The 288,358-nt window shown below is 46.3% G+C and overlaps 3 protein-coding genes across 4 annotated transcripts; 1 reads left to right on the forward strand and 2 right to left on the reverse strand.

The window, feature by feature from the left end:
* Nucleotides 1–82,762: 82,762 nt before the first annotated feature.
* Nucleotides 82,763–204,206, reverse strand: Rnf144a (ring finger protein 144A). Of its 2 annotated transcripts, XM_041630498.1 has the most exons (9): nucleotides 204,048–204,206; nucleotides 176,890–177,071; nucleotides 120,696–120,841; nucleotides 108,254–108,358; nucleotides 108,031–108,091; nucleotides 101,527–101,734; nucleotides 98,068–98,215; nucleotides 94,283–94,372; nucleotides 82,763–86,919 (listed from the first exon to the last, which is right to left on the reverse strand). In XM_041630498.1, exons 3-9 carry the CDS (start codon nucleotides 120,828–120,830, stop codon nucleotides 86,788–86,790), a joined length of 879 nt encoding a protein of 292 aa, XP_041486432.1. In that variant the 5' UTR covers nucleotides 120,831–120,841; nucleotides 176,890–177,071; nucleotides 204,048–204,206; the 3' UTR covers nucleotides 82,763–86,787. The 2 variants fall into 2 exon arrangements, with proteins under 2 accessions (XP_041486432.1, XP_041486433.1); XM_041630499.1 differs by lacking the exon at nucleotides 176,890–177,071.
* A 26,946-nt stretch (nucleotides 204,207–231,152) lies between these two features.
* On the reverse strand, nucleotides 231,153–244,871 carry Rsad2 (radical S-adenosyl methionine domain containing 2). Its single transcript, XM_041630368.1, has 6 exons — nucleotides 244,526–244,871; nucleotides 241,959–242,120; nucleotides 238,465–238,694; nucleotides 236,598–236,747; nucleotides 235,120–235,152; nucleotides 231,153–233,559 (listed from the first exon to the last, which is right to left on the reverse strand). Exons 1-6 carry the CDS (start codon nucleotides 244,869–244,871, stop codon nucleotides 233,395–233,397), a joined length of 1,086 nt encoding a protein of 361 aa, XP_041486302.1. The 3' UTR covers nucleotides 231,153–233,394.
* Nucleotides 244,872–253,530: 8,659 nt separating this feature from the next.
* Nucleotides 253,531–264,267, forward strand: Cmpk2 (cytidine/uridine monophosphate kinase 2). The gene is made up of 5 exons (XM_041630479.1): nucleotides 253,531–254,657; nucleotides 256,024–256,138; nucleotides 259,450–259,651; nucleotides 261,948–262,181; nucleotides 263,333–264,267. Exons 1-5 carry the CDS (start codon nucleotides 253,983–253,985, stop codon nucleotides 263,454–263,456), a joined length of 1,350 nt encoding a protein of 449 aa, XP_041486413.1. The 5' UTR covers nucleotides 253,531–253,982; the 3' UTR covers nucleotides 263,457–264,267.
* The last annotated feature ends 24,091 nt before the right edge of the window (nucleotides 264,268–288,358 follow it).

Below are 288,358 nucleotides of genomic sequence, written 5' to 3' on the forward strand. Positions count from 1 at the left end.
TGAAAAGCCATGTAGCCCTGCTGGAGACAGATACTGGATGCCAGACAGAACTTTACACAGTAAACCACAGCCACTTGGTGATACACAGATTAATAGAAATGGGTTAACCAAAGATATAAGAACTAGCTAACAATATGCTTACGTGACTGGCTGTATAAATGGTTTCCACCTACCGAAGGGCTTCAGACAATTGTTCTTACTGATATATTTATATCAGCACCTGCTTTTTGGTGGGTTTCTTTTTTGTTTTTGTTTTAAGACAAACTTTCAAGTATCCGAGCATGGACTCTGTAGCAGAGCGTCACCCCGAATTTCTGATCCTCTTGTATCTACCTCCCATTGCTGTAACGACAGGCATGCACTACCATACTGAGTGTGGGTGGTGTTGAGAATATAAACCCCAACTTCATGTATGCTGGGCAAGCACTCCACCAAATAGTAACATTCTTGAACTTTTGGTGTGGACTCCTTTGCCCTTCTTCCTTCCTCCTACCGAGAGGTTATCAGTGGGCACCTTTTTATGGGTTAAATACTGAGAAATCCCCCTGCAGTAGGATTTGTGTTCAATCAACAATCACAGTTTCCCTTCAGCAAGTGGAACACGCACGGTATTTGAATCAACTGTTGGCGGAGCCTCGGCAGACATTGTCTACAGTCATGCTCACTTCTTGTCACGCCTGACATCTGAAGAAGTTTCTGAATGGCAGAGGGAAGTGAACGTCTCAAAATAGCATTCATGCAAATTTAGTTGGAGCCCAGATCCAAATTTAATGACAATATAAAGAGAGCCTAAGAAATCTGTCCCAGTAGAAAATATACTATACCAGACCAGGGCTGTTCTCACTCCCATTCATTATTCCAACCACAGTGCTTAGACTACGGTGAAGCCTGGCTTGTATAAGAGACCAGTAAATCAAATGCCATTTTATGTAAAGTTCTACATTAACATAGCAGTAACTGTATAGAAAAAGTCTGATATAGTAAAAAGGGATTTCCAGATGCCCCGTCTCTGTCACTAGCATCTTAGATTAGGATATTACATATGTTAACAATAATGACCAACATTGAGCTCAGATTGATTGATCATGATTATTAATCTCAACTAAGGGTTGCCATTTATTCCAATAGCTTTAGCAATATTAAAAATGTGTGTTTGTGTCTTTGTGTTTCCGTACATGGGTCCATGCATGTAGGTGAAGGTCAAAGGTCAACTTTGGGTTGCTTCATCAGTGTCTCTCCACCTTGATTTTTGAGATGTGGGGTTTCTCACTAGGACCTGGAAATTATCAATTAGGTTAGGGTGATTTGACCATCAAGCTCCAGGAATCTAATCTACCTCTCTCTGTCTCCCAAACTCTGAGATTAAAAAAGGTTACCAATATGTAGGGGTTTTTGTTTACTTGTGTTTTGTGAGGGTTGTGGGGTGTGCACTCCGGTCTTTATGTTTTCAGTGTACTATGGGGAGTGTACTCTGGTCCTTGTGTTTTGTGTGGGTTGTGGAGAGTGCACCCTGGTCCTTGTGTTTTGTGTGGGTTGTGGAGAGTGCACCCTGGTCCTTGTGTTTTGTGTGGGTTGTGGAGAGTGCACCCTGGTCCTTGTGTTTTGTGTGGGTTGTGGAGAGTGCACCCTGGTTTTTGTGTTTTGTGTGGGTTGTGGAGAATGTACTCTGGTCCTTGTGTTTTGTGTGGGTTGTGGAGAGTGCACCCTGGTCCTTGTGTTTTGTGTGGGTTGTAGAGAGTGCACCCTGGTCCTTGTGTTTTATGTGCACTGTGGAAAGTGCACTCTGGTCCTGAACTGAACCATGTTCCCAGTCAAAACTTAGCTGTTGCTTGGAATATTTTCTGATTTCAATAAAGGGATACCCATTATATTGAGTTGCATCTTCTTGGGCTCTTACTATCCTCAATGTCCCTCTGGTTTTCCATGGTTTTGATGGCTTTCATAGTTTTGAGGAACACTGAACAAATATGGTACAGAATGTCCCTGAGCTGGGATTTTGCTGACTTTATTTCTTCACGATCAGACTCTGATTCTTGGGAGAATACAAGAGCAATAACCAACCATTTTCATCTCATCAAAAAGAAAAATGTGAGTGCTATCACAGGACCTACTAATGGAGTTGATGGTGATCTCCAGCCTTGGGTCATGGCCATCAGGTTTCTGCTACAGAATTCAGCATTTTCCAGCTGTGCTCTTTGGACAGAGCTCACTACACTAGCCCATATCCAAACAATGGGGAGCTATTACACCACCTTATAGAGGATGCTATAGCTAGATAAATTACCTGATATTTTATAGATTGATCTTTTCTTTTTTATTTGTTTGCACTGATAAGATTTGTGAGCATTTAGTGTACACACTGGCTTATAACACAATAATACTTTATTTATTGTGTTGTTCAAATATTTCCAGCTATTGAAATTCAGAATTATTCCTCTTGGTTTCCTTGCTAATGTGCACTCTTCCACCACTGTGGGGTGTTTGTTTCCTTTTAACCCTTCTAATTTCCTAGCACTGCAAAAAAGGGGGAGCCTTATCTGAGTCCTCAAATCTGAGATTTTCGTCTGTGGAGTACTCGATTTTTTTATTCTTGAAACCTGGGTAAGAGCCAAGATCTAAGCACTGGCAACTTATATGGTTGTGCTGCCTCTATCTCCAAACCATCTCAGTTAATTAAGGAGAAGAAATGAGTATACTCACCTGCATCCCTTCCCCTGCCTGCACACCCATGTGTGTGTGCACACGTGCAAGCTCACACATGTGTGTGCATGTGTATTATTTCCTGTGTGCCTAGGCAAATTTTTTTAAATGAAAGACACAAGAGACTATTTTTTTTAAAAAAAAAAAAACCATCAGAAATAAGAGTAAGTGAAAGAGAAATGCTTAGGTCGTTAGTGATGCAGTAAGACTATGAAAACAAAAGGTTAAGAACCAGAGAGGTGGTGCAGCAGGTAAGATCACTGGCAGTTCTTGCAGACGATCCAGGTTTGATTCCCAGCATCCTTTTGGTGGCTCACAGTGATCCGTAACTCTAGTTACAGGAGATCTGACATGCTCTTTGACCCTCACAGGCATCAGGAGTGCACATGGTGCGTATACATACACGTAGACAAAATAGTCACATATAAAATAAAATGAATAAGGTATTTAAAGACAAAAGGGAAAGAGATGGGATAGATTTTGATAATATTGTAAGGGGGCACACCCCAGGGTGCAGTGGACCACAGAGTGAGATCTGCTCTGGGAATGAAGAGAGTTCGGTACTCAAAGGTGGCCTGGACTTGGACTTTGTCCAGGGTTAGGTCATATGAGGTCATAAAGTCACACTCAACTACTCTCTGTTTTATCCTCGAGGCATGGTCTCGTACTGAATCTGGAGCTCAAGAATGCTGTCTTCTGTGGGAAAATGTTCTTATACACTGTAAAGATTTGTCACTCATATTAGTTTAATAAAAATTTTATTGGCCAGTAGCCAGGCAGGAAACATAGGTGGGGTGACCAGACTAGGATAATTCTGGGATGAGGAAAGGCAAAGACTCAATCATCATATAGAAGCAGAGATGAGAATGCCTTACTGAGAAGAAGTACCAAGCCACATAGATAAATATAGATAAGAATTATGGGTCAGTTTAAGTTGTAAGAGCTAGTTAGTAATAAGCCTGAGCAATTGGCCAAATAGTTTATAATAATATAAGCCCCTATGTGTTTAATTGAGACTGAATGGCCGTGGGACTGGATGGAACTGAAACAGCCATCTATAGCCATCTCTATATGAAACAGCCATCTACAGCCTCCCAAGTGCCTTACACCTATCTTGCTTTTACTTGAGTGCTGGGGGTCCAAACTCTGGCCCTCACGATCACAAAACAAACACTTTCTCTACTGATTCATCTCCCCTTCCACACTCATGTTCTCCCTTCCACACATCTTTGACATAACAGGTGTGTAACCACATCCCCTTTCACGGCTGAGACTAGTGATCTCCTCTGATAAACACTTCCGATTAAATGCACTTACAATGGTCCATTCCCCTCCCAGCTAAACTGCGAGACACTGGATTACATCCAAGGCACTGGGGTCTAAAGAGAAGATCAGGTGGGGAGGCAGTGAGTCTAGGGACATTTCATTCCACTCTTCCTCTGTGTTATGTACCTCTTCCAGGAATTGTCAGTTTCAATGTGAGTTCAATCAAGACTGCTTTGTGAACCTCCCATGAGCAAATGCTTTCAGACACAGGTCCATGTGAATCTTCAGTCTGTTTGTTTGTTTTAAATACTGAGATGACGCCCTCTTAAGACCTAACCTACTCAGAAGCAAGAAGAAATACTGACGCCTGCGGTCGTTGTCTCCCAGATGAGCTGCAAAGACATGTATGACTATTGCAACGGCAGGCGCCCCCAGCTGGATGTCTGATCACTGCGGTGTGCCTGGAACAAATCCCTGTATGAAATCACAACACTTCATTTTGCATGTTTTCTTGCAGGGAGCTCGTTTCCATTTGGAGAGAGCCAGAGGGAAACTGGCTCAGGCCCCACTGCATCCCCGGGGAGGGGAAACAATGGGTTTGCTGCTCACTAGCTGACTCTCACTGTGAGTGAGCAAGCTGGTTTCCTCGTCATATGACCTAGTCATAGCCATCATTGTAGACGGTAAAGCAGAAGTTCCGTGGCAGTCTCACACTCCGAATTTGTGGGTTTTGCATTCGCTGACATATCTGGAATGGAGGCTTCCTATGTGGAAGTAGGGTGGCAATCTAAGACAGTTGGCCACTGCATCAGCTGCTTCCCCCACTGCAGATCATCTCCACATCTTTCTCTCCAGGTATAGTCAATGCCACCTTGCTGTGGTATGGATATGAACCATCCTATGGAAGATTGTGTACTGAAGACTTGCTGTCCAACTGGTGGCATTATTGAGAAGTATCTGGGTCATAACGACCCTTAGTCCATAATGGTTTCATTACTATGCAAGGGGCACAGGTCATTGGGAGCATGCCTTTGAAGGATGTACTCTGTCCTTCATCCATGTGCTTCCTAGTTGCTATCAAGCAAGCAATTTTTTTCCTCATACCCTTTTGCTATGATATTCTGCCTCCTCATAAATTCATGGAGGATAAGTCAGTCTACAACAAAACCCTCCAAACTCACGAGCTAATGTTCAGCAGGAAGCCATGTTCTACTTGCACACGTTCAGACCTCTGCAAATGGAGACTAAGAAGAAAGCTTCTGGGGTATTAAGTAGCATCTGTGGAAGACTGTGGCTGCGGACTCCACCTTCGCGAGGCCAAAAACCAAACCTGGGCAGAGTTGAATCCGTGCAAGAGCTTTGACTGGTGAGGAGACCTGGAGCCAACAAGATGATCAACTGTAACAACCAACAGGCTGACTCACTAAATTCTAGCCAGTTCAGCTGCCAGCCTTGCCTCAGACCCCATGTTAACTAAGGCAGATTTGAAGGCATGTGTTCACAATCCTAGTACAAAGGAGGTGAGAACAGACGAACCCCTGTGGTTCCTGTACTCCTGCCTCCTGCCTGCCCTCACATGACCAGCACCCAACCCACCACCAGTAGTGCATGTCTCTTGCTGCCATGCTTCCCCCATCTTAAGAAAGTGAAATCCCCCGTGACCATGAACCTCAGCAGAAGATGTTCCTGCCTGAAGTTGTCTCTGTCAGATATTTATTAATAGAAGTGAGAAATAAATCAAGGGACCTTCTGAGGCCCAAAATAATTGATGGAAATACGAAGGGTTTCCCCCAGAGTTCCATGTATGCCTTCTCTGACTAGATGAGGATGACAGGAACGGAGAGCTTAAGATGGGTTTGGGCAAGTGACTATCACCCAGTCTGCTGGATGAACAATAGGAGACCAAGTAAATGAGCGGCACTTAGGGCAGGGGCCTGGCTTCACTCGGCAGATCATGCATGTTCGTGTTACCAAGTTTCTAGATCCAGAACCCCAGGATATGGATAAGATTTGAGATTATCTACTTGGGAGACAATGAGGAAGGCAATGGAAAAATAGTGCCTGGGAAGAAAGGGTAGCAGGCCACTACCACTTCCTGGTTCCCGCTGCCATATTGTATGATTTTTAGAAACACTGCCTGATGGTCCCATGCAGATGGCTCAGTAGATACAGTGCTTGCCATGTGAGTCTGAGGACCAAAGTTTGAATCCCATGTAAATATTGGATGGGTGTGGTAGCCTGTATGAAATCAGAGCCACCAGGAAGCCTGAGCAAATTGGCTAGATAGGCTGGTCGAATCAGTGAGCTCTAGGCTCTACATAGGCTGGTCTAATCAGTGAGCTCTAGGCTCTACATAGGCTGGTCTAATCAGTGAGCTCTAGGCTCTAGTGAAGGACCTTGCCTCAATGTATAAGAATGAAAGCAACTAAGAAAGACACCTGACTTCAACATTTGGCTTTCACATGCATGTGTATACATGTGGGCCTGCATCCACACATGTTTGTTCACATATATTCAAATGTACAAACATACACACAGGAAAAAAACTAACTTAGAAAGGTCAAAAGAAACACCACCTGTGCCCTTGGGGCTCCCCTTATGTTTCTGTGTACAGAATGAAGCGGAACTAGGGTAGAGGTAAGATGAAATGTTGTTAAAGCTTAGAGTGGGTTATGAAGACAGCCAGAGAAAGAGTGCATGGAGAATCTGAAGGACCTCAGTCCAGAAGCGAAAATTCAGACACAGTGGAATGTCCCTACCAGTCAAACTTTGAAGGAAATATAAGCAGGTGTGTGTGTGTGTCTGTCTGTCTGTCTGTCTGTGTGTTCATCTATGTGTGTTCCCGTGAGCTTGCATATGTTGTATCTCAGCCAAAACAGGCTGCAGCCTTCCCTGAGAGTTATGAGGTGTAACCTGGACTCCCCAGCTTTCTTTGCTTTTCCAACACATGCTGAGACACCCACCATTACAGGAAAGTATCCACTTCTGAAAGGCCCCAGAAGAGGGAAAAGAAAGAAGAAATAGGAGAGACAGATGCCAAGTGTTGTGTACCTCACATTAGCTATGGCCCTTCAGCTTTTGTCTCCAGATTCTTTATTCTAAGATTTCAAAAGGAAAATATGCAGAATTCTCAGGTGCATGTTCAAAAAAGCATTCAGAATCAGCAGGATGAATAGGAGATGTCCGATTCATTATGCACAGAATATTCCGTGCTATTTCTTTTGCGTTCTGCTCCTGGGTGCAAAGCTGTTGGGTTCCAAACACATGTCCCAGGAAGATCATCCTCTGCAGCCCCAATGAACACAGCCAAAGAATGGGAGTATATTCATTTCTGCATCTGAAAGCCCTCTTCGCTGAGTTGAGAAGAGGGTGAGTAAAATTAGTCCCCGATGAAGACAGCGATAATATAGAGCAAGTCTTCGCATATATCACTAATGCTCACAACTGCACAGTCCTGGATTGCATCCAGGTAGCAGTGCCCTGAAAATGTACACAGTACACAGCCTACACAGGTGAGTGTAGGAAGAGGGGAGGCGGTCATGTTTGGCAACGATGAAGATGAATCTTTCCATTCTCCTCATAGGTGCTGAAAGGTATTTGATATAGGAAAAGGCAAATAAGCTATTGTGAGTAGCTGGATCAGGTTCAAATCCAGGAAGAATCGTCTTGAATGAATGAATTCAAGATCCCTAAGCATTTGTCTATAAAATAAGGATTAGAAATTGAACCAAAGAGAGATGATCAGGGTTTAAATAATAAATTTGTTCACACTGAATGTGTAATCTGGAACATATTTAGTTGGTGGTGTAAATAACCACTATATAACTCACTGCATCCATTTTCATTTACTATTTGATCTCTCTGAAATTTGTGGGGCAAGAGGTAGATTCTGTCTCAACACAACTTGCAGACTTCCTGTCATGCCAGGTCTGGAAAGCTTAAAACTTCATTTCCAAGACTCTCTTGCAGCTAAGATACTGGCTATTTACTTCTGTGCCACCATAATCCTGCTGAAGCTAAGGGACAATAGAATGTTTGCATTACCCGTGAATCTGACCCCTTTGTTGTTACTTGCTTACTTGTTTGCTTTTGATTTACAGAACAATATCACCTTAACATTCAGGCATGCATAGCTCTCACTCTCTCTGACTTGAAACCAGGCATGACCATAGAAGGAATAGACAGAAGGGGGAGGAAAGTCCTTAGAACACTTTGGGTGAGCCTTGACTTGAATATATGCAGGTGTCTCAAGACAGAAGCTATGTTAGATGGCCAAGACTCACCAAATAACCAAATAACGGAGAAAATAAGTATAAAGGAAGAATTTTTTTTTTACTTTGGTTTCAGAGGTTTTATTGTACAGTCACCAGCTCATGCAATGAGGAAGAGCATTAAAGTGGGATTAGCAGAGCAAAAACGGTTCATCTCTTTCAATAGTCAGGAAGAAGGTGGAGACTAAGATAGGAAATAATAGAGAGGGGAAGGACCAAGAAGTAGATAAATCACTCAAAGAAATGTTCCCTAATGACAGGTCATCTCTTTACACCTAGGACCCATCCCTTCATCTCCATCATCTCCCAATAGTCCACCATATCATGAATCTACTAATGAGTTAACCCACCGTGAGATCAGAGCAGTTCTTCATTAAAGACAATGCCTTCAACAGGGGAGCCTTTTGAAGATGCATCAGATTCAAATGCTACCAGAGACAAAATGGTACCACCAGCAAAAGAATATAGGCCTCTTTCCTTCAAATGCCTTTCTTTGAAATGTCTCTGGCTATATGTAGATGGTTATGTGCTTCACAGACTTGACGTCACATCCTATCCGAGCCTCTGAAAGCCGTGAAAGCTCCAACTAGCTTTTTAGTCTTTAGAGTTCTTGATCTCCTTGTAGGAGACCTGGAGATAACTCACCTGGATGTTTGGGAGCAACCCATGAGGCCACAAAGCAAAGCCAGCCTAGGACACAGGCCAGTCGTTTTGCTCCCTCGTTTGTGTCTGGGATAGGCCAGGCAAGCTTCCAGTCAGAGCCAGTATAGTAAGAAATTGACGCATCTGTCAAATGTTCATTTTCCTTGTTAAATTAACTCAAGAGCACAACTTAATGCTGACATAAATAGCATTTAATAAATAAATACTTGCTGAGCCACTAATTGCAATTTACCACATAAGACATAAGATGAGAACTCACAGTCATAACCTCGCCTCCCCTGCCACTTCAAACCTCATTGTTGAAGAGATTATCCCTTGACTACATCCAAGCAGAAGGAGCCAGCAGACTGGGTGAAAACCATCAAGGTCAGAAAAATGGACTTTGAATTCAGTGTCAAAATCTTAGAACCCAAACATTTATTCCCACAAATAGTGAGAGAGAGACTTCTGGGTTTTACTCTAACTCAGTGCCTCTCAGCTCCTCTAGCAACAAAGAAATATTGGGCATCCCAAATAGCTGTGGTAATTGGTTCAAGCTAGACTAATATCAAATGAAAAGAGGAGATCTGACAATCCTGAAGCTCCTATGGGTTAAACTTTAATGTTATGGTACCTCTGACTCCTCAGTTAAGGAGTCCGAGCACACCCGTAACCTTGTTTGCCAGCCAAGATTTCACAGTGATGGAAAAACAGAGCCTGCCTGGGTAATGACCTACCTCCTCCAGGCCAGGCTGCTCTGCATGATATGGGATGGTTGTAGAAAGAAGAACAGCCCGACTGACAGATGATATTAATCTAAACAGGGTCCATCGTTCATTCGACTAACAGATTTATAGACTGCCAGGCATTGACCTGAGCACCAAAGACATCGCCAAGAAAAAGACCCAAACTGTTTACCTTTGTAGAGCTTACATCTTTGCAAAGGAAGACAGATAAGAACAAAGAGACAAACAAGAGGATAAGTTCCCTTGGGGAGAGAGGTGGGGTAGCAATTAGTGCCCTGTGCTAATGGGGTGACAGGAAGAAGACCTGAGGCTGGAGGGCATGCACTACCAGCTGCTAGAACAAACTTACTAACCAGATGAGGACAACAGTAGGACCAAGCAAGGGTTCCTATAACCAGGGTTGTAGAGACGGTTCATTAGGTGAAGAAAGAGGATGGGGTTGAGATGGCCAGAACACAGCCAGTCATGGCGGTGCATGCCTATAATGCCAGCATGGGGGAGGCAAAGATAGGAAGGTCCCTGAGTCTTGCTGGAATCTAAACAATCAGCAAGAGCCAGAGGCCATCAAGATCCCATGCCTTGAAAACAGGGCAAGTTGAGAGGAATTAGAAAGGAAACCCAATTATGACCCTCTGGCCACCCCCCACACATGGGCACATACACAGGAAGAGGTACATATACAAACAGAAACATGCACACATACAAAGAGTTCCCATAACAACCCAAGAAAGCAATGAGATAGTAACACCAAGATTTCTGACCAGAGAAACAAAAATAATATGCAATCACTTTTACTCCTAAAATGAAGAAATGAAGACCATACAGAGAGTGGGGTTAGAATTAAATAATCTGAATTCAGCCAGGTGTAGTGGCTCACACTTATAACTCTAGTACCCAGGTGACTGAAACCAGACGTTTCAGTTTAATGCTAGCCTGAGTCCCAGATCAACCTAGGCTATAGCATGAAACCATATCTCAAGAAAACAAAGAATCAGGATGTGGATTGTGAACCCTCTTGGCTCCTTGGGGTTACTATAACAAACTGTCTGAGGTATCTCTCAACTTCAAAACATGATCAGTGCTCTTCGAGCTGATGAGGGAGGGGGACTTGATCGGGGGGGGGGAGGGAAATGGGAGGTGGTGGCGGGGAGGAGGCAGAAATCCTTAATAAATAAATAAATTAAAAAAAAGAAGAGCAGAATAACAAGAGTGAAAAAAAAACACATGATCAGCTGCTAGTTTTGGAGGTCAAGAGTCTGAAATCCAGATGTTCTCCTTGAAGGCTCCAGGTGAGAAATTTTCTTGGTGTCATCCAGTCGCTAGTGGTGTCCAGTACTCTTGATACCCCACGACTTACAGATACATCAACTCGTTTCTGCCTCTGATGTAACTACTGCTCTTCCTGTTTCTATGTGCTGGGTCTCTTTCTCATGAGGTCACCAGTCACTGAAATAGGTAGTGCCCACCTTAATCCAGCATGACCTCATCTTAATTTGATTACATGTGCAAAGACCCTACTTCCCAATAAGGCCATACTCATGGGATCCCAACATATGTTTGTGGAGATAATACGGCCCACAGTGGGCAAGATTTGAAATAGGCAATTAAATGCAGAAACATGGAGATTAGATAGAAACCCAAGTAGGAAATGTTAATTGGAGGTCATTGCTAACTAGCTGGTAATTAAGGCGGTGGGCGGTGTGAGATCATGAAGCTAGCAACAGAAATCAGAATCATGGGCTGAAGCTGGGAGCTCCCTCGCTTTTTAGAGTCAGAAAGATGAGGAGGATCTGACCAAGGATACCAGAAAGAGAGTCACACAGAGGGGCAAAGGACTTTGAGAATGCTCAGTGGTTAAAGGCATTTAATGTTTTTGCAGAAGACCCAGATTCAATTCCCAGCACTCACATAGTAGCTCATAAATACCTGTAACTGTAGTCCCAAGGGATCCTATGCCGTCCTCTAATGTCTGCACGTTATGATACTCACTAGGTGCTCATACATACACCCAGGCACATACATACAGCCATACAAAAATACAATAAACAAACACTTTAAAAGGAGAGAGAAGCAAAAATCCTAGGGGATGACATTCTGGGGGCCAGGTGAAGACGGTATATGGAGGAGGGAAAGTGATGTGCAGAAAAGGCTGGAGAGATGACTCAGAGGTCCTGAGTTCAATTCCCAGCAACCACGTGGTGCTTCACAATCACCTGTAATAAGATCTGGTATCCTCTTCTGGCAGGCAGGGATACATGCAGGCAGAACACTGTATACATAATAATTAAATCTTTTCTAAAAAAAAAATTTAAAAAGAAAAGAAAAGAAAACAGCAAGACATGGAATTGAAACCTGGGAAGACTTACATTCATCAAAGCCAGTATTGGGTGACTTGTAGGAAATGAGGGAATTCTAGGCAGGACACAGGAGCCTTGTGTTCCTCAGAATAGTCATGCCTTCCAAAAAACCACAGCAAAAGTCTGGTTATCTCCAGAGGACAAGAAACAAACAGTAGGAAGCAAAGCACAAGCCCCCGTGTGTGGCCTAGAATACTTGTGTAAACTTGAAATTATCAAAAAGCAGCTGCAACTGAGCTTGACAAAGACAGAAGACACCTGACATGAGAGACTCAGTGGAGAGTCATTTGTTTCTGCAGAGCATGGTGATGAAGGGACCAGACCTCTCCCATCTTATGTGTCCAGCGGCAATGTCAGACAGCTACAGCCATGGGAGTCTAAGGATCAGTGCTATCTACATGACAATTCTAGCTACTCAGAAAAATAACAGTCAAACAAACAGGATTCCCCAGTATTCCCCATTTGCCTGTTTTCAGAATAAAACTAGAAAGCATTAAATAATAAGTGAAGGTAATGATACATTAACAATCAAAACATAAACATTCTCATGTTATGAAAATACTCATTGAATGTTGATGTGGGATTCCCCTCTGTAGGCTGTGAATATGTCTTATTGCCATTAGTTAATAAAGAAGCTGTTTTTGGCCAATGGCTTAACAGAATAGGTGGGAAAACTAAACTGAATGCTGGGAGAAAGTAGGCAGGGTCAGGGAGAAGCCATGTTGTGGCTGCCGCAGACAGAGGTGCTGGAACCTTGCCAGTAAGCCACAGTCACATGGCAATGCCCAGATTAATAGAAATGGGTTAACCAAAGATATAAGAGCTAGCTAGCAATACATATAAGTGATTGGCCAAGCAGTGATTTAAATAATATAGTTTCTGTGTGATTATTTCAGGCATGTAGGTGGCCAGGAAACAAACAAGCAGCCTTCCAACAACAGAGAGTCAGTCAAAGCCATCTTTATTTTTAATAAGGAAGGTGGCCCATCCAGACATCATCTATGGGAGCCTCCTCTTGGTTATGCTATGGTGAGGACAATCCTGTTCAATTCCAGCCCTCTACTATGTGTGACAAACTGAAGTGCATGTATGCCATGTCTGTATTCAGTGTCCCACAATGAACCTTGACTTCAAAGAGGCAGTAATGTATGCTTCCCTTCAGTGCAAAATGGGTTGCAACCCCTTAAAAGTTACTACTGGGGTTGATGATGGAGTGATTTAAATACCTTCCATCAAAGAAGGCAGAGGTGTCTGGGAGTTTGGGGTGGCCATGGGGAGCAAGCAACCTCTCTGCCAAGATTCTTCCAAGCAAGGCTGCTTGTTGAATTCACAGCTCTCCTTGAGCTGCCAGGAGACAGTCAGAGATTTCTAAAAATATTTAACTCTCTCTCTCTCTCTCTATGGGTTTCAGAGTGTTACTTCCCATCCATGTCCTACAAGCAAATAGCCACACATCCATCACCACCAGTGCCCTGACCAAGGCAGGGAGTCATAGCTCAGTGTTCACCAGTCCTGAGCTTCTATACTCCTGCTCCATGGGGGATGGGTTCAGAGACTGGAACATTCACTTGCCTTTCTCCTTGCCTGCTATGTGGAAAATGGTAGGCTCATACTACTTAGACACTTTCTTTCAGACCTCCCTTCTAGACCTTTCTTCTGCCTTTTCCCATCCAGGGTCTTGTATAGTCTAGAAGGCAGCATATGTCCCTCACATTTTATTTTACTCTGGGTCCCTTGGCTGTTTGAAATGCCCTCCTGTCTTTCTCCTCTCTACCTCTCTCTGTGACTCTTTCTTGTGTTAGTAAGCAATGCACAGCATCACTGCACTGCCTAAAGGAAAGACTCTGAATCAGGGGTGTAGCTTGGGGGCAGAGAGCTTATCTAAACACAAGAGACCCTAGGTTCCATCCCAAGAGGAAGAGAGAGAGAGGAAGGGAGGTGACAAGGAGAAAAGGTAGAAGAAAAGAAGGAGGAACAAAGGAAGGAAAGAAGAAATGAATGAAGGAGAGGGAAAGATGGAAGGAAACTCCTCAACCTATCAATGACTATAAGATAGACAGAGAAATAGAATTGGAAATTAAAAACCTCAAAGTGACACAGTTTTTTGAGGTTTTCTCCCAACAAGGCACTGGTGTAGAAGGTCCTTCTGTCTATGTGTTGCTTTTATTGGTTAATGAATAAAAAAACTGCTTTGAGCCTATGTCAAGGGCAGAACAGAACTAGGTGGGAAATGCTAGGCTGTGTGCTGGGAGAAAGAGGGCAGAGTCAGAGAGAAGCCAAGGAGCCACTGGAAACAGATGCTGGGAAGTTTGCTGGTAAGCCACTGTCACGTGGCAATACACAGATTAATAGAAATGGGTTAAATTAATATGCAATAATTAGCCAATAATAAGCTAGAGCTAATGGGCCAAGCAGTGATTTAATTAATACAGTTTCTCTGTGATTATTTTGGGTCTAAGCTAGCCGGGCAGCCAGGAAGAAAAAGCAGCTCTTCCTCCAAGACACTTCATGTCTCTGCCCCAGATCACTCTTTAGGAAGTGAGAATACCAGGTCCCTGCTCTCCCTCAGCATCTTTGCCTTTGGTCTCGCAACTTCTCCTCCTCTCAGATGCTATGCCTCCTCCCCTCCCCTCTCCACCACCAGATACACAGTAGCCCAAAGAGTTGAAACTCATAAAAGAAAGGCTCCATACTCCATACGTGGGAGATAAAAAGTAGCACATGGTGCCTAAGTGCCCTGAACACCACGGGGCTGAGACACACTAAAACTCATAGTGAAAATTATTCCAAACTCTACAAAGGCAGCACAAACAAACAAAAATCTAAAATGATTGCACCGCAGCTCTCTAGAACTTTTCATCCTTCACCTTCTTCTTGACTCACCCATACCCAGTCTTCACCTTCAGATTCCAGGCTCAACACACCAGCTTTGGGTAGCACTGTCCGTCTCCTCCTTTCTTCTCTTCTTGTGTGTGTTTGTGCATACATGTGCATGTTCACATGTAGACAGAGACTGTTCGTTCACTTCCGGGACACCCAGACCCAAATAATCACACAGAAGCTATATTAATTGCAATACTGTTTGGCCAATAGCTTATGTGTATTTCTAGTTAGCTTTTATATCTTAAAGTAATCCATTTCTATTATTTATATTTTACCATGAGGCTCGTGGTTTACCGATAAGGTTCAAGGGTTTCTTGTCTCCTTCAGCAGCTATATGGTGTCTCTGACTCTGCCTACTCTCTCTGTCTGGTTATATTCTGCTCTGCCACAGGCCAAAGCAGCTTATTAACCAATGATGAAAAACCATATTTGCAGCATACAGAGGGACATCTCGCATCATTCATGTGTGCGAAGGTGCACCTGTGCATGTGGACAAGTGTACATATTCACAAGAGGCGACAGCCAGCTGTTTTCCCTGGGGTGCTATCCACCTATTTTCCTCAGCCCAGATCCCTCATTAGCATGGAGCTTGGCAAGCAGGCTCTGGGACTGACCAGGGAGCAGGTCTCTTTCTCAACAGCAGGACCACACATGTGAACACCATGCCCACTTAGCCTTTTAAAGTGGATTCAGGGGACCAAACTCAGGTTCCACTGTTTACAAAGCCAACATTTTAGAAAGTGAGCTACCTTGTTAGCCCTATAGTTTCCTTTTCTGCATCATCCTACAACAGCAGGTCAACATCATGTGACATAAACATGCCCATCCCTGCATGGGGAGCAAGTCCCAAGTACCCTGCAGGGCACCTTCCCTCCTCCCCTCGCCTACACTGGGAACTCAGGAAAATGGGAGTCATCCACCATGCAGCAAGAGTCATACCCACCACGCTCTGCAGCAGCCTCGGTGACAGCCCCACCCGGCGGAGGCCACAGCCACCTTGCCTTTGGCCCATTCTCTCCATATTCTGTGACGCCGTCGCGACAGTCACCACCGTGTCTCCATTTCAGGCACAGCAAACATGTGTAAATACTTTATTAAAATTAAAAAAAGAGAGAGGGAGAGAAGCCCAACACATGAAGTGAAAGCTGTTCTCCTCTGATTGACTTTTCAAAAGCTCCCTAGACTGTTTCTGTACAGATGTGTGCAAGATGATTGGATGCGGAGGGCTTAATTCATAAAAGCAATAAAATGCCGCTTATTGACTGAACAGATGAGCGGGCTGAGGGAGGATAATTTGGAGTGCTCTTACTGGAAATGCTGCGAAAAAACGTAATGATAGTGGAGAGACGGAGCCTTATTAGCTGCGGTAAATATATTTTCCCACGGAATGCTTAAGGAGTTTTGAAATAACTAGAAAAACAGATTTTTGGTTCTGCTGACTTTGGGACTAAACATGTGTAAATTCTCCATCTCATCGACCCATGTAATCCTTGATATGCAAAATAGAAACTCTGGGGGTGACTTTCTAGTGGGGTAAAGTCTGGGGCTGGGAGGCAGATAACCAGACGCCAGCGGGAACCCAAGGTTGATAGTGTCTCCTTACTGTGGAAGCAAGGTGGTCACCGGGTCCTCTCTCCAAGCAAAAGCTGGGAGGGTAAGGACAGTTCATCACTGTGTCTTTGTAGTGCATCTCAGGGCTATGTGTGGAGAGCTGAACTGTTCCAAGTACGGGCTTTCTCAGGAGAGATAAAGGTTGACAGAGCAGGAGGGGACCCACCTTTACCCCCCAAACACATAGTGCTTCGGGAAACAGGCCTGCTTTCCTGGATCTAAGGACTGACGAACAGGAAGGGTTCACGTGTGAAAGCTCTTGAGATCCTGTGCTTGCCTGACAAACTGGTGAGTCCTACCTGGCATGCAATTGGGCCTTCGAAATGAATCCAACGACAGGCAGGGAAGCTCCATCACATCAGTCCAGAGAAATTGCTGTGACTTCTGTCACTTTCGCTTCTGTCGCTGTCCCCTTTGCTCCAGTCTCACTACCTTCTTGGGTTCAATCAGTAGTTGGATTATTTTTAACTCATGGTATGTCTTAAGCTCAAGTACACAGAGGATTTTGCTCAGCAAGAACATGTCATCAATATCAACAAAATGATGGCTAGATACACATGGGACCACAACGGAGGGTGTCTTCTTCTAGAATTAGTATAAGCCTGAAACTCAGGGTCCGTGACCCAGGAAATATGAATGGACATCATATGAAAATGGGAATAAATGATGAATTGTCTCTGATTCTTTTCCTGTTGCTGTCATGAGAAACCATGAATGAGGCAATTTAAGGGAGAAAGACTTATGGTTCTGAGGCTTATGATTCCAGCACATCATGGCAAGGCAAACCACGTGACAACCAAGGGGAAGACTGTGGACAGCTAATGGAAAGAGGTGTCATCCACTCTGCATCTCTGGACAAAGAAAGGAAGACACGGTTGGCCATTTTAACACAGAGATGGGTTCAGTCAACAGTGACAGAGCTGCCCTCCAAACCAGACACCTCAGCCATTCAATTTACTGACCGAGTTTCATTTTGCCCTGAGTGTACCATACAGTATGTGAGAGGCAGTTTGGAAACTGAAATCCTGCCTGTCCATACAGGATGTAAATTTGGGCAGGACATGTGAATTCTTTGGACCTTGGCTTGTTCTCTCTTCTGTGACTGGGCATGAGATGCCCTAATTATAAAAGGCTCCCAGGAGATGAAAGGCTCTTGCTTCATGGTTCCTACCATCTATGATGTCTTAAGAAACGTTAGCTATTGTCCTTACGTTACCACAGCCTCCCCGTGTGATGCGGAACTTGACACTTTCCATAATCCTGCAAATATGCTCTGGTAACTCTTCTTAGGGAGATGTGAACAGATGTCTGTTCACCCCAGATAGGACACTGATGAAGACCAAAGTAACATCTTGGTCCAACTCTAGACAGAAGAACCAGTGAATTTATCGGGCTTACTCATACAAACATGCCAATGTGGGGGCAACTATACCACCAAAAAATGGGTCCCTGGAATGGACATGATCTCATGAAGCTCATGAACCCCTCATATACCCCATGTAAGCTTCATGAACCCTTCTTTCCATGTCAATGATCTGTATGTTGTGAGGTGATTGTGTGGATAATTACAGTTGTTACCATTTCAAGAGGACTAACCGTGTCATGCCTGAAGAAATGAGATTCCCATACGATATACCCATCTGGAAAGTAACAGTGGGCCCTGGAGAGAGCAAGTGTGGATGAGATTGTTCAAGGTCTTGTGCACAGAAACACAACAAGGTAACTCCCCACAGCATATTCTCCATCCACATCTGGCCTCTACAGAGCAAAACGTTGGCTTACGTACTCGGACATCACTTGAGAAGTAAGAGGGGCAAGTGATGTTAGCCTTAACTGTGGGATTAGGAAAGCTCATAAGAAAAGCAAGCAGTGAACAAGAAGACAAAAACCCAAATGAGAGGACAGAGAGAGGGGCAGACATTAGAATGGAAAACACAGTGGGGACATCCCATCAGTTTCCTTTTTCTTGGAATCACTGTATTGAACTTTCTCGGACACTAGTCCTATAGTATTGTTCCACAAATGGCGAAGCACAGGTCCAGTTGAGGAGGTAGATCAGTCACCCACCCATCTTCTCATTCACTGCAGTGTGGGACATACAGGCAGATGAGAGCCGACTGAGAAGCTCCGGAGGAAGTTCTGCCACATGTGTGTGTGGGGGGGGGGGGGATGTCTGATTGACAGATTGTCTATAGTGCATAAGAAAATGTTTGATCATTTGTTCCAAGTCATCTGAGATCCTCACCGTATAGTAAACCTTTCCGCCAGACTAGTAAGTGGAAAGACTGGCTTGAATAATTTAATCCAATAATAATAATAATAATAATAATAATAATATTTAAGCCACCAACCACAGCTGTGACTAAGCAGAGTGCCTCAGTTTACCTATACCCAGTGGAGAGGTCCTATGTCCCTGACCCAGAACTTCAGGGCAGATGAAGAGAGTTCAGCTATGGCGATGACACTGATTCCCTTCCAAAGTCACCAGCCGATCAAACCATCCATGAGCTGGGCAGCGGTGTGCATGAAAACACAGACGCAAAAGGGTATATGCTACTGGCTCCCAGTGCCTTTGAAGATGAGCAAAGACAGGAAGGGAGACTGGAACTGGGGTGTCTGTCACAGCCAGAGAGCAAATATCAGTTCCTTCTGTCCTCTTCCCCAATTTCAAGCAAGCAAAATGAAAACCACTGGGTCTATTTAAATTCTTTTGAAAATGTTTTTTTCTGCATTTTGCCTTGTGCAAAAGTTTCCCTCAGGTCAAGCACCCTTCTGCTAAATTCCACCTGGTTATGCTGCTTCACTATGAATATTCATCTGATTAATATTTCTGGAACCATGAATTTTTTTAAAAAATTCATTCGAGCACAATAGGGTAGCTACTTTGTGAGAGGAGAGCATCATGGGGCCCTAGTGCTCTAAGGCGAGGCTCCGCTCTTGTGTGTTCCCCTTCTAGCCAACAAGAGAGAGAGAGCACTGGAGGTCAGCCTTTCAAAACGGCAGCATTTCACACATGACAACCAACAGGAGAACAAAGAAAGGCATGAGGATAATATGCCTCCCTTGAAGGAAGAGATGGTCGGTGAATTTGAAAGTACCCTTGACTCTGGAGGGATCAGCTGTTTGCAAAAGCATGGGATGAGATGACCATCTTCATCGTAACCACCAGGAGAATGCAGCAAGCATCATATAAACTTTCAAGAGCTGTTAGAGTAGGTACAGAGAAAGGGCCACGTGACAATAGAGGACTGGATGGGCAGAGAACACATGACTTAGAGAAGTCTTTGTCTTCATTTGCAGCAGTAATTCTTTGTTTCCCATGTGTCAAAATTAATCCTTTTGGGTATAAATAAAATTAATTCTTCAGTGTGTACATACCATATCCATATGCAGGTACATATGCATAATTGTTATATATATGATTGTATATTTAGGCATTTATGTGTGTATATGTATATGCACAGAATATAAATTAATTTTAGTATAATTTTACTTAATGCACATTCGTGTCTAATGAATAATGATATTTTGTATTATGCCAAGGTAAAAACTGAGGTTGAATTTATGAGATGGTTATGAATTCAGTGCACACTGCCTGGAGAGCTAAAAACTTTCAGTATGTCTAGACCACAAGGAAGACCCTTGGCACACATGTTTTACCCCAATCCATATAGTCCAGAAGAAACTATCTGAGATTAAAAAGGAACTTTCTCACGCTTAGGCAGGGGAGGGGAAAGAGGGTATTCAAAACCACGCCTGACTAAAAAGTGCCTCAACAAGAACCAGCCTGAACGTAGTCTAACTCAAATGGGGGAAAAATAAACACATGAAGGCTCAGGCCCCTCCCGCTGAACTTCCTAAAAAGATGAAGGTGGTAGAGGGGGTAAAAAGTATTTGCAAAAGTCACATTCCCGTGCCCTTAGCACCCTACGTGACGAAGGCTGGTTATATGAATACAGTAGGAGAGGCCTCAGACCCCTGCTGCCCCTCATGCCTTACCACCCATCAGACATCTGGAAAATGACAAGAGATTATACAGCAAATCCAAGACATAATTTCATAAGGAGTCTGTACAGAAACAAGAACCCCAGAGAAAACAGGGGTTTCTGATGCCTGGAGCTGGGCAAACACCAATCACAGCCTGACTTCCGGCCAGCAAAACACAAAACCCTATTCAAAGGCCGACCTCTCTCGACTTCTTCTATGCAGTGATTCAAATTGGGCTTTTGATAAAAGTATAAGGCGTGTGCAGACATAAAAACACAGCTCACAGCACCGAAGCAAAGACTGTAGTCAGGCTCGAGTGTGGCATGCCTTTAAGACATCAGGCTAAGAAGTTTAAATAAGAGTGACAGGCGAAGCCATCAAATGGTAAACAGAGAAGGCATCAGTAACAGGTGGGTGGGGGACCGGAGAGACGCTCAGCAGTTATAGAGGGCTGGTTCCCAGCACCCACACAGTGGCTCACAGCCTCCTGTTAGACTAGACCCTGGGTATCTCGGCCTTCTTCTGATCTCTGTTTCTACTAAGTGTAGATGTTTCCTACATACAAGAATGCAGGTAAAACACTCATAGATGTGTAATAAAAATGAATAAATCTAAAAACATTTTGGAAAACAAAACTGACTGACAAGTGGAAACTCTAAATAAAATGTACATGCTAGAAGCTCAAAATATTGTAATGGAAGAGTATTGCCCTCGGGAGTTGAAGAGCAAGAAGAAATGGTCAAGGAGAAATCTGAACCCTGGCATTATGTTAAAAGACACCACACCGAATCTTCACTAGAACAAAAAATGGAAGAGGACAGCAAGGGGTACAGAGAGAATATAATGTGAGGACATGGCAAAGAGCGTGGTGTGTTTATGACAGAACTGTAAGAAGGAGAAAGGAAGATAAAAGATGGAGCGCTGGCTGGTTTCACATCCACTTGACACAAGGTAGTCACTTAAGATATAACCTCAACAGAGAAGATGCCACCACCAGGTGGACTGTAGGCAAGTCTGTGGGGCAGTTTCTTGATTAATGATTGACGAGGAAGGGCCTAAACCACTGAGGTCAGTACCTGCCCTGCTCAGGTGGTCCTGGGAGGTTCAGGCTGAGAAAGCCATGGGGAGCAAGTCAGAAAGCAGCACTCCTCCGTGGCCTCTTCATCAGCTCCTACTTCCATGTTCCTGCCTTGAGTTCCTGCCTGACTTCCCTTCATGATGGACTGTGATATGGGTAAACAAGCTGAAATAAATCATTTCTTTTCTCCACAAGATGAGTTTGGTCACTGTTTTATTACAGCAGTAAGTAAGACAACTGGGAAAATATTTAAAGCGGTAATGACCTAGATCTTTCCACAATTATTGTCAGACATCAAACCACAAACCCAACAAGCTTAGGGAATTTAAATACAAACCTATGCCCAAATTAAAAAATATACCACCGTCCACATGTATCCTATTCAAACTGAATGAAGTTAATGAAAATGAGAATCAAGGAATAAGCCAAAATACAGGGACTCTCTGGACAGAAAACTAAGGATGCAAACTTCATTGGACTTCTTTTCAGATACCATGAAACCAAGAAGAAAGCTGAGGAAAACAACCTGTCAGAGGAAGGAAAGGAGGGAGGGAGGAAAAGAGGGAGGAAGGGAGGGAGGGAAGGAAGGAAAGAAGGAAGGAAGGAAGGAAGGAAGGAAGGAAGGAAGGAAGTCAGGCAGGCAGGCAGGCAGGCGGGCAGGAAAGAGAGCCTGGAGAGAGAGCTCAGTGGTTAAAAGTATAAGCTGCTCTTGCAGAAGACCAAGGTTACAATCCCAGCACCCACACAGGCAGCTTAGGAGCACTTTCACTTCAGTTCTAGGGAATCTGATGCTCTCTGTGCACCTGCACACACACACACACACACACACACACACACACACACACACACACACGCATGCGCACATCCATGCACTTGAACATGCATGTGCATGAGCAATACAGCTACAAAATTAAAAATAAAATAAATTTAAACAACAAATAAGAGAAATAGCCATAAGGTTAAATCATCCATCGAAATTACAAAAGAAATCAGACCTTATATAAACCAAAAAAAAAAAAGGGTGTAGGAGTTTTCTATCAGCAAACTTGCTTTGAAGGAAATATTTATAGGATTTCTTTAAGGAGAAAGAAAAGGAGAGAGGCGAGGAACTCATGTCTTCCCATAAAGGGAAGAAGATTTTCAGGGTGAAAATTAAAAGCATTTGTTATTCCCATTTTCAATGGATCTAGAAGATAACCATTTGTTCAACATAATGGGAACAGTGTGTTTCACCCTCCTTGGTCATAGATAAATAAGCTGGGTGATAATACTGAGACAAGAGGAGGAACTGGGAATACCCCATCACCTAGATCTCACACTTCCCAGGAAGCACTACCATTTGAAAGCAGAGTTAACTACGCTATAAATGTGTATGGCAAACTCCACCAAATATTATAAAGGACCTGACTCTTGAAGACCATCATTGGCCCTTTCTTGGCATCTGTGTGAGGTGTAGGTATAAATAAATACATGAGTCTACGAATTTTTCAAAGCCCACAGACCGCACAGTGAAGAAATAAGCTTGAATGTGTTCAATCTGAGAAATGAAAAATTAGATTATCCAAAGATGGAATTTCAAATCCTAAATTAATCAGTCTATATTACAGGCTTATCAGGTGACTTCTCTGAGAGAGAGAGAAAGGGAGCCTGTCTGAGTTACCTGAGTATGGTGGTCGGTTTGTATTGAGAAGGAAATGATAAAGAAAGAGTTAACTTCATCATCATGGGGGGAAGGAGGGAGGGAAGGGAGGCAGATCAGATAATGATATGGAGAGGGAGAGAGAGGCAGCCTGTTAACTCACACAAATGAACAATAGATTCTACAGAGATGACATATTTGGATATAAACACACAAATTTAAAATGTACTTGCATCCCACTGAGCGGACCTTAACATCTGGGGATGAATGAGCATATTTGAACTTTAGGTCTTGGTTTGTAAATTTTTTTTGCTATGAGAGAACTAGACTCCTCCAAGAAACATCTGACTCTAGGACCAAGAGAGAGAATATGCAAGACAATCCTGGAACATGCCACCGTTGTAGGACACACATGGAACACACAAGACACGTCAAGGTTGTAGGACATACATGGAACATACAAGACAATCCTGGAACATGCCACCATTGTAGGACACACATGGAAACACGTAAAACAATTATGAAACATGTCACGGTTATGTAACACACATGAAACACACAAGACAATCCTGGAACATGTCACAGTTATAGAACACACTGAAACACACAAGACAATCCCAGAATGTATCACTGTTATAGAACACACAAGACAATTCTAGAACATATCACAGTTATAGGACACACATGGAACACACAAGACAATTCCGGAACATATTCCAGTTATAGAACACACATGGGAACACATAAGACAATCCTGGAACATGTCACAGCTGTAGAACACACAGGGAACACAGAAGACAATCCTGGAACATGTCACAGCTGTAGAACACACAGGGAACACAGAAGACAATCCTGGAACATGTCACGGCTGTAGGACAGATGTATGAAATGACAGGATGAGAAGCAGAGAGGGACATACACATTGATCTGAAGTACTCCCATCACTGAGGTTAGAGTCCTTTGAGGAACATGAATAAAATAGGATCGAATTATTATCCACAGCCCTATAGATGGTCCAGACAATACAGGAGAGGCTCCGAGTCCGCAAACAGCACATGCAGGCCTTTCCTCCCTTCCACTAAACCCTGCGTCCATTTGTCAGCCTCAGGGGCAGTCTCAGCATGGAAACTGTTTCCCAAGGTCAGTGTGTAGAGTGTGAATTTGGAGATTCCCTACAGAAGAACCTGCCCCAACTCCCGAGCATTAATTAGCCCAGACCAAGGAATAAAACCAAGTCCAAGCATGAGAAACGCACAAGCATCCTCTAAGGTATCGCTGGCCAACACTCCTCCAGCCCCCAGGCTCACTAAAAACACATCACTGTTGACACTGATGCAAGAGAAACTTCAGCCTAAACTTCAACCTCTGCCACACCTGAAAACTTAACTTAGAAAAACGCCGAGAAGAATGGTCAAAGTTTTGACTGTGTTTCCTCTCTCTCTAGCTCTCTCTGAGACAGATGATGCCTCTGAGAACATTCTTTGCGAGTACGGGATGTCTTGTTTCTTAGCTGCAATACAATTTCACAGAATGTGCAGGCGAGAGACCGAAAAGAACTATTCAATCATCATGTCTACTCCCTACCGGCACAAGACTGCTCCCCGTAGTCCGTTTTCCCCCCGCTGCTCTGCTGAGTTTGAAATGGCTCAAGCAAGGAGGTTTTCCATCACTTCCCTCGAGGGACTTTTCTTGTGGTTTAATAGTCCTGTTGCTACGATGCTTTCATTTCCCTTTGCTTCACTTTCCTTGGCTTCATTTTATTCCTGAGTCCTCAGTCAAGCTCATTGGGCTGTGTCTTCCTCCCCTTACCCCACTCCCCACACACACACACCCTGAATCATCAACTAGCCATCCCAGCAGAGAGTTCTGTCCCTTGAATCTGGACTCTGAAGCCCAGAACTCGGGGACTCCTTTTGATTTTTCTCCTAGACTGTCTTTGGAAAACATGGGGTAGGTTTTCTGTCAGTTAATACAGGAGAGTGTGAGCAAAATCAAATTATATTGTCAGGATTCCATTCATTGTCAAACTTTCTGCTCCACGCTTCTCCTACTACTGGCTGAAAGCGGGCTCTTTGGTGAGCGTTTTCAACACAGATTTTGCCCCAGAAATGCATTTAAAAATCTTTGCAAAGGAAAATCCTACATTGCTTTTAATCCCAAATCAGTATGTCCCAGTGTGATCATGCGACTGAAAGGGAGTACCAACCTGCAGAGAGAAAGTTGGCCTCCTAAGACAGAATAACATCTCAGTTAGGCTTCCAGAGTTTCTCTGGAGGATTTATAGATGTATGGTAAAGTGCATTATGGCTTATTCTAAATAAAGTACTAGGTGCAGATAGTTACAAATTTAAAGACACAACTGGCTGTTTTAAGGTTGCCATTTGATATTAGATATAGTGCTGTGGCATTTCCATGCGCTTGTTCTGCTGTGTGATGGCTACTTTCCTGTCATCTTGACAAAGGCCAGAGTTATCAGAGCATAGTGAGGCACAATGAGAAAATGTCTCCATAAGACTGGCCTGCAGGTAAGTGTGTGGGAGACTGTGGTCACTGATGATTGACCTGATAGCACTCAGACCAGCGCGGGGGTACCATCCCTGCACAGGTGGTCCTTTGTAGACTTTGAAATGGTTCATGTGTAAGAGATCAAAGAAAGAGAACCATGAGGAGGAAACCAGTAAGTAGCCCGCCTCCATCGCTTCTGCATCAACTCCTGCCTCCCAGTTCCTGCCCTGACTTCCTTCAGTGATGGTCTCTGTGTTGTAGAAGTGGAAGTAAAGAAAAGAAAATTCCTCTCCAAGTTGCTTTTGGTCACGTTGTTTTGTCACAGCCGTAGAAAGCCCATCTATGGCAAATGGCAATTAGTCATTGATCCCTTGGGAAGGACCGTGAGGACAGGGGAATTAACCAAGAACATGAGCCTGACTTAGCTAGACTCTGAATGTCCAGTCTTTCCTCTGTCCATCCCTCTGATCCTGAAAACTGCTGGGGCTCTTCCCAGGTTTGGTGGGAAGGTAAAGTTTTTTATGAGGAAGAACTTTTAATGTAGCATATCTGGCCAGTTGCCAAAATACAGCCTAGAAAAGCCCAAGACTCAGCATTTCTAATGTGGAAGACCTTTGTCGTTATTTGTAGTTTCATCCCAAGCAAATATTCCATTCCTAATCTTATCCGGGGTTTGGTTCTTGTTTGGGAACTAGGGGTTTTGGTTATGGATGTTGTGATGCATGTGCCTGTGGGCTCCCATGTATGGGGTGCGTTGTATACTTGTGTGCAGAGGTCTGAAGTCGGCAACAAGAACCTTCTTCGGGCTTCTCTGACCTCACTTAACCTTATTCATGGAGGCAGGGCCTATTGGTTGAATATATAGCTAGATTGTGCTAGTCTAGGTAAGCAGCTCGATCCAGGCAGCCCGTCGTCTCCTTCCAAGTTCTGGCTGCCATGCCCTCACCCCCAGAATTCCCATCAGTTTTGAGGACCCAAACTCTGGTCCTCCTGTGTCCATGGCACATACTCTAACCACCAAGGCATCCCAGACTTGGGAAAGGGCCAGAGACTGGATCATGCTGTATAACCCTGACTAACCTGGGATTCTCTATGTTGCTCACCATGTTCTGGTGATCCCCCTGCTTCTGACTCCTGAGGGTTGGGATTACAGGTATAGACCACCATCCACAGTCCTTCTTCAAGCAGTGTTCTGTGATGCAAACCTCCTTCTGGTTGTTTGAAGACACATTATTCCAGCATCATTAAAAGAGCTGGTGCCTCACGCATCAGACTCTGGCAAATATTGCACCCAATAAATCTAAACTAATTTTCTTTCCATAGTGAAACTTAAATCACATATTCATTGTATTATTGTTATAGAAGGAGGCTGAACAAATCATCTAGGAAAGCCGTGTGAAGCTTGGATAATGAGAGTTCTCATTCCCCCATTATCAAATGAGCAGATACACCATGACAGAGACATGAGGGCTTGGAGCCGAGGGCTGCATCACTCCTGAGAGATTTCTTGGTTTGCCATCTGCCTTGCCGTGAGTCTCCTGTCCTTGGGTGTACTTCCCTGCCTGGAGTGTGCTGGGCTAAGCCTCCATGTCCCACCTGGGCAATGAATCATGCAGAATTACTGTCGGCCTTCAGCCTCACCAGAGGTTCTGTGAAATACCATCTGGGCCGCTGCGGCTTCTCCAGCTGTATTTCTTAAATCTTTAATTAGCAACAGGTTTTGTGTGAGGACAGAATGCAACCCCTGGGCTGTCTCACTTACCAGTGAGTCCTGGATGCTCCTGGGAAGGCTTGGGTCCAAATGTGCTCTCCCTCTTTTCTGCCTCCTTCAATACTCTTTGTTGGGAGTCAAGCAAGGAAACCAATTGTCCTGGTGCACGCTCAAGCCTGTGAACGCGGGGCTGGTGGAGCTACATGACAGCTCAGGATTTCTCTCACAAAGTCAGAGGTTTCCGGAGACAGTGGCCTGTTTACCTTTGCCAAATTCTGAGTATGGGAAAACTGAAATTCAACTATAACTGTCCCCTTCCTTTCAGTTGTCACCGCAGGGCCTCTGCACACTGTCTTCTGAGATTTAGTTTACCTTTCAGGTAATTCCATTCTCTCAGTGATTTTTGTTCCTACGTTAATATGAGAAGACCTTCTTTCTTCCTTCCTATTTTAACTCTCTGGACTGTAGTGGGAGTTGTAAGACAGGCCCTCTACTTCCGTCTTCTAATTTGCTTCCAGCTTTGTCACTCGGATCGACACCTGCACTGAGACACGATCAGTCCTACAAGATATGTCTGAATCGTGATTTCCCTCCAATCCGACAATCTTTTTTTTAAAATAACTTTATTGCCTTTATTAAGTTATACACTTTTATCTGCTCTCCTCCCTTCCTCCCCTCTCCCTGGAGAAATGGCTAAGAGGTTAAGAGCATTGGCTGCTCTTCCAGATGTCCTGAGTTCAATTCCCAACAAGTATATCTGACAGTCTTTTCATTGACTGTTAAAACCATTTACACTTGGTGGGATATTTGCCCTTTGGTTGAGTGTATAGTATTACTGTCTGTTTTACTAATTTCTCTGTGCTTTCCTCCTCCCCCTCCCCCTTCCCTTAGATGAATTATATTTTTCATGATTTCTGTCAACGTGCTTCAAAAGCATTTGATTTCATCAGTCTTTCTTATTAGCACAACTTTTTAATGTCGTTATTTAGTGGTTCCTTTCGATTTTAATTTGTATGTTCAATCATAACCATCTCAGTTTATTCCTTCTCATCGTGTGTGTGTGTGTGTGTGTGTGTGTGTGTGTGTGTGTGTCTGTGTGTGTGCGTGCAAATGGGTGAACATGAGCCTGCATGGAAACCGAGTCTTGCCTTTCTGACAGCCCTTTCTCACTAGGATCCAGAGCTTAAAGATTAAGTAGGGCTGACTAACCAGGAAGCCCAAGGAACCTCCCCTTCCCCAGCAGAAGGACCTTCCCCAGTGCTGGGTGGCCACTAGCATGCCTAATTACATGGGTGCTGGCGAGTGAACTTAGGTTCTTGCGCTTGTGTGGCAAGCGCTTGATTTATGGAGTGATCTCCCCAGCCCACCACCCTGTTTTCGTGGTAGACCATTTAATTAATGTGTGTTGTGAAGCCCAAGACACATTATCTAAACACCCAAGGATATTTCAGAAACATTTCAAAAACAACAAAATAACTTCATGTTTTCACCCACGTAGTTACCGTTCACAGTGACGACCCCTTCTTTGGGATCCAATTTAACAACTGAACCATCTGTCCAGTCCCCTAGCAAAGACTTACTGATGACCTGCTGTGCATAAGATCTCCAGGGCAAACACAGAGCCCCATCCACACACATGATCATGGTCTCTCACCCTTCTACAAAGTCTGAGGCCTGGTTTGTGAAGCTCTTTTCCTCCCCCACTTCCCTCTCTGTATTTCGGGCTGGTAATTCCAAGACTCTGTAGCTAGTTTCTCCTTGTTTATTGCTGATGGCACCCTCTGTGGCTCCCCAAGGAGTGACTGGAGGGGAATTAAATGTTTCCGTGCTGGGCATAATCTTTCAAAGCAAGTTCTTGCCTGAGACAAATTTTCTCTAAAGCTTGCAGCTAGCAAGTCTCTTCCTGTTAATAATTTCACACGCACTGATACCACAGCAGCTGGGATTGTTTGATGTGAAAACCTTGTAGGTTTCTTTTAAATTCAAGGGGAAAAATTGCTTTTATAACGCTTGGGCATTTCTTTGGAAAACCAGAATATTTGGAATAGCTCAAGGAAAATGACCAATGCTGTTTGCAGCAAAGACGCAAACTTTTCGTCCTGCTGTCCAGAGGAGCAGAGGGGAGAAAAATCTGTCGAACTGAATTCTTTCAAGCAATTTTAAGAAGAAAGCCAGTTAGAGCTCATTCAGACTCACTCAGGCATACGCTGCTCTAACAAGGTGATTGTTTTCCAAGATGAGCCCTTCTGTTCTGGTTTTCCCATCACAACACACACACACACACACACACACACGCCCTGCATCAGAAAGAACAGCAGCTTACCACAAAGAATCCAACCTATATATAGGGAGCACACGGGGTTCTGGGTCACCCCATTAAAGTAGCGCTAAGTGGGTTACTGTGGCAGCTCATGTGAATTGTGGGAGTGCAAACAGCCATGTCCCAGGGTCATTGCTCTTGCTATAATTACACATCTTGAAGCAACTAAGGTGTGAGAAAGGGCTTTGTTCCTGTTCACAGTTCTAGGTCACAGTCCATCCCTGTGGGAAAGTCAAGGAAAGCACTTGAGACAGGTGTTCGATCACCTCCATAGTCACGAGCAGGGAGAAAGGAATGCACACAGCCATGCTCTTCCTCGGCTAGTCTCAATTTCTCCACTCTCATACAGCTCAGAGCCATGCCTAGGGAATGCTGCCTCCTACAGAGGTAGCTCAGAGCCATGCCTAGGGAATGCTGCCTCCTACAGAGGTAGCTCAGAGCCATGCCTAGGGAATGCTGCCTCCTACAGAAGTAGCTCAGAGCCATGCCTAGGGAATGCTGCCTCCTACAGAGGTAGCTCAGAGCCATGCCTAGGGAATGCTGCCTCCTACAGTGGCTGGATATTCCAACATCAGGATAAACTCCCACAAATATGCAAACAGACCAAAACAATGTAACCGACTTCCAGTGTGACCTTCTTCATAGGTGATGGGTTCTAAGCTGTGTGACACTGGCAATAAGAGCTGTCAGTCATCACTCAGATGTTGCCTGTTACCAGACAGACTCAAACACAAAGGGAATTCAATTTCTCTGGATATGCTTTTTTTTTAAGTGTTTCTTCCATATATAAAATTTTAAGACCAGTGTGACACAGGAGAACATTTGGGACAATTTGAATGTGTCCATACTCCCTGTCTACTTGTGTTGCTTCCGGTGATCTTTAACAATCTGCCCCACTTAAAATCATCTCCAGTTTGGAATCCCTTGGCACACACACTACAGTCTACAGAGGTATCTAACATGGAAGCAAAACACATACATGAAAAGTGGAACTTAAGCCCCCAGAGCATCCGTTCAATAGTGGTGAGATGCTCAGTGAAGCCAAGGATGGCACTGTCTCACAAAGAAGAGTGGGTCCACATGGGACAGAAAACCCAAGTATTAAGGAAAACCTACAACCTCATAGGGATTATACTGGTTAGTTCTTATCTCACTTGAAGAATTATCTTAATCAAATTGCTTGTGGCCATGTCTGCAAGAGATTTTTCTTGTTGGTGACTGATGTGGGAAAGACCACCCACCCACCTGGGGTGGCACCATCCTTAGGTGGGTGAAAGGAGGCTGAGCTTGAACCTGTTAGTGAGCAAACCAGCTAGCAGCAGTGCTCCTGGAGATAAACCCTTTCCTTCTAGAGCTGCCATAGGTCAAAGCACTTCATCACAGCAAGGGGTAGGCATTAAACCTTCCTGAGCTACCTTTCTGGGGATTCATCTGACCCTGCTCACTCCCTCAGCCCTATCCAATGGCTTGCTTTCCTGCCCTTGCACTTGGCAACACTTTCTAGTCTTGGTGGTTTGGTATCATTGCCTCTCACCTATGCAAACCTCTTTCCTTTCAGATCTTACTTGAGCTGCAACTCTCTTACAGAGAACCACATAACCTGAACCCAAACCGCATCGGGAAAGCAGCAGGCGTGGGAGCCCTCACAGCCTAAGCTGGGTGTTGATAGGCTTTTTCCACCAAGCTCCAGAGAGTAAGCATTTCATCCCTGGTAAGCCTCACTTTTCTTTCTTTTTCAGTGGTTTTTCTTTTCTTTTTTTTAAAAAAGAAGAAAGATAAAAACTTCAAAGATTTAGATCATTCTTAGTCCTTACACCTTAAAAAATTGGCCCTGGGCTGTTTTTACCCTCTGATGCAGAGGGCTCTAGCTTTGGTCAGTAACAGACAGCAGTGTATTCCAGAGAGCAGTCAAAAGCAAACACTCCGTGAACTAAAATCTGGAAACGCTGAATTTGAGCTACCTTGTAATGCTAGCTGGAGACAGCTAGTTTTTCCAGTTTTTATTCAGATAAATGAGGAACTGAGAGCCCAGGAGACATTCGGTCACCACTCACACTCCAATCTCAACAGCACATGGAGCTGGTGAATGGGATACAAAGGAAATGGTCTGCAGAAAGCCTGAAGGTGAAGAAGAAGGGAGGTTTGCGATGATCTGAGTGATGTGGGCTTACTGGGAAATGGTCCAGTGAGCAAAGTGCTTGTCTTGCTTGCGGAAGGACCTGAGTTCCAGGCCCAGAGTCCTCCTACAAACACAGGTATAGGGGCATGTGTTTATAATCCAGCCTTAGGGAGGCAGAGCCAGGAGGACCCCTGACTGGCCACTCTAGTCTGTTAAGAGAGCTCTGAGCCAGGGAAACACCCTATCTCAAAAACCAAGGTGGGTGGTACCCAAGTGATACTTGCAGCTGTCATCTGGATCCCATACGTATGTGTGCACACACACACACACACACTATATGAATGAAGGGAGAATAACATGCCTACCGCGGATACAGAGGAAGGACAGGCTACAGGCAGGGCCCAAGGGACTCTACTCCCGAATAGCCATTATTCAGAAACCACCATCAAAGGGGACATGGGAACAGTCACTGATGACTGTCTTCGTGACACAGCCTGTCAGATAAAAATGATTCTAGCACCCAGTGCCAGGCACTGAGGGGTTTGGGAATCTTCTCAACTGTAAAGCCCAGTCTATAAAGATATCAGGAGTTTGTCGTATCATGTGTGTATTACGTCTCATAGTCTGTGAGGACCACAGTGTGTTTCTACCTACAGTTCCAGGTTGCTCTGGACTCTCTGAGAACACAGTACAATTTTATCAGTTTGAGGAGGCCATGGTAATCTCATCCTCACTTCGGAGTCTTGTTTGCATTTAGCATTTGACTAAAAAGTAATTGTACCTTTAGAAGCTGAGAAACTCTTGCTCAGATTCAACCGGAGCGTTTTCAAGGCCAGATATACCTACCTGTATGAGAGCCACATGCAAAGCTGGCTAATCTCTACTGGCTTCAGAACCTGCATGTCCTTCTCCCCTGTGTTTGCCAGCGTGCATCAGCTGTCATCTCATTGTCTGGGGCTGCGGCAGAGCTGGTAAGCGTCCCATCTCCACTGTATGGACGGCCTTCTAAGGCTCAACAGTGTCCTATAATACCATTTCAGAGCGATACGTAGTGGCATACACAGAATATGAGTTTAGATGAATTCAGCAGCGTGTCCCAGTTGTGAGGCGTGTGATTCACTGGAGATGAATGACAGCCCAGGGTTCAGACACTGTTTACACACGGCTGAACGTGCTTGTATGGAGACAGTCTCGATTACACAACAAACATTTTCTCTGCAAGGCAGATGACAATGACAACATTAGCTCTGCATGTCAGTTCAGGACGTAACTCAGTTTCATCCATTCCTGAACAATACAGGCTGGAAAAGCCTCATTTCATCTGTCAATGGACAGAAAAAAAGAAAAGATTCAAACATAGACTGGGGGTGGTGTTTACCTTCAGGATGGTCTTTTACCATCTTGTCCTGCTTTATGGCAAACGTGTTTCTCATAAATAGGACATATTTTTCTCTGTAAAAACAATTGTAAGGTGTAATGTCTAAATAAAAATGCCCCCATAGGCTCATTGGGAGTGTGACTATGAGGACGTGTGGCCTTGCTGGAGAAAGTGTGTCACTAGGGGAGGACTTTGAGGTCTCGGGAGCTCAAGCCAGGCCCAGTGTCTCTCTCACTCTCTCCCTGTTGCCTGTGGGATCAGGATGTACGCCTTCACTCTCAGCTCCTTCTCCAGCAGCACGTCCGCCTGCAGGCTGCCCTGCTTCCCACCGTGATGACAATGGACTAAACCTCTGAAACTGTAAGCTGCCCCAAAGACATGTCTTCCTTTCTAAGAGTTGCTGTGATCATGGTGTCTGTCTCTTCACAGCAATAGAACATAGACTAGGATAACAGGGCCAATGGACGGTCTTAGCTGGTATGATACACTGCCTGTTGACAAACCAGGACATGTGAGTCAATCTTCAGCCATGCACAGTAAAAGAGAGAACTGAATTCTCAAAGTTGTCCCCTGACATCTCCACATAGGCTGGGACACGAGTACCCATCCATATACTCACAAAAAATAAATAAATAAACTTTAAAGAATGTAAAAGCAATTTTGATCAAATCTAGTAATCTCAGTCTTAACTGAACATTTTAGTTCACTTATTGCTGTGTTACTATAGATGCTGATGCGCTCCACGCAAGTGCACGCACACGTGCTCACATGGGGTCATGTATACTGGGCGACTCTGGGCTTTTTCTTGGCTCACTTGACCTTCCAACTGATTACTGTTACTATGGAGGTTTGAATGAAAAATGGCCTGTCTAGTCTCAGGCATTCGAGCCCTTGATCTCGAGATAGTAGTGCTGTTCAGGCAGGTTAGGGAAGGTACGGCATTGCTGAAGGACATCCCAGGGAGCGGGCTGAGAGCTCATAGGCTCACCCCACTTCCAGTTTGCTCTCTCTGCTTCCCGTTTGCTGTGGAAGATGTGGGTCCTCAGCTTCCTGTTATTTCCTGCCATGCTTATCCTCCATGATGGACTCTGGAACTGTAAGTCAGAGTATAATCTTTATTCCTTGAGTTGCCTTGGTCATGGCATTTTATCCCAGCAGCCAAACGTAATCGAGACCATCACGTTCTCATCTTGTCCTTCCCTTCAATGCCCACTTGGCACTGACGCATCCTCTCTGTCAGCAGAGAATTCACTTGCATATACAACTACTCAGAGACAAAAACTAATTTAACTTCCACATTAGAAATACTGAGATCTTACCTTTTTTAATAATCTGCCTATACTTCATCATATGCCATAAACTATTTTCTTCAACATACTGGAAATACTTTTTAAAGATGTTAATAATAGTTTCCTGGGAAACCTGAGAAAGGGCTCAGTGAAGGGGAGGCATTAAGAGAGGATGACTTGCAGGACCATGATAAACTCATGCATGAAATTATGAAAGAATCAAATTTTAAAGGTACTTGTGGTGATATTTTGTTTGTGTTTTAACAAATAAAGCTTGCCTGAAGATAAGTGTGTGGGGCTAGCCACTAATTAACCAGACAGTGGTGGCACACACCTTTGATCCTGGCACTTGGAAGGTAGATACAGGAATACAAGGCAGGTAAACACAGCATGTCGCCTTTTTGGTCTGAAGATTTTGTAAAGCTAGTGCCTGGCTGCTCTGCTTCTCTGATCTTTCAGCTCCCCCCACCCCATCTGACTCCGGGTTTTATTATTAAGACCAATTAGATTTGCGTTATAGTACTGTGTAGAGCCTCTCTATTGACTCAAAGCTACTTCTGTTCATTCTTGCCGGTTTCTTCACTGCCCATCTTTGCTATTGCTGTAGGCACTTGCTTTAGAGCAAAATCTTCCCCTCACCACCCTCTTCAGTGGGTCCTTTGTGAGCAGAGACCCTTCACTGGTGACAATCATTCTTCTTCCTATGTCCAGCCCTTCAGAAATGTCCCTTTCCTCTGAACAGTTAGGTCCAAATTCTATTTATGTCAAATTTTGTTTTATGTGCATTCTTTAGGTACTTTTACTGTGTGTGTGTATTGTTCCTTGATATTTATTTTCTCTTGTCACTATGAGAGCCTTCCACTATGTATTTGTGGAGAAGCCAGATATGAAGCCGCTGTTGTGAAAAACATCTTACCTTTCCATTTTTAACTTTTTTTCTATTTTTCTTTTGTTGAAAATAGATTGCTTTCATACAATATATTCTGATGATTGCTTCCCCTTCCCCAGCTCCTCTGATCCTCCCCAGCCTCTCTTTCCATCTGAATCCACACCCATTTTGTCTCTTGCTAGAAAACAAACAGGCATCTACAGAATAATAATAAAATGGAATAGAATAAGTTAAAGCCATAACAAACAAATCAAAGCAGGACAAAACAAACAAACAGAAGCAAAAAGGCCAAAGACAAAGGACAAAAATACATATGGACACAGAGATACACATGTTCAAACACTCAGGAAGCACATAAGAACACAAAACCAAAAGCCATACTATATATGCAAATGACCTATAAGGTAAAATAAATTAATAAATAAGTGTCTCATCTAAACATTACAAGACAACCTCCAAAAATGGCACTGAGTTCATTTTATACTGGTCATTTACGACTGGGCATGGGGCCTGCCCTTAAGTAGTTTTATCACCAATGAGACTCCACTGGAGAAATCTAATTCTTCATTTGTACCTGGTTATCAATTGGTGATAGCTTCTGGGTTATGGATGGGAGTGCGTGTTTACTTTTCTGAGCACTGGACCCATCTGGTGCAGACCTGTGCAGGCCCTGTGTGTGCTGACACGGTTCATATGTGCACAAGCATGGCCGTGTTTAGAAGGCCATTTCCCTGGTGTCTTTTATCCCCTCTGGCTCTTACAATCTTTCTGCTTTCTCTTCTGTAGAATCCCTAAGCCCAAGTAAAGGGATTTGATGGAGACATCCCATTTAAAGCTAAGTGTCTCAAGGTCTCTCACTCTCCGCATGCTGTCTACCTGTAGATCTCTGTATTTGTTCCCATCTACCACAGTAGCAAGATTCTCTGATGATGACTGAGCAAGGAGCTGATGCATGGTATAGTAGAAGGCCACAGTAATCATTTTATTGCTAAGTTCTGTTTTAGAACAGGAGTATTTGGTTTTCCCCTAGGTACCAAACCTACGTAGTCTCAGGTTCTCGGCCACCCAAGTCATGTTAGGCATGTCTCCATCTCGTGGAGTGGGCCTTAAATCTAACCAGATATTTGTTGGCCATTCTCACAGACTTTGTGCCCCTATTGCACTAGTGAGTCTCACAGGCAGGTCACCATTGTAGATCGAAGGGTTGTGGCTGGAGTCGGTGTACCTTGCTCCTTTGGGAACATGTAGAATATCTTCCAGTTCAATGAGCAATCATCCATAGGGGTGAAGGCTTTTGTTAGGCACCAGCCCAACTTCTCCACACCCCAAAAGTTCTGTAGGTGTTGTACTCAGCAATAGGGTCTTACCATCAGGTTGTGGGCAGAGACAAGAGCCATGGCAACAGCTTATGTGTCTTGAAGTTCTGTTTCTATCTTAGTTTTTCACTTTCACTAGAATATATGCACATAGGGATTTCTTTTTATTGTTTTATTATTCGTGCTTGGGGTCTTGTGGGGTTTCTAGCAGTAAAGACTGATTTATTTTAAGAAATGTGGAACAATCCACTGTGTCCTTGAATAAACATTGCTTCTTCTTCCATTCTCTCCATTACCTCCCTCCCTTATGAACTCTGACAAAAGTTATCTTTCCAGCCAGAAACCCTATCTTCTATCTTGTTCTTCTGCACAACCCCTATTTTTCTCTCAGCCATACCACTTCTGACTCTTTTTCACTGTGTCTAGTTCTCCAACAAGATTTTTAATTTCAATTACTGAACTGTTTTTAATCTGCTTTTCATTCATATTTACAATAAACCTATTTTTATTTTCTTGTAGATATTAGACATTCTAATGTAGATATAAGTTTCTGTCCTGCCCAGTCCTGCAGCCATCCAGTCCCAAATAAACACATAGTGGCTTATATTCATTACAAAATATTTGACATATTGCTCAGTCTTATTACTAACTAGCTCTAATGTGGGTTGATATCTTTTCTCAGTAAGGCATGCTCATCTCGCTTCCTCTGCGTCTGGCTGGTGACTGACTCTCTGCCTTTCCTCTTCCCAGAATCCTCTTGGTGATCACCTCACCTATACTTCCTGCCTGGCTACTGGCCAATCAGTGTTTTATTAAACTAATACAAGTGCCAAATCTTTACAGTGTACAAAGCCATTATCCCACGGCATTATAATTTTCCCTAATGTCATGGGGCAGGAAAATATGATTCAAGATAAAATATCCCTCCACTAGAATCTGCAAATATGTTACAAAAGATGCAAAGGGGCTCTGCAGGTACAAGCAAGGGCATGGCTAGTACAGCCATCTACATGGACCCAATACACTCACATAAGGTTGGAGGGGGGTTCTGGGAGGAAGGGAGATAGAGATTTCTCCTGCAGGAAATGGGAGAGAAACGTCACAGGTAGAGAGACATAAAGAGGTTGGACTCAAATGACCCCACAATCTCCTGCTGTCTTGGAGATGCTGGGGTCCCCAAACAAACAGAAAACATGGAATTATCAGTGGCCCTTCAGAGGCCACCTGGGAAGGAAATGTAATCATAAGAAACTGGATTCTACCAGTAATCTGGTGAACTTAGAAATAGGTTCCCCTACAATCTTCTCACAGAACCTCAGCCACTGACCATTACATTCAGAATCATTGAACTGGGGAGGAAGAATTCTTCAAAGACAATGTGTACTTCCAACCCACAGAGCTATGAGCTGACATACCTGTGGTTTTCAATTACACTGTAATACGACAGGAACAACATGAAACAAATGCAACAGAGAGAACATCAGAACTTCACTGCACACTGTTTGGGCCACAGTGGCAGAACCTGGAGTTTACTAAGCAATGTACGTGATCCTCAGGAGTGAGGATTTCACTGTTATCAAATAAAAACACCACTTTTAAGGATAGGATGTGATTGCATTTATTGTGGTTAATGAGGAAACAGACCAGCATGAGGCTGGAAACAAACCACAGGCAACAAGGTCATTGGTAAGCAGAAGACAGGAGAGAGGGGAGGCCACAGTCTCCACCAGCTGGCATCAAATGCCAGGGTACACGACTGATTGTGTTTATTATAGAACAATTACACTATGTCTAACGTGATTGTGTATTGTATTTGGGGGCTAATCTGTATCTGGTTTTGAGACTATTTTCAAACTTAAACAGTCGTTAGCCCAAAGATGCTGTTCTGGAAGGATACAGGTGCTGCCCAGGGGGGGAAGGCAGCTTCAGATTGAATATGGCTCCCTTGGAGATACCCAGGTGCAATGGTCAACGGGGCTGGAGGGCTCAGAAGAGAAATCTGGGCCAGCAGATAAATGTGGAATAAATTCAGACACTAATAGGATGGACAATGAGCCACATCCTCCCCACAGGTGAGGGTTTGGGTTCATAGTGCAAATAAATGTTTGCCAAGATTCACAAGGAAGGCTTCTGGAAGGGCTGGGCTGTGGGAGCCATTGGGATCCTCCAGCAAGGCTTGGAAGTAAAACTGTATTGAGATGCGAGGTGGTTGGAGCAAGAGAATGCTGACAGCAGGCACACCTGAGACGTGGGCGGAAGACAAGGGCGTCTGTTTACTTCATTATCTCCTTGCACAAGGAAAAAAAAATCTCCAGATTCATTTTATTCTCAGGTGGGATGATGTTGTGTGAGGTTATTTAATCGTCCCTTAAGCAAACAAACAAATGGGAAGGAACAGGAGGTGCGTCCCATAAACAGAAGCTGGGGAAGATTCCAGAAAGGTAGTCTGCTATGCCGCCTGTGTTAGGGGCCTGCCTTCCTCCGCGTAGATGGACTGCAGGTGCGACCTAGTGTGCTTGCAAAGCTTCAGCTCCAAGGGAAGAGAACAATGGAGGCGATTCCACCCAAATATTAGGGATGTCTGGGTAACGCGGTCTGGCCCGTTGGGGCAAGAAGCAAGGCTGTGATTATGTGACTTCAGGATTTCATGGGCACAGCCAGTGCTGGACCCCAAGTGCCATCTACCTCTTCGATATTATTTTCTAGACCAAAGACATATTCTTTCTTCTTCTCAAAAGAGTTCCATTTGTTTCTGTATCTCCTCCACAAATGTCCTCCTATGTTTAAACTGGATCAGCTTGAAGGTTCTTAAGCAGGGATCAATAAAATGTTGCCAGCATCCATCCCTACTAGCCAGAGCCATGCTGGGTAAGGATAAATATTGGGTAAACTCCTAGCTCATCAGTCAAGAGTCTTCTGCTTTGAACATCCCTTCTTGGTGGTTAGACTTTATCACACCCGTGAGCCTGTTCTATGCTCAGGTGGCTTGGGATTGTCAGTGGGTATCTATGTTGTTTGTGAATAGAAGTTTCTCAGAGAGGAAAACTCAATATATCCAGCACAGGCTTATTAGTCAGCAAATCTGATTATGTAGGTTTGGGAATAACATCAAAAGCAGAGATCCTGCCTCGTCCTCACAGAACACTCGTAGGGGTGGATGTAGGAAGGAGTGCATACACAGTGACAGAACCAAAGGATGGGGCATGCCCGATAATCATTAACTGTCAGAGTGCACAAGGGAACAAGGGCTGGGGAGATGCTTCATTCGGTAAGACACTCAATGCCCAGCACTTACATAAAAGCCTAGGCAGGATGACACGTGCTTGGAATCCCAGTTCCCAGAGCATCAAGGAGGGAGAACACAACTCCGAGTGTTCAGGGACAGCTTCTGTAATACTCAGAGGTAAGCAGAGTCTCTGTAATACCCAGAGGTAAGCAGAGTCTCTGTAATACCCAGAGGTAAGCAGAGTCTCTGTAATACTCAGAGGTAAGCAGGGCCTCTGTAATACTCAGAGGTAAGCAGGGCCTCTGTAATACTCAGAGGTAAGCAGGGCTTCTGTAATACTCAGAGGTAAGCAGGGCTTCTGTAATACTCAGAGGTAAGCAGGGCCTCTGTAATACTCAGAGGTAAGCAGAGTCTCTGTAATACTCAGAGGTAAGCAGGGCCTCTGTAATACTCAGAGGTAAGCAGGGCCTCTGTAAATGGTAGAGAAAAGCCCCGGCCCCAGACATGGTTCTACTTCAACAAAGGGATGGATTAAGGAGGTATCGGGGACTGGCAAATAAATAAATAAATGAAGTGGCCCTCAGAGCAGGTCAGTGTCAAATGACAGGAGATGAGACCCAGCCTGATGCCCATGCAAAGCCCACCTTCTGTACTGTAAGTGAGCAATGCACCTTTTGGTGAGAGAGGATATTCCAACAAACCAGGAGGGAGCTGCAATGACCCAAGAAGGATAAGGGCAGCCTGGGTCAGGACCACCGATGGAATGGTAAGAGCTTCAGATGGTTGATGTAGTCTGAGATGGTTTGAATTAGAGTGGACCCCATAGGCTCATGTGTTTGAATACATGGCCCCTAGGTGGTGGAACTGTTTGGTAAGGAACAGGGGTGTGGCCTTGTTGGAGGAGGTGTGTCATTATGGGTGGACTTTGAGGTCTTGAAAGACTAACACAATTCTCAGTTCTCTCTCTCTCTCTCTCTCTCTCTCTCTCTCTCTCTCTTTCTCTCTCTGCTTCCACTTGCATATTAAGATGTTAACTCTTAGCTGCTCCAGCCAACATGCCTGCTGCTTGCTGCTGGACCTGGACAGACTTTGAACCCTCTGAAACCACAAGCATAATTAAACACTTTATAAGTTGCCTCGGTCATGGTGATTTCTCACAGCAATGCAAAAGTAACTGAGAACAACTGAAGAACAATTTGGTTGGCCTCTCCCATGAGCTGTGTCCAGCAACACTGGTATTTGGGGTTTGACCTGGGAGAGGGCCAGGATGGCTTGTCACTGAGATAGAGAAAGCTGCTCTGTGACGTAAGGAGGAGCAGGTGTGGACACTGTGTAGGGGGGAATGACTTTGGGTATGTCGCTCAGTTGACAGAGTGTTTGCTTAGCGTGCATGAAGCCCTATGTTCAGTCCTTATAATTACAAAAGCAGGGAGATATGGTGACACATGCTACGTCCCCTCACTGAGGATGTGGAGGCAGGAGGATCAGAGGTTCAAGGGCTACATGGTGAGCTACATGAGATGTCTCAAAAGAAAACTGTCTGGGGATGGACTGGGGAGTTGGCACAGTAGGTAATACACCAGCTGACAGGAATGGTGCTTCTTGTGGCAAAGCTGCATTCGCCTGTAACCCCAGCTCTGGGTAAGCAGAGACAGGTGCAGCCTAACAGCTCCCTAGCCAGCTAGCTAGGTGAAATGACAAAGTCTGGATTCAGTGAGAGATCCTGTCTCCAAAAGGAAGATGAGGAGCCATGACAGAAGACCTTGGGCAGAGACTTCTGCCCTTCATGCACATATGTGCAGACAAGCACACACGCACATGCACACACACACACACACACACACACACACACACACACACACACTGCACACAGACAAAGGAAAGAGAGATGTAGGCTAGTGTTACCGTGTGGGGGGCAGGATACATCAAGGAGTTTTAATGCTATGTAAAGTGATGAGATCTAGAAAAGGCCCCAAATCAGTGAGAGTCATGGCAAAAGAGAGGGAAGAGTCTGGAGTAGGCAGAAAAAGTTAGGGGTCTTGGCTCCCAGGTAGTTTTAAACAAACAAATTCCACCATTTATGGGAAGCCACATTGTGATGGCTCTGTCCACATTAGACCCAGAACATTCTGTTGAATTGAATCCCCCACTAATGACAAACTCTGTGACCTCAAACAAGATATTGGACCTCTAGGCACTGTGGCTCTTTGGTCTATACACTGGGGGCGATAATTCTTACTTTCTCAAGTCTGTGGGTTTGTCTTGAGGGTTAAAAGCCTTCGCGTAAGGTCAGGATCAAAATATACAGAATGTAAATTTTTGACCTAATGTAAGCTTTGTGCCCTGAAATTATAAACAACATGCTGTTGGAAGAGAGGAGTGAATGTCTAAACAGAAGTTTTGGAAAAGACCAGTATCCCTCCATTAGCACAAGTTTACTGAGAGAGGTCAGTTATTGGCTGTGCATAAAGGTGAACGAGCCGTCGTAAGGAGGTAAACAATGGCTCCTGAATTTTGGTTATAAAAGCACACAAAGGATCAGAGAATATAAATGTCTCAACTGAAAAAGTTTATGTTCTTTCTAAAAATGGGATAAATGTAAATTATCTATAAGTATATGCAGCCAACAACTAGTCCACAGGCAAACTCAGAGACCTGCAGACTCTAATCATCATGTAGATGAGCCCCGCTAGAAAACAAAGTTCTAACGCTAACACAGTCCTGCACTGTAGACTCTTCCTGTGTCTCTGATGAACCAGTAAGTCATCCGGGGCACAAACTTAGGCAGGATTAGGGCCTCAATTGAGGAAGACCTTGCAGAGAAGCAACCTCCAGAGAGAGATATGTCTTGCCTGTGGCAGAACCCAGCCTCTACCAAGGGCCCAGATTTCTATTTTGTTGATTAAGATGTATTCCTGCCTCCTCTGCTCAGGCCTTACACACTACCTGAAACATGTAATCTGCTTGTATGAATAGAGTCCCCTGTTACCAAAAGAGTTGACATGAAGTTATGAGAACCTGGCTAGACTTCCAAGCGTTTGGTTATGGATGGACACAGAGAGGCTAAACACAGAATAAAATGTCATTGACAGCCACAGTGGCAAGCTGGGCCTATAGCTTAGTTGGTAGAGTGTTTTCCTGGTTTCATCCCGCAGCATCACTGAATAAACGAGGCATAGTGTTGCATGCCTGCGAGCCCAGCCAATAGAAGCAAGAGGATCAGAAGTTCAATGCCATTCTCAGGTACATAAGGAGTCTGAGAACAACCTAGGCTACATGAGCCACTATCTCAAAAAATAAAAATAAAAAAAATCCTAAATCAATAAAACTCAATTGTTAGGGGCCTGGCTAGCGTGGCCCTTGCATATACTTAAAGGACTAACCCATAAATATTGGTACACCAAACTCCCACCAATTCCTGCTGTTTGGGCTTTGGTGGTTGTGGTTGGTTTGTTGGTTTTTGTTTTTGAGACAAGGATCTTATTCTGTAGCCCAGGGTGGTCTAGAACTTGGGGTATTTCTGCATCAAACTCCAAGTGAGGGAGTTTGTACCACCACCCCTGGCTTCATACTGTTTTCCATAGGTCTCTGCTCTGGGTCCCACTAAATATCTGTAACACGAGAAAAGTGAGCATCAAGGGGAGAGTTGGCATCCAAGCCATTTCCCACTTTCCGTCCCTGTTTTTTGTTTGTTTGTTTGACACAGTTGTCTACGAGAAAATGTGTACTTTTTGTGTCCTGGAAAGTAAGGTGAAACTAAACAAAACAAACAAATGCTACCAACTCACCCATTAGGCCAAGCTAATTGGAAGCCAATTCCTGGGGTAACTAAATTCAAAACCTTGGGTGATGGTGATTGTTGTTGCAATCACCACATTCTAAAGTGGGTCATGAAATCTTTCCAATCACACTCTGTTCAACTACTCAATTTCCTTATGAAAATAGCAAAGACTCTTCCATGCCTTCTATGATATATGCCATGGGTTACTGAAAAAACAAAAAAACAAAAAACAAATCAATACAGCTGAACGAGACTCAAGTAGAAATTTAAGTTTGGTCAAGCATCCGCTCTCAAGTTCACAACAACCAAATTTTGCCGTTTTTGACTAGGGTGGAAAGTCGGATTTTGGAGATGAAAGTCCACCTGTGGAAGCACACAGCACCGACACAGATGTGGACACTCAAGCTCACCCAAGCAGCTCGCTTCCCACAACTGCGGAGCATGATTTAGTCAGTGTGAAGTTTTCTTTCACGCTGACTTTGTCATCTCTCTGAGCTCAAGGAGCCCCTTGATTCAGACAAATTAGAAAAGGTGTGACTGTCTTGAAACCAGGGGACGTGGTAGCACATTGGCACTCAGCATGGTGACCTGCTTCTTGACAGACTGCTGATTAATCTTTGCACTGGCTTGTATATGTTCTCAAATCCCCAAACTGCCTCTGAGCAAGGCAGCATCCATCTATCTGAAAGACCTTAACTTTGTTTTGTTAAAATCTGAGAAGGATTTCTACAAAGTGTCCGCGTTTGCTAGACCAACAGGAATCTTGCTTATTTCTCTTATCTCAAGGGCACTACAATGAAGAAGGAAAAATAGCAGTGCCCTTCTTTTGTAACTATGGAGACTGAGTTTTGAAAGCTGAATTATGGGTTCAGAACCTATAGTTGCTGCTATTTGCAGCTGAGATTCGGTTTCTTTGGTCACAGTCCAAGTATGTTGTTAAGGTGGCCAGGTCGTTCCATCACCAGGTTAGTTAATCCATGGAAAGGGAAAGGAAGATCAGGTTCAAACCTGACAGAGAAGGGTATGGTCATGGACACCTGTGATCCCAGTCCTTCAGAGACTCAGGCAAGAGAATTACGAGATGCAGGCTAGCCTGGGATGTAGGGAGACACCATCCTAGGATACCAACACCCAGTAAGGGAGTTACTTCTATGAAGTAGGGGTTTGTATACCCCACCAAGCTCCAGAGTGATGGTACATTGGGGTGAAGACTTTGGGATAACTGGGTCATGGGGGTGACACCCAATAAATGGGATGAGCACTCTCATAGTAAGTGAAATGACAGAGCAGGGGCTGTGGCTCAGCAGCTGGGACACTTGCTACTCTTACAGAGGACTCAAGTAAAGTGCTCAGCACCCACACGGGGTGGCTCACACCTGTATGTCACTCCAAGTCCAGGGATATAAAACCCTCTAATGGTCTCCGTAGGTAGTCACACTCATATGGGAGCATGCATGTGTACACGCGTATGTGAGAACGTACACACACACACACACACACACACACACACACTTAAAAATACAATAAACCATTTTTTAAAAGTGCAGAGAGAGTTTGATCTGCTTTCTCCTTCTTCCTTCTTTTTTTCTTCCCTGCCCAACCCATTTTGGTCCTTTCTCTACCCAGAGAAAAGAGCCATATGCAAACCAGGGAGATGTCTGTACAAGTCGTTAGGTCTCCAGGGTTTGACCTGGAACTTTACCTCTAGGACTGGGGTGATCAAAGCCCTGACACTTAATGCCCTGTCTATAACATTCTGCTTATTGGCCTTGGCAGCCTTCCCTCATTATCAGTTTTCTTGCTCCAAAATTAATTAATTAATTAAACATTCTTTAAAAGCAAATGGTTTGGGGCTGGAGAGATGCTCAGATAGGAAGAGCACTTCCTGTTTTTCCAAATGGCCCAAGTTCAGTTCCCAGTACCCACACCAGATAGCTTATAACAACCTGTAACTCCAGCTCCAGGGGACTCAAAGCCCTCTTCTGGCCTCTGTAGGCACTGCACACACTTTGGCATATACTTTCAAGGGGACACACAGAAAGACATGTAAATAAATGTAAATGTTGATTTCTTATTTTAAGGAAAATTTGTTCCAATTCAGGCTAACATTGTACTTTTATTATTATCTTTTAATTTTCATGACTTTTAGCATACAACTGTTGCATGCTTATTCAGAAAAATAGAAAACACAGAAAAGGAAAGGAAATGATAGTTTCCTCTCAGATAATGGGTATTCAAATAAACTCACTTTGATATACTGATCCATTTGGGGAGATTTATTTTATATTCCTTTTTATGTTTTTAATTTGAGAATTTCATGCATTTATGTAATTTCCAGTCCTTTCTCTCCCCACAATCTTCATTCATGTCTCTCTCACCTCCTCTCAAATGTATGGCCTCTTGTTCTTTAATTATTATTGTCTACATACGCACACATGTGTGTGCATGCACACACACACACACACACACACACACCCTGCTGAGTCTAGCTAGTGTAGCTCTATTTATATGTGTTTAAGAATGACCATTGGAGCTTGGATAACCCATCAGGGGCTCATCTCTGGAGAAGACGGATTCTCCCTCTCTACAGAGTTCTTCAGCCCCTTTGGTGTGTCAACTGGTGCTGTCACTGTGTAGGTCTTGTTTAGGCAACCGCACTATTAAGATTTCACGGGTGCAGCTTCTCTGCTATATATGGAACATATAATCCTTTGGACCCTGGGTAACTATGGCCATTTTGCTAAAGCAGTAAAATTCTTGACTGCATCCTAAACACTTAGCTTTATACCCACAGATGATATCCTTCTCAGCCCTCATCCGAGAAACTTCTCTTTGCATCCGGTAGAAATGATTACAGAAAGCCACTACTGGTCAAAATGCAAGAAACTGACCATGAGGTCCCCAGCCACAATCAACCAATGCATCTACAACACAGCATACCTAAGGCTCAGGGAGCATAACAGAAGAGAAGGAGAAGGACTGCATTTTTTTAGGGATTTTGTTTTGTTTTTCTGAGACTTTCATACACAGTGCAGCTTCCTAGATCAAACCTGCCATGCTGACCTGGGGATGGTACAGGCATATGGCTCTTCATAGAAAACTTTCTCCAGCCCATGTCCTTGGCAGACTCTAATATCACATTCTTCCCTACCTAAGCGCGATTGGTCTCCATGCTCCGGCAGCAAGCAGACATGCTCCACACTGTCTATAATGTGTACCAAGGTGCCTCAGGAGACAGTTCAGCCTTGCTGCCCCTGACTGTGAGGGTCACAGCCATGCTGTCCTGTGCATAGAGAAGTAGAGTCAAGTTGTAATCGGCTCTTCTGTTGTGAGCAAGCACCTCCTTACCTTACAGCCAACACCACTCTGCTTCAGCACACATGCTCATTCTCTCCCTTAGCCCCATGTCAACCTCACATCAGCCGACAATCAGCAAGAGTTGTAAGTCCAGCCTCACAGCAGGAAAGCTGGTACCTGGAAGGACAGGTGACTAATCTGAGGTTGAACAGTAACACGGGTCTAGGTCAAACTGCAAAACTCGGTCTCTGGGATTCTTGAGGTTGTGCAACTGGACAATATTGTATCTGTCTCCTACGAAAACTATAAGTCCTCCCAATGAGAAAGCCTCAGCATCTAGGACTGTAAAATGTTTTATTCATTTTTGGAGAATTTCATACATGCATTTTGGTCATATTTACTCCCCTCCAATCCCTCCAAGATCTACCCTGCCTTCCTTACCCACCCAATTTTGTATCCCTTTTTTAAATGTGTCCTATTTGTCTTACACATACACTCTTGGTGTAGTGGCTTTCTAGAAGTGTGGGTGACCTAGTAGGGACTACAGCCTTAAAGAGAACTGACTCTCTCATTGCAGATTTTGGTTGCAATAGCCCCTCAGCTATGGATGGAACTTCATGCCACCTCCCCTATCCATGATGGGGCTCTACTCGCTTGAACTAGGGCTGGTCTTGTGCATACTGGCACAATCCTTATGAGGCCATATGGTCAATCTCCCTGCTGTGTCCAGAGCCCATTTCTCAGAGAACAAATACTTTAATTTCTGTTCCCTTAGTAAAAATGGTCCTTCTATTTAGGCATACTTCATGGTGCATCCTTAGGAAGTGTGGCATGGGTGTTAAACCTACTAGTATTGCTCACTTTTCTCTCATTGGGACAAAATGAACAATAAACCTCCTTAAGGGAGGAAGGAGGGGTCTTCTTTACTTCACTTTCCCTTATACAGTAGGTACATGGTAGGGAAGACATGGAAGCAAGAACCTGAGGTAGTTGGTCATATTGCAGCCATAGCTAGGAAGCAGGAAGTCATAAATGATAATGTCCAGTCCACTTTGTTCTTTTGAATTCCTCTAGGATGCCAGCCTGTGGGCAGCACTACCAACATTGAAGGTGGGTCATCCCATCTCAGTTTACCCAATTAACTCCTTATAGACACACCCAGGAGTATGTTTCCATGGTGATTCTAAAGCTGAAGTTGATCAGATGAACCAACACTGTGTTGTATCAATAGTATCTGGGATCCTGAACCCCCTCACCTCATAGCTACCTTTGTCAGGAGTTGGAGGTGCCAAGCCATCCAATAGAATGATCTGTCCACTCTGCCTGTCCACTCGCCAGCCTCTGCCTCTATCCTGCCTTCCTTTTCTATTGCTGTGTTAAAGCACCCGACTAAAAACAACGCGGGGAAGAAAGGGTTTATTTCATCTTACTGCTCCAGATCACAGTCTGTTATTGAGGGACATCTAGGCCGATCTGCCTGTGCTACCTCTGACCAAGGAGCTCATTCTACAACCAAGGGAACTAAAGAGAGTGCTGCTTGCCTGCTGGCACACAAACTGAGCTCAGAACCACCTTCCTGGAATGGGACTGCCCATAGTGGACGGGACCCTCCTACATCAGTTCCCCGTCAGACAGCCCCACAGATGTGCCAAAGGCCAAGCCGATTGGGGCAATTCTTTAACAGACGCTGTCCTCTCAAATGACTGTAGGCTATGTCAAGTTGACATTTCAAGCTACCCAGGACAGCCCCTTCCAACTTTATTTTTCTTTCTCTCTTTATGGAGTATCTATATTACATACTTAAATTCTATGGCCATGTGCTCATCTGTATGAGCTATTTACTAGCAAAAGTAGCCTTCTTGTTCACCCCAAATTCTCTTTGTTTACTTTCACGATGTGTCAGCTCTCCATATATATATATATATATATATATATATATATATATATATATATAATCTGCAAAGACCAAAGCAGCAGAGCTGACCTGCATAACCATCACAAGGGTGTGGCCGGGCATGGTGGGGTGTGCTTGAAATCCCAGGAACAGGGAAGAATATCAAGAACTCACCACGCAGCCAACAGCCCTACTTAGAGAACTCTAGACTGGGGAGAGGACCTGTGGACACCCCTGAGGACCTGCCCCTGAGGCTGACCTCTGACCTCCACTTGCATAGGTACACACATGAACCTACACACACACGCACACACACACACACACACACACACACTTCACTGCTTTAAACAGACCTAAGAGGCTCCACAGATACTGTTGTTATGGCTCCCAGGCATATACCAGTCTATACCTGACTGAGCTTTGCAAGCCACAGGGGGGTGGTGACAAAAAGCAGCTTTACCTCTTGGCTCACACCTGAATGATCCCGAACCCAGCTGGTAACTCGGGTGAGATTTAGCACAGGCACTTCTTGCTGGAAGTTTGCCTCAGGAGATCTGAGGCAGGAGTTCTGGGCGAGAGCTCACAACAGCAAAAATCTCCTTTATTCCCCTGAGGCCTCTAGTCCAGGGGACAAGAGGGCATTTGGTTGCAGCTCCTTTATAGCCTTCTGGGTGGGAACAACATTCCTACCTGAGTGGGAAGCGGCAGAGTTGGGCTGCTGGGTGGGGAGGTCATTAGCAGCTAAGGATTGCTGAGGATGATCAACTCTTTCAGGAGGCCTGGGTTGGGGGGTGAGGGGCTGGCAAAGCTGGGGCTGGCAAAGCTAGGGCTCAGTGTAAGGCCGTGCTGGTAATTTACAGTCTTTCAGGAGCTTTGCATTCTTCTCGAAATTTCTTCTGCCAAGTTTTTGTTTCATATTGGGCCTTTTCTCTTTTGGGTAAAAATATCTCCGGGTTGGCCGGGGCCCTGGAAGCCATGGGGTTTCCTACAGCAACACTGCCACCTGCTGTTGGAAACAAAATTGTTGCTGTCTCCAAGGAAATTTGCTGTGGGGTCCAAAGGGCTTTCAGATTTCCTGCATCTGTCAAGGGAAACGGATTCTTTCTGCAGGGGATAACCCCTGCTGTGCTGAACAAAGGAAGCCAAAGGAGAGGTCAGGGGCAGGCAGAAGAGCACACCCACGGGAAGTATTTTGGTGTTGAGCAGCAAAGCATGCTAAGGGTGCTAGGACCCGAGAAAGCCAGCCTCGGATTTGCTCTGCCAGGAAAAGTTAAACAGAGGTGACCCTTCTTAGTGAGAGCCATGAGAAGTGGGGGTCTGGGGAACCCCATCTGTGTGTCAGACCTCTGGGGCCACGACCTGGCTGTTTGAGGGAATGTTTTTGCATATAGAAGCCACTCCCACAGGCTCTGTCCCAGCTAAGAACTTCTGAGCTCTGCCACAGTGGGGCTATGAGAGCTGCACCCTTGCTCTTCTGTCTTGACCCTGTGACAGGACCCTGGGGGTGACAAGGCCATCATCGCTCTTACCTTGTCAATGAATTCAAAGGCACAGTCCCCTGGTTTCCTTAAAACACTAGAAACCATAACATTCCCAAACATTCAGGCCTGTGCTCAGTTTGTTTTCTGTCTTGGGAAAGAATTCTATCACTTGTCTTTTAATTTACCTTAGCTTTTCATGAAGGTGGGATGTGAAATTGATGACTGAGGAAGTTCTTACTTTAGAGCAGTGGTCCTCCACCTTTCTAATGCTGCGCCCCTTTAATGCAGTCCTTCCTGTTGTGGTGACCTCCCCCACCCCTAAAATTATTCCCTTGCTACCTTGTAAAGGTAATTTTGCTACTGTTATGAATCATAATGCAAATATCGGACATGCAGGGTATCTGATATGCGAGCCCGAAGGGTCGCAACCCACAGGTTGAGAATCACTTAGAGATTAGATAATAAGAGGAATAATAAAATGACCCCCTGCCCAGGCGGTGACAGAAAAACCTTCACAGTGTTCATTTCTGTATCCCGATTTTCCCTTTTGTGGTCAACTAACAAGATCTGGAATTATCCGTGGGGCAAGCATCCAGGCATATGTACCTGGGAGGGAGCACTTAGCCTTTGGGCATGCCTGTGCTGATTGGGTTAACTGGGGTGGGAGGGCCCACATTAAACATGGGTGGCACCATTCCCTGGGCAGGGTTAGACTGCATGAAAGGGAGAAGGGAGGACAGACACAACCGTTCATCACTCCCGGATTCCTGACTGGATTTCATGTGTCCTGCTGCCTCAAGCACAGACTGCCTTGACTTCTACGACATGATGGACGGTACCCTTGAACATCAAGCTGAGATAAACCCCCTACTGCCACCACCAAGTTGCTTTTATCAGACAATTTTATCATAGGAACATCATAAGAAATGAAATTCAGCTTTTATTTAGAACCCGATGAGGGTCCATCCGGTGTCACTAATCCCTAAAGATGCCAGTTTGAAGACAGGTGATCTGGAGTCTGTGAGAGCTGGCAGCCATCTCTGTGTATCAGTTAAGAATCTAGGGTAGAATTAAATTATTATCTATGCTTGCTGTGTGAAAGAAACACAAAGGCAACGTAAGGGACAATTTCTAATGACGGGGAAGCAAGGCTGTAAGAGCCAAGGAGCTGAGAGATGCCGTCTCCAGCATGCACACACAGGAAGTCAAGGGTGAACTAGACGTGATGAGAGGCTATAAACTACCGAAGTCAGATCCAAATGGCATGTTTCCTCCAGCAAGGCTGCGCATCAAGGTTCTAGAAACTTCCAAAACAGCACTACCAGCTGAGGGCTGTGTTCAATAGCATGAGCCAATGGGGCCATTTTCTTATTCAAACTGCCATGCCAAGAGTGCCCACACTTGGAAAAACAAAAACACAATTTGTTGAATACTGTTTTGGTTGGGGTTTCTAATGCTATGAAAAGACATGATGTCTGTGGCAACTCATTTTATCAGGGCTGGCTTACAGATTCAGACTCATCATGGCAGAAAGCATGACAGCATGCAGGCCGACATGATGCTGGAGGAGCAGTGGAGAGTTCTACATCTGGATCTGCAGGCAGCAGGAAGAGACACTGAGCCACTGGGCCGGGCTTGAGCTTCTGAAACCTCAAAGCCCACACCTAGTAACATACACCCTCCGCCAATCCATGCCTACTCCAGTAAGGCCACACATCCTAGGAGATTATAGGGGATATTTTCACCTAAATTACCACAGATACTTTTTCATATCCTCCCCACACACAAAATTCCTACAAGGGAGTCTAATTTCAGAGTTGGAAAAGAGAAATACCCCATTTTCTTATGAAGGGATAGCTGAGCTAGCAAATAACTTCATGGACTCTGCAGTGCAGGGACAAATCCACCTGCAGGAGCCTGCAATCTATATGAGCTCACCTTCCTATTGCAACCTGAAGATTCTTCCTCCTCTGTTGGATGCCACAGCTTTGCCATAGTGGCAACCAAGACTGGATACTCATCAAGAGACGAGGCAACGCAGAGAGCTAAACAAAGAAAAACTGTCCACCTTCCACTCTACGAGATACTTGCCAACTTAGGGCTGGAAATTTGGAACGTTCCCCACAGAATGGTGGTACTGTTCTGTTTTGAAGGCTATGGAGACCTCAGCATTGGGGCCTGGATGGTAGAAGTAGGTCACCAGGAGCTGGGGTTGGGGGTCATACACCTTGGTTCCAGCCTAAGCTCTCTGTCCTCTTCTCCCATATGAAGACTGGCTGCCTCACATTCCTGTCCCTGGGGCACTGTGCCTTCCAACACTGCACTTTTCTCTGTGTTTAACTGAATTCTCTATGAAAATATGGAGCCAAAGAAGTCCTTTCTCCCCTGTTGTTTCTGTGGGGGGATTCTGCCACAGTATCAAGGAAGAACTGTGAGATCAGTGCTTCTCAACCTTCCTAATGCTGTGACCAGTTAATACAGTTCCTCATGTTGTACTGACCCCCCAGCCATAAAATTGTTTCACTGTTACTTTATAACTGTAGTTTAGTACAGTTATGAATTATAATGTGAATACCAGATATGCAAGTTATCTGATATGTGACCCCCAAAGGGTCATGACCCACAGGTTGGGAATTGCTGTATTTGAGTAGTCATGACTATAAGCTTTACTTCACACGATTAGTCAAACATGGCTGTACCCTTACTCATCCTGTCAGCCTTGGACATCCATGCCCAATTCCACTTTCCAGCCGAAGAAACAACTGAAGACGACTCTGGATATCAGTGAGTGGCAGGAACCCAGGCCACATCACCACATTCCTGTGATGTCTGATGCATACTCATTCCCTCCATCCCTGATTCCCCAGCCCCAGCCCTGACGGCTTCGGGCTCTGTAACTCTGCAATCATCCACTTTCCTGTACAGGAGAGGCGTTGCTTTCACTTAAGAAGACGTAACCTCAACTGAGAAGATGCCACCACCAGGTGGACTGTAGGCAAGTCTTTGTGGAAGGGTGGGATCCCAGTGGTCTGCAGACACCAACACAGTGTGCCTTACAGTTGATCTCTCAATTGATAGGTGCGTGTCTATCAAAGACAAGCATAGGAATTAACAGTTGAGGCCCCATGACCACAGCTGCATTTTCAACTGTCTCTTCATGGTGTTTTGTCTGAATCCTCAGTGTCTTCTCGACCCTTCCCACTTAGACATGGAGCCAGAGCCCAGTGTCTGTTGGACTCTCTCAGGTTCCTATGTGCATCTCTCAGTCATATGGACTGGATGTAACATAGAGACTTCATTCCCCACCCCTGCCCCCGTATTCCTTCCACGGCCCCATTCACTCATTTCCCGATAAGGTCTAATTCATTTGCTCATAATTGAACTCTAGGCTGAAGCTTGTAACACAAACACCAAAAGACCAAATCAAGATTTAAAAAAAACAAAAAACAAAAAAAGAGCAAAATCTTCCCATTTCAGATGGAGGAACAGATGGGGCTCCTGGCACACCCGAGGATTTAAACTGACCCTGGGCATCAAGCTAGTGAAGACAGACTGTCACTAACGAAGAGCAACACTGCAGAGACTCATTCTCCCTCCCAGCTTACACTGGGGTTCTGGAGTCTCTTCTCGGAGCTGTGTGTGGCCAGAAGGAAACAGCAGCTCTACAGATGCTCTGGGATGTAAAAGGCAGCTGTGGGGTACAGACAAGCCTGGATACATCCTGCTTCCTGGGCCTGGGGTTCTTCCAGCTTAGGGAGCACCACTCTTCGGCTTCCCCCAATGGAAGCCGGGAAGGCAGCCACCTGCCCCTCATCACTACTGCATGAAAGAGATAAATGCATGGGAAGTGCCCCATGCAGGGGCTCGCACATAATAGACACTCAATAAAAACTTGGCTTTCTTTGTTTTCTGGGTGCTCAGCCAAACCTGTGAGCCTCTTGGACGCTCTCTGGTCACAACTTTCTCTTTTCACAGCTGGTGAAATGAGGGCCAGGTGGGCAGCTCTGACCCTCTCTTGGATGATATTTAGAAAACAAACTCTGTCTCCACACAGGGCAAGTGCAGTCAGAACCTGAGATGGGGCTGTCTTATTTTTAAACAGGCTTTTGAGCTCTGCCAATGTTCAAAACATGGCCACCTCGAGCAACTATTCCACACGGACCTTGACGCTGTTCAGTTACTAGAACACACGTCAGTCTCTCTGTCTATCCATCTTCAGCTACCCTAGCACAGACTTTTTTTGATTAGTGTGAAACGCTCATTTTAATAATTTAGGGGAAAGAAAACCTCTTCAAACAAATCAAACCCTCTGTGCTTGTTACTAAAAATGGTGCGAACCCAGAGTCCCTCAACAAGCTATAAATGGGGAGGGGCAGAAGTGCACTATGGGATTGAGTAACAAAAGTACTTCTCAGGGGGATTATGACAGGGGAAAAGGCAGGAAAGAAGGGACATGAAGGAAAGCCTACAGCAGCAGAAAGTGAAGGGCACGCTGAGCCCTCTGGGTACTTTGCTAGCCACCTTCCTTCCTGTGATGGGAATCTCATCAACCCCAGGAGTCACCTCTGCTGCTGGCACAGAATGTGGGCACTGCAGCATGAATAATAAAAGCCCAGAGATAGATATTGGGGTTCCATCTGGAGAGAAGTCACATTGAAACTGAATCTGTCTATAGATTCAGAGGTCACTGGTAAAGAGAGAGTCTAGCTCAGGTTAGAGGAACAAATGAAGATGCCCAGAATAGAAGAGACACACCCTAACTAGGAGTTCCCGTCATGCCCCAGGAAAGCCAAGAGAAAGATCATAGCCTAAGGGCACACCTTATAAAGCCCAGAAGCCTTTTATGGTCTAGTTTCTTGAGTTTTATATATATTGGAGATCAGACCTTTGTCAGTTGCGGGGTTGGTAAAGATCTTCTCCCAGTCAGTGGGTTGCCTTTTTGTCTTAGTGACAGTGTCCTTTGCTTTACAGAAGCTTCTCAGTCTCAGAAGGTCCCATTTATTCAATGAGGCCCTTAATGTCTGTGCTGCTGGGGTTATACGTAGGAAGTGGTCTCCTGTGCCCATATGTTGTAGAGTACTTCCCACTTTCTCTTCTATCAGGTTCAGTGTGTTCGGACTGATATTGAGGTCTTTAATCCATTTGGACTTGAGTTTTGTGCATGGTGATAGATATGGATCTATTTTCATTCTTCTACAGATTGACATCCAGTTTGGCCAGCACAATTTGTTAAAGATGCTCTCTTTTTTCCATTGTATACTTTTAGCTCCTTTATCGAAAATCAGGTATTCATAGGTTTGTGGGTTAAAGTCAGGGTCTTCTAATTGAGTCCATTGGTCGACTTCTCTGTTTTTATGCCAATACCAAGCTGTTTTCAATACTGTAGCTCTGTAATAGAGTTTGAAGTCAGGTCATGCTCAACTTCCTTAGCGATCAGGGAAATGCAAATCAAGACAACTTTAAGATACCATCTTACACCTGTCAGAATGGCTAAAATAAAAAACACCAATGATAGCCTTTGCTGGAGAGGTTGTGGAGAAAGGGGTACACTCATCCATTGCTGGTGGGAATGCAAACTTGTGCAACCACTTTGGAAAGCAGTGTGGTTGTTTCTCAGGAAATTCGGGATCAACCTACCCCTGGACCCAGCAATACCACTCTTGGGAATATACCCAAGAGAGGCCTTATCATACAACAAAAGTATATGCTCTACTATGTTCATAGCACCATTGTTTGTAATAGCCAGAACCTGGAAACAACCTACATGCTCTTCAATGGAAGAATGGATGAAGAAAGTATGGAATATATACATATTAGAGTACTAATCAGTGGTAAAAAAACAAGGACTTCTTGAATTTTGCATGCAAATGGATAGAAATAGAAAACACTAGCCTGAGTGAGGTAAGCCAGACCCAAAAAGAGGAACATGGGATGTACTCACTCATATTTCGTTTCTAGCCATAAATAAAGGACATCGAGCCTATAATCTGTGGTCCTAGAGAAGCTAAATAAGAAGGAAAACCCTAAGAAAAACATATAGGCATCCTCCTGAATATTAACCTTCATCAGGCGATGAAAGGAGACAGAGACAGAGACCCACATTGGAGCACTGGACTGAAATCTCAAGGTCCAAATCAGGAGCAGAAGGAGAGAGAGCATGAGCAAGGAACTCAGGACCGCGAGGGGTACACCCACACACTGAGACAATGGGGATGTTCTATTGGGAACTCACCAAGGCCAGCTGGTTTGGGTCTGAAAAAGCCTGGGATAAAACCGGACTAGCTGAACATAGCAAACAATGAGGACTACTGAGAACTCAAGAACAATGGCAATGGGTTTTTGATCCTACTGCACGTACTGGCTTTGTGGGAGCCTAGGCAGTTTGGATGCTCATCTTACTAGACCTGGATGGAGGTGGGTGGTCCTTGGACTTTCCACAGGGCAGGGAACCCTGATTGCTCTTTGGGCTGATGAAGGAGGGGGACTTGATTGGGGGAGGGCGAGGGAAATGGGAAGCGGTGGCGGGGAAGAGACAGAAATCTTTAATAAATAAATAAATTTTAAAAATGTAGCCAACACACAAGGTTCAAGGGGCAGATGATTCTGTTTCTTTCTTTACTCTTGAAGTCAGTCACCATCCTCCCACACATCCAATGGCTCTGACTGGCACACACTTTGAGGGAGAAGAGAACTCTATTACAGGTGGCCTGTGGCCATTTCCAGTCAGCCACTAAAATAAACTGTTTCCTTTCTCGGGAAAAAAATAAATAAATAAATTAAGCCCAGACGCTCGCCTATGCACAAGACAGGCTCACTGGACCTCTGATCAGCTGGGTAACTTTTGACTTTTTAAATGAAATTCCAGGAGCACCAGATACGTGAGAAAACTCTTCAGTGCGGAAGAAGAGTCCAAGAAGATCTGGTTTGATGTGAAGTGGACACAAAGGTTCCTGTACTGAAGACTTGGTCTCCATGCTGGGGAAATGAGTTCTGAGGGTCCTGAATGGTGGATGGGTTAGTCCCTTGGCTTTTGTGCTTGGACTGCATTGTGGGAGGTGGTGGGAACCAGGAGGCAGGATGTGGCCGGAGGAAGCAGATCCCTGTGGGTGTGTCCCCAGTTTTCTCAGTTTTCTCAATCTCCCTCTCTGCTTCCTGGCCACTAAGGAGGGGAGCAGCTCTGCTCCTCCATGCTTGCCTGTTGAAAAGCTGTTCTTCACCAAGACACAGAAGCAAAGAAGCCAGTCCAGCACAGACTGAAGCCAGAGAGCCCGAGCAAACTTCCTTTTAAACCACTCCTTGGGCATCTGTAATGTTGTGGGGGTTATCTTGTGCCTGTAATGGGGAGTGGCACTTACTAACTCGCCGAGGAAAAAGAATACACAGAAGAAAACTATTAAGACTCCATTTGGCTCAGGGCTGGGGGGGGGGGAGTGACTCAGTGTCAGAGTCCTTGTGAGCATGCTATTGGCTTTGGCTTCGATGCGCAGCACCTCAATACACACTGTATGCATATGTGCTTTTACATTTATATTTGATATCCTTGAGCATAAAGTGTGAGCCTCAACTCTTGCAAAAAAATAATTATTTCTGGGTACATTAAAAATCATGTTTTACATGAAAGACATATGTGTAGGATGCAGTCTGACCTCTAGACTCCTGACTTCCACAGTAGGAAACACATATTATTTAAAACTCCCAGGTTCTGAACTCAAACAAATTACAAAAAGAATTTGAGAGGGGACCTAAGGGTGATGGAGGAAGGTCATTGGTTAAGTAATAAAGAAACTGCTTGGCCTCATAGGTTAAAACATAGGTGGGAGGAGTAAACAGAACAGAATGCTGGGAGGAAGAGGAAGTGAGTTCAGACTCGACAGCTCTGCTCTCTGGAGCAGAGACGCCATGCTCCCCTCTCCCGGGCAGATGCGACAGCTCTGCTCTCTGAGGCAGACGCATGAAGCTCAGACCCAGGATGGACGTAGGCTAGAATCTTTCCTGGTAAGACTGATGCTACACAGATTATTAGAGATGGGTTGATCAGGAAATGAGAATTAGCCTGTAAAGGCTAGAGCTAATGGGCCAAGCAGTGTTTAAATGAATACAATTTGTGTGTTGTTATTTTGGGGCATAAGCTAGTGAGGCGGCCGGGGTGCTGGGGATGCAGCCCTGCCGCTCCTATTACAACATAAGGGGAAGAGTATGAGAAAGGCCTGTAGTTTTTATTAAGTCTCCCATTAGTCCTTTTCATACCATTTTTATTTATGTGTTACACATGTGTATTCGTGTGACATGCCTGTGCACATTGGAAAGTCTGAGGCTAACTTGCAGGAGCTGGTTCTATTCTTCTACCATGTGGGTTCCAGGGAGTGAACTTCATGCGTCTGCCTCAGAGAGCAGAGCTGTCGAGTCTGAACTCACTTCCTCTTCCTCCCAGCATTCTGTTCTGTTTACTCCTCCCACCTATGTTTTAACCTATGAGGCCAAGCAGTTTCGTTCTTCAGGGTTAGCAGCAATAGCTTTGCCCAGTGAGCCATCCCACTAGCCCACATTAGTCTTGATTTTCTTTAATGTGCATTTTCTGGAAAACAAACCATTGTTATCTTTTTTACTCCTCTTTCCATGAGGCCTTCCTTATGCCACTCTTAAACTAGGCATCTTCATGAGAAGCTGCCCTACGCTGCAACAATATGGACCAAAATACAAGGACTCCAAGGACTTAGAGCAGTTTTTCTCAAGCTTCCTAATGCTGTGACCCTTTAATACAAGTCTTCATGTTGTGGGGACCCCAAACATAAAATTGCTTCATTCCTACTTCATGACTGTAATTTTGCCACTGTTATGAACCATAAAGTAAATATCTGTTTTCTGATGGTCTTAGGCAACCCCCAAAGTGGTCACAACCCACAAGTTGAGAACCACTGCTTTAGAGTAACCTCCCATCCACAGAGGGTGTGTTTCAAGACCCCTAGAAGATGCCATGAACAACACCAACCCCAAGTTCTTATGCTGTTTTTTCGTTACATGCACACGCCTGTGACAAAGTTTACCTTCTAAACAAGATATAGTAGGAGGTTATCAACTGTAACAAAATCAAATATTAATAAACTTGGCACCACCACACCTGGGTGCCCAAGGTTCATCATTTAGGAAAGCAAAGGGCATCTGAACTCAGTGCTGGTGATACCTCACAGTCAATGTGATCACTAAAATCCTGGCCCTGTGACTAACAAGCAGGCAATGGCCATAGCATGGAAATGCTAGGCTCAGGAGTGAGTCCTTGACTCACACTCCAGGAGGGATAGTGTGGACTTCAGCATATTGATCTACACTGAGCACAATATAAGGCTTGCTATATCACTATATCTAGCGTTTCCAGACTGAAGTTGATGGAAAGCTGGAGAACCGGAACCATGGTATTCTTCACCTGTGATACTGAAGTTAAGAGGTTCTGGGGACATGGCTATTGTGTCTGAAGTTACTAGCCAGGGTCTGCTCAACCCTTGCTCCATTGCCAGGGACACTGTCTGTCCTTTGGGTTCACATCAGCACATTCTTTCCTATTAGCTCCCTTCTTCCCTCTCCACTGGACTCTGGACTGGTTTGGGAGAAAGACCTGTGAAGATGCAGATGCAGATAGCACAGAAGGGTGGGCATCCTGTAGACTTTAGTCTGTCTGACTGTTCCTACATTCACCAGGCCGGGAGAGATGTCAAAGGCAGCTAGTACTCACCAGGAACTCAAATGAGAGCTGTCTACTTAGGCAAAAAAGACAAATATACACAAGATGGCCCTGCCAAAAATATACGAGATCTAACACATGCTGTTGCTGCCCTTAAGGATCTAAAGGGTGTATTTTAAATCCCTTAGGATATACAAAATGGAAATAAATTTAAGTACTGGTGCCTAGGAAAAGAGATCATCACTTAGCTAAGCAGTGATAAAAGGCTTCATGGAGAAAATAATTCTTATTAGTCACCATGAAGAAGTGACTTCAGTTAGGCAGTGGTGGTCCACACCTTTAATCCCAGCACTCAGGAGGCAGAAGCAGGTGGATCTCTGTGAGTTCGAGGCCAGCCTGGTCCACAAGACTAGTTCCATAGTTCCAGGACATCCAGAGCTGTTACACAGAAAAATCCTGTCTCAAAGAAAAAAAAAGTGACTTCAGTCACTCCCTTAGGTGTTACTGTGTAGGTTTAAGCCCAGCCTTAGGGGCCGTGTCCGCCTCGGGCTAATGTTTACCTATAAATCTGCCAGGCATGCGCCCAGCTGCCCCTTCTGCTTTCCTGGTCTCCGCTGGAACAGTGGGTCTGTAAGTTTATTTCCCCATTAAAGCTGTATATATTTTTACAATCTGTCTGCATTCATTTACGCCGATACATCTTGGCGCTCCACGTTGGGCGCCACAGTCATAGGAGCGGTGGGCTACGTTCCTGGCACCCGGCTGCCCACATGGCTAGCTTTATACCTGAAATAATTACACGGAAACTGTATTCTTTTAAACACTTTTTGGCCCATTAGTTCTAGCCTCTTATTGGCTAGCTCTTACATATTGATCTAACCCATTTTTAATATCTGTGTAGCTCCATGAGCTGGCTTACCAGGAAAGATATTAATCTGCATCTGTCTGGAGTCGAAGAATCATGGCGACTCACTGACTCAGTTTCTTTCTCCCGGCATTCTGTTCTGTCTACTCCGCCTACCTAATTTTCTGTCCTATCAGAGGCCAAGCAGTTTCTTTATTACTTAACCAATGAAACAACAGATAGAAAGATGACCCTCCTCCATCATTACTGTGGGAAGTTTGGGTCTTTCAGCAGTCCTGTTCCATGATGCCCACTGCTGGCCAACTCTGCTGTGTTCCCTGTAAGCATTTGCCCTAAATCTGATTACACTATCATGTACAGCTTCATCGTCCTCGCTGGAGATCTGAACCACTTCTGAGCCTGTCATCTGTCCATACCAGTCACTGGGCACTGATCTGTATCTCTGGGAAAGACTTGCAGGGGAAGCGAAGTGTACGCCTGCCTCTACTGTGTGGCACACCTCCAACCAGCGTCCTTGCTGCTGGTGACTGAGCCATGGGGACTCTGTGTGTGTCTACTGAAGCGTGGCGGGCTGGTTCACTGCTTGCTATCTGTAAGGCTGAGTAAGGACTGGCTGGGTGGTGTACAGGCTCTCTGTCCCCTCAAACACTGCCTCACTGGTCCCATAAAGCGCAGGACTGTCAAAGGCTAAGGAATTGCTTTTGCCATCTGTCATTTTAAAGAGTATTTCTCAGACTGTGATCCAGACTCATTGAAAGTCAAGATTCTTCTCTTACCTCAAGGCCAGCTCTTTTTGGTGACTCTCTCACCTCTTGCTGGCCATGGATGCTAATCTAACCTTGATCCACCAGCTCGAGAGGTTAAAAATGAAACTGCAAGCCAGGGTCTCACAGCAACACACAGGTAACCAGGTCCTCAGCAGCCGAGGTAAGGTGAGTGTTTGTTTATTTGTGTTCGGGAGCATTTTTCCTAATGCCGGGGAAGAGACGGGTTTATTTTTCCACTCCCATTCACACCAGCTGCTGTGAAGCCGCAATAAAGGCTCTGGGCGCAGCGCTCTGGCCGTAGATCATGGAGAGGCCCAGCTGCAGATGGATACAGCAGCTGGTCCAGAGAGGTACCCTGGCCGCCTCCTCCCACCCCAACACAGCCAGGCTTGGGACGCAGGGAGTAGCTCGTCGGCTCTCCCACATCCCTCTCCAGATTTATGAAGCAGGAAGCAGCTAGCCAAAAACACAAAGCAGGAATAGTCCAACTGTTGGCTTCAATTTTTTTTCTTAAAGCCAACACACACCTAGTTAATCCTTAGCCATTAGCCAAAGAGCAAGGGCCTTTAGGCTACAGCTGCCTAAAAACCAGATGCTTGGACCCAAAGGCCAGTGTCGTGAAAATGTCCTTAGGGCTGTCGGGTGCTCAGAGTCTCCCACTGTGAACTATGAAGGGAGGGGGACAGAGCTGACATTGGGGCACCCCCTGGGAACCAGGCACATGGTACACTGACTCAGGCTTCTTTAATCTCCAGCTGCTTTTTGAGAGCCGCAGTCAGGAGATCTGGGCCTCCATTGACCGTAGACATAATGACACGCCCCTCACCATCAAGGGACAGGCATATATGTGAGGATGGCTGTGACCTTGAGCCCTTCCAGAGGTACCGTTTGACCACCATGTTCCCATGCTTCTTCATTTGCTTCTTGTGATAGCCTGTGTAGACCTGCATCTCAGATGGAGTTACAGGCTAACATACCCCTCTTTTTACTCCATCCCCCACCGTGTTTGCCACCTCTACCTCTTGTTTTATATGGAAGAAAACTAAAGTTCTATCGTCCAAACAGCTATGGCACACAGTGACCTTGAGGGAGGATTGAAACCACAACAAGCCTGCCCTCTATCACGTCTGCACACATTCACACACATCTGCACACTTGATACAAATATCCCTCTTGTTGCTGCTCTTGCCCATTCAGAGTGAGATGTACCACACATAGGCTTCTTTCTCTACTCCTGCTCACTCCAACGGACAAACAGCCATAAGGCCTGCCTTGGTTAACTAGCCAAAGACGAGGTGATGGGAGAACAGGCCGACTGTAACTCTATCTGGCAAAAGAAAAGAGCCAAGACGAGGCTTAGTCAGTCAGTAGGTTTCTGGACTTGCATGCACCAAGACCTGATTCCAATCATCAAACCTCATTAGAAGCCTGGCAAAGAAGCCAGTGTTTTCCAGCCCTGAGAAGGAAGAGACAGAAGGAACCCTGGGCCTCACTGCCCAGCTAGGTTAGCATGCTTGGCAACTCCCACACTAGTGGGAAAGAACCTGTAACCCGTAAAGAAGAGTGGACAGTGCCTGAGAAAACACCCAAGGTTGTTCTCTGGGATTCTGGTATCTACTCTTCCCCTCCCTCCCTCCCTCCCTCCCTCCTTTCCCCTCTCTCTTACACACACACACACACACACACTAAAAACAAATCCACACACTCAAGCCCCTGTAATACATTAAAACAAAAAAAAAATGAATTTTCAGAATCAGACTGAGGCTTGAAAGTTGTTCCATGGATTTGTGAATCTGGAGGAACCAAAGTGGAATATCTAAGAGGAATCAAGTGCCATTGACACACGATCTGCCCTCGGTACCCATGAGACCCGCCCACCCTCACATGGAAAACACTCACCAAACATCATCTGTGCTGAACATGTACGACGGCCATCTCATCGTTGTTCCCATGTCATACACAGCACGGTTATTTCATGCGGTTGTCTAAGGGAAGGCTTAGAGCATGCACGGACATGGATTTAGGCGTAAATACTACCTGGTTTTATCAAGGCACTCAGATGTCATTAAATTGTGATATCACTGGAGGCCCTGGAACCAATCCCCTCCAGATGCCACACTCTGGTCTACTTGAGTGGAAGAATTCTCAACTTCTACTGTTTCCTCATTGCCTAATGTTTGAATCTAATGGAGAAAGAGCCTAACCAAAGCACGGGCAGTGCAGTTAACTGTGTACTAGGTGGTCTGTGTCTGGGATAGGAAGTTAGCGTTCTTTGCAGTTTGGTATTTGTTTGTTGCTTTTATGGATCTCCCTCTTCCAATAAGAAGGCTGCAGTGGAGCGTGGGTGTGCGTGGAAAAAATGTCAGTGATAACGAGGTCCCCAAGCCCAAAGCAGAAGCAGGACACCCTGGAAGGCAAAAATAACTAATAAACCAACACTGTCTTGTTCACAAAATGAATATATGGTCATTTCTGCACAGCGAGTTGTAGATTTTCCTGTGGATGCAAAGCTTGCAGCACAGAGCCAGGAGTGTGAGTGTTGCCACACAATGGGCCTGGAAGGCACAGAGCTCATCGTTGGAAATTCTCCTACGACAGCAGATCAGTCCCGGGAGTGCTCAATCTGTGGTCTCAATCAAACACCCTGATCTAAAGCTGGGCTTCTCTGTGCACCTGCCAGGGTTGAGACGGACATCAACTGTGATGAAGGCCATTGTTATGTAATCAGCTTCTCTTCATTCGTCCTGGATTAGACTCCATCTTTTACCTGCTTCGTGCAACAAATTGGGAACTTCTTTCACGGAGGTCAACTGTCTCACCCGCCTGTATCCATGAGTCCAGCACCCACCCTCCCTAGCACAGAGCACCTTGTTATTAGGATTGAATAAATGATCCGTGAAGCCATATTTAAATCGCACATGTGCTCTCTTCACCCTTCAAGTTCAAAGAAATTGGATCTGAAAATAACATTCTATAGACAACTCAAGTTATTGAAAAATAAATAACTTGGCCACATCAGAATGGAGTCAAATTGGTTTCTGTAATGTGACATGCCTGTTGTTTTCTCTTAGCACAGTGGTAATGGTTCTCCATGATGGCCACATGTTTCCATCATTAGGAGCCAAGAAGTGAATGCATTCCAGCTCAACTCCATGACTCCTTCTCTGGAATATTGCTTTGGCCTAATGTGCAGAATTCTCAACAGGGGCCAGAAAGATGGCTCAGTGGCCTTGTGTGCAGAATGCTCAATGGGTACCAGGGAGATGGCTCAATAATTAAGACCACTATTGCTCTTCCCAGGGAACTGAGTTTGGATTCCACCACCTACATCAGGTAGCTCATAATGCCTGTAACTCTGGACTAGGGGATCTGATGCCTCTGGACTCTGTGGTCGCTAGACTCAGGTGTACATACCCACATGTAAAAACATACATTTAAGTTAAAATTTCAAAAAAAAAAAAGAAATACCTAAGAAAGACAAAAAGAAAGAAAGCTCCATGGGCTCTGATGCACATTTGAGGTGGAGAGCCAATGAACAAGAGTGTCGTACACCCTTCATTTGAAGAAACCACTCTGCCATCCATGTGGTTCCAGAGCCGCACACTGAAGGCCCCACTCATGGTCCATACCAAGGTAGAAGGGTAAGATGCCCAGAGTCATACAGACAGGGAGTCAAGTTTCGATGAGCTCAAAAGTTTTTGAAACTTTTCAAAATTCTAAAGATGCTTTAAGCCTGGCTTCCCATCATGCACTGCACAGGGCATTGGATTTTCAGTAGAAGTTCATTGGCTATTTCCACAGTGGAATAAACAAAGAGTCTTACCATCTGAGGTGGCAGTGATGGTGTTAGGCATCGACCCTAGGGCCTTAATACACTGAGCACTTGTCCTGCTACCAAGCCACGCACTCAGCCCATGCATTCTGAAAATTTCAACTTAGACTTCTAGGAAAATTGTGGCATACCTGAACGCGGAAGCCCTCCCAGCTCTGACATACTTGGGAAAGCACATCACAGCTCACTGAAGGGAATCCCCAGTCTCCAGCCCAGTGGCTTGCCACCATGGGCAGCTCTTGGCTGCAGACTCCTGCCGGATTATGCTCACATGATGGGGTTTGCTGTTTCTGTAGAATTAGGCAGCAGCTACTGAAGTTCACGCTGCCCCGGCAATCACAGAGAAGTGATCAGGTCTACCGGAATACAAAAGTATTGAGACTATAGTGGAATTGTCCGCCTTCACGGGGCCCACGTCAGGGGCCACTTGTTGCTGTGTGTCCCAGGAAGGCATCTTATGGAGCTAGAGGTAATCACCAAGTCCACAACTGTCACTCAAGTACAACAATAGTCTAGATTATAGGGAGACTAGAAGAAAGAACCAAGGGGGAACCCTCCACTGGATACTCTACTACTGCTTTACTCTCTGGGGATCCACTGGGAACATCCACATTTTGGGTGGAGACTCATTTATTCTTCCCTTGGGTCTCAAACACCGCCTCAAAGAGCAGAGAAGAGTACCTGCTTTTAAAAGCAAATGACTTTGTGATCATTAACCAATACCTAATAAAGTGTAGCCTTTAAATGGGCTGTGGAGAACAGATGTTTCCAGGTCTTAATGGAAAAGAATTATGTTCCCATCATGCCTCAGAGGCTGACCTCTTCCACTGCAGGTGTTAGAACCCAGCTAGGCATTCTCTCTGGGTGTTTGGGTTTGATCGATGAGCGTGGCGGCTGGTTGCCTTAAGTCAAATCCGGTGTTTGCGCAGGTAAACATCGCTCTCCCGAATGCACACCTGTGTCAGATGCGCGCGCGCACACACACACACACACACACACACACACACACGGCTCTGAGCTGCCTGCTGGCAATGTTTGAACAGGCACAACTACCATGGGTGACTTTGGAAAAGAAACTAACCACTTTGTGACCTTGGGGGAGCCCGAGTAAAGTTAGGACATTGGCACCCGGGGATTCAGAGAATGAAGAGCACGATTCGTAAAGCCATCCACATCTGTCCTCCACTCAAGAGCTACCCACGCGCTGGAAAGTCATTTGTGTTGAACATCCATTTCCTCTTCCATAACAGCTAAACAGGATGGCTTGATGTTCATAAGCATCAAGCATTTAGCAACAACTGATATCTTGCTATATAGTTTAATAAGTGCCCTTTTTTCTTTGTTTCCACCTCTTTTTGTGTCTCTCTGTCTCTCTCTCTGTCTCTCTGTGTGTATATACATGTGCCAGTGTGTGCATACATGCATACATGTACATGTGGACACATACACAGGACCAGAAGCGCACAGGACATCAGGTCTCCTGATCTGTCCTTCTCCTCTATATGCCCTTGTGACAGGATATTTTATGTCAGGTCAATGAACCTGAAGGCTCCACCTATCTCTCCACCTGTCTCCCAGTCCTCGGGCTACAGGCATGTTGTGGGTACTGAAGATCTGGATTCAGGTCCTCATGCATGTACAGTGAACACTCTTATCCACTAACTAATTCCCTCAGGTCCCCCAAATACCAGTTTTGGAAGTAGGAAAACCCGGAGACAAAACAAACAAACAAACAAAACTAAGAATTTGTTTCCTTATCTGTGGCCACCCTGATCTGTTCCTATTGCATGAGACCTTGCTTCCCTGGGGTCCCCTCCTGAAATGCCTCTTTATAACAGTTTCCCGGATGTAGTCTTCCCTATGCTCGGGTGTTCCTGCTCTGGGACAGAGGGGTGGAGCCTCTGATCCAGGCAAAAGCCTCTCCTCCTCCTAACAGAGCAACTTGGGTGGCACATCTGCCTTAAGCTGAAACAAGCTTTAAGCAGAAATCTTTCAGACTCAGAGGGAAGGCAGTCCTTTCCCAACCCCATCCATGTGGCCTCTGGCCTTGGTCCAGACTGGCCCCAGACTGGACATGGCGTAGCTCCTGAGCAGCAGCAACAAGCTGGGACTTCTTATAGACCAGGACTTAGTAACACACACTTGAGCGCTGGCAGGGCCTGTGTCTCTCTCTTTTTAGTTCTCTCTGTCCACTTGTTTCTGCTTCTGTTGTTACCCAATGCACTGCTTGGGACAGCAATGACTTTGAGCAAGCCACCTGGCCAGCTAAGGTGCTACATAAGTTTCTTCTCTCATCACCTGGACCAGTTTTGGCACAAGATGCAATTTAAGGGATAAAGGTCTCCTTTTGGCGCCTGACTTCAGGGTATACAGTTCATCGTGGTGGAGGCATGAAGGCTGGTGTATGTGCCACACAGCTAAGCTGAGAGAGGAGGGGTATTAGTTGGAAGATGGGCTAGTGATGTGGGATGTTCTCTTGTGTGTTGTTTTATTGGTTGATGAATAAGGCTGTTTTGGCAAATGGCTTAGCAGAGTCAAGCCAGGTGAGAATTCTGAACAGAAACAGAATAGGCTTAGTCAAACAGACACCAGCCAGCTGCGGAGGAAACAAGACATGTAGAAAATGAGGTAATGCCATGGCCACATGGCAATCCATAGACTAATAGAAATGGATTAATTTAAGATGTAAGAGCTAGCTAGAAATACGCCCGAGCCATTGGTCAAATACTGTTGTAAGTAATACAGTTTCTGTGTGATTGTTCAGGCCTGGGCAGCCTGTTTACAGGCTAGGCTATAAACCTCAAAGCCTGTCCCCCAGTAAGCTACTTCCTCTAGCTAGACCCCACCTCCCTAAGGTTCCACAGCTTCCCAAACAATACATCAGCTGGGGACCAAGGGCTTCATCATGTGAGCCTGTGTCGGATCTCTCACACTCCAACTAGAAACATTCCTCTAAAATAAGGCCGCTCACATCTTTCAACCAGATCCACCAAGGTATCTAAGCACATGGCACCATTTCTGGCCCTGCCCACCAATCACCCAGTATAAAACCTCCTGTCAGTCACAAAACAGCTCTTGGCCTGAGGATCACATTCAGTATTGTAGGGTGTGACATTCTGGATCTACATGGGTATGTTTGCCCATAAATATAAACAGCCCAAACTTTGTTTCTAATTAATCTTCCAAGCTCCTCCTGACTTGTCTGATTCACCTCCTCCACACATGTGCAGTTCTGACGTCCACCCATCACGATGGAACACAGACAGGAAAGGGCACTATTCTCAAGCCTCCTGATTATGGCAGAGACATGACCCGAAGTAATAATAACATCCAACACAGGGGGTGGGGAGAGCAGGTGCTATGCACATTCAATTTTAAGCATTTTTGCATGTATGATCATATTAAAAATGCACATCTACACATGTGTAGAGGGCACAGTTGGACCAAAGCGTGCTAGCAAAGCACACTTCAACTCCGAGTTGGCCTCAGATGGCATGGACATTAAAGCACCTTGGTCCTGTGATTAGAAAGGCTAAGGGGATTCTCTAGCTACATAATTCCTTGTGAAATTACAGCTTGTCAGTGCTTCCTAAAGTCCCAGAGCTAATAGCCACCCTCAAATTTCCTCCCATTTAGAAAGCCTTGTATGGGCCCCCAATCCCACACGGCTGTGAGCTGATACAGTGTCCTGCCTTAGGTTAGAGTGGGTCTTGGAACTTGATCTAGATGACGGCCTGTGGATGCAGACATAATGCTGCAAATGTAAGAAGTAGACTATATGCAGGTGGGCTCTGGCTCTTGGTCCCTGAGGACTTCCCTCTCTAGGATGCGTGAGCCAAGATGGTAACATCATCTCTTTGCATCCTACTCTCATTCAGGGGCAAAAAGAAACCAACATTTTATAACGTGAAGCTCTGGCTGGACTTTAAAGGATATACCAAAGCTGAGGATAGAAAAGCAGTTTCTCAGTGCCTTGAGGTGCCTACGGAGGCTCACTGCCTTCGTGACACTTAACTCTCCTGGCAACCGGCAGGCAGTATCAGAGCAGAGATGCCCTCGCCTGCAGCTTAGGAACCAGGGAAGCCAGGATTGAGGTCTAGCCTGCCAACCCTGCGGCATACTGTGCTCACAGGCGATGGGGGGGGGGGGCACAAAGGGTGGTCACAATACCAGTATCAGCACAGCAATGAATCAGGAAGTCCACCAGGTTTAGCAGTGGGCAGCAGTCCAAGTAGAATTACTTTTAAGACTACAGAAGCAAAAGGAATAAGGAATAATGAGGACTCCCAGGCAGTTGTGGTCTCAGAGGAAGAGTGACGGAGATGTGGGAACACTGATGTGGCAGACACATTCATACACATCCCAAAGAGATAGGAATGAGAAAGCTGTCTTTGCAGATGTCACATGATCACTGGTAAGGCTGACCACGATGTTTGTGAGACCAGCACACTTATAAAAATGGATTCATCAGCTCTCAGAAGTTGTACACCATCTTGGTATCATTTGGGGACCTGACATTTTGTTAACCATGCTCCTAATCCGTATCAAGCTTCTAGAATACAGGGACCATCAATTCATCAGCATGGAAGAACACATAAGCTCAGTTCAGACTCACTTGGGGTGAACCTAGAACAGGTCGAAGCTTCCAGCACACGCCAGGTCATTCCTAAGTGTTGGGGCCCTTATCCGCTACACGTTTAAACAAGAAGATCCTGTATGGGTAAACAGAAACACTCCATTGGAAGATGATTAATTCACTCCCCACTTCACAGGAAATAAAAGCAGACAAAACACTACTATCACAATATAGGAAACCTAAGCAGCATAGTTAAAACTAGGACCATAGCTAGAAGATACAGATCTAACTCAGGGCCACAGAAATGGATGCCATGCCAAAGGACTGTCGTGAAAGCTGACTTTCGGGTAAACCACAGAAAACCCTTCATTAGGTTCTCAGAGTATAGCCATGGCATTCAGAACTCTAATACCAAATCATAAAGCAAAGGTAACCTTCAAAACCTCTCACAAGAAAATAAGTCTTCTACTTAACAATTCTTTGGCCAGAAATTGATTATCAAAATCTCCATTCTGACACTGCACTGTCTCTAGACAAAACATACAATCCTGGGGCACCGCAACAAATCGAAGATAAGAAGGGCAAGAACTATGGCGGGAAATCTCCCTTCCCTGTGACACCTGGTGTCGTCGTACATTTCTGCTGCGGTGATTAAAGGCCGCCGCAGAAGCAACTTCAAGGAAAAGGTTTGTATGTTTATTGACTTACAGTTTGTCAGCACAGGTGACAGGGAGATGTGCTGCCCCCTGGAGGTCCCGCAGAAACACGTCTTCTCTGGATGCAATGGAGCTGCTTCAACTGTGGCCTGCATCTGCATCGTTTGCCCTGGAGGAGGCGGAGGACGAGAGGCAACAACGTTGGATGCTGGTGGCTTGCAGGCATAGCAATCTTGCCTGCTAGAGGCTGTCACCAAGGACAGGGTGGTATGTGGCTGCCTGGAACTCCCACAGAAACATGTTGTTGCTGAGTAGAACCTGCCCTGGGCCCACCAGCTGGCTGGCCCCCACCAACATGGAGCCACCGTGGTTCCTGTGTTTTTCGCATGTTAGGGAGGTGGAGACACAGGATGATGGTTTGGCCTGAAGCAGAGCCAAGTGGAGGGGCAGCTGGAACCTACCAAGGACAGGACGCAAGCATAGGAGCTGAGACAGAAAAGTCTCCATCCTGACAGTCTGGAGCCAAGGAATACCACAAAGTCACAACATTCTTTGCAGCTCTGCCCCCACTGCAAGTGTTAGAGCTCTGCTGGGGGGAAGGGTCCCCGATGCAAGAGTAACAACTCTGTTCCAGCCGGGGAGGGTTTCCGCTCCGCCCTTGAGTTGTTACAGTTGGACGCTCTTCCAGCAAAGTCGTTACACCTGAAGCCTGCCTGTGCGGCACTCACAACATCCAGGAGAGTGAGAAGCGGCAGCAAACTGGAGCTTATATAGCCTTTCTTGGGAGGGGTGGGGCAGAGCTTTTTTCAAGGCCGCTCAGGATTGGTGGAGTTTTGTGGCCTGATTCTGGGGCAAGTTCAGGGATTGGTGGAATTTCAAGAGCTGGTTCTGAGATCGAGTCAGAGGAAGGGCGGTTTCTCCTTGCTCCCTTTTTCCCCTACCCCGGGTAGAATGCAGTGGCCAGAGCTCCCTCAGAAGCACATCGTGACCGAACAGCGCTGGTCCTAGACCTGCTATCCCTCATGGGTTCGGAGCCCCTGAGTCTACCTGCAGTCCTTGCTGCCTGCTCTGCTGGGAGAGGGAGGGCAGGTAGCGGCAGTGCTGCCCACAGGCCTCAAGCAGAAAGATTGAGCCCGGCGAGTCTCGGAGTGGCAGACTTGGACAGTGGGGAGGTGCACAGCAGCCAGGACCTCACCCAGAACCTGCCCCCAGATGCCCTGCATAGTGGCCACAGATATGTCAGGATATCTGAGTGGAGTATTGGCATGGTCCAGTGTTTATGGTGTTCCCCAAACCAGAATCCTTGAACCAGGCCTTGAATATCTGCATGTAAAGTGGGGGATGGGGGACCATGTCATGGCCCCAAAGGGCCAACAGGGTGGTGTGCAGCATTCTGGGGCTTGCACTTCGATGCAGACACACACTGTCCTGGTTCTGAGCCACGACAGGACGACCAAGATGAAGAACGACTCATTTTCTGGATTAGACCCTGTCAAAAGACCTCTAATGGTCCATGCTGCCCCTGGAGGACACTTTGATCACTGTGGTCTGCTGTCCAAGGCCATGTTGGGAGCATCATGGGGGGGGGGGGGTGGAAGCATACCTTGGAGTACCGGGAAGTGAGTGGGCTTGGGGTTCATGATGGGAAATTCCTAAATAATAAAGATATTATGAAAAAAATAATAATTGAATTTCTTGATCTATGTTACCAGACAATGTATATTACAGGAGCTTGGTCAAAGAGGGCTTATAGATTCTGAGTGCTAGCTAATTCTCGGAGGGAGAAGAGAAACCAGTTCACTGATTGGTTGGACAGGTAGGGGACGTGCCACCATTTTGTCTGTGAAAGTCTATTCTGAATTTAAAAATCCGTGGTGAAACGTGGCTCTCAAGAGCTTACCCTGGGCTCCCAGCAGCATTTAATCCTAATCTTTCTTACACGGGACCCATGTTGTCCAACAGAGCAAACTCTTCTGCTTCCCTGGACCATTCGGGGGTCAATGGTTCCCAACACCTTGTGGGTTCAGGTCCATCTCCTGCTTCTTGCTGAGGTTTGCATGGGGCCTAGGGCTCATTCAAAGTGTTTCACAGATGTATCACCCTCCCCTGTCTCACGAAGGCAGGAGGCCTGCGAGGAGCCGACAGCTAGTGAGAAAATGGCTGCTTGGACGTGAGAGAAGAAGATGGTGCTTGGATCTGTGAAGAAGTTGATGCCATTCTGCATACAGACAGGATCAAGCTGTCAAAACTGGGTCTGATTCAGAGCGGAGAATTCTTAACTGAAGGTGCCCAGGCAATGGGGAATGGCCAAGGTCCTACAGGGCCGTGAGGTACCACCATCAGCATACAGCATGGGGAAAACTGGGTCACCGGTGGCTGGTTACAAGACCGGCTGAGATCTCTGCATGAAGGTTGTCCACGTAAACATACCTGCTCTGTTTAGAAAGATGAAGCCTTTGTTGAATGTATTCTCTCCCAACAGTGTGTGTGTGTGTGTGTGTGTGTGTGTGTGTGTGTTTATTATTTGTGTGTTTGTCCATGCTAGGCAAGCACTCCAAGCGGGCTCTATCCTCTGCCCTCTCTTAGCTTTTGGTTTTGATTGAAGGTCTTACTCAGTTGCCCAGACTGGCCTTGAGCCTTCATTTCTCCTGCCTAGGCCTTCGGAGAACAAAGGTTTCCAAGTCCCATCACCAGCCTCATCCGATAAATGCTTTTATTTTAGGTGAAACCATTTTCCTGTGTGTAGGAGCCCCATCTAGGAAATACGGCCCCAGTAGTAAGAGAGTAAACTTCATCCAGTACTGGGGTCTCCGATTGTGAGTTGAGAAAAAGAAGGCCTACCCTGCCCACCCCTATTCTGGCTTCCAGCCAGGGTCTCCCCTGCCCACACCACCCCTGCTTCCAGCCTTGACTTGGGTCAGAATAGAGAAAATATCCAGCAAGAAGTTGGAAAGAAACTCAGTGGGTGTGAGATGGAATAGACAGGGATCAGACGCAAAATCCCCATGTCTTATTTTTTTTAATTTATTTATTTATTAAGGATTTCTGCCTCCTCCCTGCCACCGCCTCCCATTTCCCTCCCCCTCCCTCGATCAAGTCCCCCTCCGTCATCAGCTCGAGGAGCAATCAGGGTTCCTGACCTGTGGGAAGTTCAAGGACCACCCACCTCCATCCAGGTCTAGTAAGGTGAAAGGTGAGCATCCAAACTGCCTAGGCTCCCCCAAAGCCAGCGTGCAGTAGGATCAAAAACCCATTGCCACTGAAGAAAACAAAACTAAAAAAACAGTCACAAGGCAGAGCCCAGAAACTGTTGAAACCCAGTGCTTGTGCGCCACCTGCTGGCCATGATTAATTATTGCACACTAACTGTCTACTTGTTTGTTTTTAAAGAATTTTACATACCACATATCTTCGTCTTCCTGATGCCTCCACAAACTAGATGTCAGGGGACAGAACTACTCCAATAGCCCCTGTCTCCTTCAGCTATCTGCCCCTCTGGTCATGGTGGAAGGTCCTCCTCCTAAACCCCCTTACTGAAGGACCTCCTCCAAACTCCTGCCCCTGATTACTCGGCATACACATTTCTATTGTATTTAGGACTGTTTCATTTTGTTGTTGTTGTTGTTACATAAAAGCTGCTTCCTCTCTGGCATCCATATACTTCTTCTTCATCCAGCCATTTGAATGCATACGGTGTCCGTAGCCTTTCTCTTCCCACCGTTTCTCATATACCAGTCTCTGGCTTCTAGTCTCTTCCAAGAAGATGAGTTTGACAAGATCATCAACACATTCCTTAACATAAGAGATAATGGATGCTTTCAACAAGTCTCCACGGGGGCATCCTCTGTGATATTAGTGGAGAGTCCAGAACTTACTGCCCAGGGTTGTATTTTCTACATATAGTGTCACCGTCCACAACTCGGGACTTCGGAGAATCATGGACTCCTTTTGTACTTGTCCATCAGTGTTCTTCCTCGAACTTAGTCCTGCTGGCAACAGCTCCTCGTGCACACCTCCTCCTGTCCTGTGCACACCTCCTCCTGTCCTGTGCACACCTGCTTCTGTCCTGTGCACACCCGCTCCTGTCCTGTGCACACCTCATCCTGTCCTGTGCAAACCTGCTCCTGTCCTGTGCACACCTCCTCCTGTCCTGTGCACACCTGCTCCTGTCCTGTGCACACCTCCTCCTGTCCTGTGCACACCTGCTCCTGTCCTGTGCACACCTGCTCCTGTCCTGTGCACACCTCCTCCTGTCCTGTGCACACCTGCTCCTGTCCTGTGCACACCTGCCTCTGCTCTCTCTCCTCCACACTCCTCCCGCTGCTCTCTCTCTTATGCACACCTCTTGCGCTCTCTCTTGCACACCTCCTCCTCCTGCTGCTCTCTCTCTTTTTTCCTTTTTTTAAATTTATTTATTTATTAAAGATTTCTGTCTCTTCCCCACCACCGCTTCCCATTTCCCTCCCCCTCCCCCAATCAATTCCTCCTCCCTCGTCAGCCCAAAGAGCGATGAGAACTCAAGATCAATGGCAATGGGTTTTTGATCCTACTGCATGTACTGGCTTTGTGGGAGCCTAGGCAGTTTGGATGCTCACCTTACTAGACCTGGATGGAGGTGGGTGGTCCTTGGACTTCCCACAGGGCAGGGAACCCTGATTGCTCTCTCTCTCTTATGCAGACCTCTTCCTCTCTTGCACAGCTGCCATACCCTCTTAGCTTCCCTATCTCTGCCTGACACTCAGCTCACTCCTCCTTCAGCCTATGGGGCCAGAAAGAAGATTCATGGGCCTCACTGAAGATCCACACAGGACGCACGGGGAACCGGCAGGTCCCTATCAGCCCTGAGTCTGCGGTAGGATGAGAAGAGCTGGGGAAATGATTGCACCTGGCACAGAGTTCCTCATTCCCTTGGAGTGGAGATGCGGAGGCACAGGTGCCAGGCCCTTCCTCTTCTCTCTGAGTCCTTCCCCCTCACCACCTTCCACCATCTCGATGACAGTGTAGACACTGCCCGATACAGCTTAGCCTTCCTGCCTGTGTTCTTGGGCCGTCATGGGCTTTTAGGCCCTTCCTCTTACAGACACAGTGACTTTGCTGAGACTGAAAACACCTTTCCTGATTCTTCCTTGCCACCCCCAGGTATCCAGAGACTTTAGTGTAATTGATTTCCCAGATACATCTAGGATTGATTGATGGCCCTCCTTCTTCCCACAGTCTTTGCAACAGAACTTCATGGCAGCTTCCACCAAGATGCAAAATGTAGACACCCCACTACCACCACCATGCTGCTCCTTGACTCTTGACAGGCTCTGAGATCCATTTTGGCAAAAGGACAAAAATAAGACACTGCCATCAATAAGAACAACAGAAACAGAAGAATTAAAATATGAAACACAAGCCCAGGGCGAGAGTTATTTGCTGTTCTCTGCTCTTTCTAGGACCTTTGTCCTGGTTGCCCCAAGGTAGGAGACATAACTAGCTCAGACCACACGGAGGCTCAGGTCAAGAAGAGTCCCCAGATTCTAAGAGTTGAATCAAAGTCCCCACTAGCTCAACAGCCGTCACGTGCCACCACCTGCATGCCAGTCTTCCAGGTCACGGGTAGAACCCCCAGGTTACTGTTAGGTTAATGTGGCGCCCACAAATGGCGGTGCCACGGACAATGTTGTAAATGACAGCCTGAGCTTAGCTCAGGATGGATTCTAACCTGGTCAGTGGGACTGCTGGATAAACAAAAGCCTAATCCAGTGTCCCTCAGAAACGTGTGACATGGGTTCCTGCTTGTCAGGAAGAACCACTTCCTTTATCTGCCCCGACAGCCAGTGGCAGCTACCTGTGCCAATAGGGTATCGAGTTCCCTATTAACATACATCTAAGTCCCTATGCTGCTCCGGCTGGCACCCTCTGCACCCCCAGAACCTGCTTTCTTAAAACTGGCAAGGCTTTCCCTGCCTTTGGCTAGCCTCTCTGTTCCCTGAGAGGTAGCCATGGGAGCTTTGAATTTCCCCAGATAACCCTCCCCCCTTTTTTTTTCGGTATGTGGAATGGTCCAGTTCAGAGGCTTTACTCCCTCTAATCTTACAGGTACCACTAGACCAGTGGTTCTCAATCTGGGGGAGGCAACCACTGGAAAACAGGTATCCCCAATGGTCTTCAGAACCGAGGCACGACCCGGGTGCGAAAGTACAGTTATGAAGTAGCAGGCAAGAAAGAAATTTATGGTTGGGGGTTCCTAAGATCCTGGGGAGCATGTTTTCCAATGGTCATGAGCCACAGGGTGAGAATTGATGCACTAAACTGTGGGGGATGAAAGATGCTTATTAAAACCTGGGGTTTGGGGCGATGCTTTATTTATTAGTAGCTATCTGACCTCTTTATACATCAGAGTAAGATGGGAAAAAATGACCATCATGCATGTTCTATTAAAATGTGTGCAACATTTGATGGGATTAGAGAGATGGGCTCAGTGGTCAACAGCATTCGTTGCTCTTGTAGAAGATCCAGGTTCAGCTCCCAGCATCGGCATGGAGTTTGCAATCATCTGTAACTCTAGCTCCAAGGGTTCCAATGCCTTCTTCACCTTCAGGGGCAGCAGACATGCACATGGTGCATATACATACATGCAGGGATATACTCATATGCATAAAATGCATACATCTTTAAGATACATGTGATATTTGCTAAGAACTCCCTTTCAGGAAGAAGAGCACACACATGCAGTAGACACTCCACTAAGTGCCAGACACGCCTTCCTCCCAACCACCCATATTCCAGCAATGTTCTTCATTCTCGGATGATCCAGGGAGCGATGCAAGAGGAAGAAGCCGTAGGCCTCAGTACCAGGCCTCAATCATGAGCTCCACAGAGCAGGGATGTGCCTAACTGTGCCAAGAGTCCATGGATCCTGGCAGCGGGGGTGCCGACCTTCAGCGGCGCTCTTAAACTGGCTACTTGGTAATGGAATTCCACCTTGGCATGGAGCGTTGCCGATCGATGCGGGAGATAAGCCCGTCTTCAGGAAAGCCTTGGCTGGGGTTTTTATTTTGTTCATCTTGGAAGAAAAAGCCACCATCAATTTCACCGCGTGCTTGGCTCCCTCAGGCTGCCTCGGAAAAATGATTAATTGCTCTCTCCATAATACAAGCCTTCCAGGAACAATAGAAGCGGTTACTACGGGCTATTCACACACATTCAGCTGAAGCCTGGTGGGAAGCTAAGCTCCCATCAGGGTTTCATGCTGACACTGGCAACCATAAACCAACTTAGAGGCAGGAACCAGGCACAATAATATTGACGCGAACAGAACGGTGAACGCGCCATGCTCCCCAATTTGCTTGGATGTTAATGGTTAATTTGGACTTAGGGGTGAAGGTGAGGCCTGAAAAGATGGCAACCTCTTCCACCTGTTACTCTGGCAGGGGGAAGTGGTCAAGGATAACGAGGGTAGAATCACTGATGGCATCACAACAGATTTGTGTCCCCGCTGATCCCACCGGTTCCATCTAGCTTCTCAGAAACGGTTTGTGCTGCCTTCTCTAAGATGCTATCGAAACCGAAGGGGTCAACTCCGGAGCCTTCTGATCACAGTTTCAGAAGGAAAATGGACACATGTGGAGGCCGTTGCAGTTCCACACGAGTGCCAAACAGCGCTCCTGTGCACGAGAAGGAGGAGGGATGGGCAGAAGCTGGTGAGTGTGAGGGGCGGGCAGGTCCGACAGACAAGCAGGCAGAGAAAGCGCTATATGGCGTCTCTGCTGACTTTCATGGAGAACTATAAGGGTTCCTCCGCACACAAAGAGAATGTGAGAGGGTCTCTGTATCTCTGTGGGGTCTGGGCAACACTGACGGGTGCTGCTGTGGGCATGGGAGGAAAGGAAGAAACCACTAGAGCCAAACAGGGAACAGTAATTTAGGGCTCCAGGAAAATGTGCTGGCCTTTCCCTCCACTTGACTCTGCATTTATTCTGGATAGAGATTGCAAGAGAGGAGGAATGCAGAGGACACGGGGATATTAGTCCGTCTCAGTCTAGATTTGGGAGGCAAAGGGAACATCCAGCCCGTGAGCTAGATGCGGTGACACATGGCTGCCCCGGAGGGTCTTATCCCCTAGGGACAGCTGTCTGGGAAAACAGAAAGCCAACAGCAGCCCTTGGGGTTAAGCCATGTTTTATTTAGACTTGCAGAAGCTTGAGGGAAAGAGAGAAGTAGAAAACAGAGGAGAAACACAAGATGAAGCAGGAAAGAGGAGGGAAGTATTTCAGGGAGTCAGGTTAGGATATAATCTAATGGCTGAAACTTCCAGGTGATGGATAAGTCTTTGAAAAGTTGTGCTATGGAGAACAGTACTTCAATTTTCCCTTGATAGCAACAGAAGGACAGAAGGACCATCTTAAACACAGCCACGGCAGTGTTTGGCTCGGTGGTTAACAGCACTGGCTGCTCTTCCAGAGGACCACGGTTTTATTCTCGGCAAGCACGTGGCCACTCACACCTGTCTGTAACCCCAGTTCCAGGGGACCTCACATCCGCACAGATATATGCACAGACAAAATGCCACTGCACATAAAATGCAAATAATAAATCATTTTAAAAAAAAAAACCTTAAAGCAGGAAATGGGCTCCAAGTACTTCCTGTCACACAGTCAATCTTCTCTTCTTCCTAATTTGCATCTTCCCATTGCTCTCTTTTCTCTGAGGAGACGTTTTACTCTGGAGTTTCTTCTGGTTCAGAGCTCACTGCGTAGCCCCGGCTGGCCTCAAACTCACAGCAAACCTCCAGCTTCAACCTCTCCCGTCTTCTCATTTCTCCACCACCATTTAATTCCTCTTAACCTCTACTTCCTAGCTGCCCCTCCAGGAAATGCTCTCTGCCCTGGATCTGGTCTCTAAAGGCGGCATAGCCACCCACAGACTCCTGCTTAGCCTTTGACCTTGGACAGATTTCTACGATAAAATCTTATGATTTTCTTCAAATTTCATCCTCCTATTCATCCACAGTGATGGCTGCAGTGCCAGCAGAGGGACCTCAGGTTTACCCAATGGATAGACAGCAGACGGGATTTGAGTTCTCCACAAGTATCAGGAATCGTAAGGTTTCACTCCACTCTCTACAGAGCAGATGCGACTTCCTCCTCTTATGTGCCAAGTCGATGCTCCAAGCCTTTACCCTAGTGGCTTAGCATCCCTTATCCCTTACAGCGTGAGTGTAAAATGAACCTCACCTGTGTGCTTGAACACGAGGTCCTAGGTCCTAATGCTGTCCTGGGAGGTCCTGGAATCTTTAGGAGATGGAACTCGGCTGTAGAAAGGGGGCCCCTGTGGGGATGGGTGATAGCTGGGTCTGGTTCTTGTCTACCCACAGTATACGGAGTCTTAGATGTAGGCTCGCACCGCCGTAAGCCTAGCCACGGCAATAGATCCAGTCACCCCCTCCTTGTTATAAGCAAACCTAAAATGTGAACCCTATTTTTACATGTTTCCTGAGCTTTTCTTTCTTGCACCTATAAGCATAGATATGAGGCAAGAGGATTTGGGGGGAGGGTACTTCAGGCCTTTGCCAGGCCTCAAGTCAAATTCCAATGGAGAGAAGTTAGAAAATCATTGTGTATTTGGGGGACATAGTGCAGAGGCCAGACAACATATTCAAGTTATCCAGAGATGTAGCCCACACTCTGCCCTCCTGCTTCTCTCTCTCCTAGGGGACAGATACACAGCTTGCCACTCTGTCCTTCCCCATGGGCTGCAGGTCATCCTGGAAAATACGTGGGTAAGAGGGCCTGTTCGGAAGGGTCTTAGAGGTGAAGAACGTGATTCGGTCACCCAGGCACATGGAGGTCTTTGAGGGCTTTCAGCAGAAGAGGAAGAGCCCGAGAAGATCCTAAGAACGGGGTGGGGGAGTGGCGAGGAAGCCAAGGTGCATCCACAAGAAACAGAAGAGGACCTGTCCAGTTAACATCATGCACAGCTTCCAAAGTGCACCCAAATATGGTGGCTCTAGTGTATCAATTCTTCAGTGATGCACACGGGCTACACCCCGTGTTTGACATTATCCAACGTCCTGTTGACTCGTGCCTGGCATAGGAATGCCGTGTCGGGTCTGCCTCCCTTTAAGCTTTCTGGGCTTTCCCCACAATATGGGCCCTCTGCAGGTGCATGTGTGGTTATTTTGCCAAGCGGAAACTTGCTTTGTAGTAACTTTCCCTCTGGGGTGGGGGCAGGGGTCTCTTTTCATTGTCTCTCTCTCCTAATTGGTATTTGTTATAACTCCAAGTTTAGTCTCATCTGCAAGCTTCATCACGGCTCTGATTGCTCCTTTGTCGTTAATAAAAACCTTGGGTGATTATTTACCATCCATTGTGTGCTCACAATGCCTTAGGAGTTCTGCAGATGAGCGCATCCCGCTCCGGGCAACCTCGTGCTCTCGGCCCTGAAAGGTTTTCCCCAAATAGCTGAGTACAGTTGGGTTTTTGTCCTTTTGTGGATTCCCAAATGAGTTATGATTAAGGATCTGTGTGCTGGGTAGACTTTGCAAGCCAAATCCCCAGAGAGTCTCTCATACGAGGCAGTCTACCTGCCTAACCTGGAGTCCGTCATCTGCTGTAAACAGAAGTTAAGAATTTGTTACCTGGGGGTCGGGGGTATGGTTCAGCCTGTACAGTGCCCATTGTTACAGGTATGAGAACCTGAGTTCAGATCCCCAGCACCCACACAAAGGCCAGACACAGGGGCCTGTGTCTATAAGTGTTATGAAACAGAGATAAGAGGCCCCAGTTCATTGGTTCACCAGCTTACTGGAATCTATGAGCTCTGTATGCAATTGGCTGTGCAGCATTCTATGCACCGCGCTGCCAGCTAAAGGCAGAATTACATTTCCTTAAGATGTGCCAAGCGATGAACCCAGGAACCCATGAGCATGTGTGACCTTATCAGCAAATAGGGTCTCTCTGGTGGTCAAGTTGAGTTTCTCAGTGTGGCCCTCAATGTCAATCACAGGCACCCGGGATGGGGGAAGCAGGCACCGGGTGAAGATGGAGGCAGAATATGGTGATAGATATGGACACTGAAGAAGGCCAAGACCTGTCAGATGCTACTACCACAAAGAAGCAGAGATGTGTGTGCCTTCCTTACAGTCCTCAGAAGGGTCCAGGGCACTTTCATCTGGGCTTCCCATCCACTCCTCCATAGAGTCTGCCATCGTTAGCCCACATTGTCAACTGTGGACGAAGAAACATTATTACGTCGTTAGGGAAGCACACCTTTGAGGGTGTCTATGGAGGCATTTCCACAGGTTAAGAAGAAAAGATCCACCCTGAATGTGGGAGTCAGGATCTCATGGGCTGGTGTGATGGTCAATCTTCACGGTCTCACCATGGAAACTGACCTCTGGGTGTGTCTATGAGGGTGTTTCTATCAGGATTTAACTGAAATGGCAGGATTCACCATGAATGTGGGCCATGAACCAAATTTTTGGAGAAAGCTAGCTGAGCATCAGCATCCTCCCTCACCTCCCTCCCCACCCCAACCCCACTAGCTGACTGTGGGTGGATGTCATGTGACCAGCTGCCCCACACTCCTGTGAGTTGGAAGAAATCCTTCCCCACCCTACATTGCTTTTGTTGGGACCTGGACACAACTGAGATCCAAGAATGAAGGAAAAGGGAGAGAACAGGAAAATCAAGCGAGGGCCAGCAGCTCCCTCTCTTGCCCACGACTTGGTTGAGATGTAAAGAGTCTCAGCCACAGGGCTATGGTGCCATGGACTCTGCTCTCCATTCCCCACTATAAAGACTGGCACCCTCTCCAACCATGAGCTAAAAGAAGCTGTTAGTGGCTTCCATTTTGTCGCAGAGAAAACAGTCTCCGAATACAGACGCTGTGCTCTGAGTGGCAAGATCTCCTCTCCCTCCTTGCCTCCCCCTCCTCCTCCCACCTCCCGCCGTGCTCAGCACCCAATCTTCAGGCCAGTCAGCGAAGCAGTTACAAAAGATGGAGCCAGGCGGGAGTATACAAAAATTCACCTGTATTCCAGCCAAAATATCTTTAAAAAGAAATCCCTTCGAAAGGGGAGACAGACGACGTAAGACGCAATACATTTAAAATATGTATTGAAATTATAAATCCAATGTGTCCCTAGGGTTCTAAAGTACAAATCACAACATGGAAAGGCATTCAGACAGCTCTTACACGTCACAGTGTTAGTGGTACGAAGTGTACTCACGTCTCAAAACCACAAACGCAATTTTCTCATACATAATTTTTGTTTGCTTGCTTGCTTGGTCTTACAGTAACCACTCATCAAATACAGAATGCATACGTGTGCACGTGCGCATGACGGACACATGCATGTTTTTATACAAGATTAAAATACACTTGAGGCAAAGTTAGCAAAGTCTCAAAGAAAAGTCAGGCACGTGGCACACAGCTACACCTAACTGGAGGGCCTTGGGATCTTGGAAGACAGGATTATACAAGCCAGGAGGGCTGGGGAGATTGTAGAGTTTTAACTGCCAAGAGTGGGCTCTCCTAATCATGGGGCATCAGCAACCGTTTGAATATAAGCCCTTCCCTCCTGGTTGAGTTTTTTTTTGGTGACAGTCAGTTATAATCTCTTTACCTCATTTAACTTCATAAGGGTTTGGGTTCATTGTGAGGGAGAAACAAGCTTTGGTATTTTTATTTTTTTAAAGGAAACCGTCATGAAATTGTATACATGCAAAGTGGTTTCCCTTGAAGATTTCGTTGTGATTTACATATATATATTCACAGATGTGTTTATTTATCTGTGGGAATCAGGAAGTACACAAAATAAACCCTCCCTCATTCTCTCCAGTCCCCTAATTTTTAAAGGCGACCAAGGGAAGCACTTCGGATTCATGAAATGAACTCTCCCTTTCCTAAGTCCAGTGGAAAAAAATAAATTCATCTTTAAGTCAGATGTTCAAGGCTGATAAGCCTTCCTCCCCAGGGGTTGTATTCAATGGGAAACCTGGCTAGGATCTTACACCTGTTTTATGGAACAATACATTGTAGAGAGAAAGGATTTGTTCTCTTCAAGACAGATACCAAAGTGGTGAAGGTGTTGGTTCCACAGTCTGAGCTACTCCCAGGTGAAGAGGAGGGCCATAATTCATGGAATCCAAATCTCTGTCCCCACAAGGAGCTGGTTCTCCGTCCTCCATGCACACGGATCATGACTGCCTCTGAGAGCGTCACCCTGGGGAGACTGTGAAGCCATGGGCTGCAGGACTGAACTTGGCAGGGATTAGCACACCCAGTAAGACAGTGGGCAGGGTCAGCCACCCAATGCCTCAGATAACCCACAGGTCAGCAGGCCCTCAGTGGAGCCCTACTAGACAGCCCACAGCCTGTCACTAAGAGGCTCTTCCACAAGCTTAGGACTGAACAGTCTTCTTCAATCAGGAGAGTGGTCCATCTCATTGAACTTCATTTTCACTTCTGACCAACCACACTGAGCACCAGAAAGGTTACTATGATCACAGAGCACTTCAGGCTACTCAGGACTTACAGCAAGACCAGTTGCATCTGGGGGAGGGGGCATCTTCACTGTTCCACGTGCATTTTACATCACACATGGTTCAACCTGTGTGCCCATAATAAACGGGTATGGAAGTCTCTACTAAAAGGACTCCCATAGGGAACAATGTAAGTGTATATATTTCAGTGTGATCTTGCTGGTGTTTCTAGAGGGAGTGGACGAGTTAGTTTTTATTACTAAATCCAATTGAGCAAGTATGCTTGATAAAAAGGCTCATGGCAGACAGGGATCCTCTGTCCATACTTGGTCAGCCCCAGCATCCCTATGGCCCCTGGCTGCGTCCAGTCATGTGCTTGGGAAGACCACTGTGGGCTGGTGTGAGTAGGTTGGGTCACAAAGGAGTGTGAACTTTCAGAAGTCTCCCAGATACAAAGTGACTACATGTTTGATTAGGGAGCCTGAGCTGTGGTCTGAAAACACAAGCTGCTGCTCCTACCGCAAGGATGAATGCAACCAAACAATGAGACAGACAGTGGTGGTCAAGACGGGGTGGGGAGGACTATGGTCTTGTGAAGTCTGCCTGTGCACCGATGGAACCAGGGCCCAGGCTGCCTGCCACCTCTGAGAAGCATTTTAAAAGGTGGTGGCCGGATGGTTTTGCACACAAATTCCAGGCCTGAGGTCTTGAATCCAGCCACGGACTCACATAAAATCATCAGTCCTTTCCAGAAGAGCCAGGCCACCTTGCCCCCTTGTTTCCAACCACAGAGGCTCAAGGCCAGGCTTCATGCAGAATAAAAGTCTCAAAGGTCACACCTGGCTAGTGAACTTTTCCATTTCAACTACAGGACGACTCTCTGAGCGTGGTTTTGATGCGGACTGAGCTTCTAAACGACGTTAGCTTAATAAAGAAAAATCAATACCAGCGGGAGAGAAGCCAGCGGTTGTCCTACCTCACTCACCAGCAGTTAAAAAGAAAGAAAATGAAGTCACTCCTGGGCAGGCAGTGCCTGCTAGGACCTTGACATTGGTCCAGAAGTGTAGAGTCACACAGTCACTAAGGAGGCCATGGGCTTGTGAGAACAAGGGCTGGGGTGACAGGACTCCGGGTTTGCTTTACTTCTTTGTAGGATGCCAGGTAAGCCTTTAAGAACACAGTCCCCTGTGAACCTCTACAGCTCCACCCTGCTCCTGGGGAGCGTGGTGGGCTCTGAAAGTCAATTCTGAAAGAAAGCACTCTCTCTGCTGTTTTCAGAGTCCATCAGTGGAGTGCCTGGGTCTTACTATCTTACACTTGACATGGAAACACACAGTCCCCAGAAGGATCAAATCACAAACTCACTCCCCTCGGCAGAAGGGTCCGTCCTTCCTTCCTTCCTTCCTTCCTTCCTTCCTTCCTTTCATTCTTTCTTTATATGTTTTGTTTAGTTTTGTTTTTTCCTAGCAAGAACACACTGGTTAACTACAGGGTTAGGCCTGTGTCCTATGAGCCACATGATTTTTCAAATTACCTAAAGCATCTGAACAATGCAAACACTTCAGAGCGTTCCCACCCAACTTCTCAGAGTTGCCCAGGGAGGGATGGTGCTAACCCTCCTCGTCGCCTCACCAACCTGCAAAGTGGGGCAAGGAGTGGAAGCAGAGGCCTTCAGAGTAAAACACCTGGTTTGGAGATACTCCAAGGTGTTGGCTGCCACCTGGGAGAAGGAATGGGCCCTGTGAGCTGCACTGGAGGACAGGGGAGATGATCCCTTGAACGTGTCAGCATCTTCAAAGAAACTCGACAACAGGGAGCCCGTGCGGGTCACAGGACACAGCTCACGGCATTCAAACAGCCATGACAGCGGGTTCCAAGAGGAAACACAAAGTGTGCATAAGGCTTTCTGGAGCTCCTGGAGGAAGTGATCAGGCCAGGAGAATCACTTATCTACCATTTCATAAAATGCACATTTCAGAGAAGGCATAGCATGGTTTTGACGCACCTTGTTGATTTTCACTATTCAGTGGACAGAAAGTGGGCGGGGGGAAGCCTTCTAAAAAGGATTTTACTAAATGCCTTTAGGAGTAAAAACAGTTCACAAACAGATTTTCTCAAGTCAGATAATCAGGTGCTAGCTGAAGAGAGTCCTAAGTCTTGAAGACCTCTCCTGACCATACAATGCCATCTTGAAGCCAAGGCGTCCCTTTGTCTGAGTGGGGCTCCTAAGCTCCAGCGGGACGTTCCCAGTCTATGGCCAGGGAGACGAAACCGCCTGATGTGCAGCTGATGCTACCTCAGGCCAGGTCTGCAGACACAGGAGAACTTGCGGGATGCGCCCCACCCACTTCTGCCTTGCCTTCCTCACACCCCGGAGGAGACCACACCCGAGGTCTCTGCCCACTGGCTGATGTCATCCCTGAAATCTCTGCAGGAAGCCGGACACTGAAGCTCAATGGGGCACATAAGGCAAGAAACATGTTTAGTGAGGGAGGGGTAGGGGGGTAGGGGAACACACGTCCCGAGGCAGGAATCTGTCCCAGCATCACGCCGTCCTCTAGGTGGGCAGCGGGTCATCGTCACCTTTACTGCACTTACACTTGCAGCAAAGTACAAAGGGTGTGGCCAGGAGCAAGAAAGGGGAGGCCACTAGGAGCAGGAGCCCAAATCCAGCAAAGATTCCCACCACCTAGAAGGGAAACAGAGAGGAGAGGAGGTGAGGACGCTGGTTTGTAGTTCCACAGCTTAAGTTTAAGCTGCAGCATGGCCCATCATTCCATCCACATATCCGATCATGTTTCTATCTCTCCATCCACAGGCCCACCATCCAGCCTGTCCATCCACATAGCTATCCATCCTCTGTATTCATCTAGTCAGCTACCCCTCCATCTGCACCTTCATTCACACACTCACCCCTCCGCCTCTCCACGGAGCCACGCGTACATCCAGACACCATCTACACAGTCATGCATCCCCTCCACCCCTCCACAGAGCCACGTGTGCATCCAGACACCATCTACACAGTCATGCATCCCCTCCACCCCTCCACAGAGCCACGAGTGCATCCAGACACCGTCTACACAGTCATGCATCCCCTCCACGGAGCCACGCGTACATCCAGACACCGTCTACACAGTCATGCATCCCCTCCACCCCTCCACGGAGTCACGAGTGCATTATCCATCTACTTCTTTAACCATCAGCCACGGACTCCTCTCTCCCCTTGTCTATCCAACCAACCATTGGTGCATCTATCTGCGTGTACTCCTTTCTCTTCATGAGTCCCACCCCATCCACTTTTCCATGTATTCAACTAATTACTGATTTCTCCCTGCCCACGAGCGATCATTATTTGGTAGACGATGGCTAGCTATTACAAATCCAAAAATACCCGACACTCCAGCAGAACACTGTCTAATGGAAAGGCGAAGATTTCGTTAGAGCCTAATACAGGAAGTGGGTTAGTTCCAGTTAGAGGTCATCCAAGAAGCAGAGGCCTACCTTGTTAGAGGACGGAAAATGGCTGAGAAGACAAAGATGTCCAGAAGGTTTAGTGTCTAAGAGGGCAAGGACAAGACCCTTCAAATGAGGGAACTAGAATGACAGGGACATGCGACATTACATTGAGCTACCCTTGCCTTTCTGGATTTTAAAACCTAACATGGACTTTTAAAGATTTTTATTATTTTTAACATTTATTTAGTTAGTTTTGTTTTTTTCCAGACAAGGTTTTTCTGTGTAGCCCTGGCTGTCCTGGAATTCTCTCCTCTCTCTCTCTCTCTCTCTCTCTCTCTCTCTCTCTCTCTCTGTGTGTGTGTGTGTGTGTGTGTGTGTGTGTGTGTGTGTGTGTAGACTAGAGTGGCCTTGAACTCACAGAGACCTACCTGTTTCTGCCTCTGTAGTGCTGGGGTTAAAGGTGTGCACTGCCACTGTCCGGCTATATTTTGATTTTTTGAAAACTCGTTTTTCCCCCTCTTCTAGGAATAAAGCCCACATGAAGGCCGGCTGACTTCTACACCAGCCAGTGGGGCTGTTTCAAATCAACGGGGTCTTCTTTTCCCTATCCTTCCTTAGATCAGCCACACTCAGCCTTCTGAAAGCTGAATGTGGAGTTAGACTGCCACCTAGTGTTCAAAATGATAAATACATGACTTCTCCAAGTCTGTTTTCTCAACTTCGGGATTAACAAATAAGCTCTAAGGCCCACTCTATAGTAAAGCATCAAACACACAGGAAGGAAAGAACTCCTTCACTGAAATATTTCCTGGAAACAAAGCACACACATATATATATATATATATACACACACCACAGTGCACGCATGCAGTGCACGCCCACACTTATAAATAAGATCACATGTGATACAAGACATCACGGTGCATTGATAAATAAGACACTGAGCCTCATCCAGGAAGCTCATTGGATAAGCATAATGCTGGAGGCGGGATCACACCAATCAGTTAAGGTGATGTGTGAAAATCACATGAAGACCGTGGGAGCTGGAGAGATGTCTCAGCACTTAGGAATGATGCTGCTCTTACAGAGGAACGACAGAGACAGGGTTCTGGTCACTTCTCTGCCACTTCTCTGGCCATTCAGGTTCTTACCCCAATATCTGACTCCCGAGCTTTTATTGATAAAGAATAATTAGATAAACGCATCAGGACATGATGGTCAGGCCCTGGAGCATGCGGGGGATAGAGAGATGGGCCCAGGCTCCCTAGAGGTCACCACACACATGGTTACATCAGCATTGGAAAGCACTGAGGGCTGCCAGACAACACGCCTCCATGTGAGTTTGATAAGCCAATGCTGTTAGATCAGAACACAAGCTTTGTGGCCATGTCAGAGAAATAGCACCTGGCCAATGGTCTTCCCAGAGACTCCAGACTGCATTCAAACTTGGGAAGAGCAAGTCCAAATCAAAGCTATGGAAAGCTGAGCGAGATCCTTAGACTTCACTGAGGGAGCAAAACTAGGCCTGAGAAGATGGAGCCTCACTGAGTCTCTGGATTAGATTCCAGTCCACTAGTCTCATTTTTAAAACTTTATTTATCTATGTGCACAATTGTGTGGCCGTGTGAACATGTGTGTGTTGGCCAACGCTGGGTGTGTTCCTCAGTGGTACCCCAACTTTTATTTAATTTTTTTTTTTTTGAGATAGGGTCTCTCCCTAAACGTGAACTCACAGATTTGGCTAGACTGTGGCCAGCAAGACCCTGTTCTCCACTCCCTTGTAGTCTACCCTGGGACCACAGGTGCGTGCCGCTGCATCCAGGTCTCCGTTTCTTGTTTTACAGATGCGAAATCTATGACGCAATGTGCTTTTCCAAAGGTCCATATTGTTCCAGCCTCAGACGCCCATCCTAGTGTCAGGCAGCTCTGCGGGAACCCCAGCCCTTCACCCAGGGGTGGGGAGTGGGCAGGACATGGCTCATAGTCCCTCACGCACGAGGGAATGCACAGTTGAAAACCGGCTGGCCCAATGGCCTGAACTGAGCTTCCTGGATAAACTAAACCAGAGTGGAAAAGTCTCTCAAGCTGCTTATGGAGGAACAGGAGCTTGGATGGAACTCTCCCGGCAGACACCGTGTCCTGAAAGATGAGCTTTGCTCTAGTGAGGAGAAAGAAAACGAGTGTCCAGCTCATCTGCACTTCACCTTGAGTCTGGGATGGCAATGGAGCAAAGCCAGTAGACACTACCCAGCAGTGGGGTTTATGCTAAACGCTCAAAAAAAGGCTGGCTCAGACACCACCGCCTTAGGCTCCTATTGACCTCCGCAGAAGTCCTTGTCAGCCAGAACAGATATGTGTGTGCATGTGTGTACGTGTGTGTGCGTATGTATGTGCATATGCATGCTCATGCGTGTGTGCATTGTTTGTGTGCGTGCATGTATGAGCATGTGCAAGCATGTGCAAAACTCTGACAAGATAAGGGACTTTCTCATTCACAGCATGCAACTGTGTTGGAATGGAGGAAGCATTTGACAATGGGGGCTGAGTGAAATGTAGCATGCAACGCTTTATACTCAGAAAGCGGACAAAAACTAGCTGCAATGTCTCCAAGAAGCAAAGCCCCCACGTCTGCTAGAATGATGCTACAAAACTTTATAACAAAGAAAAGTAAGGAAGCAGGAACCCACAAAATCACCATACACCAGGGACAACACCCTCAAAACACTGTGGTCACAGTTTGCTAGGCTTGATGTTGACCGTAAATGGCACAGAGGTCTGAGTTGAGCAGGACCCCCAACCACAGAAAGAGGCATTCCCAGAATCCCGACTCTCATGAAGTTCTCTGCAGTGGCTTCGTCTGTGGCAACCAAAGTCATCTGACCCGTTTACAGGGTGGGTGGGTCAATGTCAGGACTTTAGTTGGTGCAGAAGTAGACAGTGGGCGCGGAGATGCCTGCCAGGATAACAGAGTATCGCATGTGCCTACCCGCGGGAGCCTGTAAAATCCAAGTCAAAGCCCCAGCTTAAGACTTAAGACACGCCATGTGCAGGGTGCTTTAGAGACAAGACTGTGTGGGAGACAAGCCTGGAGCAGGGCTTTGAAATGGATGAGAGGGATGTGAGTGGGGGAGAGGGCAGGAGGGGGCCTCGGGCTGTTGTGAGGCTTCTGGCCTGCTTTGTAGAGGGGAAGATGATGCTGCATGTGATGTGGAGATCTTTAAGTGAGACCGTGGGACATTTTCTCCTGGGGCTCTAAAACTTGTGGGTATCCAGGGTCAGCCTTAGCCTATGCCACAGGGCCCACTCTCTCCCTTCCCAGATCACGTCTGATCCCCTTACCATCAGATACATTCCATATGCTGAGAGATGCTGATTCACCAAATTGAGTGGCGGCCCATACCTTCTCCTCCAAAGTAACTTTGCTTTAAGTTACAGCCTTCAGCACATGTAGTCTTATAAAGCTACCCCCACTTACACTCCTGCCTCATTCTGTTCTGTTACAGTCTTCCAGCCTGGATTATCAACAGGTTATGTCCTTGCTTTCCGTTCTCACATTGCCTTGCAATATCCCGAGGACCCCCAGATTCCAGCCTGTTAGAATGTGCCCAGTGCTGGATTTTGTCCAAAGCATCGGCACTGGGAAGGTGTGGCTGCCAGGGCAGCAGCCAGCTAGGACGGCAGAAGATAGGACTTGAGAAGCATGAGACCAGGCAGAGGAAGCAGAAGCGATCTCTTCAATGGACGGTTTCTGAAAGGTGGACAGAGGAGTGCGCAGGCCTCTGGAGAGCACAGACGTCCTCTCCAGACACTCTGTGTATGTCACATTTGACACCACATCTGTCGCTGGGGCTTGTCTGTCTCTCCAGGTGTTCAGAACCCACAACCTCATTATCGGTTCACCAGGAACAGACCCTGAAGAGTCAGAACAAAGACCACGACCACCCTATCTCCAACATGCTACACATCCGGGAAGCAACTGAAGGAAGGAGGATGGATGGGGACACTGTCACAAAGCCACACTAAAGGTCCATACTTTGCTTCATCTGATGACTGTTTTTGAAGTATCTCTCTACTCTGGGAACAGGAACAGGGCACTGAGGTTACGCATGGTTATTGCATCAAGGACAGGCTGACGTCCTACAAGAGGAAAGACAGATGCAGTGTCCAGAGGGGAAGGTAGATGTTGGAGCAACAGGAATGATGAGGGTGCAGCCTGTTCCCAAAGGATGGAAGGTAATGTCACGTTATTCACGTCGGACCTAAGGTCTAAATGAGTTGCACAGAGTACAGGTGGAATCTCAGAGCTGGGTGTAGGCAGGAAACAGAGATCCATGGGTAATGACGACCAAGACTAAGCAGATGCAGGAGAGCATGGGAGATTTCAAGCCAAGTCCCTAAGCAGAAGGAATGATGTGGCCCCAGGTCCCTTCTTAGTCTAGACTCTGTAAACACCCAATAAAAGTGTCACGAGGCTATTGACGACAGATGATAAACCTCTCCCTCAGTGTCATTAACAAGTCTCTGGAGGCAGAGCTAAGGCAGGGAGCCTGTCCAGAGAGAAAAAAGGGGAGGTGCAATTGGATTCAGAACAGGAAGGCTGACAGAGGAACAGGGCCTCTCTAGCCAAACTACCGAGCCAGACAAACCACAAGACTAAAGGGGTCTTTGGGGGCCATGAGCACTCCATGGTGTGTTGGGCTTGGATAAAATGGAAAGCTACAGGGACCTAGCACAGGACCTAGCTATTGTGTTAGGAGCAGCGGGCTACTTTCCCGGCACCCGGCCGCCCGCATGGCTAGCTTTACCCGAAATAATTACACGGAAACTGTATTCTTTTAAACACTGCTTGGCCCATTTCTATCTAGCCTCTTCTCGGCTAACTCTTGCACCTGAACTAGCCCATTTCTTATAATCTGTGTAGCCCACGAGCTGGCTTACCAGGAATGATCTTAACCTGCGTCTGCCTGGAGTGGGAGAATCATGGCGACTCACTGACTCAGCTTCTTTCTCCCAGCATTCTGTTGTTTACTCCACCCACCTATGTTTTAACCTATGAGGGCCAAGCAGTTTCTTTATTGCTTAACCAATGAAATCAACAGATTGATATATGACACTCCCCCATCACCTAGCCTTGTGGGCAGATGCACAAAGTATGTGAGTGGGAGAAGCCTTCCAGGGACATGGTCTCCCTCGTGGACAGACCCACGTCTGCCCTTTGCCCCTGCTACTTCACACACTCGGGGCACTGCTGGGATGGCCTTCCTTATCCTTGAGCCCTGGTTTGCTCAGTGCCTTTCATGTTTCAATCCAGGTCTCTTTTCTGATGTCCTATGCTCTCTTTCCCATGGCCTGCATGTCTCTGAAATGCGGTACACCATACATCTGCATTCATCCTAATAAGGACAACCCTGCCATTGCGGATGACACCTCTGCCACCCACTTGCATAGATGCCTTGAGATGGTGCTATTTAAAGAGCACAGAATCCCATAGCAACTCACGCACTATAACGACCAGGGAATGGGTAGGGGGCATCAGGCCTGGTCAGCAGTTGAATGCCTGCTCCTAAGTAACACTTTGCAGGGAATCCCCTCAGCTCCGCTGCAGACACTCAAGCTCACGGGCTTTCGTCCCCATCAACCTGTAGCTAGGAGCGTAAGGAAATGAAGTTACAGTCAGACCCACTCCCAGCTCTAGTCTACTGTCCCTCCATCTTTAGATGGACTGGCACAGTGACCTCGGAGGACTCCTGGGAAAGCCTGGTAAAGAAGCCCCTTCCAAGGCAACTGTGGAGTAAAGCTGACTCCACTTCCCTAACCCTTTGTAGCTCCCAACTTCAGTGTAAATCAAATCCAGGTCTGGCAAAGCCCCTGGAGATGTAATCTCCCAGACTAACCCCATACTCTCTGTCTTACAATCCACATGGCCCTGTCCGTCCACAATCCAAGCTGTTCACTTGCCCCGTCTTCTCTGGCCTGCCCCTCGTATACACAGGTTTATCCTTGACACGTAGAAGTAGCACTAACACACATGACCAGGCCTGATGCCACCATGTCATCTTAGAGCCTTTCCCCATCCCTCACTCCATAGCTGCTTTATGTCACGGGGGAGTCTGCTGGTTCGTCATCTCTGCCCTTTGCACCTAGCAGGAGGCAGGGTCCATAGAGGAATGTCTTACAGACGTGGCTGGCACACAGGTGCTAAACCCCCTTCCACATGTAATTCAACACTGCAGAATCAGCTGACCTAAGAGCCACTTACAGGCTCTGCCCACAGCAGAGATGTTCCCTTACTTCCCCATCATCCTTTTATGTTAGCAATTTGCTTGCCTCTCTAAGGACAGCTAGAGACAGCTCTTCACCAAGGACAAAGAGTAACAATATGGTCAGAAGGCAGGTCTGGTCATGGCCAAAGTCAGGATTCTCGTGCAAGTAACAGGTCTGATATTAGACACCCATGTGCACATATTCAAACACTGTGCCAGGCCATCAGCATCACTAGAAAGTCTTCTAGCGCGCGCGCACACACACACACACACACACACACACACACACACACATTTTCTTGAGCTCAAAGTTCAAAATAAACAGCCCGTTACCTGTGTCCGATGCCAGATCACTGATGCCCGGGAGTGGCCCAACTTGTTGCGACAAGGCCCTTTGTCGTAATGTATCAGAAGGAAGTCATCCTGCGAAGAACAGAGAAAGGTCGGCTGTGAACATGGGACGCCAGCTCTTGTTATGTTCTACACTCTAGACACACAGTATGTGGACACAGGCAAGGGTGAGAGCCAGGGAATGTGCAGACACTCGGGTACCACTCCTCCGGACTACCATCCTTTTCGACAGAGCAGTCAGGGGGAACTGTTAGCCTCATTCGATCGAGGGAGTCTTGGGGACAGATCTCAGTATTGAACCGGAGAAGGGTCTCCTGAATGTAGTGACATTTCTGAAGCTTGAACCAACAAGTGACTGAAGAGGAAGATCAAGTTTCTTTTAGGCTGGCCTGTGTCAGATCCAACGAGACCAGACCAGCTTCTCACCAGGCCAGTCCTCCCTTAGGGCAGATTTTCAGAAATCCTTTTGCAATGTTACTCTTTACTCAAGACCCGGTTGGGCAAACACCCTCTCTACCCACATGTTCTCTTCCCATCTAGAGTAAGCCAGCATCCCATGTCAGTACCCAGAGAACTTTCTGCTCCATGCCTCCCTCCACGTGGCCTCTTAGGAGAGTCACTTCCAGGTGGCTGGGCTGAGGGCTCACTGTGTTGGTCACCTCTGAAGGCTCTCACCACTCAAGGGACCTCAATATGTTCAAGCACCACTGAGTATTGGGGATAGGTATTCTCTGCACACACCCCCACGAGTCCCTGCCTAGCCATCGCCGACAGGAAAAAGGTAGGAGACAGTACCAACAGCCAACCAAGGCCACCAACGGGAAGTTTCCTTTGAAGAAAAGAACAAATGATCATAGGGTCCAATATGACTCAAAGGACAAGAAAACCAGAGAAACCTAGGATATCACCACCAACTTCTGGCTCCTCGGGTCAACTCTATTATAGCTAGGGGGCAGAGAAGCCATCCTACCTCTGGTGCTGAAAAGGGCTCCAACCTGGAGTTTGCTGGCTTAAGGTCAAGCCTCTCAGGGTGCGAATACATGGCAGGGTGGCCATAAAGCCTGGCTTTTATGATGCAGCTCTCCAAACAATGGCCACTAGAGGCAGAAGTTCCGCAGCTGGATCACCTTCCCAGGACAGGTGGGCCCCTGTTGAAACTCCATCCAGCCACTTCTGCCTGCTGTGAGCTCTCCTCTGGGACTCTTAATTGCTCTTGTCCTCACATTAATGTGGAGGCAGTTACCCAAAGACTAGTTTAAGCACCTAGGAAAGGTCTCATTTCCCTTGTCTGCCTGTGACAGCATCTTGTTTTGTGGTTCTCTAAAAAGCTCCAAAGTTCTTTCTAAGGCACACACCATGCCACACGGCATCGGCTGCTTTAAAGCCTTTACTATTCTCCGTCCTTCAAAGTGGGTACCAGCTGGTGAGCCAAACATCCTAGGAAGCGGGTGGCCAATGAAGATTCCCAGGCCACACTCCACAGGCGGAAATATTCTCAAGAGAGACACTTGGGCTACCCCCAAACCCTTTGGGTATAAGACCTTTGTAAAATACTGAGCTCCAGGGAGTTGGGATTTCCCCAGGAGTCTCAAGATGAGGGAAGAAATAGGCTGAATCCCGGTACCAGATTTGGGGCAGCGGGTGTGTGTGTGTGTTTCCCTCAGGAAGAGTTCACATCTTTCTGACTTGTCAGGCTACCTTACAGCAGAAAATGATGGGCAAACAATGGGGCCACACTTTGGCCAAGGTTGTTAAGTTTTGTCTTATCCCTTGTCCTCTATTTTAACCCAAACCTCATTCCTCATGCTGGTACTTGAAAGACAGAGTGTGTGTGGGTGGGGCTTCCATTCTCAGTTAATTCGCTCTGAAAGCATCCTTTACACCCCACACACCCACGACCGCACACATGTGTGTCGCTAATGCCCTAGGAGTTTTTTTTTTTTAATTCAGTCAAGTTAATGCCATAGAACGATGATCACTGGGTCTTAGAGATGATTTTGTGTCGCCTTTAAGCGCATCATGGTTTCCTCCTAAAATTAACCATCACTGCCAATCAGAGCAGATAAAAACAGGCTCCTATCAGGAGGTGCGGTTCAGTTCACTTGGCCTATTGCTAACTACAGTGCTTAGCAGGTGTTTTGATAGTCTTCTAAAGGATATGTGATCAAACTCTTCCGAAACCAAAGTCATTGTGGAAAGTCACCCTCCTGCTCAGCTTCATCTGTCAATGTGACATAGTCTGGCGTCGCCTAAGGAGGGCTTCTAATTGAGGTCTGTCAAGATCAGATTGGCCCATGGGCCTGTCTGTGAGGCATTGTCTTGACTGAAGTGGAAGAGGGTAACCCACTGTGGGCAGCACCATCCCCTAGGCAGGTAGCCCTAGCCTGTATCAGCTAGGCAGGCTGGGAGTGGAGAGGCAGCAAATAGCATTTTCCCATGGATTCTTCCAGCACCTGCCCTGACTTCCCTGTAAAATTTAACACACAAACAAGCAAACAAAAGAAAATCTTTCCTAGACGGCTTTTGATCAAAGCATTTATCATAGCAGCAGAGAGGAAACCAGAGAAAGAGGCAGTGAGAAACCATTATAGCAGCAGCAGGAACATAAGGGTCTGGACATGGAGAACACAAAGGCAGACGGTTGCTGTCTGAGGCTAGACACATCTATTCTGACAGACAGCACAGGGAATATATGTTTCCTTTCTATGTAGATGCGGCATAGAAATTCCCCAATGCCCAGCATGCTTTGCTGCTGTGTACTGTCATTTTTCCTACTGTTCCACTAACTGAGTGTGTTTCCTACCACCCAAATTCTGGGATTCATCAGGGTTCCAAGTCTCAATATGGTGGTGTCTGCAGGTGGGCCTTTGGGGGTGATTGAATTTAGATGAGGTCACGGGGAAGGAGTCCCTGACAGTATTGGTGTCTTTGGAGAGACCAGAGCTTGCTTCTTTGGAGAGACCAGAGGCTTGCTTTTCCCAACATGGCCAAGGGAGAAGGCAGTCATCCAAGGACCAGAACGGAGCCTTCACCAGACCCATCTGTCAGCTGCCATAGTCCAGTTCTCCAGCCCCTGAACTGGGGAAATTGATGTCTGCTGTTGGTACCAGTCTGTGGTGCGCTGTCATAACACCCAGGCTCATCAGGATTAGCCTAAGACACCCAAAGACATTCAGCACTTCTTCCTCTGTTGGGACCAAAGTACCTGCATGGCCTGCTACTTGCAAGACCAAGATGGTCCCAGTTTCTCCCCTAAGCCTTTAAGACCACACAGGCAGCCCTATCATGAACCCATCTCCGTGGAAGAAGTGACATGTACTTGAAGAAGAGTTTCCGTGTAACTGTGTTTCCTTGGGCACACAGGATTGCGTTATACCAGGAAACGTTTTCCCCAAATCTTACTGGGCTTAAAGATGGCTAAAATAAACTGCCCGGGGTTGGACTTGATAGGTTTAGGCCAGCACCGGCTACTGAGTCAAGTTGAACCAGACTTCCTTCTTGCCTCACAGGGATCATTACTCTGCCAGCCCCGGTGTTTTTCAAAGACCCAAATACTCTTCAACATAAAGCTGAACCCCAAGCCTGCCCTAAGCTTCTTTATCCAGCATCGGTAACCAAGCTTCACCTCAGGGAACCTGGATTCCCATAAACACAGGAGAATCATCCCCTGGTGTTACTTCTCTGCCACTGGCTTGGCCTCCAGCTTCCTCTCCTACGGACCTGAACTAAGAGCTCATGGCTGCTGCGGGAGGCTGCCCAGTACTTACGTCCAGAGACTCCAGGCAGTACCAGCAGAAGGCGTGCTTGCAGTTCTTACACATCATCTGCGCGCAGCCCTCATCCCGCTCGATGTACACCCTGCACTTGGGGCAGCGCTTGATGGGCGCATCGCCCTCTTCCATCTTGAAGGCAGAGCTGTGGGAGACACATGATGAGGGTCATGTAGTGGGAATCAAGAGAGACCCAGCAGCGGGGCTGTGCTGAGAGCACCTAAGAGCACCTCTCTACCCCAGACCACTTGGTACTAAAGACAAAGAAACGAAAACCCTGGGAAAAAAACAGCCAAAGTATGGCGAGTGAATCTGCCCAAATAAAGTAAAAACAAGACAAAAACAAAAAGAACATCAGCACATACCTAATATATTTCTATTAAATATTTAATATGTAATAGAAATATTGAATATTTGTATTAAAAAAAAAAACCTTATATATAGCTTGAAGCTTATACTGGGGAAACCTGAAGAATAGTGTTGGAGCTTCAGCAATGTGTGCATTTCCCAAAGAGTGGATAATACATTTTATGCACTTTAGTCTTGTCAGAACAAAGAAGTCATAAGCATACACAGAGGAAGATACACACTTGCTTTAGAAGAGCTACCTGGCCTGCTTGTCACTACCGTGTCCCGGAGGACCTAGGATGGATGTGCAATGCTTATTATAGCCCTAAGTCTTGCAGCAGATGCTGGCTCCTCCACAAATCAGCTACATGACACCCCTACAAGCCTCAATCTTCAATGTGAGCCTAAGAAAGCACCCTGGTTATGCCAAGTAACTGTGTTGGTTTGGATGAGAATGGCTGCCGTAGGCCATATTTAAATGCATAGTCATCAGAGAGTGTTTGAGAAGGATTAGGAGGATTAGGACAGGTGCCTTTTGGGAGTAGGTGTGGCCTTGTGGAAGGACATATGTGGCTGGGGGTGGACTCTGGGGATTCCAAAGCCCACATCATGCTCAGTGTCTCCCATCCCCACCGCCACATGCAGGCGAAGATGTAAAGCTCTCAGCTAAGGCTCTAGCACCACGCTTGCCTGCTTTCTGCAAATGATGATCATGCACTAATCCTCTGAAGCGCTAAGCCAGCCCCCACTTAGATGTTTTCCTCCAGAAGAGGTGCCTTGGCTGTGCTGTCTTCTCACAGCAACGGCACAGTGATGAAGATAGTAATGGGTAAGAAGTAGCAAGAAGTCAACGCTGATAATATTTTCAAAGTAGAACAGGTATTTAGGCACGGCTGAGGAATATCAGCTGTAACATTTTTCTAAACAGAGCTGTTTTCTTAAATATATATTCATGACAACATCTGGAGGAAGAAATGGTAAAGGCCAAGAGAAGAGACCACAGACTGCGAGGGTACATAAAGTACTCCATTAGAATCCTCAGCATCAATCCAGTATGTCCTGGAAAGTGATGGCTCCCCTTCGAGCCAATAATCAGTGCTGTCCGAGCACACAGCTGAAGTCAGGTGGTGGCACTATTAGCAGGCATCTCGGCAGAGGATGGTTCAGAAGGGCCACAGGATGTACAAGAGTTAAATGACACTTTAGCACAACCTGTCTGATGATTAGCAGTGACCATTCCTCAGGATTATGCATATGGGTTTCCTAAGGGCAATGAGGCGTGACCTCCTGAGGGAATTGGGTTCTCTGTCCACAAATGGGAGGTAATAGGATAAGAAATTCTGGGAAAGGCTGGGAAGATGGCTCGGTGGGAAGAGTGTTTGTCATGCCAGCATAAGGATGGAGTTTGCATCACCAGAATATATAATATTATACATTACAATATTAAATATTTAAAAACTGTGTTGGTGTGTTACCTATCTCCAGTCTCAGCACTAGAACAGGTAAGGGCAGGGTATCCTATCCCCAAGGCAAGCTGGCTAGCTAGTCTAGCTGACTGGTAAGCCATGGGTTCAACTGAGAGATCCTGCCTCAAAATATAAAATGGAAAGTAATCCAGGAAGATACTTGGTGACAGCTCCCACCTGAATGCTAGAATTATACGCACGCACCATCATGTCTGGTATATGCAGGGTGGTTATTGAACATGGAGCTTCTTGCATGCTAGGCAAGAAGTCTACTGACTGAGCACATCTTCAGCACCCAAGGAAGTTTCAAGGTAGGGAAAATGCCTGGGCTGGGTCCTCCATTCCTGTTCTTCCTGCTAAAAGGCAGGACTCACTCACTCACTGACTAGGGACAAACAACTGGACTTCTTCCATGAATAGATGCCTCATCTGCTTCTGGCTCTGCCTCCCAGGAAATCAACTTCTGCCAATCACTTTTAATCAAGCCAAACAGCAAGCATGTTTCTTCCTAGAGTCTGGAGGCTTCTATAACCCTACATCTAAATTGAGCGATCTTTGCTAGTCAAATGCCTGACATGTGCCAGGTCAAACATCAAGCATGCATTGCCCCTGAGGGCAGAAGCAGCAGCCATAAAATCAGTGACTTACAACAGAGTAAGTCCTGGATGGTGGTCAATGTATCTAAACCGTAGCAGGAAAGCAAAGGATGCCGTCATCCACAACACCCTGGTGACAGAGCTGACAGAAGGGAGGGGCGCCCGTGCAAAGAGCAGCAAGGAGGGTCTGGAAAAGGAACATGGTGCAAGAGGGACCTGTAGGCCTGGAGACAGCGTACAAACTGAGAGACGACAGGGCTGGGCTGGGAGATCAAGAGAGGATCTGAGGCTGGGGCATGGCTGGGGTATCTTCCTGAAGATGGGAAAATAAAGGAAATCAGGGCGGGGAGGGACTCCTTTGGTTATGGAGCAGACAGTCATGATAGTCTCTCCATCAGTAGCATGGCCACTTCGCCTAGCTGAACTCCATGGCAGTATACACTCTGCTGGGGAGTGATGCCCCTGATAGAATTAATCTCGTATGGTTCATTCTGTTAAATTTTAAGGTCCATGTGATTAATTTACAAAGTCCACCTGGGCAAACAGCTGGGCTATCTGACTGGGAGAAGCAAGAGGGAAGAAATTCATAAGTGTTTTGCCATATTCTAATAGACAAGATTTTAAAGAGCTGTGGGGCTCTTAGCTTCCTGTCCCTGGGGACTTGTGGTCCTGTTTGTAATCAGCACTCACTATGACTGGTGGTCTTATTCTTACACCGCTATTTCATATCACCTCCAACAGAGGGTAGCTGTGCGAAAATTGCTGATAGCAAAGGACTTAGTCCGGGTGTGTAGCTCACAGTGCATCTCTCTTTTCACGTAGGGAGGAGAGAGGGGGGGGGGGGGGGGTTCTTACACATCTTTACATTCCCATGGGGCTCACAAATATTCTCACAAGTAAAACCACAGATCTGAAGGAGACTCAGGATGTGGACCTGATTGACAGCCACACGCTCTCAGGTGGTACTTTCATGAAGGAAGCCTACGTCTTCTGCCAGCTATAGCGCCCTGCCCACTGATTCTACCACAGCTCCTACACAGCGGTACCTGCTCTCCCCAGGAAGGAAGGTGATTGGCATGGTCTCGGGGCAGCCTTGGCCAGGGTGCCAACGGGCTTTGCAGGCAGAGCAGAATTCCATGTCGCAGGCTTTGCACTGCACCAGCTGGGGGGTCTGAATCCCTATGTCCTGGAGTTGGCACACGGCTTGGCAAGTGGATGCTGGGCACCACGTCCGGCAAGGGTCAAAGAGCACCTCTGGCACAAGGAGACAGAAGACAAAAATCAGATGCAGGAAACCACGGACACCGGAGAGGGTAAGCATAGAAGAGAGCCTCTGGGGCACTGACTAAGGCAGTCGGAATGGAGGACATCCAGGTGACCCAGCCAGACACACTTTAGACGTTCATCCAACCCCACCCAAGCTACTCCCAGCTTTTCACCCTAGTACCCAGTATGCTGAGGACTCCTGCCGCTGCCATCTTACCATCCAGTGCCATTATATTTTCACCCAGCCCAGTTTCTCTGAACACCAACAACACCAGATCTTTTCTGCACCTCCCCACCCCATGTTCCCACCAGCACCAGGACACATTCCCTTCAGTCAGGTAAGAGCCCTGGCCCAGCATCAGGTTTGCACACAGCCACTGGCAAATTTCTGTTGAAATGTAAAAAGGAAGAAGGAAAGAAGAGGCTGCCATAGTCTTATTGCCTTTCTACCATCTAAGGTGGCATACAAAACCACGGTTTTCACCATGACACTTCTAGAACGAGGTGTCTTATTTGGTTCGTAATTAGTCTTCTAGTCCATTGATTCACACATTCGAGACAGATTCTCTTGCCAAGTCTAAACCTGGGTAAAACCAGGAGCTTGCCTTCCCTGCAGATTGAGCCCAAGCTGCTGCAAAGCCTTTCTTAATGGGACTGATCAGGAAGTTTACTTTAAAAACAGGATATGGTGGCATTCCTCTTCCTTCACAATCCTGATCCAAAACCCGTATTTATAACTTGTCCTGAGCTGGCCTCCGTGGCGAGCCAGCCGGGCATCTCACTTTCCCTTCTCTCTGGGGGACTTTGCCCTCTCACCAGGTGTGGTGGGAGGTGCAAACAGGAGGCTAACTTTCCAACAGGGACCACAGCAGGCCAGCGGATCACAAGGCCATCTTAAGGTTGCATGGGCCACTGGCCCTCAGCTTTGGAGTCAGGCTGTGCTCGGGAAGCAACCTGGGGAGCACTGGATTTTGGTGAGGCAGTTTGCAAAAAGGTGTTCGCTAATGTGCAAAGCAAAGGGTGCTTGTTGGCAAACATCCCAGCCCTATTCCAGGTAGCCAGATGCCATTGCAGCTCACCTGACTCAAAGACAGGAGCTCTACAATGGGGCACCCAGGAGACTGAGAGTGCAGAGGGCCACAATGATTAGCATTGACTGCCAACTTGATCACTGAGCACATAGCCTCTGAGCATGTCTGTGAGGCAGCTTCTAAATGAGGACAATTGAAGTGGGAAGACACATTCTTAACTGTAGGGAGCACCATTGCCCATGCACTGGGTCCTGGACTGAGCTAAGAACAGGAGTTCATTTCTTTCTGCTTCCTGACTGAAGAGGCCATGAGACCAGTCACCTCACATCCCCGCCACCATGCCTTTCCCACCATGGCGGACTTATAGAATTTCCAGTTGTGAGCCAAATAATCACCAGTTACAAATAAGTTCAGTTACAAGGTCTGAAGCAGCATAGCACTCATACGCTTGTGTGTGCCCTTCTAAGGGCTCCATGTTCCTCAAGAATAGGGGACCATCTGTTCAGTGCTGAAGGAGCAAGCCTGTCAGCTCAGTCATGATCTTACCTCTACTGGCCTATCTCTGTAAAGGGCAGCGTGGGGATTATTTACATCACTAAGGACCACATGATCTGAGAATTTCTGTAACATCAACTTGGCTTGCTATTGGGGTTAAGAGCAGGCTACCACCCATAAATGAAGGTTCTGAGGAAACATAAATTATAGCAGCGGGGGTGGGGTAGGAGATGGGTTGATGAGTTGATCTGCTAGCTGTGGCAGGCTGACTCCTCCTTGCCTTACTATTAAGTTCATCAAAAGCATAAAAGAAACTTGTTGGTATGAAAGCGAGGGCCAGAGATAGTGCCTGTGACAACAGCGGACTCTAGGACTGAGAATCTATTTCACACACTGATCAGACTCCAGTACAATACTGTAAAACCTCTGAGATGCCCCTGACATGGAGAAAATGAACTGTTGCTACTGTCCAACTTGGGTGTCAATGTTTGCTCTCTGAAGGAGGTTTATGGCCACTGAACATGTGGATACAGAACTGGGGCACATGAAGAAGGGTTTCCCTGCAGGCTTGGGATGCTGAGAGTTCCCTAACACCTCCTAGACCTCAGGTACATGCTGGGAGGAGATCCCCAAGGTGCTCCCACAGTCCAAGAACCCTCAGGATTCTCTCTGCTAGCAGTTCGTCTCCTTCAACACACAACTTTGACTTCACCTACTAGCCCTCTGTCCCTGTCTCTCTGGGCATGTGTTGGGGGAGCTTGCCTGGCCTCAAACCAATATGGTACATTCTATCTGCATAGCTACTGAAGTTCTGGGGAGAGGGGGACATGCTAAATGTGTGACATGACCCAGGCCCCTGGCTTTCTGTTTAACATCATGCTTTAGTTGAACCTTGTTGGGAGTAGGCTTCTGGTCTCAGACCCTGGGAACCCCTATGTCCTGTCTGTTGACACTCCTATGCTCTGGAAGCCCCAGACATCAGTGTGTATGTGTGGGGGGTGGGGTTGGTACAGGTTTCTCTTCATATACTTCTAATGGCAGTGAGAGAGGCTACCTTGGAACTTTATCAAAGAAGGCCCATTTGGCTGTGGCATGGAGGGGAGACCTAAGGCAGGTTTCCATGGCAGCAATTTCAAGTCTATGGCTGGTTTGCTCAGGGCCATGATATGTCCCTGCCTATTACCACATGGAGAGATTCACTACAGGCAAAGGGAAGAGATCTGCCTCTGAGCGGATTGCAAGCATTCTCCTTGCGCTGTGAGGACAACAGGGTAGTAGAAATCTATTAATATGCTCATTGCTCTTCCCACTGCTCAATCCTTCCAGCTGTGCATAGAAGCAGGGATCAGTCCGTAATGAAGTTCAGGGCAGAGAGCGTTCATGTGCTTCTCTTAGAATGTATGGACGCATCTCTCAGCTTTACTGCCACCCGTGTCTATTAAGAACCCATTGTCCATGCTGTGTCTTATATAGCATAGTACAGCTATTATACTATATATTCACATGTATGTACATGAGATATGTTAACAGGAAGCAAGTCATGCTTTCTTGGGGGAGCAAAAGAAGCCAGTCGTAACCTCACTCTGCCAAAGACATACTTATCCTGCAGAACTTCTCTTCAAGAGACTGGGATTAACATAAGTTTCTTCAGGACCTGTTGTAGGAGGCTGCTTGTTCATTCCCAGCTGCTCAGTCCAGAAATAAGCACACAGAAACTATATTAATTAAATCACTGCTTCTCCTATTAGCTTTAGCTTCTTATTGGCTAGCTCTTACATCTTAATTTAACCCATTTCTATTAATCTGTGTATAGCCACGTGGCTGTGGCTTACTGCCAAGGTTCTGGCTCATCTGTTCCTGGCAGTGGCTACATGGTGTCTCCTGACTCTGCCTTCTTTTCCCAGCATTCAGTTTAGTTTTCCTTACCTATCTCTATTCTGCCATGTGTGGGCCCAAGACAACTTCTTTATTCATTAACCAATAAAAGCAACACATATACAGAAGGACTTCCCACATCAAGGACCCTCGGTGAAGCAGATCCCAAGAGCTCTACTAGAAAATGCTTGATCATTTTTCATAAAGGCGGTTTACATTTTTAGACAGATGGGATGTTAAAGTATTCTGAGGTACTAGCACCCAACACACCCTCATGTACTCCCTGCGGCTGTGTTAATTGATTCAACTAGTGCCCTTATAGTGGTGGGTTAGACCCTATTGGGAAGATACTGCATACTGATGACTCTGGTTCTTGTTAGGGCTGGAAATGTATCTGCCCAGGTTACTAATCACTCTGAGATTTTTTTTTTCTTTTAATAAACAAAAGGATCAAGTTGGGATAGCATGGACTTCCAGAAAGATTGAAGATAAACATATGTAGGCTTCCATCTTCCTTGGCACACACTCAGATGCTACAGGACAGGCATGCACAAGAGATGCTCCGTGGCCCTCTCTCTAGAGTGAGCCCAGTGGGGCAGAAGGTTCCAGAAAGCAAAAGCAGTAAGCGAGAACACTCCCTAGCCTCCAGATGGTCAAAGACTTCAGGGAGACAGGCCAAGAATCTAAAATGAAAATCCAGGTTTCTGGGTCAGTCGAGACACACCGGGGCTGAATAGAGAGCCTTTTGAAGTCTAAAACCACTGTAGGACTTCTCCATGTTAGAAAATCATCTAAACGAGTTTCCTCCTAAGGCGTCCTCTGTGGACTAAACTTTGAAGGAAGGAAGCAAGTCACAATGAGCTTTCTGATCTTATCTCTAGGTTGGTCCAAGGAGCTGGCTAGAATACGCAGTGTTCTAGGTCCCACTGCTAACATCCCATCTGGCCCATACTTCTGTGGTACTAAGTCCAAGTCCTTTTAAAACATCACTCAGCCTTAGGCTGCTAAGATGTCTTCTAGTGAGAGTTTTCATTATTTTTCTAACCTAAGTTAAGGTGATTCATTTCTGGTGCGAGAGCCAGGATCTTTTAGACGAAGCCAGACCACCGAGAGGAAAAAGAAAGCTCAAAATTATCTGGCAGAAAAACCTACCCAGCTACACTTTTGAATTTGATGTCACAGATAGTTCATTTTCCTGTGGTTGAAACAACTCTAAGTCTCTGTGAAAAGCCCATGAAAGTTAGTTTGAAAGAGTCTGAGGTTCTCAGAGATCCAAAGTAATCAGTTCTATAACTCCTGTTCTGTCTTTAATGCTGCAACAGCCTCAGGTTTAAGGTAAGCTGTCCCAGGGTGACCCGAGCCATTTAGAGAAACAGACTCTGGGAAACAAACTTTAAAGTCGTTAAAAATCCTTATTGGCCTTGTAAAACATTTATTTAATCTCATTTCATGTGCATATATGCAATTTACATGTGTTTACCTACATGAATGTATGTGAGCCACACACATGCCATGTTCATGGAGGCCAGAAAAGAGTATCAGACCTCCCAGAACTGGAGTTAGAGATGGTCAGGAGCCACCACCTGGGTGCTGGGAACCCAAGCAGGGTCCTGTGCAAGAACCATTAAGTGTTTTCAACTGCTGAGCCCTCTCTCCAGCCCCGATTGATTTTTGAAGTTATCCATCCATACACATAAGCACATATATGTATACATGTGTGTATATATGACATTTTAAGTAAATTAGAGATGATCTCTAGCATGGCTCCTGTTTTCTTCTAACGCCTCACACGTTTGAGCATCCACGGCCACTTTGTCCCAGCTGCATCCTGCCCTGCATTTTGTGTTTCTACGTAGGCACGTCACCTTGGGGTCTGGCTCAAGAGCAGACCTCTGATGCAGGCTCACAGTGTCTAGGGAGAGGAGGCATGGTCACAGCAGCTCCTGCTGCATGGTCAAGGCACTCCCTGGATGCGCTCCTAGAGGGAGGAGCCACCCACACTGCACTGTCTCTGACCTTCTCTTTGCAGGTGACCTCAAGTCTCTGAGATCAGAGCCAATGGGACCTCTAGGTTCTTCCAAACATCATCTTACAATGGTGGAGCTCACCCAACATTCGGCATGTCTCAGGCCTTGGCAATGGAATCATCAAGAGAAGTTAACACCCCTCTGAATATACTCCACACATCCATTTCTCTGTCTTCATCAGGATTGGATCTAGTAAGCAGAGGTCTGTTAAGGGCCCAACAGGAGCAGAGAAGTTGGTTCTCAGGGTGGGAGACACGGTCAGATACCCCACTAGAGTTAAAAACCGCAGAAGTCACCCCGTTGCCATGGGTGTGGACTGTGGTTATGTCAGCCTGGGATACTCACTGAGGCCCAAGGCTCAGTTACTCACGAGCACTGCTATCTAAGCCTTCAAGGGGTACTGAAACAGTGGGATGAATCTAGACTCTGTGCTCAACTATGGTACCTGCAGGGGTATCAAGCTCTGGGACTTCCTTGCACACCATTATCTTTTAAACACAGGGCGAGTCTAAGAGTTTGAAACCATTAGACCCAAACCCAGCTGAAGAAAAATATGAACTAGGGATCTCCTTAGGCCAACAAGAATCCTCAATCTCTGTATATAAATAGTGTCCCCTGAGTTCCTTCTGCTGCCAAGTAGGTCACAAGCCCAGGCGGCCAGGCTGTGAACGGCTCGGAGGATTCTACCGCAACATTACTTGAGAGGTGTGATTCGCAGCAATGCTCTCATCCCTGCTGCATCTTTCCCCACTCCCGTCAAATGATGTACACTCACGTCTCCCAAAAGACAGCTCCATAAATGCTACCCACCTTCTTCTGTGGGATTCAACACTGGCTAACACAGCAGGCCACTTACCTCTTTCAAACTGTAGCTTTTTATATCTTTGCATAATTTCAGATGCAACCATACACTCAATCTGCAAAGAAAAAAAAAACAGACATAAGGATTGTAGGATGCAGAGGGCTAAAATGTAATGCAACATGAGGCCAAGGAGAAAACAACAGGATTCGGATAAGCCAGCCACAGCCCATCCATCATACACAGGCGACAAAATCATGCGTTCCCTCAGTGAACATGCCTCATTCTCCTGAAGGTGGCCTTGTTTAGGGCACGCAGCATCCGGGCAGCTAATTGCAGTTTCTAGTCCTTCTTTGATCAAGAGCTCAACATACTGTTTCAGGCACTGAAAGAAAGAAAAGTGTATAAGCACCCATACTTCCCAAACACCAAAGATAAAGTGATATGTCAGGCAAACGGCTAGCTATTAACCCTGGGAGATATGTTAACGACTAGTCTGGCAAGATATGCCTATTGGGGCAATAAAGGTATGGATGTAAAATGGTAAGATAAAGAGAGGGAGGGAGTAGGAGAGGGCAGGCAGGACCAACTTCCCGAAGAGCCATTCTCACAGCAGCTTAACAGAGACTTGACATCATGGGCTCTAAGTCCGTGTTTATCAACCTGTGGGTCGTGAGCCCTTTGGGGTTCAAACAGTCCTTTCACAGGGGTCACATGTCAGATACCTTACATATTACATCTTACATATCACATATTTACATTATGATTCATGATAGTATAAAAACAACAGTTATAAAGTAGCAGTGAAAATAATTTTATGGTTGGATGTCACAACATGAGGGACCGTATTAAGGGGTTGCAGCACTAGAAAGGTTGAGGACCAGCTGGTGTTGGTGAGCTCCCATTAGCTCAGGTAAACTGTTTCAGTGGGTGAACTCATCACGGCCTTGACCTCTTTGCTAATATTCTCATTCCTCCCACTCTTCAATTGCACTTTGGGAGCTCAGTTCAGTGCTCCGATGTGGATCTCTGTCTCTGTTTCCATCAGGTGCTGGATGAATGTTCTATGGTGATATTTAAGATTGTCATCAGTCTGACTACAGGGCAAGTCAAAATCAGGCCCCCTCTTCTCTATTGCTTAGGGTCTTAGCCTGGGTCATCCTTGTGGATTTCTAGGAATTTCTCTAGAGCCAGGTTTCTGCTTACCCTATAATGGCTCCCTCGATCAAGTTATCTCTGTCCTTCCTCCATCTCGACTATCCCATTCCCTCAAGTTCTTCTCACCCCTCCCCTTCACCCTTCCTTTTCCCTTTTCACCCTCCCTTCTTCCCCACCCCCATGCTCCCAATTTTGTCATGTTATTGTCTGTTTCCAATTTCCAGGTGGATCTACATATGTTTTTCTTGGGGTTCACCTAAGCTTCTCTAGGATCATGACCTCTAGGCTCAATGGGAAGGAACAAGCATAGGACCAAACTAGGCCCTCTGAATGTAGTTGACAGTTGCATGGCTGGGGCAGACTGAGGGGTCACTAACAGTGGCACACAGGAGTTATCACTACTGCATGTACTGGCTTTTTAAGATCCTATTCTTTTTGAATGTATACCTTACTCAGTTTAGATATAATAGGGAGGGCCTTGGACCTTCCACAAAGCAATGTGCTTTAACCGTCTCTAAGGATTAGATGGGGGTGGGGTGGGAGGGTGTGTGGAGGGAATGGGAGGAGGGGAGGGAGTGAGAGCTTGGATTGATATTTTTTTTGAAAATCGAATTAATTAATTAACTAAAAAAGAAAAGTTGAGAACCACTGCTCTAAGCAGGGGCCCTCGGGCATGAGCCCTAGCTTGGTGTACCTGCTAGGGCTCTGATGAGGACTGTGGTTCTGACCATGGCCCACCTACATCTACCTGTGGATGAGAGATGCTTTGGAGTTCTGCCTGAGGCCAAAGATGGTGGAGTTGCCAGAAACAAACTAATTATCATCCATGGGAAGCCTTCCCAAGACAAGAGAGGGCAGGTAACCAGAAAAGATAGGACTATTACCAACTCCTGCCCAGGCTGCAGTGCCTGCCCCCCTCCATTCAGACAGCATTGTGGATCTGCTACGAGGTTGACACTTGACTTGGTGGTGAAGGTCTGTTCTATGTGTGGCGGGCAGGGAAATGGCATGCCTTGTCCATGGTGCCAATGTGGAAAGGGAGCATAACCCTGCGGTTACTGGAGTCAGACACACAGGTAATCTTGGTCTCTCTACTGAGGCCATGGGGGTACATCTTTGATGTGTTTGGCACCTAGTTCCCTAGATGATAAAATCAGCGGGCTTGTCTCAGTGGCTTTCTTGACAGAGAGAAATAAAGAATAACCAAACACCTGGTGTAATCTTGGTATATCGGCTAGGTAATCAGGGGCTGTTGTCTCATTCGCCCGCCTGAGCGGTATGCAGTTTACAGTCACGGGTGTAAAAAAGCCCAAACAAAATCATTACTTTACTGTCTATTATTAAATCTGTTTAATTGGGTCTCTGGGGGAACCTGGAATGTCTCAAACCAACCGAACTCAGAAAACTCTAGGACAACTCTGGCTACAGTCCAATATAATGGCACAGCCTCATTCTCTCTAAATGGGGAAACAGGACAATTAAACCAGGTGAGAGATGGATGCCCTTGGGAGTCTCCCAACTGTTCAAAGGCTCGCTTATGGCCACAAGCAGTGAGTCACGTCTGGGCAGCTGCAACCCCAAGAACAAGCTCAGCAGCCAGAAGGGTTGCATCTCTGAGCAGCACAGACCGGGATTATGTTATGGGAATATTGATTTGTCCACTCAAGCGGCTGCTCCTGTGTCCATCACAACCAGCCCCAGCCCTCTTCCAGACCCAAAGTAGGTCATGACTCACAAGCCTTGTTTTCCAATCTAATAGCAAAAAGATGTCTTAAAGAGATCACGCGCGCACATCCACACACGCACACAAATTAGACAACCAGAAAAACTTCTGTTACAATAGATAAACATCCCCCAGGCAGGAATAGATACCGTTCCTAATGTAGCTCTCATCTTTCTTTAATCAAATGCCTTCCAAATAGCAGACTGTTGTTAGTCATTTTGCCTCTGTTAGCCCAATAAATAGCCCTAAAACGGAAAGCGTGGGAGGTGTTATCACCACCATTTACCACAGTGAAAGTGGGGGCTTAGGGAGTTAAACACTGCCCAGAGCTGTGTTTTACAAACATCATAGGCACTAAGCCCCCAGAGCCCATGTGCCTGACTCTGAGGTCTGCTCCGTTTTCTTGTGTGATTTCTCCTTCTTTTTTTCCCTCAATTAACTCCTTAAACTGGGTCTGGCGATTTAGGCCTATAATCCCAGAACTTTGGTGGATGAGGCAGGAAGATAATGAGTTCAGCGTCACCCTGGCTACACAGTGAATTCTTGTTATTATATAGCTGGCCATTCTGAACTAGAGAGTAAAACCCTATCTCAGAAAACTAATACACATGCACGCATGCATGCACTTACACACACACACCTATACACACCACACACACACACCTACACACACACATATACACATATACACCACACATCACACACACCTACATACACCAAATACACACACATACACACCCACACACCCATATATTACACACACACGCACACACAGAGAGAGAGAGAGAGAGAGAGAGAGAGAGAGAGAGAGAGGCTCTCATAGCACAACCAATCATTTTTGAAGCATCTCTGTTCCATCAGAAAATTTCCATCGAACAAAGACTCCATCCACTAACCTGACACCTGGATCAACACAAAGGCACAACGCAGCTTTTATTGTCAATGTGACACAATCGTAGAGCCACTTGGGAAGAGCTGACTCAACCAGAAAATTGCTTCAATCAGATTGCCCTGGTGGCTGTGACTTATGAGGGACTGTCTTGATTTCCAAGTGGTGCAGGAAGGCCTAGACCACTGTGGGGGTTGCCATCCTAGACAGGCTGGGGCCTGAGCTGTGTGAGAAAGGCAGGATGAGCCAGGGAGCAGCCTTCCTCCAACGTTTCTGCTTCAAGTTCTTGCCCAGTCAGAATTCCCTCAAAGATGCAGTCTAACCTCTAAGATGAAGTAAACAGCTTCCTCTTCTGGCCACGGTGTTTACGGCAGCAACAGAAAACTAACCAAGACAGCAGGGTACAGCATCACCTGCTGCCAGCAAACACTTGGGAGATAAAAGGTTGGGTCTTAGGAGCAAAGAACCTTCAGGAAAGAGCACGGACTATGGAAAGGAGTGGAGAGCAGGAGTGGGGTCACAGAATGTTCCAGACATTGCAGTTTCCAACTCTGAAAGACTTGAAAAGAGTGATTGGCCAGGACCCCCCCCCCCCCAGCCCCACTGCACTAGAACAGTTCCTTCCTGCCAAGGAACAGTGGCCACAGAAACTGGCCTGGCTCTCCAGTTAGTCAACTGTGACTGCTTTGGCTCCGAGGGCTTGCTTGGCTGCTGATCAACCCATTGACAAGATCCCAGACACTGTGGCTCACTCAGACCTGGGTGGCCTAAGTTAATCACAAACCATAGTTAACAAAGACCACTTGGGTAGCTTAGCTGCAGACCAAAGTGGCGGGCCCCGAGAATAGCATTTTGGCAGCAAGGACCCTGGAATCACAGTTAGTTTTGAATGCTGGCTCACCCATGAACCACTCTTGTCACAATGGCTAAAGCCATCATCTGGGAGCCTTCGGCCCAGTGTGTGGGGAAAGCTTGGCAGACATGGGAAATGACACTCTCGAATGTGTGCGCTTCAGAGACAAATGGCTCCAGGTGAAGGCAGGACGTCAGCATTCTCCCAGCATTTCCAGAGCTGACAGTGAAGGACCTTTGTGTCTCTCCTCCATCCGACGGCAGGTTTTCTGAAGGTCAGAAAAGCTTAGCATTCTTCCATTATCCACACCCCACAGTGCCAGGCAGTGGGGAATCACTGCTGAGCAGATCGACATATGGTTGAGGCAGAACCTAGCCACTGAATGCTGTATCTCAGCAGAGGACTTGGTGACCTGAGACAGCAGCGAGCTGCCCACACAGGCCTGCAGAGAGCTGCAGATCCTGAGGCTGGCACACGGCACATCGGGAGATGGCTGACCAGCACAGCCCTCTTAAGACAGCTTTATGAGGACTTTGGATGGCCCTGAAAACCCAGTGTAAACTGCCTCCCACACCTCTTCTGGCAAAGAATGCAGGCCCCAAGACCACAGGCCCTGATGTCACTCACAAGCTTCCGAAATAGAAACGTCTCTGAAAATTAATGAAATAAAAATAAAATCCAGACTTTACATGTTTAAAAATAAGAAGGAAACGACTCCTCTTTATTAGTCTGTGCTCCTGCCAAAATAGGGACACCATGCCTCCAAAGTAAATGCAGTGTGTGCTCTCGGGCACCCAGCTCTACCAACACCCTCGGCTATACCTGTTACTTGTTTCAGGATGTTTGATCATACTCTGACTCCCGAGATTGTGTTATTTATTGGAGAAACCTGTTTCTAATTGTGGTGTGGCTCAGCCCTAGCACACACCTTTAATCCAAGAGCTCTCTGCTTATTTAGTGTAAGCAGGACTAAATAAACCAACCATAGGTCTAGCGCCAGAGCAAGCAGCCAGTCAACAGGAAGAAAAAAACCAAAGAGTAAGAGGGAGTAAGGTGGATGGATAGAGAGATGCACAGGAAGGAGAAGGGAGGGACATCCCGTGGGAGGAGTTTTTGTTTCAAATGGGATAGGAGAAGAGTCTCCTTCTGAGATGAGAGCCAAAGAGGAGGATCAGCTCACTGCTTCCTCTGCCTCTCTGAGCTAGTAGGTTTCCACCCCAGCATCTGGGGTGAAATCAAACAACTGAGATTTTGTTAAAAATAACAGGTACTAACCTCCCTGTACCTTCCCAAGGCTTCTAAAAAGAGTTCTCTCACCTGCACAAGGGTACTTAATAAGCATGTCTGCTGCCAGTGTCTGGTTATTCTGTGCGTATTCCATTCATCACTGGATCTGTGCTGATAACCTCCCCATCGGAAGGGTTGGTATTGCCTCTCACCATGGAGACACTCCATGGATAGTTACTTATTCACTTCCTATAATTCCTTACCTTCAACTATATATTTTTAAATGCTTTAATGATTAAAAACAAAAACTCCTACCTCCCAACCTTACCTCACCCACTAATCTAAAATAGAGTGGCCATCCTGGTCATGACATGACCAACTTAGCATCTGAGGAGCATGACCATCTAGTGTCCCTGTCCAGCATCTTCTTCTCAAACAAGGTCGTGTGAGAAGTGGTAACTCCTGCATCCCTCTGTTGTCCTTCTAGGCTTACACAGAAACCACGGCTTCTCCAATGTCCAGGGAATAGGGGATGGATATCTGGGGCCTGGAGCTGCAGGTAACCAGTGAAGAGTGAATGGGGAAACTCTCCCAGGCTGCACACAGAGGCTGGGGACTGTGCTTGCCTACTGAAAAGACCTTTCAGGGTCCACAAAGGGCCTGAACTAACAGGGCCCAGAGAAAGTACCAGCTGAGATCTGGCTGGAACAGGTGCTAATCTGTCTCCCATCCAGGGTTCAAGGTCAAATCAACATAATCTTTTTGATCCGGGAAGTATTCTGGAACCCGAGGAAGAGATTGAGGCCAAGGGAACCCTCTATGTCTATGGGCCCTTAACAGAGCCTGGGGAGGGTACAGGCTGGCATGTGTAGTGAGCCTGGAAGTCTGAGCATATCACCACGTGACACAGGCTCACATGTCAGTTCCGAGACTGGCATCACTGGAGGCCTGAACTCGCTTTGTTCAGCCTCACTAAGGCGGACATGAATTTGTTACTCAGTGAAAGATCATTCCGCCAAATAGTGAGACCTAGGGTTTTATGTTTGTGACATCGTGATGACAACAGGCTGGGGGACTATAGAACACAGTCTTCAGAGGATCTTCTCAACACTGGATATGGGAGTGGACCTATTTGCACATGCCATAGAAAAGCCTCTTGGAAGAACACAACGGCCAGTTTGGGGATGGACACAAAACAGGAAAAAGGAAGGTAATCATAGCACTATTTCCAGGACAGAAGGTACCCGGGCTTGTGGGCAGTAGGAAAGGACTGTGACTTTGACCCATGGTGGGTGAGAAAATACCTACATAAAAGCCCCCAGTTCCTTGATTTGTTTCAGAAAATTGATATGGGGGTAACATGTTCTTAAAGAGCACCATGACATACAGAGAGAGATTGTATTCCTCCCTGGGACATGTCACTCTGCTTTGCTTAATGGCACAAATGTCTATCACAGATGATGTCACCGGACGGGCTAGTAGCCAGGATGGGAAGAGGGAAAGCGACTCTTCAGGGTGGTGGAAATCTGTGGAGAAGTCACTGCGTAACTGCCAGGTTCTACAGGCACAAATGATGACCAGGAAGTAGAGGAAAAGCTTAGACAGCCAAGTTCAGACAAGCAGGGGCTAGAAGGTAGGTTTGCCTCAGAGGATCCCATCTCCCTTGGGGGCTGCAGTGGACACCAGACATCAGAGTTTCAGGGACTGTCCCTCTTTTATTCTGATATATAGGAAGAGGGTACATGGATGTTCAAATTCTGGTGACAAGTAGCTGTCACTACACAGTGCTCATTCAAGAGAATTGGCTGTGACATTCAGCCATCAGGACATGAGCTGTCATTTCTTATTGCACAAAGAATCTCATCTTCAAGCTTGTGGCATTTGTCATATTATATATTAGGACATGTACATGTCAGCTTGGAAGAGCGTGCATGAAGCTCTCGAAGGCTCTGAGTGAAGAGTGAAGGAATTCAGGTCATCAATAAACCGTCCTGCTTCAGCCAGGGTTACAGGCTGGGCTCTACATAACAGGTCGTCAGGACACTCAATAAACCGTCCTGCTTCAGCCAGGGTAACGGGCTGGGCTCTACATAACATGTCATTGGGACCAAACAAGGACTTCAGACTTCAATGGGACACAGCACAGCGTGGCTGTTAGGGCATCACTAACAGAAGTGTGTGTGTGAGTGTGTGTGAGTGTGTGTGTCTCTGTGTGTATTCATTTTTGAATTTCATCAGTTCATCAGTGTCCCATATAAAAATAAACTTGATGCTGTTGATAGAAGGCAGACTTGGAAATCAGGGCATGCTGAGCAACACTCTTGACACATGGTCTAACTTCTCCATCTGTTGATCCTCTTATAAAGGAAAACATTCAGTGGAGTGGCTCACATTTTCAGAGGTTTAGTCCATTATCATCATGGTGCTGGAGAAGTAGCCCAATGTCCCACATGTTGGCTTGCAGGCAACAGGAAGTGTTCTGTCTCACTGGGCCTGGCTTGAGCATATGAGACTTCCACGCCCACCTCCACAGTGACTCATGTCCTCCAACAAGACCACACCTACTCCAATAAAGCCACATCTCCTAATAGCTCCACTTCCTCTTGGGGGCCATTTTCTTTCAAACTACCACAGTACCTATGCTCAACAACATTCTGGAAACGATTTGCTAGAATCTTCTCTGACCAGGGCAGACTGACCTCATATGGTAAGACCAGTTTCATTTCTCCACACCCTGATAAACCTACAAGTCAATGGGTATACAACCCTGCTGTGCCTGAAGACTCCTCCCATCAGTAAAGCCATATCAGGAAACAGAACCACAGTGCTCGACTAAGGCCAGAGTCAGTTTAAACCCCAGATGATGGAGGAGTCAAGAGGCTTCAAGGAGGGCTGAGAGGAAAACCAAGGCAGTGGGTGGAGCCTAGTAAGGGAGGGTATTTATCCTCTATATTCAGAGGAATGTTCTGACTGCCCTCCCTGAGCCATATCCCGTGTTCTTCCAAAACCATTCCCTGCCTGCTTGGTCTTGAGGTTTAGCAAGACTAGTCCAGAGATCAGAGACAGGTTCCAGGCCCTTGGCTGAGCCAATCAATAGACAGACCTTAGCTAACCCAGGGGTCAGGACCTACGGCTGGGCCTTTTCCTGGGAAAGAATTGTTCTTTTGGTTCAGTTACTGGTGACAGTCCTTCCCCTCTTCTTCATCTAGGGACATGTACCTGGTCCTGGTATAAGCCATGGGCACAAGCAGCTGACATGCACCACAAAGAGACATGAAGGAGCTGTCAGTGACAGAAAAGAGACAAAGGTCATGAACCGTGGTGATCATAGACAACTTTCATTCCAGGATATGAAGACCAGAGAAGACTGGAAGCCTAAAACCATGCCAAGTTCCCGACCACCAACAAAGAGCCAATTAGTGGTGGAGGGTAAACTCATTCCTCCACAGCTGGGCACTCTGACTCGCAGGACCCACACAATGGCCTGACCCATGACATCAAGAGAGTATTGTGGGAAAACATCCTCCTTCTCTGGATCTGACATTACTATTCCCTTTGTAGCTCTGTCTTGAGGCAGGGTATCTTCTTTCAGGGTTGATGTAGGAGGGTCATCTGTCTATGTGTTATGTTCATTGGTTAATAAAGACACTGCCTTTGTCTTTTGATAGGCCAGCCCTTAGGTGGGTGGAGTAGACAGAACAGAATTCTGGGAGGAAGAAAGCAGAGACAGGCAGACTTCATGAAGCTCCGGCCCAAGGTTAGGTTAGGATCTTTCCCGGTAAGCCACAGCCTCGTGGTGCTACACAGATTTATCAGAAATGGGTTAATCAAGATGTGAGAATTAGTCAATAAGAGGCTAGAGCTAATGGGCCAGGCAGTGTTTAAATGAATAGTTTCCCTGTAATTATTTCGGGTAAAGCTAGCTAGCCGGGAGCCAGGCCGCAGCCCACCGCTCTTATCACTACACAGGGTGAAACAATTGTATTGCTTTCCTATCTGTCTGATAAGGGGTTCTTGCTCCTCTATGGCTTACTCACACTGCTGTGACCCCAGTGGCCCCAGCAGAAGAGACAATGTGTAACTGGCATGGCGTGTTGACTCCAGTGACCCCAGCAGAGGAGACACTGTGTAGCTAACATGGCATATTGACACAGCTTACCCTTCTCAGCCAACACACAGGCACCCCTGTCATTCAGTACCCCAGAGCTACAGACAAGATGCTGATCTCCAACACTTTCAGTTTTAGAAAATAGCTATGGAAGGAGAAAAAAAAATCACTACTGCCACAAAATGACACTCCTCCTTGGTACTTCTGACCTGGCTTCTTTGAGAAAACAGTGTCCGTCTGTGTCTTATATTCCTTGACTTAAATGAAGCCTTAGCATGAGTTAGCATCTTTTTTTGTTTGTTTGTTTGTTTTACAAGAATTCTCTAGATATGGAAACAAAAGGAACAATGAAACGAAAGGCTTGCCAGAAAGGCAGGAAGACCAGTATTTCAAGAGAGAGAGCATGTTATCTGTGACTTTGACAGCCTTAGGCCACTAGAGAGAAGCCGGTGTGTCCCAAAGCACTCATGGCAGAGCAGTGTTCGGGGACCAGTGGAAACTGTAGAAATATCCCTTCGGGCAAGAGGGAGGCACTCTGCAGAAGCTAACTTTCTAGCACACCCTGCCAAGCTCCAGTCCTAGCTCATCCGCTGGCTGAGATCTGAGCCCTGCATTAATCAGACGGTGTGAGCCACTCCATCATCTCTGGTCTCCAGTCCCTCCCACCCCTGTCCTGCTCTCGCCCTCCTCCTGAAAACATCAAAAGCACTTTCCGTTCCAGCAGGTTGATACCAGTTTTTCCTGGGGCTTTAATGAGGCATGTGTCTTTGACTGTGAGCTCGGAGAGAGATCAAATCGCTTCAGTTCTTATCCTGAGCCTTTATTGATTAGCTATTATGAGTGCTGCACTAAGCTAGGTATCGAAGGGAGACATAATGAACCAGAAAGTCTCCTTGCTTCCGAGAGGCAGCCTAGAGCCTTCTGGGAATGAGACGTGGGCTTAATTAAGGCTCAGGCTCCTAGATCTGAAGGCATAAAGGAAACAGAGGGTTCCGGCCATGAACAGGACGGTGAAGACAGCCAGGCAGGGAGGTAGGAAAGACTTTCAGCCACGTTCTCATCTCAGCTCCACAGGCAGCTGCCCACACTCCACAGTCAGAACGGCAAGGCAATTAAAGTCAGAAGCAACGGGGCTTTTCAAAGAACAGTCTAAAGAGAGTTCCCTCTCCCCTTCTATACCTTTACAAGTGACTGCAGCATTTTCTTTTGCCACCCAGATGTAGCGATATATAACTGACAAACACAAACAGCATATTTAAGGTGCCTGACTCAATGCTTCCATATATGTGTATATGTGTATTTGTGTGTGTGTGTGTGTGTGTGTGTGTGTGGAACAGGTGCATTCACGCGTGTGAACACGGGTGTGTGCAGAGGACAGCCTCAGGTGCAGGTCCTTCAGACAGGCTGTCTTCACTGCCTCTCCTCTAGCCAGGCTAGATGACCCATGCATTTCTAGGGACCGTCCTGCCTCCGCCTCCCATCTCCCAGTTAGCGTTCTGATGATCTGCACTCAGGTTTTCTAACTTGCAAGGCCAGCACCTGTCCATACGGAGCCATCTCCCCAGCCCTGCACGTAAACATTGAGAAGCGATCAGTTTAAGCGTGAATCATGCCCTTTTGGCTTCGGGTTTATTCTTGTAGCTGCCATTGGTCTGCTTTGCCTTTTATTTCTGGTGAGAATATTTAAGTCAAGACAGGGTGTCTTTACGCCCATACAGCATGCTAACCCATTCAACACGTCCATCATGTCAAGTCACACAACTCTGCCCTACATCATCTAGTCAACACTGCCTTGTCCTACCTGTTCTGGTAATGTTTCTTCAACTCCTGTTCTTTCAGGACCAAGTGGGGCGGCGGGTAATCAGAAAAACCAAGTAAATAATATTTTATTTTTAACCTACTCTTTTTTTTCTGCTGAGTTTTTGTTTTTTTATCATAATGTTTTATGATAAAAATTCTAAGTCTGAGCTGGAGAGATGGTTTAACCGTTAAGAGCACATGCTAGTCTTCCAGAGGACCCAAGTTTGATTCCCAGCACCTACATCAAATGGTTTAAAATGCTCATAAATCCAGTTCCAGGAATCTGATGCGCTCTGCTGCCCTACACAGCACAGACACACACACACACACACACACACACACACACACACACACACTCTACCACACACACAGCAAATACACATACATACACATGTTCAGAAATAAAACAGAAAAGAAAAAAGAAAAAAATTTTCATGTCTGAATTAGACCCAAACCCAAACCTCTTGAGTTAGAAGTCTCTATATTCATGTTGAGAACAGATCATTTGGCCTCATGAAATTCTGGCTACAGTGTAGGAAAATGTGGCCTCAAGCCATAGACATTGTCACTCAGTATTCAGCAGAGAAAGATGGTACTAGTGGTTACAGATTGTAGCTGCCCACAGTCCTCAGGTTAACCCTACCACAATGTCAAGTGTGTAATTATCATTAAACTGAAAATGAGGTACGGAAAAGCTTCTTGTAGCGAGAGGAATGCGTGTTGTGTTGGGTGTTTCTGTTCTGCCGCCCCTTCCAACAATCCTGGTAATGCTGACTTGTGCACAACAAGCCATTGTCACGCAAGGCATCTACTCTGGCCACCTGCCTAAAGGATCCCTCTCATATCTGTGTGAGTATGAACAGACACTTAGGCTCCCCCAAAGTTCAGTCCCAAGTGTGGCCTGGTGTGTCTGGAAGTGAGACCAGCAACCTCCTAGAACATGCACTGGAGCCGAGAGACCAACCAGGGTACAGAAGATGCATTGGCACTGGGCGATGGTTGTCATCTGCTCCGCTGGATACTCCCCGAGGCACAGCTTGCAGGACAGCAGCGGGTCAAGGGCCAGGTCCCAGGTGGGCCGGTACCTGGCTGTTGTCATCGCAGAGCAGTCTGAAAGGAAAAACGCACATTCAAGATTCGCTGCTGTGGCTCCCACAGAAACACAGAGAAAAACCACTCCTCTTGGTTACAATGGGACCATCGGGGAGGAGACAGCAAATGACCGTGGACGGAGACAAGGTACTCTGGGGAGGTCTATCCGCGGGACCCCACCTCAGGTCTGTGGTGTTGATCCTCAAACTTGGAAAGGACCGCACACCCCCATCCTTCCCTTCAAGCCTTTGAGGTGCATTTGATTAAAGTGTCTTCTAGAGGGGTAACCATGGAAGAGAGGCTTTGGTTAAGGAAGACAACTGCTTGGATTTGACTTTTCTCCAGTTTGTGACAGAGAAACATCTGTAAGAAAGGACCCGAGGAAGCCCGTCTCTAAGGCCCTTCCTGCCCTCATAAGGCATGCAATTTCCCCAGCAACACCTTCAGCAAGCCCATTTTCTAGAATGCTCGGTTCTGGACAGAAAGGGTGTTTGGCAGTCAGGCTCACTCAAGGGAGTCAAATGTGTGCAGCACAGCTTCAGCAATGTTTCAGGATACCCCAGGACTTCCTCTGTCACATTCCCAAGTCACCCGTGACTGGTGTCCCTGCCCATCTGTGTTTGCCTGTTGCACAGGGGTTATGCCACATTAGTCCCTGTTGCATAGGGGTGGTTATGCCACATCATTAGTCCCTGTTGCACGGTGGCTATGCTGCATTGGCCATGCTGGCTGTTTGGTTATCCATGCTGAGCAAGGCAGCCAAGAGGATTGTGGGGGGAAGGGAAGAGGTGGACCTTCAAGCTTTTAAGTCAATGCTGGGCTAAAGATCCCTTCCACTCCTGAGAGAGTCCCTGTTGTTTGCATTAAAAAATCCATGTATCTGGAGATCTAAATTCTCACTTGGGGCCCTTGACACTTGATTTGAAGCATCCTGTCCTCACCTGGTACCTGCGACACTTTAGTGCTTTGTGATTCTAGTAGTCGGCTTTCCAAACTCAGGTTTGCCAAGCTTGGAGTTGAACAGCCTTCCATTAAAACTACCTCAGGTGGTCTGAACTTGTCACTTCTCATCCTAAGATCACCACTGATGCGGAGGTGTGGTGCATATCCTTCCTCAACTACATCCCATTCTGAAGGAGGCGATCAGGAATACCTGCACCCCCCCAAATGAGAGCAGACAGCAAGGACTAGATCTTATAACCTCTTCCTTCTAGCAGAGGACTCTACAAATATCATATCATCAGCAAACAGTGAGAGATGATATGATGATATGGCAAAGACATAAACAGGAAGGAAAAAGGAAAGAATTATGACGCTGTGGTCAGCAAACAATAGGTCCAGCATCTCAGAAAGATCCAAAGATACCTGAGGAAACTTCTAACCACAGATCTTCTGGTCTGATTCAGGAATGTGGTCTCAGTAATCAAAACATCTCTGGAAACACCCTCAAAGCCATGCCCAGACATGTGTCTCCTGGGTAGCTCCAAGTCCTGTCCTCCCCAGTTACAAAGATTGACTATCACACAGTCCAATCAGGAGAAAGAGAGAGCTTTGCCTTTCTCATCAGAAACATGGTGCAGAGCAAGCTGGCAGGGGCAGAACCCTGCATGCTTTGGGTTAGGACAGAATTAATGTTCCCAACCCATCAGCCATAAATGCTACCACACAGGTCCTTACTCCCTTGTGGGCTTCAGTCTGCACATGTGTGCAGCGGGGCTGATAATCCCACTTCATGGAAGGATGAGATGAGGAAGGATCATACAGAAGTCTTCCTCCTTTCCCTAGAATGTCTCATATTAACAACGCTTCATCACTCCAAGACAGTGGTTCTCAACCTTCCTAACACGGCAACCCTGTAAGACCATTCCTTGTGGATCAAGGGGATACAAATCAGAAAAGAAGTCAAACTCTCACTGCTTGCTGATGATATGATAGTTTACATAAGCAATCCCAAAAATGCTACCAAGGAACTTCTACAACTCGTAAACACTTTCTGTAATGTAGCAGGAAACACAATTAACAACAACAACAAAAAAAAAAAAAACCCAGTAGGCCTCCTGTACACAGATGATAAATGGGCTGAGAAAGAAATCAGAGAAACATCACCCTTCACAATAGCCACAAATAGCATAAAATATCTCGAGTAACTCTAACCAAACAAGTGGAAGACCTGTATCACAAGAACTTTAAATCTTTGAAGAAAGAAATTGAAGAAGACACTAGAAAATGGAAAGATCTCCCATGCCCTTGGGAAGGTAGAATTAACAGTAAAAATGGCAATCTTACTAAAAGCAATCTACAGATTCAATGCAACGTCCATCAAAATCCCAGCAAAATTCTTCACAGACCTAGAAAGAATGGTACTCAACTTCATATGGAAAAGCAAAAAACCCAGGATAGCCAAAGCAATCCCGTACAATAAAGGAACTTCTGGAGGCATCACAATCCCTGACTTTAAACTACAGAGCTACAGTACTGAAAACAGCCTGGTATTGGCATAAAAACAGACAGCAGGATGAATGGAACTGAATCAAAGAACCATATATTAATCTATACACCTATGAACACCTGATTTTTGACAAAGATGCAAAAAATATAAAATGGAAAAAAGAAAGCATATTTAAGAAATGGTGATGGCATAACTGGATATCAACATGTAGAAGAATGAAAATAGATCCATATCTATCGCCATGCACAAAACTTAAGTCCAAATGGATCAAAGACCTCAACATAAAGCCAACCACACTGAACCTCATAAAAGAGAAAGTGGGAAGTACACTTGAATGCATTGCCACAGGAGACCACTTCCTAAATATAACTCCAGTAACACAGACACTGAGAGAAATAATTAAATGGGAGCTCCTGAAACTGAAAAGCTTCTGTAAAGCAAAGGACATGGTCAACAAGATAAAATGGCAGACTACAGAATGGGGAAAAATTCTTCACCAACCCCACATCAGACAGAGGTCTGATCTCCAAAATATACAAAGAACTCAAGAAATCTGTCATCAAAAGAACAAATAATCCAATAAAAAAATGAAGTACAGGCCTAAAGAGAGAACTCTCAAAAGAAGAATCTAAAATGGCTGAAAGACACTTAAGGAAATCCTCAACATCCTTAGTCATCAGAGAAATGCAAATCTAAACAACTCTGAGATTCCATCTTACACCTGTAAAAATGGCCAAGATCAAAAACACTGATGACAACTTATGCTGGAGAGGTTTTAGGGTAAAGGGAACACTCCTCTATTGCTGGTGGGAGTGCAAACTGGTACAGCCCCTTTGGATATTAGTATGGCGATTTCTCAGAAAATTAGGAAACAACATTCCACCAGACTCAGCAATACCACTTTTGGGTATATACCCAAAGGATGCTCAATTGTGTCACAGGACATGTGCTCAACTATGTTCATAGCAGCATTGTTTGTTATAGCCTGAACCTGGAAACAACCTAAATGTCCCTCGGCCAAAGAATGGATAAGGAAAATGTGGTACATTTACACAATGGAGTACTACACATCAGAAAAAAATATGACATCTTGAAATTTGCAGGCAAATGGATAAATCTAGAAAACATCGTATTGAGTGAGGTACCCTGGACCCAGAAAGACAAATATCATATGTACTCACTGATAAGTGACTTTTAGACATAAAGAAAAACCGCCCTACAATTCACAATCCCAGAAAACCCAGACAACAATGAGGACCCTAAGAGAGACATACATGGATCTAATCTACATGGGAAGTAAAAAAAGACAAAATCTCTTGAGTAAATTGGGAGAATGGCGACCATGGGAGAGGGTTGAATGGGAGGGGAAAGGTAGGGAGGGAAACAGAAAAATCTATAGCTCAATAAAATAAATGAAAAAAATGTAAAAAAAAAAAAAACCAAAAAGATCATTCCTCATGTTGCAGTGACCCCCAACCAGACAATTATTTGGTTGCTACTTCATAATTGTAATTTTGCTACTGTAATGAATCACAATGTAAATATCTGATATGCAAGATATCCGATATGCAACCCCAAGGGGGTCATAACCCACAGGTCGAGAAACACTGCTCTCAGAGAAGAATCCCATGATGCCACTGTGTTCGGCAGTTGGTGCCAGAGCCAATCCACATGTGTGCACTTTTCCTCAGGCTCACTGGGTGCCTGTGTGCAAATACTAGGTGCCCTTGAGAGAGAGAATGAGTACAAGGCACTCAAAAGGAGCCCGCACAAACTGCAAACATAGACAGGTAAGATCCAATGACCAGTGGGGTGTGGGAACATGGCAGACACATGGGGAGCCCTACCTCAGGAGCAGAGCCCACAGAGACAAGGATGTGGCCACCCTGTTCTGGAATCATTCAGGAGTAAGGGCCACTAACTTGTACCCAGGGCAGGGAATGGGTGGCAGCAAGGTGGGCCAGAGGCTTCCCAGGGCAGTTATGGCTGCAATTAACTACTCTGCACTCAGGATATTTTCCCTTGTTATAAAGGAGTCATTGACACAGATAAAATGACTTTCAGATGGATCAAGTGGAGCCTTTAAGAAAACTTAAAACATGTGCCCTAATACAGAAAAGGTGGAGAGCACAGGAGGATGTCGGGATTCCTTAGTCTTTGAGGGTGCAAGAGGACAATATGAGTATATCCCTTTCCTACCCTGAGGGTGTGTTCATATACAGTGTATCCATATACCCTGAGGGTGTGTTCATATACAGTGTATCCATATACCCTGAGTTGTTTATTATTATTTAAATGCCAACATAGGTTTTTATGAGGTATAGAGACCATAGACCATAGTCTTCTGACTGCTTGCTCATTGTAGAGCTCTCTGCATCTTTTCCTGTTTAAATCCCTCCTTTTGTTTCTCCCATTAACACTTTGCACTGTAGAAAGAGACTATGCTTTGATTAAGAAAGGGTCACTCGTCCTAAAGGGTTCACAGACTTTAACAAGACTCCCTCAAGCTGAGGGCTGGTAGGCTTCATACTCAAGACTAGAAATGGCCCCAGGGGGGCAGCCTCTGCTAACTGATTTCTTTGTCCTGGAGGGTGGATGTGGGGGAAAGATTGTCATAGGCACGGGGTTCAGATTCTGCAGCACACAGTGGCAAAGCATTCACAGGGGAGGAGTTAAACAGACCTGGGTTCAATGCTCTGCCGCATATTAGGTGATTTAGGAAGGCTGAGGAACTTCCTATCCTTTTTCTTTGTAAACTGCAGAATGAGAAGACAGATAGTGCCAGCTTGGTAAGCAAGAGCCATTAACGTGTGTCTGGCAAAAGAACTTGGAAAATAACCCACTTAGACGGCAAGGGAAAGGACAGACAACAACAGAGGACGAACAGGACAAGTAGTCAACTCCAAGACATTTTTTCCAACAGCTGGGGCCTTTGCAAGAAGCAAACACCAAGACCCTGCTTGGTCATTAGCTGTACAATGTGGCCCAAGACTGAACATCAGCCCAGGTGGGTTACAGAATTCAGACAAGAACTCATCTGAATCCACAGAGGCGGGAGTTCCTATGTCCATACCCTCTATAGGTTCTGGTCTGGGAAAAAGCAATGTTCTGTTTCCTCCACAGTCTGTCCCAGGCCATGGTCCTATCCCATCTTCGTTGTTCCCAAGACTTGTCTTCCCTCGCCAGCTTTAGCACCCACTCCTCTTACTGTTTACAGTCTCCCTTGGAGCAGCTGGGAGGGCTTGAACTGTCTGGCTTCCTTTCTCGCCTGCCCCTGCTTTCCACTTGACCCCTGGACAATAAGGCTTTCCACTGCACTGGGCATGGAACAGGGCAGCCTCTACCCTTACCTCTGCCCCTGTCACTTCCCCTGGTCCTGCCCTTGCCCCATAAGCAACTTCAAAAGCAAATCAGATTCCCAATTGAGGTGCCACTTTTGTATCATCTCCTGTGACATATACAGACTTTGAACTAGGCACAAAACCATGCTTCCAATTGTGACACCAACAGGACACAGGAAGAAAGATGCCTGTATCATGGGAGTCCGTCAGGGCTTTTGCACACACACACACAGGATGCCCTAAATATGATTTCGTAAAGCTCTGCACAGCTGCAAACTTAAAATAGGAATTTGCCAAGGAAATCACAAAGCACCATAAAAACAAAACAAAACTCCCCACAGACTTTGTTTTCCTAATGTGACTGTCAAATTCCTTCCTTGAGCAACATTGGTCGGGGATTTTGTTAAAACAAGACAGCAACTCACTCAACCTGTTAGTTTGCGAGTCTTAGCCCAGATGTGTGACATCAGAAACCGGTGAGCACAGCTGCAAGAGGCTGTGTCGTCAGGGGCTTCTAGGAGATGGGGACTCATGATATAGCCTGTACATCACTGGTCAGCATTGTTTCATGTCAAAGTCCCTACTCACATGTACATGACTCAAGGGCCACACAGGCTCGGGCTTCCAGGCCCCGAGGTGAATTACACAGAGTAACTTTCAACCGTTCTTTACTAAAACTCCTCCTAGTCTACTGTGGCATTGGATGCCTATATGACCATTGAGTTTCTCTCCTTACCTTCAAGAGAGATTATGCAATGGTCAGCGCTGTGATCCATTCTTCTAGACTGGGCTCTCCATAGACAGGCAGTCCATAATTATAATAATCAAAGATAGAAGAGACAACGGAAGCTGGTGAGACCGCTCAGTAGTATGAACATTGGAGGCACAAGCATGAGGGTCTGAGCCTGGAGTCCCCAGGGCCTAAGGAAATGCCTGTGCCTGCCAGTAACCCCAGCACTAGAGGGGGATCCCTGGGGCTTTCTGTCCTGCCAGTCTGGGGTAAGACAGCAGGAACAAACACAGTTATATCAGGACTAAAATGAGACAGAAGCCCAGTTGGAGAAGAGTAGGAGCTCTTCCTTCCGGTGGCATCCAGTGAGTAGAGCATGCTCGACACAAAGCCTATGGCCTACAAAGGTGGGGGACTATAAACAACAATATACTGCCTCCTGATGGATACTTTTGGGGTGGTTTCCTCAGTTCAGCAGGGAAACCCATTCTTGGGGATGCCTTTTTTTCTTTCTTAACAAGCTGTTTCTTTCCCATGCCTAACATCAATGGCATGGTTTTCCCTCAATCTCTTTTGCCAACAGCTTCTCTGAAGCTCTAATAAAACGGACCTTTGCTTCCTGAGTCCATTTGTACATTCTCTTATTAAGGAGACTAAGAACCCCAAAGGGAAACCCCAGCTTCTCTGGTAAAAAGCCCGGTCATAAAATGAGGAACTCTGGGTTCGGCGAAAGACCCCATCTCAAGGGAATGGGATGGGAAAGGACAGAACAGGGTACCCAATGGTCCCCTGGGGCCTCTGCGTGTGTGCACATGAACACGTGGTTGCCTAAGAGACCGTGCTTATCTTTCCCATCCATCACTTGTTTATCTGTGCCCCTGTCGGTAGGAGGCTAACGATGAGCGAGGCACAGAAGCTAGAAATCCCGGGATACTAGAACAGAACTGGGAAATGACGTAGGACTACAGAAGCCAACGGAAAGGATTTCCAGGCAGCATGCTGGCAAACGCACTGGTTGGCATGTGTGCATGGGCCTCCCTGGACAGCAGCTGAGAGGACACAGAGGGAACGGGACTTTACCCAGAATACATGCCATGCCCAGACCCTCAGTCCAGTAATGTGGTCTGATGTAAGAAACCAGCAGGCATAGGATAAATGGCTAACTCCATCAAAGACAAAAAGAGGTTCCGAGAAGCATGGAAACCACCATGGTGCCACCAAGGGCAGGCTCAAAACGATCCACTTGCATTGGCAATGTGCAAAACCATTCAAATGCTGAGCACACACCAAAATCTGAGCACTCTGAGCAGCTGTATGAACTATGACCCCCCCCCCACCAAAAAAAAGAAATAAAGAAAAGACTAAACAGATAAGTAGCTGACAAAAAGCTCAAGCTAGGTATGACAGTCCATGCTGGCAATACCACCACGGCACGGGAAACAGTCAGGAGGGCACTGACTTCCAGATCAGGCTAGGCCACACACAGGGAGACCCTGTCTCAAAATCAAAAAGAGAAAAGACACGTATCTTGTTCCGCTGGCCTCTGTACTTCCCCGGGGAGACGGAACACAGTTCAGACTCCAGGGTGGGTTGCCCACAGGGACTGCCTGCCCTGCTGCACAGGGAGGAGGGGAGGCAGGGTGATGTCACACTGTCTCTGCTGGAGACACAGTGTGGGTGTCACAGTGGTCAGGCAAGGTGTCAGGGTGCACCCCTAACTGGGTTGGATGAGATTGACACGACCTTGTGGTCCTCTCCTTAACTCTACAATGCCAGTCTTACAGTGGGAAGAACACGGTGCACATAGCGGTTCAGAGACATTCCAGAGACTCCTCACCCATCTGGCCGATCATCCTCAAAACGGCCACGGTCTGCCTTGAAACCACGCAAGTGCGAGTGGTTCTGACCCTGGAAAGTAGGTAGGATTCTGGGTCAAAATAAAGTTTGAATAAAGTAAAGGTTTTAGTGAGGAATGCATAGGTTTATTGACCATGATAATGACTCAAGATGTCACCAGAGGAGGTGTGTGTGTGTGTATGTGCATGCGCGCGCATGCGTTAAAAAAAACTATCTGGTCTACCTTTGACCTTTTACTACCTCTAAATTCAAACCTACCAATCTCAACCTAAATTGTACCAAATGAAGTGTATTTTTAAAAGCCCCCACCCCCATCCTAGAAAAGTAGACCCCAAAAGAAAGAATGACGACATTCTAAGCTAAGGCTCTCCCAAGATGCCACCGAAATCTGAAAAATCGAGAGGAGACAAAGTTTACAGATCTCGTACTGAAATTTGAATGATCCCACTCTTTAGGATGTGAAGATGCTAATGAATAATGCATGGCGAATCCAAGAAGGCTCTGTGTTGGAGATCAGCAGGACTGTGAGGTACCTCCTGTAGGAGGGCAGCTCACTAGGATGGCTCTGCATCATAAAGCCCATCCCTATATCAAGGTGTTGCAGTGGGAGGGCCAAACAAACCCATGAGCAAAGGACCAAAGAGGGAAACTGCCACATAGCTCAGGGCTGGACACAGGCCACTCACTAAAAAGACAGCGGCTTGAAGAATAACTTTAACACACTAGTCCAGGGGAGATCACAGGTCAGTCATTAGGAACTCAAGGACGCGGACAGCAGCTGGGCCTGGACACCGAGATGGGTGAGGGCGCTGGATGGGATACACACGGACATAGAACCACAGGCAGGGATCTTTCCACAGACCACACTTCCCCTCCACGAGAGTGCTCAGGGGTCTGCACTCGCAACATCAGTGCCACAAAAAGAAAGGTCCACGTGGCTGTCTGTGTGGTTTCCAGCGCTCCTGTTGCCCCCAGGAGGTGATAGAATCCAGGGGACAGCCACCCAGTAGAATTCCTGCTGGAACAGCCTTAGCAGTCATGTCCACCTCCTGCCAGAGACTCCAGCAGGCTAGCCTGAGGAAGCCTCATGAAGGTTAATCTTGCCTTCAGACCTACAGATTGAGAGACTCATAGGAGTATAGGGAAGCAAGCCTCCAAGTGTATCAGTGAGTGACATTCCAGGGTGGATTAGACCATGGGGGTTCTGACCGACTAGTGAATTCAAAATAGAAATAGATGAATTGGAGGCAGGGCACACAGCTGGAGGAAGTGGATCACTACAGTGTGTCTCCAGTCAAGGAGAATTACCTGGATAGACCTGAATACAGAATTTAAAAGGACAGTAGCATGTGCCATCAAAGAATTCAAGGAGTTTAAAAAAGACACAAAGAAACAGCTCTATTAAATTGAAGGAGATCTAATGCTTGAAACATGCCCTCCCTGGCAAAACAACACCACCACCACAAGGCTGAGGAAAATGACAAAGACAATCTAAGTCTTGTGAATGGAATTCCATCAGAAGATAGAAACACTGAAGGACTCAAGCCGAAATGGAGATGGAATTGAAAAACGCAATACCTCAACTAGGAATCTCAAAGGAAAAGCCTTACAAGCAGAATGAATTGAGTAGGAAATAGAATATATATTCAAAGATAAAAGAATCTGGATCAAAATAAGCAAGAAATATGAATTAAACCGACAACAACAATCTGTTGTCCTATGCCCCACAGGAAAGGGACATAGAGGAAAGGTGGGATACCAAGAAAAACCAAGCCTTTGAATGATGATAGGCATAGATGCGGGAGAAGAATCCCAAGTCAATGACATAGACAAGATCAGATCGCCAACAGAATCATAGATGAAAACTTCCCCCAAACTAAGGGAAGACACTCATAAGGATACAACAAAGACATGAAACGTTAAATAGAGAAGACCAGAAAGGAAAATCTCCATGATATATCACAGTTAAAACACTTCATGTATACAATGAAGAAAGTGTGTTTGTCCTAGTCAGAGATGTGATTGCTCTGATGAAACACCATGATCAAAAGCAACTTGGGGAGGAAAGGGTTTATTCGGCTTTCATTTCCACAATATTGTTTGTCATCCAAAGAAGTCAGGATAGAAACTCAAGCAGGGAAGGGACCTGAAAGCAGGAACTAATGGAGGAAAGCTACTTATCAGCTTGTTCTCCATGTCTTACTCACCCTGCTTTCTCAAAGAACCCAGGACCACCAGCCCAGGGATGACACCACCCACAGTGAGCTAGGCCTTCCTGACCCATCACCAGTTAAGAAAATGCTCTACAGTTTTGCCTACAGCCTGATTATATGGAGGCATGCCCTCAATTGAGGCTCCCTCCTCTCTGATGACTTCAGCTTGTATTAAGGTGACATAAAACTAACTAGCACAATATTGAAAGATTTTCTTTCCTCTTGAAAGCTGCAAGAGGAAAAAAATCCAAGTACCATATGATGGAAAACCATCAAGGTAATAGCTGATTTCTCAATAAAAACTTTGAAAAAGTCCTACAATATTATGATGACCAACCTAGACCCATAGCAAAACTAAACCCTAGACCCAGCAAAACTATCTGCTAACCAGAGCCAGCTTAGACCAACATATCCAGCAAAACTATCTGCTAACCAGAACCAGCTTAGACCAATAACCCAGCAAAGCTATCTGCTAACCAGTGCCAGCCTAGACCAATATACCTAGTAAAAGTATTTGCTAAGTAATAGAAGGCGAAAGAAAAACTTACCATGATATAAACAGACTAAAAAATGTATACCAAATAAATCAAACCTAAAGAAAATACATGAAGCAATCAAGAGGAAAACTGGAGAGAAATACAGAAGAAAGGAGAAATAGAAAATACCAGTAAGGATGTCTGAGAAGTCATAAAGAATCATAAATGTTAACTATTTACCTAAAACTCCCCTATAATATATGTAAATGTGTATATAAATATACATGAATAGTTTAAAATGTAATTTTCTAATCTTGGATAACAATGCTACCTCCAAGAGCCCAAACCATCTAATAAAAACTGTAATGTCAGGTATCAGAACCCCTTTAGAGTTATAGGACAGGGTTATCCAAGAGACTCCGAAAGCATTAGACTATTGCTGCTTCTCTTGATTGTCCCCCAGAGGTGGAAGATAAATTTCTATTGCTGAAGCCACTGTACTTCAGACAGAGGGTCCAGAGGTCCCTGCTTCCAAAGGGGGTAAACAATGAATTGTCCTCCTCAGTCATGACATCTATGGACCTCAACCACAACCAGCATGTGTGACCCATAACCCTATGGGTCCAGTAGTGGCACAGCAACCAACAACTCTCTAACTGGATTAAAGATCCACTCCAGAGGGAAATCTTGCCAGATATGGGAATCCTAGCCAACTACCCAGAGCTAGTGAAGTCATGGATCTAGAGAGAGAACCTACAACCACTGCTTTACTAAATCAACATAACCCTAATGTATATACTCTAATTATCTGTCACTATATTGACAGATAAGTGTCGTCCTCATGCCTCATCAAGGAAACTTCTCTGTGTAAAAAACAGATATCATTAAATACAAAAAAATAAAAAAAATCAGCCAATCAAAATTCATAGTTGAAGATTCTAGTCTCAACAGAGACATCTACAAATCAACTCCAGAACTTAAGGCTCAAAAAGTATTATAGAAGAGGGGGTGCACCAGAGATCAGAGATCAGGGAGTTTTCTGTGAGACTGCATCTCCCAGTGATGCTGGCACCTATAAATTCTCACCAACATAACCACCTAACTACAAGCTGGAAAGGACAACAGGTGGCATGTCAAAGTAGAGAGAGGGGACACCCCCAAGGCTTTAACCCTACATGAAGAACTATGCACACCCGAGGAATTCCGAGAGTATGAGAGATCATCTTCCCCAAGGAAGGGCACATTAATTGGTTTCCCAATACCAACGGTCTCACCCTCAAGACATAAAAACAAATAACATTATATAAGCTGCACAGGCTATATTTAGGAAAATGTATACACGTATCAAATATAAGCATGTAGTAACAATTAATGAAAAAAGAGGCCACGAATATGAAAAGAAGTATATGAGAGGGTTTGGAGGGAGGAAAAGGAAGGGAGAAATGGCATAATTATATTATACTCTCAAAAATAAAACAAAAAATTTAATGGTTGGTATCATTATCATCTTGGTTTATGTCCCACAAAGGGTCAAAGACAGCTGAGCTGTCTGACCCACGTGCAGGAACAAAATGCGAAGGAATACATGGTGGTTGCTTATAATTGCAACAGCAGTTTGTGGCTCTCAGATAAAAATTATACCAGAGAGCAGCACCTTAAACACAAACATTGAGTCATTACATTTTCAGTGTCAAATGGGTTCTCTGGATCACCTCTGCGTCCAGAGAGAATTTCCCAACTTCAAAGACCTATATGCTCTCTAAAGCAGTCCCACGAAGACACCCCAGCATCAATTCCATGTGCTTGGGAATCAATGGCCCCGGATGTATTATTTCAGACCTGGCGAGGGACACTGTCCCCTTCACCTTTGTTCTGCTTTATTTTCAGATAGTGACATAGAGAGGCACTGGCAGGAGAACGCAAGCCCAGCTCTGCAAAGCCCGGAGCGACGGGACTTGGCTGCACAAAGAAAGCCGTTTGTAGGGTGTAGGGGGGATGTTTTCTCTTCACATCTGCAGCGCTTGGGGTTACTTTAACCCCGTGTTTGTGAGCGTGGTCTAGAACAGGCCTGTGGCCAGCTCAGCACAGAGCACAATAGCGGCTTCCTTCGGGGTACAAACAGAAGTCCGGCTGCCACAGCAACAAGCCTGGGAAAATTCTGGATTTGGAGCTCGACAGTCCTCTGAGTGAAGGGAACAGAACTGAACAGAGGCAGCCGAGTGGAGAAGAGGTAATTGGGGTGAGAGCGGACTCCAAGAAGACTCAGAAAAACTGAGGTTTAACCTCAGCTTTGGGAATGGGTGACCAGGAGACCCTGGAGCCGTGCCTATCCCTTCACAAACGAGAAGCCTCCTGTGTAACCAGGAAGGCTGGCTGGGGATGGCTCAGTTCTTAAGGTCTAAACCATCTCAGAGCTGGGAAATACTCGGCCTCTGCTCCTCCCTGAAATCATGCGACTGCACTCCTCATAGAAAGGGGAGCAGATCTCAGAGGGAGAGGAGATGAGGACTAGACATGCTTTGCAAAATTCAACCTCAGCGAACAGACCAGGGTCAAATGGATGGAATCTTAGGGTCTGACATGGATTCTCTTCAGGACTGTGAACTGGGCCCATGTTCCACACTATGCCTTCTAAGTTGACTGAAATTGCAGCCTCGTGGTTCTCCTCTGAGAGAGAGAGAGAGAGAGAGAGAGAGAGAGAGAGAGAGAGAGAGAGAAAGTGTGTGTGTGTGTTTGAGACAGGGTCTCACGCAGCCCAGGTTGGTTTGGGATTCACTGAATCCCTGATCTTCTTGTCTTCATCTCTCTGGGACAACAGGCACGCACCAGCAACCCCTGCTCTTCTTAGTCCCCCGTTAACTTTACCTGCATGCAATTCTTCCATTTACTCATCAACAGGTAGCAAGCAAAGGCATCTGGGAAGCTTGGATCTGTACTGTAAATGAAGAATTACAAACGCTGACAAGGCCAGGAGCTGTCCACCGAGCAAGCACAGGGGAAGGGAACTCTTTACTTTCTCTAGTCAAAGCACATGCCCTGGCAAACCTCATTCTGAAGCTAGGGGCAGGGAAACGACACGGCAAGGGAGGGCTGAGAGCTGCTAAGCTTGCCGTTATTTCGTTACAGAGCAGCATCTGCCAGCCTGACACAACTCTGTCAGGAAATTTAGAATTTATTCTGAGATCCTCACACGCCTGCTGCACTAAGTTACCCACCACAAGGAACTAACCCAGTGGTTCTCAAGCTTCCTAATGCTGTGACCTTTAATACAGTTCCCCATGGTGTGGTGACCCCCAACCATAACACTATTTTCATTGCTACTTCATAACTGTCATTTTGCTACTGTTACAATCGTTCTATGGCCTTAGGCAACCCCTGTGAAAGGGTTCTTTGACCACCCCCAGAAGGTCGTGATGCACAGTTTGAGAACCACTTGACTGTATCATCATACCTGTGAAGCAAAATCAAGCCCTCATCCCTTAAGCTCTTCCTATGGGACACTTCGTCACAGCAGTAAGAGACTACTTCATGTGGGATGTGGAGCTGAGGGGTTGCTTTCTGCTCCCCAGGAGTTCAGGAAGAGCAGTCTCATTAGGTTGATGTCTGTGAAGGTCTGCTGTTCTCGGAAGACGCAGACAATGCCTGAAGCCTGCTAGGCGCCACTCCAGGGGCCTGGAACAGGACGTAGTAAATAAAAGCTGGCAGCTCCCTGGGGGGGGGGGGGGGCCTGAGCTGTTCTAACCTTTGCACCTCCAGCCTTGGGAGAGGATCACTAGGGTTAGGACCCTGGCAGCAAGTAGCAGCCTTCTGCAGAGTGGAGCAGGAATCTGACCCACGGTTGAAGGCAAAGGAGACAGATATGCAATGAAGGCCGAGAAGCCAACTTTGCCTTGATGCTAGTGATTCATTGGCTATCTGCAAGCCCAAAGGAAGAGTTAGTGCTTTGGGCAAAAACAGTCCCTTTTATTATGCCACCTTATCTTCCAGTGACACCTGTGTTTCCATGGCTACAACACCCAGAGGCAGGGGAATACTCAAGATGAATATGGCCACAAACATTTGTGTGCTTTTATGCTTCTACCCCCAAGCAAGGAACAAGCGAGCACTTTACCACGAGAAATGGCATTGGAGGGAAGGGCAGGCTTCCCCTGAATCGAACATCATAAGACATTCACAGGCTTTGGGTATTACACTGGCATCCCATCAATGTGAACAGTTTCTGTGCCAAATTCAAATATAAAGTATAAAACTGGAACGAAACTAAAGATGGCACTGAGCTCTACACTCTAGCACAGAAGATGGTCACCTACTAATCATTCTAAAGTACGGCCCTCCTGGCAGGAGCAGAAATACCCTAAAAAGAGGCACATGACTGATGTCCTATTGAAAAACGCCCCCCAAGAAGTTGGAATTTCTGCAAGGGTCTCATGACCAGAGAAGGAAAAGGCTGAGGCCTGGAACCAGCCAGAGGAGAAATTTGTCTCCTCAAGTCCCCCACAGTTTGCTCAGATGGCCCTGCAGGAACCTAGACAACGAGGACTCATCGATGAGAAGGACCACGTCTCAACCAGGACTGCTTAGTGACACGTGCCGCCTGCTCTCTTTTTAACCGAAACCTCACGCCAGATATCAGAAGACGGACTCAGGAGTCCCTGGATCTCTTTATCCGTTCTTCTTCCCAATGTGGGAAAGTCTTTCTCTGACTTTCACGATGATTTGTCTCTTTAATTAGCACATTGAGGATGAGTGACAGAGTCCAGCTCATCAGGGCTTCCGGTGACCCTGACCACGATGAGGAAAGTGATCTCTCGGCCCGGACTCGGTCGTGGTTTCTAGAAATGCTGACATGCAACAAAACGACATATTCCTCCTCGAGGAACTTATACTCTGTGGCAGACAACAGTGACAAAAATTTGAAACCATGCAGTTCATCTGCTGGCGAAGCAGACGGATGGAATACTGAATGGAGACCACACACTGGGTGTGGGTCTACCAGGGAGGAAGATGAGGCATCTCCAGGAGCGGTGGCTTTTGATGGGAGATGAAGGTGTCACCAGAAGCAGTGAGTCTGCCTCTTGGTGAGTGAAAAAGTAAAATAAGCATCGCCAAGGCTTAGAATAGTGCAGAGGGGCCAAGGAGGAGGAAGTCTTTCCTACAGCAGTGCCCTCTGGAACAAAGGAAGCAGGGCGATTTTATTCAACAGACCTGTACATAGTCATATAGGGGCGAGCTCATTCCTGGGCATGCTCAGTGTAGTTCATTCCTGAGTGTGACCAAGTAAGATCATAGACATTTTTCAAAGACACAAGTCATAGGCAGGAATGCCTCTGGGCATGCATGGCTTGCACTATACAGCTTTAGCTTAAGAACAGAAGCATTGGCAGGATGCCAATCCAGGAGTCCTTCCTGACGGTACCTGCCTTGCCTGGTGGATGGCTGGGGACAGTGCAGGGAAGACATGGGAAGAGGGGAGACTTTCCCCCCAGATACAATGATAATCAGAACCCATGACAAGTAGATCTGTTCTACAAACACTCTGAAAGGAGAGCTGAGTCTGAAAGGAGAGCTGAGTGGGGGATGGAGTATGAGAAAGGCTGAGTCCCAGAGCAACACCAAAACCTGGGGAAGAACTCTGCTTCCATCTGCAGCAGGATAGGATCATGGGCATCACTGCTACTTACAGGGGTTTGGGAACACCTTTGTTCTCTTCTGGAGGTTGCTCCCCTCTTACTAAAGACTCGGGGTTATACACCACAGATAAGGCACTAGGCTGGCAGTGCCATGGCTCAGCAGCAAAGAGGAGTCTGCTCTTCCAGAGGAGCCAGAGTCCATCCCCAGCACCCACAACACATCTCTGGTCCCAGGGCATCTACCATCCTCTTCTGGCCTTTGAGAGCACTGCATACACATGGTGCACAAACATACTAGCAGGCAAAACACTTAAAGATACAAGATAATTAAAAAGTCAATGAGATGGTGAGAGGACTTAGCAGGTACAGGTACTGTCTGTGCAAGCCTGAGTTTGATCTTAGAACCCGTGATGGGAGGGGAGACCTGATTTCCAAATGTGGTCCTCTGACTTCCATGGGTATACCATGGCATGTGCGCATGTGCACATACATGCACACATGTAAAGACGACGGTGACAACAATAAAAAAGATGGAGAACAATACAGCCAGATACCTATTGCCAAATCCTGCCCTCCCTCCTCTTTCTCTCTCTCACACACATATACAAACAAAAGTTTTAAAGATTACAAAGTAAACAAAACATAGGCAAAAAAAAAAAACCAAGTCTATGAAAACTCAAAATAGTTAACCCTCCATCCCTGTACAAACAATCCGCTAAACCCTGCTTCAGGGACCTACCCTCCCTGGTTTTAGTGCAGGGCTGATGAGGAGGAAGAGGGGAGTTTTCCTGAATGAGATTTACACATGTTGGGAAATTCCAGCCTCAAATTCTTCAGGGCAGTAGGTGAGAGTTCAGAGCCAAGGAAAGGAAGTGAGCCACCAGCACCAGATTAGCTGGTCCCCAGCTCTGATGGATTCTGTACATAGAAGTAGCAGACACACACACATCCAGGTCTGGCTGTACTTGGTTCTAAAGATTCAAATTTTAGTCCTCTCACATAGGCAAATAGGGGGCTATCCAAGCCCTGCTATGAAATTCTTTTCCATGGGACCACAACTCTTAAGTCCTATCATAAATAAATATATATAATATATATTTAAATATAGAATATATATATGTATATTCTATATTTAAAAGAAAAAGTGTAGCAAGCTTGGAGAAGCCCGGTCCCCTCAACAGTGTGCTGTCTGCAATGTCAGAGATCCTCATATTTCCAAACCGCCATTTCTTTAAGCACCTGTTTCTTTGCTCCTTGCTGAGAACAGAAAGTATCCCATCACCCTCTGCCTCCCCCCATATCTCACCCAGAGACACTCTCTGACACCCACCCCAGAGACTATTCAGTGGCATATCCCTGCACCCCCCTTGAAGAAAGGCCCCTTGGGGAGATGGTGCTGACTTTACCTATTTAAAAAAACAACAACAAAAGAAGAAACTTCTCCAAGGAAAAAGAAATAGCCTGCTGCCTTCCCTTCTCTCCTTTGTTAACGGGATCTAGAACAGGGTTAGATTCCCTTGGGCAAGGCCTGCTTCCTAGATGAGAAGGGCGGATCCTTCTCCAAGCAGGTGGCCCCTGCCACTGACATAGCAGAGAGGACCCACAGCAGAGCCACACCATTCGACATAAACCAGAGGCTTGTCCCACCCATTCCATGCAGAACAGCTTGCTGGGAGTCGCTCCATCTGCAGAATAACGGTCAGGGTGGGATGTGCTGCCATTTATCTGTGCAAATAGCCTAAGCCAGCAGATGCTGGGCACACCTAACTCCCACTCCACGGACTGTCAAACCAGATCAGTGAGGCGGACACACAGGAGGAAGATGTAGCAGGGCCCACTTGCCTGGTGCTGTCGGTGACTACTTCCCCACAGCCTCTGCTAAATAGATGGACGGGCAGGGCTTAGCTCAGCACAATCCTCCCTGCTATGAGTGCCACCCACTCCGGCACTGTCTGTATACCCTTCACCCCACAGCTCTAAGATCATTTTTATTTCTTCAGGACACTAGCCACCTGCACTGACTCTTTGTCCACTGCTCTTTACTCATTTGTAGCCCTTTCAATATCAATGCGCCACGTGCAACTGGTGAGCTACGATTCGGCTGATAGGCACATTGACAAATTTTAGAAAGGAACAAAGAACTTGCGGTTGGCGTGGTTACAACTCCAAGTGAGACCTCAAGGACTCAGTGAAGGGAGGCTGAGGAGACAGGCATAGCTTATAAACTTGGCGATCCTCAATAAGTAAGTGTAACGGTCTGTATTATTGACACCACCAGCTTGCAAACCCCCATGCGCAGTTTCTCACCAGGAATGAGACCTATCATCTCAGGACACACTTGGGATTATCTGTAGTATTTTCTCATATTTCATGACCTCTTGTACTTTGTAGTTCAGAGCGAACATGGTAAGTCATAGTGAGATCAATTGAGATCCACTGTCTTCACGCAATAGATAAAATGTTGAGGTTCAAGAATGATATAAACACAGTTCCCCGACTCAAGGCCAATTTCGTACACTCATGGTCTACCGAGTGAAGATAAGAATATCCACTACTACCAGTTCCCTGGGTTATTTTCATAAACACTGGCTCTCATTTCCTTACACATGGGTGCTAACTACTGGTCTGTGTCACCTGCAGACACACGGAAGCATTCACACTCTGAGAAAGCAATATGCTGCTCCTCATAAAGTCCTCCGGTTGGTAACAGAGGCCTGGGTATCCTGATACCGACTTACCAAGATACGGACTTATAAACCCGGGGCTCAACATCTTTAACCACACGCACAGAAGTCCTCCGCCTTCCCTCACAGTCAATCCCAGGGAACATCTGTCCTAACACACAGGTTCAGGGAGACTGGCTACCTCATTTAAAAGCCTTGCCTCTCCACGAGGAAGGCTGGGAGGTCAATACATCCCTAGACAGGATTGAGCAAGGATGGAGTTGAGTTGCTCTCCTCCTAACCCAGGAGCTCAGCGGAGATCTCTTTCCAACACTCCCCGGTCCCTTTCCTGTTAGATCCTGTCTGCCATCTACACTCATGGAACACAATACCTGCTCCAATCCATCTACCCATGGGTCCTGGATGAGGAGGGTCAAGTCCAGTCAAACTCAGAAAGTGGAAGAGTCACAACAGAGAGTCACAGTGCAGAAACACCCCAAAACCGTGTGCCCCATTTTTCTAGAAGATAATACTCAATTTGGGGGAAAAAAACAACTCTGTTTTGTTCTTAAACAGAAGAGCAGACGATAAAACTTACTCAGAATGAGTTCTGACATGGTGACAGTCCCCACAGGTGCAGAAACAGAGCTCGAATTGAGTGAGACTATTCACAGAGAAGCAAAACCCAGACAGACAGTGACCAGGGTACAGGCTGTGGAGCCAGCTGCGCGCATCCAAGTGTGCACCTCTGTGCGCAGCCCAGCCTTAGGGGAACTCAACACAACCAGATGCACTGATGCAACTTTTCCTTAAGGGAAACAGAGAGGTGGATGTCCAATTATTCCCAAGAAAACCTGCAGACAGCCTGGGCACAGTCCCCGAGGCTAGATGCATGCCTGCTGGGGATAGTGGCTTAACAAGAGTCTAGGAAAACGTGCTTATTTACAGCCCCACTTCAACCTGGGGTTAATATTCCCGCAACAGAGGCAGGATGTCCCTATGTTTGGAGCCCCATCTGGGGAGGGGACACAGTTGTAGAGATGGTAATGGGTCTACTGGGACCAGGTGTTCCTCAGGACCCACAGTTATTCGGTCACCTGAGAACCCCTGATGCAGAATGACAGCCTCTAAAATAACAAGGCCAATCTGTCCAGCCAACGTCTGCCTCACTCACAGCTGCCATGATGGGCCTCTGCCACACAAAGGCAAAAATAAGGTTCTTGACATCACAGGATCGATTCCCTATCCCCAGGACTACAATGGATGTCAGGCTTCCTGTCTCTGCTAGTCTAATGTTCCACATGTGAAGATGAGAAGGGATGGGAGGCTAGGATACAGTTCCCAGGGGTGTCCAAACAGCCACACGGGTACAGTGACATCATTTCATCAGCCTTCTCTTCCCAGGGACTCCAATGACAGTGACTATCAACCTCGATCCCCCCCCAACTTTTGATGTCCAGTGCCTACGGATCCCCTTGCTGAGTTTGTTTCTCATCCCGGAATCGGACATCCCAAGAGCTTAGTGATGCTGCCATTACTGCAACCCAACAATGTAATCCAACAGTAGCAGAGTATGAACTGGTCCGTAGCATTCATCTGACACCCTAGAAAACTCTACCTAGGAAGGAGTCCCATCTGTGGTGCCCTCACCTCCCCCGAGTGATAGCAGGGCACACCTGTGGTGCCAGTTTTCTAGCATGCAGCGTAAGCACACATGCAGAGTATATGGCCTGCCATAGGTGTGATCTTCTCTGAGAAACAACAATGCTCATTCAGCGGAGCCTATGGAGGCTCGGTGTGATCAGGCTCCACACGCACAGATGTTTAGATGTTTAGAAGACACAGATCCAAACATCTGAGCTTTGGTGGGAAGGACCCTGCAATGAGGAAGAGTGAGGCCCTACTTCCTGAGAACAACTCAGGCTCTGGTCCCTGGGCTTGTTTTCGGCAGGCTCTGTGCACTTGGTGCAGGAGCCCAACTCCCAGTCCCCTCCAAAAACTCAAGAGCCTCCTATAAAATCAACACTTGCAAATTTGAGAGTCTCAAAGAAATTAATAAACAAATGTGGGTGGTGATAAAACCCAGAGAAACGATACCTTTGCCAGGCCATGCCAGGGCTTAGAAACAAACATTTCTATGCTGTCGTCAAGTAGCCCTTGTTCTGGGGATTCATCTACAAAACAAATGGGGGCGGGGGAGAATTTTTCTGACAGGTTGCCTATGGCATCAGGAAGCTCCCAGAGAGAGGTGCCAGTTAAAAGGATCGGTTAAGGCAGAAGAAGCACGTGTGTGTCATATCAAGGAAAGAAGATGTGAGCCAGCGCTTTGAGGTGAGTTTTCAGAGGCTGCCCACCTTCACTGTGGGGTCACCACAAGGGATGAAGGCATGCTCACAAAAGGAAACCACTCTCTGACTAAAAGGAGAGACTGTGCTTCTTTCTGCAACATTCCTTTGTAGAAATACATCTCAATAACTTCAAAGCCAATGTATTTTTTTAAATGTGAAACGTTGGTTTAAATGCAAAACTGATCATAGGCTACAAAAAAAAAAGTACATCTTCAAGCTAGGAGGTGGCCGTGTACACGTTTATTCCCAACTCTCAGAAGGCAGAGGCAGAGGCAGCAGGAGCTCTGAGTTCAACTACAGAGTGAGTTCCAGCTCAACCCGAGATGCACAGAGGAACCCTGTCTCAAAGACCAAACAAACAAACGAAGTGTTCATCTTTAATCCATACAAGCCTTCAAATACAAGTAAAAGGCTAGCCATGGGGCACATCGGTCATGTCATGAGCCTTCTCCTTGAGTTGGTTCCGGTCTCTTGGCATGACAAGCAGGGCCAGGGTGACTAGCTTTGATCCAGTGCTGAGAATAAGATTACTGGGTCACTGAGCCAATAGGTAAACTTTGGGTAGATATGGACACTCTCCTGGGTTCGTAACTGATGTTATTTTGAACTGCTCTCAGTGGGGTGCTCCAGGAACTCATGACCTCACCGAAAGAATGTTTTGCCAAGCATTTGGATTGTTTCTCATATGCTCACTGGAAGTAGCATCTTCGGGCCATTTGATTTTTTTCTGTACACATTGCATTGTTCTGTGATCGATATCTATTAAATCATTGCTATTTATTTGTTTTTGGGACGCAGTCTTGCTTTGTAGCTTTGCCTGTCCTGGAGCTTATAATATAGCCCAGGCTGCCCTCAGGTACCATCTGCCTTCTATTTTGAGGCAGGGTCTCTCCCTGGGACCTGGGGCTCACAGGTTCAGCTAGACTGGACTGGTCACCAATCTCTATGAAACCTCTTCTCTCTTCACTTCTGGCACCAGGACTCCAGGCATGGCACGTGCCGCTAGACCAAGCCTTTCACACACGCACTGGGTTTAAATCCAGGTCCTCATGTTGGCACAGCAAACAAGCTGCTGACTGAACCAGTCAGAATTCTCGATATACACCTTTAAGGAAGTTTAACTGGGAACTCCATAGATAATATAAATTACAAAGATTTTAATAAAATAAGCATCACGGCTATTACAGTAATTCAGAACAGATGGTCTATAATTTGTCTTCTTATTTATCGAAAGGGTAGTGACCAGTCATTCTATAGGTCTACCTCTTCTGGGACATCATATGGTGTTATATAAATGATACAATCACATAACCCTGACACAGTCTTACATGTTTTCTCAGTGAACTCTGAGTTGCGAAAGTGCCTGCATAGAGCTGCTCTCCTGTGCGTCTTTTCCTAATTTAAAATCCGAAATTTATTCTGCTGTCAAAAGGAACAATGCCTTTGACTCATTCCCATCGCAGCTAAGCAGTGACTCAAACGTCTCTGGTTTCTGAGTCAAATCTCCGGTCTGTCAGTCTTTGGAAAGAGGCTGAGCTCCTCCACAGAAGAGGGAAAAAAGCAAAATAAATTCTAATAAGAATGAAGAAATGAAACTAGCCGAGCTGAGGAACTGGCTCAGTAAGTAAAGTGTCGGCTACTCAAACATGAGGACTAGAGTTCAGATGCCCAGAACCCATATAAAAGCCAAATGTACTGGCATGTGAGGCTATAGTCTCATGAGTTCATATGTGCATCTGCCTTGCTGTGTCCCCAGGACAGCTTCCCTAGCATCACGTACTGCCTCTGGCTCTTACACTCTTTCTGCCTCCTGTTCAGCATAGATCCCTGAGCCTTGAGGGGAGGGGTGTGATATGGAAATTCTATTTAGGGCCAGGCATTCCAAAATCCCCTTATTCTCTACATGTATGGCCAGCTGTGTTGTGTTTCTTTGTTAGTTATCATCAGATGAACCATCCTGATGAGGGTTGAGCAATGCGCTGATCTGAATTTCTGGTTCATACTACATGTTCAGACACCATGCAGTACCAGATCGAAGTGGCGGGTGGGTCTCCACCTTATTTCTTGAAACAGGGTCTCTAACTGAGCTGGAACTAACAAACCCATCTAGAATGGCTAGCCAGCAAGCATTAAAGACCCTCCGGTGTCCACCTCCCCAGTGCTGGTATTAGAGACATGCATCCCTGCATGTGTGTGTGTGTTTTTGTGTGTGTGTGTGTGTGTGTGTGTGTGTGTGTGTTGCCCATTAAACCTAAGGCCTCTTGTATTGGAATAAAAACCTTGCCTTTCAGCTACCCTCCTGATCCTATTTTCATCTTTAAAATCTGAGAGACCCATGAAGTTGCCTGGGTTGGCCTTGAACTCATTCTGCAACTCAAGCTGGCATGGAAGTGGCAATCCTCCTGCTTCAGACTCCCCAGGAGCTGGAATTCCAGGCCTGAGCTACACACCTATTTCGTGAATTCGCTTGATGGCAGGAAACTGAAACGGGAAGAGGATAAAGTCATGAGGATCCCCTCGACAGTCACAGCATCCTAAGTCATTGTTTCTGATCTCTCCTCTTGATCACTGCACTCTGGGCAGTTCTACTGGGAAATGCCACTAGTATGTGTACCAGATCATGACTCTGTCACAACTCAGCCACTCACATCCTCTCAGTAGGAGGACCCTGCCCAGAGGGCTATTCTTCCTCTAGAAGTATATATACACTGTTCAACACCCAAGAGGTGTAAGTCTGAATCTAGATGAGCTGGACCTGAGTCTGTTCTGAAATCCATGTTGATGCTTCAGCTGGTAAGCACCTGGCTATAGTGAGGCCCGGGAGGTCACCAGTCAGCAGACTGTATCTCTAATGGACCAAAGAGTCAATACAGCGCCCTGTGGACCACTAAACCCCAATGCTCAGGCATAAAAGCAGGCAGAGATAATGTGTAGCCAATGGCCTGGCTGGGATCCAAGTGCACTGACGTATAAAGGCAGGTGAGTGGCCAGTTTGGCCTGCCTGCCATATACAGACCCATGGGGTGAAGACTGGTGACTCTCAGAAAGCTACCTCCACCCCAAGTCTTTCCCTTCTGGGCATGTTCTGAAATTAGGTTTTGATTCCAAATCCATGAGTCCAGAATGAAGACATGGCCTGGTCTAATTCTGACCCATGTGTCCACCTGTGGCCACTGGACTCTGCACTGCTACCTGTCATAATTCAGAAACTCCCCACCATATGGCTGTTAGAGGAAGGAATGAGCCTGCCTAGGTCCAGACACCTCAGAGAAGTCCTTTGCGTGTAGGTCTAACGGTGACAGTGGAAGAGGAGAAACAAAGCCAGGTTGTCTGTGGTTAAACCCTTGCTGACTCTCAGGCAAGCTGAAGACTACAATGGAGCCTGAGATGCCACCTTAGCCTAATGCTGTACTGGGAAGTGTGCAGACTCCCTTATGGTGTGAGACTCAGCTCAGCAAACAGCCAAGAGCACCCAAAGCAACCTACACTGAGCACAGTTCAGCTACTAAGTTTCCACTAAACCCCCAAGTCCATCCTCTGTCCCCTGTGATGACTCACCCACATTGTCTGCAGATGGGGAAACCAAGGTGCTGAAGTCCCACAAGGAGATCAATGTCACGAAGGGAGTCAGTATCAGAGTCAAGTCTGAAGCACAGACAAGATGGCTGTGAATTCTACTCTTACCCCCAACATCCTACAGCTCTTGGGACTCTTAGATGATGGTACCACTGGGGTTCTGACTGTCATTCCACCATCAGGAGAGGACTTAGGTTTGACTAACCAATAGCTGGCCATATGTCTAAGTTAGGGTTGTATTGAAAAGACACCACGACCATGAGAACTCTTATTAAGGAGAACATTTAGTCCATGGTCATCATGGTGAAAACTATGGTAGCATGCAGACAGCCATGGCGTCTTGATAGGCAGGCAGCAGGGAGAGAAGACTGACACACACGGATGAGACTTGAGCTCATGAGACTTCAAAGCCCGCCCCCACAGTGACACACTTCCTCCAACAAGACATTATAATGTCACTCCCTATGGATCAAGAGTTCAAACACAGGAGTCTATGGGGCCATACCTATTCAAACCACCACACCACATTGCATTCATCCTGCAAAACTGCCTTGTCTGACACCCAAATCTTTATGAAGATTCTGCTGGGAGGCTACGCTGGGTGCAACCACACAAAAGCACCCAGTCCTTGGTCTCAAGGGCACCACATGTGACCCAATTAGGAGCCACCATAGCTTGCAGAATGTTACTTGTGGTCCTAAGAAACAAGTACAACAAACAGCCACTGTCACAGACAGACTGGTCCACATTCTCAAGGCTAGGAAGAGAAGGAGCAGAGAAGACTAGTCACTGATACACGAGCCCTCCAGACCCTATAGTCCAGTTCTAGAAAGCAAGAATCAGATAAAACAAGGAAGAACCAATCTGGGGCTGTGTTCCTTCAGCCCTACCTACATGGAAGGTCACAGCAAAGGAGATTACATCGTCAACATCATAAGCCTCATGAAGCATGAAGGGTGGGTGCAGCTGAGTACAAGAAATTATGCAACTTCACTCTCATTTCCCAGCAACAAGAAAGGTTAGCCGCCCAAGTTTGACAGGTGAACCAAGTACCTTGGCATGTGCGATGTCACTCAGCTTAACGTGCACCCGTGTAGCCAAGGGAGCCTGCCCACGGTCCCAGCTCAGAAAGATGAGGTGGCAGACAAGAGGAAGTGGACCCCAAGCAAGATCAGAATCCACCTGACTTGTAACTTTTGCTGAGGCTTCAAGAGAGATGGGAGGGTTCCGGTGGCATCAGCCTGGTTTGCAGTCACTTGCATAAGGCTGCAGGACTGATAAGAGCCTTAAGGAGACAGCAATTTACCCCCAGGCTGTGTAGAAAAGAAGGATCCTTCCCTAAGCCTCTCTGCTTATATATAACAACCTGCAATGCCTGTGCTCTGCAAACCAGCAAGAAAACAAAATTCAAGCGAGGTGAGGAAGATGAAAAATGAGGTGGAGCTGCAATGTGGAGGGTTCAGCCCCATGTCTCGTCAGCAGTGACAGGCGACTGGAGTGTTGGGGACTGCTGAGAGCAAGACAGTTTCCTGATGTGATGGACGGATCTTTCTTCCCTTCCTTTTGTATTTTCTGAGAAGGGCTCCTGAACTTCTGCTCCTTCTGCATCTACCTCCTCAGTTTGGCAGCTGCACAACCATTGCATATGGCTTGATGCGGTGCTGAGGATGGAAAGCAGGGTTTCATGTGTGCTAGGCAAGCATTCTAACCATGAATCTAGAACCCAGCACAACAATAGGGCTACACCCCAGGACAAAGAAAAGGCTTTCCTGGGTCTTATCCCTTCCACATATCTTGCCCTCCACTCACGCTTTTGGTGGTACTTAGCAGTTTGCTAATGGCCAGTGGGTAGCTACAGATTCAAACAGACTCCCTGAGGTGAGCAGGCACAAGATCTGGGAACTGGACTCCTAGTTCCTTATTTCTTTCTGCCATTGCCTCTGCGAAAGGAGTCCCGGAATGTCAGCTGCCCAAGGAACTCTCTCGGTCTGACTTAGACTTTATTTTTGGCATTGAGTAAACTCGTCTTGCCCCATTTCTCTCCCTTTCTGCAGGCCTGGGCTGAACGACACGGGAATTATCATCTTCAGTAGAATGCTGGTCACGGCATCCCCACCATGATATTCCCCACATCCATGACCAGGCCCCAAGTGCCAAAGACAATAGTCAGTCTCAAGAAACCAGACAGCGGGGCAATAACAAACTAGGCAAGGGTTCACAGGCTGGGAAATGAATGGGAGGGAGCTGGGGGAAATTCTGCAAGCTGCACTCCTCTCCCTAGAGGAAGCCATGTGACTTCCTGCTTGAATGGCTAAGTCCAGCTGCTGAGTCCAACCTATATTAGAGTCTGCAATAAAAAACAAGGCAAAGGGACAGTGGGAAGCCCAGGGAGGATAGGGGATGGAGAGATGGCTCAGAAGGAGAGCACTAGCTGCTCTTTCAAAGGACCAAGGTTCAGTTCCCAGCACTCATATGGCAGCTCACCGCCATCTATAACTCTTGCTCCAGGAGATCAGATCCCCTTTACTGGCAGAATCCAGGCATGTGCATGGCACACAGACATACATGCAGGCAAAACACTCAAATACCTCCTACAAAAAATAACAATAACGTTAGGTAAAATGGCAGCAGTTGGTTTTTCTATGTTTACCATAAATTCTAGGAAGCCATACTTCATATTAAGAGAAACACAGAAAAAATATGGCTCCCCAAGATGTCTCAGGATATATGCCAGATCCAGAAGTGAGCCTCATATGCAGAATTTTTACGACCAGAGCCTTTAACTGTTAACTGTTCTTATTTTGTTTTATTGGAGCTGAATGGTGGGGCTTATTTAGCACGCAGAAGGGTCCAGGAATCCCTAGTAGTGAAAGAATTAGTTAAAAGAAAGACTGCTAATGATATTTTACTGTCTATAGGAGTAAATCGGATAATAGCTATTTTCATTTTTTCTTTTGTGTGAGGTGTGTATTCGTGCATGTGTGTACATGTACGTGCACAGACGTGTGCACATATGCACAGGCGACAGGCCAAAGTCAAGTTGAATGCTCTCCTTGACTGCTCTTCATCTTTATCCTGTGAGACAGTCATTGAACCTGGAGCTCACTGATTGGACTAGCTGGCTGACCAATGAGTTTCATGGATTGGCCTACCTCCCCTACTTCTGCCTGACGTTAAAAAATGCTTTTATGCATGTATTGATTTATTTGTATAATATGTGTATACAGGCACATACATATCACGGTGCTGGATTATTATTAGTATTATTAGTATCATATGGAATCTCAGCTCATGCACCCCAATCATGCTCAACTCACAGTCTTCCATGTTGGCTCTGCCCCTGAAAAAGGTCCATTTTGTGTTGTCTACATATTTACTGGGGCATGACCAAATTCCTAGTGGCCAGCCCAATACGACTTTCTTCACATCTGCACAGAAGTCATCAGCTGAAGAGAGCCTTGTGGCCGCCAGAGCAGAGTGAGGTTAGCTCTCCCAAGCCCATACTGCTTCATGCACTGCAGTGCTGGGGGCTGGGGGCCAGTTCTCCCGTGAGGGGCGGGACCAGCTCTCCTGTACCCTTGCCACTGCTGGCATCACAGACCCACCCTCACTCCCGTTGCGTGGTTGAGAGGCAGGGATGTGCTTGCTTCTTTTTCATGGCTTCTGGGTATCTGAATTGGGATCCTCGTGTGTGGGAAATACCCAGTGAGCCATCTTCCTCCTGCCTTTCACTGGTAAGGCTGGAGGAGATCAAGGTCGGTGACAGATTTGTTTATTCCTCAGATAATGGTGCTTTTTATACCTGTGTTAGTTCATCCATAAATTCAGAGTAGTGTGCAGCAAATGTGTAGAGCTTCTTAAATGCCAAACATGCCTCACTCGGGTGATTTTTGAAAGTGCGCGGGGAGGGGGTGACTATATTCTGTATAGTTTGTGATTTTGCAGCAATTTAATAGGGTTCCAAACTCTGAGAAAAGGAAAGGGCTGCTGGCAGAGTGCCTGATGGCTCATAGATCACTCTAGGGAGAAAATCAGTCACACAGTTGGTTCAAAGGAAACGCTGGCCACAGCACCTCGGGGCTGACCTCTTGCTAACTTTTAGGCATGGGTCTCACAGAAACCTAGTATATTCTCTGCAGGTTCCATAAGACCCCTGCTTCTCTGGGCCTTGGTCCATACAATGAGGAAAATGGTCTCTGCATGCCTTTGTCTCTTATGGCTGCTGTAACCAGTTGGTAACAGACAGATGGGCTTAATCCCAATAAGAAGGGGTTGCCCCACAGCTCTGGATCCTGGAGCCAAAGGGAGGACATCTGCTAGGTGGCTCCTGAGCACCAGGAGGAGCTATGTGGCATTCTTTTGGGCCTCATTGACATCTTCCTCTCTCCTTGTGTCCCTGTCTCTACGTTTCTCCCTCTTAGAAGAGCATGACCCCAAATGAGTTGAAGCAGCACTGACCCTATGGTAAGTGACCTTCAACATCATAATCTTTGTACAAGATTTGGCTTCCAAATCAGCTAACATTCATAGGTCCTGAGCCCAGGTAAAGACTGCAGTATGGATCCTGCTGAACAGGGAGAGGGGATGCAACTGATCCTCCACATGTTAGCAGATGAGGCCAATAAGACTAGGCTCAAGCAAGGGGACGCCAGAATCGTGGTACTCATTCCCATCTCATCTCCATCACTCCAGGAGCTTCACCTCCCCCAGGATAAGCATCTCCTAAAGTAGCAATGGGATGCTGTGCTTTGAGGCAACAAGCACTGAGCATACCTGAGCCCAGGTGTTAGTCATGTGATTTCATGGCAGAGTCATAGCATCACTGACCTTCGACCTCACTGACCAGCCTTCATCCAGGCTTCATCAGCCTCCCAGGTCTGCTGAAGACATTAGGATATATAAAGGACACTGTGAATGCTGCCCCCATTCTAAGGACGATGTTCAGATGTGCTGGTGGCTGCTGCATCCAACTCGGGGTATCTACAGTGTGGCACAGAAGAACCCATTTGCTTTCCCCAACACTGTGGTTAAATTGATTTGTAAAGATAGACAGATAAATAACTGTGCAGGTAATTCCAGCTGCTATTTTAGAGAACTAGAGAAAATGAATGTTTTGTCAAGTGTGTTGGCTTCCTGTGCTCATGGCAGACTCACCTCCCTGGGTAGGATACTAAGAGCTCAGTCTTCAGTGCCAGGCGTCTGTTTTACGGGGCCGGCCTCATTACTGCCGCGGCCACAAGAGTTCATTCAATTCCAGGAGTCTCTTTTAGTGTCCTCAGAATAAATCACTGGCTTGCCCCAGCTGGGAAGCCAGGAATAATTGGCAGAGCTGGCTACACCAGTTAGAAGTCCATGCTGTGGTTCGTGCTGACCCATTTGCTAAGTCCTGTGTGCTAACTGACAGCCCCTTGCATCCAATACCACCCAAAAGAGAGCCCCCGCTCCATTCTGACTCTTAAATCATCTCACATAGACCTCTCTTTTAGGATTTCTAATGCAATTAAAGAAAATCAAAAGGCTCCAGAACATGCCTTACCATCCCTTCTTAGGACGAAAGGGAACCTGAAGGACTGTTCAGACAGGGTGACTAGGAGTTGGGTCCAGCCATGCTGACCTTCACTGTCCTTGAACAACATCACCTTGGGAAGTGACATTCAGGCTTCATCTACAGCCACAGTTACAACACCCTCGCAAAGGTCAACCACACATGGGACTGAGTAGTTTCAAAGGGTCCCCGAGGCATCCCAGAAAGAAGCAACCTTTGAAGAGGCGACCATTTCCCCCTGCCCTGGGGCATGGACCATTTACAGAACACACAGATCTGTTTCTGGGAAACCCTCTGTGTTCCTTGAAATGTGACTAGAACTGCAGCCTAAAACGAACGCCCAGCCGAGCAAGATTAGTGTTTTGAGTTTAAAGGGACAAACATTCTGTCCTTTAGTCATCTGGCTCTTTAATCATGTACCCAACAAGCTCCTGGGCATGCTCACTTCATACTTGAGACTAAAGACATCTGCAGAGGGCTCTGAGCTGGCCCTGGTCCCAAAAGCACACAATGGCTCAAGTGCAGGCTGGCGACACTGGGAAGGGCTTCCCACAGAACCGAGTTACAGACATGAAGCAGGGCAGCAGATGAGGAAAGACAGCCAGTGACGGGGCTACCTTCTGAGGGACCAGGGTGCCGACCAGACGCTTACTCCTAGGGGAATCTTGATGTCCACTCCTACTCTTTCCCACAGTCAGCCTGTTTAGGTGGCAGGGAATTGGCAGTGCGACCTGCACACCTCACCCTGTTAGAGCCTGAGCTATTATTGACCTTGCCGCCATTCGGCCACAGCATGGACTCCAGAGACTCTTCCCCTGTAAGCAAATGCCTGTTCACACAGAAGACTACCAGAAACAGAAGGTGTGGGCAGGCAGGGGTGCGGGACTGGCACTCCCACAAATCACACTAAGTCTCTTCACAGCCTCCTCCTTCTACACTGGGTGCTCCAGGGAGCCCCTGGAGTGTTTCCTGAGGAAGGAGATAGAGGAGTTGTCATGGTTTGAATGTGCAGTACCTGATACAGGCTCCTGTGCTTGAAAAGCTAGTCTTCAGCTGGTGGCCCTATCTGAGGTGAGTGGAACCTTGGGGAATTATAGCTTTGTTGGAGGATGTAGTTTAGTGGGTTGTTTAGAGTGAACTCCACTTCTTGTCCTCTTTCTCTCTGCTTCTTGACTGTTGATGAACTGAGAGCAACCAGCCTAACCCTCCGGGGCCATACTCTATGCTGTTGGAGGCTGTGTTGCCCTGGAACTCTACGCCAGAATAAGCCCTTCTCCCTTAAGTCACTGTTGTCTGGCGAGTTTACCACAGCTACAGAAAGTATACAGCAGGAGCTATGTCTGTGGGTGAGGAGCCGAGTTTCAGATAACATCTTCAAAGGCAGTCTGCTGGTTTGAAAGAGAATGGCGCCCACAGGTTCTTTGGCTTAAAAGCTTTGTCCCAAGTTCATGGAACTGTTTGGAAAGGATTAGTAGGTGTGGCCTTGTTGGAGAGGGAGGGGTGATGTTGCGAAAGCCCACATCAGGCTCCATCTCTTTCTGCCCCTTGCCTATGGATCAGATGTAAACTCTCAGCTACTGCTTAGCACCATGCCTGCCTGCCTGCCTGCCTGCCTGTACCATACACTCCCTACAAGGTGCAAGCAATCCCCTAATTAAATGTTTTCTTTAATAAGCTCTTTGGGTCATGGTATTTCATCACAGCTATAGAACAGCATCTAAAACAGGTGAATTGCAGTAAATTATCGAATGAACTAGACTTTCATTGGAGGACACTGGATGCCGTGGGGGGTCCCATATCAGATATCCCATATATCAAATATTTAGTAGCAAAATTACAGTTAGGAAGTATCAACAAAATAATTTTATAGTTGAGGCACCACAACTTGACGAACTATACTAAAGGGTTGCAGCATTAAGAACAGTTGAGAAATCTGCCCCAGAGAAATCCCTTCCTAGCAGTCACCTCAAACAGCATCCTGTGCACCCGCCCCGCCACCCACTTCCTACCGACTGCAAAACCCATTGTTCAGCAATATCCTGAGTGACATGGTCAAGTCCTGAAACCCCTCAGAAAGACTGACCACATCTTCTCACACTGTCCTTCAGAACCACTAGAGTGGAGGCTGCTGGGGAGAGGCAGTGAATTCCCGTAGCTTCCATCTACGGTGGCTGCTTTGCACACACCTGAAACTGAGATTTGACCATGGGTAACTTATCATTCACACCAATCAAATCTCAGGATGCAGTCACCTCGCGTTCTGGGAGGACACGGCAGCCATGACAATGACAGTTAGTTGAGCCTTTACAAGGTCAACCGTCCTGCATCCTCGTGGGAGAATGGGGAAAATAGCTAACATTAAAAAGTAACAGGATATCAGCCAATTTAAAACTATTGGCTAATATGCATATTTGCATGGCCATCTTAAACCGCGTTTTCTTACTCCTAAGTAGAGAAATCAACACTTTCAGTGGAAGGCCAGTACAGAAAAGGGGTCCCCAAATATCTCAGATACAGAAAGTTTGAAGTTAGGAAGCAAGCTGGTGCAACTCTTTCCCTGCCTTCTGGCTTCTCATCCATCCCTCCCTCTTTCTTCCTTTCTCTCCACTTCTTTTTTTTAATGTGTGTGTGTGTGTGTGTGTGGGTGGGTGTGTGTATGTTTTTCATGCACATATATATGCATATTCACATATATGCAAGTGTACATACATAAGTGTGTGTCCATAGCTCTGGGCATGGAAAGGAAAGTCCAAAGTTAATGACCAGTACTTTCCTCAATAGCTCTACACTTCATTCACATAGGCAAGGGCTCCCCTGAGCCCAGAGCTCACCAGTGCCAGCTCGTCTAGCTGACCAGCTTGCCCGAGGGATCCTCAGTCCCTGCCTCCAGAGAGCTGAGACTACAGGCCACCACCATGCCTACATGGCTTCAACATGATCCTGGGACCTGAACTCCAGTCCTCAAGTTTGTGTGGCAAGCACTTTCTCCACCGACTCACCTCCCCAACCCTCATCCATATTTTAAAGTCATCACTGCCAACCAACACATTACCCTCTTTAGTGACCAACACACTCAAAGGCTCCCACAGGGTCAACAAGACATGGATGCTCCCAAAGATGCCTTCTAGTGTAAACAGCTCACCTTTCTCAAGTGTTCCAGAGCCGGCCTTGGGTCCATGGCCCCCAACCTTACAATGACAGGATAAAGGAACATAGGCCCATATGTAATCAAGCAAAACAGGAGGGCAAGAAACTAATGTCTTACTGGCTGTCTAGTAAGGGTTATGCATTTTATCTGTTGCCTTAGTTAACCAGGACGATGCCACAGTGGAGTATGCTTTCAGATAAGGAACTGGGCAGTCAGAGCCCAGGAGTTTACACCCAATTTTAGGTATATATAGGAAACATTGAAGATATTTTTCAGGGAACTGAGGATGCCACTCAATGGACAAGACTATTTGCCTGGTATGCACAAAGCCCTGGGTTCAAACCCCAGCATGCATAAAACCCTGTAAGGTATACCGTACATGTCTAAAGTCCTAGCACTGAGGAGAAAGCAGCATGAAGATTATGATTTTAAAGTTACACCTGGATACATACTGACATTTCCAAATGAGACCAGCTGAGACCAGATGCAGTGAAAAACCCTACACTTCCATTGTATCCCACACTGCCTATCGACTGCCAGGAGTAGGGGCGGAGCAGATGACGTCATCAGGATAGCCTCCTCAAAATGCTACTTATGGAGGCCCGAGGCAGGAGGAGGGCTTTCCTATCTGAGTAAAGAGGCTTCCAGGCAGAAGGAGCAGAGAGCTGCACAGCGGTGGAATAGGCCAAGCCCTGTTCCTGAGGGGAACCATTCACTGTAGAACAGCAAACCTCTCTTAATGTCATCGGCTATAAACATAAAACATCAATTATATCCTTATTACACCCTTCTAGTCTCTCCGAGCATGTTCAGATAGCCAAACCACATCTCTCTGGATCCCGAGAAATCCTGTCACTCATACACGGAACATCAGGTACTCAGCGAGGGTCTGAGAACGTCACAAGCCCCAAATGGCCCAAGTTCCATGGAGACGGAAACTCAGAAGCCCATGACCTCTGCCTGTGAACGAGTTTGAGCTTTTCTGGCCAGATGACGTCTGCCTGTGACCTCCATCACCATTCACATCTGGCTGTAATAGAAGAAGAAGAACAACAACAAAAACCATAAACTGAGAAGAAACCTAATATGTGTGCGAATCTGTGAAGCCACAGGCCTCGGTATGGTGCAAGAGGAGGTGATGAGAAACTGTGGGCTGGTCTACTGTTAGCCTCGGGAGAAGAAAGCGTTTGTTATTTCTTTCTCAGTTGCAAAAGCATCACATGCTGTTTCCAAAAGACATTACCAGAAAAAGACACACAGAAGACAAACCATAAACCGCCCGCCAGGACACAGCTGAAGGACCCGAAACCTTACCCCCAACGTTAAGCAAGGATCTCCAGTACAGGCACACAAGAGTGCACACGTGAAGACAGAGATGTGCGCCCCCTTACAACTTAAGTTGACATTACACCAACCAGTGACTTCACTGCCAATCTCAAAGCCAAGGGCAGAATGCTACCTGTTTCAGTTTTCCCTCCTCATGCCAAGCTGAAGGAAATAAACAGGCTATTTGGGAAAGCAAGGGGGGCAGCTCCAAATAGAAACAGCTGTGTCCCTGAAAAGAGGCACGTTCTCATTTGCTTCCTGCTGTTGTAATGGATGTCATGACCAAAAGCAACTCGGAGAGGAAATAATCTTACAGATTATAGTCCAGCAAGGGAACTCCCAGAAGCTTGAAAAAAAAACCAAAAATACACAAAAAGCAAAACCGCAGGAGAATGCCGTTCACTAGTTTGCCCCGGCTTTCCTCCACTGCATGTCTCACATGAGCCAGGCCCGCTGCCTAAAAACAGCGCTACCCACAGTGGGCTGGACCCTCCAACATCAGTTAGCAAGCAAGAAAATGCCCCAAACACACCCATAAGCCAATCTGGTGAAGACGATTTTTCACTTGAGGTTCTCAGCTGAGCAAGAAATGTCAAGCTGACATCCAAGATTAGCCATCCTAGGGCAAGAATGCCCACACTGGGACCCGTCGTAGCCACCAACCATCCAGGAATGGAAGGGCCTGGATGGAGGTCAACTGTCGTGGCTTCTTTCCAGGTGAGGAGACCAAGGGCTGGTGAGTTGAAATAAATGCCAAACCAGAGAGAGAGAGGGCAGTGACCCTTCTACCTCCCAGTTCTTCTAAACCTTGGCTTTCCCCTTCAGTTAGCACAGGAGCCCATGGGGCCAGGGAGACAGTTCAGTGGCAGAAGGCGTAGCATGTGTGCAACCGTGGGTTCAGTCCCCAGCACACTAGATACACTCAGGTCTAGCAGTGTGCTGCTCTAAACCCCGAATTCAGGAGGCTTAGGCTGAAGGAAGGGTCAGAAGTTCAGAGTCATTCTTTACTACACAGTGAGTTCAAGGCCAGGTCTCAAAGGAAAAAAATCCCAATCTCAAAGGAAAAAAAAAAAACAAAAACCAAAAACCCACATTCTGCATGCTGGTCTTCACTTTCTCCATTGTACTCGTGGCCTGCAGGATGTCCCTGGTTAAGGTTGCCCCACGAACAAAGAAGGTTCCCTTCAAAGTGCCAGCAACGAACCTCTACTAGGCTGACTTAGAAACTGAGACTGTAAAACCAATTCTGAGGGGATCTGGAGACCTCTAAGGGTTTGGCTCGGTTGCATAGGTTCCATTGCAAAAGTATGGATGTCTTCTGAGGCTTCTCCGGCGGGGTGGGGGGCAGGGGAGAAGAGGTTTTAAAACTGACTCTGAGCAAAAAAGCAAAGTAGAGCTTACTTTTCCTCCTATTTTCTATTGATTTTTTTCCATGGTTCCATGACCAAAGAACACTATGAAATAGAAACTTAAGAATAGAAAACTATTTCTCAAGAACGTGAAGACTGAGAGGGTCCCAAGGAGCCAAGGATAAGAGGGACATCAATACAGAGAACAATGATTTCCATGAGGTCAGAGCAGGTTCATGCAGTCCCTGGACGCCAGACATCCCTACCCACATGCCAGTTATGCGAACCTATAGGACTTATGAGCTTTGCCTGCTTTGTTGTCAGAGTAAGTCAACGATTCTTGGTTTCCTAACTCTCTTACAAGTACAAAGAGAAGCCATGTTCACCTTCCATGCCCATCTCATCCCCTGCTTCCTTTCCCTGTTTCCTACTTCCTGACCACCCACAGAGATCATGCTAGAGAGCAGATTAAAAAGTTCTACGTCTTCCCTCGATCAGAACTCCTTGGAGTTTCAGATATGCGGAGAAGTTTCTGAGGTGCCATATGGTCCCCCCTCGGACCTTATGGAGGGAATAAACGCCCTGATTTGTCAACAAGATGCCCTCTGCTTCGAGGGTAGTAAGAGGGTCAAGGGTCAGACAGAAACACTCTAGGCAGTGACCTAGAGTGCTCCACAGGCACAGGAACATGGGGAGCTACTGCTCGGTGGAATGCAGTTCCTGGACTATGCCCAGGGGCCTCCCAAATGGCTGCTCTTAACCTCCTCTGCACAGCACATCACTCATGGCAGATGAGTCACCAAACCCAGGTCCTGATTTAGCCTCCCTTTCCATCCCTCCCTTCCAGGTTGCTGAGGAAACCCCTGCCCTGCAGTGTTAGCAAGTGCCTTTCAGACAGCAGGCACCTTCAGGGGTAAATCCCGCATCGAATCAGCCCAGGAGAAACAGGCAGAGCAAGAGAAAGCAAGTGGAGTTAGATGAGTCCAGGCAGACCTGAGCTTAAGCTAGACCAGTACAGATCAGCGAGGAGGCTCCCGTCAGGTGATGGAGACCCCTACAATTAAGAGAAGGACCCGCTGTCGCGAGAACGAGTCCAGAAACTGTGTATCCGATGCCCAATAACTCCATGGGGAAAACGAAAAGAGGGGCTCTCCGAGTGGATAGCTGTCTATGGTGCTGGGAGGCAATAGGGTCACTGCACTGACTCTACCCTGCAAGCCTGACCGCAGCGAGTCTACTGACCGCAAGCCATGGTGCCGTAAGAAGGCGAAAGAGTCCTGGAATGCCCACGTGCTGCAGGCAAACAGGGAGAACAACTCACATCTACTTCAGCTCGAGCTCCTGAGATGTCCACCTAGACAACCGTAGGAGAATCAGGCCATTGAGGATGCTCTAGGAAATTGATCATGGTCACACAGACCTTCCCAGAATAAGGGACAGAAGGCATACCAAAAAAAAAAAAAAAAGTGAAGTTCCATGAGTGCTGTAGGAATTCCGTCAGCCAACAGCCTTTAAGATACCCACCCACTTGGGCGTGGCCTCTCATATTATAAATGCTGATGTAAAAGTGTGCGTGTTCTCTCTTGGTCTTCTGGCTTCTGGCTTCGATTCCTGTTCCCCATCCGCGTAGAGGCCTGTGATCTGTGTGTCTACCCCTGAATAAATAATCCTTTATTGTACTCAATTCTGAGCTAGTGTGGGATTATTTTATAACTTCCATCTTCATCTGGTGACCAACATGAATCCCAGCTCCACACCTACAGGATAGACCAAAACAGGTGCAGAAGGTCCATGACCCAGAAAGTCTCCCGCCCCCGCCCACCTGGCTTGATTTCACCTACTAAGTGGCTTTTCTGCCAAACCCTGCCACAGCTACAGCAGAGCTACTGTGTAGCAACTTGCCAGTTCTCCAGGCTCACACAGGCTTCCCCAGCATGCCGCTTTCCATGCTGTGCAGTGACTTGCACAGCTTCCGGTTTGTGCTCCTGCTCACAAACTCTGGGCTCCTTGCTCCAATTGCTCTAAATTTGTCAAGCAAAGTATATTTGTGACTATTTAACCAGGTACCAATCAATGCATGAAATCAAAGCAGCGTGAACAGTCCCATGTACCAGTGGTCATGTCTCCCGGCCACATGGCTGCAACTGCGACACCTGCTGGTCAATAAAGATTATTACACCTACAACAGCTTACTGAAATCTAACAGTGGTAAGATAAATTTGAAAGTTGTACGATGGCAGACAATATTACCATTCACGTATTTAATAACCTTTTTGCTTTTACTAGGGATGGTATTCTGCAAGGCTTCTATGATTTTCCTTATACATCCATTTATTTGATTTTGGGAATTAGTTTTGTTTTTCATATTGTATCACTAAGAAAATTGTTTGATAACAGAGCCAAAAATGAGGAACTTTTAGAAATGATACAGCTAGTTGAAAAATTAACACTATTGAAAGGATAATATTAATTAATACTATTAAAGGAAAATATTAATTTAACAGACAAAATCCAATCAGTGTTGAAGGGATGAGACATTATCTGAAAGAATTTGTGCTGTTGAATTTAACAATCGGAATCTATTGGAAAGTTATGATAGGTTAATAGTAATAGCTAAGGTTGCCACCAGGAAGGCAATATGCATGCCATCAAAACTGTGCCCATTGGTGAAACGTTATCTTTATTGGACAAATTTCATACCTTGAATCATCAATGAAAGCATTAGAATGGATCACTGGACAGGAGATTCAGACTATACAACAGACAGTGGTAAAAAGATTTGAAAACCACATGGTGGCTCACAGCCATCTGTAATGAGGTCTGGTGCCCTCTTCTGGCCTGCAGACATACACACAGACAGAATATTGTATACATAATAAATAAATATTAAAAAAAAAGATTTGAAAAGACTGAGTTAATTATTGCAACTATGAGCATAGAGAAAAGGTACAAGGGCAGGAGTTAGCCTCGTTACTGCATGCCAGAGTGCAGATGACTTACCCAGAGTTTTAGTTGCCAATCTGGTAATATCCCCTGAGAAGCCATCTGGCACAAAATATCCTAAGGTAGTCAAAGAATATACATGGCAGCCTATAGGTATGAGCGATCTAGAAGAAATAGCAAAGAGTGCTGAAGGCCTCAGAATTTCATAAGAAACATCATGTCAACAGCAAGGTTTAAAGAAAAAGTTCTCTATTACAAGCTAAGGAGACTATAAAGAGATGTCCTACTGGCTCTTTCTATAACCAAAACACTGCTACCTACAGGAAGTAACCCAAAAGGTACTCTAAGGAATGAAATCTGGCAGATGGATGTGTTCCACTTCACATAATTTTGAAAATTAAACTATGTACACCACACCGTTGACACTTTTCTATGTTTTCAATAGGCAGCTGCCTTGAGTTCAGAAAAGGCTAATTCAGTAATCACGCATTTATTAAAAGTTATGGCCATCATGGGTATACCTGCACAAATAAAGACAGATAATGGTCCAGCATATGTATATAAAAAATGAAACAGTTGTTTTGCTTATTATAATATAAAGCATATTACAGGTATACCAAACAATCCTACAGGTCAGACAGTTATAGAAAGGTCAAATTGAACTATAATGGGTATGTTAAACAAACAGAAGGGATAAAAAAATACCCTCAGAAATAGATTGTATAATGCTTTATTAATCTTGAATTTTCTTAACACTGCTGAAAAAGGAACAACACCAGCAGAGAGACATTGGATAACAGAAAAAACTTCTGCATTAAATCAGCCAGTGTATCTCATTTGACCTCACAGTGGAAACCAGGAGATACGCTGCGCTGGGAAAGGTGTTTTGCTCTTGTTTCCACAGGAGAAGAAAAGTTATGGGTACCATCAAAATTAATAAAGATTCGGTTTGTAAAAGAGGAACATCTTGAGAAAGAGAAATGACAGCTCATCATCCACAGAGGTGACAACCATACAGGTGGTAAGGAAACCTCATAAGTGTTGGGGCAGGGTTCTGTTCTTGTCTTTACAGGAAAACACTCATCTTCAAAAAGTCAAGAGACCCTGGGCTTTGGATGCCTAAACAGGACAAGATAGCAATTCAGAAAGGATCACCAAGCAAAGAGGAATATGACTTATGAGGACAGGTCATCTGCAGGGTAATATTTCATATGTACAGTCTCTGTACATATATATATATAAATATTAATACATGCTAGAAATATAAACTCATTTAAGAATCAATGCTGGATTTGGAGTTGGACAATGGCTATTTTTCTCTAAATCCAAGCATGTTGTTAAGAGAAAAATTCAGTTTCTGTCTCATGTCAGGAGCCATCTGGTATGGGACAGAAAGAAGAAAAAATTTAGGAAAAAAATTACTTTTCTTCATACTTATTTTGTCTATGTCATAACTTTAGTTGAATATATGTCTATATGAATAATGTTTAAGTTTTTCACAATGAACAATGGATTTTCCTGCAATGGATCTTCAAAGTTTACAGGAAGAAGATGGGACCCCACAACAATGACTCCACCTGGTTGATATGACATCATGGATGCTGATAGCACTAATATAAGACCAGTTTTGGGTACCAGCGGGTCAAGATGGTTCCAAATTGGTTAGCTGAAATGGTGCACCTTCTTAGAATGTACTGGCCAGAACTCCAAATAGGAACCTCAGAAAAACCCTACTGAATACTCAGACTATTTGCAATATACCAGACAGTCATCTTGAAACTTAACCATCATTTTACTTTCACAGGATCCAATAGAAAGAACATCACCCCATGACAGCTGGAAGTAATTCTAGAAGACGATATCCCTTCTCCCAACAAAGTTTGTCCTCAGGGTTAGGGACATCAATTACGGGGTTGATTATAACTGGTACAGGGTTGGGGTAGAAATTATGTAGGCTCAGAGATCTCTTTTTTTAAAAAAAAAGGGGGGGGGGAATTGGATGGAATAATAGGTAGATTAGTGTGAGCTTACTCACACTAATAATAGTAATAGAGTGAATACTTGTGAGCTATTATTTATAGGCAATTTACATTGGTATAGATTCTTGTATACTGGTACAAATTCAAATTATATTGAATATGGTCCTATCTCTGTTTATAATATTTGTACACCTAGGCAAAGTTACTTTGTCATTTTGTTTACATGCATGTTTCTACCTCTGCTTAAGACATTTTGTATATTAATGCAGTTTTGGAATATATTTATCATATTGCACTATACATTTCTACCTCTGATCAAGATACTTATACACTGTTGACATTTTTGAGGTCATTGTCCTCATTTGCTGCACAGTTGCTTAAAGATTTTCTAATATTCTAATATAAAGTCTTAGTCTTTAAGTTATATAGGTATTAAGTATTATAGGTCTATAGTTACCCATGTTTGTCATACTTATAGTTAGACAAATCAGGTTCTTTAGATACATTGAGACTGTATTCCACATAGATAGGTAATCCTCAACCACTTCAAATGACTGTAGAACATGGCATTTAAATAACTTAGGGTTCTGTTGACATGAGACACGATTGCTCCTGGCAGCACTGATCTATTCCTGACAGAATGTTGAGCACCAAGGACTTGGAGCTTGTTTACTACTTGGCAAAACTGCACTTTTGGGCAAGGAACTGACAACCACTGACAAAATGCACGGTGTCCAGACAGGACAAGCAGGATACAAGAAAAAAGACTGTCAAATCTTGCCAAGACCGGGTAAGATGGTTTTGAAAAATTTCCTGCCTCTGAAAATGGTCTGTCAGTTACTCTAGGTCTTAGCCAAAGTTGGTTGCTCCAACATTGCAAATAAGACTTTGGGTGATTGCCCAAGTAGCCAGTTGTCTCTGCAATTTACTGCACATTTTGGAAGCTGCTTGATTGCACTTCCTGCCTACTTAAGTAATATTATCTCCCTTCTCAGGCCTTTGATGGGGTTGAAGATTGGATAGTTATTTTCTTCTTATGATTTATCCAAGCCCTTTCTAATACAAAACTTAGACTCCTTAGGAAAGAATGATTATTGAAACATTTAGCATATGTTCCTTGCTTAATATTGTTTATGCTGGTAATTCTAATTTTTATACTTGATATCTACTCTTATTGTATATAATTCTGTACTGGGTTTGGAACTCCCTTATTTAAACAAAAGGGGGAGGTGCTACAGGAACTCTTTCAGCCTTTAAGATACCAGCCACTTGGGCGTGGCCTTTTATACTATAAATGCTGATGTAAAGTGTATCTGCGCATGTAATCTCTCTGTCTCCTGGCTTCTGGCTTTGGTTCCGGTTTCCCGTTCATGCAGAGAACTGTGATCTGTGAATCTACCCCTAAATAAATAACCCTTTATTATACTCCATTCTGAGTGTGGGATTATTTTGCAGCTTCCACCTTCACATGAGCTTACCACTGTGATACAGAAATGCTCCCCCGTGCAAGAGACATGAGGTGGAAGCCACAGCCCAGGGTCAAGAATTCCCTAGGGGAAGGTGCTAAATCAAGAATATCTGCGGGTTGCAAGAGTGATTTGATAACGATAAATGCTGATAGGCCTAGAGATCTCTATGCCCAGATCTGGATCTTCCCTTTGAGTACACTGTTCTATTGGATCTATGACATCGTCTTTTGCTCACCCAGACTGAGTGAGCACCAAGGAACAGAGACAGTGAGACCATGAGAAAGGCCTGTTCTGGCTTGTGGCATCCTGTCCCTGTCTGCTTTAGTAGTCAGCTGGATTAGATAGAACTTGACATTCTGCTTTCAGCACTGTCGTCCGTCCCCCTGTAGCATTTGCCAAGGGACAACAGCCCAGCCCAGTGGTGTTGAAAGAGCCTCCTCAGGCCAACCAGTGTGGTGATCAAGTCCTAGCGTTGAGACCATGTGTACTCACTGCAGCGTGGCTAGAGAAGACAGCTTATGCTTGCATCTGTCACCTTCTGAGCAACGGTGACAGAAGCCCTTCGGCAACCCATGTGTATCCCTGGAATCTCATCCTGACACTCCCATCCAAGTCCAGATACATCCAACTTTAGAAGCCTCAGTTGTAGGCCCAGAAGAAAAGCTGAGAATCTGACAGGGAGCTGGTGAAAACAGACAGATTGGGACTGGCGGTGGGAGTGGAATGCGTGGTGGCTTGCAGAACTTACAAGACAGTCCACGGTTCTAAGATTGGAAGGGGGGTGGGAGGGAGTGAAGACATTGCCTTTTCTTAAAATAGGAGCATTTGCAAAGAGGTGGCCCTTGGGGTGTGCCTCCAGGTGTTCTCGCAGATGTCAGGGGACATTGAGAACTGGTGCATCACTAAGTCCAAATGCTCCGAGAGATTGCTGTACCAGTCAAACACCATTAAGATACAAAGTTGCTGACAAATGGGATCCCAACAGACAACGCAGGGTACTCAGCCCCCATGCCATCACCCTGTGTGGCAGGGTTCTGTGGTCCCAGCTCCACCAGTACCAATGGGACATCCACTGAGCCTCTTGCCCAGGAACCATCTTGTTCATGATACTATTCCAAACAGCCACACTCACACTTCCCCCAGATACCTGCGCAAAGAGAGGGGGTCTATCTTGGAGAGAGCAGAGTCCCGTGAACTATAGGATGGACTGAGGTCTATGGAGGAAACTCGAGATGTGTTCCTGACCTAGAGAAGCAGAGGTTGCTCCTCAGGAGTTACTTCATGGGCCCAGTGTAGATCATTGAGCCCTGAGAGCCGTTGATGGGTGACGTGGGAGGGTCTTCTGTTTTGTGTTGATTTCATTGGTTAATAAAGAAACTGCCTTGGCCTTTGATAGGCCAGTCCTTAGGTGGGTGGAGTAGACAGAACAGGATGCTGGGAAGAAGGAAGTGAGGTCAGACGCAATGGAGCCAGCTGCCAGGTCAGACATGGGTAAGAAACCACCTCGTGGTGCTACACAGATTATTAGAAACGGGTTAAGCAAGATATGAGAGTTAGCCAAGAAGAGGCTAGATATAATGGGCCAGGCAGTGTTTACATGAATACAGTTTGTGTGTTGTTATTTCAGGTGTAAAGCTAGTTGTGCAGGAGCCGGGCGGGACAAAAAGCAGGCCTGCTCGCCCCATCACTACAGATGGGCATACGCAACCACTAGTGTCTCTAGATGTCTGACATTTAAGAAGAGGCCTGTGGAGCCAGTAGGAGGGCTGTTGAGTCTGATCCCTATTGCCCATGTCAAGGTGTAAGAAAAGAACCAACTCCACAATGTTGTCCCTGTCTCTCTCTCTCTCTCTCTCTCTCTCTCTCTCTCTCTCTCTCCACACACACACACACACACACACACACACACACAAAAGAGAACAAGAACACCACCATCAACGACAAGTAATTTTTTATGTGTATACTGTTCTACCTGTATGAGCCACCACGTGGGTGCTGAGAACTGAAGTCAGGTCACCTGCCAGAGCGGAAAGTGCTACTAACTAAACACTGAAAAATCGCTCTACCCCCAGAAACTGATCTTTCGAAAGAAAGAGGCAGATGAGCGGATTCACAGGCAAATGCTGAGACTCTCTCAGGGTGAGGGACAACTGGAGAGCATCTTGTGCTCTCCCTGTGGTTGTTGACTGCAGACTTCTGCACGGCTATCAGATCATGCATGAGGGAGCCCTCTAAGCCTACCGGTATGCCTTTAGAAGCATGGACGGTTGTTCTCACCTGGAAGCCAAGCAGCCTTGCAGATACCACTGTAACAGATGGAACATCGAGTGGACCCAAGGACTCTATGAAACAGGGAATCTGGGTCTAAGAGATTCTCAGACTTGAGACTCAGCCTGCCAGTCACACTCCCAAGCGAGCATGTAACCCCAGGGTACCCCAATGTTTTCACTGTGAGGAAGTAGCTGCTTACAGGGGATGTATACTATGACCCCTCAGACTGAAACACAAAAGCACACCCGTGAACAATGAGGCTGATAGCGGCAAGGCCTCCCAGGGGAAGCCCCTGACTCCTGCACCCCCTTCGTCAATTCTCTTCCATGGAATAGTCCCAGCACTGGATATCAGGAACCCCGAGACTGGGGAGTACCCTCAGGAGTTTATCAGGAACGATGTCTTTTCAGGGCACCTCATCTCTGGTAAAAGTAGAAACCAGGAAAGAATTTACCAGTAAGTGTCCAGTACTCCTCCGTGGTCAGACACAGTCCCCTATGAATCAGACAACCCCTTAAATGTGGTCTGTGCTATTCTGGAACCCCCAATAAGCTCTCAAAAGGTTAAAAAGGATCGCCTTATTTTGAAAGGCCCCTAGAGGACCTTTGGCCATGGCAGATTTTTATAGCCCCGTTTGGGGTCAGGAGATGTACGGATTTTGCGTTCCCCGTGAATTTAACCAGTATTTAAGTGTTCCGATTATAGCTGGAAACACACGTCTCTTTCCAGTGTGTGGTTGGAGAGGTGGATGGGGAAACAGCTTTGGAAATTTACAGCCTAGAAATAGCATGCGGTCTGTCTGCTTGGAAAGAACCAACTCCCTGGGACAAACAGGGAGAAGCCCAGCACAGACCAGCAAATGAAGGGCAGACCAAAGAGCAGCGATTTTTGTCCCCATGCCCATCCCAGGACACGAGGCAAGCTTCCCACGTCTAGGACACACAAGAGGCCAGCACAAACTCTGAGCTGGGAGCGTGGTGACTGGGCCAGGCTGCAATAAGCGTGAGGCATTTGAGCAAATGTCCTGACAGGAGGATGACTTAAAAGAAGCGACAAGGGGTTAATAGCAGGGCCTTCTCTTCCAGAGGATGGGAGTTCAATTCCTAGCACCCACATGGTGGCTCACAACCATCTGTCACTCCAGTCCCAAGGAATCTGGTACCCTCTTTTGACCTCTGTGGGCAGCAGGCATGCACACAAGGCACATACATACACACGGCCCACACAGGAATAGATAAATTTTTCAAAAATAAATAAATCTTTGGGGGAAAGGGAAAGTGGGAAGGGGAAAGTAAGAAAGGTCATTTCCTAAATGCCTTTCATGAAGCTGCTGTGCCTGGCTTTAAAAAGGCAGCCCTGGGAAGTTTCTGGTATCTGGGTCCTCTGCTGAGATAGGATCAAGAGTAAATCAAGGTCCTGGGGGATCTGTAGGTTTTCTGACTTTGTCTTGGGAGCATCAGCTCCCGTGACATGGTGAGCACAGGCCACAGGGGTTTGTTGCAAATCTGGGCCTGGGCTAAATGCTGTCTGAACTTAGTTTTAAGGTATGGCATTCCTTAAGATAACCTGTGAGAAAGGATCGCTGCACTGCCATGTCCAAAATCGAGTCTAAAAACCTCTGCACTGAACGATCTCTCCCAGTTCCTCTAAGCTGAGCTTCCTGTGGCCCCACATCTAGACACACATTAACAAGCAGTAAGACCTGCAAAAGGAAGGGACCCGGCTCTGTCACGCTGACACCTGGCGAATGCGCCTGACAGTGAGACCTTTATGCAGGCCACAATTTCATGTCACTGAAGAAAAAAAAAAGGAACAAAGAAGTTTTTACACTTATCCAATACACTAGTCAGTGTTCTGGAGGCAGGTGAAGGTCTCAGGTCCCTTTACAGGGATGTGAGAGAAGAGGCAACAGGAACCCGTGACATGAATCCAGAACTAAGCGAGATCATCGCCCATCTCCACACATGTGTGCTTACGTGTGTGAAGGCGTGGGGAGGGCATCTGAACACCAAGGGCCATCATCGTCTCCATCTTATTGCTCAAGGCAGGGTCTCTCGCCGTAGCCAGAGCTTGCCAGTTCAGCTAGTCCGGCTTTCTAGCAAGCCCCATAGACTCACCCATCTCTGTCCCTCCAAGCCCAGGATGTCAAGGTATGCCGTCACAATACGCTTTTGTTTAACATAGGTTTGAGGGCATCAAACTCAGACCTGCATGGGTAGCCTCGTAAGGACTAAGTCATCTCCCTGCTCAGAAAACTATCAGTCTTACAATCACTATGTTCTCTCTTCACGTGTTTATGACAGAAGCCCTGCTCTTACATTGGAGTAAGATATGAACTGACCACTTAGCTCAAACTGATCAAAAATGTCTCTTCTACCTTAACTATCAGTCATTCTTTCTTCAATGACCCTGGACACAGCGGCTCCCACCAAGCGCGCTCTTCACAATGAAGTCAGCCTGGAGCCATGGGGATTCTTGGGCATTCAGCAGCAACCAAGACAAAGCTGAGACCCCCATCTTCCCTTTGACGCTCTACAGACAAAACGTACAGACTTGAGGTGAACTTCACATGACGTAATACAGACCTAGAGAGCTGGCTCAGAGGCCAGGAATACTTGCAGACCTTGAGGACCAGAGCTGGGCTCCCAGCACCCACATGCTGCTCACAACAGTGTCTTCCCAGGAAGGCTCACTAGGCCTCAATTACAACTGCGCCCAGCTCAACTGTCAAGAGCACGTAATTCGCATGACATCAAAGGAACCCTCTGAGGAAATGGGGTAAACTGATTAGCTGAGAGTTAAGAAAACTGCTTTTCTCCTCAATCAGATAAAAGCAGTTAGAGAAAGGAAAATGCATCAGCCAAACTTTCTCATGAGTAAAGGAAGAAAAATTTAAAACAAAATATGAGCACATAGAATCCAGATGTGTGTGAGACCTATGGACTTAAACATGTTTCTCCAAAGGCAGCGAGAGGATTTGACATCGCAATAAGCAACGTGTCACGTAACACAGGGAAAAAAAAATTGGTGGGAAATGGGCCCAACCCCACGACACTGAGGGAAACCTCAACATGCATCTGTGATAAAAAACAGAAGCCAGAGCTCTGAAAAACAAACCAAGGAGCGGTGGGGGAGGGGCTTCCTTAGCCTACTACACTGAAGGCAGAGAGAACCCTGACAGGAAGTGGTCTTGGTTAGAATCAGGCACAAGGAAAGAACACCTTCCATGGCTTTTGTTCCTCCCCGAACTTCGTGCGGAGTTCCTCTGCTACAGACAGAAGGATGAGGTGGAGGAGGCTAGTTTTCATTATTCGGAACTGGATTTTATATGAAGGGGAACCTTCAGACAGATTGTAAAGAACACTACAACACTAAAGATTTGGTAAAGTGACTACATGCCTGATTAGCCAAAAAGGCAATGAATGGCTAGGCAAACTCTGACGGCTGCCAGTGCCCACGACACAGGGTTGGGAACAAACTACAAGAGAGTGGTGTGTCTTAGTCAGGGCCTCCACGGCTCTGAGAAAACACCACAATCAAAAGCAACTTGGGGAGGAAAAGAGTTTATTTCAGTTTCTGATTCTCAGATGACACTCCATCACCCAGGGAAGTCAGAACAAGAGCTCAAGCAGGGCGGGGATCTGGAGGTAGGAGCTGATGCAGAGGCCAGGGAGGGGTGCTACTTACTGGCTGGCTCCCTACAGCTTGCTCAGCCTGCTTTCTTATAGAACCCAGGACCACCAGTCCAGGGATGGCCCCACCTACAGTGAGCTGGGCCCTCATAGATCATTCATCAAACAAGAAAATGCACCACAGGCTAGCCCAAACGGCAACCGGGTGGGGACATTTTCTCAACTGAGGTTCGCTCTTCTCCAACGACTCTAGCCCGTGTCAGGTTGACATAAAACTAGACATCACAGATGGGGAAGGCTCATCTATAAGACTGAGGCAAACAAAGCTGTTTAAAAAACAACAACAACAACAACAACAAAAAAACATATAATAGAGACCTAAGTGCCCATAAAAAGGTTCAATGGGGAAAAATGGTCTGTATTGTCTTGTTGACCTGTAGAATTAATGCAAACCAGTCTATTTCTAATAGGTTTTGTTAGATTTGGTTTTATGTCATTGATATTGTGTAGGCTCTGCCCTGCCTCCCTTTCTCTTGCTGTGGTAAAACACTATGACCAAAGCAACTTAGGGTACGAAAAGGCTTATTGCATCTTACACTCCTAGGTCACAGCCCACCATGTAGGAAAGTCAAGGCAGGACTCAAGACAGGACACGTGAAGAAGTACCATTTGCTGGCTCACTTGCTAGCTGCTCTGGTGCTCATGGTTAATGAGCTTTCTAGTGCAGTCTAGGTTACCTCCCTAGGGATGGTGCTACCCATAGTGGACTGGGCCCACCCACATTAATTAACAATCCATACTATAGCTCTCATAGACATACCCACAATCAATCTTATCTAGACAATTCCTCAATCAAATGCTTCCCTCTCAGTTGATTCTAGACTGTTAGGTTGACAATCAAACCAGTCCAGGTCAATTAAATTATGATGCTTTACAAATTAACCCTATAATTTCATATGACTTTAAAGGCCTAAGCAGAGCCAAGAAGAAGTTACAAATTCTTGGAGTCCAAATACGGAACCTTCTTCATCCTAAGAAGTAGAGACACAGGGGCAAGCAAAGTGACAGAAGGAAAAAAAAACATAAACATACAACACACTAGAGAGTGTGCAGGTGTCTGAGTTCTGGTTGCTATTGCTATGAAGAGACACCATGACCATGGCGATTCTTGTAAAGGAAAACATTTAACTGGAGCTGGCTTACAGTTTCAGATGGTCAGTCCATTGTCATCAGGGAGGGACATGGTGGCACAGAGGCAGACATGATGCAGGAGAAGGAGCTGAGAGTTCTACATCTTCATCTGCAGGCAACAGGACGTGAATTGTCCCACTCTGGGCCTGGTTTGAGCTTCTGAGACTTCAAAGCTCATCCCCATGGCAACACACTTCCTCCAGCAAGGTCACACCTACTCCAACGAAGAAACATCTTCTAATAGTGCCACTCCCAACAGGCCAAGCATTCAAACACACGCGTCTATGTGGGACATTATTATTTCAAACCACGAGAGCATGTCATCAGGACTGATGGGGAAAAGGGACGGTAGAGTCCTGGGTGCTGTTTGTCCCCCGTGGAAAAAAATCATGTCCATTCGCAACATCCCACATACAAAGGAGCACTCAGTAATTTATAAAACTATCCAAAGAAGACACAAAGGTGCAACTTGGGACCTCGGGATACAGAGTATCTCCAGTGAATGCCCTTAACTGTCAAGCAAAATTGCTAAGACTCTGTATGCTGTTGTCAACAGTGTGTGGCCATCAAAAAGACACTTCACAGAAAATGAAAATCAATGGCACAGACTGGGAGGCGCTATTTTTAGCACATGAAACTAACAATGCTCTTCAGGATATATAAAGACCGGCTTCAAGTCAGTGAGGAAAAAGACAGCTTAACGGATAAAGGATACAAGTCAGAAAAATGGCCATTAACGATCAGGAGGATGGAGCGTGCTGGAGTGAGCTGTCATGCCGGTCACATCACCATTAACTGGGGGGGGGGGGGGGCTAACAAGCCTCTAAGTCCTGCGTGACGGGATATTTTTAAAGCACAATTCTGAAGGGAGGAGACTTTGGTTGTCCACTGGTAAGAGCGCAGAGTTTAGTATGCCTTAAGAAATCGCCATGATGGTCTCGTATCTGATCATTAAGGCTGCGCCTCTCTTCGGCACAGCTACCCTTTGTAGGTATTTGACCAGGGGGGAAAAATGGGCTTGCCAGTGAGAAAGACATACGAGAATATTAAGAGAAGTGAGCTGGTGACAGCCGAGACTAGCAATAACCCACACTGTCTGTGACAAGAGAGCGCCTGGGTCCTAATTGCAGCTGTAAGAGAAAACAGGATTAAACTAGAACACGGGTGTGGGGATGGCCCAGTAGGAAGAACACAGGGCCTGCGTTCAGATCCCAGAATCCACACAAAAAGCCAGACATAACATGGTTTCTACTTCAAGTCCCTGCCTGAGCTCCCGCCGACTTCCTTCAATGGTGGACGTTGACCTGGAAGTGCAAGCTAAAATCAAGCCTTTCCTCCCCTCAGCTGCTTTTGGTCAGATTGTTTTGTCTCGTCATAGCAACAGAAAGGAAGCTGGAAAATATCAAAAGGCTGCACAGGAATTATGTAAATAACCCAACTGTGTCTGTGATTTGTCTCTTAAACACAAACTGTTTAGGGCCACATACGCAAAAAGTGGTGGGGGAAGGGGCGGGATTCAGCTTGGGATTGCAATTTTATTACAAAACTTCTTTAATGATATGTTGGTGAGGACCATTTGGCAGTTTTGAGCATTCTAGAAATCTAAAAGGGTGAAGATTATGTTCAAACCTACCCACTATACCTGTACTCTATCAGAAGCAACCCCCTAAGTTTCAAATTCAAATGTTTCATTTTTATTATATATCCTCTGTGTATAATGCGTATGCTAGAGGTGGCTCCAAAACACAGAAAATATGCGATCAGGCACAACACGTACAACGATGACCATAGGCAATAATGTCGGGATTAAAATGAGGTTGCGGGGAGTGAATTATACTATCCACTCTGCAGCACAGGACAAGGCCAAGATACTAATGGCTTTCTCATTCATATTTAATGCGGCGGGAGTAAATGGGGCTAAAGTGGGAGTTACGTCTGCAGCAAGCATGGGAGAAGGCTGCACGGTACTTCTGTCAATGTGCATCTACGAAAGTCTACTATCGGCCTCGAGGGGGTAGAAAAAGCAAGCCTAGCTTTAAAGTCAGAGGACAGACACATTAATCTTCGTTCAGCACACGCCCCAGCTTCTCCTCTTGGGTTCTCTTCTGCTCTTCAGGCTGCTCCTGGGCCAGAAGCTCCGAGTGTACCATCGCTGTCCTATGAATACCTGCAGGTGTGTCCCACAAAGCCCCCACAAGGAAGTCACAGGAAGAACCACAAGAATACTGGGGTTGATTCAGTGGGCAAGAGCACTCTGCGTGAAAGCACTCGCTGACACCGATTCTCTGATACCCACGAAAAGTTGGGCATGATACGTCTAATCCCAGTGTTAAGGAACAGAAGCAGGCAGACTCCAGGAGCTCACTAGCCAACAACCCCAGGTGGGACATCGAGTTTCAGGCAAGAGAGACACCCTGTCTCAAAAAAAGTAAAGTGATGCCATCATTTCTCCAGACCAATGCCCCTGAGCCCACGGAAGCGTGGCCCTGAGACCTGCCTGCCTAGCTAGGGGTCCACAGCCTATACACCCTACCACACAGCAGCCGGGAGCTAGAATAACCAGATGTAGTTTTCTCAATTCCTGCTGTTCCCAAGAAACAAGGTCAAGGCCCAGCCAAACTTTCTTAGCTGGATTTGCTCATCCCGTTTGAAAATGAAGACTGTTTTCCACATTGGAGGAAGAGAGAAGCAAATCCGAACAACAACAGAAATGTATATATTGCCCCACTCCAGATGTGTCCTGAGGTTATCCGGAGGCATCTTGAACAGTGTCATTTCAACCCTAAACATTTACAAATAATTTATTTTTGCTTGGGCCAGATTGTCATTTTCTGGTATTTTGGCTTCTTTAGCCTGAATTTTTTTGTTTGTTTGTTTTTGAGTATGAAGCCATTTCATACTTTTTGGAATTTGAGACAGATTCCTAAACAAATGTCCTAAGAGGTGTGTGTGAGCAGAGCCTGGACAGAAGGCAGAATCTGCTCAGCCCTGGGAATCTTCTGGGCCTGCTCTTTGATGGTTACCCCCACAGCTGGGAGAGCCTGCTTCTCTGGACCAGGAAGTGCCTCGCAGACAGGGCTGCCATGATGCTACAGCACGGATAAGAAGAGAAAAGCTTCCAACACTGTGTCCTGAGAACAAGACGGGCAGCGTTGGGTGACTCCTTCGAAAGTCACCTCTAATGCCACCATGGTACTGAGCAAAGGAAAGCATCAGTGACAAATCCATTGCCAGTCCCACTGTCCCCAAACATGCAAGCCGGGAACACGGGTCCGTGGAGGGTGGATATGGAAGAGAGCCTGAGCAGACCCCTTAAAGAACAAATAATGAAAATACATGGCAGAAACATGCCTGAGTTTCTGGGGCTCAGAGAAGGTACTGTGGAGTGGTTTGACTTCTGCACACACCCCAAGGGGCTCGGGTCCCTCATCACTCAGAGTGCCACTGGTGGTACCCAGCCCCGACTCCCAGGATGTGAACCTCACTTTCTCCCTCATCACTAGCCTCAGTTCCCTTCTCACTGCCCCCACTGTGAGCAGGCTCCCTATCTCTTCTGCTTGCCAGCGGAGCCACTCTCTCTCTTGTGGCCCCTCTCTGGCGAGCCAAACGGCTACTCAGCTCTTGGCCTACTGTGTGCCTCCAACTCCCCAGCTGGGTCCTGTACGTTTAATGCTTTAGCTCATTGCAGCAGGAACATGAGGCAGCTGGTCGGCCACATTGTGTCTGAATGTGGAAGCAGAGAGAGATGAACACCAATGCCAGTGTCCAATCAACGTTCGCCTTTTTGCCCAGTCCAAGACCTCAGCCCATGGAGTGATGCCATCCACATTCAGGGTTTACCTGTCTCAATCAACCCAACCTGGGTCCCCCACACACTCGCCCAGACATTTGTCTCCTGGCTGATTCCAGAGCCTGTCAAGCTGACAATTGATGTTAACCGTCAGAGCGGATGACCTGTTTTCCTAGATCACAAATTGGAAACCCATCAGCAGATGTGCAGATTTTGTCCTTCCGGGTCCCAGCACATCCCCCCACAGCCTTCCCACGGTAAGCCCGGTGCCGCCTCAGCCAGAGACAAACAGAGCTGCAGCGGTGAGCTCACGATGTCGTCAGACTCCATCACTCTCACTGGCACGCAGGTCGGGGAGACTGGTTCCGACTAACTGAACTTGGTGCCACCAATGTTGCTCTTTCTGTAGTGAAGCTGCTCCAAGCGGTTCCCGATCGCCTCCCGTCACTGTTGGCAGCTCCATCACAGCCATGGGCACAAACCACCCCACTAACCTCACCAGCAACGCGGACGGTTCAATCCCAACATCTCTTCATCTGACCCACCTCACCCAGCCCCTGGGGACCTCGACACAGATCCTTAGTGGCCTCTTCTGGAAATGCCTTCGAGGGGCCAGGCCTTGCTTCCCCTTCCTGCCTGCCTATCACCTGTAGGTCTCCTTCCATGGCCAACCCTCCACTCGAGGTTTTCATGAAGCCAGAAGGTCCCACAGCTCAACTTATAAATTTTTCCCTCACTGGGCATCCCTAATCTCATTCCTTCAAGCAGTGGCTACAGTTCAAAATCACATTCACTCCATCTCAGTGTGAATCGATCTCTTAGCATTGGCTCTGGGGAGGGTGACCAATACAGCATCCTCACTGGGCTGTCCCATAACATCACAAACTTAACATGTCTACAAAGGAACTTCCTAGTCTCTTCCTGAATCCAAACCTTCCTGCCGGTCCTTTCCCTCGCTACTAAACATGTGAGAAGACATATTTAGCATCTTCACGAACCTTTTCCTTTTTCTCACATCTTACAGGATCTGCCTTTAAGATACAACTAGTGAGTGCCCACTTTTCTCTACTTCTGTGCCTGCACAATCCACAGCCATTGTGTATTGTCTTGATGCCACAGCGGTGACTCTAGCGGTGTCTGGGACAGCCTCCAAGATTCCACCGCTATCCTTCACCCTCTGGGTCTACCCCATCACAGCCACCAAAGTGAGTCTACTCAGGCGGAACACAGATCCCCTTCCTCCTCTGCTTAAACACATCTGCACAGGTTTCTCAGGATGCAACCTGAAATCTCTGCTGGCTGCCAAGTCAGAGTGCCCAGAGGCTTGCCGTCTCTGCTACCCAGCCTGACTCTGGCTTTCCCAGGCTCCCTTCGAGAAACCCTGTCCTCTGCAAAGCTTCCACAAGCAGCCAGGAAGCGCGGCTTTCAGGCTTTGGTGACCTCAATGTCCCTCAACAATGTTCTTGCCCAGGTGCTAAGAGGGGAATGTGTGCACCCCCTTGAGGTCTGAGTTCAAATGTTGCCCATTTAAAAAGCCTTGGCCACCCATTAAAAACTGCTATGGGTGTACACAGAAGGCTTTCCCTCCATTTTCTTCTCTCCACAGCATCTGCGTCTTGTCAAGTATCATACTTCACTCTCTCACACCATCAGCTACACAGGCTCTCCCCCACGGCTGTTCCCACCCCGTCTTCGCACCTCTGCCTGACAGCCAGCGCGCCAGCCCGGATGCCACTGTGTCAGCAGAACACCAGGCCGCGTGGCATGCTTTACCTTGCCAGAGCATGAATGAGCGCAGGAAAACCCCCTGGTGAGCCACACAAGTGACAACAGCCTTCTGAACCTGTCACTTAGCTCCAGCAGGAGATTAGCGACATCAGCCTCACACTGTGAAAACACACAGCTAAAGAGCAACACCTTATAAAGCATAAATGTAACCGCTGCCTCCACAGCAATCCTTAAAGCTCATCCGGGAGAGCCCCGCAAGGAATTCGCCTATGCTGTGGTATAAGAGGGGTAGATAGCTCTACTGAGGAGGGCCAACTGACCACTCTCCCCTGCTCCCCACACTGAGACTTTGACAGTGAGAAAGAGCTAAAGGAAAGTCCCTAAGCCTTCCTTTTCAGAGTTCAAAGGTTACCTGTGAGGAGGGCAGAGGCAAGGAAATGAGGTATCTTGCAGTCAGTTCTTGGGGTCCTGCTGTGCTCGTAAGCATCCAGGTGCCTCTTCCCTTAGGTGGAAGGAAGAGGTCTCTGTACTAGGCTCCCGACAGCTAAGAAAGGGAGGCCTGGGGACGCCAGTACTCAGCAGGGCACAAGATACCTAGGGAGAAAGAGAATGGAGACGGTCAGCACAAGAACAGACAGCCACAGGAGGATGAGGATAGGATGTTAAGAAGGACCAAGGTGCTGACACTGATCTCCTTGTCCCCAAGCCCGACGGGAGGCTGGGGAAAGAGCTGTCTGAGAACTTGTCACATTAGGATTAGTATAACGTGACAGTCTGCCAGAGGAGCAAGGATGCTTCACTGAGTAACAAAAGCGAATCCCAGCAATGAGTCAACAGATCAGTCCAGCACTGAGGAACATCCTCCAGGTCCCCACCCACCCAGCTCTGTCCTCACAGGATTCCACAGGGCAGCAACTAAGGTTGTTTCTTTCCATGGAGCAAAGCAGCATCAAAAATCACAACTCAAGAATATACAATGAGGGAAATGAGATCTGGAGACATAAGAGCCGGGGGAAACCGAGTAAGGGCAGGCGCGCGTTCTCTATTAGTAGATAGGGTGCAGAGAAGTCTACAGGGCTGGTGAGCGGTGGGAAGCAGCAAAGCCTGCTTGGGAAACACTTTGCAGATCTTGAAAGTTATAACCTTTGGCCTATGACCCAGGAATTGCCTGAGAGAAAGAAAAAGACAGCTACATGCTAAATCCTGCACACACACGCACACAAACATGCTCCAAGTGGCATTATTTACACTAAGCTACAGGTGAAAACAACCCACATGGCCATCTGCTGCTCAATGTCGCATGACCATGCAACTGTTTTGGTCCTGAAAGAAACTACAGTACTGGATTCACACTAAGACACGTACGTGTGTGTGTGTGTGTGTGTGTACGCATGTGCATATGCGCATGGTATATAGGTATACTCGCCTGTGCAGTTAGGTATGGATGCCAGAGGTTGATACTGAGATGTCTTTCTTAAATTTACACTATCACACCTGTTTTTTTTTTTTCCTTTTTAAATGCAGGGTCTCTCACTTAGCCAAAAATTCACCGTTTTGCCGAGGTTTGTGGACAATAAGCCTGGGAGCCTTCTGTCTCTGCCTCCCAGTGCTAAGGTTGCAGGAACCAGGTCTGGTTTTTCACATGTTCTGAGGGGTTGAACTTAGTTCCCCGGCAAGCAGTTTACCCATTGAGTCATGTCCCCCAGCCTGAAGGTCAATCTTGAATACACTATGTTAAGTAAAAGACACGGGGCACAGAAATTCTTTAATATGCAAAACCACATATATAAAACCATACAAAATGTCCCAATGGAAAACCAATGGAGAGAGAAGGGAAATGCCTGGTTTGCTGAGCACCACTGCATGATCCTGGCTGATGGGAGATGACGAAAAGCATTCTGGAATCATGTAAGGGTGATGGTCACAAGACCATCTGCAAACATGCTCAAAACCCCCGCATGGGGACTCTAAGACAGTGACCTTAAGGCTATGAATGAGAGAACTGGGAAACTATTAGCTTAAAAGAGAAGGGAGGGAGGAGGGTGGGCAAGCACAAGCCCCTGGAAGAAGCAGGAGGACAGGGTAAGACAGAATTTCTAAAACTTTTGCCTTTCTTCAAGCAAATTGACTTTGCTCACCAGGATCGCAATGCTCCTTAAAGAACTCTGTTTTGATGGGTTTCTGGCCATTCCCTGCTCCAGCATGAATACTTCCAGGTCCCTTCAATGAGGGCTTCAAGAGCAGCCGTGCAGGTAACATCATAGCAGACAGACCCGTGCCTCTTTGGTGCATTAATCTCTCCTCCTTTACACTAGAACATCAGGCTTTGTCCACACAGTGTGCAAATGCACGATCGTTTCTCTTGCAACACTCGTGAACAGACTGCTCAAGGCCGAGGTCTTCAAGACTCACTCTGTTTCTCCAGCAGAGCCCTAACTCCTACTCCCAAGTCTCTCACCTGCGTACAAGGGGCCTCGAATAGCTTCACTATGCCAAGTCCAGAAAATGTCATCACTAGGCTACCGGACTATTCTCTGCCTTCTTGGTGTAACTCCTGACTGCATTCCTTCTAGAGATGTACCTTGCTGCTGGTGCTCCCACCTAAGTAGAGCCTAGAAAAAGCATGGAACTGCCAGCAGGAAATAAGCATTCTGCTAAGACAGCACACTGGCAATAGGAGCCATTTTGAGTCGCAGGAAGAAGAGCTTTGCAAAGGCCAGCCAGTTGTAAAACTCTGCCCGGGCTCGGAGCGGAGGTAGGAGTCCCGTGTCCACGCTCTTCAGCCTCTCAGGCTGCGAAGACCACTGGCTCCCTCAGTCCCAAAGCTCATAGTCTCAGAGCCTGTTTGCATCTCCCCTGGAAAATGGACACAAATAAGACATGGAAATACGCAGGGAGGCCAATCGGGGAGAAGGGGACCAGTGAAAGCGGGAGGACACAAGAGAGGAAAACAGGTAAACATGATCAAAATACATTATACACACACATGTGGAAATGTCGCAATGAAGCCTGTCACTATGCTAAATAACATATGCTAATGAAGACCATACAATGCTTGTGTTGTAAACAGATGCCTTTTTAGGTTTGTTTTTCGTTTTTTAAGACAGGGTTTCTCTGTGTAGCTTTGGTGCCTGTCCTGGAACTCACTCTGTAAACCAGGTTGACTTTGAACTCACAGAGATCTGCCTGTCTCAGCCTCCCAAGTGCTGGGATTAAAGGCATGCGCCACTACCACCCGGCTCAGATGCCTTCTATAGTGATGAATCATTTGCACTTTAAATGCATTTTGTTATTTAGGGACAGGTCTGTGCATGTGTGTCTGTACATGTGTGTCTGTCTGTGCATGTGTGTCTGTGCATGTGTGTCTGCCTGTGCCTGTGCCTGTATGTCTGTGCATGTGTCTGTGCATGTGTGTCTGTGCATGTGTGTCTGTGTGTGTCTGCGCATGTGTGTCTGTGCATGTGTGTCTGTGTGTGTCTGCGCATGTGTGTCTGTGCAAGTGTGTCTGTGCATGTGTGTCTGCGTGTGTGTCTGTGCAAGTGTGTCTGTGCATGTGTGTCTGTGCAGGTGTGTCTGTGCGTGTGTGTCTGTGCGTGTGTGTCTGTGCAAGTGTGTCTGTGCAGGTGTGTCCGTGCATGTGTGTGTATGTGTGTCTGTGCGTGTGTGTCTGTGTGTGTGTGTCTGTGCATGTGTGTCTGCCTGTGCCTGTGCATGTATGTCTGTGCATGTGCATGTGCATGTGTGTCTGTGCATGTGTGTCTGTGCATGTGTGTCTGTGTGTGTCTGCGCATGTGTATCTGTACATGTGTGTCTGTGCATGTGTGTCTGTGCATGTGTCTCTGTGTGTGTCTGCGCATGTGTATCTGTACATGTGTGTCTGTGCATGTGTGTCTGTGTGTGTCTGCGCATGTGTATCTGTACATGTGTGTCTGTACATGTGTCTGTGCATGTGTGTCTGTGCATGTGTGTTTGTACATGTGTGTCTGTGCGTGTGTGTCTGTGCATGTGTGTATATGTGTGTCTGTGCGTGTGTGTCTATGTGTGTGTGTCTGTGCGTGTGTCTGTGCGTGTGTGTCTGCGCATGTGTGTCTGTGTGTGTGTGTCTGTGCATGTGTGTGCATGTGTGTGCGTGTGTGTCTGTGCGTGTCTCTGTACATGTGTGTCTGTGCATGTGTCTGTGCGTGTGTGTCTGTGCATGTGTCTGCGCATGTGTGTCTGTGCATGTGTGTCTGTGCATGTGTGTCTGTGCATGTGTGTCTGCGCATGTGTGTCTGTGCGTGTGTGTCTGTGCATGTGTGTCTGTGCATGTGTGTCTGTGCAGGTGTGTCCGTGCATGTGTGTGTATGTGTGTCTGTGCATGTGTGTATGCCTGTGCCTGTGCATGTATGTCTGTGCATGTGTGTATTGTGTGTCTGCACATGTGTATCTGTACATGTGTGTCTGTGCATGTGTGTCTGTGCATGTGTGTCTGTGTGTGTCTGCGCATGTGTATCTGTACATGTGTGTCTGTTCACGTGTGTCTGTGCATGTGTGTCTGTGCATGTGTGTGCATGTGTGTGTGTGTCTGTGCGTGTGTCTGTGCGTGTGTCTGTGCATGTGTCTGTGCATGTGTGTCTGTACATGTGTGTCTGTACATGTGTGTCTGTGCGTGTGTGTCTATGCGTGTGTGTCTATGCGTGTGTGTCTGTGCGTGTGTGTCTGCGCATGTGTGTCTGTGCGTGTGTGTCTGTGCATGTGTGTGCATGTGTGTCTGTGCGTGTGTCTGTACATGTGTCTGTGCATGTGTCTGCGCGTGTGTGTCTGTGCATGTGTCTGCGCATGTGTGTCTGTGCGTGTGTGTCTGTGCATGTGTGTCTGTGCATGTGTGTCTGTGCATGTGTGTCTGTGCATGTGTGTCTGTGTGTGTGTGTCTGCGCATGTGTGTCTGTGCGTGTGTGTCTGTGCATGTGTGTGCATGTGCCTGTGCCTGCAGGCACCTACGGAGACTATAATAAGACAGCAGGTTCCCCAGAGCTAGAGTTCCAGGCGGTTGTGAGCTGCCCAGTACTGGTGTTAAGAGCCAAACTCCAGTGGCTGCTGAGCCATCTCCCCAGCCCTTTATTTGCTGATTTTATTTATTTTATTTTATTGCAGATGGGCAAGAAGTCCTTGCTCTTAAGAATTCTACATAAGGGGATGGGAGAGACGGCGTAGTGGTTATTCTTATACAATTCCCAGGGACTGCAAGTGGCTCAGAACCATCTATAACAGGATCAGATGCCTCTTCTGTCATGCAGGAATACATGCAAGCACTCATATACATAAACAAATAAATCTTAAAGAATTCTAAATAACAGGGAACCCCAAGTCTACCCATGACCCTTCTAGCTATTAACAAAATCCACTTCTGTTTATCCCAAAAAATAAATATAATATATTGCAAGAGGGAGACTTCTCATTTCCTAGCAGGTTATTCCAACGGTGTCTAATAAATCCATTCCTTCATACGAACATGGATGCCACCACACGTATAAAAGCCCCCCAAAGCCAAGCTTATGCAGAAAGCATGAAGAAATGGCCTCACTAATTCATCAAGCATGTGCACATCTCTCTATGTGATCGCACCTTATTAAATAAAGGCAATCACTGAAACAACCAGGCCTGTAAGGAGAATACCAAGCTGGAATCATCACTCGGCACCTTTCCCAACACAATCCAACCCGTAGTTCTGAAGCCGCAGGTGCCCCCGAGAGCCACGCCAGCTCAACATAAAACTGTACTTACTACCAATATCACAAGGTATTAGTTTTTCCAATTTTACTCCGTTATTTGATTGTACAAGTGTCAACTCTGTAGATGGCAACCTGCTGCCCTGTGAAATGGAGCAGGCTGCGAAAACTTGGCAGTCTGCATGCACGTGAGCGAACACATCTGCACATTAAGTGAGCACACCCGTGTGGACTCTTGTGAGTTGTGGGTAATGATAGGGGTAAAGCCTTGCACGGAAGGATGGGTGCTGCTTCTCAGAGTGATTTTTCACAGTCTCTAGAGAGAAAGAGAGCAGATCCAGTGGAATGAGGAAGCCGGCTGTAAAGACAGCTGAGAAGGAATCAGCCTGGCGAGGTCCCTGGGAGGGATTTGGGGAATCCTCACAGCTGTGGCCAGAGGCGCCAGAGTCAGATGTGCTCCAAAGTGAGTTTCAGAACTGGCTGTAGAGAAGGAAAGGGGAGAGGAGGTCGGGATGGAGAGTGGTGAGGGAGGGAAATGAGAAAAAGGGAGAGAAAGGGAAAAGTGAGGATGAGAAGAGGGGAGGAAGAGGAGGAGGAGAGGAAAGAAAAGGGGGGAGAAAAGGCCAAAGTGCTTCCAGGTTTTCATTTTGAACAGTGGAGCACCTACCTGCGAGTGGTGGAGCACTCCTCATACCACATGCACACCTGTGAGGAGCACCTACCTGCGAGTGGTGGAGCACTCCTCAACCACATGTACACCTGTGAGGAGCACCTGCCTTGAGTGGTGGAGCACTCCTCACACCACATGTACACCTGTGAGGAGCACCTGCCTTGAGTGGTGGAGCACTCCTCACACCAAATGCACACCTGTAAGGAGCACCTTCGTGCAAGTGGTGGAGCACTCCTCACACCACATGTATACATGTGAGGAGCACCTGCCTCCGAGTGATGGAGTACTGTTCATGCCACATGCACACCTGTGAGGATCTAGGAAGGTGACAGCACAGGGTCAGGCAGAACTGTCTGTGTCAGGAGGCTGTCTGTCAAGAGCTCATCCGAGCATGGGCACCAGAGGAAAGAACAATAGAAGTGTGCGGATGTGCCTCCCCCCTCTAATGACAACCCAGAGAGACACATGGCACGGGGCTCCAGTAGTAATCAGTGTGGCCAAAGCCATGCCCAGTGTCCCTTGGGAAGTCAGGGGACAGGAAAACACACGGGAGCCCTCACACAGGAGGAGTGATGGTGCAGTGTGACGTCACAGCCCTGGGAACCGTTGCAGAAGCCAACACTGGAAGACGTAACTGAGGGTAACAAGCTGAGTCAATCACAGGATGCCACCCCTGTGAGTAAGAAAGAGATGTGCTGGCTGGAAAGACGTCTAAGACACACCTGGAAATAAAAAGGCAACATGTAAAATGTGTGCATGACAAGATTACATGTGTGCGCAGGACTGACGAGATGCGCTTCTTCTAGGGGACGCCAGAGCAAACGAAAGGGTGTCCAGTGGTCACTCTAATCAAAAGTGTGCTCCTCTCCGGAGCCTTTCATCTTGGCCTGTCTTCCGAGGTTAACAAGCTCTGGCACAGTAAACTTCACCCACTGCTTATTGTCCTTTGTCTGACGAAGGATCACATTTGCCACGCATAACATGCCACAAAGGATGAGTTAAAACCCTACAGGAAAAGCTTAATTTCCTTGCATTCCTGGCCCCACAGAGAAGCAGTGCTTTCTTTCTCTTCTTTACACTGGCTACCCCCATCTACACCACACACACGAGCACACACACACACTTACACTTGGTACATTTGCATTTAGCCTCTGATCATCTGCTTGTAGCTATCACATACCACACACGCACACATGCACGCACACACACGCATGCACACACACTCACACTCGGTACATTGACATTTAACCTCTGTTCATCTCCTTGTGGCTATCACACACCACACACCCACACACAAACGCACGCACAACACACTCACATTCGGTACATTTACATTTAGCCTCTGCTCGTCTGCTTGTGGATATCACACACCACACACACACACACACACACACACACACACACATGCACACACACGCTCGGTATATTAACATTCAGCCTCTGCTCATCTGTCTGTGGCTATCACACACAACACACACACATGCACATGCACACATGTGCACGCATGCACACACAGGCACACACACTCACACTCGGGACACTGACATTTAGCCTCTGCTCATCTGCTTGTGGCTATCGCTACAAAGCACGTGGAGAAGAACGACCTATGTAGGACGCCTTGCACAGATACACAACACCAAGGACCCGAAGGAATCTGGCTGCTTCTCCCAGGTCTTTCCATTCCCAAGCCCGGGACTGTCCTCCAGTTGCTGCTGATCCTGAAAGTTAGGATTTCAAAATCAGTGCAGCTCTCGGCAAGGAGGTTCTCACAGCAGATGCAGGCCGCGGTTGCCACATGTGTGAGCTTCAGTATGAATGGGGGTCTTGTCTGGCTGCAATAAAGCTCCCCTCTGTTTGTATGCATGCTATACTGAGAGTCTTGTCCACTGGGAAGCTACCCAGTGCTCCACGACAATCCCTTCCGTGTTGTCTTGAAGGGATCCATTTAACATTTGCCTTCTCTGGGGTAAATACAGCAACTGAAGCCTTTCTCAAGGCAGCCGTGAAGCCTGCTCACTGGCTCACTGGCTATCATTAAATTGAGGGTTGGTCAGGCTTATGTTTTGCTTTGTTTTTGTTGGTTTTTTGTTTTTAATTCTCTTGCTGAAAAGAAAGGCCTCTGGTTATTCGACTATCCCTCCTAACTAAAGAAATCACTCATAAAAACACAACTGATTCTCAAGCTCCACGAGGCCCACAAAGAACTGATTGATTTACCCAACTAGATGCCGAAGCAGGCACAAATAAGAATCTTGTTGCTGTCTGGACATTACACTAGAAAAAAAAAAACTAATTTATTTAGAGCCCTGCGACAATAAAACACTCTGTGACTTTAAGGAACTCAGAAAGCAGTTCCCTGGGCGACTTGTCTCTAAGAAGAATGAGGTGGCTTTGTGTTTGCTGAGCAGAGGGAAATTCCTCCAGGGAGCAAGACGAATTACCTTTCTATCCAAAACATGTGTGTGCTGGCCAAGCCGGGGACTCTGACAAGGACAAGATGCCCATACAGGCGGAGACAGTCTTGCATCTGAACACCGAAGGCCTGGACAGGAGGGAAGGGCCTCGTATCATGTGACTCCGCACTGTCCAGCATGTGTGTTTTTAACGTATCCTACCCATGTTATTCATAGGATGTAAGACTGAGTATTTAGAGTCTACAAGTCACTGTGGCTAGTAACCTCACAGGATCAGATAGCTATACCATCACCTCTCTTACCTCAGAACAAGACCTCGGGGCCAGTGCGAGGGTGCAGCCAGCATGAATATGTGCATATCCGATAAATAAATAAGTAAATAAAATTTTAATCTAAATTAAAATCCCTCAGATCTCTCACACAGTAAGTCCCTCATTTCTGGTTTGCACCCATGATCTCGTGCCTTCTGTAAAGGTCATACAAATAGAACCTCACCTTTTAAGTCTGGCTCCTTTTGTATTTCTTGTTTGAAAGCTAAAATTGAAATGACATATTTCTTGGGCAAGTTCCATCAAAGCCATACATTACATTTCTCCAAGGCTATCTGTGTGTCTAAATCAGTTACATCTAATCCCACAGATGCCAGAAGACGGACCTATGTGTGCAAAGAGTCTGCAGATAATAACTGCCCACTTAACAGAGCAAAACTGGTCGGTCAATAAAGCCTTTTAAACATGTCGCCCATGCAAAAGTCCCCAGAGCTACTCTAAAGCAACAATGTTAGGCTCAAAGTCAGAAGAACAGGAGCATTTCCAGGGCTGCTGACAGGTTAGATGGTCAAATCTCAAAACCCCCAAACAGCCCAGCTCCCAACAATAGCTCTCTGAGCCTTGTATGATGTGAGTCCTCTCCATCATCACAGCCAGGGACTACAGGACACTGATGGGACCCTGGCAGGGAGGCACCTGACACAACCCAGGTAGAAACCACAGACACGAGCTTCGTTGTGTGGAAACCTAAAGGGTCATGGCTCCATCACAGGAAAAGGCCAGGCGAGCGGCAAAACGGAGACTTCTTACAACAATCTTACAACTTCTTACAAAATAAATAAATAGATAGATAGATAGATAGATAGATAGATAGATAGATAGATAAATAGGTCCCAGGACAAAGTCACACTATCAACCCTGTGTAGAAAAGTGAAATCAGAGTCACTGCTACAACCCATCACAGGGGCAGGAGCTAGGAAGGAAGGATGCTCTGTTGCAAGGGCCATTTAGTACACAATTTGGTGGCATAATGCTTTCAGAAAGGGTGTTATGTTTAGAAATACTGACTTCAAACTATAGGGCAATCACTGATTTTTTTGTATCTATAATGATGGGCTAATAGTGGTACCCTGGCAATCCCATCCATATTCAAGCAGGAAAGTCAAAGAAACAAAATGAAAAGAGACAATAAGTTGAAAATAACCATCCACAAGGTACTGCAGCTGCCAGACAACCATATCAAAAATCACGTTAAACATAAATGGTCTAAAAAAAATCAGTTAAAAGACGTGGACTTCAGAAGACTTCATCCGCTAAGTTCCTCTGTGGAGTGAGTGGCTGTCTGTACAGAAATCACAACTTGTCAATGTGAAGAGAGTAAGTGACCGTGTGGTTCTTGGTCACAGATTGTACCTCTTATGTCATAGACCCACAGACTCAGTCAATGAAGAGTGAACAGAAAGACAGTAAGAACCAGAGGCTGGGGAGGCCCAGTCTAACAAGCTGTCTTCTGAACCATAGAACAACTGCAGTCAGAAACTCGAGGCAGATGTGGTTGCCTGCATAATACCAAGCCGGCTACCATTCCAGCATAGAGGGCGGAGGGGTTCATTAGTTCCCTACTCTAGCTGAGAAGACAATGACAAGGATGGCTTCTGAGGAACGGGGAGAGGCCCCTGATAGGTCCATTATGTTCCTGGGATGGCCCCACACCAGGAGTTAACGAGCAGCACATGTTAGACTCAATGGGTTATTAAATAAGTTATTAGATAAAAAAATAGAGGGCACAAAGTTAGGAGGGGATAAAGGACGTGGATAGACCCAGGAGAAATTAAGGTAAGGAATGGGAGAAATTAATATAATTAAAAGACATAGTATATAGTTAAGAAATTCTCAAATTAATAAAAATACTATATGAAAATATGGGTACAAGAGTGAAAAGAAAATCACAACTGTGCATTGTATTATTTGTAAGAAACTCACTGAAAAGCCACAGAAGCAGATTAAAAGTAAAGGGTTGGAGATAAAATACACTATGCCAAAGCTAATCAAAAGGAAGCTGAATGGCAAGGATTTAAAACCAGAATCATCAGGCTGTGTTGTGGCATTGCATTTATATGTTAATAAATAAAGTTTGCCTGAGGATCAGAAGAGTAAAACAGCCACAGTGGCCAGCCTTACAGACCAGGCAGCAATGACACACGCCTTTTATCCCAGTAGCCACACTAGCTTTCTACAGAAACCAGGCGATGGTGGTGCACACCCTTAATCCCAGAACTAGAGAGAACTGTATCTCGGGAGGACATAGCGCTCGGTCTCATTCTAAGGTTTCCTGTAGCCGGGATCATCATTTTCGGACTGAGGTCGAGGTAAGAGCCAGTGGCTGATTGCTTAGCTTTTCTGGTCTTCAGGTTGAACCCCAATATCTCTGGGTTTTTTATCCATGTTACAAGGCTGCAAAGTATAAAGAGACAAATTCTATCAAAGACATAAACATGTATATCCCCACCAACAGAGTACAAGGCACAAAGGCAAAGCTGATAAAACTACAGCAGAGAAGCATCCATTAAGTAGAAATTTAACACCATTCATGGGAAATGGACAACTTCAGCAGGCAGAAAACAAAACAAAACAAACGCTGGACCAGACAAAGTTGATCTGGACAGTACCAACCATCAACTTGAACTGCTTCATCTGTCATCTCCCATCTAAACTCTGTGGCTCCCAGGAAACAACCTAGGCCACAAGGTCACATAAAATTAAAACAAATCGATAAAAGAACCATAGAAATTATCCCAAGTTTCATGCTTGGAAACCTAAACCCGTAGCCAAAGGATACACAGACCTGGAGATGTAGAGGCTACCTTAGACACCATGAGAAGGATACACAGGCCTGGAGATGTAGAGGCTACCTTAGACACCGTGAGAAGGAATCCATGTATGAACAAAAATGGAGAGGAAAACAAAACACCTGTTTGTGTATGCATGCGTGAACACACACACATCATTCATGGGCTACAGATGTTATTGCAATCTTAGCACAAAACAATGCTACAAACAGAAAAAAAACCCAGGAGAGAATGGGGTATTACTCATTTAGGTGTTTCTCACCTTAACTGAAAACTAAAGACAAAATTAGCAGTTTCTAATTTGCACTATTTGTTTGCTCATTTTCTGCAGTGCTGGGCTTGGGGCCCAGGGCCTATAGACTCTTGTCAAGCACTCTGCCACAGAGCTACAACTCCAGGCCCAAGCTCTCACCACTGCCATGTATGATATGGCCTCATACTTTCCCACAACGAGGCATTCTTGGGTTCACCTTTCAGACTGCCCCTTAATGTCTATCTTTACATGTACAGAGGTGTGATGTCTTCAGTTCTCAGGAGTCCCACAAATGAAGTAAGTTGGCACCATTCTCACCACACAGATGAACATTTGGGGACATTTGTGGGAGTCATAAGCCCCGCTGGGGCTGAGGGCTCGGGCAAGACTCCTCTTCTCTCTATCTGACCTCATCTTGTCTCCTCTTGCACAATCCCTGACCACAGCTGCCACGCTGGGAGGTTTCAGCCATGCAAGACGATTCCGCAGGCTCCGGCCTCCCTTCTGAGGTTCACCAGCACAGGCAGATCTGCAGGGGCCTGACCTACACGGGAGCCAACGGAGCAGCCCTTCTGAAACAGTGCTGATGTTTGCATTGCTGTTTAGTTTAATAACAGGGGGTTCCTTCCTTCCTGGTTGATTACTCATTGTTCTCTAAGCCACCACAGCAGAATGCCCATCGCAGACCTCAGGCTCATCTGCTGAAATGCTTGCCATGTGGGAAATAGTACCGTGTGTGTTGGGGTGAGCCGTAATTTACATTTAAAAATTTTTTTGATGGAGGTCTGGCAGGCTGGCTCAGTGGGCAAAGGCATCTGTTGCAAGACTGATGACCTAAGTTCAATCCCAGAAATCACATGGAAGGAGAGAACTTCCTGCAAATCCTCTGACCTCCACAGGCGTGCTATGGCATGACTGTACACACACACACACACACACACACACACACACACGCATATATATACAAATACATACACACACACGCATGCATGCACACACACAAATACATACAAATATACATACAAAACAAATTAAGATCTATAATTTGTTTTACATTTTAAACTAAAATAATATATTTTATTACAAAATGAAACACAGTCATCACTTGGGATCAAGCCAGTGGTGGCCTCAGCTTCTGCCTCCCACAGACACCAACATCTACAGATGCCCCAGTCCTTATGTAAAATGTCAGTCTCTGCATAGCTGAGGCAGGAGAGAAAGGCAGGATGATGGGTGAAAGAATGAGAAAGACCTCCATCTGGCAGGTCCTGCCAACGGCATCAGAAAACATCAGAAATGCCCAGAAAGCCCAAGTTACCCACAGAGACAACTTAAGAGTTTCCTAGGACACCCTTCAGGGACAGTCAGCAAAGTGTGCTTGCATAGGGCCCAAGCAATATCAACCTTGAGTTTCTAGAACCACTCTTGGCCATAAATCTAAACGATGTCCATTAATCTACCTCACACCTCCATTCCCCAAGGAATACCCTCGAACATTTCCCCTTCCTGTCAGTGGAATGGGACGTTAGCATCCCTTAGAGGTGTGACTGGAGACTGATCCTAGTACGCATCTCTGTTTTGTGACATATGCCACGATCCACACGAAGAGAAAAGGGTTTATTTGGCTTCCACTTCCACTTCACGGTCCATCACCAAAGGAAGTGCCGGCAGGAACCCGGGGCAGGCACTGACGCAGAGCCCATGGAAGAGCGCTGCCTACTGGCTTGCTCCCCATGGTTTGCTCAGCCTGATTTTTTGTACAAGCCCAGATCCCCTGTCCAGGAGAATCTATCCACAGTAGACTGGGTCCTCCCACATCAAACGTGAATCTAGAAAATGCCCCAGATTTGCTGACACTGAGGAAGGCAATTCCTCCCCTGATTCTCCCCCTTCCCAGATGGCTCTCCCTTGTGTCAAGCTGAGAAAAAACCTGACCAGCACCAGAACCAACAGAATCCCACATACACCCACTGTAAAGAAACCTACTTGTGATTTGCCCCAGAAGTCCACCTTCCTCCTTCCATTTACTATTCAGACCATCTGTCTTTCTAAAAATCCCTGGGCTTAAGAGCTGCATTTAAAATGTCAGTTAGTAAATCCCCAATCCTGCTTTATCCTGGTTCACCGTGGAATCCTTTTCCTTGATCTGTGAGGCCAGGGATCCTGGGTTTGCCTAATTGGGGGTTCCTAAGGAGAGAGGAGCCAAGGTCCTGCATAGGGAGAATAAGGACTGTGTCTGTGTCCCCATCACTGATGACAGAACCCATGCCCAAGCTCCTTTAGAGCTGACATTCTCTCTGCTTTGCATGTGCTGCCTAACACAGTGTGCACCTCTGTAATAAAGTCAAGAGCAAAATCAAGACAGGAATGGCCCTACCCTGAGTGTTTTCAGTCCACGGTTGGTTGAACTCAAGTGAGGATACAGGGCACCAACTACAAAACCACAGGGGGGAAAAAAAAGTCAAGAACCAAAAAAAAAAAAAAAAAAATTAAAAAAACCTCATGCTCCTTGTGAGTTATGAGACTTTCCCTTAGCATATTTTCCATGTTGATAAACCAAACCATATATTAAATGAAATCCTGTCTCACAATTATTTCTGCTTAATAGTCTAAACATTTTCCCAGGGCCACAATCTCCAAAAATCTTATCCAATTAGCGGATGATGTTTATTTAACCATATTGAGATGTTTTCCATTTGGGGCTATTACATTTATAAAAACGAAAATGAAAACAATAAACATTTGTGAATAAATCACCTATTCTCTCCACATTTAGCACTGTTTCCTCGGGCTGGCTAGATGGCAAAGGAAAGCAACACATTCGTCCTTAATCCAGCCCCTCTCCAAGCTCAGGGCAAGAGGGTTATTTCTCTGACTGAGCCAACATGATACATTTCACCTCCTTTTCAGAGCACAGCTTTAAAATATGATAAAATCCTTTGAGCTAATTTCCCTTTCCAGAAAGCACTAATGATTTCATGCTTACTAAGAGAACCTTTATCTTATCTCCCGAGGTCTTTATTAGGGCTGCCCACAGGTGTGACTATACCCTGTCTATATAAACAGAGAGGTGTAGAAGGCAGACTGGGGTCCACACAAGGAAAGAGTCAAGTGTAACTAAACCAGTACACACTAGGACTGTGTGAACGTTGGGCGGTTTTTCTTATTCGCTCATTGGTTTATTCCCATGCGTGACTTTGAAAATCACCAACGCATACCTTCAAGCACGACCTTTTTAATTATATTCTGCGTCTCGTGTAGCTCGGGCTGCCTAGAACTCACTATGTAGCTGCTGATGCTCTTGAATTTTTTATCCTCCTGCCTCCACTTCCTGAGTGCTGAGGTTACAGCTGTGTGTGTAGCTAGAGACTGAGCCAAGGATTTAATGCATAGGCAAGAACTCTGCCGTCTAAACTACACCCTCAGCCCCTCATGGGTGATCTTAATGGATTCTCTTCCTTTCTGTCAAGCTGTCCTTTTTTTTTTTTTTTTTTTTTTTTTTTTGGTTTCTGGGACAGGGCCATGCAAGGCAGCCTTAGCTGGCCTGGAACTCACTCTAGAGCTAGTCTGAACTCACCGCTATCCTCCTGTCTCAGTCTCACATGTATTAGGATGGCAATCATATATCACTAGGCTCAACGTACAGTTCAGGTCAACGTTCCGTTTGGTTTGCAAGGTGCTATGAGAGAAATTTTTAAATATGCCTGACACATCCTTCTGTTCCTGACAGAGTCCATGGACTGCTCTGTCACCCAAGAATCTGAGCTGCTCCCCACTGCCTGAGAAGACAGCACAAAACAGTGTTCAGAGCAGGGATGTGCAGGAACACCCCTCCCCGCTCTGCCTCCATCCCAGCTCCAGCCTGAACGCTGAGCTGCACCTGAGAGTTCATGGACTCTCTCGCACTGTGCACGAGCTTCAGACAGCGCCATGAGCGTTCTGTTTTGTTGACACAATAAAACATATGTGCTTACATGAATACCCGGTCTGACTCTTCATATTTCAAGACTAATACGTTTCTTTTCAGGCTTTGAAAGCATCCCACTGGGCAAAGCTCTCTGCCGGTATGGGGAGCAGAGGGATGGAGTCTTCCTTCCCGTGTGTGTTCCTCATGCCAGAGCCACCTGGGGAAGCCACAAGGCCTGACTCCTGCTGGAAACACACAGGATCACTGCACAGGACAGGAAGTGGGAGAGCCAGGATTTTGACACCAGAACCAGACGCAAAGTGAGAAAAGACTGAGGCCGGGGGCAGGGAGGGGTCTGCCAAGAGGCCCGGTGCACAGTGCACACACGTGCCAGGCAAAGCCACAAGCTTCAGAGACACGGAAAAACTATGGGGCAGCTATGAAAGCTCACACAGAGATGCCAAAGAAATGCGTCCTCAGAAAGGAGGTCAGCAGCACAGAGGTCACAGAAGGACAGTGGAATCTGGGTGACAGAGCCGCTGGCTTAGCACTCAGGACATGCCTACGTAGGCAAAGGAGCCAAGCACAGAGAGGCTCCTAGCCACCAGCTACCCTGAACCCTCAATGGCTATTACTTACTTTGAACCTAGCCTGAATGATAAGAAGTCCCCAGCAGCTGTGCAAGGGGATGGTGAGACAGAGAGGAGAAGAAATGGCGGCAACCCCTGGCAACTAACCTGAGGCAAAGGCGAGGAGCAGTCAGATGTATTTCAAAGTTGAAGAGTTTTGTTAAGGAAAAGGCTACGTTCTCAGCATTAAAAATACGTAAATAAGCAATTGAAGAACTCTAGAATCGAACTTGATGGTGAACTGAGTCCATCGAGTAGCTGACCCCTGATGATAGAGGTTGCAGGTGTCCAGCATGGGCCAAGCTAGACGGGAACCCACAATGTCAGCTAGACTCAACACACAGTATCAGCAAACACACAGCATGCACCTAACACGCCCAACATGCAGCCCGGGCCCTAGAGGGATTGCTCTAGAGGGACGGGCCTGGTCAGACAGTCATTAGCTTTGCCAGCTCCCTTCTCTCAGAACTTCCAAGTTCACAACACAGTCCAGGGAAAAAGAAAGCCAACTGCACACCACACAGAAATCTGTATTTTCTGGTAGGAGGAGATGAAAGAGGGAGGAGGAAGAAGAAAAGGAAGAAGAGGTGGGGAGAAGACGGAGGAAGAGGGAGCTACTGTCTCAACTGATTTTAGGTACTGTGTATTTTCTTTCTGTGTGTGTGGTGTGCACATACATGTATGTGTATGTGTATATGTCACATGTCTATGGCAACACACAAAGTCCGGTGTTAGGCGTTTCCCTTCAGCGCTCCTCCACACTGCTCTTTGAGGCAGGGTCTCTCAGTCAAACTCAGTCTAGCTGGAAAGCTCTGGGAAGCCTGCGCTTGCCATTCAAGGCTGGAATTACAGTAGACAGACTGCCACACCCACCTGGCGTTTAAACCAGATGGACAGATTCCAACTCAAGTCCTCATGCCTATGTTGCAAGCACCTTAACCACAGAGCCATCTCCCCAGGCCAATTAGTAACGTGTTTTATTTAACCCAATGCAGGCAAAATAAAGCCATCTCAACATGTGATTCATAGAGAAATTCCTGCGGGTGCTCCACACTGTGTTTTCAGACTGTTCACCCACGTTCCACACAGCTCACACAGGACGAGCCAGAGGAGCCAGCTGCCAAGCCCCACAACACGCAGGCTCCAGGGCTGTCCCATCTCCTCCATCTGCCTGTGCTTATGGCTGCCAGCCACAGAAGGGAGGTCCTGCCACCTCGAGACACAGCCCCTATCTGCCAGACAGGCAGGACCCACTCACGGCCTACATCTGTCACTGATGGGCCCAGTCAAGCTGCTGCTCCTAACTGGAGCTGGACTTGTTGCCTGAATTCAGGACGCGGAGAAAACAAGGTCACTGTCAAGGGAGCAGAGCTGAGAGCCAAAGAGGAACGAAGCCAGAAAGTGTTAAAGTATTAAGAGATAAGAGCTGCACGCTGCAGCCAATTGGCCTGCAGGAATTGCAGGACTGCCTCAGAGGCAAGAGAAGCCAGGTCCTTCAGGATGCGTTCCTATCAGACACAGGACTACAGGGCCTCGCTGAGGATGGTGCTCAGTCCTCACCCAGCCTGTGGAAATCCACCAGCCATCAGCGAGGGACAGGCTGTGGCGCTGGAGAAAAGGGTGTCTGTGGGTTCCAGCTGAACAGATTTCTAGAGGGAAAGTGGAACGCAGGAAATTCCAATCGTTTAGGAATTCATGTTCTGCAGACCACAGAATATAATGCTCTACGTATTATAGGAAGGCCTGACCAATTCCTCATCCCCACGTCTAAGTCCTTACCCTCCCTATAGAATCCTCAATCAGCCTTCAGATCCCCAGAACCAGGCACTCGCTGACACTTGAGTAGAGTAAATAAGAGCTAACAGCATAAACAAACAAAATGAAAAGCCGAGACTGCATTTGAACTTACATGGCTTTGGCAGGAAAGACGCAGATGCAACTAAACTTACTGGGGACACAAAGACTGCAAACCATGCTGGGCCTGGGAACAAAGACACAGGGGCCCCATCACATCAAGAGCACGGAAGTTGTACAAACATCCACCTGGACCTTGACCCTCTGGATTCCTGCTCTTCTGGGAATAACAGGGAAAGCTGCTGGTTGAAGCCCAGCATGGACAAGCACAGCCCTTGGCTGTAACCATGAACTCTGTCTCACCCAGGCCCCTGGAGCTCACCCAGGCTTGCAGGCTCTCACTCCTCTCTATCTCTCACTCCTGGGCTAACGCAGCCTAGCTCCAGCCCAACAGCAGACCAGTGTCTATAGTGGGTTTGGAGAACATTTCTCCTCCTAAGGAAAGGGGGCCGATGCCACAGGCTCACACACGACGACTAGAAATACAGGCACAGCTTAGGCGACTCATCTAAGACCAGTGTGCAAGCAAAAGCCAGTATCCTGAAGACTTAAGGATGGAGAAGCAAAGAGAGCCCAGTTCTTAGGGACACGGAAGCTGCCACATCAGTCTCCAGTCATTGATCCCAATACCCTGTGACGAGTAAATAGACACCAATACACAATATATACTGACATACAAACACTAACAGTTACTGAAGGGTGTAGGTGTGGATGTGTGCTTACACGTGTATGTGTGTGCATGTGTATTGTGTGCATATGCATGTGTGCATTGTATGTACATGTACATATATGCATATATGTGTATGATATGTGTTGATGGATATGCGTGTGTGCATGTGTATTGTGTGCATATGCATGTGTGCATTGTATGTACATGTACATATATGCATACATGTGTATGATATGTGTGTTGATGGATATGCGTGTGTGTGCGCATGTGTTTATGTGTGTGGTTTGTGTGTGGTGTGTGTTGATGGACATGTGTGCATGTGTGTGTGTGTGTGGTGTGTGGTTTGAGTGCTGGCTTAACTTGACACAGCCTAGAAGAAATCCCTTGGGAAGATGGTCTCAGTTGAGGAATTAGCTACACCAGGTTGGCCTTTGGGCATGTCTATGGGGATTGTCGCGATTGTTCAAGATAGGGAGGCCCACCCTGGAGGTGGGCAGAACTGTTTAAGAGTGTGCAGGTAGCATGGCTGAGTCTGTTCTTCTGTGTTAACTGTTGATGGTGGTGTGACCAGCTGGCTCACGCTCCTACCCCGTGTCTTCTCTGCCGTCACGGACTGGAACCTGGAAGTGTAAGCTGAAATAAACCATTTCCTCCTATCTGCTGCTTTTGGTCATGGTGTCTTGTCACTGCCATAGAGATGAAACTAGGATAGTATGGACCCACGCATGTGCACACATGCCCAGGCACACACTATAGGGCACTAGTGAATATCCCTTTGTTAGTTTTTTCAGGTTAAGATGCCATCAAGCAGGGTGGTGGGCCTTCATCCAGTGTAACTGGTCCTTAAGGGGACAGATGGCACAGAGGCAGAGAAAAAGATGCTCACGGGACCAGAGTGACACCTTGGCCTGGATTCCAACCTATCGCCTGTGGTCGGCCTCCATCTCACCCTGTGTAACCTGCCAGCTCGCATGATAAAATAGCAAGGAAATCGTTCTCTCCTCTCTACGCACTAAAGTGCTGGGCCTCAGGACAGGGAACTTGGGGAGAGCCTAGAGCAAGGGCAGATGTTGGGGTGACATGTTGAAAAGGTCTGTTCTTAGACAGATGGAATCTTTTTCTTTTTCTTTCTTGAATTTCCTGCCACGTCTGGTCCCTTCACCTATCAGGCTGGCAGTTCCATCTCTAAGCAGCAAAGAAGGAATCAGGGTCCACACGCACATCAAGGCAGCTGACCCGTCCAGCTGAGGACGTCGAGGATCTAACCGCAGCCCTGCCCATGTGGTTATATATTACTATATATACCGTTTAGCCAACAAATTCCACAACCTGAGCTTCTCAACCCCACAGTCATCTGGAAGCCCTTGCTTTGCTGAGCCTTAGGGACTGACACGTCCCCAGGCTCAGGCTACCAAGAACCACGGGGGAAGGTTAGGAAAAATGAATCTGTGTTTCTGATCCTACTTGCACATGTCCAATGCACAGGTCCTGGACGTACCTGCCCACGCTTGTGAGTGCACAAGTGCACGGATGGAGTCCTCAGAAGCCATAGGCTGTTCTCCGCCAAGGCAGAGTGTACCTGCATCCCTGAGGAAGTGTTTCTCCATCCGTGAGGAAGAGCACAAGCCTTCCTCCCACCGTGGCTGGCGAGCACACCTACAAAGGGCTCTGCCCCCTACTTGGGGGAGATTACTCAGGTCTTCCATCAGAAGGACTCCACATGGAAGGGTGAGTGACCCTCCCAACCCCGCCCTGCTGCTCCTGGGGTTCACACGACACCCCATCTCTTTAGCACTTTCAAATGCTAACCTGCGGCTGCTGCTGAGTCAGTCCCTCTGCACCAGAGAGCAGCTGTCTTGACCTCTAATCTGCTCAGACCACCATAGCACACAATGCAGGGCCACTGTGTCTTTCTGCAGAAGCCTGCTGGGTACAGCCTAGTTCGTGGTCCTAATGTGTCAATCTCATCATATGGCTCCTTCTGGTACACTATGGATGCCTCGGTAAGAGGACCACTCCTCGCGCCTCATCTGCATCGCACGGAGCCCAGACTGCAGATCCAGCATTTGTCTGTCAGACTCTGGGCACTGTCGGGATGGAGTTGTCTACTCAGCGTATCAAACCCACTACCCCAATGATTCCCCTGTGCATTCTGGGAGAAGTCTACCCTTCCCACTCCAGACCCAGTGTCCCAACCTGACCCACTGAATTCAGCTTCAATCCAAACTTCCAAACAAAGGGCCAGTAGTGTGGGATGTCCTGTGGTCACGCTGGACAGTGGCAGTTAATGTGTCCTTGTTTTCACTTCGGATCTGCCCACAGAGACCCCCATGTAGCTGCTCATTTAGGAAGAGTGGAATGCGCCTCGGGGGAGGAGGGAAGAGCTCCCAAGCGAGCAAGTTCCTGCCTTTGTAGAGCTGATAGTAGAGGAAATAAGTTACACAGATTGCTAGAATAGATTAGATAAACGCAACTGTGGCTTCTGAGCGAAGTTGCTCTGAAGCACCTCCTGGGAAAAATCCACCTCTAGGAGGAGAGAGGGTGGGGGCTGAGCCTCAGGCAACATAAGCCTAGGAGGATGGATGCCTAGGAAAGCCAGGGCCTTCAGGAACTTGAGCCTAAGGGAGCCAGGGCTAGTGTGGCTCAGGCCTAAGCTTTTGTAGCTCAGCCTCTTTCCTCTAGGTGTACCTCCATTTCCTTCTCTGCAGAAAGCCACTGTCTGAAGAGTGAAGACATGCAAGTGTGTCTCCAGATAAGGAAAAAGGTGTTATCTGTGGGCAGATCATTTAAAGTCTTTTCTTGACAAAGATGGCAGCAAAAAGGCCCAAGCTGGCAGCTACTGAGAGATCAGCCCTGGGATTGCAGGCTGTTCAACCCAGGGGTTCAGGGGCTCTGGGGGTTCCACACAGGCCATGGGGTTGCTGGAGGTATCTGAGCAGGCAGTAATCCGGAGTCAGTGGACAGAATGCCGAGGGACAGAAGGGGACCAACACAAAGCATCGCAGGCAAGCCCAGAGATAGCGTGGTGATGACGCTGCCTTTGTGCGCTCATGTTTAAGAGTGGAAATGCAGAAAAGGGGGCTAACGATGCCAAGTTCTGAAGGCTTCTGTGAAGGGGAACTCCTCCTTCTACAGTGGCGTGGAGACTCAGGCAGGGACAGTGGTGGCCTCTGACATCAGGCTGGCTTTCTTCAGGGAATGACCAGAGAGTCACTGGGGAGGGTAAAATGGGGCCGGCCAAGAGAATGATAAAAAAATTCAGTGGTTGATGCCAGAAAGGAAATCACCTTTACAAGAAGGTGCAGGGAGCCCCTGATGGGGGTGAGGTGACAGGGGTGGTAAGTAGAACTTCTGAGCTTCGCAGGTCACTGATCAGATAACAGATCAGCAATCCTAGGTGGGCTGTCTTGCCAGTTCACAGGAAGTCAGGAGGTTGACATTATCACACAGTTTCTTCCTCAAGACCCACCCCATAAAATCAAGCATGCCCTAACCCAGAGATTGCCTAGAAATCGCTTCTTTGAAACTTAACACATTCTCCCAGAAGCACCACACTGTATGAAACACTTACAGTCCTTACAGCTGAGCTGGCCAGTCCTATTCACATCAGACTCTGATGTTCCTGGTTGCCATCCTGGTTAGTTTGACTGAGAATGTCCTAGGCTCAGGAATTGGGTCTCCGGTCCCCAGAGCTGTGTGAGCCATTTGGGAGGAAGAATGTCCCTCGAAGGGGCTTCAGGAGTTTGAAGGCTCTCAACACTTTCACTACACTTGGTTTTTTGCTTGAAGTAGCAGACATGAGCTCTTTGCTTCCTACTCTGGATATCCAGCCTGCTGCTGGTTGCTATGCATCATGGACTCTTATCCCTCTGGAGCAAGAAGCTAAAACTAACTCTCTTCCTTGAGGTGCTTGAACACGGGAACAGAAAACAGCTGATACCCCCAGCACTACAAGAAAGCTGAGAGGCCCAAGAAGATGCCCCAGCCCGTGCTACATGAGGCCTGCTGGGAAGCTCTCAACACCCACAGGAGCTGCTGCTGTCTGCGGAAGCCTTCACAGGCCACTCAGGAGAAATGCCTCTTGACGGTGACAACCATCTGACGCTCTCACTCGCCTGTTCTGAACTCTGACCTCTACCATGAGCCAGCTGTGCAGGAGTAAATATGAGAATACTAAGGAGAAAGGCCCCATACACATGGCAATGAGAACATACTACGGAACCTTCCAGAAGATACCAGAAGTGAATGCACTATGTGCCGAGTGAGAAGCCTGGTTTGGAGAGCTGTCACTGTCCCATCCCTCTATCACGCCCATGTCCCCAAGATGACCTCAGTGCCTCTGTGGTTGTCCTAAGTGCCTACCCAGCTCACGGTGTTTCTTGCTATATCCTGATTTTGACATTGACCTTCTAATCTCCGAGGATAACCACCTGCTCGTTCCTGCTAAGCAGTCTCCTCCCATGGGGCCACTACACTCTGTATATCCCCAACGCTGTCCACCCCACCTCAGAATCTACCTACTAAGGTCTTCGCTTCCAGTTCTCCACACTCTAGATCAAGGTCATACATTTTCTGCAGACCTCTGCAGTCAAAGCCTGACTTCTGCATGCATCCCACGAGACCTTGAACTACGCCTGCCCTCAGCAGGTTGGGGTATGTCGCTGTACACCTGTCCTATGGCTGTGAGAGCTGCATTGGCGGTCCATATGAGTCTCAAAACCGGCACACGACCAAGGCTTAGTGGACGTCACTCCTGTCTTCTCCCCTCCCAGCATCAGAAGTGCACAAACATCAGCTGTCACATGACCTCCAGGGAGCTGATCCTCCCCTAGAAGGCTGCATCTGGTTTATGAATTCACACATTTGGGTGGTGCCTCTCATCCTTCCTCATGGGGCGACCTTTTAATACTGTTCCTCACGCCGTGGTGATCCCAATCATAAAACGACTTCATTGCCACTTCATAAGTGTCATTTTGCTACTGTTATGAATTACTGAATGAATCGTAATGAAAATATCTGATACGGAGGATACAGCATCTAACTCCAAATACTCAATATTCGGCACCCTCCGAGCAGTTGCACAAACAATTTCATATGAAGTAACAATAGCAATTATTCTCTTATCCATCCTTTTAATAAATGTATGTGACCCCCATGAAACAGTCATTCTACACCCAAAGGGGTCAGGACCCACCCACAGTCTGAAAACTACCACTCAATGAAATGAAGGTTTGTTAGAGTTCTGCGGAGTAGCTAGGAGGCCCTTTTAGCTTCGGTACCCAGCTTCTCACTGTGCAGCCTTGGAGAGCAGCCGCCCTTCAGAGAGTGAAAATTTTACCTTTTCTTTCTAAAAGTCTGCACAAATGGCCGTGTCTGCAGGCCATTCTATAGTGTCGATTCTTCTAGAAAACACTATTGAAGAACTGCAGCTTTGCTAGTGAACCTGGGAGAACATTTAGGCCAAGACTTTATCCTCAGGGAACTGGGGCTATCCCGGCAAGCAGACACTTGCCAAGGTCAGAGGGCTAGGTGGGAACACTGCAGGGAACAAATGACCAGCAGAAGTGTGAACAGTGGCTTCGATTAATTTCTCCAGCTAATTAAGAAAATAGTCTCCATGTGAATCCGCAATTGGGAAACCAAAGAAGGCTAGCCTCGAATAACTTCTCCAGACTAGAAGGAATGAGGGACACCGTCCACAAAGACCCAGGGGAAATGTGACAGTCTGCCTTCCTAGGAAGAATCCACTCCATACAGCCTCCAAACCAGCCTCAATATGGAAACATGCCAGGAGGCCAGAGGTACCACTAGGTCAGGTGAGCATCCTCCCAAATAGCTGGAGATCGTGGAGATCCCGGAATACCAAACACATCCCTGTCCTGTTCCAATATGAGAAGAGGGAAAGGACCATAGACGTTCAGAAGAACTAATTCCAGACCAGATCCACCCCAGCACCATGTAGAAGGCACCAGACTGCTCCTCTCCAGCCACAGTGCCCTCATAGAGTTACAGGTATTGATGGGTCCTCGGTAACTCTCAGTGGCTCAGGACAGGTTTCTGCCAGCTCTCTCTGCCACTGGAGAAAGAGGCCTCCAAGAGGAGATATTTGAACAAAAGGAGGCAGCAAGGCCAAGTGAAGAACCACAGTGGAAAAAACAGCTTTCTCAGTCAGTCAGGCAACGTGGCTCCTGGCGCGGGGCCCTACTGCTGCGAGCAGAACGGCACATTAGCCCTGAACACGGCAGTTGCTGTAACATGGTGCGTGATTTCTTTTCCAAGTCCCAAGCCACAGTGAGGCCCCAGAAGAAGCCACGTCGTCTAGGAACAGACTGGAAACAGGCACTGCGAGCTTGCAAAGAGAATTTTGAAAGATGCTTGTAAAATACACGTTCACGACAGTCCAGGGCTCGCACTGGCTTGTGGCCTGTGGGCTCCTGCTTCATCCGCCTGAGTTTATCCTTCAGCGGTTCCCCTTAGGATGGACTCCTTACTCTATCCGCATCAGCGTAACCTTCAGCCATTCCCCTTGATGGGGTAGGGGGGTATTGACATGAGAACTGGGACATCTTTAGACACTCCAGTCACATTCATAAGGCCCTGGGTTCGAACCTCAGTCCTGCATAAAATGAATACAGCAGTCCATTCCATGAACCTCAGTACTCCAGCGGTATAAACTGGAGGAGTTCAGGTCATCTTCAGCTACACAGTGCCAGCCTGACCTAGAGAGCCTACAAAAAAATCCTCACTGCTTAAAAACTAAAGAACAGCGCTCCTATCAAAATGTTTACTCCAGAATTCAAAATGTGCTGGATCTGGAAAATTTCCCTCCAGTTCCAGCTGAGTGAGGCACACCCATTTTCCCAGGAGGTTTGCATGGAACCCTGGCTAGTGAAATAGGTATGTGTGGGGAAGGGTACTATCTGACTCTCAAGGCCACAAGGAACAGCCGGCCCCAGGTCTCCCTCTTCAACATGACCATAGCTACTCTGAAGTAATGGGTACTGTCTGTCCTCCTGCAAGACCACCCATCATTCCCACTCCACAGAGGCAAGCCCAGACTCTTGGCTTGCAATTCAAACACCCCTCTAGACATACTTCCTGAGCAGTCCTTCAAATGTAATAAAAAGCAAAACTGGGGCAGACAGAAACTAGAAAAAGTACTCGGGACCTCTGGTATCACAGTTGAAGGCATAAGGAGGAAGTCTTTGGGCTCCTTGGGAGCTAAGGAGGCAATCCCATAGGGAAGGTCCTTCACACTCTGCATTCCTTTGCTGGGGCATTTCCCACCACCCCAGCTAGGCCCCCACAGGTCATCTGACTCCGTGTTCCTCCTTTAGAAAGGCCCTTATCTCTGCCCTCTCATCTCAGGGCGCTGTGGCCACCTGACCTTCCATCTAGCGCATAACATTTAGACACATCTCTTAGCCGTCTAAACTCTCACCCTGGCCAGCATCATTGAGAAGGAACTACTAGGTCTCCCAGGCACCAGTCCTGGAAGGCACTTCCTTTCTAAAACTCTCCTAAGCAAGCCTGGACTGTCATTCCATCCTATGTCACAGAAACCCTGGGAAGGGTTTCCAGGGCCTTGTCTAACTCTCTTTGTTACCCAGCCTTTGACCCCACACCACCACGCAAGCTGTAGATAACTGTTCAAAAGAAGCATCCTTTTTTAAACGTTCTCGGAAAAAAAGACCAAAAAAGAGACCAGAGCAAACTTTAGGACCACCAAAGACCCGCCTAGGGTGAAGAAGTCGCCTCTTCCCGCCCTAGGGCCAGGAAGTCTCTTGTTAGCAGGAGCGATTAAATCTCTGAGCTCCACAGATGGTGTCGAAAACCCGGAGCGCTGCGGAGCGCGGGATGCACGAGACCTGAGCGGACTTCCTAGGGCGGGCGGGGCGCAAGGGACACAGGGACTCCTGGGCCAGAGGCCAGCAGAGGACGATGCCCACGGCCAGGCACAGCTGAACACTGCGGGGTACTCGCCACAGCCGCCGGCCGGAACGGATCCGACCTTCCCCCACGCCCTCACTCTGCCCACGACCAGGTCGCGGCGGGAGTGCACCGAAGGCCTGCAGACGACCGCCCACCCGGGCCATTCCAACCCAGAGCACCCCGCGCCTGCGGCTGGAGACTGCCCCGCGGGGCAGAATTCCCAAGTGCATGCGGCCAGAGGGACGCGGGCGCCATCCGAACAGACACCGGGAGCAGAGCTTTCAATCGCCGCCCCGGAGCCCGCGGGTCACCACCTGGCAGCAGGGGAGGGGGACCGATCTCAGCCCCGCACAGCCCCGTCCCGCGCGGCCCGCTCGGGCGATGCCGACACAAAGGGGACGCGCGCGTCACCCACCTGGTCCCGCGCGGTCCGGGCTCCCGCTCGGCCTCGTTGCGCGCGGCTGCGATGGCCCCGCCCGGTGCAGGCTAGCGGGTGCCGCTGCCCCCGTCAGCCTCCCGCGCGCAGCCCGCCCGCCCCGCAGCTCAGCGCCCTTTCTGCCTCCCCGCCCTGCGCCCCGAGAACTGCGCGCTCGGGTCGGCGGGGCGCGAGCGCGCACTAAGCGCGGGCGCGGGAGACAGAGCCAGTTCGCACGCCGGCGCCCCCTGCCGTCTAGAGGTGCCGCGACGTCCACGCGCCAGCACCGGACGGGCAGCCCCCTAGAGCAATCAAAGACAGGGCCAGAGGGTCCAGGTCTCCTCAGAGAGAGGGGTGTGCCCTGGAGTAAAGCAAGGATGCAAAGAGACTGCCTGAAGGTGGACCCCTGCTTTAATTGTATAAAAACAAGTACCAGCAGCTAGGAAGAAATGCGTGAAGCAGCCTGACCCTACCAGTCAGGAGCTGGGAATATCATTCAGGGGGGCATCTGGGACCCTGGGATGGAGTCCAGCCATGTAAGTCAGAGCCTTCGGGCTTGCCAGAGGCCTGCTTGATGGTCCCGCCCGAATACTTTTACGAGGAAGACTGTAAGCCAACGGACAAGAAACATCTTTTCACCCTAATGGATAGCGAAGAGTCCTCAGTCAGCTTGGTCTGAGGCTAATGCTCTGCGCACATACAGAAAGCAGCGACCACAGCATTTCAGTTCTTTCTCTCAGAACGTGAGATCCACCACTTGGATGGGAATCCCCATGAGCTATGGTCCTCTCACTACCGCTGGCAGTTCCTGGAAGTTCTTGTCTTCCATCCATGTCAAACGTGCAAAGGCGAATGAAGCCTGGCGGTATATACGATAGCTAGAATGAAATGTCCCCACAGGCAAATGTTTTGACTATTTGGGGCCCCCAGCTGGTAAGGATATTTTTTGGAAGATTCTGGGAATGTCAGGAGCTGACAGTTTACTACAGAAAGCTGTTGGGGGAATCCTAAACACACTCAAACACGCCAATGCTCACTCCCTGTACTAAGATGTGCTATGAAGCATTTGGGTACACGCAGCGGTGCACGGCGCCATTTGACTGGGGGAAGGAAAGGCTCCATTAGCTAATTAACTACTTCTCTGGTCGTTTCTGTCATCGTTGTCATCATCGTCATTATTTTCGTCGTCCTCCATCGCCCCACAATGGGATTTAAAAACTGCCCATTCTGTCTTCGACTGGTACATTCTCATCTTTGTGGGAGTATTTGAGTTTATACATGTGTATATGGGCATGCACACACGTCTAAGGTCAATGCTGCAGTGTCCACTTTCTTTCCCATATATACTGAACCTGAAGCCCTCTAATGGAGCCACACTGGTTGGCTAGCAAGCTCCAGGACCCCTCATGATTCTACTTTCCACCCCTGTTACCCAGTGTTAGGATAACAGGCATGCACCTCACCTGTATTTTTCCATGGACGCTGTGTATTAAACTTTGGTCTTTGGCCTGCCTGGCCAGCACTGCACTGACTGAGCTGTCTCCTCAGTTCCTACAGCCACATCGTCACCAGTTGTGCTGAATGTCTCTGATCTGCAAAACTACGTGCTTGCTAGATGAGGTGTCTCACACATGCAATCCTAGCATTCTGAGCTCTGAGGCAGAAGGGTCGAAAATTCAAGGTCCAGCCTGGACTAGATAGTGAGACCCTATGTCAAATAATCACAAGTCAGCTAAACAAAACAAGGACACGCGCTGGCCTCCTAGTGCCTTGGTTTGCCTCAGACTCTGTGTGAATGCCATTGTTCGAGAAAGCTCACAGTGTGAAGATTCCTAACAACGGCACTTTGTTGCTTCAGCCTCTCACTGGAAGACAGAAATAGTTTTGCCTGAAGGCCTGAGCTTTGACCTCCCCAGGCCTGGTTGGGGAGTGAAGTTATGAATGAAGGATTGAGAGATTTTGCTGGGGAGGCTGGAAGCTCACAGCAAGTAGAAGGAGCAGGTGTATTGAGGCATTCTGCGCTGTCGCTGACAAAAAGGATCAGAAACACACTGCCTATGTGCATCTAGGGCTTGGTGGAAAAGCCTCCATCATCAGTGCTTACGTGGGGACAGCGTACCTTCATTGCCCTGACCTGGTGTTGGCGAATGAGACTCTTTCTGTGAGATGGACTGAGGCCACCACATGGGCACTGAAATCAGGGTTTGCAGCGGACCACACCGTCCATGTCCAGTTTTATCTACGAAGCCTGCTGGATCTGCCATTACTCTCCGCATGCCCTGATCGCTGAATATATATTTATTTATTTTGTTTTTAATGTGGATTAGGGTATTTTCCATGCTTCCTGTGCTGGGCATTTACTCCAGATCTTAGATCATCCATCTACAAGATCTTTAGGTGAAATCCTGCACGGAATCAGGGTGTAGTAAGTGCTCGGTCATGAATGAAGCTGGCTCCTCTGAGCTCTTGCAGTTAATGCCATTCTGTCCAGAAAACTGCCTGGCTCTTAAACCCATTCTACCTTCATAGTGGCTCTTCAGTCCAGCCCTTTGCTGGGGGAAGACTGACCATCTCCTCCCAAGGTGGTCATGTTGAGCCTGTTTGAAAGACCTCACTGTGAGGGTCTGTGCCAATGATGTGTCATTCACTGTCACTCACTGGGTCCCTTGTAATCACTCACAGCGGGCAGTTGATGCCATGGGGAAAGGAGGCCAGAGCACTGGTGCCTACATAAACATCATAGAGGCCGAAGCCATGGAAACCCACTGTGTGGTTTTTCTGCCAGACACAATTGACGGAAGTTCAAAGTTGTGGCTTACAGTTAAAAGAGGGGGGAAAAGGAACAAAATAGGCAATGCAATTTGTCTAAACTTCTGATTGCACATTCTTTTTTTTTTTGCATGCTTTCATGATTGTTATATTTTTTAAATTTATTTATTTATTAAGGATTTCTGCCTCCTCCCCGCCACCGCCTCCCATTTCCCTCCCCCGATCAAGTCCCCCTCCTTCATCAGCTCGAAAAAGTATAGAATCTGCACTCTTTCAATTCATTTATTTTTTTCCTTTTGAGACAGTCTAACCCTGTAGCCAAGCTGCACTGGAACTCACAATCTAACCCAGGCTTTTCTCAAATTTATGACCTCCTGCCTTGGCTTCACTTTGCTGTTTTTATGCAAATCTCTGTTCCTAGAGGGAAGTGCAAAGTTGAGTGACAGTTCCTCTTTCAGCTTCTCTTTAGGGAAACCCAGGATCCCGGAGGACTTCTTGTTTCAGGAGACCTGGGGTCTAACCTCCCACCCCAGCCCATCCATGCCTGTTAAACTCATTCTGAAAGGCACTCCAAAGCAAGGGCACGCATTGTGCTTTTCTGCACTGCCCCCCGTTCCAGGTGAAGCGAGCAGCACACCCTGGGACAAAGCCTCAGGAAAGAAGAAAATTCCTGATACTCTCGGGTCATGGTGGGTAGGGATCCCAGCCACACCTGCACCTACCTCAGAGCCTTCCTCTTTATCAGCTTTGACGTCTCAGGAATATGTATCCATCCATGGTACCATATGCACACGAGGCAGAGATATTGTCCTCCAAATGGAGGACATTCAAGAAGGTACGCGTAAAGAGGCAATTTCTCTGTGACAGTCATACACTACTGTGGACTGGTCTGTGTCCTCCCCAGCCCTGAAGAAGTTTATGTCAAATCCAGCTATGAGCATCTCCAAGTGTGAGCATTTCATAAAGAGGGTGATTATGGGTGGCATTAGTTAAGATGCAGTCAGAGTAGAGTAGGCTGGGTCCTCATTGTGATCACTGTCCTTAGAAAATGGGGACATCAGACTACGGGTTCACACTTTCTCGGATCGCACTGTGCACTGGGGATGGAAGGTCCCTCTGTAAACCGGGACACATCAAAGATGAGGCGGGTAAACTATCAGAGGACAGAAAGTACCTGGAGCAGGTACTTGTTCATGGTCTCAGTAGGCAGCCCCATCCACACCTACAGCTCAGACATCCAGCCCCTACCATATAACAAACCATGTGTCAACTTGCCTGAGCTATGAGGTGTCCATAGAGCTGTGTCTTTGAGAGTACTAGGAGAGACTGGTCGTGGAACCAGCGGACTAGATGAAGAAGGTCCACCCATCCTAGTAGCATGGTCCAGCCCACTCAAGGCTGAAAGAGAACAGAAGGTAAGCGCTGGACAGATAGCTCTCTGCTGGCATTGATTTCCATCTTCGCCTGCCCTCCTATACAGAAGTACCTGGTTTTTGAACTTCTGAGTCCAGGAATCGCTCTGGCCTGTTCCCCATTATCCACACAACTCCATTTGATTCTCTGGCTTGTGGGCTCAGACTGAATCTCACCAGCATCATGCTTGTCCATAGATCTTAGGAGCCCTGCTCTTCATAGTCACAAGAACCATGCTAATGTACCCATTAGATCTTGGACTTTTATATGATATGATCATAAGGATTATATGGATTTTATCTATAGTGTATGTGTGTTAATGTAGCCAATATTTTTCTAGTGGCTCTGTTTCTATGGAAAACCCAATCTAGCTAATAAATTTTGTACTTTTTCCAATTTACCCAGCAAGTGAAGGCAAGCACCTGGAATATGCCCACGTGTAACTAAAATTTAGAGAATACGTGTGATACTAAAAATAAAAGCGTCACCCAAAGGCGGGAAAATAAATGACACTTAGTGAAAAGGTTGAGCTGTTAATGAAAAAAAAAAAAAAAAACGGCCTTTCTATTTCTGCTTTCCTTCCAGAATGGAGGCGTGGTGTATCTTATTCATTGCCATTCTCCACTCTGACAGGGAAAGTTCCAGACATTCAATTCATACTTGTCAAAGGAAGTAAGTGGGGGCTGGGGGCATAGTTCAGCTGGTAGAATGCTTGTCTCGCGTGCACAAATGCCCAGAACTGTATAAACCAGAAGTATTAGCACAGGCCTGGGAGGTGAAGGCAGAGGATTAGAAGTTCAAGGTCATCTTTGATTAAGCAGAGAGTGATAGGCTAGCCTAGGCTACCTGAGGTCCTTTTTGGAAAAGTATATATATCCTGCCTTCCATTGTTCTCTGTGTGTCTTCAAACCAAATGCTGTAGAATCTAGGGAGAGCCAAAATCGAAAAGAGAGAGATCTCTGCTCAGGCTTTTCATCACAAAGTACCCCAGGCCAGTTCTGTGATCTCTGCCCGACGGTGGCATCAGTACGCTGCTCCCCAAGGTTCTTGGCTGGTTCGGCCATCTTTGGCTTTTTATTATACTGCTTTTCTGTAGTAATCAATAGAACTTGGTCCCTGTGGCTTGACAAATTTAAAGGCTTTCTCAACTCAGAAGGAATAATTAAATTACACGCGATGTAAGTGGACTTGGTTGTGGCAGAGATAAAATGTCTCACCCTCCGGGTTCCATCTCTCTTGCCTTTAGGGCACGCAGAGCCTTTCTTGGGTGTACAGAGGAACCGCACATTGGGATGAGACCGTGAGGAGAGTTTGAAAACCTCGGTCTCACCTGACCCCACCGTATCAGTCTTTTAGCTGTGTGCTGAGTTAACGGGAGCCCCAACGAAGCCATTGAGTCTCTGGCTACTACTTGGAAGGTCTCTGTGTGTTAAGCTGTAGAAATCATATGTTTTAAGCATAGAGGCCCTACAGCACGTGCAGGTAAAGTCAGGGTGGGTGGAACATGTGGGTGCACTTAGAGTAATCATTTAGCATATGTAGTTGGTTCTTACTGTCTTTCCTCCTTCAGGGGAGAGAGAAATACAGTTTCCCTTGACTAGGAAAAAATATACCATCAACACAGGAGATTTGGCTTCAGCTTCAAATTTACATTATGGTCACATGACCCAATCTCCCACTGAGTATCAGCCAATATCCTCAGGGTTTTCATTCCCCAAAGAGAGCACACTGGGTTTAACTAGATTTGTTTTACATGTAAGCTGATTATACAGAGGCCCTTTTAGCTTAGGTAATATCAAATTCTACAGGGGAGAGCATGATTCATCTCTCTCTCTCTCTCTCTCTCTCTCTCTCTCTTCATTAAAATCATATAAAAGTTCAGCATGATGGTGCATGCCTATAACCCCCAGCACTCGAGAGAAGGCGATAGGAGGCTCATGTGTTCCTCCAAACCTAGACCACATAGACAGATCCTCATCTCAAACAGAAACAGTAAAAATGACAAAGTACAGGAAGCTGTTCTCTTCTGGAGAACACACAGAATGTGGCAGTTGAATTACAGTGAAGTAAGAATATTTTGTGTGAGAAAAAAACATCAAATATGGAAAAACGGATTAAAAAGCAAAATTTCTGTAAAATACTTGAGGGAATCAAATGGCTAAGATCTCTCTAGTGGCAGAGATCGGAATTGCAGCAGAATTTCCTTGATGGCCTATGGAAACAGGCAATGAAATGCTGTCTAGGTTACCTATTAAAAAGTTCATGCACTATTTCCGCAGCATGAGGCTTTTGATCATGTGATCTTCCTAGCTTTATTTTCTGTCCTTGTGATAAAGTATAACAAAAATCAACTTATGTAGAAAAGGGTTCATTTCATCTTACAGCTTATAGTCTACCTTGAAGGGAAGTCAAGGCAGGAACTCAAGGCAGGAACCTGGAGGCAGGAACTGATGCAGCGGCCAAGGAGGAGTGTTGCTTGCTAGCTTGCTCTCCATTTCTTGCTTAGAATTACCTACTCAACCCAGAATGTGCTGGACCCTCCCACATCAACCAACAATTAAGAAGATGCCCCCCCCCAGACTTGCCCACAAGACAGTCTGATAGAAGGTTTTTCTTAGAAGTTGTTTTCCCTTTCTCAGATGACCTTAGCTTGTATCAAGTTGACAAAAAGCTAAAGAGCATAGTAACTTTCAGTTTGGGCCTATTTGGTATAGAGAAGCATCTGGTTCTTCTCACGTTGACCTAGACTGGGTCTCATTCAGGCTTCCTTGGAATATTTTCCATGAAGCCACAGGTGTTTTTACAACAAGCTGACCACACTCCATAGTCCCAACAGAGTCCTTCCTGCCCTTACTTCCACGACTTCTACGGAATGCGCCAACACAGCCATTGCTGCTTTTGAGAGTAAGATAATGACCTTCTTCTACTCAAACTCTTATTTGAGAGTGACAGACGCAGACAGCCTCAATAGTAGGAGGCTTCACGAGCACAATCCCCATGGCCACATCAGAAAAAGGAAAGTGTGTCCTGGTTTTGGAAAGAATCCCGGAGGAGGTGGCACAGAGTAGAGCAGCCATCCTTCCTGCAGCATCATCGGGCGCTGGGGTCATGAGCAGCATCTCCCCGCGAGTTCCAGGCATTCTTTACAAAAACCGGTTCTCAACCACGACTCTGTGAGATGTGCACCAACTCTTCCCATACTTCCAAGTAAAAAGTCCAAGCTGGCAAAGCAGAAAGGGGAAGTCTTAGGACAGGCAATGGTGATTAAAGGGCCCATTTAGTAAGGTTTCCTGGTGCGAAACCAGCAGGTTAGCCAGGAAAGCGCTGATACCTCCATTGAAAATGAAGTAAAAGGTTTCAAAAGAAGAAAGAGTTATGGTGAAATTCTCTAAGAAAGCACAAAACACCGATGCATTTCTCCCCGCCGTGATCTGTGAAACATCCTTCTCACACACGCCTCTGTTGATTTCAATTCCAGTCCTGTTCACGGGATTGTGCATTCTTACATAGCTGTATTCCTCTCATAATTCAAGCTGAAAAGGCCAGGTTGCCTTTTTTTTTGTCTTAGTTAGGGTTTCTACTGCTGTGATGATACAGCAGGACCAGCAGCAACTCGGGAAAGAGTTTATATAGCTTACTATTCCATATCACTGAAGTTCATTACTGAAGGAAGGAAGGGCAGGAAATAAAACGTGGCAGGAATCTGGAGGCAGGAGCTGATGCAGGGACCGTGGAGGGTGCTGCTTATTGGTGTGTTCTTCATGGCTTGCTCAGTCTGCTTTCTCGCAGAACACAGGACCGGTGGTCCAGGAGGGGCACCACCCATAGTGAGCTACGCTCTCCCACATCAGTCATCAAGAAAACACACCACAGCCTTGCCCACAGGCCAAGATAGTGACATTCATTTAATTGATACTCCTCATCCCAAATGACTCTAGCTTGTGTCCAATTGACATAAAACTACCAGGACACTTTCCAATAATAACGCACAGACAATCAGATGTGATGTGCAGCGGAAAGATTGTCAGCCCTGAAGAAAGACTTGGGCCTCCCAACTGCACATGGTCTCCTCTCACTCTGAGATTCATCACTTCACCGTTGGGTCACCTTCCATTCCAACATCCAGGACGGGCGCTGAGGCTAGAAACTGGTCTGCTTTCATATGGTTATATGGTTTAGTTTTCAGTTAGAGCAACTGTGAGTACCGGTATAAACCCATTCCTGACATCATGTCAAGAGATAGGTATTGAGACCTGAGCAGGATTCTGAACTCCTGAGACTCCATCTCCCACCGCCACGCTCATGCCCAAGGAGGGAGTGACTTGAACATATAGAGCAGTTGAGTGTGCTTGATACCTGAGGACAAAGACCTCGCTGCAGAGCAGGGTGGCAGAAGGACAGACTTTCTTTAGACACAGACATCTGAATTTGTTTAGGTATTGTGTATTGAAGAAAATGTCAGCACAAGGCAGGGTAGTGAGGCAGTGCTGTGTTGTGGAGACATTGAGCTGAATGTCCTCAGTGAGACGGCCACTGTGCTTGTGTGGTGTGAGTTTTGTCAGAGGCTTCTCCTGAGGGGATAAGACAGAGGCTACTGAGGTGGGAAAGAGCCAGGTCCAGGACAGAAGGTCCCCAACACATCCTATCCATTTGTCTTTCTCTGTCTCTTTCCTTTCCACCCTTGCAGGCAGGAATGAGGGCTTCAAACTTGTGTGTCTACACTGAACATCCTGGAGAGCATCGATCGGATGGTGCACACGGAATCACTAAGTTAGTTGTTCAGTTGTCAAAGCAAACATTGGGTTGTCGATGTTTGTTTCAACTCTGTGGGGATCTGTCAAACAGCTTATTGGGGAATATCGCTAAAATATCCATTCAATCATGACAATCTATTCTCCAAAATAATGTTCTATTTGTTTTAACCTTAGACCTATAAACTGAATATTCTTATGGTTACATTCCCTCTTAGGTTATATAAAAATTTAAGTTGACAATAAATAAACAAAATTGATGCACTCTCTCATTGATTAACTTGAAAAATGACAAAACACAGAAGCTGTAACAAATATTTCTCAAAATGCCCTTGGTTCTTTATGTAGCTCATTTTAAAAACACAGCCTTGCATGGAGTCGTCTGTCCTCTGCTGGGAATATCAACAGAAGCCATAAATCCAAAGATCTAAATAACAACAACAAAGAAAAGGAAAGCAAGCGCGGTTTCTTTCCTATTTTAATAAGGGCGGGTTTTCCTTTGGAAGCAATGGCCTCAGAGATTGTGTTGGTGGTATCTGAAAGGGACAAAAGATTTCCTCCCATTGTCAAAGTTCATCTGCAATGGAGGTGTTGGCAGCCCCATCCAGTACACATGTGTTTTGGGGTGACTCTGACCTGTACTCTGAATGGTCCAGTCTATCCGGGCAGCCTTGACTCTGCCCCAGGCTGAAAGATAAGGTCATTGGGCATTTTGCTCTGACCAGGACCTCGGGCTTCCTTCTCCTGCCCTTTCAGCTACTCTGGGGAGAGCTGCTGTCTTTGTCACTGACACCACACAACAGTGACTGCCATCCAAGGAGTCTGCCTCCCTTTCACTGTACAGGTGCAGTCCTCTGAAATAGGTCACCTGGGAAATAAGGGAAACTTTCCCTAAACATCCTAACATTTCTCTGACAGGCCTGGAGATGACGGTCGTCTCTGCTTGTATCAAGACACTACTGGAGTTTCCACTGTGAGGTTTCCAGCTGCTTATCTTCTTCCCGTCAAGGAACAGACAATACATTTTTCTTTCATTCTTTTTCTAGACAGGGTTCCAGGTGACTCAGGCTGGAGTCAAACTTAACTCAGTAGCAGAAGACAACCTTGCCATTTCGATCCTTCTTACTCCACCTCTCCCGTGCTGGGATTACAGGTGTGAGCCCCTCATTTAGTTTTATGCAAAGATGAAGATCAAACCCCTGGCTTCCTGTCTGCTAGGCAGACACTCTACTAACTAAACCGCATCTCAAGTCCAGCTAACGTTTCTTGCTCTGCAGGCCACAGTTTTTATTAGAGCTCACCAGCTTGGTGCCACCCTGTGGAAGTCACCACAAAATGACATCATCAGGGAAGGGGCACAGCCTTGCTCCTCAGAAACTTTAAGGACACTGAAAATGGATGGATTATTCCTTTTTATGTTTTGCTCGACATTTAAAATTGTCAGTTGCCTTTTTCTTTCAAAACTGTCATAGGAAATGGCAAAAATGTCTGAATATTAACCTACAGGTTAAGTATCAAAAACTCTGTCAACTAAGCATGCTTGGGAAAAGCCATATGTAAACCTACATGTTTATAAGCATCGTATAATTACACATGGATATATATGTATATATATGTACATATAAATATAAATACATTCATACACACACACACACACACACACACACACACACACACATATATATATACATGGAGTTACTTTATTGGGTTATAGTGTTCCTCCCAGAAGCATAGGTTGCCAAGCACAAAGTCCTGTGCCAGGTGTGTGACTCACTGGAGTATTTAAGGATCAACAGACCAGGACATTGAGTTGGGAGAGGGGCATGTTGGGGGGGGGGGCCTAGGAATGGTTGAAGTGTTGAAGTAATGAGTATATAGAATTATACTGAATACATGTACGATAACCTCAAAGAATAAATAAAAATACTACCTTTTTTTTTCCGGAAAACCAATACCTCTGGCCATTAGAACTCTTTATAATAAAACACATTATGTTTATATCTGTGTTTTACTATTTTTTAGTGACATACTTTTTCTTGTGTGTGCATAGGTTATTGAGATGCAAACTAGACATAGTACTTACATAAAATATTCATCCAAATACAGATATGCATAATAAAATGATGGAGCTACTGAATTCAACCATTCAAAACTGCATTGTGTTTGCACAAACTCTTGCTACTGTATTCAAGTGAGATTTTTCTCATTCATTATTGCATAGAGATCAAAAAAGTAGTTTTAAGAATTATTTTGGCACACACCTGCTACCTTTCTCCACCGCATCTGTGAGCTCTGGAGCCTTTGCTTAGGCTGCCTCTGGACATAGCCTTGGCTCAGCTTGCCCCTGGAGAGAACTTTGGCCCAGCCGACTGCCCTTGAAGAGGAGCCCCAGAGTCTCATCAGCCTCCACTAGAGCACAAACCTGCTTACACACAGAGGGAGAGCAACCACCTAAGCCACAGGTCTCACTGTCACTGATTGGAAGAAGGGGACCCCCTGAAGCACAGGCCCCACCTGCACCCACCGGAAGAAGATATGGGCAGGCAGCAGTGTAAGAACACATCCAACAACACAAAGACCAATATGATACCATCAGAACCTAGTGGTCCTACAAAAGGAAGAACTGATAATTCTAACCCAGAAGAAGCAGAAGAAAATGACCTTCAATATAACTTTATGAAGATGACAGAGACCCTTAAAGAGAAAATGAAAAATTCCCTTAAAGAAATGTAGGAAAAGACAAACAAAAAAATTGGAAGAAATAAAAAAAAAATCTCTTAAAGAAATCCAAGGAAAAAACAATCAAACAGTTCAAACAGTTTAAGACTTGAAGATTGAAATAGAGGTGATAAAGAAAACAAACCAAGGGAAATGAAAGATCTGGGTAAATGAACATTAACTACAGATGCAAACATAACCAATAGAATACAACAGATGGAAGAGAGAATCTCAGGAGTTGAATATACAGTAGAAGAATAAGATTCATCAGTCAAAGAAACATTAACTCCAACAAATCAAATTCATAACAAAAAACATCCAGGAAATCTGGGACAGCATGAAAAGACCAAACCTAAGAATAATAAGGATAGAGGAAGGAGAAGTACAGCTCAAAGACACAGGAAATATATTCAACAAAATCATAGAAGAAAACTTTCCCAACCTAAAGAAGGATAAGCCTATGAAGGTACAAGAAGCTTGCAGAACACCAAATAGGCTAGACCAGAAAAGAAAGTCCTTTTGCCATATAATAATCAAAACACTAAACATACAGAATAAAGAAAGAATATTAAGAGTTGCAGAGAATAAAAGGTCAAGTAACATATAAAGGCAGACTGATCAGAATTACACCTGACTTCTCAATGGAAACTCTGAAAGCCAGAAGGCCCTGGTCAGATATGCTGCAGACACTAAGAAATTATGGATGTAAGCCCAGACTACTATACCCAGCAAAGCTTTCAATCACCATAGATGAAGAAAACAAGATATTCCATGACAAAATAAATTTAAACATTATCTATCCACAAATCCAGCATTACAAAAAGTACTAGAAGGAAAACTCCAACCCAAGGAAGTTAGTTACACCTACAAACACAGGGAACAAGTAACCTCACACCACATACTAGCAAATCCCAAAGAAGGGAGATATACAAACACTACATCGATAAATAACAGGAATAAACAACCAGTGATCATTAATATCTTAATATCAATGGACTCAATTCACCTACAAAAAGATACAGGTTAACAGAATAGATCCAAAACCAGGATTCATCCTTCTTCTGCATACAAGAAACAAACCTCAACCTCAAAGAAAAATGTTACCTCAGAGTAAAGGATTGGGAAAATATTTTCCAACCAAATAAACCTAAGAAGCAAGGTGTAACTATCCTCTTGTTGAAGAAAATAAATTCTAAACTAAAATCAATCAAAAGAGATGAGAAGGACACTTCATACTCATCACAGGAACAATCCATCAAGACGAAATCTCAATTCTGAACATCTACGCCTCAAATACAAAAGCACTCACACATGTAAAAGAAACATTACTAAAACTTAAATCACACATCAAATGCCACACACTGATAGTAGGAGACTTCAACACCCTACTCTCACCAATGGACAGGTCTGCCAAACAGAAACTTAAAAGAGAAATAGGAAAACTAACAGACGTCATGACTCAAATGGATTTGAGATAATCATAGAACATTGCACCCAAACACAAAAAATACCTTCTTCTCAGCACCTCATGGAAACTTTTCTTAAATTAACCACATACTCAGTCACAAAGCATACCTCAACAGATAAAAAAAAAAACTTTAGAATAACTCCCTATATCTTATCGCATCACCATGGCTTAAAATTAGAACTCAACAACAAAACTAATTGCAGAAAGCCTACAAACTCATGGAAATTGAAGAATGCTCAACTGAATCACCCCTGGGTCAAGGAAGAAATAAAGAAGTAAGTTTAAGACTTCCTAGAATTCAATGAAAATGAATACACAACATACCCAAACCTATGAGACACCATAAAAGCAGTGCTAAGAGGAAAGTTCATAACACTAAGTGCCATCATGGAGAAAGTGGACAAATCCACAGTAGCAACTTAACAGCACATCTGAAAGCTCTTGAACAAAAAGAAGCAGACTCATTCAGGAGGAGTAGAAGATAGGAAATAATCAATGAGGACTGAAATCAATAAGATAGAAACAAAGAAAACAATACAAAGAATCAGTGAAACAAAGAGCTGGTTCTTTGTGTAAATAAACAAGATAGACAAGCCCTTATCCAAATTAACCAAAAGACACAGAGAGAATATCCAAATTAACAAAATCAGAAATGAAAAGGGGGACATAACTACAGACACTGAGGAAATCCAGAGAATCACTAGGTCATACTTTGAAAACCTGTACTGCACAAAAATGGAAAATATAAAGAAATGAACAATTTTCTGGATAGGTAACACATACCAAAATTAAACCAAGACCAGATGAACAACTTAAAGGAACTTCTAGAGGCCTGACATCAATCTCTACTATAGAGCTACAGTAATGAAAACAGCTTGGTATTGGCATAAAAACAGGCAGGTGGACCAATGAAACTGAATCAAAGACCCTAATTATTAACCACACCCCTATGAACACTCAATGTTTGACACAGAAGCTAAAATTATACAATGGAAAAAATAAAACATCTTCAACAAATGGTACTGGCATAACTGGGTGTCAACATGTAGAAGAATGAAAATAGACCCATATCTATCATCATGCAGAAAACTTAAGTCCAAATGGATCAAAGACCTCAACATAAATCCAACCACACTGAACCTCATAGAAGAGAAATTGGGAAGTACACTTGAATGCATTGGCACAGGAGACCACTTCCTAAATATAACCCCAGTAGCACAGACACTGAGAAAAACAATAAATAAATGGGACCTTCTGAATCTGAGAAGCTTCTGCAAAGCAAAGGATACAGTCAGTAAGACAAAATGGTAGTCTACAGAATGGGAAAAGATATTCACTAACCCCACATTGAACAGAGGACTGATCTCCAAAATATATAAAGAACCCAAGAAATTAGACATCAAAATATCAAATAATCCAAATAAAAAATAGGATACAGATCTAAACAGAAAATTCTCATCAGAAAAATCTCAAATCACCCTAAGACACTTAAGAAACTGCTCAACATCCTTAGCTATCAGGGAAATGTAAATCAAAAGGACTCTGAGATAACATCTTATATCAGTCAAAATGGCTAAGATCAAAAACACCAAAGATAGCTTATGCTGAAGAGGATGTGGAGTCAGGGGAACACACCTCCTTTACTGGTGGAAGTGCAAACTTGTACAGCCATCTTGGAAATCAGTGTGGTGGTTTCTCAGAGAATTTGAAACCAACTTACCTCAAGATCCAACAATACCACTCTTGGGCATATACCTAGAAGGATATTTGCTCAGCTGTGTTCAAAGCAGCATTATTTGTAATAGCAAGAACCTGGAAACAACGTCGGTGCCCCTCAACCCAAGAATGGATAAAGAAAATGTGGTATGTTACACAACAGAGTATCACTCTGCGGGTGGGGGGGGAGGGGGGACCAGTGGCATCTTGAAATCTGCATGCAAATGGATGGAACTAGAAAAACCATCCTGAGTGAGGTGACCCAGACCGAGACAGACAAACATCGTCTGTACTCACTCATAACTGGATATTAGACAGAAAGTAAGAATAACCAGCTTATTTCTACAATTCCAGAGAAACTAAGTAAAAGGAGAACCCTAGGAGACACAGATGTACCCCCTGGGAAGGAGAGACAGATGGACCCCCTGGGAAGGAGAGACAGATAAGATCTGCTGGAAAGATGGCTGGATGGGGTTGGAGTAAAGAAAGGAGGGTGGAAGAGGAGGGGGAGGGGAGGAGGGAGGGAGGAGGAGAACATGAGGAAATCCGATGCTCAAGAAGAGGGAAGGACAGAGAGGAAGAACATGGAAAGAGATGTCGTGATTGAGGGAGCAATCAAAAGGCTAGTAAGAAACATGGCACTAGGGAAATTCCTAGGAATCCACAAGGATGACCCCAGCTAAGACACCAAGCAACAGTGGAGAGGGTGTCTGAACTAGCCGTCCTCTGTAATCAGATTGATGACTACCTTAATTGTCATCATAGAACCTTTATTTAGCAACTGATGGAAGCAGATACTGTGATCTACAGCTAAGCACTGGGCCAAGCTTCCAGAGTCCAGTCCAAAAAGGGGGGGGGGTACTCTGAGCAAAGGGGTCAAGACCATGATGGTGATACCCACAGAAACAGCTGACCTGAGCTAGGGCTCATTGACTCTAGCAATGGGAATCTGCATAGGACCAAACTAGGCCCACTGAATGTAGGGAACAGTTGTGATGCTTGGGCAGTCTGTGGGCCACTGGCAGTGGGACCAGGATTTATCCCTAGTGCTTGGAGCACATTCTCTGTGAAGGGATACCTTGCTCAGCCTATATATAGGAGGGAGGGCCTTGGTCTTGCCTCAAAGTGCAGTGTCAGACTTTGTTGACTCCCCATGGGAAGCCTTACCCTTTCTGAGGAGTAAAAAGTGAGTGGGGGGAAGGGTGGAGTGGGAGGAGGGGACAGAGCGGGAATAGAGATGGCTATGTAAATGAAAAAAGATTGTATTAAAAAAAAATCTTAATTGAAAAAAAAAAGATAAGCGGGGTGGTGGTGGCGCACGCCTTTAATCCCAGCACTCGGGAGGCAGAGGCAGATGGATCTCTGTGAGTTCGAGGCCAGCCTGGTCTACAAGAGCTAGTTCTGGGACAGGCACCAAAGCTACAGAGAAACCCTGTCTAGAAGAAAAAAAAAAAAGATAGAAAAAGCACAAGAAGGCGATAGTAGCACAGTGGCATTTTAAAAATAATTACTTTGAATCTTTTGGAGTATTTTTTTCAATGATTACAGATTTATTTCTCTTTTCATCACATAGATAAAATTGCTTTGTAGAAGAAACCTGGTCTTTTTTTCCTGACTCAGTAGCTCCAGTTGACATGTCTTCCACATTTCATTTACAACATGAATATTTAGAGACACCCTATACTGTGTCAGGTACAACTGACCCAGAGGCCGAGAAAGCCCAGACAAGGGGTGCCACATGTGCGAACCATGGAGCAAACAAGATCACTTTACAAGGCCGCAAACAAAGAGCTCTCTGGCTCCTCACTATGGAGCTTGAATCCCTTGTAAATTCTCTTGGCTTCCGGCTCTCCTTCCCTGGTTTCTGCAGCTTAAGTTTTCGCTTTGTGTTTCCTGTGACTCCCCCACCCCTCACTACTTCCTGTCCTTCCCTGCCTGAGAGGACTAGGTATCCTTGGGGCTGAGATACTTTTTTGCAGATGACCAAACTTTAGTGCTCTTGGTTATTGACTTTCTCTTAGGATTCCGTTCAGAAGAAAGAAACTGAGGGTTTCGATGCTGTGATCCTCGTCTCTCACAACACGAAGAACAGGGTTTCTTTCTATTTCTGGCCTCATTTTATGTCATCTGTATTGAACAAGCACAAACCAGTGCAAAAATAAGGCAATTTCCTGTTATTTAAAACAATTCCAGCTGCTTTAAAACTTGACCTCAAGTGAATTCCTAAGGGATGCTCCACCAGAATGAGGTAACTGAACACATAGTCTCTAACAAAGCCAAGGGAAAACAGAAGCTCAAAACCAAACACATGAAAAGCAGTCTGGCTGATTGACAAGTGCACTGAGCATCTGTGATTCCATCCCTGCATCCTGACACTGCTCCTCCTTTAGCTGTGCTTCTGTAATGGCCCCTCCATGTTTAGCTGTGTTTCTGTAATGTCCCCTCCATGCTTAGCTATGTTTCTCTGATGTCCCCTCCTCCTGGTCACAGCTCTTGGGTGGAATCATTTGACAGAGCAGGTCTGTTGGCCCAGGTCTTGTGTTTTTCCAGAAGAGCTGAGGCTCTGGTGGGGTACTGTGCAGCCCCGGCCTATATGATTGCTTTGCCAGCATGCATAACAATGGTGGGTGACGCATGTAAGCTCCAGCCATGTGGCCATGTGTCAGGATTGTTTAGACACATATATAATGTCCTTACGTGTATTGTTGGAGTCCTGGAGGCTATTATGTATTTAGCAATACAGGCACGAGTGACCAGCACTCTGTGAAGCTCTCTGACACAAGACGGAAGTGAATCTCCTGTGGGAAGACAACCCCAATATTGCCTGAGGTTCACCATTAGGAAGAAAGAAGAACCCACGTGGGTTCAGTCTGAGATGGGCTCAGAAGGAGATGTCCTTTCTGGATTCAGGGATGCACAGCTGTGCCTCACTGTTCTTTGTTCTCTGTCTTTGCTGTCCCAGAGTGAGCCTTGGACATCCCACTAATAAACTGCAAGTGTGGAGGGACGGCGGGAGCGCTAACTGGTGGTATGCAGAGCCAAGGGGTTTCCCACCCAGCATCTTTTAAGCCAGAGATGGAGAACTGACAGGAGGTGGAGCAAAAAGGAACATTCACACACACACACACACACACACACACACACACACACACACGCACGCATGCACGTACACACATGCTTGTTCTTTAAGACTCTAAAATATTTTAAATTATTTAAAAATCACATATTTCTATTGGGGATATAGTTTTGTGTGTGTTGGATAATTGAAGATGCTTCAGATTTCCACAAGAGCCATTTCAGGATCCTAATTGACTATCAGTTTGATCACTGTGAGAGGGCCTCAAACATTCCCGTTCCCAGTATGCATGCTTTCCCCTCTGTCCTTGCCAGTGATGATGGCTTACACCATCCTTCCCAGGTACCCACAAGAGCATTTGACCTACTAGTATGGTGATGCCTCTGCCCTTTCATTGGATAACACAGGCATGGGAATGCAGAATCTCGGATGAAGGGAGAGTATTGCCCATGCACTCCCCCAAGTCCTTGGTTCACTATTCTCTGTTATACTGCTTTTTACACACCCTTTCTGTCTATGATTCTGACTCCCAAGGCTCCTTTTGAACCTCCTTAGAGTCTCCACCAGGTGCAGCTCTTCACAGATATCTGGTCTACCTTGGCTTCTTTATTCATTGTCTCCTGAGACTCTGGTTCCCCCTCTCTGCCAGGATCCATAGACTCTTCCTATATACAGCCATTATCCTCCTCCACAGACAAACTTCACCTGCACAGCTAATATCCTCCTCTCTATAGACACATTTGATAATGACCACTGGTCAGTGGCCCTAGCAGTTGCTCTTTGAATGACGCAAAGCTCAGATTTCTCACAAAGCGAGTATAGAACAAAGTTATACATGTCTCCAAAAATGACCTTAGCCATAACTGCACAAATTTCAGGGCTTCTTCAGGCCATACATAGCTCTAAGGATGCTACAAACATGGAAAGTTTTACTACAGGGGAGCTCTGAAATCTGAGCTTCCATAATTAGTGGTTCCTAATTATGACTGCACCAAAGCGTTCACCATAAGCCTCCACATAAACCAGTCTAGATGGACCTGTGGAGACTGTCATAGTTAGGGTTTCTGTTGCTGGGATGAAACACATGACAACACCATCAAGGAAGAAAGGATTTATTTCACTCGCATTTCCACACCAAAGTCCATCACCCAAGGAAGTCAGGACAGGAAGCTAGAGACAGGAACTAAAGCAGAGGCCACGGAGGAATATTGTTTACTGACTTTCCCCCCATGGGTTATTCAGCTTGCTTTATTTTTTTTTATACAACTCAGAACCATCTTCTTAATGGTGGTATTGCCCACAATGGGCTGGGCCCTCTCACATTAATCATTAATAGAGAAAAATGATCCCACTGTTTGTCTATAGGCTTATTTCTTTTTTAATTATTTTATGTGTGTGGATATTTTGTCTGCATGTATGTCTGTGTACCACACATCTAGGGAGGCATGAAGAGGGTACCTGGCCCCTTGAGACTGGAGTTGCAGATATTGTGAGCTATCATGTGGGTCCTCTAGAAGTACAGCCAATGCTCTTAATTACTGAGCCATCTCTCCAGTCCTATCATATGGAGGCATTTTCTCAATTGAGATTTTGAAAAGTTAATCTTCTCCAGACCTGTGAGGGGGGAAATGTACAATTTTGTACTTTCCAAACATCTATTTTCTAATTATGCATGTTTTCTGGGCATGTGTGGTATGTGAATGTGTGGTATGTGTATTATGCGATAAGTCTGGTGTGTGTGTTGTGTGCAGTGTGTGTGGTATGTGTGTCTGGTATGTGTTGTGTGTATATGTGTAGGGTGTATGTGTGTGTAGGGTGTATTGTGTACATGTGTGTTGGGTTTATGTGTATATGGTATATAGGTACATAGGATAGTGTTCATGCAAGTCAAGCATCTACTTCTGAACTCTATCCCCAGTATGAACCATTTTATTATAATGACAAAATAATATTTCCTTATAGAAAACAATAGAATAGGAATATTTCAGCATCCTACCTTTTCCTAGTCCTATTTCCCAATATCAATATCACTATATCAGGATAGCCATGTTCTTTCCATAATTCTTTCAATAAACACTGCCCTGGAATGTTTTGTTCTTGCTCAGCTTTAGTTTTATTTTCTGCTGAAAGTGGTCACCCCTGAGTTTGGGGAACAACTTCCGCAGTGTCTCAGGACACAAAAGTCCAAGGGCGCTGTGAAGGCCCTGGAGATGCTCAAAGCTGAAGGCCACTTCCAGAGGCATCTGGGAGAAGAGGTGGACGTGACAGCGAACTTGCCAAGACCTTGATGTCACAGCTAACTGTCAGGTTTTGCCCATCATCTAAGTCTTAGATTAGGTGGGCAGGTGAATTCAAAGACAACATTTTAAGGAGACATCACACTTTCAGTCAGGATAGCAAAGACACTGGCATAACCACAGGCTTCCTGGCGGCAGAAGACCAGACCTTGATCTAGGTCCCAGGGAGAAGAGAAGGCCGACTGCCTTTGTTGTGGATAATGAGCCAGTACAGGGCCAACTGAGGGAGCCAGGTCCCACAGAGCAGTGCTTTAAACCAGATGATTTCATTATCGCGGCCCAGACTCAAACAAGCCTAATATGAACATTAGAAAACCAGCTTGGAGTCCGCATGGGGGCACGAGGAGGCCACAGTGTACCTGGAGTGCCGGTCATGAGGTTGCACTTCATCTGCAATGTGTAACGTGAATATTCAAACTCACTGGAGTGGACTGTAGAACCGGGGTTATAAGAAGTTGGGAGGAGGGTAAAAGGATGACCAGAGGGTGAAATGCTTTCGTCTTTGAGAACCTCAACATGGGAATGGCAATGTCTGTTTTGGGCTATGGACACAATGGATAACTACATGGGGACGTTCAATGAGGCATTGTGTCAGTTAGGATGTCCCAGGGATATGTCTGTCAGCAGTTTTCTCAATAGAAATAGCTGAATCTGAACTAAAATGAAAAGGAGAGAGAAAACTCAATCCTGACTTGTGTCTGTTAATTCACTGCTCTCTGCTCTTTTCTATGGAGGCGGTGTGACTGGGTTACTTCAAGTTCCTGACTGTTCCACGGCCATGATGGACTGGAAGCTGGAAATGTGAGTCAACAACCCCCTCCTCACTTAAGTCATTTTGTCTGGGATCTGTTAGCACAACCACAATGACCAAAACTAAGACCCAAATGGCTAAGTGCCAGGAGGTAGGGCCATGGCTTTGATGGGCATGATCATGTGGCTTTAGGGTCTCTGGAACCAAAGCGTGGGAGGAGTGTGAAAGGGTTTGGAACTTTAGAGTGGAAAAGTTGTTGAATAGTAGAAGCAGAGCTTAATGACTGGGTATTGTGTGAACTACGGACAGCCTGGCTGATGAGATCTGTCTTGACAAAAGTGGGAAGAGTTTGGGCCAAAGTTTGGCAGTCAAAGACATTATGCTCAGGAGCTAGATGATGCAGCCAAGATAATGGGCTCAGGGACCGGGAGATGCAGTTGAGGTGCTGGGCTCAGGGTCTAGGAGATGCGGGTGAGGTGCTGGGCTCTGGGTCTGGGAGATGCAGGTGAGGTATTGCACTGTGGACTTTTACTTTCTTCTCAGCAAACATCTCCTGAGATCTCTGTGCAGACAGAAAACACCCATTTCCCTGAAGGAACAGAACATCACCTGCATTGAACAAAGTAATTATTGTTGTGGAGGGAAACGAAACCTCTGCTTTTTCTGTACCGGGAAACTGAAAACAAATGTGGTGTGTTTAATGAAGACATCATGACCTTGCACAAGCGCTTAAGTTCCTCCAAAGCAAAGACATTGTCATCTCTGGCGCAACAGGGTAACACCTGCGACCAGCTCACACACTTAATATGTCCCTGTTAAGCATAATGCTAAGAGGGACAGCCATGCACCCTTAGTGGAAAAAAAATGGTTTAGTGGTTAACCCCTGGCTCACTAGTAATGATGTAATCTGGGATGAATTCTTTTCCTATCTGAGGTTTTTATTGGTTTTTTCATTCCTGATTAGTGTTCTATTTTAGTCATGGGCTCTACCACATCCCCAGCCATCCATCTGGGAAACACGGAGAGTCGTGCGTTGCTCACACATGACATCATAATATCGAGGGCCTTGGTGCAGGTTCAGCACTAAGGGCAGTGCTTGCAGTAACAGAATGAGGAATGTCCACTCCCCTTATGAGCCTGGCGCTGGGCTGTAGTTTGCATGCTTATTCATGCTACAGTTTAGAACCCTGACATCACTTAGGGAGCAAGATCTCAATGGGTGTTTAATGCCAGCCACACTGCTTCACAACTGACTACCATAATAGAATTGCCTTATCTTTTCTGGTGAGACTTCTCTGAGCAGGCCAGTTTCTTCATTCATTCATTCATTTGTTCATTCATTCATTCATTCATTTGGGTATCAGGCATGTCTTCATCTTTCTGTCCTTCTATGTGTGTTTCTTGAGCATTCCTGTGATTCTATCCTATATCAGTGGCTAACACGAATGAACCTTGAGTGTGTGATAGTCTTTTTCCACTCTATAGATTTATTTCACAAGGGAAACATTTCTGGCTGTGTGGATTTCAGTGTTTCTGAGAAATTTAAGAAAAAGCAACCAGTTCCTGAAGGAGGACGGCACCTTCCCACGGACAGGAGGCCCAGGATGAACAAAAGGAGAAAGTGAGTCAAGCTTCAGTATGCACTTGTCCCTGCTTCCTGACATAGACACAACCAACCCCATCATGCCCCTGCCTCCACGCCTTGCCTACCATCTCCTATTTGAGTCAATAGGAATTCTTTTCCCTTTAAGTTGGTTCAGGCCAGGAACTTGGCCATCACAAGGGAGCAGTTAACTAATACAAGTGAGGAAGAGACATGCCCTGGTGTCAGGAGCTCACCTGTCGGTCATCTGTTACTTCTGAGGGCAGGCCCAGCCTCGCCTAACTCCTGTTCCAGCAGAGAGTAGATCAGGGGAGTGCAGCTTAAAAACACAACCAAACAACAAAAATAAAATGTGTTTGTGTGGTGTGTCCGTACGTGTCTGGGTGTGTGAGGTCAGAGTGAGCACTGAGGAGGAGAGGCAAGCCCTGCTCCTCTAGGGGACCAGGAATGCAAGGGAATTAGGCCCTTCCTGTGGGGCCTAATTCATAGTTTGGGGTATGTTATATGTGGCATATGTGAATTTTTTGCAGGCCCCCCCAAAAAAATGTAGCAAGTAAAGTTTATTGTGCCAAAGATCATTCATTAACTTCTGATATCTAAGGTTGTACAAGCTGAGACTAAAAGTTTTAAAGAGGAGCAAAGAGCATCATAAACTCCGTTTTGGAGTAGATTGACCACTGGGGTACTTTCTTTACTTCCTTGGTGCCCCCTAGAAGACATGTGTGTTGTTAGTCCTGCCCACACATGTAATCTTGTCATGCACACATTTTGCATGTTGTCTTTTTATTTCCCGGTGTGTCTTAGACATCTTTCCAGACCAGCGTGTGTGTTTGTGTGCGTGTATGTGTGTGTGTTCCCGTGTGTCTCTGCCTGTGAGCTCAGGGTAAGTGTCCCATGACTGGGGTGTGGAGATCAGAGGACATGGTCTCCTGTCTCCCCACCGTGCACACTTGGAGAGCCACTTTTGAACATTGAACATCTGGAGATTGCCCCATCTTTTTCCATCTTGTAGGAGTGCTAGGATTCCAAGTAAACATTACCCTGTGCTCCTTTCTTTAAGTCGCGAGGGTCTGAACTGGGATCTCCAGGCTTCAGTGGCAATTGCTCTTACCCATAACCTGGTCTCCACAGCCTAGATTCTCTTTGGGACTTCCTGCTTTACATAAGCACTTGTCTTAAGCCGTAGGACAGTCACAAGTACTGGCTAAGGACCTCCAAAGACAGGTCCCTGAAGCCAGGCCTGACGAGGGTGGCTGGTTATCGATCTCCTCAGGACTCTCCCCACACTCCCGTCACCTTTCTCCTCCTCTATGTTCTAGCAAAGCTGTTGCATGGCTGATGTGCCTTTTGAGGAGGAAAACAGCACACTTTAGGGTCTGAGATCCACTCCTTCAGGGACTGAGATCCACTCACAAATGCCAAGGTGGGTGAGGGGTTCTTCTGCAGACTGCCGAAGATCAGTGTGGGTCATAGCTGACCTTACAGAGACCCTGTTTGCTCTTTTCTCCTTGGGAGTCTCATGCTGAAACCAATTCAAATCATTGTGACAAAAGCCAAAGGCCACCAGCATTGTTCCTGAGCCAGGGATCTGACCCCTGGGTACCCATGCATTCCTAACATGCTCCATGCACTCTGGTGGGGACAGCGCTCCAGCAGGGCTGTGTTGCTTTGCTGGGCTGTGCAGTCTGCTTACTAAATTGCAAACATCATAGTCTCTAGGAAATCTGTCACTGAATTGTCACACGGAGAGTTCAGCAGTGATCAAAGCATAGATAGCATTGTGATGCTTCCTCTTGGGGTCAGCAGGGCCTGACTTGGAGTCACCTGGGAGACACACCCCTGATTGTGTCTGTGAGAGCATTTAAGAGATGGTGACTTGAAGGGAGGAGATCCATCCTGAATGTGGGCAGCACTACCTGTGGACTGGGTCTCAGACAAAACAAGTTTTGCTTTTAAAAGAGAAAAACCAAGAAACACAAGTATGTGTGTATCTCTGTTCCCCGACTGTGGACATGCATGGTGGGACTGACCAACTGCTGTGCCATCTGTGCTAGGATAGGCTTTCTCCTCTCCCACCGTGAGCTGAAATAAACCCTTCCTTGTTTAAGCTGCTTTTGTTGAAGACTGGGAAGGTGTGTGACTGATAGGAACACAATAATTGTGCACAGAGTAGCCACACCTGAAAGGGCCATTCCTATTAAGAGTGAGAACTTTTGCCATACTTCAAGGTCTCTGTGTACCTTCTCTCAGGCCCAACACTTACCTCTACTCAAAAGGCAACCTTGGTCCAGGCCTGGCGGTACACACCTTTAATCCTAGCACTCAGGAGGTAGAAGCAGGTGGTTCTCTATAAGCTTGAGGCCAGCCTGATCCAGAGCTGTATAATAAGATGTTGTCTTAAAAACAAATACAACAGGGCTGGAGAGATGGCTCAGAGGTTAATTGCATTGCCTGCTCTTCCAAAGGTCCTGAGTTCAATTCCCAGCAACCACATGCTGGCTCACAACCATCTGGAATGAGGTCTGATGCCCTCTTCTGGCCTGCAGACATACATGCAGACAGAATATTGTATACATAATAAATAAATAAATATTTAAAAAAAACAAATACAACAAAAGCACCCCCCCACATACATACATACATACATACACACACACACACACACACACACACACACACACACACCCCAGAGATAAGCTTGGCTTGCTTCTTCAAGTCATGCTCCAGCTAAATCTAATTTTATGGATTTACTCATAGTTCATCGTCTTTCTATCTAGTTTCTTCCACTCTGTGCTTTATTTTTTTTTTGTATTTACCCATATTTTTTTCAGTTTGCTCTTCCCTTTAGCTACAAAGGCCCCACCGCCTGCACAGTGCAATTCACTAATCATTCTATTATAACCAAGAATAGGTATTTTGGGGTATCTTGCTATTACCCTGAAGATGTTCTTCCATACCCTTTATCTGAAGAGACGTGGATTCGTGGTGGATATGGGAGACGGCTGATGGACTCCTTGGCTGCTAAGGTTCACATATGTCCATCTCACTGCACAGAAAATTTTCGTTGTGTTTGGCCTTAGGGTTGATGAAGGGTCCTGGCCGTTCCACATCCTCCCTCCTGTTTGGTAGTGTCGTTGTTAAACTTTCTGTTTCTTTTGGTTGTGTGTTAATTACCTGCTTCCAGATGCCTGCTGCTGTTAAGCACATTTTGAAATGCCTGTTTGACAGTTGGGTAATATCTTTGGTGGTGTGTCTGTTCAAAAAGGCTTGCCAGTTTTGCTTTCATGATTTATTGGCTTGTTGAACTTTTTAACTTCAAGTTAACTAATTAATTACTGTTTATGCATGCATGTGTGTTTACAGAGGTGGGAGCCTTCCATGTGCTTGCAGAGGTGGGAGGGCGACTTTCAGCTTTGGTTTCCTCCTGTCTTCCGCTGTGGGATCCTGGGACTGAACTAGGGTCATCAGGCTTGCAACCACGAAGTGGCCATCCCTTCCGAGCCAGCATGCTGGTTAGCATTTTGCATTTCATGGGTCCGGTGTGTGGGAAACGTCTTCCTTTGACTTATTTTTCTTTTCTGCCATCATGATGGGCCTCGTATTTGTCACGACAATAAGAAAGATTTACTAATCTAAACACAACAGTTTGTCCCAGAGAGGACCCACATGCAAGGATCCCTCTGGTATGCGGGGGTTTAAAATAAAGGGAACAGAATGTAAAAGATGAGAGGGACTCTTGTTTCTTGAAGTTTTATCTCCGCCAATCTCTGTCTGTCTTCTCTGTCTCTCTTTGTGTATGCATTTGAGTGTGCACATGTATGTTCGTGTGTGCACTTGTTGTACTATAGCAGTCTAAAGGCATCTTTCCTTGGTGATCCAATGAATAGACACATCTCTCAGTGGCACTTTCAAACAGGGGTTAGGGCTGGGGAAGTGCCCAGGAGAGGTGCTTGTCAATAAACACAGTTTGATGGCTACAGCTAAGTCTTCCTAAATCCCCCGTCCAGACCTGGAGCTGAGAACAGGCCATTCTGTGTGGACCACTGCTACAGAGGTCAGCATCTTTTGGGTTTGCCTCACTCTGTAGACTGCAGATACCTCTTACTTGTGCCGAGGGAGTGTAGTTACGACAGTGGCCAGAGACAGGACCCTGCTGTCTCAGAGAGAGTCCAGAAGAGTGGATTCAGCTCTGAGGCCTGTACTGCTGGCCAAGTATCAAGCAGTGGTACCCTTCACACTGGTGGCTGCAGCAAGGGCTCGGGGGCAATCTTCCCCAGCCAGCAGCATGGGTACCCTTCTGAGATCATCAGTTTGGATTGCTGGGCTCCCAGACATTTTCTTGCATGTTAGGCTGGAGCCTTTTCTCCAGCGGATTGGCTCCATGCAGCCCTGCTGCGGAGTGGGTTGTCTTGTGTCAATAATATCCATATCTTGGTTGAGTTTTAATGTGAACTCGCCTCCAGCGAGCTCAGGATGGAAAGGTGCACAGGGACTGTGACACCTCAAAGAGTGACTAGCGCAGCATCTTAGGTCATGCACAGAACATTTTATTACAACAAACATGTTACCGCATACAGTAAAATCCTACAGAAGAATACATATACATATACCCCCCCAACACTAAACCTCATCTGAACACACTCAGATGATATGTGATCACCCACATCATTGTTCTTTGTCTTAAAAAGAGCTTATTAAACAATATCAGTTCATCAAGAGGGTAGGACACGAGCTGAATTATTGCTGGAAGGAACCAAGTGCTCCTGGGTTCGATGGTTTGGCTGTTTATCTATGCAACAATTAGACCTCCCAAAATCCAATTCAATTCAAACCCGAGCCCATTTTTTCCCAGATAGCATCCTACAGTTTTCAGTATAAAAATGAACAGCCCATGATTTTGTCATTTAACACTATATAACAGAAACACTGAGGACTTTAAAATCAGTGTGGGGTGTTCTACCCTCCAAAGTTCTTCAGCAAATCGCCTTCCCCAGCATCACCACCCTGAGTCAATCGGTCATCTGACACCACTGCCTGCAACACTTAGCAAATGACAACTAAATAAGGCTCTGCTTTCCTGGTGAAGAGTGCTGTTTCACAAATGAACACCCAGATTTAAAACTGAGAAGGGAAACCAATTTAATGATATAATCTGAGCTTGATTTTTACTGTGATGATAAAATATCACAATTATTCCCTTGAAGGAGGGATATTTTTAAGTATTTAAGGGGAAGGAGCCATGCAGGTTCACTCAGCTAGAAGAAAACGAACTCCAAGATGTAAGATGGGGCTTCAGCTCCAATTTGCTTCCTGTCACATGACCAAGTGGGAATCTGCCCCTGTCCTTTGGGCTTTCCCAGGTAAACTGAGTACACCGAACATAACTAATAAAAATATCAAAATCTACAGGAAAAACGTGACTCAGTTTTCTCTTTAAAATATCTCGATAGGAGTTGGGTGATATACAAATGTAATCCCTAGAATGGGGGAAGTTAGGGCAGGGAGAGTATGGTTTCCAGGACAGCCTGGGCTACATAGTTATACCCAACTTCAAGGGAAAAAAAGGCAGTCACTAAGCACACAAACAAACAAAACAGGAAATACAGAGCTCCTGACCTATTTTGGGTGAGACAAAGTGTCTTTGTTGAATTATGGTGACCTTACTGAAGTATAAACATCTTTTGTGAGAAAATACTTACAAATCCAGTTCCTTATCAAATTCTTAGTATTTATCCAAACACACACACACACACACACACACACACACACACACACTGAAGAAACAGAACCAAAATTCACCAAGTTCCAAAAGTAAACTCTGAAGCAAAATTTCTGAGATGCCGAATAAAGTTTGACATCTCAGCGCCCTCTAGCGGCCGCAGAAGAATTTCAGAGACGTTAAAATTCATCGGCAACAGAAAACTTTCAACTATTTTTGCTCTTTGATAGGAAATTGTTATTTTGCAAACGGTGAGATGCAGTTCTGGTCTGGCAAGTCACGCGATGCTTCCACAGGAAGAGTATTTGACCCAGTCTCATCGTCTTTCCTGGTTTTTTTGGTGCGGAGAAGCATCTGGTGCATCTCACGTTGACCTAGATTGGGTCTCATTCAGGCTTCCTTGGGAAAATTTTCCATGGAGCCACAGGCTCTTTTACACCAAGCGGACCACACTCCATACTTCCGACAGAGTCCTTCCTGGCCTTGCTTCCATGACTTTTATGGAATGCGCCAACACAGCCCTTGCTGCTTTTCCAGACTTAGAAGATGACCTTCTACTCTTCCTATACTTCTGAGTAAAAAGTCCAACATTCCAAAGCAGAAAAGCCGTTAAATAGTCACTGGAGGACATATTTTGTGATGTTTCCTGGTAAATAAAACTGGCATATTTAGCAGAAAATAACTCACCATCTCAAGTGAGGAGGAGGAGAAAGGAAACAAGGGATTCACAGTAAAAGTCCACAAAAATTCAAACACAAGTTAAATAGGTTGGTTTTTGGGACCAGTGCACCTCGCTCTTCTGGGAACTGAACTCTATCCCTGCACACAGGCAGATTATCTGTTTTATAAGCTATCATCGCGTGGTTTTACCCCTTTCTTCTTAGTTCAGTCAAACTAAAACAAACATACAGTCCACATTCTCAGTAATGATAATCTACAGACAGCCAGAGGATGTACAACCGAGAGTCATGTTTTCATCTCTGGATAGAGAGCAAGAACCTCGGGTGGTGGACAGCTTCACGTGGAGATCCGCGTAGCTGGTCAGAGTATCCTTCTTGTCTCAGGTTCACCAGTCCAGCTTCAGGTCAGCCTTGCTCCATACATACTTGCCTCCCCGCTTCAGGAACATCTTCTCATCAAATCCACTGAATTTTATCGCTTCTTCCACCCCGACATCTAGGATGGACTTGGAAGGGTCCTTCCGGCCACCAGTACAGTTCAGGAAGCGCATCTGGGAAATACAAGGTAGAAATAAGTATGTTGCCATATGGTTTATCCTGTGAGACTCAACTAAAACTATCCTTTCAAAAGTCCACATCCCAATCATGTCACATGGGCACTGAGATCTAAAACAGACTCTAAAATCCTCAGACCCCACTCCCAACACAGACAGGTCACACTCGTGGAGAGGGTGGCAACCGGGAGTAATGAACAGTATGGTTTAACCACCCGGGACTTGGCCCTCTCTGGAGACTAACTGGATTTTTTAGATATCATTCCCTAGGGTAAAGGAGAGTCTAGAGTACAGCAGGGTGGGCGCTGTGCTCTGAGGAAGCTGAGCTGAATGTCCTCAGTGAGACGGCCGCTGTGCTTGTGTGGTGTGAGTCCTGACAGAGGCTTCTCCTGAGGGGATAAGACAGAGGCTACTGAGGTGGGAAAGAGCCAGGTCCAGGACAGAAGGTCCCCAACACATCCTATCCATTTGTCTTCCTCTGTCTCTTTCCTTTCCACCCTTGCAGGCAGAAATGAGGGCTTCAAACTTGTGTGTCTACACTGAACATCCTGGAGAGCATCGGATGGTGCACACGGAATCACTAAGTTAGTTGTTCAGTTGACAAAAGCAAACACTGGGTTGTCAGTGTTTGTTACAACTCTGTGGGGATCTGTCAGACAGCTTATTGGGGAATATTGCTAAAAATCTCCAGTCAATCATGACAATTTATTCTCCAAAACAACTTCATTTCTTCCTTTTTTAACCTTAGATCTATAAACTGGACATTTCTATGGTTACTTTCTTTCTTAGGTTGTATAAAATTCAAGTTGGCAATAAATAAACAAAATTGATGCACTCTCTCATTGATTAACTTGAAAATAACAAAACACAAAAGCTGTAACAAATATTTCTCAAAATGCCAAGGTCAATACTGAGCCCTTGTTTCTTTTTGTTGCTCATTTCAAATACATGGCCTGGCATGGAGTCGTCTGTCCTCTGCTGGGAATATCAGCAGAAGCCATAAATCCAAAGATCTAAATAACAACAACAAAGAAAAGGAAAACAAGCGTGGTTTCTTTCCTATTTTAATAAGGGCGGGTTTTCCTTTGGAAGCAATGGCCTCAGAGATTGTGTTGATGGTGTCTGAAGGGGACAATAAGATTTCCTCCCATTGTCCAAGTTCATCTGTGACAGAGGTGCTGGCAGCCCTTCTGTTACTCAAGACAGCATGGAGTGCAGGGGACAGGGTGGTGCCGCAATGCAACCATCGAGCCCGTGTTAGACCAAACACTGGAGGGATCTACTAAGTGTGATGTCCTTATGACATCTGCAGATTTATGGCTACCTGGGATGTCATCTCATGGTGGCTCACCCCAATCCAGGTCGAGGATAATGTCCTGGGTTGATTTGAGAGAGAGCTTTGCATGTGAACCCAGGGCTGTACCATGCTGACAATAAAACCACCAGAGCGGCACTGGACATAATAGATGTATCCTGAATTTGTTCATTTGGGCACACCTCTGGCATGTCTGAGCTGCCTGCTTTCCTGTGAATTTACAGCTCGTGGGGGATACTCACATATTCATCCAGAATAAGGTAGGAGTCTTTCATCTGCAGAGGAAAACAGAATCAAACTTTAGTTTTCATCCAACATAGATTGTTTACCTTTTATGCCCTATTGGCTGTCCTTCCTTTTGTGTGTGTGTGCGCATGTGCATGCACACGCTCAGGGCAGCGGCCCTTAGCAGGGGAGGGTCCGCAGGGGCCCGTCCATCCAGTCATTCTGGATTTTTCTGACTCAGACCAAAAGAATTTTACCCTGAAGGCTGCTTTAAGCAGTCCAGCTTTCCCACCCTCCAGCCGGTTCCAGGATTGCTGTCTTCATCTCTCAGTCCCCATCACAGTGGCTACCATTCAAGGAATCTCCACAGTTTTTAATGTCCAAGTGAGGCTCTTGGCGGAGGACATTGTTTCTGAAGCTCCTAATGTCGCTGTGACCTGATGTGGGACAGTTTTGTGTTCTCGGGTGTACTGGACACTGCTGTTACTCTCTGTAGGGAGATTCCGACACTCTTTCCTCCCTCTAATAAGAGCTAGGCAGTAAATTTTATTTCTCTCGTTTCTTCCCACTTCCCTCCTTCCTTCCTCACTTTCCTTCCTTTCCTCTTCCCTTCTTCCTTCTGTCCTCCTCCTCCATGCCCCACCTGCCTTTTTGACAAGGCATCAGGTAGCCTAGGCTGACCTCAAACTCACTACATGGCCAAGGGCGTCCCTGAGTTTTGGGTTCTCCTGCTGCCACCTCTTGAATGCTAGATTATAAACTTGCAGTGAGTGTTTTAAGCTATGCTGGGGAATCAAACCCAGAGCTTGCAGCATGCTAGGTAGGCATTCTCCCAAATCAGTCACGTTTTTAGACCAGTTAATATTCCGTGCACACAGAACACAGTCTGTGTCCTTGTTAATCAGCTCTGCACCACACTATAGAAGCCACCTCCACCACCACCATCAAAACAAAAAACAAATTTTGGTGCAAATAAATTCATAAAAGAATGGAGTGCAACTCTACTGCCTGGTAATTTTAGATATAGACTCTCAAAATTGGAAAACCATTTCTTCTACATATTATCCAGCTTTTAAAATAATCACTAGAGAGGGTGTAAGGGACAGTCGTAATGATGCTAACACCAACATGGAGGCACTCACATATTCCTTCAGTGTGTGAGCCCTACCCACATGCTTCCCAAACATGTAGCTATTTTGTGTGTGTGTGTGTTTTATAATAGAGTTATAAATATATGTATTCATTTAATTAATCTGTGAGGTGGCCTAGTCAAACCCATTCTTAGCCAAAAAAAAAAAAAATCAGTATCGTTGTAGAACCCCAGTCCCAGATGACAGGTAACCATAGTAGACCTCCATCTCTTTGACTCTAGGATTGATTGCACTCCTCCCCTTTCTCCTTCCAGAACATCTAGAATAACAAGATGGCAAATTGCAAAGCTCTCAGCAGTGTAGTTATGTGGTAGTAAACATGGCAGCTTTTGCTGCATACAAACCTTCTGGTTAGATTCCGGCACCAAACAGGACACCTCTTGGTGACGCTCTAAGAATGCTTCAAATTCTTCATTGCTTATAAGAAATCGTTCTGCTTCCCTCAGGGCAGCTTCTCCAGAGTTCTCTCCCTCAATTAGGAGGCACTGGAAGACCTGGGAGAAGATAACGCATCTGTTAGTCCAGGAGCCTCACACTACCATTCTCTCCAAGCCTGCGGGGAGCAGACCCTACCCAGTTCAGTACTAACAAGCTCAGAATACAATTGATAGTCACCGCTAAGTCTGTGAGCACTTAGCCTATGAGGATCCGAGCCACGAGGGATGGAGCTAACGAAGTTCAGACGCTTTCCCTTGGAGCATTGCTAATTTCGGTCAAGAGCCCACAGATAGCAGAGGTTTTGAAGAAGAAGCAGGAACTGACCCTTAACACTGAGAGCCAGTGTCTTAAAATGACGAATCAGGAAATCGGAGTAGAAGAGAGAAGAATGTAAGGAAAGGCCACGAGAAAAGAGGAATCAGGGCGAGGAAGGAGGATGTACAGATGAGTCTTAAGAATAAGAGAGTGAAAGGAGAATAGTGAGGGGCAGTAAGGGTCAATGTAGCACTGAGGTAAAAGAGAGAGAGAAGATGAGCAGCCTGGCAGGTGACTGGAGAGACAGGTCTTTGGTCGGTGCACCCCTCTTTCCGAGGTCTCTGCCTCTCTTTGTCCTGACTCCACCATTCAGCTTTCTTTAGCTGTTTTCCATTTATTCTGTGACTGAGGGTGTCATTGACGTTAAATTTCAACACATTTATTGTTTTAAAAAAATCTTTAAAGTATATAGCATTTTTAGCTTATTTCTAACCTATTTGCAAATATTACAGTACAGTCAATGGGAAAAAAATTATTATCCTTATTCCCCTACTCTCTTGGCTCAGTTGGCATCTAAAGAAGATCCAAGGTTGCCCCGGAATGACAGCTTTTCTTGGGTGAGCACGACTCTGGCCTAGCTTAGGCCTTCTCGCCTGGGGCAGCCCCATATGTGGAAATTCTTTCCTGCTTTCGAAACACAGTCAAATGTAACTTCTTCCACGATGTTTTGCCATTCAGCTGGGTGTGCCCCTCCTTCCCAAGTCCTCCACATGTAAGTGTCAGGGAACTTGCTCCCTCCGTGTTCTAGTCCTTCCCAAAACTCAATTCCCAAATCCCATCCTTCAATTTGTCTACTCTGTCTCCAGGCACGGATCCAAAGGAATTACAACAAGGATAACCACGTGGCTTGTTAAAAATACAAGCACACCCCAGCTCTCCCAACCAGGCCCGCCTTTATTGGACAACAGTGGATGCATGAAGGGGTCCAAGAAGCTGCTTTCTAAGCAGTCGCCTTGGTGGGCTCTGAGTAGTCAGGGGTAGAAAATGTGAATTTCCCGTTTATGGTGGGTCCTGTCTCTAATAGGCAGGCTTGTATCTCTGTGAGCCTGGGACTTCCAGTGACTGCTATCTGGGACAGTTCTAAGGAGTGCATTTTGGAATAAAGGCTAACATTGCTCTATAGACTTCCCCTGTGACCAAGTAATTCAATGCAAACTCAAGAGCATCGGGATTTATGAAGATCATCTAGCCCATGCACACGCAAACCTGGAGTAGGAATTTACTTGAGGCCCAGCATGGCCTTTACTCTCAGATTAATCCTGAAGAAAATAATTTCGAGATTTTGGAAACAGACATGAAACACACAACAGTGAGGATGTAAACTTAACAGAGCCCAGAGTTAAAGTCCCGGCTAGAAAGTTCCAGAGTCCCCAGGGTCCCTAACTTGAGTCTCACCTAGCAAAGCCTCCCTTGCGTGTTTTGTGGATTAAAGTCAAGCAAGCGGCAGTGTGGATTTACCTTCCAGCGGACAGGGTTCAGGGCCTTGATGTGTTTGTTCATGTCTTCATCAACATTGAAGCGATTGATGACAGAGTTGATCTTGAAAGCCACCTTGTAGTCTCGGCACCAATTCCTCAGTTTTTGAAGGTTTTCCACGTGGTTCTTTTTCCCCTGACCCCGGCCAATGAGAACATTAACGTCCTCATTGAAGCTGTCACAGGAGATGGCAAGAATGTCCAGATAGTCACCTGCAGAAAAAGGATGATGATGATGGTAATAAAAATAATAATAATAATAATAACAATAATAATAATCTGCTCCCTGAGCCCTCGAATCCATTTGTATCTCTTTACAGTAAAGTGCACCATCTTCGCAGCTGTGTTTGAAAGACTTTCCTGATTCTCTGTTCTCTGTCCTGGACGCAGGAAAGTCAGAGAGATGTGAATTATGCAGGGTATGTATGTATGTGATTAATAAAATACATACATACATGCATAATGAAATCACAGAGCTACTTAATGTGATCAATTTTATACTGCATCCATGCAGGTGCCTGAATCATCATTAGCACCATTTACTAAGATTTTTCTCTTGTGTTGTCATAGAGACGCACAAATCATGAAGCCTGTTTCTATTAATTATGCAGGATTGTAGGCTTGCTTTGCCCGGCATACAGACAAACTTGTGTCTTAGCTGTCTAGTCATTTCTCCAGACTCAGGAGCTTCCTCTTGCTGTGCCTTACACGTTTATTTACTATGGAACTATTTGCAGACACTCTGTGCTGCGTCGGGTGCCAGTGATAGAGAGGCTGAAACAATCCAGATAAAGGGGAGCTGGGTGCACAGAACAAACAGGCCCCACCCTGCAAGGCCATGCATTAAGAGTCCTGACAGGGAGTCATGGGGAGAGCTATAAAATATTGACATTGAGCTTGGCATTGGGCCTCTCTTCGCCGGTCTCTGGAGCTCCAGTGTCTGCTCTGTGTTTCCTGTGACAGCCATCTTCCTTCCCTGCTCCCCGCCCTCAGCTGCCTAAGAAGAGCAGGCATCCGGGGGCCTGAGGTAATTCTTGCAGCTGACCAAGCTTGAGCTCTCTTGGTTGGTGAGAATGTCCAAATGTCTCCATTTTACCTTAAAATTCTCTTCCCATTATAGAAGCGAAGAGTTCCAAAATTTCTTTCCGATACTATTCTCTATAATCGCGAAAAGACTAATTTTAGCTCTTATTTTAGATTTATTTCATGCTGCCTGTATCTAACAAGCACACACCGGAGCCAGAATAAATTTCCTGTTATTTAAATCAACTCAAAGTGTTTCACAACTTGACCTCAAGTGAATTCCTAAGGGAGGCCCCACCAGGATGAGGTAACTGAACACATAGTCTCTAACAAAACCAAGGGGACACAGAAGCTCAAAACCAAACACATGAAAAGCAGTCTCTTCCAGGAGCACCTTGGCTGGCTGATTGACAAAAGCACCGAGCATCTGCTAGTCCATCCCGCTATCCTCACCCTGCACTCCATCTTTAGCTGTGTTTTTGTGAAGTCCCCCAATCTTTATCTGTGTTTCTCTGATGTTCCCTCCTCCTGGTCACAGCTCTTGGGAGGAACCATTTGACAGAGCAGGTCTGTTGGCTTAGGTCTTGTGTTTTTCCAGAAGAGCTGAGGCTCTGGTGGGGTACTGTGCAGCCCCTGCCTATATGGTTGCTACAGTAGCATGCATAATAACAATGGGTGATGCGTGTAAGCTCCAGCCATGCGGCCATGTGTCAGGATTGTGTAGACACATATATGATGTGTTTACGTGTATTGTTGGAGTCCTGGGGACTCCATGTACTTAGCAATACATGCTTGAGTGACCAGCACTCTGTGATACTATCTGATCCAATATGGAAGTGAATCTCCTGTGTGAAGACAACCCCGACATTGCCGAGGTTGACTGTTAGGAAGAAAAGAAAACCCGTGCAGACTCAGTTAGAGATGGGCTCAAAAACACATGGCCTCTCTGTACTCAGTGATATACACCTGTGGCCTGCTGCTATCTTGCTCTGGTTTTGCTCTCCCTGAAAGAGTCTTGGCAGTCTGCCAACAAACTCCCAAACTTGGAGGTGTTGTGTGTCTCTGATAGCTTCTCCTCATGCCCGAGGACATAGGTCCAACTTTGAGTTATTTGCAGACATTTATAATCAGGATAGTTTTACAGAGAATATCGCTTTATACATCTGGGATAATTTGAGGGTAGGCAATTTTCCATCTAGTCTAAAAGCCAATTAACATTTGCAATTGCCATTTACCTGACTACCAGGAAGAGAGCCTTGCCATTGACTTTTGCTGTCTCTGTGTTTTGCTGTCTCTCTAGGCTATGATGTTGAGTCACATGACCCTTTCTGGGTGGTCTCTGACCACAGTCTCTGACACTGTCCTGAAGCATACGTCCTGTCCACACTCCTTGACACAGGGGTAGATGTTTTGAGTTTTTCATAAAGAGCAACTACTGCCTGGGTACACCCTTCAAGACATGGTCCACTGCTCTCTATTCATGCTGCCTCTGCCATCCTTCCTTCTGTCTTACTTTGTGCCCCCAGTGTCTCCGTTCAGTGCTTCCCATCACAGATGTCTTGCATGATGCACCACGACAGCTTCCTCCTTGAGTTGCTGTCCCTATTTCCAAGAATCCTCCTTGCCTGCCCAAACATCATAGACAGCCTTCACCCACAAGCTCAGCCTCTGCCTGCAGGTGGATGCATCCTGTAAAATTGTCTGGTTAGTGTCTCCAACCAAAAGTGCTGGCTTCCCTTTGAATGACTCCAGAGCTTCACAGGGTCACAAAGCAAGGGTGGAGTAAGGGACTCGGAGGGGAGGTTTTAACTGTCTTCTAAACAGAAAGTAATCATAACGAGCCACCTCATGTCATGGGTTGCTCCCAAGACACTGCAGTTCTCAGAAAATATTAAGAGCACCAAAAAATCAGTCAGTCGGTGTGCTATGAGCTTCTAATATGACTAGACTTATAATCAGCTTAGTTCTAACAGAGATTCAAAGAAAAAGTCTCACTGGACATCCCTGGCTGAGCTAGAACTCCCTATAGAAATCAAGTTGGCCTCAAGCTCACCAAGATCCATCTCTGCTTCCCAAGTGCCAGCACTGAAGGTCACTGCCATGACCTGTCTCTAACAGAGACATGTATAAAGCTGTAGAGTGTGTTGATTTTCCTCAGTAATGGCTAAACGTAGACCCCAGTTATCCATGAGTGCTAAATTAGTAGGTGTAGCAACGATCTGCACGCTGACTTGTTCTCTTATATGTCTCCCCATACCTGTTTATTAGCACCCAACAGAAACAAAATAATCTAACACCATGCACAACTCAGGAGATATTATAAGAAACAAGATTAAATTAGGTTTTCTTTCCTCCCAGTTCCCCAGATGTTCTGGCCTGGAGCCCAGAAAGGGAGAAAACACAGGAGTCAACATGCAAGTTGTAGTGAGTAAGGTCTTGCCTGTGGGAACTTACCATAGTCCCTGAACCACTTCTCGCGGATGAGGCTGCCATTGCTCACGATGCTCACAGAGGGCAGGGCCAGCTCCTCCTTGCAGAATCTCACGAGCTTACCCACATATTCACCCCTGTCCTGCAGAAAGGGTTCTCCTCCTGAAAAGTTGATCTTCTCCATACCTGTAAGGAGCAAAAGCTATATGTTTTGCATTTTCCAAATACTCTTTTCATTATTTTGGTTTATGAGGCTGGAGAGAGAACTCGTTTGTTGCTCTCTCAGAGGACCAGAGTTCATTTCCCAGTGCCCATGTTGGACAGTTCACAGTTCCCTCCAGGGGATTCTATGCTTCTGGGGACACAGACCAACACAGGCACTCATGCACACACACACATACACACATAATAAATCTTATTATTATTTTGTAATTTTTTAGTGTGTATTTGTATGTATTCACATGGAGGATGGGATAGGGCCAGATCCCAGGGTCTTGTGTATACTAGATAGGCACTTTGGGATGATGAGATACACTCACAGCCTCATTCATTTTTGTTTTAAAGACAAATTAACATTTCCTTATGGTAAAATGAATGAGATAAAACTAACCATTATTCTCTTTTTTATCTCATCCTGTTTTCCAATATTCATACCACTCTCAATAACTGTGGGTTCTGTTCATGGTCTAAACTAGGAAGGAAATGACTGTAGTATTTCGTTCCTCTTCTTTTTCTATTTGGAAACAGATACACTCGATGACGGGAAACCAATTCCACATCGCAGCAGACTCTCTGAGAAGTCCAAGGGCACCGTGAGTCCATCGGGTGATGCTCAGAACAAAAAGTCAATCCCAGATGCATCTGGGAGAAGACGTGGGGGTGACCGTGAACTCATCACAGCTGTGCTGTCCGGGGCTCAGAGTCCAGTTCTGTCAAAGAGCTAAGGTGTAGGTGAGTGGGCAGGTGACTCCTAAAGCTTTCAGTGAGGAAAGCAGAGACGGTGGCTACCTTACGAAATCCCTGCTGCCAAAAGGCTGAACCTTAATCTAGGTCCCAGTGAGGTAACAAGGCTCAGAGTCTTTCTTGTGGGTAATAAGCCAGTTCAGACTGGAGCCAAGTGAATTAGATCCCACCATGTAGGGCTGTGTATTGCATGATTTCATTATCACACACATAAAATCAGGCGAGTCTAAAGTGAGCATCACAAATCCAAATGGGAGTCCCCCTGGGGTCAGTGTGGTGGCTGGAGGCCAGCTTGCCCCTGGAGCGCTGGCTAATAATTCTCTATTACCCAGCTGTGGTCCAGGGAGACCTCTTTGCAGAGTCATGGGGAAGTACAGTTAGCATGTTTGGTGCCTAGACCTGTCGACTGTGCTTCGGTTAAAGAGAAGAGAAGGCAATTTCTAGGCGAGTAGGTATTCTTGAGAGAAATGGAGGGAGGGAGGGAGAGAAAGAAGGAAGGAGTGAGGAAGAGAGGGAGAGAGGGAAGGAAGGAGGGAGAGAAAGAGGGAAAGAGGGATGGAATTAGGGAGAGATGGAGAGAGGAAAGGAGGGAGGGAAGAAGCGAGGGAGGGAGGGAAGAAGCGAGGGAGGAAGGGTAGGTTAGGAGGAGAAGATGCTGCAGTTTCACTGCTAAACTCATACCCAAGAATGGGACAGCAAATCTTAGGAGAAAAATCCTATGACGTGCCTGTCAAAATCACCTTAAGGTTTACAGAGGGCTGGACAGGTGACTCGGTGTTATGACCCACTTGCTGCACAAGTCTGAGAACTTCTGTTTGGATCCCTGATACCCTAGGAAACCTGAACACCGCAGTGAGCATTTGTGACGCCATCCTTCCTACTTCGGGATGGGAGGTAAGAGAGTCTTCTGTGAGGCTCAAATGCCAGCCCACACTGCACATCATCAGACAATGGCAGAGAAACCCTGTCCCAGACAAGGCTGAAGGCTAAGAGTAAAATGATACCTGAAGTGGTTGTCCTTTGGTGGTCCCAGGCTACAGCTCTGCTGTTGCCAAGCAGGTGACCAGATTACCACACACACGCACACACACACACACACATATACACACACCACACACACACACCATACATACATATACATACGCACACACACCACAATACATATACACACACACACAGACACTCACACCACACACACACAATGTGTATGCAAAGAATGCAAAGATTTTCTTCTTTTGAGGGAAAAGTCTCCACCAAGGAACAGGGTGAAGCTTCTGCCAGGCTGTTCACACTGGGGACTTGGGTCTTCCCTTCCGCTTTCCTTACTTAGTGTTTCTGGAAATCAGATTTCTCTGGGCAGACTCTTCCAGGGACACAACTTTCCTGAGTTCCTGTTTCCAAACACCAGGAGGAACGGGACCCCGTTCACACCTCTGCTCACAGGAGCGACTGTTCACCTCCCAGACTGGAGCAAGCTGTTGGTCCCTGGCCCATCCTTGAAAGACTGCCTGTTCCCTGCCCCACGATACTGTGTCTAGATCTCAGGGAGCCCTTCCCACCCTCATCCTATGTGCAACCCCTGTTCTCTGGCATGAGCACCCTGGCTTCTGCCTGGGCTAGGAGCTTACCAGCCTGTTTGAGCAGAAGCAGCCCTCGCTTGGCCTCCTCCAGGGGCAGCACGAAGGATGTCTTGGCTGTGTGGAAGCAGAACCCGCACTTGTAATTGCACTGACGGGTGAAGTGGTAGTTGACGCTAACGGGGACTGTAGGCTGAGAATCGTTTGGTTCTTCCGGGGTCTCCTCGGGCATGGTCTGGACCTGTGGCTGTGGTTGTCCCCTTCCAGAACCTAGCCATTTCAGTGCTAGTCTAAACCAGCAGAACAGGATGGCCAGTCCACTCCAGAGGGAGTCCAGCTGCTGCTGGAACAGGCTCAGCAGCCCGGCAGCAAGAGCAGTGGGCATGAGCATCCCCATGGTGATCTGCACTCACCTGCAGCTACCAGAGGGCTTATAAGCTTCGGGCCAACCACACCCCCGTGCATTCTGTCACATGGCAGAGGGAAACGCCTCCCTTGAGTAAGTCTCAGCTGAGCAGAGTTTCTGTTTTCTGAAAATGAAAGTTGAACCTGAGCCAAGACAGAAGCTTGGGACGGAGGCCAATGGGCTGCCTTTCCCTGGCTCACGGCTGCTCCTATGCTATGACCCATGTAAACAGCGTCAGTCCTGATGACCCCGATGACGCTGCAAAGATTCCAGCAGCCACCAGTTTCTAAACAAGGGTCGTCCAGACACAAAGCTGCCTCCTAACAGGTTATTATTTTAACACAAAATTATGCCTTAAGCTTCTTGTAACGAATATCTATACATACTTAATAATTTTTTTAATCCTCTTCTTTGGTTCTCCACCCACCCCACTCATGCCTAACAAACAAAAACAAACAAAACCAAACCACCAAAAACCTGGAGTTTTATAACTTCGCACAAGGCAGATCATGCAGGCTGACCTTGGAAGCTCTCTCAAAGAGGAAGGAGAAGGAGTTCAAGACCGGTAGATGTCAGGAAAAACAAAAAAACAACAAACAAATAAATATAGCAAAGAAATTCGGCACAGTAAAGTTAATCATTTTAAAATTGGATTTCTTAGTAATTATTTTTTTCTCTTTTATATTGTCAGAGGACACACATTGTAGATTTTCCTCAGACTCTTCCTTTCAAAGCTTTGCCATCGTGGTACAGTTCTGCAGTCCTGTGCATGGTGTGGCCGGTGCCTTTCCTCCAGGCAAGCTCCTGTGTTTTGGTAATAAGGTCGTTTGGGACAACACATTAAATTTGCTTTGCTTGTCTCTGGACTTCTCCTTTACTGATGCCTCTGTCTCCCCTCTGACATCTTTCCCAAGGAGCTCCATGCTTCTTGAGTTGTCTTCTTTGTGTTGTTTCTACTTTAGTGTTTGGGGGAAGTAGAGAGAGTCTTGGACATACAGTTCCTTCTGCCTCTGAGAAGGAAAGGACAGTGCCACCGCTACAGGCCACAATTTAGCAGGCTTCATAAATGCTGGTGGAGGGATGTAAAGAACCAAGCTTGGAAATTCTTCTACTATGTATATCTTTTAGTTGTTTAAAAAAAAGCCTCTTTGAATGGAACATTTTGCTTTTTGTAACACCAGATATTGTTTCCAATCTTCCCTTACCGCCACTGCATCTTTTTTCTCTAGTAAACAAAGAGGCTGTAGACTGAGAGTCCCTTATCTAACATCTGGAGGGGAGATGTGATTCTTATTTCATGGTTTGTTTCTCAGATTTGGGGAAAATTTATACTGACAAAGACTATCATTGACTGGTCACCCTGGAAGTAATACAAGACACGTTTTAAATGGAATCTACACACAAAACAGTTGTATTTGTGGAGTTTTATACCTCTCTCTCTCTCTCTCTCTCTCTCTCTCTCTCTGTGTGTGTGTGTGTGTGTGTGTGTGTGTGTAAAAATCTAACCATTCTAGATTTGAATTTACAGGCATTCAACCTGAATGACCATGTGGCATCTTCTTCCCAAGAAGCTTGCATAAAGTACTTAGGGTTGCTTGCTGTGACAGTCAGAGAAAGAATCATTTCCCAGGGTCCAGCTGGCCAAGCTGGTTCTTTCTTCAAGGGAAGAAGTCAGTTTGCCAGAGAGATGACTGGAAGCCCACGTTCCCTGGAGTGTTACAGAGCCAGGATGTGGATTCCTCCAAGAGTTCATCTACAGACTGAGGGGTAAGGAAATATAACAAAGGGGCTGGGACGATAATTCTGCTGGCAAAGGGCTTAACTTGTTTTGTGTTAACATTTTCTGAGGCAACAAAAACAACAAATGTGTTTTCATCTCAGAGAGGGTGTCAGCGAAGGACCAAAGTTCAATTCCAGCCAAGCCCAATTCGGTGAGCCAATGAGTTTATTATATTTATAGAGCATGAGGGGATGGGCTACTTCTGAAGAAAGGCATCGTGGCAGAGCCCCGCCCCTGCATGGATGATGACCTCATGGAAACTGTACCATGCAGGTCTCCTTTCTGCTAATCTTAAACATGGAATGTATCCTATGATTTCCCAAGATCACTTGAATTTGTGAGATCAGGAAGAGGTCACAGGGAAATACCAGGTGAGGGTCTTGTGACATTCCCCTCTTCTGTCTACCACGGCACCATGTTAATAGCTCTTTCCTGTTACCACAGACTTGGATACCACTGCACTGTTTCCTTGATTAGTGAACAAGAAAACCTTTGGTTCAAAGTGGTGGTGAGGTGAATGGGTTTTACCCTCAGCGGGGAAAGACCATGCTGTAACATCTTGGAAGTGGTGGTCCTAAGTTTGATTCCCAGAACCTGTATAAATAATGCTGTGTGTTGTATCACCTGCCTGGAATCCCAGCACTGGGGATAGGGAGACAGCCAGATCCCTACAACTTGTTAAGGGATTCAGCTAGGCCCATTTTACGGCAAACTGCAGGGACTCTGTCTGCCTTTGCCTTCCTTATTGCTACGACTACAAGTACAAGCTCCCATGTCAGGCTCTTTTACATAGATCTAGAGATCTGAACTCAGGCCTTCATACTTACAAGTTAAATTCTTTACCACCTGAGCCACAGCTGATGTAGGAGGGTCTTCTATCTATCTGTTGCTTTCATTGGTTAATTAATAAAGAAAACTGCTTGGCCTGATAGGTCCGAACATAGGTAGGCTGGGAAGACAGAACAGAATTGTGGGAGAAAGAAAGGAGAGTCAGGAAGTCGCCGTGAAGCTCTGGCCCAAGATGGACGTAGGTTAGAATCTTCCGGGTAAACCACCAACTCGTGGTGCTACACACATTAATAGAAATGGGTCAATCAAGGTGTGAGAGTTAGCCAATAAGAGGTTAGAACTAATGGGCCAGGAAGTGTTTAAATGAATACATTTTCCTTGTAATTATTCTGGGGCTAAGCTAGCTGTGCAGGACAAAAAGCAGGCCTGCTTGCTTCTTTACTACAGACAGTCCTGTCTCCATTGTCACATTTTCTTTTTTCTTTTCTTTTTCTTTTTTTCTTTCTTTCTTTTTTTTTTTTTGAAACTTAGCAGAGTCCTTAATTGGACTGTTCTAGTTCCCTCTTTTTATCAGAATGGTGTTTGCATATGTTCTGTGAAAAGTGAAAAAGTCTGATGACTGAATCTTGGGTGTGGGTCTGTGCTCAGGGTCTAGGTGATATAGCTGAGGTGCTGGGCTCAGGATCTGGGTGATGCAGTTGAGGTGCTGGGCTCAGGATCTGGGAGATACAGCTGAGGTGCTGGGCTCAGGATCTGGGAGATACAGCTGAGGTGCTGGGCTCAGGGTCTGGGCGATGCAGCGGAGGTTCTGTGCCCAGGCTCTGGGCGATGCAGCGGAGGTTCTGTGCCCAGGCACTGTTTGATGCAGCTGAGGTATTGCACTGTGGACTTTTACTCCCTTCTCAGCAAACATCTCCTGAGCTCTTTGTGAAGAGGAAAAATCCTCATTTTCCAGAAGGAACAGAACACTGCCTGCGGGGAGCCATTGTTGTGAATGGAAACAGAAACCTCTGTTTATTTTCGACTGGGAAACCGAAAGTAAACTCTGCAGCATAAGCCTGTAGCTTAAGGAAGCCAATTATGCCAGTGTTATCTGACTCAAGTCCTTGAAATCTGAGGAAAGGAAAATGCTGTAATCTCTGGCAGAGATTGAGACTTGAGAAATACCCTCTGCGAGGTCACATACACACACACACACACACACACACACACACACACACACAATGTCAGCATCAGGTGAAACAGCTGGTGAAAAGTGCTTCAGTGGACCAATCCTGGCTGAACTGGGACCACATACTTTGGGGTAGATTTTGTTACCTGCCTGCGATTTATTTGGCTTGTGCCATTCTTTCAGATATTAATTAGAGCATGCTTTCCTTAAGCCATCTTCTTTTTTTAAAAAAGCATATTTATTGAGATTGCCCTGTGAAGTTGTCATATAAAAATATCATCAAGTATGAATGAAATATAAAAGTACTGGTTAGCTCCATTGTCAAACTGACTAGGTTTAGTGCTCTGATGGGAACACCTGTTGGTTGTCTTTAGGCAGGTGGTCCCCTCTTGGCTCTGTACCCTGCCATTTGTCTGCCTGAGCTTCTGATCCATCTGGGAAACACGGACAGTTGTGTGTTGCTCACACATGACATCATAATATAGAGGGCCTGGTGCAGATTCAGCACTAAGGGCAGTGCTTGCAGTAACAGAGTGAGGAATGTCCACTCCCCTTATGAGCCTGGCTCTGGGCTGTAGTTTGCACGCTGATTCTTGCTACAGTTTAGAACCCCGACATCACTCAGGGAGCAAGATCTCAGTGGGTGTTTAATGCTGGCCACACTGTTTCACAACTGACTATCATAATAGAATTGCCTTATCTTTGCTGGTCAGACTTCTTTGTGCAGGCCAGATTCTTCCTTCCTTCCTTCCTTCCTTCCTTCCTTCCTTCCTTCACTCATGTATTCAGTCATGCTTTCATTTTCTCATGTTCCTTTTATTTGATATTTATTGACTGGAATTTCTCTATGGAGTTGTCATATAAAATATCAATAATTCGGAGTAAAATGTAAATCTGATAATTATCTTTACTCTCAACTTGACTAGGATTGATTGATTGATTGAATAATTGATTTTGATGGAAACATTTGTATTTTCATATGTTTCCAGGGAGTTTAGCCAAGAAGGTAAGGCCTCTCTTAGTGGACTTAGAACGTCACCATTCCCTAGGCTGCAGGCCCAGACTGAGTAATAGTGGAAAGAGGAATTGAGCCCCAGCATGAATCCCTTTCTACTTCCTGACTGCAGACGCAATGTGACCAGTCCCATCATGCCACTGCCTCAAAGCCTTCCCTACCATCTCCTTTCATGCCCTGAGACAACAGGAATTCTTTTCCCCTTTAGTTGGTTCAGGTCTAAAACTTGACCAGGACAAGGGAGCAGTAACTAATACAAATGAGGAAGAGACATGCCCTGGTGTCAAGAGCTTACTAGTCAGTCCTATGTTGTTTCTGAGGGCAGGCCTGGCCTCTCCTAACTCTTGTTCCAGCAGAGAGATCAGGGAAGTGTGGACTCTTGTTTCTGTATAATGGAGGGAGCTTGTGTGGTTGTGGGTTGTGGAGGCCTTGGCGGTTAAGCCTTGCCTTCTACCTTGTTTGAGACAGGGTCTCCTATTGTTGGATTGAGTACTTCAGCCTTGTATGTGCACAGGTTTCTGGGGATTCTCCAGTCTTGGCTTCTACCTACTTTAGAAACACTGAAATATCACACACACACACGCACGCACGCATGCACGCACACATACACTCACCACCACCACCACCTTACTTGGCTTAGCCTAAGTTCCAAACTCATGTCTTAATGCTTTTTTTGGCAAGTGCTCTTTATCCTCAAGGCCCTCTTCATAATCCCAGACTTCCAATGGAACTTATATAAACATTTGCTGTATGCTACAAGACAGTCATGTGTGTTGACCAATGACCTCCATAGATACCAAAAACTTGTCAACTTGACTTTTGGGCTAATTTACAGTCCTGGTGTTCACAACGGCTTGAAGACCAGGCCTGACGAGGGCGGCTGATTATCGATCTCCTCAGGGCTCTCTCACACTCCCGTCACTATTCTCCTCCTCTATGTTCTAGCAAAGCGGTTGCATGACTGTTGTGCCTCCCAAGGAGGAAGACAGCAGCCTGTAGGGTCTGAGATCCACTCCTTCAGGGACTGAGATCCACTCACAAATGCCAAGGTGGGTGAGGGGCTCTTCTGCAGACTGCTAAAGATCAGTGTGGGTCATGGCTGACCTCACAGAGGCCCTGTTTGTTCTTTTCTCCTTGGGAGTCTCATGCTGAAACCAATTCAAATCATTGTGACAAAAGCCAAAGGCCACCAGCATTGTTCCTGAGCCAGGGATCTGACCCCTGGGTACCCATGCATTCCTCACATGCTCCATGCACTCTGGTGGGGACAGTGCTCCAGCAGGGCTGGGTTGCTTTGCTTGGCTATGCAGTCTGCTTATTAAATTGCAAACGTCATAGTCTCTAGGAAATCTGTCACTGAATTGTCACACGGAGAGTTCAGCAGTGATCAAAGCATAGCATCTTTCATGCTTGTTCTTGGTGTCAGCTGGGCCTGATTTGGTGTCACCTGAGAAACACTCCCCTTTTCTTGCTATTTGGTACTTATATACCTGCTTAGAGCTTCTGAACCATTTTATTGCACGTGACTTGGGATTTGGACTCTACGGCTGTCACTGCACGAATCTGCTTTTTTGATGCTCCCTTTCAGATCTCCTTATTTATACTGTGACGACCAAATTTACTAGTGTATATTATGTGACATGTTCTCTCTGTGAGGAGTCCTTTGCTGTCTGTGGCTCTGTGAAATCTTGTGTCCTCACAGCTCTGATTTCTGTTGTTCTTGATTTCCTACACTTGAATTGACTAGCTAAAGCACAGCTAACCTGAGCCATTTTTCCATTTTATAATATATTAGTTATTACATTTAAATGTCTTGAACTTACCCTTCCTGTTTTCTTTTTCTTTAAAATGTGAACGCATGGAATAATTTTGTCTTGTTTTTCCTTTGGTCTGGCACCAGGAAGTGCTGAGTATGGGCCTGTGTTGTGAATGGAAACAGAAAGGATTGCCTTTCCAGCCTTGGGAAACCGAAAACAAACTCTTGAAGCGCTGGAGGTGAAAGCCCTTCCTTAGAATACATGCCTGTCAAATGGATGGAACTAGAAAACATCATATTGAGTGAGGTAACCCAGACACAGAAAGACAATTATCATATGTACTCACTCATAAGTGGTTTTTAAACAAAAAACAAACAAACAAAAAACCAGCCTACAAATCACAATCCCAGAGAACTTAGACAACAACGAGGACTCTAGGAGAGACATACATTGATCTAATCTACATGGGAAGTAGGAAAAGAAAAGATCTCCTGAGTAAATTGGGAGCATAGGGACCTTGGAAGAGGGTTGAAGGGGAGAGGAGAGGTGGGGAGGGGAGCAGAGAAAAATGTGAAACTCAATAAAAATCAATAAAAAAATGAAAAAAGAATACATGCCTACTACTCATAAATTCATTAATTCATCCACCCATACATTTGAAGGGACTTCTTGAAGTATTTTCTCAGCTTCTAGTTTCTCATCTCTGTGCCCCCAAGGGCAAATTGCTACAGGCACAGTTATTCAATCTGAACCAGATGGTGCCATCAGGCACTTTCTCCTAAGAACATTAACTTGGCACTCAAATATTTGACTCGCCGATTCTTGCTGTCCGTCCATTAACTGTGCCCAAGAAACCAAGAGCAGCAGTTTCTGTTCTAGTCTTGCCAAGCAGTCTGTCTCAGTGGCTACAGATGCTGTGTGTATGTGCAGGCCTTCACAGCTCCTTCCAATAACTTTACACAAAGGTCAAAGGTCAGAGCTCAAAGCTGGTCTCCACCTCACTCTATTTAGAGGATCCCAGCACATTGTTATGGGTCCGGGCTTTAGTAAGTCAGAACTATTTTGTTGTTGTTGTTGTTTTGCTTTCTATCAAGCTGGCTGAGGGTCAACATTCTATAAATCTCTCAATTTTGTGCAAAAAAAACTTTTATGCAAAAGAAGTCAAGTTGTTTTGTTTTCATCTTTTTGTTTTATGCAACTTTTAGAAATGACAACCCTATCTGCTGCTTTTCTGGAACTTGATGGCCTGGAGAGGCTGGCCCCTTCCTCTTTTTCTTCATTTCCTTTGCCCTGTTTTTCTTTATTTTATTATTATAATTTTTTAAGTTAGCCAATCTGGAAATATGGGACATGGCCAATGGGAAAAAGCCACAGTTAATACTTCCATTCAAACAACTCTGAATACCTTCTCACCTTGCTGTGCTTCCTAGCCAGGGTTAGGTCTTAAGCACTTTTATTTTTCTTTTTCAAAAACAAATTGTCTTGCAAAGTTACTTTTATTTTGTTTCTTTGTGTGACACCAAAAATATTTATTTCCAGGAATTAGAACCCCGGACTCTGATACTCTATCTGGTGTCCTAGGCCATGATTCCACACAGGTTCCTGCAGCTCACCGTTGGAGGTGATGCAATTCTCAAACAGCTCACTCCAGATTCTATTGCACATCCCATGCACATCGCACCTTCTTGCTCTACCAACTGTATTGATGCATCTGTCCCCGCGGCATTTTTACCCCTCTTTGTGCTGTGATAAATCCTAAATTGAAACCGTGACGGAGACACACATCTTTATTGTGAACCAGCAAGGTGAAGGTGGTCTTGAGTCTCCTAAAACACAGCTAGTACACACACACACACACACACACACACACACACACACGGGAGTGGAGGGAGGGAGACATTTCAAAACATTAGACATCAATGCAGGAGATTTTAATTGGCAGTTATTCAATGTGGCAGCCTGGCCGCATAAACGGTTTGTAAGTGGGCTTCTTGTGAGTAAGGAGCACACCAGAGGAGTCCTTCATTTGGGAAGCTGGAGAACTGCCCAAATTGGTTGTAGGACTGGCTATCACGTGGCAAACTGAGGTCAGGACACAGCTAGCCTCTGGAAGGTCTCTGGAATCAGGTGCCTGTGCACAGGTGGGTCATGAAGTTGTGTGCGCGTGCTTTCTGGGAGGAGATCCCTCTGTGCCTCAGTTTCCATTTCCCCCAGTCCTCACCTGTCAGGAATGAGTAGCCTGGGAGAAGTTTAAAATTCCGCCTGGAAGCACTTGCCACCACAAAACCAAACCAGACAAAGCTGAGGCCTCGGGAGAGGCTGGAATTCTCAGGGGCAGGCGTTGCCAAGGGACCACAGCGGCGCTAGCAACGCACGGGAGCCCTAGGGCCGGGAGAATTTCCTAACCACCCGCAGGCGGTTAAGTGCGCGGCTGTGGTGGGAGGCGGAGAAGCCCAGGCGGGGAAAAGCGCGGCCACACCCGAGGTCCCACCGGCAGCTGTCTTCGCTTTCGTTTCTCACCGAGCCTGGGCCTGTGGTCAGCAGCAGTTTCGTTTCCGAGGCGTGGCGGAGGGCGCGGCCCGGGACACCCATGGCCTTAGTGAGCCGCCCTCGAGCCCCACTGTGGCTCGGGCGACTGTCGCGGCGGCTGTGCACGCGGCACCGGGCCTGCACTGGGAGCATGGTTCGGCAGCGGCGGTTCGCTGTAGAAATGCCGGATTGCTCCCTGACACATTTCGTCCTAGGGGACACGGCGGGTCACCCGGACTCACGCCTGGCAGCACTCCTAGGGCCCCCGGGGCGCAGTTACGCGTTGTGCGTGCCGCTGGTCCCGGGCACAGGCTGCGGTCCCCGGGTGCAAGCGGCCCGGATGCACCAGCGTCTGCTGCTGCAGCTGCGCCGCGGTCCTTTGCAGCGGTGTCAGCTGAGCAAGCTGCTGGGCTATGGTCCCGGCGACCAGGAAGGTGAAGCCCAGCATGGCTTCCTGCTGCGCGACCCTAGCGACCACCCAGACACTCGGCGTGCCTTGCTGCAGCTTCTGAACTCCTGCCAGGAGGCGGCGCACCCGCAGCTGGCCGAATTCCAGGCGGACTCTCAGGGTTTGCTGTGGCAGCGCTTGTGGGAGCTGCAGGGAGACAGGCAGGTGCAAGTGGACTGCGCATGCGTCCTGCCGGCACAGGAGCCCCTTCTGCACCCATTGCTGCCAGATCTGCTCAACTCCGCTGTGTTCCAAGACAGGGATGCTGCACGGGCGGTATTGGAGGAGGTAAGGAAGAGTTCTTTCCCTTTGGGGCTAAGTGGAGCTGGTTGGTCTGCCCCCGGCTGGCCAATTAAGTGCTTTCCGCCTGCCTGGTTTGTTTGTTCGCATTCGTGAGACAGCTGGCATAAGCAAGCTGTGCAGGCTCTGTCTTCAGTATTTCTTGGGCAGGTTTCTGTCAAGCGAGTGCTGAGTGCATGTGACACCTGGCTGAGCAATGCTTGCTGGGGATACAAAGTCCTGCAGGGGGAGTAAAGAGTCCCCTGGGAATTGGGGAGAATGAGTCCAGCCAGTAAAGGGCACCATTTGCTGAGCAGTGGCCGGATCTGGGATGTTGGGGACACAGAAGATACACTACGTGGTTTAGCAGGCTTAAGCATTAAATAGTTTGTGGGCCGTATGCAGGCCCTCTCAACTGTTCAAACTTTTTCTTTATTTTCCCCATCATCTGTAAATTTTCCTGTAATGGAGAACAAGAGATTTCTGGCAGAGTCTCCAGGAAAAAGCCTAGGGTTGTACTGGTGCTTGGGACAGGCAGACAGGGCCTGCTGGTCTATGTAGCTAGTAGCCTTGTTTCACAAGCTGTTGAACAGGGCTAGAGGGTGGTCAGCCAGTGAGATGATTCCATGCCTGGCTCTTATGGCCTGGTTCTCCAACACTCCGCCTCAGTTTCCTTAACCTATAAGGTGGTAGTAACAGAAGCGTTCCCACAGATGGACCAGCCTAATACTTACAAAGCTCTTGGGAGCTTTCCTTGCTCACAGTAAGCACACCAATGAATGAGAGTGGGCCTCAGCTGAAGGTCCTAGGGGCATGGGATATCATGATGAACAGTAAGGAAGTACAGATTCTCGGTAGGATCTCAGCTTGAAGCTGCACGAGCTTCAAAGACTTTTCTCAGCTTTCTGGGCCATTAGGGGGCTGTGTGTGCATGCCTGGCGTGTGTGTGTGTGTGTGAGTGTGTGTGTGTGTGTATGCGTGTGTGTGTATGTGTATTGGGGACTGGTGGTGGTAGATGCACTTGTCTGGTTACCTCTATAGGGCAGTTCATGTATATGGGACCTCTTGTTCCTATCAGGGCCTGGAGTTTCATCGTGCCTGTGGTTGGAATTATGTTTCTACTTGTCCTTCCTATAGGGTGGGTTAGCCAGTGTAGGATCGAGGTTGTGTTACCCAGACAGTTGCAGCCTTGTTGCTGTTGTTGTTTTTGAGTGTGTTTCAGCTTCTAAATTCTAGGAACCCACGTGCCAGTTCAATCTAGAAAAGGTCTCTTTAGCACTGGGCAGCACTGTCTTTGGCAGAATAACGACAGGTTCCCAGAAGCCCCAGGGCTTCCTTGCTTATGCAGTTTTATTTATTTTTTCCCCTCATACAGTGCACATCCTTTATTCCCGAAGCCCGGGCAGTGCTTGACCTGGTTGACCAATGCCCGAGGGAAATTCAGAAAGGAAAGTTCCAGGTCATTGCCATTGAAGGACTGGATGCCACTGGTAAGTGAGCACTGCTACGTAGCTCTTGTCACCGCCATGAACCAAACGGCTGCAGGAGGAAGTCCTTGCAATACTAAATGCCATACAGAGCCGTCTGTGAGTCTCAATGCCAGGCTGACCATGGGGCATGAGAGGGGAGGTCAATGGAGGTCCTTTTCTGCTGATACCTTCAGAGGAGACCCAAGGTGATACCCAGGCTACATTCTAGGAAGAAATAAGAGTAGGCCAGATGTTGAAAACAAGGAAGGTGGACGCAATGACTGGACAGAGGTACAGATTATGTCCAGGAGCCACAGGATGTTCAGAGGCCCCTGGTGAAGCAACCTGAAGAAAGGAGGCAATGTAAGCTTCCTGGACAAATCAAGAGGGCTCAGAATATAAAAATGTGTTAACACTGTAGCAAGAACTTTCAAGTCCAGGGAAAGGCTGATGGTGGAGGATGCTGTTATCTTTAGGCTTCTCCTGTGGCACTTGGATGGGTGCAGACTGCTGCCATACCCTTGTTTTGGTGGTTGTACTTTTTTTTTTTTTTGGTTAATGACACACAATTATCAGCAAACTAGAGACCTTAAGTGAGAAAATGCCTCCATCAGATTGTCCTGTAGGAAAGTTGGTAGAACCATTTTTTTTTTCTTGATCAATAATGGATATGGGAGGACTCCACACACTGTTGGTGGTACCACCTAGGGCAGGTGGTTCTGAGCTGTACAAAAAACAGTCCACGCCACACAGGAGGAATAAGGCAGTAAGCATCCTTCCTCCATCGTCTCTCTCTGCCTTAGTTTCTGTCTGCCTGCAACCCTAACCTGTTTTCCCTCGGTCATGGAGTGTGGCCTGGGAGTTGTAAGATGAAATTCACTTCCTGGTGATAGTTTTGATCCAGGCTCCATCATAGCCACAGACAGTAAACTAGGGTCATGGTGCCGGTGACTAGGGATTTCTCCCAGGCTAGGTAAGTGCTGTGCTGCCACCGATCCACTTCCCTGGCTGTTATCTTGAACAACGTCAAAGGTACTTTCCACATGGGCATTTTTTGTGTCACAACCTGGGTGGCACAGTGGGGAAGCTGTGACTCACTGCCCTGACTCTGTCTGCAAGTCACCAGGCATCAGGAGGGAGAAGCAGTGCACTTGGCTTCAGCAGCTCTGGGCACGGTGCCAAGGCCTGGCTGAGCTTGGCTTTAAGCCACTGCTAAAATTTTTAACATCAGTGGGTTTTTGATCATTTTCTTTTTTTCTCCTTTTTCATTTGGGTCCAGTGTGTTTTTATTGTCGGCTGTTTTTGTATGTAGAGATAATTCACACTCTGTGGGACAAAAGGAAAATAGAAACCTTTAACCTCAACACACCTATGCACACGCATGTGAAGTTCAGAAAGTGACAAGCAACAAGGAGAGGAGGAAGGGATAGCTTCATGGCCACGGCTGAGTGCTCAGCCCAGCCCCAGAAGGAGGCCCCTGTGAATGGCTCCATTACCTTCTTTTTTTTGTGCATTTTCTTCTTTTTAAATTTATTTATTTATTAAGGATTTCTGCCTCCTCCCCACCACTGCCTCCCATTTCCCTCCCCCTCCCCCGATCAAGTCACCCTCCCTCATCTGCTCGAAGAGCAATCAGGGTTCCCTGACCTGTGGGAAGCCCAAGGACCACCCACCTCTATCCAGGTCTAGTAAGGTGAGCATACAAACTGCCTAGGCTCCTACAAAGCCAGTACGTGCAGTAGGATCAAAAACCCACTGCGATTGTTCTTGAGTTCTCAGTATTCCTCATTGTCCGCTATGTTCAGCTAGTCCGGATTTATCCCATGCTTTTTCAGACCCAGGCCAGCTGGCCTTGGTGAGTTCCCGATAGAACATCCCCATTGTCTCAGTGTGTGGGTGTACCCCTCGAGGTCCTGAGTTCCTTGCTCGTGCTCCCTCTCCTTCTGTTCCTGATTTGGACCTTGAGATTTCTGTCCGCATTACCTTCTTATGACGAACAGGGCCCTCAGAGCACATTGTGTGTTGATGGTGTGCCCATAGTACACACACTGTACCATTGGAATCTGCCTGAACAGACCAAGAGAAGAGGAAATAAACAGATGAAGTCTTGGCACTCTGAGCATTAAGCATGATAGAGGAAAAAGGCCTTGAGTGTAAACAGTTGGAGCTCAGTGGGGCCAGTGAAGAATATCTGTCTAGAGTAGATTATGCTTATCACTGTAGTCCTGGGCTCCAGGCAATGGCTGGGACATCTGAGATGGGCCCAGGGCAGTGTGACACCCAGGGCTAAGTAAAAAGGAGTCCAAAAATATACCTAAATATACTCTAAAGGCGACAGGGGTGACTTGAACTCTGATAAGTCACTCTCGGCTCCAAACACCATGCCAAACACCAGGCAAAGAGTAGCAGGCATAGGGGCAGGGACTTTGAAATGGAGTTGAGTAGAAGTGCAGTGGGGCTGGAGCAGGTGGAGAGGAGCTGGGAGAAGTGGAGTAGCTGAGAAGTGGAGCAAGTGGAGAGGAGCTGGGAGAAGTGGAGTAGCTGAGAAGTGGAGCAGGTGGAGAGGAGCTGGGAGAAGTGGAGTAGCTGAGAAGTGGAGCAGGTGGAGAGGAGCTGGGAGAAGTGGAGTAGCTGAGAAGTGGAGCAGGTGGAGAGGAGCTGGGAGAAGTGGAGTAGCTGAGAAGTGGAGCAGGTGGAGAGGAGCTGGGAGAAGTGGAGTAGCTGAGAAGTGGAGCAGGTGGAGAGGAGCTGGGAGAAGTGGAGTAGCTGAGAAGTGGAGCAGGTGGAGAGGAGCTGGGAGAAGTGGAGTAGCTGAGAAGTGGAGCAGGTGGAGAGGAGCTGGGAGAAGTGGAGTAGCTGAGAAGTGGAGCAGGTGGAGAGGAGCTGGGAGAAGTGCTGCAGCCGTGAAGCAGGTGGATCTTGAAGAGGAATGGACAGAGTGGGTGAAGAGCATGAAGGGGCCCTGAAGGGGAATAGGGAAAGGAGATTTCTGTTGCTGTCTGAACACCACGACCAAAAGCCTCAGAACAGAAAGGATTACTCCATCTGCCAGCTTTCAGACCCCATCCTGAAGCAAAGTCAGGGCCGGAGCTCAAGTAGGACCTGGAGGCAGGAGCTGAAGCAGAGGCTGCTCGGGGGTCTGCTTGCTGCCTTGCTCCTTGAGGCTTTGTGCAGTCTGCTTTCTTATAGATCCCAGGGTGTTATGTAATCACTTCTGTTGAATTGCAGAGTAAAGACCTTTGCTCTTCTTTGGTGAGTAGGTTAGCACTAACCTTTGGGAGGGAACATGAGGACTTCAGCTCAGAAGGTTCCATTCTGTTTATGTCCTGCAGGTAAAAGCACCGTGACCCAGGCAGTGTCGGAGTCTCTCCAGGCCATCCTCCTACAGTCGCCACCCCCCTGCATCAGCCAGTGGAGGAAAATCTTTGATGACGAACCGACCATCATTCGAAGGGCATTTTACTCTTTGGGAAATTATCTGGTGGCTTCTGAAATAGCTAAAGAGTCAGCCAGGTTCCCTGTTATTGTAGACAGGTGGGTAATGCCTTCTCTGTGACACACGACTCTCTCTCTGCATATATATTCAGGCGCTCAATTGTGAATATGCATTATGATTACAAGGGGAATACTGAATTATTAACTACTTACGTCACGTCCTGATGTTTTATACTAATATCTGAATAGTGCCTTGGGTAGGTTGGAATCAGTCTCTGTAGTTAACTAATAAGGAACGTGGATCATCAAAGGTTGTATCATAACTAACAGATATCATTCCTCTTATTATGATCAATGGCAACCCCTGGGCTAATGTGGGGCCTACCATGTGGTCCCTACTATGTCCTTTGCTCTCTGATAAAAAGTCCAGAAACTATTGAAAATGAAAGGATTGAGGGGTAGCTATGGTCACACAGTCTAAGCGGTCTGCCAGCCTTGGAGAATCTTTAAACCTTGAAACAGTCTTCTTTTTCCTGGTGACTTCAGTTTATATGAAAAGTACTTGCTGTAGGTGATTCTTCTTTGATGTTGAATATGGTGTTTTACATTTGTCCACTTTTAATAGAATGTTGCCTGACTAGGACAAGAATCTGATTGCAACAAAGGCTGGGAAGGGTCTTTACTAACAGTGCTTTGCATTTGGGTCTACAGAGGTCCCAAGTGCCCATTAATGCCTGATTGGCAAGAGAGAGAGAAAAAGAGAGAGAGGGAGGGAAGGAGGGAGGAACGGAGGGAGGGAGAGAGGGAGAGAGGGGAGGAAAGAGAGGAGGGAGAGATAAAGACAAGAAAAAGGAAATACATGGGATCTTGGTCTCCTTTGCTCTGAGTCATTCTCTCCCATGGTCACCTATGATTCTAGGACATTGTATCATGGGCGACCATCTTCCAACAAGTCTACCCACTAGGCAACAGCAACTCTTTCATGGGGGCCACATCTCTCCTGACTGATCCTGAGTTTATGATCAGTCAGGTCACATCTAGACCAAGACTGACTAGCTATGCGTGTATCTTGTATCCCAACAATTTTTACCCTTTCCCTACTTAATCTTGGCGCTCATGTCAGTACGCCCAAGGACAAAGCAAAGAATACAGGTGCCTTCTGTTCCGGTGGGACTCTACAGGACTGATAGGAATCCCTTTCCTGCTCTTCACTGTTGGTTTTGATGACGGTGGCTGGACTTGATTTTCTGGGCCACACAGAGTTGAGCCCGTTCTAGTAACATCGCACATGTATGTTAGCAAATATCATCCATTGACATATGCATGCATGCGGGCACCAACAGTCACGAGGAGCATTACATATTTCATGCTAATAAACTCCATCCATTAATAGACATAAGAAACACGCACTTATTGTATGCCTACTATGTGCTGGTTTTGTAGTTTTAGTGTTTGAAAACACAGACGTGACTAAGGAGCATTCCTTACTCAGTGAATACATTTTCTATGGAGGAGACAGCATTTCACACCTGCGACAGTAGCTGTGGTCCCCAGAAAGAAATTCCTCAGTAGAGTCTCCTCCAATGTATGAGGAGCCAGAGGAGGAGCATGGCTTCCATTGTGGGGCCTTCATGGGAGCAGGACTGTGAAGGCAGAGGAGAGACTTTGCTAGTTGAGGGTATCATCACTGCCAGGAGGTGCGGTGTGTGTCCAAGCAACATGGTATGGTATGTGGTCCAAGCTGGGAGGAAGTTCCATGTCTCACAAGGAGACAGAATCCTTTCATGTGGGTGGTGGACAGCTGTTGGGCTTCCAGAAACTATGCTAGGTTTTTTTCTATATATAGCCATGACTGTCTTCTCTACAGCTGCCTAGCTTGGTCCCCTCATTGTATAGTTATCACCACACAGTTAGACAACTAGATTTCTGTGAAGGGAGGAGGGGTGGTGGTCCTGCCTCCTTTCCATGAACATGAATTTCATGAGCAGTTTGAGTTTGGCACTGGGAGAAATGGCCCAGGCCTGCCAGACTTGACTAGCTTGGGACATAGTGTTAAATACAAAGGCACTATTGAGCTAACCTGCCATCCCTACCTCATGGCCACCTAGAAGTTAGTGTACTGAAGAGCCAGAAAGGTTGACACCTGTCTTTATGGTATGTGATAGTTTTAATTAGATATATGGTTTCATTACTAACCAACCTGTTACTACTATTGTTCACTCTGATTTTTGTGATATATATATATATATATATATATATATATATATATATATCAAATGTATCTCATTTGTGTGGTGCTGGGGACACTTCAGCAGAGCCAGCCCCATTTGATTCTTCTCAAACGGTATCTTGACTTCTTCTAAAAATGAGAGCTCACCACTGCCTTGTTCCCCAGGTACTGGCATAGCACGGCCACCTATGCCATAGCCACCGAGCTGAGTGGAGGCCCGCAGTACCTGCCCCCTGCCCACCACCCTGTGTACCAGTGGCCAGGAGACCTGCTGAAGCCTGATCTGGTCCTGCTGCTCACGGTGAATCCTGAGGAGAGAGTGAAGAGACTGGAGGGCCGGGGCCTGGAGAAAACTAAAGAGGAGGCCGAGCTTGAGGCCAATAATGTGTTCCGTCAGAAGTAAGTGTCTCCAGGGTGATGGGAGTGGTGGGAGTTCCTAGAGTTCCTGAGCTGGGATCACAACTGCTTTAGGATACGGAGTAAAGGACACAGTCCCTGTGCATCAAGGGGCAATGTCCCCTAAGCCACCTCAGTCTCTGTCTCCATGCTCTTTACCGTCTGACTTCAGTACGGCCACTTGAAAACAATGGGGTTTCTGTGTCAGAAATGGCAGGACTTTGATTAAAACACAAAAGTTTCAGGACTGGGGACATACTCTGTATAAGCAAGAGGACCTGGGTTTGACCTTCAGCATCTGTCTCAGTCAGGGTTCTATTACTGTGAAGAGACACCATGACCATGGTAACTTATAAAGGAAAGCCTTTCTTTGGGTCTGGCCTTCAGTTTCAGCGGTTCAGCCCATCATCATCATCACGTCAGGGAGCATGGCAGCACACAGGCAGAGATGGTGCCAGAGAAGATGCCAAGAGTCCTATCTGGATTCCTAGGCAGCAGGGAGGGAGAGACATTGGGCCTATTGGGATGCTGATACTGCAAAGCCCACCGCCAGGGACACACTTCCTCCAACAAGGCCACACCTTGTCCTTCTAAGTAGTGCCACTCCCTGGTGACTAGGCTTTCACATCTATGAGCCTATGGGGCATTCTGATTCAACCACTACATTCCCCTCCATGGATCCCATAGGCTTGGAGCCATATCACAATGCAAAAAAAAAAAAAATGCATTCAGTCCAACTTCAGAAGTCCCCATAGTCTATCACAGTCTCAACAATGATTCAAAGTCCACAGTTCAAAGTCTCTTCAGGGACTCATGGCATCTGTGCATGGGTCTCCAACTCTAGGATGACCTTTGGGGATGCGAAGTGGGCCTCAGCTGCCTTTTCTACCGTGAGAACGAAGAAGGTCCCTCCCAGTTAACTCTGAGTATACACTGAGAAGAAAGGACCAGGATACGTGATTGGCAGGTAGTAGGTTGACAGTCATGACACAGCACGGCTGACTAATCCTTCACTGGATCTGTTTAGGGACAGTGATGGTCACCAGGGTGAATGAGACTGGGGTTTAGCCACAGTAACAAGTCATGGAAGTGGCTTTTGCAGTATGAACTGGGTAGGAGAGGAAGCTGACCTTTCACCTTCTCTCTGTCTCCAGGGTGGAAGTGACCTACCAGCGTATGGAGAACCCCAGCTGTTCCATGGTTGACGCCAGCCCCTCGAGAGAGATTGTCCTACAGAACGTTTTACAGCTGATCCGGAGCGCTGGTCATTCATTGTAGTTCCTCCGGCCATGTGCCTCATCACACCCAAAGAGAAGGTGCCTGCCGCGCCTGTGCCCAGCACTTGTCTGCAGCTTCTTAGATTTGGGTGCTATGAGCATACTAAGGGGGAGAAAACTGGAGAAATTTTGCTTTATCCCTGACAGACAGAACCAGTCAGCAGCTGCCAATCCTTTTCTGCATGACCACGTACCACCATGTTCTTGGGATAGACTTTAACACCGCGACCACCTAGAAAGGTCTTCTGATCCAGGGGGTGAGCCTGCGGAGGTCTTCCTGCACCTAGAAGCTGAGGATATTAGATGTTGTCCACACTGATCAATTGTGATGGGCTAGCCTCATTTTCTTTTACCCTAAATCCTATAGCTAAGCATTGTCACAGAGCCAGGCTGTCCCCGGATGTTGCCTTGGAGCCATTTATGGTTGGGGACACTTGCAAAGAAGTCATTGATCTTGCCTCAGAGGTTCAAAGAGCACCTTGGGCACCTGAATGAGCATTCAGACCTGCATAAACTTATATTCCTAAGCTGCCTGCATGCCAACCCCTCTCGTTCTCCTTTGCTTGTCTGCATTCCAATTCTCTCCTTTGAAATCCAGTCGTGAGTGTAATGAGCAGTCTGCACGGAGCTGGATGCGTTTCACTTACTCAACGCACTGATTTGTTTATATTGATGTTTACATCGTGCGTTTCCTCCGTGTAAGAGCCATGAGTGACTCACCAAAACCGAGGCCAAGGAGCTAAATGCAGCATTTGCTGTGTGTTTTCATTACACAAATTTGATTTGTCTTAATAAACGCTGTGGATTCTGGAGTGAGATTTCAGAGTAAATTATCTTGCACTTTGAATGTCTTCTGATTACATGTGAAGCTGTGGCATCATCTTGAAGGGTTCTTTGGTGAGAGAAAGGAGCCGTGGAAGGGAGGAGTCCCGGTGGCTCTGTAGCCGTGGCTGAGGCATGGAACATCGATAGTGTTAACAGTTTGATCTGAAAGAGGACAGCTGGTGGGCCTGGTAGCACAACCCTCCAGTAATATTTACTTGGGAGGCTGAGACAGGAAAATTGAAAGTTCAAGGCCTTCCTGGGCTACAGCCTATGTGCAGGGCTAGCCTGAACAAAGTCTCAAGAGGAAAAGTACAAAGAAGACTGGGGGTGAAATTCCATAGCACAACCCTGCACTGAATATTCTATTCCTGGGTTCAGGCCCTGGGTTCCATTCTCAATACCATAAAAAGTATAAGCAGAAAAACAAATAAATATGACTAAGCGATTAAATAATAAAAGGAATTAAGTAATTTTTTGTCATAAGTAGGTGGTTGGGTCAGATTATTATTTAATATTCCAATTTTGGTGTGGATTCCTCTTTACATCATTTTGGACCCACATCCCATATCCCAGTTCATAAGAAGAATTTGTCCCCAAGAAATCACAGGGATAGCTTTATCAGCTTTCCCTTAATCTTAAATTATAATAAGAATTTAGTATTAACATATCAGTATCAGGTTTTTGTCTCTTTTGGAACTATGTATAACTTATACATAATGTGTCTATGTATATAAGTATGCTGCTGGCTTCAGTAGAACATATTTTTAAAGCTGGTAAATAGCATTAGGGCTCTCTAATGTGGTGGCTACTTCCACAAAGTGTTTTGTTCAAGCCTTTCTGAGACAACTGTACCAGAAGCCTGGAAGAAGATCTTAATGTTCTCTTCATGAAACCTTCCAGGGAATAAATGTGCTGGGATTTTCCTAACCCAATCTGTCATTACGGTTGTGTGACATGTTTGTCTGAACACCCCCACGTGAATTTGTCTTTCCACAGTCTATAGTTCTTATGCACATGAGAAGGTAGAAGTGATGAGTTTGGAATCTGTGATTGGCCAAGCAGTGATTTAAATAATATAGATTCTGTGAGATTATTTGGGGGCTCTCATTACACTTGGCCAATAGCTCAGGTTTATTACTAACTAGTGCTTACATATTAAGTTAACCCATATTCCTTATTTATGCTCCACCATGCTTTGTGGCAGTACCTTTATTAACACGACACATTAATCTCCTGTTCCCTCTGCACCTAGCTGATGATTCCTGACTCTACCCTTCTCCTTCCCATCATCCTTGGTTTGGTCATCCTGCCTATGCTTCCTGTCTGGCTACTGGTCAATCATTGTTTTATTAAACCAATTAGAGTGACAAATCTTTACAGTGTACAAGAGGATTGTCCCACAGCAAGGCATCTTTCAGCAAAGCATGGAGACATAGGGAGAGTTGTAAGAGGGGATTTAAATCTGGGTTTACTCTTGGTTAAACGGCACCAACAGTCAGTGCTTTGATTTCTTTCTGGCACATTCTTGGTGACTTGGAGTTCATTATTAATGCAGTCAAACCAACTGCAAACGGGAAAAAAAGACCCTCCCCACAGCCTTTCAATTTTCTGATTGCAACCCTTATCTTTCATATCTTTGCATGGGATACCCAGATGACCCCCATCTAGTTTCCATTTATTCCGTCCATTCTCTAAAGTCTCGCTACAGAACATCCTTTTAGAAACCTTTCAAGGCTTCCCAGGCCAAGCAAGGCCATTAGAGTGAGTGCCAGCGGATTCATCCACAATGATTGGATTTTACTTTTGAAACTAAACTCTCCAAGCTGAGGATGTGAGTCAATCCGTAGAGAACTTGTCTAGCATGTAACCATCCCTGGGTACCACTTCCTAGAGCTGCATAAAGTGGTGCTGCATTGTGGTGCATGCCTGTCATCCCATTCCTTTGGAGGTAGAAGGAAGAGAACCAGAAATTCAAGGTGTGAACAACGTTCCTTAAAAGAAGATGTGTCTGGCTAGGAACCAAAAAATACCTGGAAGGAGTTTCTGCATCTGCAGACTGATTAGAATTGTGGAGAGATTGGAAATCTGTGGGTTCAGAGACTAATTACTTCATCTTGGGCTAGTTTTGGCCTCTGGAACAGACAAGCTTTGTCTCACTCTGTATCTGAACACCTCATCATAATAAATAAAACCCTCTTTGAGGCCATCAACTTAGCAGAACACTAGCTTCTACCTAACCAAGAGCTGAGAATGCCACCACATAGCATCTTGAGCCTATAAAAAAGTTTCTCTCCTTATCCATTCTTCGATCAAGGGGCATTTAGGTTGTTTTCAGGTTCTGGCTATGATAAATAATGCTGCTACGAACACAGTTGAGCACATGTCCTTGTGGTACGATTGGGCATCCTTTGGTTATATACTCAAAAGTGGTATTGCTGGGTCTTGAGGAAGGTTGTTTCCTAATTTTCTAAGAAATCACCATACTGATATCCAAAGCAGCTGTGCCAGTTTGCACTCCCACCAGCAATGGAAGAGTGTTCCCTTTACTCCACATCCTCTCCAGCATAAGCTGTCATCAGTGTTTTTTATCTTGGCCATTCTTATGGGTGGAAGATGGAAGTTGTTTTTATTTGCACTTCTCTGATGGCTACATTTACACAAGGGAACACTACACAGTGGGAAAAATAATGACATCTTGAAATTAGGGGGCAAATGGATGGATCTAGAAAACATCATATTGAGTGAGGTAACCCAGACCCAGAAATACAGATATCATATGTCCTCAGAAGTGGCTTTTAGACATAAAGTAAAGAAAAAATCAGCTTATAATTCACAATCCCAGAGAACCTAGACAACAAGATGACTCTAAGAGAGACATACATGGATCTAGTCTACATGGGAAGTAGAAAAAGACAAGTTCTCCTCAGTAAATTGGGAGCATGGGGATCATAGGAGAGGATAGAAGGGGAGGGGAGAGAAAGGGAGGGGAGCAGAGAAAAATGTAGAGTTCAATAGAAACAATTTTTAAAAAAAGTTTCTCCCATTTCCCTCTCTCACCAATGTATTTTAACCTTACCTTGATTTATGATTTTCTTTGTTCTGTTCATTACAAAAACCCTGTGAAACCACGTTCACGTGGGAACATGGAATTTGGAGTAACTTAACTCTGTGTTCTAATGCTGTGGTCATTCACAATGACTCCAGAATAATCTATCACTCATTTCCTTTAAGGTGAGAGCTGTGACTTTTATGTCAACAAAGGTCATTCTGACTACATAGCAGTTTCTGTGCCAGCCCTGTGTACACGAGACTGTGTCTCAAAATGAATCAATGAATGAATGAATGAATGAACAGTTTTCAGCATGGCGATTACCAGGCCACTGCCACTAATTGTGACCTACTCGCTGATGTCATCTTTGTCGTCCCCTTTCTGTGAGGTGACAGGACACAAACTCGGGTGCATAGGTACCTTCTTCACCTTGATCCTTCTGTAATGGGCAGAGATTTGTGAGATAAACCCAGGCAGGGGTAGGTAATTGACTCTGTTTAGGGTGTCCACTAAGGTCCCAGAGAGGTAAACACAGAAGACCTAGTCAAGGAGATTCATGGAAAGCTGAGCTGAAACTCCCATCCCCCTCCCCCCAGTCCTCTCTAGGGCACAGTCCTGTTTTCCAGAGTGTTAGGCTCTGCCCAGCCACTATTGCTTGTAGGCCTCTCTTGTGCGCTCGCGATTTGCATACAGGAACAGATTTTAGGATATGGAAGGACAGAAACTAGAGGCACACCTTCTCCTTTGGCCCCATGAGTGCTATCTGAAGAGCATGCACCGGCCTAATTCTCCTTTGCCTTGCTGCGTTCCCATTTGGATCAGGAACTCCTTTAAGGACGCGCTGTGCTCCAGAAGCTGCAGTGGAAAGCCTAAGCTTTGCTGGCCTTTGTGCTTGTGGTCTGAGGGGTGCCTGAACCAGTGAGAGGCAGTCCACTCCATTCCCACTAGAGGGAGGAAAAGTGCCTGTTTCCCTCCTTTCCAGGGGAGCTGCGCTCTTAGCCCAATAACCACTCCCCTCATAACGCTCACAAATGGCACGGCCTGGAAAAACAGCAGTTGTCTCTATTTAAATGTCGCCTCTAATGGGAAAACAAAGGACGGACTGAGGAACATTTCTAGGTCAAAGTAGCAAGTCTTTCAAAGTGGCTAATTTCGTGCTTCAAGAGTTCTAAATACAGCCCCAAGGTCAGAAAAATATTCAAAGGCCATGGTGATCACAGGGTTCAATCTCTTTAATAGTTCGAGAAAATGAGGCCCAGAGAGAGACCTGCCCTGCTCTGGGTCATATAATTTGTAACTGCAGATGCATGCTGGAGTAATAAATTCTTCAGGTCTTTCTCTGGTGCCTTCTATAATAACTCCATGACTGTGTCAGCGTACTGGGGGAGGGCAGTGAATTATACACAACCAAACTTTTACGTGTGTGTGTGTGTGTGTGATTTCCTCCTTGCAATCTGCAATGAAGAAATGCTCTCTGCTTTTATGTGTCCTTGTTCATTTGTTTTTTATAAATGTCCCTGCCCTGGTCCCCTCATTCTGCCCTGCTCTGTGTGAATGGCACTGCTTAAGTTGGGTTTTGCTAATGGTACATACAAGGTCTCAGCTCTTGGAATTATTGAACAGGCACTAACATGCCGGGGTTTAGGAAACACATCGTAAACTTTTTCCCTGTGGCGTTTCCAACGTTTTTTATTAGCATTCATGATTTTAATGGCTGTGCTTATTTTGACATAATTGAGGATGTGTCCCATTTCTCTAAAATAAGGATGCTATCAGGGTTCACTTTTGGCTTACCTGGTGTGCTGGCTGGCCCTTTCAATCCTTATGCATTCTTGATTCTTCTCTTAGCTGGGGGAGATTATTTCCTAAGTTTTAGATGAAAGCAGAAACCAATCACAAGTAACAACACACAGAGTTCCTCTTATATCCCTGAATGTTGGAACCTGTATTTCTTGGCTATTTTTACTTGCTTAGAGCTTGCACTAGCGGTAAAGGGTTTAGTTAGTGGATTTGAATATGTGCTTTTGATGTTAAATGTGAGCAGAACTATTTTTTTATTAAACATCATGGATGTAACCCTCTTTTTGAGCATAAATATAGACTGATGGATAAAGGGACTCCAGACTGCAGACAGAGCTAGTATCTTTCTCAGCTAGGTGGACATGACCTCAGACTTTCTCTCTAGGCTTCATTTTTTCTGTTACAAAATAGGACCAGAGGCCCATGGGTCCCCTATTTATACTGGGCTATTGCTTTATCTGAATGTAGGGGGGATGAAAATCATCTCTTTCCTGTTGGTAGTATACTCTACTACCACCATCATGAAATATTATTTTAACTAGGAAAAGATATGCTATATTTGTTTATTCTATAGAATATTACTTTGTGTAAACGTGTGTTACATTTGTTTCTGTTGCCTTTGTTAACGATGTAAAAATGTGCTACTTTTGTTTATGCTGCATTTTCTTATTATGTAAAGATGTGTTGCATTTATTTTACCTTCCCTGCCTAAGGCACCTGATTGGTCTAATAAAAGAGCTGAACGACCAGTAGCAAGGCAAAGAGAGGGCTACGAAGGGCTGGCAGACAGAGAGAACAAACAGGAGGTGAAATCTAGGCTCAAAAAGAGAGGAGAGAAGAAGGAGAGAGAAGAGGAATGAGAGGGATACACCCAAGATCAGAAGCCAGGCAGCTGCTAGCCAGCCAGCCAGACATGAGGGTTGACAGAAGTTTCTGTCCCACTTGGTCTCACAGCTATTCAGTCCCAAAGAAACACACAGAGGTTTATATTAATTATAAACTGTTTGGCCTATTAGCTCAGGCTTATTATTAACTAGCTCTTACAACTAGAATTAGTCCATAATTCTTGTCTATGTTTAGACACCTGGCTTGGTACCTTTTCTCTGTAAGGTATTCTTATCTTGCTTCCTCTGCATATGGCTTGTGACTGATGCTTTGCCTTTCCTCTTCCCAGAATTTTCTTAATCTGGCCACCCTGTTTATACTTCGTGCCTGACTACTGCCCAATCAGCATTTTATTAAACTAATACGAGTGATTAATCTTTACAATGTACAAGAACATTCTCTCACATCACATGAGAAGCAGTAAAAGTAAGAATTACAGAATGGAAAGAAAAGTAAAAAACCCAGAGCAAAAGGTATATAAATAGAAACAGGTTAATTTACATTAGAAGAACTAGCCAAAAGTGAGCCTGAGCTAGGCTGAGCATTCAAAACTAAGTCTCCTTGGGAGCTGGTTTGTGGCTCCAAAGAAAAAGCTTGTACTGTCACCTACAATCTAATCATTGAACTGCAGGTAATGAAGTTCCTTCAATGTGTTAATTCTGATTGATGACCCACCTATTCATCTCACTAAGGGCTTCATTCTGTTCTCCTTTTAGCATTACTGTTAACACGAACCTTCACTGTTCCTTGATCTAAACTAGTACCTCTCGTCAGCCTAGCTGGCTAAAACTTATGAGCCGACTATCATGCTTATATCTGTTTCTACAACCATATTCAGAGTTTTACCTGTTGTTTAGTAGTAGTGAGAATGAACCACGAACAACAAACCCACGCTGGAAGTTTATTCATAGGGTGTGCAAAGAGGGGGGGTTCATGAAGGCATGCCTCGGAAAGAGATGAGGTGGAGAGAGCCAGTAACAGCGGGGCTCACTTTTAAAGGGACTTAGTGCATGTGTACAGAGACTTATGCAGCCACACAGCCCATGCGCATAGATTGCATAGTCATGTACAGCTGTAGGACCCTCAGCTAAGTATTTGCGGGATAAGGACAATGCATGCGTGACCGTAGGACCCTGGGGCTGGCTAGGTGATGCTGAAAATGCTAACACATATTCAGTTTCACTGATACCCATGATCAGGTACATTCCTGTGTCCCGTCTACACCCATGGGCAAGTTTCTATCATTCTTCATATTTTTCTTTATTTTTATCATTTATATCTCTGAGGTTGTTATCTGTCTGCCAATGCACTGATTATTTATTCTTCTTCACTTCGCTGGCTACTCAGAGACTTTGTGTTATACATATCTGTAATTTCAGCTTCTATATAGCAACCGGCACCCAAGAGGCACTTAATAAACATGATGAAATGGATGTGTTTTATATTATGTTTGTCAGGTCTGAGCTGAGGTTAGGATTTGAAATTATATAATGCGGGTGATTAAATACCTATTAATCTGTGAATAGAGGATCTTCTTATAGACTGTGTGTGCATGTATAGATGTATGCATGTGTAGATGCAAGTCTGTATGTGCATGTGTATTCAGATGTGTGTATGTATGTGCAGATGGGTATCTTTATGTATGGTGTGTGTACATGCATATATGTATGTACATGTGTGTATGTGTGCAGATGCGTGACTATATGTACACGGGCATATGTATGTGTAGATGAATGTCTATATGTGAAAGCATGTGTGTGTGCAGATATGTGCATGCATGTGCAGTTGTATGTCTGTAGAAGTATGTATGTGTGTGCATGTGCAATCATATAGAAGCTAGAGGTCAGCCTTTATGACCTGAAATTCCTCAGGTTCGTGGTCATTCCTTGAGGTCTGTCTGTTATGATTTTTGCCTGCAGTCCCACGCAGCTCATGCCTGGTCCAGAGCAGTGGGTCCCTGACTGGAAGAGCTGCCAGCCCTGGGCAGAGCCCAGCCATGAGGTGGCGCTGAGCTGGTCCCAGCGACAGTGAGTCCCCAGAAGGTGCAGATTCTCAGGGTTGAGCAGCTGGGCAGGTGAGCAGGTGGGAGACACATGGACAGACACATCATACAGAATAGAATTGGATATTTATTAGTTAAATTATGAAATGGGAAGGAAAGAGGGGAGAAGTGGGGAGAGGAGAAAGAGGGGGGAAGAAAGAGAAGAGGACAGATAGAGAGAGCAAGGAGAAGGGGGGGAGAGAGAGAAGACTGTGAGAGCAGTCAAGATGGCAAGAGGAGGGAGGGGGCAGGGAGTGGGCGTGGCTTGTTTCTTAAAGTGACGGAACAATCAACACTGTCCACCTTGTTCTTGAGAACTGGGGCTAGTTGATTTGGATAGGCTGTCTGGCCAGAGAGTCTAGGGATCCTCTGTCTTTACCTTCTCACCACTGAGATTACAGGGAAGTGCACACCACTGCATCTGGCTTTTCCACATGGTCTCTGAGGAATGAGCTCAGCAAACACATGACTAATGGAGCCATCTCCCCAGATGCATGAAGCCCCTCTGATGGATGCTGTTGGTAGTGTATAGCGTTTAGACAAGAGGTTGATGCTTTATCATCTATCCTCATGTAGTTTTCCTCCTGGACCACATAGACAGATGAGAAACAGGGAAGAATGCGGAGCTGGCACAAGTATCTAGATGTGTAGATCCGGTGAGGGATCCCAGACAGGAACAGCATGGAGGTGTGACCCTGGGCGGTTTAGGAACCCTGGAGGATGTTCAATTATCAGATGAAAGTGAGGAAGCTAGACAAATGACCGTGAAGGCTTCAGCAGGGCCAAAGCAAGTGCAAAGACCCTAAGGTGATGGGGAAATATGGGTTATAGTCAAAGAATGCAAGAGGGTGAGAGGGAGGCATTGGAGGCTTGCCCATCTGTTTTGAGAACTAAAGTCTGGGATTGGCTCCTTTGTGTGTGTGTGTGTGTGTGTGTGTGTGTGTGTGTGTGTGTGTGTGTAAGGGTGCTTATGTGTGTGTGTATGTGAACAGCGGGACAAGGACATGGGTAAATTCAGGAGGTGTTGGCTTCAGGGCTACAGTAGCAGACTTTAAAATTTAAATAAGAAACAAATGTGATCAGGCACATGGCAGGCCTCGTAAAGCCTCAAAAACATTTCCTTTAAATTGCCAATCTTCTTTTCTGAAGCCAGGAGCTCTGGGTTGGAGTTGAAGGCTTATGTAGCAAGAATGGCGAGGGTCCAGCCAGCTGCTGTCAATCAAGTTGAAAGCTACGCCTTCATCTAGGCTCAGGTCACCTCTGACCTCTGGCATTCTCAGAAATGGGATTCCTGATTCTGCCATTTCTCAGAGACTCGGGCCAGCTGATCTTTTTCGAGGGATGGAGGACTTCCTGGAAGTCATTGCCTTTTTTTTTTGGGGGGGGGGTTACATTTCCCAGAAAAGCTCAGATTCTCGGGCCCATATATGTGAATTATCTCTAGACCTATGAAATGTCAAGAAGTGGCAAGAGCCTCTGTAATTAATCTGTTTCATAAGCACTCAACGGAAGTGGGGTGACGGGATCCATTTCTCTTCCTCCTTGACATTTACGTAGCACGCTTTAGCATTTAAAATATATGATCTCATTTTATTGCCACAACAAGCCCATGAGCTAGTTCAGCAGAAAGGACAGCCCTTCCCTGCCTTCCCTGCACCCTATCTTCAAAGACTGAAAATTGAATGGATTTGATATAATGGAAATCCCTGTGTGTGTGCGTGTGCTCATGTGCATGTGTGTACGTGTGTGTGAGTGCTTTAAATAAAGAGACACATTCTGCACCCATCAAAATTAACCAGTACTTAGGTCTGGGCAGTAGCTCAGATAGTCAAGTGCTTGCTGCAGGAGCATGTGAACCCAGTCTGATCTCCTGAAACTACAAAAAAAAAAAAAAAAAATCAGCCTGATGATGATGCCTGTAATCCCTGCGCCAGGGGAGCACAGGTTCATGGGAGCTCTAGGCCAGTGAATCACTTGTTCCAAACAACCCAAACAAACAAGATGCAGAAGGACTGAGAAAGGCTTCAGGCTGGTCTCTCTGGCTTGTGTAAGTGCATCACACACACATGAGCACATACAAAAGTAGCAAGCATTCAAAGAAACATGTTGACAGAAAAAAAAAGCAGCAACCACGGCTATAGGAATGAGCCAAAATTTCAGAACGCTGCGTTAAAAAACGTACCAAGACTTTTAAAATGGGCTTACTTTTTGACCTAGAAATTTATAAGAAATTTCCCTGAAGACATATTTAGAAGAGCAATAAATGGCTAATAAACTGAGAAACACATGAACACATTGTTAGGAGCGACATCTTGAACAAGGCTAAACACCCTGACAGTACAGCAAGGATGGAGAGCCCAGATCCAGAATAATGCTGGTCAGGAACCACCTGGGCATTCCTCTCTCTACGGGAAGTTAGCTGTGAACAAAGGGCTGCATGGAGGTAACTTGATCCCCTGGTCTCTGACTGCAAAACCAACTTCAGAATCCCGGAGTTAGGAACAGATCAAGACAGAGCTGTGGATAGACTTAGCTCGCTACGCTAGCATCTTCTGGAATCCTGAAGAGAAACAGCGCCCAGTCAAGCTTTGAGGGCTGAAGAGGGATGGGCAGAGTGTGGGGCCCTTGCTGGCTTATATTGCTTCTCAGATTTTCTTGCTCCTGAGGCTCAGAACTGACTCCTGAACCCAGGGGATTATTAACTAACAAAATAAATTTGGAGAAAGAATTTTGACATCCTGTCTGCCATTTTTTTCTCTTTAAATATTTACTTTAAAAAAATAAATTATTTAAATTTGTTCCTAGCATTTCCGGGCATATATAAAACATATTCCAATTACTTTGAATCCCGTCCCTGTCAGCTCTGCCACCCACCCCCACCCTCACCTCTAAATCCCTGTCCCATATCTGTCTTTCTATTCTGAGACCCGCTGAGTGTTATCCAGGTTTGTCCGTGTGACCATTTTTCTCAGCCATAGAGGCTAGATGAAGACTGGAGTTTAGCAAACAGTATTTCTGTGCTTCTATTTCTTATAAGTCAAGGTTCTAAAACTGTTACCTTCTATTTTCTTTATTGGGAAATTGGATGGGGCAGGGAATGCCATTCTGCCCATTTATGCACGGGAACTCGAGACTAGACGGGTTAGTCTAGTCTCAAGGCTGAGCTTTTAAAGGTAGCACCTCTGAAAGCTAGCTGCCCAAGCCCTGCCCAGAATTCTGTCTGATGCCTGGAACTTTTTAGAATGGGAACATTTTGCCCCACCTGTGGTCAGGTGGGCTTCTGTCTGAAGTTGCCAATCTGTTCCTTATAGGAGACACGGCTCACATAGTGAGCCAATATTCAGGAACTCGGTGTCCTGGGTGTCATTCAAATTTACGTTTCCAGCTCCCAGAGGTCACTGGAGGCTCAGGTGGAATGGGGCTGCTACCTTGGAGCTCATTTACCCTCCCTTGCTTCTGGTCACCTCTCTCCTCTTAGGACCCCTTATTTAACAGCTATTGGTCACTGAGTTTCTCCCTCTGCATATGTGTGAATTTGCATTGCTCCAGGAGCTTGTCTGCAGAATAAATTCATAACCAAAAGTCCGCAGAGCCCAAGATTATATTTACTCTATTCATTTCTAATTGGTTCAAATTGGATAACCAGCATTGGCAGAAAAGAGTGCCTTGGTGTAATTATGTCACCAGTGTATGATACTCTCATATTTAAATGTGTGTGAGTCACATACATGATAATTTTATTGCACTGTTTGCATTGTTTTTAATATAAATTGAGCCTGAGTGAGTTTCCAAGTCTTTTCCAGGTCTATTTCTGTCTCTTCACAAATGTGCTGATTGTGTGCTATTGAGTCTTGTCTTTGTAGATGTTTAAGTCATTTCCTTATACTTTCAAACGTAGGCTCTGCAGTCCTGGGGACCATACATATATTTTCAGTTCAGTATTTGGTTATTGATTTTTATGGGAAACAGTCTCTGATTATGTATGGCAATGTCTGAATCTTGAAACTCATACTTCCATGCTATGGTGGTTTGAATGAGAATGGCCTTTATAGGCTCATATTTCATTGCTTCACACCAATCCCATCTCTCTCTCTCTCTGTCTCTCTCTGTCTCTCTCTGTCTCTGTCTCTCTCTCTGTCTCTCTCTGTCTCTCTCTCCCTGTCTCTCTCTCCCTGTCTCTCTCTCTCTCTCTCTCTCTCTCTCTCTCTCTCTCTCTCTCTCTCACGCACACACACACACACACACACACACACACACATACACACCTATGGATCAGATAAGACCTCTCAGCTACTGCTCCAGCGCCATGCCTGTCTGCTGCCATGTTCCTCATTGTGACAGTCATGGATTTAACCCTCTGAAACTAAGTCCCAGATAAACTCTTCCTTCTGTATGTTGCCTTGGTCACAGCATCTCATCACAGCAATGGGAAAGTAACTGGGACACATGACTCACCTAGAACACTGTCCTCAACTTTAGGACTGGCATTTCACATTGCTTGTTTGTGCTTTGTTGGGATTCTAGGAACTGACCTCAAGGCCTCCCAAATGCTAGACGATCACTTTGCTATTAAGCTGCACCTGCCTGAAGATAAATATTTTAAAAATAAAAATCTTAATTTTCTTCTAGCTTGTGAATTTTTTCAAAAAAATTCATTTGTATTATGCATATGAGTGTTTGGCCTACATGTATGTAAGTGTACCACCTGCATGTGTGTAAGTGTACCACCTGCATGTATGTGAGTGTACCTCCTGCATGCATATGAATGTACCACCTGCATGTGTGTGAGTGTACTGCTTGCATCTCCACAGAGATCAGAAGATAGTGTTGAATCCCCTGGAACTGGAGTTAGAGACAGTTTCTAATCACTCTGTGGGTATTGGGAACTGAACTCACGTCCTCTGCAAGAGCAACAAATGCTTTTAACCACTGAGCCATCTCTCCATCACCTCACCTCTTTATTTCTACTTTTGTTGACCATTCACAACTATTTGAGTGTTGAGATAAAGTTGATATTTCCAAATTTGTGATATAGTGAGTTCTTGTTGCAATCAGAGGGTCACAAAACAAGACAAAAAGGCATAAATGTAGAAAAAATGACTTGTAGGGAGGAGATGGGGGATGGCAGGAGTCAGAGTAGACAATGCGTTGTGTTACTTGCATTGCCAACAAATCTAATCAATTTTAAAAAATAGGTATACTTTTTCAAATAATATTTTTAAAATTATGTGTATGTCTGTGTGTGTGCACACGCATGTGAAGGTGCTTGCGGAGGCCAGAAGAGAGGCTCCGATTTCTTAGAATTGGAGTTGGAGGCGGTTGTGTTGTGAGCTGCCTGGTGTGGGTCCTGGGAACTGAACTCTGGTCCTATGGAAGAGCAGCCTGTGCTTTAGCTACCCAGCCATCTCTCCAGTTCCTGGTTTTTTTTATTACCTTTCTTGTGAGATATTTATGCCAAAAGCCATATTTTACACTAGAAACCTGTGGAGGAAAGAATGAAATGTTTTTTATACACCTGACACCAAATGTCCTGATGATTGGAATCATGAAGCGAACTTATCATCACAAACATGGGGAAGTACCTCGAACCCAGGTGCTGCTCACGGAGCTTGTCCTGTGAGTTGGCAAAGGCTCTGGATCCTTTGTCATTGAACGCTAACAACCCACAGTGATGCTAACATCACCGTGTGTAGCAATCCACACCATGCTGCTCCTGGGGTCTCATGCAATGCAACTCGGGGCGACGCAACTCGGACTTGAACCCGAGTGAGTGTGTTTTCACCACTCCAGGGCCAAGACGAGGGAGATACTGGCTCAGTAGGATAGGGGCCTTGCTGTGCAAACGTGAGGACCTGAGTTCAGATCCCCAGAACTATATAAAGGCAGGTACCTTAGCTCTGCTCTTACACAGCACTCCCACAACAGAGACGGGAGGTGGAGACAGACGAACTGGCAGTGGGTATGTCTGCTTGCCTGACACACATAGCGGTGAACAACAGGAGACCCCGTCTTAAGACAGTAGGAGAGGTGCTAAGGTTTGTCCTCTGATTTCCACCTGCACACACACACACACACACACACACACACACACACACACACACACTGCACGCTTATTCCAGGGCTTCCAGAGTTGATTCCTGCTGTCAAGGGTGGGAGAGACTGAAGGATAGGTGAATATCTAAAGTGATCCCTCTTCCTGACCCACGAATCAAAGTTTATAACCCTAAAGTTTCAGGCTTTGCATTAAATGTGTTGTAGAATTGGACCTCTTCGCCATCCTCTGAGGCTGATGTAGAAAGACTCATACATGTTACACGTTGGCTTCTGTCCCAGGGCATATAGGGCACTTCATAGTGATAATTCCCTCCTAATTGGTTGTAAGTAATGAACTGCCATTGTGGAATTTGTCACTTAACAAAATGGACCTTAGCAAATGGACTGTGCTCTCTGTTTAAGTGCAAATTCACGCACACTAAAGCACAGCTCCCTGAGAGGAGGTGGGACCAGGAGACTGCCTGCTCACCTACCTCTTTCTGATAAGGGAGAAGGTGGAAAGAAGCCAAATTACTAGCGGAGGGCCTGGGACAGACAGCCTGTGTGGGCCTCCTGAGTACGGAGGGACTCTTTGAAGGTCTGCTTTCTTGTGGGTATTGTGAAGAACCATGGCCACATCCAAACTTCCTACCCTCTGCTCTGGGAGCCCCCCAACCATGTTGAAGAAGATGCCCCTGAGGCAATGGGGGTCCCAGTGCGTCTTATCAGTCCCATAGGCGTCTTCTCTTAGCTCTTCTTGGATGACAGTATTTTAAACAATAGCTCAACACTCTCAACCGCTGGGCTCCTCTAGCTCTCCTGCTTTGAGATATGGCTTCCTGAACTCATCTCCAGGGTCCACCCTCCTGCATGCATATGCTGCGGCCCTGTAGGAAGGCAGGAAGCCTCTAGTTCTCTTGTTCAATAAACAGGCACATTAGAGCCAGGTCTGTGATGCTTCCTGGCCTCTTGCTCTTCTCACTCCAGACAGCCTCAGGACGCCACAGAAGCAAGTCAGCAGCATGGCTTACAGGGCCGCTGGCCCGTCCCTGGAAAGGAATTGATACAGAAGAGGGTGATGTGTCCCTGTGTGGGCCTTCAGGGTTGGCGGAGACTGATGGCTTGCCTGACCCAGCTGGCCTGACTGAGCAGCTGACCTGGGCCAGGAAGTCATTGCCAAAAGCACAAGTGTGCATTCTCAAAGGGCAGATTAGACTCACAGGGAGGTACGTAAATGTATAGAAACTTCCAGATGAGAAATATCCTGGTTTTCTTTTTGTTACAGAAACTTTCAACAATCTCTAGTCCCCTTTCTCTGACTCCACTTCACCTCTCTGTTGTGTTCTTCTGAGCTGTGCTGTTTTTTTTCTTTTCTTTTCTTTTTGAAGAACTCCAGTAGTCTTAAGGTTTCCACCCAATGTAGTCAATTTGCATACAGAGTATTGGTGCCCTGAGACTGGCTGAAATAATAAGCCAGACTCTACAATAGAAGCATGTGTAGGAGAGAAAGATCAAGGGACACAAGTGGGAGAAGAGATGCAAGGATCATTATGTCTGCCTTTCTTGAGCTGCTGAGCAGTACTAACCTAGGCCATTGGCTACCCGCTCCAACATCTTAGAAAGGGTCTAGGCTCCTGGCTACCCGCTCCAACATCTTAGAAAGGTCTTTGATGCTGGAGAGATGGTTCAGCAGTTAAGAGAATTTGCTGCTTTTGCAGAGGACCTATTCAGTTCCCAGTACTCACATGGCATCTCACAACTGACTCTAACTCCAGCCCCAGGGACCCTGACACCATCCTCTGACCTCCATGAACTCGTAGTACACACGGGCTTTAAGGCAAAAATATTCATATGCATAAAATACTGCAATAAGAACTAAGCCTAAAAAAATAAAAATTAGAGAAGTTGGCTAGCTTTAGATTTCTGGTATCTACTCTCTAAGTGAGTTCTGGAAACCGTTAGCAAATGAATTGTCTTTTCTCATAAGTCTAAGATGTTATATAGAGAACAGCTATGAATTCACAAAGGCTAACGTGTGCCCTGACTGCTTTGTTGCCTTCGGTTGCTTTCATTTTGCGTTCAGCTCCCTCCGGGCAGACAGAATCCATCATGCACACAGTACATGTTGTCAGCCTGCAATTTTCCTGCACTTGTGGGAAAGTCAAGAATATAATGTTGGAGAGAGTGAATGTAAATATTTAATTCCCCAAAGGGCAGTTCTCTACCCTCGGATCCTTATCCTTCCTCACTACTGGTCCCACCAAATCCCCAGCCCTTCCAAACCACACAGAAGTGTCAGTGCCAGCCCCAGAGAAGGGATTGAGTTCTCACACTCACTTGATGCTGGTTCTGTGCATGTTGCATCCAGGTGGGCATTGCCTGGGGAAAGGGTGGGATGCCAGGCTTCACACACACATTTGTAGTCTCTGGAGTTTAGAGATTCTTTTCACTGCATCCCAAGGCTTCTTAGGGTTTGATTGCTATGATGAAAATTCTATAACCGAAAGCAAGTTGGGGAGGAAAATGTTTATTTGACTTGAACTTTAACACTGCTATTCATCACCAGAGGAAGTCAGGACAGGAACTCAAACAGGGCAAGAACCTGGAGGAAGGATTTGATGAAGAAACCATGGAGGGGAGCTGCTTATTGGCTTGCTCCCCATGGATACTCAGCCTGCTTTCTATAGAACCCAGGACCACCAGCCCAGGGATTTTTGGGGGCTGTGGACCCCCTGAATTTCTTGTAAACAACTTATTTTCCCCTCCTCTGAGTGCTCTGCAGCTGCTCTGAGCACGAGACCCTGCTGGCAGGGGAGTGGGTTCTGATGAGAATGCAGCTGAAAGATCCCGAGTGGCCAGAGCCCTAAATATGCTGCCCCTGAGCACAATAAAGTGGGCATTCTTGTTTCAAGGATGATCCATGTCCCGGTTTCTCTCTCTCTCTCTCTCTCTCTCTCTCTCTCTCTCTCTCTCTCTCTCTGTGTGTGTGTGTGTGTGTGTGTGTGTGTATGCTTTTAAATCTACTGCCTAGTTCCCATAGCATGTAGCATGTAGCATGCAGTACCCATACAAGGGATGGCACCACCCACCATGGCTGGGCCTGCCCCCACTGATCACTAATAGACAAGATGCCTTACAGTTGAATCTCATGGAGGCATTTCTTCAGCTGAGGCTCCTTCCTCTCTGATGACGCTAGCTTGTGCCAAGTTAACACACAAACCCAGCCAGTACATTGCTGTTTTCCACCTTACAACTGGAGCCAGGCACTAACCTCAGTTCATGAGGGGAAAATGGCAAGAGATGTTTACAGGTCCCCTGAAGTGGAAAGCAGTGTGGCGGTTTCTCAGGAAATTCGGGATCAACCTACCCCTGGACCCAGCAATACCACTCTAGGGAATATACCCAAGAGATGCCCTATCATAAAACAAAACACTATGCTCAACTATGTTCATAGCAGCATTGTTTGTAATAGCCAGAACCTGGAAACAACCTAGATGCCCTTCAATGGGAGAATGGATGAAGAAAGTATGGAATATATACATATTAGAGTACTACTCAGCAGTAAAAAACAATGACTTCTTGAATTTTGCATACAAATGGACGGAAATAGAAAACACTATCCTGAGTGAGGTAAGCCAGACCCAAAAAGAGGAACATGGGATGTACTCACTCATATTTGGTTTCTAGCCATAAATAAAGGACATCGAGCCTATAATTTGTGATCCTAGAGAAGCTAAATAAGAAGGTGAACCCAAAGAAAAACATATAGGCATCCTCCTGAATATTAACCTTCATCAGGCAATGAAAGGAGACAGAGACAGAGACCCACATTGGAGCACCGGACTGAAATCTCAAGGTCCAAACCAGGAGCAGAAGGAGAGAGAGCATGAGCAAGGAACTCAGGACCGCGAGGGGTGCACCCACACACTGAGACAATGGGGATGTTCTATCGGGAACCCACTAAGGCCAGCTGGCCTGGGTCTGAAAAAGCATGGGATAAAACCAGACTTGCTGAACATAGCGGACAATGAGGACTACTGAGAACTTAAGAACAATGGCATTGGGTTTTGATCCTACTGCACATACTGGCTTTGTGGGAGCCTAGGCAGTTTGGATGCTCACATTACTAGACCTGGATGGAGGTGGGTGGTCCTTGGACTTCCCACAGGTCAGGGAACCCTGATTGCTCTTTGGGCTGAAGAGGGAAGAGGACTTGATCGGGGGAGGGGGAGGGAAATGGGAGGCGGTGGCGGGGAGGAGGCAGAAATCTTTAATAAATAAAAAAAAGAACAACAACAACAACAAAAAAATAAAACTATGTTCATTAAACATCTCCTTCTTCCTTCTGCCCCAGCCCTTAGCAACTATGGTTCTGCTTTGTATGTGTGAATTCAACCGTTGGACACCTGATAGAAGTGGAATCAAACAGTGTGTTGACCTCTGTGTTCCTCACTTATTTTAGTCAACAGACAGCCTCAGGACGTATACACGTCACAACAGGCATCAGAATTCGCTGCCATTGGGCGAACATGCCACACGTCTATTATCTGTGTATTTTCTTAATGAAATACTCAGGTGTCTCCTACCTTTGGGCATCTCTATGAAAAATAACAACCCTGGTTTAGAGGATAAGATAGGGTGTCAGTTCTGAGCCAAATACGGGATCATGGCTAAGCATGAAGGGTCAGGCTACCTGGATGTTTGTCTTGCTGAGAGGGGCTGTGTGAAGTTTGGCAGGCTTAGCTCAAAGCATGTTCTATAGGAGACAATGCTCCTGGTAAGTATCTGGCAGGGTACACTACAGTATACAGTAAGTATACTGTAGCTGGGAAGGCAGCTGAAGCATAGCAGAAGAGTTTCCGTAGATGGCAGATGATCTCTCAGAATGTTCTGAAGGTTGGAAGAAGATAGCAATACATTGTAACATATTTGCCCGATAAGATGTTAGGACAAATGGAAAGGCTGTGATAGACTATAAAGACATAAATCATCTTAAAGAAGAAAGGGTTTCTTTGGCTTAATGTTCCAAAGGGATGGAGTAGATCATGGTGGTGTGGTAACCATGGCATCAGGCAGAAACGACACTATTATTGTTGCACAACACTCCGCTCTGAATAATGGTTACAGCATCTGCCTTGTTCTTTCTCATTTAACAGAGGAGTTGACAGTCTTTTCTATATTTTAAAAAATTTCTCCTTTCCTCTGATCAGTTTTTAAAGACTCCATTATTTTTTTTTCTTCCTCCTTTTTCATTGTGATGGCTAAACTTGATTGCTTATTTGACACAAACTAAAGTCACTTGGGAAGAGGGACCATCTGCTGCAAAACTCTACATCAGATTAACCTATGGGCATGTCTATAGGGCATCTTCATGATGGCTAATTGATATAGGAGGGTCCGGGCAACCGGGACTGGTGCCATCCCTAGGCAGGTGAGCCTGAGATCTACAAGAAAGGCAACTGAATGTGAGGCCATGACCAAACCAGTGGGCATCGTCCCTGCTTGATTCATGCTATCGCTTCTCCCCGAGAGGGACTGTGACCTGGGAGTGTAAGTCAAATAACCCCTTCCGTCTCCACATTGATATTGGTTAGAGTGCTTTGTCACAGCAATAGAAAACAAACCTGAACACCCGTGGTGAGCTGAATGGTGCATGCCATAAAGATGTGTCAGAGCTTGTTTCTGGATGGAAGATGGGTCTGGCAGATATGAAGCCATGGATTTCAGAAAGAGATAATAGCCCCATGACGACATAAGCAATGACTGTGTTATAAAACTGGAAGCCCCAGGGGGCCAGAAGAGCTGTGGGGTTAGATCTTCCTCTGGGACTGTGGGAGGGGGTGTGGCCCTGTCACCATCCTGGTTTAGAGATTCCAGGAGGTGACCAAGTGCCTTGCTTTTGTTTTTAGGTCACCGAATTTGTGGTCACTTGCTACAGTGTTCCCAGAGTTCCTTTCCCTTCCCTGTTTTTTCCCTCCCTCCCTTTTCCACATGGTAGCTTTCCACTAACAGAAAATGTTCCCTGCATGACGTGTTTTACATGTCAGCTGGGCATTTCTCAGAGAATTCGAAAGCGCGTGTACATGTGTGTGTGTGTGTGCGTGTGCATGCTTGTGTAGTGGGGGCTGCTATGTGTTGTTATGCTGTTTCTTGGGTAGACAAGTCTTCCATCTGTTGTCTTGTCCCTTGAGTAGAGAGCAGGGGAGCTTGAGGCCTCCTCATTCTGCAAGCAGACTGCTTACCTTGGGATTCCGTGTGTTTGGGTATGGTTCCTTTCATACAATATGGCTGGTGATCTGAGCTTGAGGTCTTTCCTTCATGCTCTCTAGCATAGCCAATCAACCATGAGTGTAGCTGAGATAGGAGGGAGTGAATAGAAGGGTCTTTGATTTGTTCTTTCCCCTAATTTCTACCCCATCATCTATTTCTAGTCCTTCTTGCTTCTTGACGTTCACTGGAAATTGATGTCCCCAGGGCTCCGGTCCTTCCAAGACACCAGAACCTGGACAACTATTGCTGGCTGAGGATTCCCAAATGTGTAGCTTGTATTACCGTCCCTCCTGATACTGTCTGCACTTTGACTCTCTTTGCCCTTTAAAATATGCATATTTTGCTCTTTTTTCTTTACTGATATCTTAACGGGGTTATAGAAAGTAAAGAATATGGGCTCTGAATGGACAGAGATACACCCGAAACAATTTGTTGACAAAAAAATGCTGTTTTTATCACGAAACAAACTTCCACGCTCTGGTGTCCCCAACCAGTACACACTGCTCCTGGAGCATGTAGCTACCCAGACATGCCATCAGCTAGTCGCTTCTGGCAAGGCCACGGAAGCTCATGACAACACTGCGGGAGCCATCTTCTCACTTAGAGTCCTGCATCCGGCTATGCTTACTGCTGTCACATGTTGCTGATCCTGGAAAGACAAGGATGGGCCACCTTCCCAACATTCTAGAGCGGCTCTGCTCTCTGCTCTTTGCTTTGCCCTGATCATCTGCCAATTGTGCCATCTCAGTCTTTCCACTCTGTGGTCCTGATCCACGTCAGTTGGACCAGCTCAGTGCTCTGTGCTGCTGTCAAACTTCCTCCCGCCTTAGGAAGTGCACATGACATCCGAGAGAGGTTGTCGGGCCTCATGTACAATAATGGGATGAGATGTTTTAGGGAGATTGTGGCCTGCGATATATGGGAAAGGCTTTAAGGTCAATCCCTGCCCCACTGCCTGCTAAAATCATAGACTTGGGCTAGGTCTTCAGAAAACATCATTGCTGACAGAAGGAAAACCTTTCTGGCTTTGTGTAATATGTGAGTGGGCCCAAGTTCTAGGATACAGACACCCATTCCATCCGTCCATTCATTTGCCATATTTTAAAAAGATTTACTTATTTTTATTGTGTGTCTCTTGAGCATTTGCCTCTTTTTATATATGTGTGCCATAGCCGTGCAGTGAGTCCTCAATGAAACTGGAAGAGGAAAGTCATAGACCTGAATAAAAGACCATTGTGAGCTGCCAAGTGGGTGACAGGATTGGAACCCAGGTCCTCCGCAAGACCAGCAAGTGCTCTGAGCCATCTCTCCAGCCCCAGCAGATGTCTACAAACCAGTCATTGTATCAGGACCACAAAATGAATGGATTAACTAAAATAGAGCACCACAGGCAGAAATATTGGTCGGTGGGAGCTTGTAATCTCAGAGCCGAGGTGGCTGCAACAGGTGGATTCTTGGGACTCACTGGCAAGCTCCCTGAGGCTATTTGGCAGACTCTAGGCTCATGGTAGAGCGCATCTACAAAACCAAGAAGGATCATACCCGGCAATTGCCATTGAGTTCAAACACTGACCTCCACGTGGGTGTGAACGCATGTGTGCATACAAGTACATACAGGTGTCAGGAGCGCCGCGCACACACACTCACACACACACATACACAGTCCCAGGTCACCAGAAAATATCCGTAACAGAAGATGTCAGGAAAAGCAAGAACCCAGAAGTTAATGGAATAATGCCACGTGGTGCCGCTGTGACAAACAGGTGATACAGTCACAGTTCTATGTGGAGAGGGAAATAAAGAGTCACAGGTGTGTGTGTGTGTGTGTGTGTGTGTATGCGAGTGTGTGTGTGTGTGTGCGTGTGTGTGTAGGGGTGCTCAGTGAGGAAGGCCCAAAGTAATTAGGGAAGAAGGGGAAATCTATCGAGCAGTAGGACAGAGTAGAAGATTCTAGAGTGATCACCCCAAAGGGAAGCTTAGGTGAAGAGTCCACACAGGTAGGAGCAAAGCAGATTCCTGAACCTCTGAAAATCCATGGGCCTTGCTGCAGAGGAGGGGTCTCCTCACAGAGGAGAGCAGCTGTGTGCCCTTCCACGGAACTCTCTGGTGGGGACGTGAGGGAGTGACAGTGTTGTGATAGGAGCTGCGGTGGGCTGCGTTCCTGCCCAGCTCCGCACGCTAGCTTTACCCAAAATAATTACATGGAAACTGTATTCTTTTAAACACTGCTTGGCCCATTAGTTTTAACCTCTTACTGGCTAGCTCTTGCATATTGATCTAACCCATTTCTAATATTCTGTGTAGCACCACGAGCTGGCTTACAAGAGAAGATCTTAACCTGCATCTGTCTGGAGTGGGAGAATCATGGCGACTGCCTGACTCGGCTTTCTTTCTCCCAGCCTTCTGTTCTGTCTACTCTGCCTACCTAATTTTCTGTCCTATAAGGCCAAGCAGTTTTCTTTATTACCAATGAAAGCAACAGATAAGATACAAGACCCATCTCCATCACAACAGGATGAGGTCAGTTGCAGGGCATGCGTGACAGTCTGAGGAACTGGCCCGGAAGGGATGAGGCAGGCTTGATATTCTATGAACACAGAGCCAACATACTGGTTCTACACTTTGTCCTTAGTGTTCCAACTAGGAGGTATCGATCAAGCATTTCACCAAAAAATATAGGCTATATTTTATTTTTCTGGATGGAAGCCCTTTGGCTCTGGGCAACTAGGAAATGAAGGGGAAGCAGAGAGCTGTTACTCTGACACATTGCCAGAAAATCTCATTAACTTAGATCACAAGTGACTCAATGAAATAGATCCGAAATTAATTAATTAGGGTCGCATTCTGTGGAAGCATTACTAAGAAATATAGAACAGTCTGCTGGCCAGGAAATCCCACTCACCCCATCACCTGATGCCATTTTCTATCAGTTCATTGTAACTGAAATTTCCTAGATTTGTTGACTAATGATGAGTTTGTTTGGAACATATATTATTTAGCTCATTTGGCTTTAATATAGAAACCGATTGTTTTCTTGCCCATTGCCACAGCCCATGGTTGGATCTTGCAAGTTATTGATTCCTGTACTTAAAATGCTGTTTCCTGCTTGAAGCCCACACCTGGTCACGGTCCACCAGATACCTTATATTGTTCTCTTAAATGTAGTGATTAATAAATGTACAATATTTATCTTGCTCTTTTAAATTCCAGCATCTTTCATCCTTCTGTCATGGTTCTTTAGAATACCCTTGACCTCTTAACATCTCTTTGTGTGTGCCTGTGTGTATGTGTGTGTTTGTGTATGTGAGCACACAAGTATATATATGTGGTAGAGCATGTGTGTACATCAGAGGTGGACACCAAGTACCTTTCCTTGGTCACTTTCCATTCTTTTTTTTGAGACAGGGTCTTTTCTTTTTTCTGGAACTTCCTAGGTTGGATGCCTGGCAAGCCTCAAGGATCCCCCTGTCTCCATCACCTCAGTTCTGGGGATACAGAGACTAGGTACTGTGTCTAGTTTTTATGTGGGTGCTGGAGATCAGGCTCAGGCCCCCATGGCTGTGTGGCAGACCTTTTACCAACTGAGCTGTCTCCCCATCCTTGTTATTTCTTAAAGACCTTGCAGTGACCACTCCACGCTCCACTTCTAACCAGTGTGCCCAGTCTGGAGGTTTCCTGCGACACAGCTCCCTCTCTGGTGTATCCTGGCAACTGTGATGGAAGACTCCACCTGCCAGTGCATGCTGCTGTCGCTGACTTACTGGAAACGTAGGTAGACACACAAGCAATCACCATGTCTGTGCTTATTAACCTTTTCTGTCTTAGAGTCATCTTAACCCAGGGCTTGACTGTGGTTAAGCTGTAACGAAGCACTTGGCAGCATGGGAGGAGTGCCAGGGGAGGGATAATGTGCTTTAGAGCAGAGTAGCGTTTAGGGAGCACCTGCAGTTGGGGACTGCTCCCCTGTCCTGTGACTGGAGCCCTCCTTCCTCCTCCCTCT

Source organism: Microtus oregoni, unplaced genomic scaffold (genome assembly GCF_018167655.1).
Source record: "Microtus oregoni isolate MIOR12 unplaced genomic scaffold, Mior012 000034F_ref0000314, whole genome shotgun sequence".
Lineage (NCBI taxonomy): Eukaryota > Metazoa > Chordata > Mammalia > Rodentia > Cricetidae > Microtus > Microtus oregoni.

Coding starts and splice junctions, on each gene's coding strand:
- Rsad2 (XM_041630368.1), bottom strand. CDS start 244,871: ATGGGGATGCTCATGCCCACTGCTCTTGCTGCCGGGCTGCTGAGCCTG. Junction 242,121..244,525: donor GCTTCTGCTCAAACAGGCTG/GTAAGCTCCTAG, acceptor TGCTCCTTACAG/GTATGGAGAAGATCAACTTT. Junction 238,695..241,958: donor GAAGTGGTTCAGGGACTATG/GTAAGTTCCCAC, acceptor CTTTTTCTGCAG/GTGACTATCTGGACATTCTT.
- Rnf144a (XM_041630499.1), bottom strand. CDS start 120,830: ATGACAACAGCCAGGTACCGGCCCACCTGGGACCTGGCCCTTGACCCG. Junction 108,359..120,695: donor AATGCATCTTCTGTACCCTG/GTTGGTCTCTCG, acceptor TCTTTCTTTCAG/TGCCTGAAACAGTATGTTGA. Junction 86,920..94,282: donor TGATCTGGCATCGGACACAG/GTAACGGGCTGT, acceptor TTTCCCTTCTAG/GTGGTGGGAATCTTTGCTGG.
- Cmpk2 (XM_041630479.1), top strand. CDS start 253,983: ATGGCCTTAGTGAGCCGCCCTCGAGCCCCACTGTGGCTCGGGCGACTG. Junction 254,658..256,023: donor CACGGGCGGTATTGGAGGAG/GTAAGGAAGAGT, acceptor CCCCTCATACAG/TGCACATCCTTTATTCCCGA. Junction 259,652..261,947: donor TTCCCTGTTATTGTAGACAG/GTGGGTAATGCC, acceptor CTTGTTCCCCAG/GTACTGGCATAGCACGGCCA.